Source organism: Vulpes lagopus, chromosome 5 (assembly GCF_018345385.1).
Source record: "Vulpes lagopus strain Blue_001 chromosome 5, ASM1834538v1, whole genome shotgun sequence".
Classification (NCBI taxonomy): domain Eukaryota; kingdom Metazoa; phylum Chordata; class Mammalia; order Carnivora; family Canidae; genus Vulpes; species Vulpes lagopus.
In genome coordinates, this window is record NC_054828.1 from 117,868,925 (window position 1) to 118,157,282 (window position 288,358).

Below are 288,358 nucleotides of genomic sequence, written 5' to 3' on the forward strand. Positions count from 1 at the left end.
TCCATGCCTACCTTTCAATCATGCAGAGAATCAGAAACCCAGGGACTTGGTTCGTCCTGGGCTCTGACACTCACTCTAGAACTTGGGTGGGGTTCTTTAACCTCTCTGGATCTTCCCTTCCAGGGGATGAAGGGATTAAGCTTCAAGCTCTCTACATCTTCCAGCTCTCTAAGTGTTCCAGCTCTACCCAACTGGGCTTTGAAGAAGGAACAAGGTGTGACAGTATGCTTCCCACTCACCCTGCTTAAGTATAGACAGTGGGGTGATGACTAAACCGGTCACCCAACTCCTTAATTCTTTGATCCTCAATCCTTTGACCTTCAGAAAGCATTGGGTGGGTCTCGCTTCTCTTCTGGTTGTCATTCCCAGCCCTGCAGAGGTGGCCTTGGGGACTGGGAGCGGTAAGGAGTAGTAAACCAGGAAGACTTGAGAATTATTTCCCCTGGTGGCCAGGAAAGCACATCAGAAAGAAGGACCCTGTTTTCCTACCTCCACTCTCTCAGCGCTTCCTTGAAACTGAAGGGAATGACATCACAACAAAACCAAGTTGCCAAGACATACGCTACAAAAATGTCCTCACATGGTTACATTTTCTGCAAATTATAGCGTTTGGAGTATAAATCAGAGTAATTGTTTAAATCAGAGTGACTGTTGAAACAGATTTCCAGTGATCAAATCAAAAACGCAATCATTCTTGCGGTTCCTTCGGTGCTTGGAGCCCCACATACTTCTGAAACTGTCGGTTGTCAGTTACACGGAGTGTTTACATTAGCATGCTGCCCTACAGAGAAAATATATATTTTAAGAAGAAAATGTGAATCCAGGGTTACAAGAATGTTTCTGAAACAGCTAAGTCATCTTGTTTCAAGTAAAACCAGATGTTTGCATCAAGAGAAAGCCAATCATTTCTTTTAATTATGCTCAATGGTCAGGCCACCAAGAATACCCACATGTGTACACATGAGCCGGTGCAAATCAAAGGCTTTGTGACAGAGAAAGCAATCAGCAACTCCCAGACCACCAAATGGCATCCCCAGCACCAGCTCTGGGCACTGTTCGAGTTCCTTCTCTGAGAAAGCCAGTGTCTCGAGCAAGGCCAGGCTTTGGAGTGGATTCTCTAATTAAGGCTGAAGTTCACAGAAAAGGCACCTCAACGGTTAAACTGTCCTCTTAAGTCCCCTCCCAGGATACTTCTCCATCACCAAAGACTCAGGAAAGGGCATAAAGGCAGAGCCCATTCCCCTTGTCTTATCCTGAAGGCGATGCAGTAGGGGCTCCCACACCAGCCTGCATCCCCAAGTAGTGGAGGAGCCAGGAGTCACAGAAGACATACCTGTTACCTGGCCTCTGCTCTGATGCACTGTGAGGTCTGATGGCCCTGGGGAAAGTATCCAGCAACAATATCCTTGACAGGTGGGCAGCTGTGAGGTTGCCGCCCTGAGGCTCAGGCTCAGTCTAAGAGAAGGTCCACTCTCCTGAGTGGGTGTCTTTACTGGTGGACTCACAGAAACTTGATCTCGGAAGATCTTTTAGTCAAAATGTGTCCCTCAGCCGAGGAGAGTGGCTGTACCCTTGAGACTTCCTCCAAACACAACCACGGTACCTGAGCCTTCCCCCAAGTGGATGGCAGGTCCTGTATATTTATTCCCAATGACACTACAGAATCTGAGTATTGCTCCTAACAGTGCTGTAAAAATGATTTTAAACTGTAAGCTGTAAATAATTCCTTTTGATTCTGTACCCCAAACTTCATTGTGTAGATACCAGCCTCACAGTATCGCTACATACTATGATTAGTTTTCTTTAACTTAACATGCCTTCATTCTGTTCTTACTTAAATAGCTTCTTTAGTCTTTTCCTAAAATATTCATGAAATCACGGGTAAGATGTGTTAGTTGTATATCCTTTTAGTATGTGTTAAAATAAATACATGCCATCGAACTCAATGCCATTAAATTAATTGCCATGAAATATATGCCATTGAAATACATTTGTTAAAATAAAAATATTTATCCATGTCTTGCCTAAAATCATGCCACATGCTGCCATCGGTACTCATCCACAGCTGTGGGAAACGCTGCTCTAAATTATTGTGTAGAATTCTAGTGTTTCTCTCAAATATTTAATCAATTTCTTTTAAATGACATGGTAATAAATGACAGTCAAGGCCATACTTCTCTCTCTGTGATTCTGTGAGCCCTGAAACCAACATCCAGCACAGTGTTTGCTGATGGGAGAATTCAAGCCCATGTTTCATTTGTCCCAGGAAACAATCACCATTTCCCATCAAGAGAATACTTAAGAGAGACATTTTCTCCATGATCCATCATGACAGGGTGTGAACAAGAACTCAAATACGTAATTCATGTTTTTTCTAAGTCTCTCTTCTGCCCCCAAGCTTCCAGGGATATTTGTGTGTGTGTGTGTGTGTGTGTGTGTGTGTGTTTCCCCAAAAGCATCCCAGCATGGGAAATTGTAAAGGAAAGCAAATCTTATATTATTGTTAAACTAAGGACTCTGCTTTGAGCAGAGTCTCTGAAGTCTCTTTTGAGCCATGTCTCTGAAGGAGGCATTTGGTAATCACTTCTAGGCTGTGGTTGACTGGTAATGTCCTCAAAACCCAGCTATCATAGGGATTCCTGAAGTCTCCTGACTTCAGGAGTTAAAAATAAATCACTCCTACTTTAGGCCCTCAGACCCCATGAGATAGTGGGCTTACTAACATAAATGATTGTTTTAAAAAGTACTTTGGCTCCATTTTGCCAAATGTTTACTTGAGTCTTTCCATCCCATCAACCAAGTACTCTGACTTAGTTCCAGCCCTCTGACCTCTCAGGTCATACTGGGGTTGGGACAACACTGTGACTTCACAGCCCAGAAGCTTCATCCGAAGCACCATTGCTGAGATTCCACCCATCCATTCATCCATTCATCCTTTTAAAAAACAATTGTTCAACACCTATTAAATGCAATGATCCAAGATATTTGCTCTGGGGGATTCGAAGATGCATTACCCCTGCTGACAACTGACCTTTTTCAATCCAGAGACAATGCCAGGAGCATCTCATCCTCTTAATTTAGTATGAATAAATCTCAGAACAATACAGCATGCTGTTTAAGTGAGAAATTTTTCAGAAAATCACTTATCTTGCAAGAGGTTGAGTCAAAGACTGAAAGGAATTCAATTAGAACTTTAACTGGAGATGCAAACAGGTGCTGATACCATCAGAAAAGAAAGAGGTTGGGGGAAGTGGCAAGACAGATAAGCTCCATGCCCTAAACATTGGGTCCCTCTCTTGGCAGCTCCAGAAAATAGTGTTCAGACACAGTAGATGCATCTAGAGTACCTGGCATACAGCAAAGTACCCCAAGCAAGTGGACCTCATCAGGCTACTAGGTAGGCCCCCTGGGAAAAAGCTTCAGCCCTTGGCCTCACTTGACTTTCCTGACGTTTGGTAAAGATGTCCACAGGGAAGGAGACCGGCTGTGGGCAGTCAGGAAGAGATAGCACCATCTTGAGACTCAGAGGCCTCATACTACCCACCCCAGAACCACTGTCCTTCAACTGGCCATCCAGGCAGTGCCCCTACAACAAACTCCACACTGTGGAAAGCCAGCTTAAGTGGAGGCCAGTGAAATCTGATCCCTTAATCCCATGGCCTGAAGCCTTCCGCACTAGCATGACTTCCCACACCTTGGAAGTTACTCAATATTCCAGTCTGTTCTGTACACTCTCACATGGGAGTATTTCTCGAGGCCAGAGCCTTTGAGGAGACCTCACAACACACACACTGGGGTACTATACACTCTGCCTGGGAGTGAAGCTCTCACCTTGCCCCTTCTCAGGAGCAGACAGGAGCTGGAGAGCCACATGCCAGTCAGCAAACCCAGTGGGTGTCAAGAGCAGCAGCAAGCTCCAGAGCTCACCGCCAGAGGGCAGCCCTGCACACAGACACAGTGGGTCTCTCCCCATTTGAGAGAGGAGAAAACTAAGGTTGGAAGAGGGGTTAGCAATTCACCCCAGTTTCCTAATGAATATAGGACAGATCCAGGTCAGAACCCCACCCAGCCTCCCGCCTCCCAGCCAGCACTTCTCCACTTGCCCCCAAGGTGTCAGGAAAGGTTTGGTTAGGATGGTTTAAGTATCTTTATTTATAGTCATAATGTTGCCTGTTCAGAGCTGTAGCTGCTTCCCCCTGGGAGTGTGGGACCCCAGAAATCCCTGGGATGCTCTAGCCTTTTTTTTTTTATCTTGAACCAAGAAATACATTGCATATTGCAACCTTCATTTACTATTCTGTATGTCATACACAAAATTGAAACACAGTTTTTACAAAGTAAGACCTGTATTCTTAAGATGCATTCTGGTATTTTCGATTGTACTTGATTCCGTGTCTTTTTTTCTTTTCTTTTTTTTTTTTTAATGCTTGGCTACATTAATTTCACTACCCATTAATTGGTTGCCAATCCTGGTTGAAGGGTAGCCTGGAGAATATTTAAATCCGATGCATTGCCATCCCTTGTACGACCTGGGTCCCACAGGCACTTAGGAGGGGTCTAAGGACCCTGTGTTCTCCAGTTGGAAAAGGAGACTAATGGCCTAGGGAAAAAGTCAAAGGCAACCTTGACTCTCCATTCAGCCTCACTCTGTTATTCATTCCCTCGGGAAACACTAAGTCACCACTGAGATTTCAGCCGGGTCCTTAGCCAGCCCTGCCAGAGGTGATTTCTGGGGTCAGCCTGTAGGTCCTAGAAGCCAGGTAGGGTCCTCATTTAGTAGCTCGGTGAAGGTGAAGGAGAAGGAGGAGGAGGAGGAGGAGGAGGAGGAGAAAGGAATGAAGGGGAACAATCTGGGCCTAGGGCCCTCACCAGGTAGAAACTTCAAGGGGAATTTTTGTGACTGGAGCCCAAAACCTCAGAGCAGGGGCCCAGCAGCAGAGCCCCCAAGATGCTTCCTCCTACAGTCAACACAGGCCTCCCCAGACTCAGGCAACAGCCCCCTCCCCCTGGGGCACAGCTAATAGAACTGCCCAGAAAGTGCTTCCTGACACTCTGCCAAGTATTTCACTTGCTCAATTTCATCCTCTTGCTCCCAGCATGTTATTTTATGAAGAAACTTAAAGGAGGAGACATCTATCACTGATCAACCTCTCAAGTGATCCCATAGTCCTGCTTGAACTGGAGGGCGGTTCTCAAATCCAGTTCCTTGATGTCTGGGAAGATTCCTGGTGAAGCCCCACCACTGGCTGGCCCCACCAGCTTCAATCCTGCTATTTATCTCTCATAGAGGAAAATGCATGATAAGAAAGAAAATTCTCCAAGCCCTGGGGCGGGGGCTCTGCCCTAAGGATGCTGGCTCAGTCTTCTAGCACCAGCAAGAGTCCTTACCTGCAGTTACATCACAGTTCTGCAACCATGGCCCTAAAGAGAAAAATGACTCTGAAAGAGTTGAATCAGTTCATTGCAAGTGGTATACATTGGGCATCTATGGGGTCAAAGCAGTGAACTTATCATTGAGGGAAGGAAGAGGATGAGTTCCCCCCAGTCCTTGCCTTCCAGTTTTCCACAGTCTAGCGGAGGAATTAAGCCAGGCATTGGCTTGGGTACCACGGCTCAGAAGAGCCTCCTGGCCTTACCTGCTCCCACCCAGCTCCCTCCCTAAATCTGTGCTTCTCTTACTGTAGTGAATTAAGCTGTTGGCTCACCTGGCTGCTACTCAAATAGGATGTTACTTCTTTGTGAGCAGGTCAGGGACAGGTGACTCTGTTGGCTTTGAAAAGGAAGGAGCCGGGCAGCCGAGGGGGGTGGGGGGGGTGGCAGGGGTGGCGGTTTAACACCGCCTTCAGCCCAGGGCCTGGTCCTAGAGACTGCGATCGAGTCCCACTTCAGGCTCACTGCATGGAGCCTGCTTCTCCCTCTCCCTCCTCTCCCTTTTCCCCTCCCTCTCCCCCCGCCCATGTGTCTCTCATGAATAAATAAAAAAAAATTTTTTTTAAAAGCTGAAAAGGAGCCATGAGGTGAGGAACACAACAAGTAGCCTCTATAAGTCAGGAGGGAAGGGAGTACCTTCACCCCTAGGGTCTCTGCAAAGGAACACAGTCCTGCCAACAACTTAACTTCAGCCCAGTGTCAAACTTCTACAGAACCAGGAGATACTAGGTCTGTGTTGTTTTAAGCCACCAAGTTGTGGCGATCTGTTACAGCAGCGATAGGAAGCTAATGCAGATGTTAGCCATTCCCCTGTAGCCAGTACTCTGTTGACCTCTCTTCTGTGTCCAGAGCAAGAGGAGAGACACCATCATGTGAGACAGGGTGGACTTCTCTGGACAGCCAAGTTACACAAAGAGAATGATCTAGTTCTTAGTGGGGATGGAATCAGGAACTGGTTCTTTGAGGGGCAGAGCCAGGTGAACCGCCCCAATGGAAAACGAACAGAGGATGAAACAGATCCCTGGCCCAGAGAACAGATCCCTGGCCCACCCACACACAGCCCAGGAGCGGGGTACCTGCTGCAGGGTGCAGGGGAGACGCAGACAAGGAGCGCCAGGGCGCAGCAGACCCTAAACCCAGAGGCTCCCGTGCAGAGCAGGCTTGCAGCTGCCAGTGGAGTTGGCTGCCTTCTAATGAACCTCCTGGTCCTGGGCAAGAAGCCTCCGCAGTGCAAGTGGTCATGTGTGAGGCCCCTGGCTCTCCCGTGCCTCTCCTGGACTGCAAAGCCTTGAGTTCTAATATAACACAAGTGAGGAGGAGGAACCATGAAGAGTCACAGATATTTATACGTCAACCATATGCAGGGGGTCCCTTAACTAGATTTAGTCGTGCCGTAGGGAAATAAGGAATTACAACCTTTCTTGTATGTCTTCACAACTCGTGAAGCCCTGGACCAGGTGGGGTCCAGGAGTGCCAGCAGGTGCAGCGGCAGCATGCTCCTTCCTGCCCTATCTAGGACCAGACTGGCATTCTCACCCCTCCCCCCCACCACTCCTCTCTCCAAGCAGGGCACAGGTTGGGTCATCAGGCCTTTCAAAAGACCCAGTGAATGAATAACACAGAGGAGGGTGAACAATGGAGCCAGAGCTCCGTCCTCCTGGGGCCATGCTATCTCCAGGGAGGCCCCTGTGGTCACCAGTCACCAGCCCTGACCAGTTGCACTCAGACATCTTCATGCTGGTCCAAGCTGCTGCTCCTGTCACTGGGGGCCCTGGTGCCCAGGTCCCTGCCTCCGGAGGGCATGTCACAGCCACCATCTCTGAGTGCTGACCCCTCCCGAGGGCACTATCTCAGGCGGATTGGGCATCCATTGCTATTCCCAGAACCCAGAGCTTCCTCCTGCCCCATCCAATCTCCAGAAATCTCCTTCTGGACCTGGTGGGGTGCGTGATGAGGAGAGTCTCTTTGTTTATGTTTCCTGCAGAACAACCCCCCTTCGCTCTGTCTCTGTCCCACCCTCACTCCCTCCCTCTACCTCTGTCTCTGCCTCCCCCTCCCCCTCCCTCCTTTTCTCTCTCTCCTTAAACCCTCCAGGCCCTAGTGTAATCCCTTCAGCGGTTGTAGACATTTGGGAAACAAAATCCGAGGAGGAGAGTGCCTTGCGGACAACTTGTGCTTTCAGCCCAGCCACAGATCTCCCCGGAGGAAAGAAGCCCACGGCCTAACTCCTGCAATGGGGAAAGACCTGGAGGGGGGGGGGTACACGACTGAACGGTTGAAAGGTTACCTGACACAGTACGAGCGCTCGCCTGCATGTCTGCAGCCGTGTATTCTCGTGACCCAGTGCCCACTCTGCGCCAGATGGTGGCTGCTAGGTACACTGGTCCACACCGAGGCTGGTCCCTGCCCCCACAGGCTTTCCTGCCAGGAGGAGCCAGACATCAAACTCTTACACAGTGAAGCAGGGAAGCATCCCTGCCCCGCGGAGGACAGGGCACTGCTCAAGGGCCCAGAGTCGGTGACCGCATTGGGTGGGAGCTGGGGGTTAGAGACGACAGCCCCTTGACTTTACACCTGGGCTGGAATGACAGAGGACCCAGAGCGACCAGGGCTCGCCTTCCATGTGCTGGGCGCTTTTCCCGCCTTGTTTTATGGGATGCCCACAGCTGCCCTACAGAACCTCCACTGCTGTCTCCACTTTACAGGTGATGAAACTGAGGTTTGCCGAGATTAAGTTTCTTGTCTGAGATGACACAGCCGGCTGCAGAAGGGTGAGGAGCACACAGACCTGCAGTCTGTCTGCCCCTAAAGCCACATCCCCCCGACTCTGCTAGGAGAGACTCCAATTGCATCCCTCTTGGAATCTGCCCAAATGTTCCAGACAGAAATTTCTTTCCCGCTAGGTGCTGACATTTCAATCTTTCCTCCTTGGTCCCCTGGCAAGGGCAACCTGCGAGGCGGTTTCCAGGCCCACAGCCGTCTCTCATGTGAGAGGACCACCGGACTGGCCTCGCTGCGGCCTCCCTGCCTCCCTCCGCCCGAACCCGGGCTCGCCCCACTGCCCCTCGGCACAGCCCCGTCCTGCGGCCCAGTGGCTGGGAGAGAACTAGACCAGGAGGTGCCCGCAGCCCCAAGTGACTGGCCGCTGGTATTCAAGCCTATTTTTATTCACAAAAAAATCTGTTCTGTATTTTATTCAGCTTTGGGGCAAGGAGAGGTCAACTCTCTTCACCTCTGCTGTAAGATGAGAATACAGCAGGAAATGAAATGACAGGGAAGCCAGCCCAGGAGAGGGAGCAGGGCAAATTACAGGGAAATTAAAAACCTGTGTTCAGATCAGAGCGGAGGGTGTCAAAGCTCCCCTTGCATGGGGGCCCTTCTCCCCAGGCCGTGGGCCGCATAGATGCCTCGCTGGACAGACCCCACGTGAGGGCCAGTGACTCGACTGCTGGTGGTCCCACACAGGTGCCACCCAGCCTGGCCTCCTGAAGGAGGTCCTGGCTTCCACCCACGGGACGCCACCTGTGCCTTCCCATCCCTGTGGGGTCACCGGAGGGGACTTCCCCAAGAAGCGAGCCCGACAGCTGGGGGTGCTGACACCTGGGCCATCTTCACCCTCGTCATGGTTACTGAGTGACTTCTGTGAGCAAGGCACAGGGTCCCGGGGCCATCAAGTCAAACACATGTGCAATTATTTGGAACTCAGGTTAAGCAGCTCTCTGTCCCGTTGCTCTCACAGAGGCATGGCTTCAGCTCTTACGTATCCTTCAAAGCCCACCTCAAATGTTTCCTCCTCCCCACAGCCCTCCCTGAACTAGAGCGGAGACTGCAGCTTCAGTCCCAGGGCCCCCAAACCAGAAAATGCCAGACAGAGAAGATTCTCACTTTTCCTCTTGGCCTGCTGGAGGCAGAGACATGATTTTTATTGTGTCCAGAAAATAATCTTTGAGTACCTGTTACGTGCCAGGGCGCTGTGCTGGATCCTGAGACACAGGACAAGTTTCTGTCCCCAAAGATCCCAAGATGGCAGGGGGAGGGGGTAAATGTGCTCCACTCACTGTAGCAGGAAGCGGGCGGCAAAGAGCAGGGTGGGGCTTCCACGAGCTGTGGGAGCACAGAAAGGAGAGCATCAGGGTGAGCTGCTTGGAAAAGGAGGCATTCAAGTCAGGCCTTAAAAAAAATGGGTAGAATTTCACTTTATTTCGTTTTGTTGGTTTGTTTTGTGGCTAAAAGAAAGACAATGGCAGAGCCCTGAAGGAGGAGGCTGGAACAGAAGTAGGATCACGGGGTGGAACACTTGAACCTTGGGGTGCACTTGGGGAGCAGTAGGGAGAACTGTGAACCAGTCCTGTCTGGTCACCACCACCAAATACCACAGATGGGAGCGCTTGAACGACAGTAACTTATTTTCTCTTCTCACAGTTCTGGAAGCTGGGAGTCTGAGACTGAGGAGGTGTCAGCAGGTCAGTTTCCCCTGAGGCCTCTCTCCTGGGCTTGCAGACGGCCGCCTTCTCCGCGTGTCCTCACACGGCCTTCCTCTGTGTGCACACATGCCTGGCACCTCTCTTCATGTCCTCATCTCCTCTTCTTATAAGGACACCAGTCATATCAGATAGAGGCTCACCCTAATGACCTCATTTTAACTTAATGACCTCTTTAAAGGCCTTATCCCCAGATACAGTCATATTCTAAAATATAGAGGATTAGAACCGAAGATGTGAATTTTAGGGCAACAGAATTCAGCCCATACAGACAGCATGCTTGAGGAAGGAGATGCATGGGATGTAGGGGGGAAGAGCAAGATGGTGGGGAAACGGGAAGAACCTTAGGTTGAAGGCAGATTTCATAATCTCTTGAGTGCAAGGCTAATTCATTTGGGTTAGCACATCCCAGACTCTGCTGTGTGCTAATAGATGTTAAGCAAACAAAAGACAGAGTCCATTGTCAAGCTTGGGAAACCAATTTCTTCCCTGCAGGTCTTCTCAGGACCCTTAAGTACGCTAATGTGTGTTGCAAATCCTCAAGATGGAAGCAGGATCACAGAAGCCAATTTTGGTAACCTCCTGTGACAAATACTGTGGTGAGTACTGCTGAAGGGAGCCAGAAAGATTTTTTTTTTTTAAGATTTTATTTTATTTTTTTTTAAGATTTATATTTATTTATTCATGAGAGACAGAGAGAGAAGCAGAGACACAGGCAGAGGGAGAAGCAGGCTCCCTGCAAGGAGTCTGATACAAGACTCGATCCCAGGACCCCAGGACCTCAACCCAAGCCAAAGGCAGATGCTCAACCACTGAGCCACCCAGGTGCCCCGCCAGCAAAGATTTTTGAGCAGAGGAGCAATATGATCAAATCTTATGTTTAACGCTATTGCACTGGGGTTGAAAAATCTTGACTGTCAAAGACAGTTGAACAATAGCAGCAAGGTAAGAGTAACTTCTAGAAGGCTGGGCCCCTATGGGTAGAGTAGCCTGTGACTGAGCAGAGCAACCTGGCATTCATAGAAGCTGCTCTCCTGCCTCATCAACCCTTCCATTTAACAGGTGAATTAGGCTCTGACTGTGTACAGACCCTCTGGTCTCCCAGCTGACTGGTCTCCTAATCTAGAAAGCCTGGCCCAGTGCACACCTCCTCCCTCATGCCCTCATTGTCCGTGTCTCTGGGCAGGTGGATGCAGGTCCAAACCATCGGGGACCTGATGCCCTGGCCCCTCTCTCTTTAATCTCACAAAGACCTAGGATATGTATTAGGGTGACTAGGACATTCCTGGTGCCTCAAGGCTGAACTGAGGCCCTGCTGCTCTGGCCCAACAAAGCAATTACAGGGAACTCAAATACATTCCTTTTGGAACAAAGATTTCTATTTCCAGCTCCCAGGGGTCCCAGGTGGTATAGACACATTCCTGGAGGCAGGCATTCTCAAGAATTCAAGAGGTTCAGTCACAGTTGAAGGCTCAGGGCAGATTGCAAGTGCTGATTTGGGGGAAATGAGACCCAAGTATTAGACCTGGGCAGAGGAGATTGTGCTGGAGAAGAGTAGTAAGGAGGCTGTCATCAGGGCCTCACTGTTGCTCCTCAGGTGCAGGAGAGTGGCAAGGACCCAGGGGAGGTAGGATGGTGTGCAGACGTGGAGGGCATTCGGGGCAGGGAGCTGGGAGCCCTGGGGTTGGGGGCACCTCACTGGTATATAAAACCCTCTCTGGGGTACTCACCACCGCCCTTCTCCCCAGCTGCTAATAATCCAAGTGAGATATTTAGATGCAGCACTTTGTAATCGGGACTTTCTGATGTAGCCCCTTCCATATATGAAAAACTCTTTTTTTTTTTTTCATTTTTGCTGTGTTTTAGCCAAGTAATATATATGACTCACATTCCCGTCTATCGCCCAGCCCATAAGCCTCACCTGAGGCGGAGGAGCACTCTTACCCATCTTGTTAGTAATTATAATTAAAAGAAGAGAAAAATGAAAAGAAAAAGCTGAGCATCTCACAGGATATTTTTGTTTATTTTTTCTTTCTAGTTTTGTAAATTTTATTTTGCGGGGTATTTTCTTATGCCACTACAATATTGCCCCTATGTAAAAATGGCCCCATCAAAATGTCAGGTGCCCTCCAGGCCCAAGGGAAGTCCTCTTGCCCTACACTTCCCATACCTTCAGCCCCCACATGCTTCAGAAAACAGGCTAAGTCTCTGGGGTGAGTCTGACCCCCAGGTGGCAGAGAGCCTCCCCACCTCCCTCACTGGGCTTTCTTGGCCATTCCTGAGCAGCTTCACAGATCAAATGAACAGCCTCCTCCCATCCAAGTACCCCTTCTTCACCAGCCGGTCATGGCATCTGCTGGGGCTTATCCACAAAAGCTCATGGCAGAACAGTATACAGCTGTTCCTTCCTGGGGGGGGGGGGGGGGACCTTCTTCCCTCTGGTCCAGGGAAGGAGGGAATGAAGCACCCTGCTTACTACCATGAGCTTCTCCTTGCCACAATCAAGTCAATGACTTCGAGGGTCCCAAGGGGCACAGAAATCTGAAGAGACAGCGGTCCCTTAGGCCCCCATCACCTCCTCACAGTCTGTGACCAAACACAGCTGTCACTCAAATGGCAGTTGGTATGATCAGACTCAGCTGCTGTCCCAGGTAACTCCGCATTACCGCCCTCCTGAGATGTGGCAAGAGCCCTGGGGGCTCCTGATCCTGACCTTTCATCTGCGCCCCAGGCTGGGAGCGTCCCTCCCCAGACCTTAGTTTCTTCATTTGTAAAATAAACTCTAGAATCCCTTCCAGTTCCCAGAGTCTATAATCCTGTTCTCTTATGGTTGAACATATGTAATGTTTATTTTGGGAGAAAGGGACTCTTTTTTTTTTGGCTTTGAAAGTGTAACTTCAGACTAATAGTCATTTTGGATGACATCACACTAATTCAGGGCTAAGCAAAAAGCTAGAATATTGCTGTAGCACGCTTTCTATGGGGAAAACAGAATGATTTGGGAAATTTCCTACCCCCCAAAACATACGTTTTGAGCACAGGCTTTCTCTCTCAGCTTTACTTCTGAAATGGAATTCTGCCACTTTCTTCCAGACTAGAGGGACAGGTCTGGATGCAGGGAGGGGAGGGCAAGCAGGTGGTAAAACTGGAAGTGAGCGAGTCTGTCGACAGAGACAGGTCTTCCAACCAGAGCCCGGTGTCTGCCTCTAACACGGCGCTTCTCCAGAGCTGAGGCGCCTGGTGCTCTGGGCGAGCTTCGGGCAAGCTTCACATAGCCCCTGGGGCCACGTGGGGTCAGAGGGTCACTAAACTCTCTGGGCATCAGCCACACTCCCTTTCAGCTTTAAGACCTTTCAGATGCCTTTCAGATGCCTCCCTGTGGGGGGTGGGGGGCAGGGGGTGCTGAGCCAAGAGGGCCAGCAGCATCCAGTGTTACCAGCAAACGTGAGCTAGGAACACAGTTCATACGAAACAGTCTTGTATTAATGTGGTTCATGAGTGTAAGGAGTTGCTACTGAGGATCTCACTATCTCCCCAGATATTTTAGGGCTGAATGCCAAGAGAATGTTCTGGGAGACATGGAAGGCAACAAGCACTTGACTGGCCTTCAGGCTACCGAGCAGGGTGGGTGGTTTTGCCCCAGACCTTAGGGGTTCCGCACAAAGCCCTAATCCCAAGCCATGCAATAAGGTTGACTGGGACCCGTCAGAGTAGGAAGCACCAGGTACTTCAGAACTTCTACGTAGGGCAGGCTTTGCTGGCCAATGGAGACTGTTGACTTGGGGAGGCTAAGGAGCTATTCTCAGGGCCTTTCTGATGTGAGGCCAGGAAATCATGCAGTGCCCCCCTTGCTTCTCTCTGCAACTGGCCAACACAGCCCAGGAACAGACTCAGACTCAAATGGTGAATTGCTAGGTCACAAGAGGACACAAATTAATCAGACTATTTACAGAATCCTGTCAACACACGCCAGAGGGAGCAGGCCAGCCCATGCCAGTGACATTTTGTGGATTTCTTGCAGCATGTTTTGCCCATCCTTTTCTTATTAAACATTCAAATCCTCTTCACGTCCTCTAAAACAGGATTCTGTTGTCTGCTCACCCGCTGAGTACCAGTAATCAAAGACACATGCCTGGAGCCACACTGGACTGGAAGTCCCCAGGGTCCAGGTCTACCACACATTCACAACACACAGAGACACACACACCAGGCACGCGTCACGCAGATGCTGCAAGGCCAGGGCCTCCCCTGAGACTCGATCTCTCAGCCTCAGCCCTAGCAGTCATAAGCAATCCCTGTGGAGCTGACCCACCAAGGCCTTAGCACAAAATGCCTGGCTCCTACAGGTGTTAGCAGGGCAAGTGCCACCCCCTTTTTTGTATGAAGAAACTGAGGTTCAGGTGGAAGAAGCAGCTAGCCCAAAGTCAGAGAATCCTCCTTAGCAGTCAAGGTTTAGGGTAAAAACAGAGATGGGTTTCTATCCCTCCTCAGTGAGGAAAGACGCTCTTCCTGGCCTGAGGGAGCACCAGCGGCCTGGGCATTGCTTTAGTTCTCTACCCCGGTTCGGGGGACTGACCACTGATCACCACTGCCCTCCTGACACTCCACCAAGTCAGCATCTCACTAACCCTGAACCTTAGCTATAAAAGCCACATTCTGGGGGCACCTGGGTGGTTCAGTGATTGAGTGTCTGCCTTGGGCTCAGATCGTGATCCCAGGGTCCTGGGACTGAGTCCTGCATCAGGCTCCATGTGAGGAGCCTGCTTCTCCCTTTGCCTATGTCTCTGCCTCTCTCTGTGTCTCTCACGAATAAATAAACAAAATAAAATCTCCTAAATTCTTTTTTAAATAAATAAATAAAAGCCACACTCTGACAGTGTCCCTCATGCTCAGAGGCTCAGAGCCTGGTTCTAAGTCTTAACAGTGCTGTGCAGAAGTTGGCTTGTCCTGGCTCCTGACCGCCAGTTGTTAAACGTTCAGGGCTCTTGCTAGACAGACATTTAAAGGTTGGTATTTTGAAATTGACCATGTTGGAAATGGTGATCAGCAAATGCCCAATGCCACAAATAAGGGATTTTTCTTTTCTTTTTTCTTTTCTTTTCTTTTCTCTATTCTAGAGAATGGGGGGAATCCCTGGGTGGCTCAGTGGTTTAGTGCCTGCCTTCGGCCCAGGGCGTGATCCTAGGGTCCTGGGATCAAGTCCCACATCGGGCTCCTTGCATGGAGCCTGCTTCTCCCTCTGCCTGTCTCTGCACCTCTCTCTCTCTCTCTCTCTCTCTCTCTCTCTCTTCTGTGTCTTTCATGAATAAATAAATAAAATCTTTAAAAAAAAATAGAGAATGGTTTATCAGCACATCACTACTTGCCAGACAGGATCACTTTGACTTCAACAAGACCTCAGGCCTTTGTGAGCAGAAGGGATCTATCTAAGGGTTCATGGTTATACAAACAGAAGCGAACTCTGGTAAGCACGAATATGATTTTTAGGAAAGATATCAGGTAGCTTACAGAAACCTACAGGAAACACAGAGAATCAAGATCAGGAAACAGGCTGGAACCCAGGGTGGCAAGGCAGAGAGTGCCAGTCCAGGCCATGGGAGGCTGCCCTCCATGCTGCTGGGTACTTGTCAGTCTCTGCAGCCGTGCGCATTGGACCAGGATGTTTGCTGTTTCTACCTTCCATCAGAAAGAAGTCTAAATAGCTCCTGCTTCTTGGCATCCCTTGCTCCAGTTCTGGATGGATACATTTGATTAGCTGGCCATAAGTTGTATATCTGCAGCTAGGGTCTTGAACAGTTCTCAAACTATTTCTGCTTCTGTAGCAGGAGGTGGGAGGTTCGTCCTTAGTGGATTTCCCAAATGGACAAAACACTGAAGATGCCTCCTACAGAAACACTCTCCTCAGACCTATAGGCTGATGAGTTGATTTGTCCTAGGAGCCTCCCCTCAAATCTGTTCCTACCCTGACAAAAATGTTTCCCCTCCTCTTCCCATTTAGTCAGGATTTTACAACTTAAATCTTCCTTTTAGCCAATAGGATCCTTCTCTGAAATGGAATAACCTTCCCCATTCTTCCAGAGCTCCAGTGGCATATTTCTCACCTCAGTGTGCATCAATGTAATCTGACATTTTCCTTGTATCCCTTGATTCAGCTCAACTGAAAGAGTGGGAGCCACTCTTAATTGCATACATTAGTAGAAGAGTTAAGCATGAATAATCCAGGACACTAAGCTGCTCATCAACCAGGCCTTCAGGCTGTGAGAGTCACAAGGGGCTGCGAGGAGATAAGCACATGGCTTGCCCTGCTTCCCCAAAGGCATATTCCTTTATAACATGTGAAATAATCTAGCAGGTAACCCAAGAAATATTTCCATATGGCATATAAATTTTTAATTATAAGACGAATTAGAATGGCCTATGTAAATTGTGATTGCACAATCAATGAAGATAGTGTTGCTTTAGTCCATAAGTGCAAGAGTGCCTTTCAGCTTATACACTATAAAATACCACTTGTGTAGTACACAGCTTGTGCAACTGTATATGGTAGCTCTGGAGGAAGCTGTTCAGGCCTTTCTGGGCAGGAAGGGAAAACAGCTAGGAAGAGACAGCAACCAAAGATCACATCAAATTGATCACATTGTTGGGAGAGGAGAATAAGATTTAATAGATAAAATTTAAATGTACACACAGCCCATAAACACCTATAGTAAGGGATCTTCACATTCATTCAGACCCCCCCCACACACACACACACCCACCCATTTTGTATAAAAAGCATTAGGACAAGGACCAAAGAACTTCTCAGTGTTAATTAGGCTTATGGAAAGCAAAGGGTTAGGGACTGTTTTATTATTTGAGGATAGGCTGGTGGGAAAGAGGCAGGACTGCTGGTAGGCAGGTGGGAGGACACTAAGCTGCTCATCAACCAGTCCTTCAGGCTGTGAGAGTCACAAGGGGCTGCGAGGAGATAAGCACATGGCTTGCCCTGCTTCCCCAAAGGCATATTCCTTTATAACATGTGAAAGGAACTTTGAGAGTAACAAGTACCCGATGCAGGAAGACTTTGGTCTCTAAGTGATCCCATGTTTGCAGCCTGTTGTTGATTTTACTCAGAACTGAGGTTGCAACTCATCACTTTTCTCTTGGAGGCCACAGTCACAGGCCTGCCTCAATTTTCTAGCCATCCCAGCAGCCCACACATCCCCAGCAGAAGTCTGAGCTCAGCCAGGCCCAGGCTGTGCAGCAGATCTCTGGGGCATGCAGCGGGGCTTCATGGTGACAAGGCATGGGGGGCCATCAGCTTCAGAGCTGAGCTCCCTAGTTCAAGCTGCTCTTGGGCCCCTGACTCCAGAAAACAAGCCCTCGGCTTGTGGTTACTGGATCCAGGCTCCAATCTTTCCAGCACCTTCTCACAGAGTGGCTGAGAGAGCCCCTTCCCTTTCTAGGCTCCAGAGGCAGGCTGCATGAGCTCTTCCTCCACCCTGGTATGGCCACTAAAGTTCTCAAGTTCTCAGGCAGCTCTAGAGACCGACATCTGACCCGTAACTGCACACACTCATCAGCACCAACCCAAACACAAAGGTACATGGCCCTGTGTTCCCTTGTCTCTCCTTTTGCCACCTCCCAAAACCCATCCCTGTAGAGTCAATCTAGGCTCCTGCTAATATGCCATAACAGGTAGGACCTCTCAAGGATTAAACATGAAACATGAAGGCAGGTATGAACCTGAAGAAAACCCCCCAAAAAACATGCTTAATAGTCCAGGAGGGGAAGGGTCTTTTTCAACAGGACACAAAATCTCAATATCCACAAAATATGAGATTGATAAATTTGATTATATTTCCATATAAAGAAGAAAAATACCAAACAACAAACGAAAAGATAAGTGGAACCCTAGAAAAAGTATTTGGAACTCCTATCATACAGGTAAAAGACTAATTTACTTAATACTTTTCAAAGCTGATGTGGTGTTTAAGGGAGTCTAATAAATAGCATTTTTCTATTAAAATTCCAAACCAACTTGTAATAAGAAAAAGAATAGACAAATGAGGATGCAAATATCAGCTTTGTTACTGACAGAGCTGTTGGCGAAGGTGACTTAGGTGGGCAGACCAGGCGTCTCCTCGTTCTGGGCCCCAGGATGAAGCAGATCTGCCCACCACATCACAGGTAGCTCTGCAATGCCTTCATCGCTAAGTCTGGGGCATAGCCAAGGGCCACCAGGAGCACCTGTACTCAAGGCATGGGCAGGGGGCAGAAAGAGGACAAGAGATGCACTTACTGATGTCCTCTTACTTGGAAATAAAAAGCGATGAAGAAGGAAAATTCTTCCCTCTCTTCCAACAAATCAGTAGAAAAACCATAACACAACAGAAATATGGGACGATCGTGAGGGCAAGTCCCCAAGCCTCGAGAGTCTTCCCCCGCAAATAGATCAGGCTGGAGGAGATGCTCTCTTAGATCCTTCTGGGCACACAAGATGAGTTAAAAATAGATCTCAGGGCTTGTCTCAGTCAGCTCAGGCTGCTATACCAAAATACCATAGCCCAGGTTGCTTAAACAACAAACACTGACTTCTCACAGTTCTGGAGGCTGGAAAATTCAAGGTCAAGGTGCTGGCAGATTCATTGCCTGGGAAGGGCCCTCATTCTGGTTTGTAGACAGCCGCCTTCTTGCTGTGTCCTCACATGGCCAAGAGAGGGCTCTGGTCTCTCTTCCTTTATGTAAGGGCACTAATCCATCATGGACATTCCAACCACGGGACCTCATCTAAACTCATTTATCTACCACAGACCCCCACCTACAAATACTATCACACTGGAGATTAGGGCTTCAACATATGAATGGGGGGGGGGATGCAGATATTCAGTCTACAACAGGGCCAATAGACAAGTAGAGCTGCTGAAAACCATCTTGAAAGAGTATATTGAGCTTATCGCACCCCCTCATTACAGCCCTCCCCTCCCTTCCCTTCTGTCTGACCACCTGCTTGCTAGCTAAAGGCGTGGATTGCAATTCTGGGGAACCTCAGTCTCTCTTCCAAGTCTTCATTCCCAGACCATTGCGTAGCCTGAGCCTTCACACCCATTCTTCAGGGAGAGTGAGGACTTTGAGCACAAGCCAGAGGGTAACCGAAAACCCCTTTGCTCTTGTGGTTCCCAGATCCACCCCCCCTGAGGACCTGCATATTCAAGATTGTTATTGTACTCATTTGCTAAAGCCAAACAAAGAGCTTGCACCTGAAAAACACTGAAACTTGTATGGTACTTGGAGTTCCAGGGTATAAAACTGGAGGTTAATCTTATACTCCTGCACAGGGGAGAGAGCCGAGGAACCAGAGAAGTGGCTTTCCAAAGCACACAGCTGGCCCTGGATACCTTCCCAGCTCGGCTGGAGGAGGAAGGGTGGGTTGCTCCCCAAGGGCCAGTCAGCCAACGCCTCCCCCAGGCAAGGGGTCCAGCCAGAGGAATCCCATAGCCCAAGGTCCCTGGCAATCCTGAAGCCTGGCATGCAGGTATGGTGGGAAGCGACAACTGTCTGGAGCCACCTTCTACCACCCGCCCTCTTAAGTAGCATGGCTTATGGCTCTCGTGACCATACAAATAGCCAGAAGGTATTTAAACAATCAGTGATCCAAGCATCTATTACTGCTCAACAAGCCACTCCAACCTGATAATTATTATTACTTAATACTATTTATTATTATTATTATTATTATTATTATTATTATTATTATTTTCATGGCTCTAGAGGCTGACTGGGCTCAGCTCTTCAGGTCCCTCATCTGGTTGTGGCCAGCAGTGGCTAGGGGAGGAGAAACTCTTGAGGTTTCCACATATCTAACTGACAAAGAGACCCAACACCTCTAGCACAGCCTCTCCATGAGGCCTGGCCCCCCTTACTTTAGTCTCTTCTGTGACATGAGATAAGGGGGAACAAGGAGCTGTGGGCCATGGTACCCACCCTCCCTGAATTCAATCTCATTTGAAAGATGGAAGGGAAAAAAATCAAGAACTAAAGAGCCACAGGAGGTAGCATGAGGCGGGCAGTATGGGCAGAGGAGATGAGTTTATTTCAACCCAGAGGAGGGGTGATCCACCATGACGACAGAGGGTATGCTGGGCGTATGGCATAAACTTGACGCCATTGGTGCTGCCTCTGCTCTGCTATTGTCCCCATGGCTGGTAGTGAGTGCGTTAGCTTTGTGTTTAGTTCTGTGTTCCTGTCAAACTGGAGTCAATACAGCAAGCAAAGTAGTGTTTGGCCCCTAAATAGGAATGGATGGAAAATATCCAGTGTGACCTAATTCCCCCCTCACCTTTAATAATTTATTGCTCTCTTAGGGGGTTCAATTTGACCCTCCTGAAGGTGGTGAGCAGCCTGGAGCTGGTATTTGGTACGCAAGGATCAGAGCTAGCATAGGAGGCCCTGTCTAAGGTATCCGGGAGCCGAAACAGCTCAAGAGGGATCCAAGCCAGATCTCAGACAATACTGAGCATCACCTAGCTTGGCAAACCATGTTCAGGTGATGAGCCCAAAGAGAATGGGCCAGCCTGAGAGCAAGAGAACCCAAGGGCCAGAGATAGGCTGGGACAGGAGTGAAACAAGGGCCCCATGGCAAGCAAGGAGTAGTATACGGAGTGCCTGGTTTTGACTTCAATGAACTTTCACCACATGGTGTTTGGGTGAGTCAGACCCTCTGCTCAACAGCCTGATTTCTGCTTACATAATAGCAGTGATGGTTCAGATTCAGGGAGGGCTACGGTGTGCCAGGCACTCCGCTAAGTGAGTGCTGTGAGGCGTTCATATCCCCATTTCATAGAGGAGGAAGCCGAGGCTCAGAGGGGAAGGTATCTCTTCACCATCAACAGTTAACTGTGCACCTGGGCAGTCTGCCCCTGCCCAAGCAGGTGCTTGCCCCAGGGCCACCTCCGAACCCACAATGAGCCTGGGATGCTGGAGCCTATTTCCTTCTTCGCCCAGTGAGAAAACAAGTGACTTTGCTTGAGGTCCAGCAAAGCTCGTGAGTGAAGGAGTGGGGATTTGAACCCATTCTGACTCCCTAGTCTAAGCTCTCTGCACTGCTCCAAAGGCTCTTACTTGGGGGGAGTGAGGGGAGGAGAGTATCCTCCCATGCAGCCCAGAATGGTCTGGAACAAAGTTAAGGAGGAGAGGAACGCAAAACAGAGCTCCTCGTAGCCCCAGCAGGGGAAGAAAGCAGATCGTTAACAGAGGTGAAGGGCAGGGCAGGGAGCAATGCTAACCATATGCCATCTCCCGTTTTTCACTTATAAAAAGAAAATCACCTTGTCATTTTTTTTTTAAATTACCTGTCCTGAAGAGGGAAAGGACCAGGTACTCCAAAGAGCTAGACACCTGCTTTCCTCACCGTCTGCTTCCAATCTGTTATCTGGCCTGGCACATGTCTCCTGTTCCTGGGATGTTTTAAGGGGCCTTCCTAGCTGGATCCAAAGAAAACATTCATTTTGATTACAGAAAAGAGGCGCATCTGCTAGCCTGGATTTGTGGGAGAGCCCATAATCCCTGCATTTTACCTCCTATTAGCCCTCTTCTCCAGGAAAGAAATGTCCTGCTCTTTAAAGTCAAGGCCATAAAATTGTGACAGCTCGCTTGCAAACAGAGCTGATTCTGGAACATGAAACAACCCTTCAGATAAAATATACAGCTCAGGTGTGGGAGTGAGAGGGCCGAGGTCTTAAAACTGAATCAGTCGTTCGTTACATTTTGTTTTATGGATCTATCTGGGCCGTTCCCTACTGTAGAACATCACCAGTTCCAACATTTTGGACATATTTCCCATTAGCCCTTTATTTGAAATTTTATGTTTCCCCTCATAAAAACCTTCAGCAGATTAATGTGCTCGGGATGTTTATTTATAAGTACAGCTGGTCTGCCTGCGAGTTGCTTTTATTATTGGGTTGCCTAAGTGCGCCTTTTGTGCAGCAGCAACATGGTGGGACTGCAACCCAGCAACCAGCATTATCTCAGAGATGAGGAGACACATGGCAGGGGTGGAGCTGGGGGCGATGGAGGACATCACACAGGCCTTTGAGGTTTGCCATGCATCAAGGCACTTGGGAGCCTTCTCTGCCGGCCTGCTCTTGTAGGCACTGGGAATGGGCTGCGTGGGGCTGGTAGGTAGAAAGGGAACCTAAAGTGGCTGTCCTCATCTCCCAGGGATACCTGGCCTGAAGACCCTTCCCTTCAATGCATGGGGACTAGCTGACGTTTTCCAAGCAGGAGCCATTCTTTGAGCTGAAGAAGAGGATCAATTGCTGCCCAAGATTCCCAGTATTGCTCTAACCTTAGATGAACAACCATCCCTTCCTTTTCAAGATATGTGATAAATCAGATGTCTTGAAAGTTTCTAAATTTGTACTGTTCTTTCCTTTCTCCTCCTGCTTCATTTTTTTAAAAAGATTTTATTTATTTATTCACAAGAGACACAGAGAGAGAGAGGCAGAGACACAGGCAGAGGGAGAAGAAGGCTCCATGCAGGGAACCTGACATGGGACTTGATCCCAGGTCTCCAGGATCACGCCCTGGGCTGAAGGCGGCACTAAATTGCTGAGCCACCTGGGCTGCCCTGCTTCATTATTTTTGCACTAAAGATGAGCAATATCATTATTTTTAAACCAGGCCTTTATCGGGTTGTGCGTGTGGTGTCGTTTTATTATTAAAGACCATCAGGTTGTATGTTCTTACACATTTGGCTTCATAGGCATCCTATGTTATAGAAACACTGTTTAGCAATATCACTAGTGACTATCCCCCTAGCTTCTGCTATCTCTCTGTAGGCCTGATGGCAACAGTGCTCTTTGATTGGTAGGAAGCTCTATTCTCTCTTGGCCTATATATGCCATGCTTTGGACCCCTCTGAGGCCATACAATCTATTTCTTCTCCTTGCTTTTGACGAGTCCCCCCCAAACCATCCTTTCCCTGGACAACATGTCCTGGTGCCCTCCCATGGTCTGACTCAGAATCCAAATGAGTGTTGGCACGTTAAGTCTGTTCCATCTTCCTTGGCTGTTGGGTTCTGTTGGCAAGATCACTAAGCTCCTCTCACACATAACAGCCATTATGCACTTATGTACTCTTGGCAAAGACCATCACTCAACTCATGCTTCAGGGCTCCAGGGAGAGATATGTTTTATCACTCAGATATCTTTTGATTACCCAGATATTACCAGAGGCAGCAGACATTGAGACCAAAGAAAGAAATGGCAAGAGACTGAGATTTGTCTCGCCCTTGCTCTCAGAAATGTTTGGCAATGTCCAAAGCATGAGAAGACACAGTCTAAGTATCAAATATTAAAAACCATTCATGTGGTGCTTGCTCTGTAATTGGTGCTCAAAGGCCCTCGGAGTATCAAGAAACTCATGCTATCTCCCCTAATTCCAGAAACCAAAGGGGAAAGAAGAGATAAAAATGACTGTGGTCGTGGGCTCACGACCTTTAAATGACCATTTAAAGGAAAAGATGAACAGTTGCTGGCATAAATAACCTCTTTAAAATACTAATGATTGTAACAAAGATGTTCCCCTAAAACTTAAAACTTTTCATTAACCCACAACAGGACAAAGGCCATGGGAAGTTGGGAAGAGCAGAGACCCATCCCTTAGGCATGTGGGGCCTGGACCACACCACCCTTAGGCACTCAGTGGGTAAAGCCAGTGTTGTACTCCTGTTAAGGTGTTCTGATTTATACATGACCCCACCTACTCAAACTCTTGGGTCCAAGGCCAGACTGGCCAAGCTTACAGATTACAGTTCCTTAGGCGAGAGGAGACTTTCTGTAGGCCAAGTCCGGAAGCAAGGCTAGGGTATTTCCCATGCTGGCAATCACCCTGTCAGACACTCTAGGCAAAGGCCCAGGATGCTCCAGGCTCTCAGAGGGCAAGAGCCATGACTTGGGATAGACGAGGAAGACTTTCTAGAGAAGAAGAGAGCTGACAGGAGAGGGTTAAAGAGGCAGAAATGCTTGAAAAATGGGAGCATGGGTAGCTCTGCTTGTCAGTCAGGCAGCATATTTTCAAAGAGAGAAATGGACAAGTTCATTGTATTAAACTAATTCAGAAAAAGACTTGGGTACATATGAACATCTACACTTTCCAAAGCTAAGCTAATCTCCATGGTGCAGAACTTGGGTGCCTGAGAAACATGTCTGTGCCCTCGGAAGGATTGTGGTCTGTTTTATTCTCTCCCACAGTGTACCGGTGCTCACACCTGGTGCTCTCAGCACGGGGCACCCCCTCAGAATTCTTGGTTCTGACCTCAGAGGAAATGAATTCTGAGAAGCTCCTTGTTCCAGTATATACAACCCAAGAACTGAGATTTTTCCTTATAATAAGCAACAAAACTACAATCCTATCTCCTGGATTCCAGAAACTATAGCTCTGGTGCTCTAGGGCCCTGACTAAAGTGGCTTCCATCGAAGTCAGGTGGTTCACACAACTCCCAGGGAGAGAGAGGGGCATACAGGGAAGGATTGCTCACGGCACTGGCAAAGACAAAGTTTCCTTCCAGAATTGCTTCTGATTGGAGTATAGACCAGAGCTGATTGGGACAGGGTTTGCTGCCCTGATGGATTTTATAAGTAACCTGAGTGTAAGGGACTCTGGTTGTCCTCTTCTACCTGGCCCTGAATCATAGATCGCTGAGCAAGGATAGCCCTAAACAGAGCATCAAATTCTTCCCCTGTCACTGGACAGAGCAGAAGCCTAATGAAACCTCCTAAACAAATGAGAGCCTTTCTTAAAGCTGGGATGCAAATAACTAGTTTTCCCATAACTAGATGGCTTTGGGAAAAGGTCCCAAGGCTCCCACACTCTTCCAGGCCTAAAGCCTGCTTCATTTCAGCCTAAAAATGTCTCTTGCTGCCTGCTGCATGCAAGTGCCCTCCATGAAGGCAGAGAGAGCTAACAAAACTCTTATGGGGAGGTCTCCCACATGCATGCACATTCACAGACACACACACACACACACACACACACACACACACACACCACACACAGTGGGTCTTAAGAACATCATTACTCCCCCAACTTGCTTTAAGGAATTAATTCACTTGCTGAGTAAGCCTACTTACTTGATAGTCTTACTTAGGAGGAAGCAAAGCCCACAACCCTCCCACAAAAGATTCTATAGCCAATAGAGAGTGTCTGTGAGAAATACTACACAGGTGTGTATGAGGATGTGCGCACCTGTACAGGGGGCTGAGGGGCAACACGGCAGGAAATCCTGAAAGAAACAGGCTCCAAATAGATCTTGGGATTGCAGATGTTGTGGATATTCTAAGACCCCCATAGTCTCCAGGAGGGTGTGGGCAACAGACATCAGGCCAAGAGGAAGGGAAGTGAGGAACATGTCTACTTCGGGTCTGGCAGGAGTGCTTGTAGCCCTAAGAAGTGGCCCAGGAATGCTACCCATTTGTTGTCTTCTCCTCCAGGGACCTCAAGGAGCTTCTCAGAATTCATTTCCTCTGAGGTCAGGACCCTCTGGGCCCTGTATCCCACAGCATCATCTTCTACAGGCAGCCTCTTTATCCCTGATTCAAGCTCCATCTGCCTCAGACCCCCAGGACTATCCTCATGACCTTTGCTATAGCCAGACCCCTCCTGCTCTGATTTTGTATCATGAGCTTTTAAAAACTAGGTTGTTAACAAGTCTGTTAACAAGGCCAGAGGTGTTTGGTTTCTTTGCTTTAAATCAGTCGATCAAAAAAAAAAAAAATAAATCAGTCGATCAATCAATCCCATCATATGATTTCATTAATATGTGTAGGCCATTAGATTTATTATTCCATCCTATCCAGCCAGATTTTTTTTGAGATTATATTTAAACAATATATAATAACTAATGGGATGTTGGGCAGAGCGTCAAACTCAGGGTATGTTAGGGAGAAGTAAGATCATAGGTGAGAAGAGCTTTGTAAATGACCATGCATTGGGTATGCTGAAATTTTTATAGGATTATTCCTACCATGCCCTGCTTCCTGCAGTCTGGATCACCACAGGCCCTCTCTCCTGCCACGAGGGTGTCCTACCTGGACTCCAGGTCCTAACTACTGGAGGTTGATCAGAGAAGGTAGCACCAGGTTTTGTGAGGCTTTGGGAAGATCATTGCATCTACCTGGGGCTGATTCTCAGTGAAGGGGCTCTAGAACTGTCAAAAGACCAGACAGCTCTGAGTTCCCTTCCAGCCTCATGCTCTACCAGTCCCTGGTCCTGCGTTGTCCATCGATCCCCTGGGGAGGACAGGTGATCCTGCAGGTTTTCAAGCATACCTGACCCAACCTTTCACGTGGGTGCAGCCAGACCAATACGGGGCATATAATAGTCACACAAGTGAAAACAGTCACCTCCCTCGCAGGTTCTGGGCTGCAAAAGGTGAAAGGAACTCCATGAATGCTCTAGTTCATATTTCACTTTGGATTAGAAGAAAAACCGCAGAAAAATAAACCGTGTCAATCAGCCCTGCTGTGTAAACAAGTGGTTGATGATAACCCATGAGACAGTTTGCATTTCTTTATGGAGTAGCCAGCGACAAAGATCCAAAAACAAACCTTCTCTTTTACGGTTATTTGGAAAAGGAACAAGGAAAGCATTTGTTTTACCCCTGGGAGCTGCTACAAAGAGCCCCTCACTCCCCAAATAGCCTCTTTGCACAGCAAGCCTGTGGTTCTTCTACTGCCTGGCCCCAGCTCTGGAGATGACCAAAACCCAGAAGGTCTGAGGTAAGGCTTCCTGAGCACTGGCTCCCACAGGCTCCCACCCTCAGAGGCATGGCAGGGGTCTCCTCCTGAGGCCCTTGCTAGCAGACCAGGCATCTTTGTGCTAATTAGGAAAAGACAGCCCCTACTTTTCAGATGCAACTCTGGCTGGGCAGGCAGACAGAACCCTTGCAGATTAGAAAAAGGTACCTCTAGCTCCACATCAGCACTCTCAAGGGCCAGATAAATATTTTAGGCTCTACAGGCCAGAAGGTCTCTATTTAACTACATAACTTTGCCATTTGTCACATGAAAGCAACCATAGACAATTCATAAACAAATGGATATGGCTATGTCCCAAAATATTTTTATTTATAAAAATGGGCAGTGGACCTGATTTGAATCTTGACTAGTGTTAGCCAGCCCCACTCCAGATGGTTGCAGCCCACCAGCAGAGCTTGAAAAAAGGACACTGGCTAAAACTCATCCACTTCTTATACTTTTGATTGGGTACCCTTGGGCAAAACCTACACAATCCTACATGGTGGCCCTTCCTCTGATTCCCCAAGATGCTGGGGATTTAAGAGGACAAACTTCTTGGATTTGGGATAGACCACCCCAGTGGTTTTAGTATCCCTGAACCTCCACCAACTGTCCCCTGCTCCAAAAGCCTACAGATCTTGGGGTCACACCAATCAGAATAACAGTGGTACAGAACCAAAGCCTCTTTCTCATTCCACTGAGTAGCCCCAAGCACTGAACATGTCTTTTAAAAACAGACTTAAATAAAATAAAATAAAATAAAATAAAACCAAACTTCTTCTATTATTTGAAGAGATAAAAAAAACAAGGTCTCAAAAGACAGGAAGTCCAGCAGAGCCAAATCAAAGTGATTCTCAGATAAGCAAAGAAGCCTTTCTCTGGAGACCCCTTCTTTGGCAAAGTACCAACTAACCAGTGAATAATTGGTTAAAGTGGAAGATTAAGAGAGTTGGCAGAAACAAGTTATTTCTGGACATTTTCCACCTTTTTTCCCAACCAGTCTTCCAATTATAATTAAAATATGATGGTGCCATATGCAAACCATGGACAGTCCACAACCTTACAATGCAAGTGAAATCTACAGAAAACCCATTTCTTACAGCACCAAAGAACAGCCACAGGAAAAGTTTGCAGGAACTGGTCTGACTTTAAGTGGAATACACTGTTGTATTACTCACCCTTCATTTGACCTTCATAAATATCAAGACCTTACTATCTTGTATCCTGACATTTAATTCTTTCCTGCCGTCTAATGAGGCCACATTTGGTTAGAAGGTCACTTGTCATTTACAATGCTGAGAGAGACATATTTCAGGGAAGCTCCTAATTCACAGCAAGTCGTGAAGTTGTGGACAAGATTACAACATGTGCTGGCCTAGAAACAATGGAGGCCCTCTGACTTAGCCAGGTCTTTGTGGGATCACACTAAAAGAATGAAAAACAACTGAGGGAGGCTGGCATTCCTGCATGAGCTGCAGAGTCTGGCCGATGTCACTCTAAATTCAATTATATAGAAGAAAGTGTGGATTCATGTTAATATATTTTACAAGGTCCTATAATTTATCATCTTTTGTTTTTCCTTATGAATAACAGATTTTCCCTCAGTTAAAAAGCACATTGGGGGTTGGTCGGATGAAAGAAAGCCCAAGAGTCACTTGATTTTTCCTTGGTGGACAGGAAAGCCATACATATTCATCTCTCTAAGATAGCTTGGCAAAGATTTGACAGAGAAGTGTGAGGACATACATGGTAAAGAAAAAGATTGCAGATGCACCTACACACTGGCGGGAGGGAAACCAGGTGAATGGAACATTCTAGATAGGAATGATGGTTGATGATTACTCCAAACCCTTCCCTGGCCCCAGAAGGTGAGGGTACAGATTTTATAAACAGCAAGAGGAACTGTCCAAACACCACCCAGAATTCAACCCAGGTAGACACAAACCTACATGCCAGAGGTGAGGATTTGATGTCAAGAATATGGAGCTGACTTAGTTGGAAAAGGCAAAGCCTTTTAAGATAGCTCACCAATGGCACTGCTGTATTCTAACACCATCTCAGAACTCATGTCTCCAGCAGGGACCAAAGTTTACCCAAAGACCTCTGGTATCAATGCATCCTGTCATGCCATGTTTCCTCCTTGCCAACACATACATAAGGGATAAGACCTCATACTGGCCTCTTTCATGCTCCTGAGGCTGCACCATGTTGTTGTTGATGCAAATCTGGTCAAAAGTAGCTGCGGAAGCCTATGGTGTAAGAGTGTGGAGAAGCACGGTTAGTTGTCTTCCCTGATGGAGATGTGAAAACAGAAGAGAGGGAGCTCTGGAAAGGAGAAGGAATTTTCCCATTTGGCCCATGCAAGTCCACCTGGGAAGGAGAAAAGGCTGTAGTAGAATCGCAGGGGGACATCAGACAGACCGAGGGCTAGTCTGGTGAGCTTTTCCCACAGTGATAGGGACAGATTATATTTTCCAAGGATTATTTTTTTTAAGATTTTATTTATTTATTCATGAGAGACACACAGAGAGAGGCAGAGACATAGGCAGAGGGAGAGGCAGGCTCCTCGCAGGGAGCCCCATGCAGCATTCAATCCCGAAACCCCGGGATCACACCCTGAGTCAAAGGTAGGCACTCACCCACTGAGCCACCCAGGCATCCCAGAGAGATTCTTTTATATTTCCCTCAATGGTAAGGTTTTGAAGAACTGTAGTATTACATCACACCAATATGAACATTAATACAATCCACCTATCTTATTCAGATTTTCCCACTTTTACTCATGGGAGTATTTGGAGGGTTTTAGATCAGAGTGGTTATATTATCAGTTTCTGAATAAGAATTCTGATGTTACAAATGTAATGTGCCTCAGAAAAAATTCATTGGTTTTTCTTTCACGACGTTCATATGACATTGATGTACTTTTCCCTCCTTCTAAGTGTCTAAGAGGCAGTGGGACCATTGAAAATGTCCTGTTGTCTATAGAAATGTGTTATATATATATATATTCCAAGGATTAATTTAATAGGATCTCCCACTCACATGCTTTTCTACAATGTGATTTTGGCACTCTCCCACCTCCTTGAATCTGAAAGGGCCCTTGGTGGCTTTGACAAGTAGAATTTGGTGAAGATAGCACCAGGCCAATTCAGCTTCCCACTCTGGGCACACTTGCTCTTAAGATGCTACCTCTGGAAAATCAGCCACCTTGCTCTGAGAAGCCTAAGCCACTTGGAGAGGCCAACTCTAAGTGCTTCGGTTGGGTGGACACCACCACCGAGCTCCCAGGTGATGACCACATCAACTGCTAGACCACAGAATAAAGCATGTTAGATTCTAGCCCAGCTGAGCCTTCATATGTCAGACCCAACCACCTGCTGACTGCAGTCACAGGAGACACCCCAATGGGGAACCATCCAGCTGAGCCTGGTAAACCCACAGAAGTTTGAGAGATAATAATAAACTGTTGTTTTAAGTCACTAAGTTTCGAGGTTTTTTTGTTGCATATCAATAGATAACCAAAGTATATGGTATGGCGTGTGATGCTGACTGGCAGTAGGGCTGGGGCAGAGTCCTTAGAGATCTCGTGCTGTGTCAAAAGTTTATCCTTTAATTTCTGGGGCAAGGTCCAGGGTTACAGAAGGGCACTCCTGGAGATTGGGGCACAAAGCACTTCAGTATTTTAATACCAGTTATGGACAAATACATGAGCACCAGCTGGGCATCATCCCCAGTATCCATCATGCTAGAATTCATACCTACATCCTTGCTGGGCTGTGTCAGATGTGAGAAAGCAACCTATACTCAGATCAGGACATGTAAGTAGGTGTCACTCCTAGTATCCAACATGTTCACCTTTTTAGTACCTTTTTCTATCCATGATTGCACTTGGTCTTTACAATAGTCTTTAGAGGCAGATGCCACTGGCCTTCATCTGACAGATGAGATCTGAGGTCCAGAGAAATTAAGTAGGGACGGAGGCAATAATGGGAAGTATATTAGTTGGGATATTTTATTTCTAATTCTGGTTCTGACACCTTAGTCTGGGAAATTAAGCCAGTGCTGTGACCCCTTAGAGTCTCCCCATCTCTCAAGTGAGAAAATGATCCATAAGAACTCATCTGTCATCACCATTCTCTGACTTTGTGACTCGCCTGAGGTCACCAGGAGGGGACAGTAGAATCAAGATATGGTCTCAAGGCTCTTGACTTTGTCCAGTGCTCATGTGACTGGTCCCACAGCTGCCTTCCTAAGACATCTCAGCATCAATAAACAGTAGGGAAGCCAAACCCTATCCCTAACTCCTAGACAGGAGAATATATTTGGGTCACATCCAGATCTACTTGTGCCTCTGGCCCTGGGCCTCCTGCCCTGATATGCAAGGACTAAATCCACCTTCATGCTTTGTAGGGAAGTATGTACAGGGATAAGGAGAGAGGAGGATTGGGAGAAAGATGAAGTGGGGGGTTGATTCTGAATCTCAGCCAGATCTGCCCAGGCTAGCTCTGAGTAAATCCTGCAGCCACCACACAGGAAGCTGCTAATCAGGGCAGACACTGTCTCATTCAGGGGTCCAGGGCCCCTGTCCTGACCTAGTCCTAAGGCAGTATCGGGAGGTGATGAATCTCTCCTGAGATTGTGTGGTTTCCAGGAAAGCATTCCAGAATCTGAAACCGGCTTCAAAGGAATGCATATCTGCTCACTCCCTCCCTGGCTGGGAACCAGCCCAGGGCACCTTATTCTTATTAAGCTGGAGATGTCTTGGACACTAAGCCTGAAAAATGCACCAAGGATTTTGACACAGATGGGGAATGGTGTAGCTATGCAGAAAACCCCACTGTTGGCAGCACTAGACTTTCTCTGAAAGATTGTTGGGGCAGTAATTTAATTCCTATTCATTTCACTTTTTTCTAGTTTTGAAATAAAAATGAAAAAATTTTTTTCATCTTATAACCTTCTTATATTTGTGAGGATGAGACAGAGTAGAAGCTGAAACATCCATTACCTGCTCAAAGGTGCAGTATGACAAATACTAGAATCAGAAGTAAAGGAGAATCTCTATGTAGAGAACACAGAAGAGTGTCCAAAATAGTCTATCAGAGGAAAGGAGGCCTGAAGTGAAAATTAGGTTGGAGAATTGAGCAAGATCAGATTGGAATAAGCAAATATGATTGAATTGGTATGTGGCCCAACATCCCCTATTCCTCCCTCCCTGGAGTTTATATGTGTGATGAGCATGGTGAGAAAAAGTGGGCATGTGGGTCATTATAGCAACTGTGAAGGGGCAGGTTATTCTTTATGTATTATTTTTTTGCCCTCATCTGAACCTGAGTGTAAGGCTTCCAGTGGATGTCCCACCTAGTGATGGTCAATTTTATGTATCAACTTGACTAGATCACAGTACCCAGATATGTAGTAAAACACTAAAGTATGTATACATATCTGTGACAGTAAATCTTAAATTACATTAACATTTAAATAAGTGGACTTTGAGTAATGCAAATAACTCTCCAGAATGTGGGTGGTCCTCCTTCAATCAATGGAAGGCCTTTAAAAAGTTTGATGTCCTCCAAGAAAGAAAGAACCGTTTTCTTTTTTCTTTTATTTTTATTCAGATTGAATTAGCCAACATATAGTATATCATTCGTTTCAGATGTAGTCTTCGGTAATTCATCAGTTGCATATCATACCCAGTGTTCATTACATCATGTGCCCTCTTTAATGCCCATCTGCTTTCAGTCTGCCCTTGGACTCAAGACTGAAACATCAGCTCTTCTCTGTGTTTCCAGGCTGTTGGCTGGATTTTGGACTTGACAACCCGAATAATCACATGAGCTAATTCCTTAAAATAAATCTATTTCTGTATACCTAAACCTAAATCTGTATCTATACAATGTATGAATATATATGTCAGAGGAGAATAAAAAAGAAGTGGTTGGAATGACATCAGGTTGGGTGATGACGTGGTCTGTGAGAAGATGATGAGAGCCCCATGACAGACTCATTTATCAGCACCTATGCCTCAGCATTACCCAGAAAATGTACACATTTCACCAAGACCTGTTCTCTACTCCCCTCTCCTCTCACTTGACACATTTTGCCTGGTTGATCTAATCTTATTTCATCTCTTCAGCCACATCCCCATTGTGGACAATTCTGAAACTTCTATCATCAGCCCTGACATCTCTGTTGAGCTCCAGAACCATGTATCCAAAAGCTCCTGGACAACCCTTCTGGGAGTACCACTGGAACCTCCCTCCCAACATATACATCATCCTTCCTGCCCAAAAACTCAGCTACCCCTCCTGGGTAGCATTATCACTGGGATACTCTGGAAACTCAGTTTCCCAGATTGTCTTGAGAATCAAGGATGACCTCTAACCACCCCAGCTTTAACATCCTATACTCACTATATTCTGCTGGAGTTACCTCTTAAGATTCTTCCACTGATAAAGTCACTGCCCTAATTCAGTATTCATCTCTGGCTTGAACTATCAAATAGCCTCCAGTTGGTTTCACTGGTCCCACCTATAGTCAATCAACAGGATGCCCTAAGTTGCTCCCCTTGTGTTTAGACTCTTTCTAAAAGGAGCATTCTCCTACTTCTCAAAGGTGATGAGTATATACTGGGGTGAACATATCTGACTCAAGGGTGGCTACTTCCAAGTAGTAAGGCATTTTGAGTCACGCTTCTCCAGGCATCTCAGGAATGCATCATTTTTATGTTCTCAGGTTTGCTCAGATCCTTTGGTCAATCTTCCCACACTGGTCTGGAGAGCCAAGGAAGTATCTTCTTTCCCTCAAACCTACCAGGATTCCACCTCAGCAACAAGAATCGAGGCAAAGAAAGATATTCCAGATGACCTGCTTCAAGGCACGTTTGCAGTATAATGTGTCCTCTGGGGGAGTTGGCCTGAGCTATCAGCACCTTGGAGAGCTCCAGCTCTGACCTCTGTTGGGGAGCTAACTGGACCAGAGGCCTGGATTTTTCTGAGGGAGGTGGCAGGAAGAGGAAAGTGCTGATGCTGAGCACCTCCATTAGCCAGATGCCCATCTTGTGCAACTTCAAGGATCCCAAAAATGCAACTGGCCCGGAAGTAAGCCGAGTTGGGTTTCATGGGTTCTATAGCTGCTGCTCAGGTGGTCCACAAGAGGTTGGTGGGTATGATCCTGAATCACAGAGGAGCTAGTTTTACCCTGAAGACTAGTGCTCCACAAGATTCTGTGCCCAGACTGCACAGGATTCAGCAGCTGTCATGATTTCATTTCAGGTTAATTACCAATGAAGAGACAAGCCACTTTTGAGTCACCCCTCTTTCTGTACTATTCCCATTTGTGCTTCATGGAGCCTACCCCTGCCATTTCCACCATGGACATTCCAGCATCTCAGTTACAGCACCCTAGGATGAACAGGGCAGCAAGGAAATCAGGGATGTGGAGGCTTCACCTGATCTCTGGCTCAGTGTCCGCATGGGAGAGGAAGTGTTGCCCCTGATCACACGCTCAGGGAAGTCTGAGGAGATTCATACACTGGGCCAGTGCCTGCTCTGCTCTTTGTCCCTACTGGACCAGAAGCCTCTAAACTTGGAATAGAAAGAAGTGGATCTCTAAGTAAAGACAGCACATGTCTTTAGGGTGACAGAAAATGTCTTTGCTCCCTGGAGATAACATAATTGCTCCTCCACTCACCTTTGCTCCCTCAAATGCAGCCCTGCTCTGCTACTGCCCTCTCCAACCTGTGCTTCTATGTAATAGCCCAGCTGAGCTCCTGTCACTGAGCTATTACAGCCTCCAATCTGCTCACAGAGTGTTTGACATCTCCAGGGCCCCATGCAATTTTCACAACAGCTCGGACATGTAGATAGGGCTTTTTTGTTATCTCCCCTTACAAATGAGAAACTCTTGGACTAAAGGTTAGGTGACTTGTCTAGACATGCAGAGTTCCTGACTCTAGTCAGGTGCTCTTTACAATTTCTTAAAAACTGCCATTAGGCCAGTACCCCACTGTGGTGCCCAGAAATACTGCAGAGTAACTTGTAATGCTGCCAGTGGGAAAAAAAAAAAAAAAACTAAACTAAAAGTAAGAAACCGACCTTTTGAAGATTATACTCATCTGTCCGAGTTTGTCAAAGTCCATCTGTTACTCTCTGCCCTCTGAGCACAAGCAAAAACCCAGTTCACTGGAAGCCTGTCAGCAGCTTCCTCTGAGGTTTTGGAGATGTCCTAGGGACATTTCCACCCCCTCACACATATAGGTCAACCAAGGTTCCAAAAGAAAGAGCAATTCTTTTTTTTAAGACTCCCTGGCAAACATTTGACCCCTGTTTATTTTGTCAGATTTGCCTTTAACTCTTCAGGTACAATCTCCTCAGAAAGAAGATGTGAATCCAACAAAGGGAGATACGTTCAGCTTTGCCCATGATTTCAAGTGCCTGAGAGATGTGGCCATACAGAAAAGATGTTCCTGATTAGTCACAAGAAATTGGTGGGGTGGACGGGGCCTCACCATCCATAGCTGTGATCTGCAGCAGCCATAATAATGGTGCACACTTTTGTCAATGGTGCCACCCTTGTCACATTCCAGCTCTCAGTTTACTCATCTGTTATCTCAAAGGATAACATTCTTGGATGAGCAGGAGGAGGAAAAATGCCTGAGGACAGAGGAAATGAAAAGAGACCATTAGCCTGTTCTCCCTATAGTAAGAACAACCCCAGAAAGGATCACTCTTAAAATGCTGCCTCGAATTAGGTGCTCAGCGCCTGCCAGACAGAACCAGATAAGGATAAGGGGATCCTTATCCAGTCTTTTCTGGACTTTTTTTGGGTGAAGAGGGGGAAATTCTGGGTCCCTCTGTGATATTTATACCTTTGTCATGGCCCATTGTGAGCTGGGAATTCACAAGAGGTCACTACTGCCCCATGCGAGAGGCACAACGTGAGATGGGCCCAGCCAGGAAAAGCGGAGGCTGGGAAGGAAGCTGCACTAGCTCTTGATATTCAACCCAAACACTTGGAAAATGACCCATCATCTTTTCCTTAAACTTTTCCATACGCTTAACATTATTAGAATTTCGCCTTAACTACACAAATCATCCTCGGGATCCGGGACACCTGGACGAAAAAATGTTTCGCTCCCCACCCTTTCCCTTGAGTTCTTATAATGAAGGTGCTTAGTTAACAGAAATTACCAGCTTTGCTTTTTACTCCTCTGACAGATGAACAAACATAAAACCATCATCAGTATAGAGCCCTGACTGACCAGATCCATTTCAATTATCCATCACCAGGCAAAAATTCTCTTGCTGAGATGAGAAGACGCGGATGGAGATTTCTGGGTTGTACTGTTCAGTCCAGCAAGCAGCCTGTTTCATGCTCATTGCAGGTTATACGAAAGCCTTAAATATAAGTCAAAACTATGGAGTTGGGAGATCTTACTTACTAAAAAACAAGTAATAACAATAATACCTTTTTGTTCTCAGACAAATTAGGAGAGAGAGAATACATTTGAAAGAGCCCTGGGATGGGGTGCAGAGGACCCAAGTTCTCACCCCAGCCTACCACTTCATCTCTGTGTAACCTTGGCATGTCCTTGTCACATTCCAGCTCTCAGTTTACTCATCTGTGACATAAAGGGGTAGGCTCAATCAGCAAGTCCTATCAACACACTCTGGGCTTGACACTAGAGAGCCAAGTTACTTTACGGATTTTAGAAATGCTTTTTTCAATATTTTACATCTTAAAGATATCATAGAAGTTTGGGATTATAAAATAAATACATTTGTCAAGCTGATTTATTATGCATTCACTTATTTGTTATTTATTCACTTATTTGCTATAATTGAACAATAAATATATTTGTCAATATGATTTAGTTAATTTTCACCATTAATAAATAGAAATGCATTCCTAAAATCATGCTTTGTCTGCTTGGGTAGTTTAAGGTTCTATATAAAATTTCTTTTGAAAAAATGGTTCTAGTCCTCTACAAATTTTGAAAACCGCTGGACTAATTATCTCTAATTTTCCTTCCAGCAGGAGGATACTTTATTCAAATCCTTCTCTAGGGATAGGAGAATTGTGTGACTTCAGAAAGTTTCTGACTTAATCAGATCATTCATTAAAAAAAATAAAAATAAACACACTTGATTCCCACATCTATAAATTTTCCTGAATAGCTATGCTCCTTCTCCATAGTAGAGGAGTCTTGATGAAGCAGTTTCAAAGCATTCCTAGTGGTGTGAGCCCATACCCCACATCAGTTACTGTGCAAGACACTGAGGGTACCAGAAACATGGATTCCTCATGGGTCTCACAGCCCATTTGCAGAGACTTAACCTCTAAATGGCTGACAGTGGTATGGACAGAATGCCGTCAGGGAATGGGAAGAAGCCTAACCTTGTGTCCACTCTGTGCCAGACTCTGAAGCAGGCACTACTCACATTACTTTATTATTCCATTTACTGCTATGCAAAACATTTTGCAATGTTTCATCTCTCTTATAGATGACGGAATCAACATGGTTGATTACCCAGGCAGTGAGTAGCAAGGGCTGGTCTCAGACTGTCACCATCCCTCACCCCCAACCAGCTCCCAGGAGGTGGTGAGCAGCATCTTAAGCCCCCAGTGTAGGGTTCCGGTGGGAGGGTAATCCACACGTACCACCACAGCAGTCATGGAAGGCCGCAAGCAAGAGCTGCATTTGAGCTGCATTTTACAAGATGAAGAGAAATTCTCCAGGAGGCAAAAAGAGGAAAATTTTCCCAAGTAGAGAAGAAAGTGTGAGAAAATTACAGAGAGAACAAGAGTATGGTTGTTCAGGTGACAGAGAGCATCTTGTGCACCAGGAATGAGAGATATGGGTGAGGACACAGGGCTGAAGCAGTTTGGGTGGTGATCTAGGAGCAGAGCAGAGCTTCCCAGGACTAGAGTCTGAGACTCAGCCTGGAATGCTGAGCTTCATGCCACCCTACACCACCAACCTCATCTCCCTCCACCCTGGCACAAGGACGCTGGCTGCCAGCAAGTCAGACTATCCTCTGTGTCTGTGTCCCTTGCCCCATCTACTTGGCAAGCTCTCTCTAGCCCACTTGTGACCAGGAAAGTCAGACCTCACCAAAGCCCATCTGCTAGATGCAGCCATTCCTGATCCCCCTTAACCAGATGCAATGTCTCTTCCTTCTGAATACCCAGAGTTCTTTTACTGGTTCAAAGCTGTACCTCAGTGGATGAACACATAGTGAATGTTTCTGGGCAAGAAATATTCTCTGGCAAAGAAGCTGAAATGGAGGCTGCGGTATCAACCTCAATAATATCTCTGTGTTAACTTCACATTTCAATAACCAACAACTCCCAGCCCCCAGCTCGTGTTCCTTTAGCTCTGGACCCTGGAGTCCTGAGCCCTGAAACTGTGGAGTCAGGCATGGCCCTGGGTGTAGTGCGCTCCACAATTCTTCTGTCTGCATTTTCAGGACATTTCCTGGCCCCATGGCAGAGGTCCAGGCACCTCCTAGTGTTTGCTGAACCCAGCTGAACTCTAGTCCCAGCTTTTCCCAGGAAATCCCACTCCTGTGCATTATGTATCTTTTCAAGTAACTCAGGAACCTCTGACTATGACCATATTAGTAATATGCAGGAAATACTTCATTTTAAGATTTAATGTAAAGTTAATTTTTCTCAAATTAAAGTTTACGTTTCTCCCAGCAAACAGTTTTCACTGCAACCCCTGTTTCCAGGCCATTACCAATGGTTTCAGTCTGCCATTCAGAGGGAAGGCCCAGCTCAGACGGCACAGCAGGCCCCCCACAGCTGCATGCACACACTGCCCCCCGCCACGGCCTCTGCTCCTGTATTCATTCCCTCAATTCTCCCCCTCCACCCCAGCCTCCAGGCATCTACCCTCTTGAGAAATCTGTGGACCAAGGGCTGTTTGAGTCCTCTGCATCCAAATAAATTCCATCTTGCTGGTCAACTGTTTTGCATGAGCTCCGTCCCTAAATGGAGGTCTGAGGGCAGAGTGAGTACCTTCTCCTTCTCTCAGATCCCCATGGCCTGGCAGAGAACCGGGCTCTCGGAAGTATTCAACATAGACTCATCCTACGAGCTCTACTTCCTGTGCAGACGTGGAGCTGGAGACCAGAATTCTCTTGGACTGGCCCTCAGGGAAGCATTCAGAACAACCCTCCAAAACAAAGCCTGGTCTTGGAGGCCAGCTCGGCATGCACAGAACATCAAATGGCTGGACATGAAAGGGCTGGGAAGGATGCATGCTGGAGAGGCACTTAGCCCGGAAAACCTGAAACCATCTACTTGACTGAGGGCCGCTAACCACAGCTTCAATGAATGATTAATGATTATGGCCAGAGCTTATTGCAAACAGGCATGTGACAGCAGAGCCACTACCCACCCGCAGGACCTGCCCGTGTGATTGATGAGCCACTGAGGGGTGCAGAGGGGCTACAGAGGGAACAGGCCAGCTCAGGCTGCAGCTGCCAGGGAGCACCCATTCTTGGGGGGAACTGGAGGGACACCGGTGTTTATGCTCAGGTGGTGGGTTTATCTCACGCACACTATACAAATCAACCTGCACTAACCATCTACCTGGGGGGTGAGGGGAGGTGCAAGAGGCCTGGGCTAAATGCTCATGAAGAGAGAGGTGCCACAAATTGGTGAGAAGTGACCCCCAGCCTTGCAGCATCTCCACCTAGTGTTATGCACCAAGAAATATAACTATAGTTCTAGAACTACTGAGAGAGTGCAAGGTGCTTTGAGAGAAAACTGAGTGCTCTTTGTGGGCAGAGCAGACTGCCTGGCCCAAGACACCTCCTCTGGCCTTCCCACCACCACTGCCGGGGACAACTTCCCTGGAGCCCTAGGTCATTCTTCACCAGGGTTTGCACGTGAGAGAAGAGGGTAACTGAAGCTCCTACTCTCACTTTCTCTGTCCTTCACCAAAGAGAGAAGGTAGCACTGTGTCCCCGCCTAGCTTTCCCCTCCCAACCTGCACCTTCTAGAATGGCTGAACCAGGGTTTCTATGTCCCCTTCCAAAGCCTCCTCAGTTGGAGGCAGGTCCTCCTCTGACACATGGATTCGGTCCAGACCAGCCAGATTCATGGAGCACAGACTGTAGAAGCTGGCAAAGACATCACTCCCGCCTTCAGGAGTTTGTAGTCTCGTCTCGTTAGCAAGGCAAACTTCCCTCATGGGAACCACAGACAGAACAAAGCACAGTCCCATAATGTGCTTCCAAGAGACAGTGAGGAAAGGGAGAGTGATGTAGAGTGGAGAAGACATTGAGGGTGGCCAAGGAACCTGAGACGGGCCCAAGAGGCCCCACGGGCTGCAGGCCTCTTCCCCAGCAGAGCCACTGTCCACTCCTGGCCACCTAGGGGCCCAAGCCCACCAAGCTCCAGGGGCACCTCTGAGTAGGCCTGACACAGCGTCAGCAGCAGGTAAGCCCACAGCTGGCACAGATCCGGGCTCTGGGATGACCCAGAGAGCTGGTCGGGAGCCGAGGACGACCCTTGTGGGGGCCTGGCCGCTCTGCAGACTCTGGCTCCGTTTCATCTTAATACACTCCTGCATGTACCTGACATTGGATACTCGTCCTAGAGCATGCAAATCTAATAAATTCTTGGCTCCTGCAAGTTTCTTTAAAAAATATAAAAGAGGATCATATATAAAGAAGTTGATTAATATACACCCTGGTAAAACAGCCTGAAACATCTGTGTATTAAGTTCATTTATTAAATTACACCAATCTGTATTTTAATGAGTGAAAGATACAGTACTTATTCTGTCATCCATCAAAATAAACTCAGGAAATACTTAACATTATAATCATTTTTCTTGTTTGAACACGAGTTATGAAATATGAATCCCGCACTAAGAATGCTGGACTTGCCATCATGATCAAATATGTTTTCACAGGTGCAGCAAATATTCCGTTTTCATTTCTTTCTCCAACTGTTGAAAATATAAACCATGCTTTCTAGTTCGTAGCTGGGTAACATTGCCTTCCCTCCACATGGCAGCCATTATTACAGCCTTATTACCCCACCGTCTTTCTTTCCCCAAACACACTTCTCCTAAAGTTGCTTAGTAATGAAAACACAGGCTTCTGTGGGGCCCCCTCAACACAGGCTCTTTGGGTCCAGGCTGGGCACTGTCCCCTTCTCTTCCATCCTGGTGACACCTAGATCCTCTGGGTTAGGGCCTGAGTTTCAAAAGTCATTGGAGGCCAACAGTACACTTGGTTGAAACACAAGATACAGTTGGGCTCCAGTTCTACTGTTGAGCTATACCCCTGCCATAGGGTACCCATTATCACTTTTTCCCACCCAGAGACCCTTCTCTTCAGATGAGCAACAACTTTCACATGGACAAGAGCCTGAGGACCTGTGTTCAGCTCTCCCAGAATCACAAATCCAAGGACCCACAGAGGAATACCATTAACAATGCAGCCAGGGTCCATGAGCCTCAGAAGGCTCTATTCAGTGGCCAGTGGGAGCTCATGGAGACACAGGAGCCTGGAGAAAGACCCCCACTCGGTAAGCTGCTAGGGCAGAACCACAAGGGGAAGCTGGGAAAGCCCAACTACAAGCTGGCCAGGCTCCTCTCTGCTTAACTCACTCAGTGGATCCCCATTGCCAAAAGGTAAGTCGTACTTGGACCACAAGGTCCCTGCTGGTCTCTTTGATCTCATTCCTGGCCACCCTCACCCCAGCTCCGCAACACATACACAACACGTGCTCTTCTCTCCAGCCCTCCCGAACTACCCACTACTGGAGTTTGGATCCCCTGAGCCCCCTGTGACCCCAGTCTTCTGCCCATGCTATTCCCTCTGCCTGCAAATCCCTTCTGCTCCCCTTCTTCGCCTGGTTCATTTAGTTAGCTGTGATCTCAGGCCCCACCTGTTGGGAAAGCCAGGGAGGGAAGCCACCCATTTTTGACCACTAGGAGTCAGGGAAACTTCACCCAGGGAAGGCATTCAAGGCAGAAGGAACCCAGTGAGAAAAGGCCTGAGGGCGTGGAGATTCCAGAGCTATTATGGGGATGGAGGAGTAAATGGGTAGAGGTGGGGAGGAGGGATGTGGGACAGGGGACAGGTTGAGAGCTGGGACCACTGAGGGAAGATCTTACGTGCTGGACTAAGGGATTTTATGCTATAGACAATGAGGAGCTTTTCTTTCTTTTTTCTTTTCAAACTCTCACTTTTATTCTTGGCAGATTTAAAAAAAAATCCAAGAACTAGCTGTGGACATTAAAAATATAGAACAATGAATGCAACCGTTTCAGAGTAGTATAATCCCAAAACAATCTCTGTAATCTAATCTAAACATCCTCATGTTTTTCAAATGTTTACACCTACACGTTTCACTTTGGGTGAAGAACATTTAGATTTTTATCCATCACATAAAGCCAAAAGGGGCCCAACCAATTACGCTCCCTGGATCACACAATGCTAATAAACAATAAGAATCTTTTGAAGGGTTTTTGAAAATTCAAGAGATACGTCCAGATTTGGGTTTTAGAAATGAAGTTTACTTGGGATTTAGTGTAAAGAATAGGTGTTTGGGAGAGATCCCTGGGCAGGCAGAGACGAGTAGGACACAGAGTAATAGAGACAGGTGTGTGGAGCTGATGTGAAGACAGTGGCAGGCCACCCTCTCCCCACTCATCCCAGGGACAGCCATCATAGGTGTCTGGTAGGACTTCCTCAGGAATGTCACTGATTACCTGGGTTCCCAGGAGGCACAGCTGCAGGCCCCTTCTCCTCTATGCCCAAGGAACTCCCACTATCCTCAGCCTGACCTTGCAGGTCCTGAATCTGGCCCCTGACCTGAAGACCTGCTGATTCTCGCAGGTGCTGAGAGAGGCAACAGCCTGGACCCTTCTTCCCCCTTACCTACCCCACACTCCCCACCACAAAAGCCCTGAAGCCTAAAATAGCATCCTCTGGATAAGGTTTAGAAACTTCATAGAAACATTGCAGAAGGTTGTACACAGGCAGTTCATGGAAAGGAAAACACAACAGCTCCTTCTCAGGGTGATTTTCAAAGCAGATATGGCATAGGCACCGACAAACAGATGAGACTGACTAAATCCCTGGGGCAGGGTCAGAGGTCCCCTGGTGCAGGACACCTCTACCAATACTGGATAATGGAGAGGTCTAGGGGGTCCCAGTGGAGGGGCTGAGTTGTTTGAGCCAGGTTAGGGGGGTGCATTTGGGGGTTCGAGCAGTGGCTATTTTAACATCTGGTTCCAACTGGCTGAATCAGCTTTACTAATGAGCACATAAAGACATTTTTGAGCTCACTAGTAATCGAGGAAATGTAAATCAAAACAGCAATGAGATACCACTTTCTCAAACCACATTGCAGGAAGATGTAGGCCTGTAACACAGGGATAGAATAAATAGGCAGAGCCACTTTAGAGGGAAATCTGACAACACTTAGTGTGCATACTCCACCAACCTCAGCACTCCCATGTCTGGGTGTCTACCCCAGAGAAGCTCATGCACCTATCTCACCCATCCACCTGGAGAAGGGGCCAAGGATGGCCAGTCCAGGGCAGGCAATGAAGCTGCCACCAGGAAAACGGATGTGTGACATGTAGTGAACACCCATGTTGGGATTCCATGCAACTGAAAGACAAGGATCTGAGGGTAACTAATTTGCTTGAGTAGTGATCACAGGAAGAACTGGCAGGTGGATAAGTAAGGCACCTCTATGGGCAGCTGGGAGGATCTCAGGTGAACCACCTAGAACATGCCCTAGGGGTTGTAAGAAAGCTGGGTTTTATCACTTTCATTGATTGAGGACTGCTCCCAGGGATGATGCCCATCTTGCATTTCCAACTAGCCCCATCATTAGAACTGAGAAAGTTCCCCCAAAAGTCCCAGGAGTGCTCAATAAACTGTGAGTGATGAAAGGATATGGGGGGGGAGGGGGCACCAGAAGCCGATGCTCCAGAAAGAAACGGGGATTTTAGCATAGCACCTACTGCAGAGTAAAAGCACACCCTGCATTTTAAATGGCTATATCTAAATGAAATGCCTAATGTCTAAATTAATGTCTAAATGAAATGATGGAAGACAGTTTGGAAGTACACGCATGAAATGCACTGAGCACCGTTCTCACTACCTACCGTTCAGCCCGTTGCCCAAAACCGTATGAGTCCTGCAACCATGACACCCAACACAGGACACATGAGACCGTCAGCAGGTTATTAGTCACTTGTACTCACCCGCTTTGGGGAGGAGGGTGCCACACACCACACAGGGCCATCCGGGGCTGCACCTGGGAGCAGAGAGAGCCTGTGGGGCCTGCAAGTAGCAGGCATTTTAGTAACTAGAGGGTGGATGGAGTGCCCCTGACTCCCACAGGAGAATGTGATTGACATTTGAATCATTCCACAGGCTGGCAGGGAGGTGAAATCATTAGATGAAGGACCAAATGGGGTGCAGCTGGTCCAGCTGGTAAGAGGACTAGCCAGCAGGGGAAACTTTCCCACTATGTGGGAACATGTCTGGCGAAAGCAGGGAACCCACAGGTGGGCCTGTGGGGTTCTGTGAGGCTCAGAGAAGTCCAGGCAGTGCACAGCATTTCAGGCCTTGCAATATAAGTGGGTTCCTGCAGAGGGAGAGAATGGGACAGAGATGGAGGAAAAAATAAAACCAAAGGCCTTGATGCTAGTGTGACACGAACTGGGGCACATATACTTCACTGCTGTACACTTGAGGTCTTCGGAAATAAATAATATTAGTAAAAACAACAACAGCAAGGAGCAAGAAGGAATGAGGTTCAGCTGGGGGAAGGGATGGGCTAGGCTCTCAAATACAACCAGGCTATAGGCCAGAGGCCCACGTTCTCGGCAGAACAGAAAATGCTATTTGTTACAAAATGTCCTGAGAGTGATTGCCCGTTGAGATAACAAGAATAGAAGGAAATAAAACTTCAAACAGAATTTAATGGCTAAGCTACGCCAGTTGGCTGGTAAGGCAGGCTGCTCTGTGTGTGAGCAGAGGAGCGTGAGCAGCCAGGCCGGCTGAGGGGCAGCAACAGGGCTCAAACCTGTTTTCCCTGTCACTTTCCCCATGAAAAATGTTAGTGTTACCTTCTGGAGTCCACAAGGAGCAATGCAGTGCCTTGGACACCTAATAAAATATAATGAGGCAGGTTATAATCACGAAGCTTCTAGACATCAGGGCGTTTTAGAAACACACACACACACACACACACACACACACATACAAATTTGTCACCAAGCCCAAAATCAGCAGAGAAAGTTGATTCCGTGGGAGTCCAAAGGTGAGCCTCAGAGTTACAGGCTCAGGAAGGTAGAAGGAGAAGGGATACGTTAAGCACAATCTCTGGGGAACGTTCTAGAATATGTGGCATCCCATAAAAGAGCTGTTCTGGATCGAGAGACACTCTCACATTCATTCAGCCAATAAGCACTCATTTAACACTGGCTCTGGATTGAGTCCATACATTTAATGGTGACTATGCCTCTGTGAGCACACCAATCTTTCAGAGCATGCACACACAGTCCTAGCTGATGATCTGACATGAAGTTCAAACTTACCTGGCAATGGTACCCTTAGCCCTACTCAGGGATTCAAACATGCCCCAAAGACCCAAGACATTCCTAACAGGCACAGCCTCAAAGAGACACTAAACCTTGGGAAGTTCTCAAGGGTAGAAAAAAGCCAGGCCTCACCCATTCCCTGTGCTCTGCATCTTGTAGCAGCTGTAGGCCTGGCTTGCAGCCTCAGGGATAAACTGCTAGCCAACTGCTCTTGGGCCACAGGCTCTGAGAGTCAGGGGCACATGTGTGACAAGTCCTATCTCTACCATTGATGTGACTTTGCCAAGCCACTGCCACTTGCACTTCACTCTGCTCAGCCCACCTTGTAGGGCATTATGAGATTCAGATGAGGAAATAGGAAAACAAATGCTTTGTGAAATGCAAAGTTCACACAATCCTCAAGGTCAGGAGCAGCCACCCAAAGCCAGAAACCCTAAGGACATGGTAGATGGGAAAATGACTAAGGAGCCATAGGCATTCTCTTCTACCTAATGCCGCTCCCACTCTGTCCCTGTCCCTGTTCCAACACTGGGCAGATAACCACTTCTGGCCAAGAGACACGTCCCACTCAATGTAATATGAAGTACAGCCTCGCCTCCTCTGACCTGGGGTACAGGAGAAATGGAGAGGCAGAGATCGAGGAATAGGCTGCTATGTGAGCCAAAGACTCATCTTAGTGGAGATTTCTATATTTAATCTATGACAGAAGGAAATGGTCAGGACCAGATGTGCACCTTGTTTGCCCTGACTTGTTCTGCATCTTAATGGGGTAGAAGAGAAGCTTCAAGCACTGAAAATAGAGGAAGAAAGGGGAGAGAAAGTTAAAATCCTAAAAAGCAGTGCAAATAGGTGAATCTCCTGCTAGTTTGTCTCCTTTTCCTTATTATTGAACAAGGTCTATCTCCTGTCCAGCCTTGAGTTATACTGTCAAAAAGTAAAAATATTTTTAACCTCTCAACTTTAGGAGGCATCAAGCTTAAAGAAGAGGAGGTGATGGGGTACATAGAACATTTGTGTGGAGAAAGCCTGGTGGCAGAGTGTATGGGAAATCCTAACAGTGCTCCTTTCAGGGAGATAGGCTTTCTACCTGATTGTATGAAGCTTTCTAAAACACCTAAATTTTACATAACTCTATGTGGCACTTCTTATCAGAAGAGCAGTAGATTCTTCACATGAATGGAAGCATTTTTTTAAATGCTCAAAGTGTTCAAAGAGTGGTCAAAGTTGAAAGAAACTGACAACACAAATAAATGGAAAGATATTCCATGCTCATGGATTGGGAGAACAAATATAGTTAAAATATCCATACAACCCAAAGTAATCTATAAATTTAATACAATCCCTATCAAAAAACAAAAGCATTTTTCACAGAACTAGAACAAATAATCCAAAAAATTGTGTGAAACCACAAAAGATCCCAAATAGCCAACGCAATCTTGGGGAAAAAAAAGAACAGAATTGTAAGTATCACAACCTTGGATTTCAATTTATACTACAAAGCTATAGTAATCAAAATAATATGGTACCAGCACAAAAATGGACACATAGATCAGTGAAATAGAATAGAGAACCCAGAAATAAACCTACAGTTATATGGCCAATTAACCTTTGACACAGGAGGCATGAATATTCAATGGAAAAAGAATCTCTTTAACAAATGGTGTTGGGAAAACTGGACAACTACATGCAAAAGAATGAAACTGGACCGCTTTCTTATACTACACACAAAAATAAACTCAAAATGGATTGAAGACCTAAATGTGAGGCCAGAAGCCATAAAATCATGGATGAGAAAATAGGCAGTTATTTCTCTGATATTGGCCATACTAACATCTTTCTAGATATGTTTCCTGAGGCAAGGGACACAAAAGCAAATATAAACTATATCAAGATAAAAAGCTCTACACAGCAAAGGAAACAATGAACAAAACTGAAAGGCAATCTACTGAATGGGAAAAGATATTTACAAATGACATATCCCATAAAGGGTTAGTATCCAAAATACCTTTAAAAACTTACACAACTCAACACCCAAAAAACAAATAATTCAATTAAAAATGGGCAGGAGACACGAACAAGTCATTTCTTCAAAGAAGACATCCAGATGGCCAACAGACATATGTAAAGATGCTCAACATCACTAATCAGGGAAATGCAAATCAAAACCACAGTAAGATATTACCTCACATCTGTCAGAATGGCTAAAACCAAAAACACAAGAAATAACAAGTGTTGGTGAGGATGTGGAGAAGGAACTCCCACGCACTACTGTGAGGATTGCAAAATGGTGCAGCCACTATGGAAAACAGTGTAGAAGTTCCTCAAAAACTCAAAAGTAGAACTACCATGTGATCCAATATTTCCACTACTAGGTATTTACCCAAAGAATATGAGAACACAAATTCAAAAAGATATACAAGCCCCCATGTTTATAGCAGCATTATCTACAATAGCCAAATTATGGAAGCAGCCCAAATGTCTATTGATAGATGAATGGATAAAGAAGATGCGGTATATTTATACAATGGAATATTATTCAGCCATAAAAAATAATAAAATCTTGCCATTTGCAACAACATGGGTGGAGTTAGAGAGTATAATGTTTAGTGAAATAAGTCAGAGAAAGACAAATACCATACAATTTCATTCATAAGTGGAACTTAAAACAAATGCGCAGAGCAAAAATAGACAAATCAAAAAACAGACTCTTAACTATAGAAAACAGATGGTGACCAGGGGGGAGGTTGGGGGTGGGGAATGGGCAAACTAGGTCATTGGGGATTAAGGAGTGCATTTGTTGTGATGAGTGCAGAGTCATGTATAGAAGTGTTGAGTCACTATATTGTACACCTGAAACTAATAAAACACTGTATGTTGGGATCCCTGGGTGGCTCAGTGGTCTGGTGCCTGTCTTCAGCCCAGAGCGTGATCCTGGAGTCCTGGGATCGAGTCCCACATCGGGCTCCCTGCATGGAGCCTAATCCTCCTCTGCCTATGTCTCTGCCTCTCTCTCTCTCTCATAAATAAAATCTTAAAAAAAAAAAAAAACACTGTATGTTGACTACACTGGTATTAAAATTAAAAAAAATAAAGTGTGGTCAAAGTCATTTGCTTTGGTCACTACAAACGGGCATGAAGGTGTGCACAAGGAAGTTCTAAGGGGACCGTAGCCAGGAGCTGCAGGAATTGCCCCCAGGCACAGTCAGGAGCTTCTAGGCAGCAGAAAGAAAGAGAAAAGCAATCACCAAAGAGGCAGATGACAGGAGGGAGAGGGGCAAAAGGGACTCCTAATGGCAGATCCTGAATAGTGAACAGCATTCATTAATGTGACATTGTTTTAAACTATAAAGCCCTGTTCATATGGGAAATGTTGCTGTTATCATTACTATAGGGGATGAGAAAGGGACCCTCTAAAGTGCCAGGCATATAAATGGGACAGGATCTCCATTAGGTTTGGTTTGGTTTGATTTGGTTTTGAGAGAGAGAGAGAATAGAGGAGACAGGGGACGGGCAAAGGGAGAGAGAGAATCTTAAGTAGACTCCATGCAGAACACAGAGCCCAACCCCAAGCTCCATCTCTGGACTCTGAGATCATGACCTGAGCTGAAATCAAGAGTCGATGCTTAACCAACTGCATCAGCCTAGGTTTTTGAAAGAACTAAACTGCTGCCCCAAATCAGGGAAAGGAAATGTCAGAGACTGTCATACTTACAAATATTGAAGAGCTAGAAGAACCATACAGATCATTCTAGTCCAGTCTCCTCATTTCTCAGGGAGGAACTGGAAACTTGGAGAAGTTGGATAAGGGCTATGGTCCCACTTCATGTCCTGCCAGAGCCAGGACCAGGATGTTCATGGCCTGCCTCCAGCCCAGAATACACCTGCTTCTTTCAGAAGTCAGAGGGGTGGAGCTGGAACCCAGGTAGCAAAACACCTTCTCCCTCAGACTCTGAAGAGAGGACTGGACTCTCAGGGGACTCTAACAGAGCAGGAGTGGGAGAACTCCTGGCTCAATGTTAAAACCTGAGCTGGCACCTTGCTCTGGCCACAGGGTGAGGGAGCATGAGAGGACAAGTGAGCAGACACTCTCAGAAACTTTCCTCACACTAGCATTACACCCACTAGCATCTGGGCCCAGCCTCTCACCCCAGCCCCCACCCCAGCAGCCCCACAGCCCTAGCCGTTTTCCTCCCCAGAACGTGGGTGCTGGACAGAATTACAGAAGCATGAGTAGATGCGTGGGTAGAGTGAGGCAGAAAGGGAAAGTGGGGAAAGGTCTGATTTCTGCAGATCCTACAGCAGGTTTGGATCCCTGCTCACCATTCAGGTGTGCATTTCACCTGTTTTTCTATAACTTCATGTTCTATCGTGAGCCCCACTGCACTGGGGTCATAGGAGCTTAATCTCAAGCATGTCTGTTTTCCCTGGGACTGTCTGTGTTCTGGAAGCTCACATGGTGCTAAGGGACTGGGTGGGAGGTCTCATGGAGTCTCTGAAGACTTCTTTCCTCCTGCTCATCATTTCCAGTCCACACTTTTCAGTTCTCAGCAGGACATCCCTCATTCCAGGCAGAAATCCCTTTAGATCTGACGATTCCTTTCACTTTCCTGTGCTGCCCATGAAAGCACAGGAATCACTTTATGCCATCTCGGGGCCATAGTATCTCCCCAGATGGCCTTGCCAACAGGTAGACCACAGAGCTCTCTACCAACCCTCCTTCTGCCAGGACAGCCCTTCCTAAAGACAGCAAGAGTGGGCATCTTTGCTCTTATTCACGATGTCTATCCCATCTTGTCTTAACACGGAGTCCTCACTTCTCCCTTAAGAGTATCAGCTTCTGGAAACATATTTCAAGACAACCCTTCATTGTCTCTGATCCTACTTTTCCCTCCCCTTTCCTAGGGACTGAGCACAAAACAGCCTAGTTGTTTAAACTGGCTGAGTGGAGAGGGAAGGGCAAAGTAATTAACTACAGGGAGAAAAGAACAGCACAGAAGTTAATGTCACAAAAATGTTGCCATGCTATGTATCCCAATCCTATAGGATGTGGATGTGGAAGAAAATCCTTGGTGTGCGCTGATACTCAGGAGTATCACTGAAGAAGCTGGAAATAAATAAGGGAGATCAAGCTCTCATGGGAAATGGCAAGAAAGAAGTTCCTCCACCCCTGGTCTTTCCTTGGCAGTAGAGAAGCCTGAGAGTCACCTGAAGCAGAGGTCAAGGAAACACCAGGATGGTACTGAGCTTGGCAGCATTTCTGGGCAAAAGGGTGTCCCTCTGAGATGGCGAGTTACGAAAAGGTGCCTCATCCTCTGGGCTGACAGCCCAGGACCAGAGAACAAGGCCTGAGAAGCAGAGGAGGGCTGCATTGCAGCCCCACAAACCCCTCCTTCCCATACTCTCCCCCCCGCCCCACCCACCGGCCATGTATTTTTATGCCTTGCACCAACTGCATGACTTTGAGTGGGAACTGGCTACTTTTCATTACAAAACCATGTTGTATTTTAGATAAGATTTCAAGGGAACCTGCAGGAGGGCATGGCTCCATACCCAATAATCATGGGTAGTTAAGAAACTCAAAACACCAAACGCCAAGGTCATCAGACATTAGCTGTCTGAGTACTGGGTTCACTTTGGTCTGTTGTTTTTGTGAAAGAGGTCTCCACCTCTCAGGTAATGAGCCAAAGCTTGGGAATGGAACATTCAAAACGTTCTACCCTCAAAAGCTTCCTTGCTACTATAAATGGTTTTCATGTGTTATATATCTGTGCTCCTCAATGTCAACGCCACAGGACACTCTGTAGGGAACACAGAACTTAAGAAATCACCTCCCAAGGTTACAAAACGATAAACAAGAGCAGACCAAAGACTAAAGTCATTAAGCCACCCCCCCCCCCGCACAAGCCCGATTTTCTGGTATCCCCGATCATATCTGATGCAAAAGCTGCTTCTAATCAAAGGTGGTTGCATAGCTGTTATAATACTTTCCACATTGGACATTTTCACTAGTGCACGGTGTATCAGGAGGCCTGTGCATAAACAGACTGTCAGGTTGAGGAGATATGCTCTCTCGAAGTAAAGCCTGCATAAACACATATGGAACGATAAACCTCCAAGGAACCTCCTGCCCTCACTCACAATGACCCAGTGGAAAATTGCTGAGCAAGTTGCCAAGTTCACCTGATTCTAGGCTGCTGTCTGCACCACGGATGTGAATTGTTCCACTAAAGAACTTTCCAGTATCATTGGGACCACAGGATGTGAAAAATTACTGTGACTACCCACTTTCCTAAGGATGGTAGTAACTGGTACCATTCTAAATCCACACAAGAAAAATTAGTTCATTCTATACTATTGGGGCTGCTATTTGTCAATTAATGAATGAAAAGCCAACAGAGTGTTAGGGAGGGTGGGATACACGGAATTCCAGAGTGTTTATGATCTGACTGAGATCACACATAAGAAGGAAGAACTTACTCTGGCTCTGCAGAAAGGTCCCGGATGGTGGGGTTACTCACGGGCCACCACAGAGTGTGCAGCATCTAGCATAAGGATGATGATGTGAGGGGAGGGGGGGTCAGCTCAGCTGTCATCCGGCCTCAAGTTACTCCAGGACAGAAGAGAAGAGAGAGGCGAACACCGTGTGCAAAATCATGTACAAAGGGACAGCAATCAAACCCTTTGAAAAGCATGACTAAGAAATTTTGGAAAATGTGAGGGTGGGTTCGATGTTAATGGGGGATTAAGATAATTTTTCACAGAAGACACATGGCTCTGAAGGAAAATGTAATCAGTGCCCAGCGATGGATTGTTTCCATGTGCTTATTTGTCAACAGCCTAATGAAATAATGCAAAAGTGATGAGGATGTCTCAGCCCCAGATCTTCCAACTTGGGGTGCTAAGCAGCCCACCAGGCTTGAGAGAGCCAGGCCCTATTTCCTTTGCCTACTCCAGAAAAATCTTCAGCTCTCAGAGCCAGGTTCATAGGGTTTCACATCAGTAGATTGATCCTTTAATATCCCCATTGACCCTTTCCTCATTCTGCCTTGGCACTCACAGAACTTGAATACCTTCTTCCCTTTGCTGGGGCCTCCTTCTTTTATGTAGAAATGGTCCAACTTCTGGGCACCTGGGTGGCTCAGTGGGTGAGTGTCTCTCTTTGGCTCAGGTCGTGATTCCCAGGTTCTAGGATTGAGTCCCACATCGGGCTTCCCATGGGGAATCTACTTCTCCCTCTGCCTGGGTCTCTGCCTCTCTGTGTCTCTCATGAATAAATAAACAAAATCTTGAGGAAGGAGAAGGAGAAGGAGAAGGAGAAGAAGAAGAAGAAGAAGAAGAAGAAGAAGAAGAAGAAGAAGAAGAAGAAGAAGAAATAATAATGGTCCAATTTGCCTGTTGTCACAGAGTTGGGGAAAGGGTTTTTTTTTAAACAACTGGTGTAAAAAAAATAAAAATAAATAAAAAATAAAACAACTGGTGTGATAATAATTGATAGATCTAATGTTTGCTCCATCCCTGAGCCAACACCTTCACCCTTTGGTATGATGGAGAGGATGTTACATTGAAGTGACTTCATTAGGTTATAAGGATGCTTTTATCAAAGACATTCTCCTAAGTCAATCTCATGAGGAGGTGGTAGGGGGAGTAGTAAACGTGTTCAGAATAACAGAAAAAAAAAAGGCACAAGTTTGCCTCTCCAGCTCAATGCTTAGGTGTGTTGAGGCCATACACTGGAAAGAGTTTCACACCCAGGGAGAGCCCAGTATTTTATGTCATCCTGATATTTCATATGGAACATTTAATGAACAAACTAACATGTGCTCCTTCTCCAAGGCCCTTGGTTACATAATTCCCATACCTCTCTTGGTTGACCTGCTCCTGATGCTTCATTATTAACCATCTAAGGCTTCACACACACCCAAAAATATGTGTTCATTGTTAGGGAGTGATTTCCCAGTGTGGCCCTGAAAACCAGTCACTTCAAATCTGCACTCATTCATTCATCACTCATTCATTTGTTTATCCAAAATTACCTGAGGGCTTTCTTTATGCCATGAATAATGGTAAGCATCAGAAATAGATATACTACCCTCTGGGAGCACACAGTCCAATGGCTGAGACAGAGATGAACACATGATTATGGCACATGCAAAGAAATTATATGGCAGAAGGGCATACAAGAGGGCATGGAAGAGGCATTGTGAAATTCACTCTGTCAGGGAAAGGAAGGCCTCATAGAGAAGGGACATGTATGCTGAGTCTTAGAAGACTAGCAGGAGCTATCCAGAGCATCATCATTCCCAGGAGTTTTGATTTTCCTATTCTGCATAGGACCTGGTCATGTAACAGTTTATAATGATAAGGATACTAAAACCCCCCAAATCCTTCCCTAAGATGCTGACAGTTATTACCAGGCTGGCTGATTACAGCCACAGTGCTCTGGTGTTAGCAAGTTGATGCTGGCTCTGCAATCAGCAGGCCCTGAGCCAGCCAATCCCAAGGGAGGACTCTTTTAGGCCTATGTCATTGTACAAAGATCCCCAAGCACACACCCTGTGACAGGGCCTGTGTATTCTCAGTCGCTGATGACTGGGTTAATATCAGGTATTCCTCAATTTAGAAAAGAAGCAAGAGGGTCCCTGATGGTCTTTCCTCAGCTCCTATTCCTGCCCATGCTTGTCCTTAGGCCTCATTCCCCTCTGCTGGAGTGCTGAAAGCCTCCACTTTCACACTACACTTCCCTGAACACAGTGATTCTATCCTCCTGATTTCTAAAATAGCGGGTTACAAAGTAGCTGGAGAACTAAGGCTCTCCATACAGGAATCAGGGAGATGGTTCAAAGATAGAAGGACAATATTATTTTCCTACATATGTAGGCCATATGTTTAACCTATAGTGGATTGGGGATTTCTTCTTTGCTCTTAAGAACTACAAAATTAACTTATCTGTAGTCTATGCCATCCGTCACCAAAACTCCCAACATGTCTGGTTCCTTTACCAACCAGACACACTTCGGTCACCTGCAACTATTGGGATACTGGAGAAGATCCTTTGGGGTGGAATTAATTGCATAATACTCTCTGGAGCCTCTCTCAGCTGTAATATGCCCATTATGCGCTTCATTTGGAGGGACCTGGCCAAAGCACCAAGAGATAATTCACATGTGGTGGAAAAAACAGAGAGCTGCAGATGGGTTCCCAAGGAGCTGCAGAATCCAAGGCAGAGCAAAAGGATCCTACCGTGGACAGTGGTACAGCCAGCAAGTTGGAGGGAATGAGAGGGGTGCAAGCCAGCAGTCATTCTGAAACAATGCACTGATGCCAGGTGTGTGGCATGTGACCCCAAGGAGGCCAGTGGGACAAGACCTGAATGAGTATCCACTAGAGTCAGTAATCAGGAGGCTGTTCATGAGCTCAGTAAGAGCAGTTTCAGTGCAATGATGTAGACAGCAACAGAGTGGACAATGACAGGGTACTTAATGCCCTTGAATTACAGACTTACAAAACTTGAGGGGGTCAAAATGGTGCCTCGTATGTCATATATATTTTACCACACACACAAAGAATTAAACACCAAAGGTGGGCAGGGTGGGGCTGTGTGTGCAGACGAAACAAGGAAAGAAGGAAAAATGGAGGTGGAAGAGGCATGAATTTCTGCTTTGTTTTAAGATAGGAGTGACTTGAGTGTGTTCACAGGCCAAGCAGAATGAGCTGCTAATAATACATGACAGAAGACTCGATGGTCCAAAAGAAGGACAGAGGAGGGAAATGAAGTCAAGGGCAAAGGAGAGTGACTGGTCTTGGAAAGGAAGAGGACTGGCTCCTCCTACAGAGCCAGAGTGGAAGGAGGTCAGAGTAAAGTCAAGCCCCCCAGAGGGCCACAGTGAGACAGCCCATGTGTGCTGTGGTAGAAAGCAAGAGACCAGTGTGGTAGAGCTGGAGAAGGTGCTCACCTGGAGACATGCAAAAGGTTCCCTAGTTTTCGTACCAAGTTAATCAAGTAACAAAAGGTGATGAGTCTTCTATCTACTCTTGGTCACTTGCTCTTGTCTTGATTCCAGCTGCTCAGGTATCTTCAGGAGGACATCTAGACAAGTGTTCCTGGGCCCAGAGGTCAGGGTGTCAGGCCACCACAGCTGAGGAGAAGCCAACAGAATTCTGACTGGACCCCCCCCAGTCAGCTTTGGGCAACCAGACACAGGCCTGAGGATGACCCCAGGTTGGCAACACCTCCAACAGAGCTGCTGGGACCAGGAGGACCTGCGGTTACTGGGCTCTATCAGTTGGGCTTCCTGTTTAATCAGCCAGGACAACACACACCAGGCAGTGCCAGACCAGTGTCAGGATCCCCCCCTTTGGTTCCTGCTTTTCTCTTTTATCATCACATGGTTTCTGTGATTGCTGTTAATACTGTTACCATCATCGTCATTATTATAGTTGAATTCGACCCAATGGGATTTGAAGGCCAATGTAGAACACCGATGCGGCACAAAAGCATTTTTTTTTATCTTTCCTGCCTCATATATTAAGTTTCAGTTTTATGGAATTAAAAACAGCTGAGGTCTGAGGGCCTCCTCAGGCCCATTTGACTACCTTCAGGCGTCCTGCTGTGGTTTGCCACCCACAGCGGCGAGGACCCTTCTGGGATGCAGACGGCAGGGCCTTAGAGAGGCCGGCAGGCGGGTGGTCTGGAGAAGCCTCTAATTAAAGCTCCTCAGACCTGCAGCTATGGGATCCTAACTTCTGCTTCTCAGTGTCTGGACACATCTCAAATCCCAGACCTTTTGCAGGACTCTGAGGGGCAGAAAATGAAAAAAATAAGGGGTGTGCACTGACGGAGGGCACAGTGGGCTAGTGTTGGGCTGAAGTCTGTGTCTGGCTCACAGTCACCTCAGTTCTTCAGATGCCATCCCAAGAGAGGAGCAAAGGGGTAAGAAAGCCAAGTGAGAAAGAGCCACCATCATGGTCTGGGTTCAACTGAAGGAGTAAGCCCCTGGGAAAAGGAGCATAAACACCCCATTCCAGAGCTTCTTTTCAGGGAATCATGGCATCATCCCTGAGGCTCACTGGCAGATCCCATGCACCTTGTGGCTGAAGCTCTGGCACTGAGTAAGTATGGACACTTCTGCTCCCCCTTCTTAGCCACTTGCTCTCAGAGGCCCAGTCAAGTTTTCCTACACTGAAAATCCTTCTTTGTAAAACAATTCCTTGTGAGAAATGTTCACTGGTTCAATAAAATACATTTATTGGATTTCTCACATGCACCTGCTTAAAACACAAGACCTCAAAAGAGATTTGACTCTGAGTGCCCTTTAGAGATGGTTCTTACACTGGGAATGAGTTTCAGATCTCTGTCTGATAGGCAGAGAGCCAAGGGTGTGTGGTGGTGGAGTGGCGGACAGGTAGCTCAGGACAGGATGGAGCCCTGACTACCACATCCAAAGACTTCCCAAACTTCTTGTGCACAAAAGTCCTTTGATGTCATAGCAAGATGCCAAAGAACACTTTGAGACTGCTTTCAGCTTGGGCTTTCTAGAGGCTGTGATAAGTGTCCCTGGAGCAAGGATCCCGGAACATGTCAAAAATCAGTCCCCATTGGGCTATAGATAGATCTTTGCCCACTGCAGTCAATTTTTGTTCTTCTTTCCTAGAAGGAAAATCCAGGCAGAATCCAGAGGCCCGAGGACGCTGTTTTCAGAGAAGTCATGGGCCTCCTGGGTGCTCCAGCTGATATAGTGGGAAGGGGAATGGACAAAGCTGGGGGAGCTGGAGAAAGTCTAGCCCCGTGCTGGGAGTAGCTGCACGTCATTGCAACATATCCAAAAGGACTAGAAATTGGTCTCTTACAGGAAAAGCAGGTTTAGGAATCAGAGGAACCGCTCATTTACGGAAGGCATGAAGTGTAAGACCAGAAGGAAGGAGTGGCAAACAGAAGCAAAAAATACCAGCAAGATATTAAAACTGCAGAGAAGTTACGTGAAGATGCCAAGAATGAAGAAGTGCACAAGAGATATGCTGTCAGAGAATAGCTAGCCTCCAAACTGGGTTTTCTCTGGCTTCTCTGAGAACTAAGCCTATTTTCATAGGCTGTGACCGAGGAGGGTTGTCCAGGCTTCCTTGAGTGTGTGCACTTGTAGAAGATAAGTGACCCTGAGAAGGGGTGAGGATGGCTTCAGGTCTAATCAGACCCCAGCATATCAGACCAGACACCCCTCATCCAGTCAGCTCACAAATGTGTGTGGATTCATGTCATATTTCTGTAATTTATAGCCTTATGACTTCAGGCAAGTTTATTTCATTGTCTGGATCTTCATCTCTTCATCAGTAAGATGGATTTATTATCTACCTCAAATAGTCATTGTGTGATCTACATTAACTAAGATAATGTTATAAACACCTAGTAATATACCTGGCATAGAGTAAGCCCTTCCTAAATGTGGTCATTCTACTTATCCATCTGGGTTTCTTCCATTTCATTACATTTCCTGGAGCAAAATATCCAAGACACCTCAAAAATTAGAGTGAACTTAACAACCAGGCAGTCCAGTTAACATGTAGAGATGTTAAGCCATGCTCCCTTACAGTGGTTTAACCAACCTTCAAATGGCCAGAAAATAGATCCTGCTATTCCTAGCCCCCACCACCATTAAATAATGTTTAGGTTATTGTTTTAGCCCACTATCCCTTTGATATGGGACTCTGAGCTTGCAAATGGCATGCCGCAGCTGGAATATTAACAAATCCTGGCTTATCTCTCAACTGGATGTGGTGAATGGTTAGGACACACCACATTATCCTTTGTGCTCTAGCATCGCTGTCACTTAAACTCCAGTCAAAACTATTTCAGTGGTGTAGTATGCTATGTGGGTTTTGGTTGAATATATAAAGAACTTACAGGAGAAGATCTTCATTCAATAGGCTTACAATGTTGAATGTTTCACAACACAGACATTAGAATCAGTTCTTTACTGTTCTTTTATTTTCTACTGAGACAAATGGTTTTCTAATAGAATTGCTCTTCCGAAATGGAATAGAAATTAGAAGGGAAGTACACATTTTTACTTGTCATTCAATTTTTCATAGCAGATAGAAGTAAAATAAGATGAATATACACGTAATATACACTATGTATATATCAAATACTCTAATATACAGAATATGTTTATGTACATTAATTCTGATGTATATACATATCCATATATCCATATAAAATATTATATATGCATAAGGTATTGTAGAGATCACATAGTAACTGTAGCAGAGGCAATAATGTTCACCATGAGGTTCATTTGCTCTCCTTCTAGCCTATCTGGTCAATGGAATCTGGTCAGAAATGAGACTTGTCACTTTCAGATTCATTCATTGAAGAGCAAATGTGAATTCTCCGTGCTTCTTTCTTCTTCTGCTTTGGCAAATGAGGTGTGTCCCACATTGGTGTAGCAACAAGACGGTGGAACATCCATTAGCTGGGTAGGAGAAGAGCAAAGCCTCTTCACCTACCCAATCCTTTGGCTGACTCACAATAAACAGATAGTATGAGGGGTAAACCCTTGTTGTGTTAAGCCACTAGGATGCTGCAATTAATTTGTTATCCCAATATAACTTATCCTATCCTGACTGATACAGTAACTATTCCTTGGAATTTTATAACTCAAACCTCAAGTAGAGATTTAAACTCAGATTGAAGAGTAGCAGGTTTTAGAAGCAATGATTGCATTCTATAATTGTTTTTTCAAATTGATGTTAAAAATCAAGTAATCACTCAATTTTATTAAAAATATTTAAGTGTTCTCCTCTTAAATCTGGATAATTTTGTTTAAAATTCCAAACTCTTTTTATCTGGATAAGGTTTAAATGCTTTTAAGTCTTCCAAGTTCCTCTTATTTCTAGGCTATCTTTCAAGCAAAGTGACTTTCTCTAATAGCTAGTAAGAACATTTCCAAATCTAGTAAGACAGAGGGCTTGGAGTTGTGTCTCACCTGTACCACAGAAGGTATTCACCAGTTACTTTTGTGACATTAAGATAATTGAGCTAATGCTTATGACATAAAAAAAATAATAATAAAAGCAAGAACTGCAGCCTTTTGCCAGCTTTATGTCTTATGGGAAACAAAATGAAATGGTGAAGGCAAGGTTTTTTCACAATTCATCTACCCCAGCTGGATCAAAGTGATACAAAAGGAGGCAAACACGCTTCAGTGGTTTGAGTTCGAGACTATGAAGTGAGAATAATGTACTACTGGATGACTTCCTCACTTTACAGGGGTTTTCTGAGGATTAAATAGTTAAAACACTTTGAAGATGACAAATGCTTAAGGGCTAAGCATTATTATTATCTGAAACTATTATTACATCAGTTTCTTGTGTAATCAAGTATTATTATTGGAAGCACTGCAAGAAAACCTAATCTTTGGAGATTTTAGGCTCTATTTGCAGAACAAAGGGGCATGGGTATCATTCATCCTAAGCACTTTAGACATGTGAATCAAGAGTATCTGGACAGTGAGTGAGTATTTCTTGTTTGCCTATATTTCAACTAATAAGAACTTTGTATTTATTGGCATGACCCAAAAAGCAATATGGTACTTTGGGGAGGAAAAAAACCACAAGATTTAGATTCTAGAATAAGGTAAAACTAAAATGGAACCTACCCAAACATTTTCAGCTGAGATTAAAACCCCTCCTGGCTATTTGAATAAATTGCTCTTTAAGTAATTAAAACTGTAACCTATGGTCTTTAGTAAATTCTAGCAATTTCTCTGTAGTCAATTTCAAGTATTTTCTAACTGGCTTCTTTCCAAAGAGTACACCTGTGTGTTAGTTGAACAATGTCTTACTGAAAGATGAAATTAACTAATTTTGTTTGATTTGGATCTTGGTTAAAACTCTGAAGTTAGATATTTATATGCAGAGCCACATAAAGAATACTAGCTTAAATTATTCCACCAGGGACTATAATAAGATTTCCATTTAGCTAACAGAACATTAGAATATGCTTAGCTAATGAAAACGATTTATCTCTGTTTTTCTATCAAACACAAGAATTGGAGGAGGGGCAAGAAACACTTATTTTAAATATAGAACTTCTAGTAGTTTAGCTTTCTTCCCTTCTATGCTACATCCTTTTCCTAACTTTATTCACTTTTGTTTCTGAACTTTGAAAAGACCTTGATCTATTTTAATTCATGAAAACCCAATAAAACATTGTTTTTACTTTAAATAATGGGTCTTTCATGCCTTTGATCCCCCTTTCCCATGTAAAATAAAAGCCTAATGATTCCTATTAAATGGGAGGGAGAAAGTTTATTTCCATAACTATTTTCATTTTATGAGAGTAATTTAAGTTTTCACTTTTGTCCATTAATTATATGGGATGTCACAAATGTTGGAAGATGGGATTTATTTATGTTTTCAGTTTGGATCTCAACTTTTGCTTTGTATGGAATTAACCCATAAGAGCACAGGTGCCACCATTCACCCCTGTACCACCTCAAGAGTGCAGGTATATGCAGTAATAATCTGGTGCCATTCACAAGTATACTACAAATCCTGAACACTCACACTTTCCGTGGCCCTGCAATGGCCTCCAAGAAGCCCCATCTTGCTGTCAGAACATGCAAGCTCTCCTTACACTTGGACATGTGGACTTCACACAGCTTTGATGGGAAGGAATGTGACTGGTTTCCCATGCCATGCTCTCTGGGACCCAAACCTAGTGAAGATTGGGAGGGATACTTCAGCTTGTGAGGGGAGACAATTATGCCTTGTATGCTTCCTTCATCATCTCTCCAGTTTTTGCGAACTGCACTGGGGAAACAGATGTTTGTGATTTTTTTTTTTAAAGAATATTCAATTCTACAATCAAAAAATTAGAGAAACAAATAAATGAGTATAAATGAAGCCAAGTATAGAGATAGATATCATGTGAGAAACATTTTGCAAAAAAAAAAAAAAGAAGAAGAAGAAGAAGAAGAAGAACATACATGTGCTAAAAACAGATTGGAATGGATGGAAGGCCCAAGTCGGCACTAAATATTCATGAGGCATATGAGCCATCAAGTTTTCATGAGGCATAAGTAAATATTCATGAGACCTTTAATTAGCCACTTGGTGGTGGTCCCCATTTAACCTCCATTTGTTTTCAACCCACTGCTCAGTTTGCATGCTTGTTCTGCAATAATAGTATTCATGGGACACTAGTGACCCTCAGGACTGATGCCCAAAGAGTAGTATTTGCATCTTTGAAGGGCATATGTTTTAAAACTTTAAACATGCACATACAAGAAAGTCCTAATTATATTAATATATATTATTAATTACTCTCATAAACCAATAAGAAAATATAAACAATAAAATTGGCAAGAAATATAAACATGCAGGTTCACAGTAAAAGAAATATATGTTAAAGTGTGTTTTAGAAGTATTTAAGATCAAAGAAAGAGTCTTTCAGATATTCTCATTGCCACCTTCCTCTAGCTCCTCCAATGTTGGGATGGGACCAGGGAAAGGGGGGGAAAAGGCAAATAGATGCTACACCCTCTTCTCTGTGGGCTGTTAGGACAGACAACCCAATGGTGGCTCTCCTGTCAGCACACATTGGTTCCTTGGAAGCCCACATACTTCTCAACTTTTATCAGTTCCACCAAAACAATATTGTTCTAGACATTCCCAAAGATGTCTCATGCATGCTGCCTTATACACTTAGATTGCATGTGGCTGCTTCTGTTCCAGTCCTTTCCTTAGAAAACTGATGTCTCTGCCTCAAGAGTTTTACTACCCTCAAGTCATGGTGTCTCCCTAGACAAAATGAGGAGACAGGACCACTCCACACTCTGCATCATTCTTTGTCACACAGATCCAAGAGAAGCAAACAGCTACAATTCTTACAAGAAAGAATTCTGGCAGGGACCCTACGAAGGAGATTCAGTTGCAGAAGAATCTAAAAGTCCTCCGGGGAAGTAGTCCCAGGGTGTGATCCACAGAATAACTATTAGGGTTTCTATCCCTCCATCCTTCCTTCATTTCCTTCATTCTTTTTCTACCTTATCTTCAATTTGGAGCCTTGCTACTTAAAGTGGGATCCAGCAACATTGCATTACCTGGCAGTTGTTAGAATGTAGAATCTCAGTCCTACCCCATACCAACTTCATCAAAATTTTAACAAGATTCTCCCATTATTTGAAGGTACATTTTAGTTGTGGAAGTACTAGTTTCTAGAACAGAATTTCTGCATTCTCTTGCTCGAGTCTTTCACATCCACATGCATTCTTAGCAGGGGTGGCTCCTTTCTCCATCAGACTCCACCTCGTACAAAGCTGTCCTTGGCAACACTTTAGTCCCATACCCCTTCTTTTCCATTTTCTGTTACCCTTTCTTGCGGCCTTTGGCCTTCCCTTCCTGTTGATAAATATCCACTCAGGTTCCTTGGCTCCATTTACCTTTCTCCCAGAGAGGCTAGAAACACACTCCAAGGATCAGCTGTGGCTGGCTTGCAGGACCCCGCCCTGCCTCTTCTAGTGCCAGATGTAATTTAATCGTTCCCAGAGTTCAGAGGTTTATGACTTGTTTCTTGTAGTTCCAAATGTGCGGTCAAGATGCCCTGGTGTTGAGTTGGCAGGACTAATGGCTTATTTAAATATTTTCCAATTCTGCTCTTTCAGACCACTGCTTCCACATTGCTATCACTTGGAAATATGAATGTAGTGAAATCATGAAGCTTATGTCAAGTTTGTCTTTAAACTTTTATACTGATTAAGTCACTATATCAGTAGTTTCTATGAACTAAATCTATTCTGAAAGGAGTATCTGGAATTGGGACTCAAAATCTTTCCATATATTCCATAGGTTCTTGGATGTACTTTTGTGTGTTTTGTTTCCTATACATGGCAAAAAAAAAAAAAAACCCACCTGTATTTGATACCCAAAAAGGTCACAAATGACTTTCTGTATTTCTAGGGTACTTGGAGAATCCACCTGCATCCACAGAGTAAAGTGCTTTTATCTGAACGCACCTGCAACACACACACACACACACACACACACACACACACACACCTGCTATACCTTATTGTCCAAACTTCTTTTCCCCATCATAGATGGGGGCGAAAAGGTTATCTCTAGGAGAAAAAAATCAACTCTAAAACTGGTGATATTATATATTTTATAGGCATTGGAATATTGAGGACAGTACAGCTGAAAGACATCACTAGTTACACAAATTAGATGGCTGGTGCTGTGATTCACATAGGCCACAAAAGAAAAATATAGGTAAACTGGACTCCATTAAGATTAAAAACTTAAAAAAAAAAAGATTAAAAACTTTTGTGAGCATCTGGGTAGCTCAGTCAGTTAAGCACCTGACTCTTGGTTTTGGCTCAGGTCATGATCTCAGGGTCCTGAGTTTAAGCCCTGCCCTGGGCTCTGTGCTCAGCATAGAGTCAGCTCCTCCCTCTCCCTGTGCTCCTCCCCCAACTCACATTCTCTTTCTCTCTCTCTCTCTCTCTCTCTCAGTAAATGAACAAATAAAATATTTTTTAAAAACTTAAAAACTTTGGTGCATTAAGGACACTATCAGCAGAGTAAAAGGGCAATTACAGAAAGAGAAAAAAGTCTTGGCAAATCATACATCTGATAAGAGGTTAATATTCAGAATATATAAGGAATAACTTAACAACAGAAAAGCAACTTAACAACAGAAAAGCAAAAAGCTCAATTAGAAAATATATTTGAAATAGTGAAAGGGCATAGAAGGGAAGGGAGAAGAAATGGGTAGGAAACATCAGAAATGGAGACAGAACATAAAGACTTCTAACTCTGGGAAACGAACTAGGGGTGGTGGAAGGGGAGGAGGGCGGGGGGTGGGGGTGAATGGGTGACGGGCACTGAGGGGGGCACTTGATGGGATGAACACTGGGTGTTATTCTGTATGTTGGCAAATTGAACACCAATAAAAAATAAATTTATTATTAAAAAAAGAAAATAGATTTGATAGACATGTCTCCAAAGAAGATTTATAATGGCCAATAAGCCCATAAAAAGATTCTCCACATCACTAATCATTAGGGAAATACAAATCAAAATCACAATGATATGCCACCTCACAACTACTAGAATGGTTGGAATTGAAATGCTTAAAATAGCAGGTATTGATGAAGATGTGGAGAAATTAGAACACTTGTGCATTGCCACTCTGGAAAAGAGTTTATTGGTTCCCCAAAAAATACTAAACAAAGAATTACCATATTAAACCAGCAATTCCACTCATAGATATATACCTGAAAACAGGACTCAAACAGATATCCATATGCCAATGTTCATAATAGTGTTATTCATAATAGCCAAAACGTGGAGATGACCTAAGTGTCCATCAAGAGATGAACAAATAGATAAACAAAATGTGACATATACATACAATAGAATATTATACAGTAATAAAAAGGAATGAAGTTCTATGCAGATAACAGTATGGATGAACCTTGAACCTTTATGTCAGGTGAAATTAGCCAGAACATCTACAATAGGCCAATTCATAGAAATGGAAAGTGGACAGATTTACCAGGGGCTGGGAAGAGGAAGGAATGAGCAATTATGGGTAGGTCACTAGATTCATACAGAAAAGCCATAGACCACTTCAGTGGGTAGGTCACTAGATTCATACAGGGAAGCCATAGACCACTTCAGTGGGTAGGTCACTAGATTCATACAGGGAAGCCATAGACTGCTTCAATGGGTAGGTCACTGGATTCATACAGAGAAGCCATAGACCACTCGCCCTTAATGGAAGGAATCTCAAATAATTTGGGGCCATGTGTTAAAGCCACCGCATTCTCTGTTGTGGGTTGAATTGTGTCCTCCAAAAAGACATGTCCAAGTCCTAAACCCTGGTACTATAAATGTGACCCTTTTTTTGGAAATAGAGTCTTTGTAGGTCTAATTAAGTTAAGGATCTTAGTATGAGATCATCCTGAATTTGGAGTGGGCCCTAAATACAATAACTGGTGTCCTAATTAGAGAAAGGAAAGGGAAATTTGAGATGCACAAACATAGAGACAGGAAAGAAAGCCATGTGAAGACAGAGGCAGAGACTGGAGTTATGACAAGCCAAGGAATGGCAGGACCACCAGAGGCTGGGAGACGCAAGGAATGTTTCTTCCCTAGAGACTTCAGATTGAAAATGATCCTGCCAACACCTTGATTTCAAATTTCTGGGCTCCATAACTCTGATACAATACATTTCTGCCAGTTTAGGCTGCCAATTTTATGGAAATTTCTTATGGCAGCTCTAGGAAATGAATACACTATGCTGTGAAAGGATGAAAATTTGTGTACATTTTTAGCTCTTACCTCTTCCAATAAATTTGGGGATTTGGGAGCTGCTGCTGTTTGTCTAGAATCTCTCTCCTCTCCTCTTCTCACAATATGGCAGGTTCTCCGATACAGTGCTGCCATCTGACTATCCTTGGTGGCAAATCAACTTCAAGAGCACTCCTGCTATCACTCTGCTCATGATATTCCCATTGTTCCAAATAAGAAATTATTGTTTTGCCCCTCAGAATGGGCCATCCACTTGAGAGAACTCTGCTCTGCCAGCTTTCTCTGAGACATCCAAGATACACATATCATCTCCTCATTTCTCCTGTTTGATCTCCATTGCATTTCCTCATAGGTTGTGGTTCAAGGTTATAGATGTTTCCTTTTTTGTTGAAGATGGAAATATGTCTGATTTTTTTTCTTTGTTGCCTTGATTTAATTTCCAAGATGAGAAGGTAGCATAATCTTAACTTGATCCTGCCATTTAAAACCTGAGAGTCCAATAATGCCATGCCAAATTTTGATTTTCTACAGCAAAGGTTAGCAAACTTTTCCTGTCAAGGGCCAGATAGCAAATATTTTAGGTCTTGAATTGCAACCACACAACTCTGCCTCAACACAGCTAATACAAAATTGTAGTATAAAAGCAGCCATAGGCAATATGTAAACAAATGAGCATGGCCATTTTACAATCAAACTTTTTTTTATGAGCAATAATGGAATATAGCAGATGCAACACAATGTGATTTTTGAGACTAGCCCATGAAAGGCATGCAGCTTCTGCACTATTTTCTGGGACACTGAGCAGTCTGACCACCCTGAACTATTATGCTGGAGAGCCTTTAAAATCCTTGATGAGATACTACACACAGACGCTTGAGGGAGCTCCTCCTAACTGCCACCAGCACAAAATGTTTGTAGCCCTATGCTGTTCATTACCACCATCTCCAGCCACATGTGACTAAGAAGCACTTGAAATGTAGCTGGAGTAACTGAGGAACTGAATTTTAAATTTTAGTTTCCTTTAACATTAGGGTTAATGTAAAATATATCATTACTAATTTTTATACTAATGGCACGTTGAAATGATAACATTTTGGATATATTGGGTTAAATAAAATATATTATTAAAAATTAATTTTACCTGTTTCTTTTTCCTTTTTTTAACGTGGAAATTTTTTAGAAAATTTTAACAAATTATGGCCCACATTATATATTTTTTGAAATTTTTATTTCAAAAGCAGTTTATTTTAAAAGCAGTATAATTAACATACAGTGTTACATTATTTTCAGGCGTACAATATAGTGACTCAACAATTCAATATATTACTCAGTGCTCATCAATATAAGTGTACTTTTAATCCCCTTCATCTATTTCACCCATCCTTCCCCCCACTTCCCCTATGGCAACCACCAGTTTGTTCTGAGTCTATTTTTTGCTTTGTCTCTCTTTTTAGTTTGGTCATTTGTTTTGTTTCTTAAATTCCACATATGAATGAAATCATATGGTACTTTGTCTTTTTCTGACTATTCCACTTAGCATTATACCCTCTAGATCCAGTTACGTTGCTACAAATGACAAGATATTCTTTTTATGGCTGAATAATATTCCAGTGTATACATACACCGTATCTTCTTTATCTATTCATCTATCAATGGACACTTGGGCTGCTTCCATCATTTGGCTATTGTACATAATGCTGCAATAAACATAGGGGCACAGATATCTTTTCGTATTAGTGTTGTCATTTTCTTTGGGTAAATACTCAGTAATGGAATTACCTTACATTTCTGTTGGAAGGAATTTCTCAAGCATCATCTCCAGGTTCAGGAACCCAGAGTTGGGGACATTGGGCAGTGGTCTCCCACCTTGCCAGGTGACACACTTGAATCAGGTAACTTTCCACAGGTCTTTCTTGCCTTTGTGCCATCCCCAAGCATGCAACAAACCTGAAGTTCACAGTGAGTCCTGGTGGAAGTTGAAGAACACTTTCCAACAGACCAAAAGGTCTTTCTTTGCCTGATGCTTTTTGCTCCTTTAGAGCACTAAGGCATTTGGGAATAACTTTAATTGCTTGCTTTAAATACAAGTTAGTCTCATTATTAGCTGTGTGACTGTAGGTGTGTTTCTATACCTCTCTAAACATCTTATTCTTCCTGCTAAAAAAAGATAGAGATTTATTGTGAATCTATTTGACCTGCCCTACTCCGTGAGTTTCCTGAAGATGTAATGCGATCCCTGCCTGGCAGAGATGTTGTGAGGATCAGGCATCAGGGTATAAGTGGCCCAATATCTAATGCTAAATAAACAAACAATACTTAGTGCCTAAGAGTTCTGAAGAACCAGGAAGGAAAAGCCCTGAATAACACGGTACTGACTGAAGAGTTTACATTCACGTGTGAGTGTGTGTGTGCATGTGTATGTGTGCATATACATATGCACACATGTGTATGTGTATACATGTATGTTGCTTGAGGGGAAGGGGGTGCAGGAGACAAACAATAAGCAAATAAACAAACAAACCCACTGAGGGTCTGTGTTGTCCACTTTATGAAGCACCAGATCTGTGGAGATATAGTCTTTGGGCAGAAACCTGTCCTTTAACACTGCCTCATTTTGCTTTTCCTGTATCCACCTACACTGTTTTTCTTTTTACTCCCCAAACTGCCAGTATAACTCCAGAATAACCAGAGCAGTGCAATTTTCTAAGAAAACAGTTTAACTAAACTAAACTAAGAAAACAGTTTAACTAAACAGTTGGCCTAAAATCAATTTCTCTAAAGTGAATTTACATATAGGTAACTTGCTCAAGAATGCTACTTCCACCTACTTTTTTTTTAATATTAGAGCTTTTTCTGTGAAGTCAGTTTTAGCCTCTTGTGAAATTTTTTATTTTTCTGCTTCAGTCACTTGCTAAAAGCATCTCTTATTTTCATGTTTCTAATAAGCATGTATGTGGTTATTGCCATATGATTCACCAAGTTGATCACTTTTGCAATTTCTTCCTGCTTGGCTCTTTGTTTCCTTATACTTACATGTCTCACTGGAATTACTGACACAAACCACCCCTCCTGTGGTTGATGCATTTAATACTGCATTTTGTTCAGACAGAGCCAAGCCGTTCTGCAGAAAACTTCCTAGTGGAAGGTTTCTCCTATGTGCTTCTAGCTTCATAAAAATGGAAAAATAAAATGACAATTTTTGTGTGGGTGTGCTATCTCTGTCCACTTTAAACTGGTTTGGCAAGGGTGAGCTGCTATCACCTCCGTGTGTAGGAAGAGACTGGGTGACAGGTTTTCTGACTCCAAATTCAGTGTGTCAATTAAGCATTCCACATTGCTTCCATTAATAATTTTGTAAATGCACTAATTATGCTGCTAATGAGTTAAATAAGCACAGTTGATCTACCATTTGCTCAAACATCTCATTTGAACTTCAAAATGTCATTTCTTGTTACCACTACCTCTCTAATGAGGAGGAAACTTGATTGAATGGATGAACAAATTAATTATGTAAAGCGGGGTTTATCAACTTAGTCCAGTGATGAAAAAAAAAAAAAGGAAAAACTGAGACCAGGAAATAGTTGAACAAAGTAACAAAGAAACATCCTCCTTTAGAATATCTAAGCCAATCATTCTCAGATGGGGGAGATTTTGTACGCCCATGGCACATCTAGAAATGTCTGGAAACATTTTTTATTGTCACATTGGAGAGAGGGTGCCACCGGCATCTAATAGGCAGAGGTCATGGATGCTGCTAAAACATCCTACGACACATAGGACAGCCCGTCCCCAGAAAGGACTCTGACTCACAATGTCAATAGTTGCTGAGGCTGAAAAACCCGGATTTAAGGGCTGCTTATTTAAGCAGGTAAAAATGGGATGTACTCTGAGGACAACAGATCTCGAAAGGAATAGTCCTCTCTGTGTAATGTTTCCCCAATAAAGCCTTTGCGTGTTTTGCCATTTACAGCCAAGCCCCTATGTCAGAAAGAAATCCATGTTCCTATGTTCGTTTTCTCAGCCTGCAGTCTTGGGTGAGGTTCTGTTTTGCTTGTCTGTTTTCTCTGGCACAGCCACCTCTCCACCAACTCTCTTCAAATGAGCGTAACTCTTGCTCTTAGTGGAGAGAAAGGCCATTATGGCCTCAGGTTCTGTCCCTGCTCCCAGATGCGTTGCCTGGGTGAGGCTCCCTGGTCGGGCAGAATGGGCGGGATCTCTGGCTCAATCTACTCCCTTTCAGGCCAAGGCCAGTCTAGGAACCAATGGAGGCAGGAGAGGGTTTTGTTTCTTTCCATCTGTCCTTCCAGCACCATGCTCCCCCTGTGTCTCTGCTCTTCCTCCTCTGTCTTCTCTCATTCCTCTTTCAGACAACCTGTAGAATCCTTACCCCTGGCTTTCAGACCAGCTCACCCCATGGGTGTCTAGACCTCAGGACTCCTTTCTTCCAATCTTCCTTTTAAACTCCAGTCTCAGATAGGGCCATGCAGGAAAGAGTCAAGAAGTTGATGACTGATAATGTCTCACCCCTTCTAGGTGGAGCTGCCTTTGAGCAAAGGACTTTGCCTTAGCTCAAGGGCTAATGGTGGGGTATCAGACCTGTAACCCAAAGAGCTTTCCCATCCTTCACCCTATTGGCATCCAGATCTCTTTTCTTCCACTAGGAGAGCAAAGGATTTTTTTTACATTTTTTATTGGAGTTCGATTTGCAACATATAGTATAACACCAGTGCTCATCCTGTCAACTGCCCCCCTCAGTGCCTGTCACCCAGTCACCCCATCCCCCCACCCACCTCCCCTTCCACTACCCCTTGTTCGTTTCCCAGAGTTAGGAGTCTCTCATGTTCTGTCGCCCTCTCTGATATTTCCCACTCATTTTCTCTCCTTTCCCCTCTAATCTCTTCCACTATTTTTTATATTCCCTGAATGAATGAAACCATATAATGTTTGTTCTTCTCCGATTGACTTACTTCACTAAGCATAATACCCTCCAGGTCCATCCACGTGGAAGCAAATGGTGGGTATTCGTCATTTCTAACAGCTGAGTAATATTCCATTGTATATAGAGACCACATCTTCTTTATCCATTCATCTGTCGATGGACACCGAGGCTCCTTCCACAGTTTGGCTATTGTGGACATTGCTGCTAGAAACACTGGGGTGCAGGTGTCTCAGTCTTTCACTGCATCTGTATCTTTGGGGTAAATCCCCAGCAGTGCAACTGCTAGGTTGTAGTGTAGCTCTATTTTAACTCTTTGAGGAACCTCCACATAGTTTTCCAGAGTGGCTGCACCAGTTCACATTCCCACCAACAGTGCAAGAGGGTTCCCCTTTCTCCACATCCTCTCCAACATTTGTTGTCTCCTGTTTTGTTAGTTTTCGCCATTCTCACTGGTATGAGGTGGTATCTCATTGTGGTTTTGGTTTGTATTTCCCTGATGGCCAGTGATGTGGAGCATTTTCTCATGTGTTTGTTGGCCATGTGTATGTCCTTTTTGGTGAAATGTCTTTGTATATGGTGTAAGAGGATGGTCTAGTTTCATTCTTCTGCACATGGCTGTCCAATTTTCCCAGCACCATTTACTGAAGAGACTGTCTTTTCTCCAGTGGATAGTCTTTCCTGCTTTGTCAAATATTAGTTGACCATAGAGTTGAGGGCCCATTTCTGGGTTTTCTATTCTGTTCCATTGACCTATGTGTCTGTTTTTGTGCCCATACCACAGTCTTGATGATCACGGCTTGTAGTACAACTTGAAATCCAGCATTGTGATGCCCCTGGCTCTGGTTTTCTTTTTAATATTCCCCTGGCTATTTGGGGTCTTTTCTGATTCCACACAAATCTTAAGATTATTTGTTCCAATTCTCTGAAGAAAGTCCATGGTATTTTGATAGGGATTGCACTGAACATGTAGATTGCCCTGGGTAGCATAGGCATTTTCACAATATTAATTCTTCCAAACCATGAGCACGGAATATTTTTCCATCTCTCTGTTTTCCTCAATTTCTTTCAGAAGTGTTCTATAGTTTTTAGGGTATATTTTTCTCTCTTTGGTTAGGTTTATTCCTAGGTATCTTATGCTTTTGGGTGCAATTATAAATGGGATTGATTCCTTAATTTCTCTTTCTTCAGTCTCATTGTTAGTGTATAGAAATGCCACTGATTTGGGGGCATTGATTTTATATCCTGCCACATTGCCGAATTGCTGTTTGAGCTCTAGCAATCTTGGGGTGGAGTCTTTTGGGTTTTCTATGTACAGTATCATGTCATCTGTGAAGAGAGAGAGTTTGACTTCTTTGCCAATTTGAATGCCTTTTATTTCTTTTTGTTGTCTGATGAGCAAGGGAATTTTAATGCTCAGTGGAAGACATGATCAGAAAAAAGAAAAAAAAGGAAGACATGCTCAGAGCTCCAGGTGACCCAGCTGGCTGCTAATTATGCCTGCATGAAACACAGGGCTGCAGACCTAAGCCTGGTCTCCTCAATGAAGAGACACTTGCACCTGCTTGGCAGGGCAAAACCCTTGCAGTATATCCCAGGCTCTTAAGCCAGCATTTCTCTGATGAGAGAGTGTATCAGCAGCCCCTCTTCTGTTACACCAAAAGGCAGTCAGCCCAGCGACCCAGAAGGGGACCCCCGTATTCCACTCGGGAGAAGGCATTCCTCTTTCCCCCTTCCGTCTCTGGCATGTGTGGAGCTGCATGGTTTGACTCAAGTTGGAGTCCTGAACAGCTCTCCTTTGTTAAAACCTGACTTGAAATCATGCAGTCAACATCCTCCTCTGTAGGAACACTCCTCAGCAGATACCTGCCCCTCCATGAAGGGCCACCAAGCTCCCATTCTTTTCATGTCTATATGTTCTCTCATTCCTGGAGGCCTGGGAGGACTCCAGTTGAAACGGCTCACATTCTTCCTTCAAGTTCTCACTCGGGCCTCTGGCCTCATTCAGGAAAGGTAATTATAAAAAAGCAACACAATACTCTGAATTTAATTTCAGGCAAAATGCAAAAATGTAAGAAATGGCCTGAAGAGATTCCTAAGGAGCTCCTAATCTGGAGAGGAAACAAAAGACCCAATTCAATACAGTCTGAGAAATGCTGTAATGATCATGTGCTTGTTCTTGGGGTAGGGAGGGGGAGACTACCAGGCTGGGCTGGCAGGGAGAGGTAGGAACACTCTTCTAGGATGGATACCATCTGCCCTCATAGCTAAATGACCACATCCTCAGGTGAGAAGCAGTGCCCTTTGTCAATGACACCACTAGTTTGCTGGATCGCTTTACTTCCTTGCATAAATGACTTCAAATACCAGTATTCTTGATGTGTAACACTGATTTACTAGAATATTAAAGTTTGGAAGTGATTTTCCATACAATTCAAAAGGTAAAATACAATTGAGAAAAATGTTAAAATTTTTGTTGTTTGGTCCAAATTATGCTCTACTTTCTATGTACTTCTTCAGCCTGTTGAATTTTATTCTGAATTAATCATCTAATTCCAGATAAAGTTTTAACACTACCTATAGTCACTGCTGCATACATCCCACCATGTTTTCACATGGTAGTCATGGCCAAGTTACTTTACTTCACTCCAATTGTGGCAAAGTAGGACAACTACCTAATGCACCCCAACAAAAGATGCAACACTTATTTTGAGGCCTACCTTCTGGTTATCACTGCCATGGTCATCCAATTTTATTACTGTCTCCACTATGCCTCCTTAACACAGCTGACCTCTCCCTGCCCTTTCCCTTGAAACTCCCAAAGTGATCCTACCACACTCAGTCCAAAGTTTTGTGATCAATGATATATTGTCCAATTTTAAATTAGAAGTGGAAACAGACAGACTGACTTGAGATAGAGACTGTCCCCTCTAGCACCTCATGCTAAGGTCTCCTGGGATAGCTGTGACCCTCATAATGTAAAGCAAGCACTCTGGAAGTGTCTGGGAGGGGCAGTGATCACTAAAATCTAAGGAGATAAAGTTGGGAAGATAAGCTGGACCTTTAAGGTTGGTAGAACAGGAGAAAGGCCCTCTAAAGAGGTGGAATACTTCCAGCATGCCACCATGGTAGAGAAGGGCCTGCAAAAAAAAAAAAAAAAAAGAGAGAGAGAGAGAGAGTCCATTAGTGTTGCTGGAGGTGGAAGCTCTGGGGTGTGGAAGAGAAGGTGGAGAGGCCAGGGAGTTGGGTCAAAGAAGATCACATACAGCTCTAGATGGCAAGCTGGATGTGAACTTTATTCCAGATGAATTCCAATGATAACTGGCAGGTTTAGGAACTTTTAATAGGACACTTGCTGCCAAGAGGCAAGCAGTGAGGAACTGTGTAGGAATCAAAGTGAGCAGACTAAAATCAGGTTGGGCATGGTGGAATAGGGCCAAAAGGCTGGTATGAAGACAAAGAAAAAGCCAAATATTACACAATTTGTATCAAAATATTTTCCCAATGCCAGGTCCAAGGTAGGCACTCAAAAAATATTTGGTGAAGTTCATGGTTCCAAGATTTGGAGCGTAAATGACTGGTGATGACATTCACTGGGATCAGGAAAAGAAAACTGGGCATTCGAAGGAGATAATAGGGTGAGCCATGGGCCATGTTGTGTTTGAGGTGGTTAAGAAACATCCAGGTGGAAATGACTACTTGGCATTGGAGATACAAACCTGGAGCTCAGGAGAGAGGTGTAGGACAGAGGAAATTATCAGCGTTTAGAGCATAGGTGAAACCACAAAAATAAGTGATATCTCCTGATGACCAGATAATTTGTGGTTCTTCCGGGATTCTTGTGTTTTCTCCTTTAATTGATTAATTCCTCATTTTGTAACTGCCCCCACTGTACAGCATGTGGGAAAGAGATGTGGCTCAGTCCTCAACAAGCTTGACATACAGTTGAAATGCATGTGTGCTCATTTATGTGCACGCACGTGTGCAACTATCCAACTGTACTATAATCTCTAAGTAAGCACTGTATTCTGTGGGCACATAAAGAACAGCAAGCCTAGTTCTGTCCCAGTAATGATAAAAGGTAGAAGAAGAAATAAAAGATAGAAGAAGAGATAAAGGTAGAAGTAGAGATAAAAGGTAGAAGATGATGGAATTGCTCACAAAGGATACAAAAACAGAGCCTTGAAAGCTAAATGGGTTTGGGGTTTGTTGTTGTTGTTGCTTTCTTTTCCAGGCAGAAGGGGTCACATAAGCCAAGATAATGAACAGAGGATAGCCTATGTATGAACTGTTTGAAAACCTGCAGTAGTGTTTCAGAAGGATTTTAGATGAGTGTGACATGACTGGATTAGTGTTTTGAGACACTTTTGGAGGTAAGTATGGATTTGGATTAGAGCCTGGAAAGATGCCTGAACAAAGAGCTCTATGCCAAGGTGTCTGCCTTCTTTCCCATCCAGCGGTCTGCCCCTCAGGAGGGCTGGGCTTTGAAGATCTACACTGGGAAAGGGTTGAACCATTAGAATAGAGCTGAAGACATGAATACCTACAGAAGAATGTGGCAAGAATGCGGGGAAGGTATAGACTCAGGGTTGTGGGGAATAAGAATAAGGCTACTCAAGAAAGTAGCTCAATGATTTGGTCCAATTTTTACTTACAAGTCTTGATACATCACAAATAAGATTTCTTCCAGCCCTTCGTAGGTTTTCACTCAACTTCCTAAATCCCCTTCTGTGTTCTAAAGAGTTGTTTCATGTGTCAACACTGGCCCTGGCTCCATCCCCAGCCCCAGCCTCAGCTCTATAGGGAAAATATAAAGCTCTTAACCTTGAGGGACCTAAAGAAAAAGTGTCTGAACTCAGCAGAGATACTTTCACCAGGGTTTATGCTTAGTAACTTGCATTTTAACAACTGTAAACACAGACCATCATGCTATGAAATTCAAGTGGGATTTGCAAAGAACTTTTATGGCCTAACACAGTCCCTAAATTGAATGTCGGAATATGGTTTAACCACCTCATCAAGATTCAAGAGTTTTAATTATCCAAGACCATTTTTTAAAGTGCTGATTTAATTGCTGTCATGTTTAACCGTGTTTTCACACATGTGCTTTAAGCATTTTGCACATATGTGAACCAAATGAACTGGAGATGGAATTTCTAATTTCGTAAGAGCCAAAAAATGAAAATGGGGGATTTTGTTCCACAGTTCAAGATGCACAAGTCCCAGCATGTCTGGCAGCAGAAAGAAGCACAACCACAAAAAGGACTATCCTTTGCAGCACCAAGATAATTCTACCTTCTCATTTTCTCTCAAAGAATAAAATGCATTGTTCCATCTGGGCCTTGAAAGGTGACCTCTGCCGTACAGTGGATGATGGTATTAGGCCAGGTTCTGCATCAGGAAATCTTCAGTGATGATCATCTAGCATGGGCCTTCTGAGTCCCATCTCTGGCTGCCTTTGTTCTCAGCATCTCCTCTCCCCTGGCCTATGACTAATGGCCCAGAGGAAGGTTTCTGAAATTTCCTGCTAAGTAGAAAACCACACTAGATCTCCAGAGCACTGCCAGTCATTCATTCAGTGCTGAGTGCAGTAGAGAAGTATTTCCTCTGAGTTTTGTTTTCAGCTATAATCATCTAGCAAATAAATAGAAATTCTATTATGTGACATTCTGGCACCCTTTTGACTACAAAAGCCATGTGTACAATTACTATGATCTATTATACCTTATCAATTCTAGATCACAGAGAAATAAGTACAGGTGCCTCAAAATGCTTAATGATCTCCTGATGAAGTGCATTTCTGCATTGATAGGAACAATTTAAATATTTGTGGCTGATTATTTAAATTTCATTTCTCTGTTAAACAAGTATCTGGGTTTATCTTGAGGAAATTTGAATTTTCTTAATATTTGCTAATCGTGTAGATTTCAAGCACATTTTCACATTAAGCAGATTTTGTTTTTGTTTTTTTGTTAAGCTGCTTTTGTTTGAGATCTTGCCCTTAAAAATAAAGACTTAGCTAAATAATCTATATGTTATCATATTTTAAGCAAAGACAGAAGGAAGCTTTGAGGAGAAAGTTAGCATGCACTGTTTTCTTTTCTCAATAGCTATAAAGGAGAATAGTGTGACCAGCCAAAAGCAAATGACCAAAAGGATTGACAGGTTATAAGACAATATAGGTTTAAGAACTGAGGAACCAAAACACACTGTCTTCTTCAACGGCTGCAGAGAAGAGATTAGCTCACTTGTATTTCCAACAGCATGGTAGATTGAATCTGAATGACCCTCCTGATAATCACCACTGAAATCTCTGAATAAAATATTTTTAAGCACTTTCTTGACTTGACAAAAAGGTCAGGAGAAGATTCAAGAGTTTTAATTATCCAATTATCATTTGGTTCACATATGTGCAAAATGCTTAAAGCACATGGAAAACACAGGTAAACATACAGCAATTAAATCAGCACTTTAAAAAATGGTCTTGGATAGTTAAAACTCTTGAATCTTGATTCTTCTTTCAGAAGAAGGAAAAAATGGGAAACTAAACAAATACCAAAGTCAGCTAAATGAAAGAAAGCATGTAAGCACCAGAAGAAAACATGCATAAGCACCACTTTAACCTCACTGTAGAAAGACTTTCTTGCTGTAACTCAAAATCCAGAGGCAATAAAACTGGGAGAAGATATTTGTGATGGGCATCATGATAAAGGGCTCACAGCTCTAGTTTTAAAATTTGGAAGGAAAGGGATGCCTGGGTGGCTCAGTGGTTGAGCATCTACCTTTGCCTCAGAGCGTGATCCCGGAGTTCCAGGATTGAGTCCCACATTGGGCTTCCTCCGTGGAGCCTGCTTCTCCTTCTGCCTGTGTCTCTGCCTCTGTGTGTGTTTCTCATGAATAAACAAATTAAATATTTAAGAAAAAAAATAAAATAAAATAATAAAATTTGGGAGGAAAAAGGGGCAAAAAACAGACAATTCACAATGACTCTAAAACACGAAAAGGTGTTGTCCTTATTTATGACAGGAAGAACAGAAGTAAAACCACACTGAAATACCATTTCTTACCCAATAGGTTAACACAATTTAAAAATGTGGCAATGCACTCTGCTGGCAAGGCCGTGGGAGATTGACGGTTTTGTACATTGCTGGTGGAGCAGCTATATAGAGAGCAGTTTGGCAATGTCTAACAGAACCATGTATGCTTCTTCAACCCACAAATCCATCTGCTAGAAATTTACCTAGAGGATACCCCCCACCACCACCATACGAACATTCATTTGCACAAAGCTATTCATGGTAGCTACAAAATGTTGGAAATTACCTGAATATCCAACCACAGGAGATCAGTTCAATCAACTCTGGTGTATGCACTCAGTGGAATACTATCTAGCTGTTAAAAATGAGGGCAATCACTATGAACTACTGTGGAGTTATTTCTAGGAGATACTATTCAGTGAAAAAAAAAATCAAAATGCTGAAGAGTAGGCTACCTTTTGTGAAAGGCTGAAAAAAATTAAACATATATGCCTCTATTTGTCATTACAAAACAGAAATACAGGATGCATCCACTAGAAAACAAGAAAGTTATCAGCAAAGAGAAGGGAGAATGGAGAGTACAAGAGAGAATGAAATATCTTTGACTTCTGAAAGCATTTCATTATCCTCCATGCTCAATAAAAGAGATTAAGTCAATCAGGACAGGAACAGGGTGGTGGAAGCAGGGAGGGACCTAAAACTGAAACAGAAACAAAACAAGAGCTGGGGAGAGGAAAAAAGTGCAAATGAGAAACCCAGTGGGGTAAAACTGTGCCAACAGGTGTATTGGGTTGGGGTAAAACTGTACCAACAGGTGTATTGGGTTGAAGGGTGTCCCCCTAAGAATTCATGTCCTTCTAGAACCTCAGAATGTGACCCCATTTGGAAATAGGGTTGTTGTAAGTATAATTAAGGTGAGCTGAAGTCCTATTGGAATAGGATGGGCTCCTAATCCAGTGGGACTGGTGTTCTTGTAAGAGGAGAAGGGACACACAGACAGACATCAGAGAAAAGATGATGTGAGGATACACCAGGGAGAAGGGCATGTGATGAAGGAGGTGGAGACTGCAGTGGTCTGTCCACAGACGAGGAATGCCAGGGATTACTGGCAGCAGCCCCAGGAGGGCATGTAGGAGATTCCCCCGCTAGAGCCTTCAGAAAGAGTAGGGCCCTGTCTACACCTTGATTTTGAACATACAACCTCCAAAACTGTGAGAGAATACATTTCTGCTGTTTTAAGCTACCCAGTTTGTAGTAATGTGTTACGCAGCCACGGGAACCTCATACGATAAGCAGATCTGGAGAAAGGAAATAGACGGTATGGCTTCTACAAAACTTTTGTTTTACTTTTTGCAACTTTTTCTAAATTAGAAAGTATTTCTAAATAAAGGCAAACAAAAACAAAACAAGAGGGCTTCTAAGAATTTTTCTTAAGATTTTATTTATTCATGAGAAACACAGAGAGAGAGGCAGAGACATAGGCAAAGGGAGAAGCCGACTCCCTGCGGGGAGCCCGATGCGACACTCAATCCCAGGACCCCAGGATCACGACCTGGGCCAAAGGCAGACACTCAACTACTGAGCCATCCAGGTGCCCCAGCTTCTAAGAATCTTAAGGGCCCTGTCCCATTGATTGCAGTCCCTCAGGGAGCCTAGGCAGAGGAAGGTGTATCTAGGTATTTGTGAGTGTGACTTTGGTCTAATGGAGAGTCTTACAAATTGATACACAAAAAGCTGGCAACATTTTTAAAGGAATTCTATCAACTTAGGCTGAAAGCAACAAAGATAACACAAAGTGAAAAAGGACTTTGTATTCCAGATTGCTATGGGCAGGAAAAAGACTTAAAAAAAAAAACTGCCCAGCTTCAAACACGGGAAGCTTATGGAGAAGCTCATGGAAAAGCTTTTCCTTATGAAAAAGGAAAGAGGGGACCCACAGGGCAGGACCAAGAGCCCAGAGAGCGAGCAGTCCTGGAGAACAACTGCCAGGCACTCCAACGGAGCCCAAAGCAAGAAAGATGTGACATATACCTGGCTAAATTTCAGAATTACTCTGAACAAGTAACTGCTGTGTACTCTCTCGTTTCCTGTTTGGGGATGGGAGTGTCTATAGCAGCTGACCTACCTGTATCTCACTCTTTCAGGTTGAATGCATGAAAACTTGTCTTCTCTCCACAAGTCTTCAGGTTAAACAGAATGATATGCAAGGAATTGTACCTGATGGACAGTACCCCACAGAGGAGCTTCATTTGTACCTGGACCAGATCTAGATGGTGAGATCCTGACTTCAAGCTGATTGTTACAGGGATGAGGACAAGTAGTCTAGGAGATGAGGGATGGGCGTATTTTGCATATGTGAGGGATGGCTACTGTTGTGGCCAGAGGGCAGACTGGGACAGGCAGAGGGTCATTTCCAAATATAGTTAGGACAATACTGTCATTCCACTTGCTCTCCTTACTATGTGACTTTGACTCTTCTCCCATCAATATAGGGGGTCTGTAAGAGGGTTGCCAGATGTAACGAATGAAAATACAAGAAACCCAAATAATTTTTTAGCATATGACCCCAAAATTGCATGTGACACACTTAACACTAAAAAATATTATTATCTGAAATTCAAATATAACTAAGTATCCTGTATTTTATCTGGCAACCCTAGAATTTCTCCCCCTTAAGTCTGAGTGGGCTTGTGATTATGGCAGAGATGATGCTATGTGAGTTCCTGGGCAAGGTCATGAAGGATAGTACAGCTGCCTTGTCCTCTCTCTTAGGTTGTCTGCTGTTAGAATATAGTCACCATGCTGTGAGCAAGCCCACGTAGCCTGCGGCACACACAGAGAGCAACAGGACTACTAGCGAATACCTCTGGCTAAGCCCCAGACAGACCCCAGCAGCAAATTTGCTAACCATGTGTGACAGTGATCTTCAAAGTAGATCTTGGGGTACCTGGCCAGCTCAGTCAGTGGAGCATGTGACTCTCGATCTCTGGGTTCTAAGTGTGAGTCTCACATTGAGTGTAGAGATTGCTTTTAAAAAAATAAAACCTAAAAAAAAAAGGCAGATCTTTACTCCAGCACATCACTGCCACTCCACAGCCCAGCTCTGCCACTAGGCTTTAGGGTTGTTTGTGAAGTAACAATAAGATAACTAGAAACACAAGTCACATGTCATATTAATCAAGGTTATCCAGAAAGATGAAACTAACAGTATAAATATATACACACAGTATATATATAGAGAGAGACAGGGCAGCCCCGGTGGCACAGCGGTTTAGTGCCGCCTGCAGCGTGGGGTGCAATCCTGGAGACGCGGGATCGAGTCCCACGTCAGGCTTCCTGTATGGAGCCTGCTTCTCTCTCTGCCTGTGTCTCTGCCTGTGTTTCTGCCTCTCTCTCTCTCTGTGTGTCTCTATGAATAAATAAACAAAATCTTTAAAAAAAAGAGAGAGAGACAGAGAAAGAGAGAGACAAAGAGGGAGACCAAGAGAGATTGAGAATTCAAGGAATTGGCTTAAATAATTGTGGAGGTTTGGCAAATCCAAAATCTGCTGGGTGGGCCAGAGGCTGGAGACCCAAAGAAGAGTTGCAGCTGCAGTCCAAAGGCAATCTTGTTGCAGAATTTTGTTTGGGGGTAGGGGATAGTCAATCTTTGTTCTATGAGGTCCTTCATCTGATTAGATGAGGCCCACCTGCATTATGGAGAGTAACCACTCTACCAATTTAAATGTTAATCTCATCCAAAAAACATCTTCACAGAAATATCCAGAATAATGTTTGACCAAATATCTTGGCAGCATGGAGCAGTCAAATTGACACATAAAATTAACCATCACACACATCAAAGGCTTGTAGCTCATGATTTGTCTAAAATACCACTTTTCTTCTGGGCCCTAGAGAGGACTTGACACTTTTGTATATATGACTTCATAGGAAATGACAGAAGTACATGCTCTTTGCTGCCAAAATTTACCATGATTGGCACTGAAATTACAACTCTGGGGTGTAACATTCATTAGATGACAGAACAGTTTTGAAAAATCCCTTTAACACCATATAGGAAATGACCCAAGTGGCAGGTATCTCTCTCAGAGCCCCATAAACAATGAGAGAAGTGCAAGTTATAGCCTTGGTAAAAAGCATACATGTTTCAAGGCTTTGACACTAACGACTAGTGTCCAGAGATGAAAATGGATAGGGTATTACTTAATACTTCCACTTCCCTCAGTACTTCCACTAACCCCTGTGGAAGCTGTGGAAATGGGAGGTGAGAACATGCAGTGCTGCTTCAGCAGTATTTCTGGAACATACCCAACAAGGGATGGACATGACAGGAGCATCTCTCCCCATCTTGCAAGAATCACATGGTTGTGTGTATTGCTTCAAGGTTTTTCTATCATTCTCTTACCTCTCCACTTTTGTGCCTTATTTTGGCTCCATCCCTCATCTTGCCTAGCCAAAACAATTTTTCTCCTTTGAAAGGAAATAAAAGGGAGAACTTTTATGTTATATGCCAGAAAATATTTTAAAACCTAAAGCCCAGGGTCACAAGACTATTGCTTTCTCCACAAGGCTTACTGACCAAGACACTGCCTTCCTTCAGAGGGATTCTGGATGCCCTAGCACATCAAAAAAGTCATAACTACTTCTGGAGCCATTGGCAGCATCTTAACTGTTGCAAAGGAGTTTCTCCTTAAGAAGCTAGCACCAGGCAGCCCAGGTGGTAGCGCCACCTTCAGCCTGGGGTGTGATCCTGGGGACCCAGGACCCCCATGTCGGGCTCCCTGAGTGGAGCCTGCTTCTCCCTCTGCCTGTGTCTCTGCCTCTCTTTCTGTGTCTGTCATGAATAAATAGATTAAAAAAAAAAAAAAAAAAGCTAGCACCAAGAGCAAGTGGCATAGCTCCTCAACCCAGAGGATAATCCATGGGAAACTAGACATCCTCTGAGCACTGGCTTAACTCCTTTATGGCACGTAGGTAGTGAATACTTTGGCTGCTTGCTCACGTGAATGTTGAACAGTCTCCAGTTGCCATCCCTCTCTCTTCCTCTCCCATGGTCCATCCCACTTCCCTCATCTCTTCCCTAATTAATTACATCTTCTCCCTTTCCCTCTCAACCTTCCTAGCCTAAAGAATGTCTCCAAGCTTTCTCTTACCATACAGTCTCCCAATCTACAGTCCAGGGACTGTAGGGAAGTTCCTCCCCTTTCACTGAGACGTATAATTTTGAAACACAAAAGCAAGGTTTGCCTTCTTTCTGTTTTCTGTTGTGTCTTTCCCAACCTGCTACAGGGAATGTGGAATGCCCATTCAACCAGGTGGGAGAAGGACCGGTAGGACATACCAGGGGAAAAAAATGGATTGTTTATTATTTCAGCAGCATCTATCAGAAGCATGCTCATTTTGAAAAAATAGAATAGGTATGAGACACCAATGACCCAGTCAAGGTGAGTGGCAACTTAGCAGACTCCATTCTCAGCTATACCTAGACCCAGTGTTTCCCCTTCAGTGCTGTTTATTCATTCACTCACTCAGTGACGTTAACATTTTTAAATTTTATTTTGTTAACTCCTTTGTCTGATTAAAGGAAGTGTGAAGCATAAAAATATCTAATAAAATGAGTAAAGAAAACATCACTTTGGAAATAAACATAACTGTCAAAGTCAACAGAGGTCATAAACAATATTGAATGAGTGAGCATTCAAATTCCAATTATCACAATGAACTGAGCAAACACTTGTGAAGAATAAAGGAAAATATCTGACTGTAGAGCACCAGGCCTTTTGGTGTTGTCAACACTGATAGAAACAATTGTTCATCTGTCTGCCGGGGCGTTCAAATATTGAAACTCCGCATGCCCCAGAATGGAGCACCTACTGTAGTAAAGATGTTTTCCCATCAAAATCTTAGTAACTGTTATAGGCAAACACCAAAGGAAGAAGTTTACAGTGAAAATACAAGCCAAGAGAAACTGCTTGGTAGATGGAGTTAGAGAGTGGGAGAGACTTACCTGTTTGAGGGACTTACCTATTGGAATCTTATTCACAGGAACTTGGCAAAACAGATGAAGAAGTTATTAAAGTTGCCATTGCCCTAACATTGACTATTTATACTATGGCTCATGGATACCTTGCAAATTTTATTTTTAAAAACTTTTGGATTTCTTCTCCCTAAAAATATGTAAACCTGCAATTTTTATAAGGGAAAGGAGGGGAACTGAGTGGGAAAAACTAGAGAGGGAGACAAACCATGAGAGATTCCTAACTCTGGGAAACAAACAAAGGATTGGCTATTGGATTGACAGTACATTAGCTATCTCTGGTTCAGTAAGTGTGTATAAAGTACAGCAGGAATTCTGGAAGATGCCTGAGGCAGGTAGGAAAGGCTTTCCTAAAAAGGTCTAGTATTTGAACTAAAGAGAATTAGCCTCCCCCGTTGGTGAAAGCCACCCAAGATCACACAAACAGATGTGTAAAGACAAAGGGATCAAATTTAACTTGTAGGAATACTATAGATTGTTCAAACTCCTACAGAAGGGGAGACGAGAACCAGAATGGAAGATTAGGACCAGATCATAAAGACCTTGTTTTCTAGATAGGGGAGTATGGGTTTAATCCTGCAGGTAAGAGGGAGCCAATGGGTAATTTTAAGCATGGAAGTGATAAGGTCTGATTTGCATAACTGTAAGATTATTCACACTTACACTAAGATATATCCATTGGTGAGTGGGACAAGGGGAAATCTCTCTTATCCCAAATAGCTCACCTCAACAGAGAGTTATTAACAGATGCTATAAGGACATCTTTGGTGATGGGAGGGGGAAAAAAAAGAGGAGCGAGGCAAATAACCGGGCTAAATAAAACACTTTCCAAAATTTCCTTGCAAAGATAACACACATGCACATACACGCATACATGCACATGTGCGCACACACCCAAACACTACAGATTACTACAGACAAACCCACTACAAAATTATACAGTATAAATACATTCCAAATCTGTGGAAGTTTATAGGGAAATCTTGGATTCAGATAAACATAAAGGAGGGAAAAAATTAAGAGATGGATAAAGTCACAGATTTAATTCCGATCTATTCTTTTGTTCTTTTACAGATCAGTCTCCCCCACCACTACTTAAATTCTATCTCACTCTTAACATAATGGAGAGCCAATTTTTTAATCAAAAGCCATTTTTAGGATCAAAGAGAAACATATTTCTAGGCGGATAGTATGTTAGTTATATCTTGTAATATCATATGGTAAGGGGTATTCAACTAAAATTAGAGATGATATTTACTGAAATTCTCAAAAAATCAAATGCCTCCAAATCCAGGGGAGGCAAATTGAATCTTTTTTCTTCCAGGATATTTTTCTCAAGTACTAGCGGAAGTGCTAATGAGAGACAGGCCTCCATGCCATCCAGTGACAAATGTAATAGGTTACATGAAACCACAGAAAATGAGTCTATTTAAAAATGTCAGATACAACACTAAAGGAAAACTCAGTCTTGTATTTTTTCCTCTTGATCATGGCCTAATAGAGACAATTCAGAAATGATTTCTTCTGAACTTGGTGATATTCATGATTGAAATAGTGTTGCTAATGATAACAATGTGTAGAATTATTACATGGAAAATACTAATAATGCAAATCATATGGTCTGTAGATGCAGTTCCCTGAGGATTATTTTTTCCTAAGCATATTTGATTACTCAGAGATTGGCATGCTAGAACTCAGATTTGTACTAACATATTGAAAATTGGGATTTATAAGGCAAAAATTAGACATTTAATCAAATTTTCACATACCAGCTTTGCCGTTGTACAATAATGACACTACAAAGAAGGAGGTATTAAACCAAAATTAATACTTTCAAAATTTTTTGGCATTTTGTTTTTGTTTAGATCTATAACAAAGAGTGTTCAGTAAGACGTAATATTAAAATAATTATAAAATTATATAAGTACTCGCTAAATAAAAGTACAACTCTTAATCTGTGGTTTCAAAATGAGATGCATATTTTGGAATCTTTAAACATTACCTGACTTCTTGATGATGGTTTCAAGAAAAAAATTAAAATATTTTCTTTTTTCCCATTTAGAGGAATTTTTTTTTAAGATTTTATTTATTCATTCATGAGAGACACAGAGAGGGAGAGAGGCAGAGACACAGGCAGAAGGAGAAGCAGGCTCCATGGAGGGAACCCAATATGGGATTCGATCCTGGGTCTCCACGATCATCCCCTGGGCTGAAGGCGATGCTAAACTGCTGAGCCACCCAGGCTGCCCAAGAGGAATTTTTAAAAAATGTTTTATTTACTTGAGAGAGAGAGAGAGAGTATGAGTGGGGGTAAGGTGGGGAGGGGGAGCAAAGGAAGAGGGAGAACCCGATTCCCTACTGAGCAGGGAGCCCAATGCAGGCTCAATCCCAGGACCCTGGGATCATGACCTGAGCAGAAGGCAGATGCTTAACTGACTGAGCCACCCAGGTGCCCCTATTTAGAAGAATTTTTTAAAAACTGTCTTCATATATCATGCTGATAGTCACAGAAGACATTTTTCTTCTATAAGAGACAACATTTATAAAAATATGTTACTATGATTATGGGTCATTTCCACTGGTTTTAAGGAGTAATGAAATCAGAATTTAAAAATTGCAAATAAGTAGAGGCAGTGTCTTTTTTTTTCATAGTAGTGGTTTTCTAGAATCATGTCTTAAAGCTGATGGGTATAGAGCAAAGGATTTTTCTGAAAGAAAAAGTTGTAACAGAGGAACTTTTCTGACAAAAGACTTGTCATCAAACAAATCATAGCTCTGACCACAAATGTGTCATAAAAGTAAAGACACAACTATAAACCTTTATAATTTAATTAGCAAAAATTGTATCCTAAGTTCCATAAATTTTACTTATACCAATTTTTGAAAAGATGTTTCTATATCATATCTAGGTGTACATGAAATATAGTATAGACTATATAAAGGTACATATGAAGGAATATAGATTATATACCTACATGTGTATGTATATATATCCAATACATGCCATAGCAGATCGTTGTGCTAGCTTATGCTGCAATAACAACTAAAAAGTCTTAGCAGTTCACAACAAAGATTTATCTCTTGCTCCCAATATATGTCCTTCACTGGTCGGCTGTACCTCTGTTCTACATCTTCATTCTGGGACCCTGCACAAATGAACAACCCCAATCAAGGACATACTGATTCTGGGCAGAGAGGAAAGAAGAACGTCAGAATCCTTCAATGAACCATCTGTTAATATGTCATTGTCTGAAACAAACCACCTAGCCAAGCTTGACACTAATGTGGCACCAAATACAACCTCTTAGTGGAAGGTCAGGAAATTATTGGCAATAACTTTATTGCTTAAAAGACTTCCTGAAAACGTATTTACCCAAACAATAGATCATTCAACTATCTCCTAACAGGACTATAGATCTCTCAAATGAGCAATCTGCTTGTTTATCAAAGGACTTTACTCATCAGGACATCAGAAGGATGGGATACAAGCAAAGCTCAAGGGAAAATTCATAGATAGAAAATGTATATTTACCAAAGAGACTAAAGTTAGGAAAAAAGAATGCCAAGGAAAGCAGAAGGGAAGAATCATAAATAAAATGTATTCAATAATGAATTTAAAAGGAGAAACATGCGAAACTATCATGTAAATCCAACAAATGCTTTCTCCAAAAATCTTAAAAATAGATTAACATAAACCATTAGGTCAGCTAATCAAGTGGGGGAAATGAGAGATACCACAAAGCACAATAATTGGAAATGATAATGGAATAACCACAAATACAGAGGAAACTGCAAGATTCATAAGCAACTATTTGGCTCAACTCTGAGTCAATAAATTTGAAAACCTGGATTAAAAGGATGATTTTAGGAAAATATAAATTATTGATAGTTCCAACACTACTTAAATTATTCAAGAGCATAGAAAATAGGGGATCCCTGGGTGGCTCAGTAGTTTAGCCCCTACCTTTGGCCCAGGGCGTGCTCCTGGAGTCCCGGGATCGAGTCCCACATTGGGCACCCTGCGTGGAGCCTGCTTCTCCCTCTGCCTGTGTCTCTCATGAATGAATAAATAAAATCTTAAAAAAAAAAAAAAAAGAAAGAAAGAAAAAGAAAAAAGAATGGGCAGGTAAGTGAATAAGCATAAGCATTACCAATAACATGTAGGGAGGTAGATCAGTAGATCACACCACAGTCAAGCACTGGATGCTACTGAAGAGGGGACGTGTGATCCACCCTATGTCTAACAGTTTGGATTAAGAAACAATTTGCTATCAGGATTCTAAAAGCACTGAGAAGACTAGGAATAGAACATATGGAAACCAAAACATCATGTGGATTTCCAATAAAGGCTATATTAGGGTCCATAGCCAGCATGCAAGTCCAAACGGACAGCATGATGAATGCCAAAGGCAGTTTTACCCAAACAGCATTCTATCAGGGTGGAGACTTGCCCAGGTTATATCATAGAGAACAAAGACTTCCTACACCCTGTGGAAAGGTAGTCCCAAGAAGAATACAGAGATGAGTTAAACATGTACAGTTAATTCTTCCAAAACTTACAGATCAGGCAAGTCATTTCACTTTCCTGGGGCAAATTGAGGAAGGGATTGAGAGAGGCCAGGAATGTTACACTTATTTAGATATTCCACCTTGGAAAGAAATATTGGGAGTGGAAAATATATTCTAGCTTTATTCTTATTATTCATTTGGTTTGACCATGAGTCTATGGTCTTAAGACCCATAAGGAAAGTCCTGTTCTTACCCTCAGGAGGTTATTGCATCTCCAACTGTTCGTTAGCTGTCCTGGGACTACTGCTGGACAAGATGGATTTCTCCCCCAGAAAGCTAGGAACTGGCTTAGAAAAGTACATTATGTAATAAATCCAAAACCATGCTGTCTTCAAGGCTGAAATTTTATTCTCCATTCTATTTTCTATCTTAATTTTTGTCTTAGTTGTGCTGCCTAAAACAGAAGTTCTGCAATCAGTTTAAATGACAATATTAAGGTACTCCAATGGTAAAACACAAATCTTTATGGTTGTTCTAGAAGCTCCAAATTGGAACCTTGAGGATGTAGTCAGCTAAATCCATTTTAAAGAAATTGAAAAATTGAATAAAGACTGGGTAGTAAAACGATATTGCAGAGCTATTGTTAATTTATGAGGTGTGATAATGGCAGTGGTGCTCTGTTCTTAAAAGTCCTTATCTCAACTGATGAATTATTGAAAACTACATCTGAAACTAATGATTTAGTATATGTTGGGCTAATTGAATTTAAATAATTTAAAAAGGTACTTATCTCAAAAATGTCTTATCTGTTAGAGACTCATACTAAAATATTCAAGGTTAATATAATATGATTTCAGGTACACACTTTTAAATGTTTCAGCAAAATAAAAGCAAACAAACAAAACTACAGTAATGAGAACATACTATAGACGAAGTAAGTGCTAAACTCTAAATATGTTCAAGGTATTTCAAAAGTCCAGGAGCCTGATTCTGCCTGGAAAAATGAGGGCAGTGCCATTTGAGTGTTGAAAGATGTGTAGGACTTTTCTGTCTATTTGGGGTAGAGTTACCAGGAAAAGCAAAAGCATTCTAAACAGAGGGTAGGTGATATGTAAGGGCATACAGGTTTGCAAGAGGATGTTGAAATAAACATGGAGGAACTCAGAGCAATTCTTCAGTAGAAAATGTGTACAACCCTAGTGAAAACATTTAAGGGAAAGAGCCTTATTTGTTTTGATTCTGCAGAACTGAGACTGAGCCAGCTTTTCTCCACTGGATCTTGCCATTTTAGACCAGTTAATTTTGTTAAATTATCTCCTCAGCTAGAATACCATTTTCTTTTTTCCGTTATGAAAATACCAGCTATCTTTCAAGATAGGACTCAAGAACTTCCTTCAGTTAAAAGCTCTCCTTACCCAACTTATAGTTCACTGATTTCCCCCTCTTCTGACTTGAAAGCAGGCTATTCAATGTGACACTGGATGGTGAGCTCATCTATGATACCAGGACAGTTTTATATGGGATAATCTCATCTTCTTGGCTATAAGAAGTTGTCTCTAGCCAAGCCTAGAACAATGCTTAAGATCTTATAGGACTCATCTGTGGGGCATTTCTCCAAACACAAAGAAAAGGCCAGATATGAGCAGTCAAAAGTTTATGCATCCACTCAATACCCACAGATGTTCTTTGGGGCTGATATCTCAGCTTTACCATCTAGGGGAAAAATCCTCCAGAGAGGGAAAGTGAATGTGATTCTCTAACCTTTCTGAAATGTTACAAAAATCTATACTATGATAACTAAAAGTCAAGATGCCCAATAACATTGGAATTTCAATATTTCTTTTAAATTCTTGTTTAACTTTGTCAATTTCAGTTAAGAATTCTAAAGAAAATCATGAATTAAAATGGAATTTAAGAATGGAATTGAACTCTGTTAACAATGTGACTACATTTAGTTTTCTAGGAACTAGACTATGAAAAGTAAGGCCAAAGACTCTTTTAAAGGTTTCTAAATCCTAGATGCAATAGTTTAACAAAGGGCAAGAGAATAATAAATATTTCAGTTCCTCTGTTGTGTGGTATTCAGGATCAGAGGGCAGTATCTCTGATGGATAATTCAGAGAGCTGAATTGTAGACCTGGGCCTCATTAAAGCTATTAAATATTAAAGTTTGGTTGGTTTAGGCTGAGTATAAAATGGCTTTGTGATTTTTTTAAGGCAACAACATACTGCATTTTTAAGCTATTAACTTTAAAAAACCAATGCACATGGCTAAGCCCAAAGAAAGCTAAACGAAAAAACATATATTAGCTGAGTTAACTGGCTTTCTCTCTGTCAAGACTGAATACATGTCAAAAGTCATATCAAACAAGAATGTTCAGCCAACAGCAGGATAAAGGTGCAATGAAGGGGAAATGTTTGGTGGAAGTAAGAGATGGCATAGTATTTTGGCAACAGCTAACACTCTGAAGTTTGAAATCTACCTGGCTAATATTATTCATTTACAAAACAGAAATGATCTAAGCCTTTATTTAGTTGGTACATTCCTATTGCTGCCACAAATTATCACAAATCTTTTTTTTTAATTTTTATTTATTTATGATAGTCACACACACACAGAGAGAGAGAGAGAGAGGCAGAGACATAGGCAGAGGGAGAAGCAGGCTCCATGCACCAGGAGCCTGACGTGGGATTCAATCCCGGGTCTCCAGGATCACGCCCTGGGCCAAAGGCAGGCTCTAAACCGCTGCTCCACCCAGGGATCCCAATGATCACAAATCTATGTCTTAAAACAACACAAATTTACCATCTTATAGTTCTGGAAATCAGAACTTCCAAGTCAACTACATTGGGCTAAAACCAGATGGTGGCAGGATTGTGTCTCTTCTGGAAGATGCAGGCGAGAACCTATTTCTTTGGTTTGTCCAGCACTTGGATACCTGCATTCCTTGGGTTTTATCTCCTTCCTGCATCTTTAAGCTAGCAGCCTAGCACCTTCTGACCTGTCTCTCTGACTAGGAGTGTTGCTTCCACCTTTACATTATCCCTTCTGATTCTGCCCACCTCCTATCCCGTCCCCTATGGCCCTTTGGATTACATTAGGTTTACCTGGATAATCCAGGATAATCTCCCCATCTGGAGATCCATACCACTTTTTAATCTCATCTGCAAAGTCCCTTTTGTATGAAAGGTAGAATATTCACAGGCTCCAGAGATTAGGACATGGACATCTTTGGAGAGCCATTTTTTAGTCCACAACAGTTCAATAAATGGATGATATGGAAGACATTTTGATTTATGAAAAATTCCATTCTTATTTTGCTGGGAAATTTCCATTAAAAAATAAGGAATAATTTATAAGAATAGCAATATGATTATCCCACAGAGACCTTGTTGAACAGAGCAATTAGTTTCTGAGGAATCCAATAAAATGAAAATATACAGTACTCTAAAGGGACATTCATGTGTAGCTAGTTCCAAGCTCTACTTTGGCTTTAATTTATATAGATAGTTGAATTGCATCTCCCATATTTTCTTATCCTCACTATTCCCTGCCCTGACATTAAAAGCTTCTTTATGATGTGGTTTCATTGAGGGGAATTAAGGGATCATATCAATGGATTAAACAAAATATTTGAGTTGCAGTTACATTATATATGGTGAATTACCTTGAAAGTCTTAAAAATATTATTTTAGTCTCTAACATATATGTATGTGTATGGTGTGTGTGTGTGTACATACACATACACATTGGTGGCCCAAACATCTAAATGTTGATGTTTGCCAGAGATTTTAAAAAGTCATTCTTTTATAAGGCCAGTGCCTCTGTAACGGCAATGCTATCAGTGAATAGTCCTTTGGCAAGAATTTCCAAATCTCACAGATCAAGTGTACTGGTCTTTAGAGCTATCTATCTCTTTGGGTCTCTGAATAATTAAATGCCAACTGAAATAGGATAGCTATAATATAGGAGTTAAAAATATGGCTTTGTCAGTGGTTTAGCTATTGATTTTTAACTTATGCTTAAGATAAATCATTATGTGGATCAGTTTTCTTGATCTAAGGTGTTTGAAAAAGATATTAATGTGGATCCCAGGGTGCACCAGAGCCATCTTACGGAAGCTGCATGAAGCAATTTTATGTTTACAAGCTTTTAGAACTACCTACAGTAAAATATTTACAAAGGAGAAAACTCATTATTAGAGCCAGTGGAAAACCACAATTCAAAAGTTACTGATATTTATGACTATTGGTTCTATCTCTAGAACATATATTGAGAATATCAAAATACCACTGACATTTTTCACAAAGCTGGAAGAAATAATCCTAAGATTTGTATGGAACCAGAGAAGACCCCAAATAGCTAAAGGAATGCTGAAAAAGAAAACCAAACCTGGTGACATCACAATCCCAGACTTCAAGCTCTATTGCAACTCTGTGATCATCAAGACAGTATGGTACTAACACAAAGAGAGTCGCAAAGATCAATGGAACAAAATAGAGAACCCAGAAATGGACACTCAACTCTATGGTCAACTAATCTTTGACAAAGCAGGAAAGAATATCCAGTGGAAAAAAGATAGTCTCTTCAATAAATGGTGTTGCAAAAATTGGGACAACCACATGTAGAAGAATAAAACTAGATCATTTTCCTATACCGTAACAAAGTTAAACTCAAAATGGATGAAAGACCTGAATGTGAGATAGGATCCATCAAAATCCTAGAGAACACAGGCAGCAAATTCTATGACCTCAGCTGCAGCAATTTCTTGCTAGACATGGCTCCAAAGGCAAGGGAAACAAAAGTAAAAATGAACAATTTTAGGACTTCATCTAGATTATAAAAGCTTCTGCACAAAAAAAGGAAACAGTCAACAAAACTAAAAGGCAACTACAGAATAGGAGAAGATATTTGCAAATGACATATCAGATAAAGGGCTAGCATCCAAGATCTATAACTAACGTATCAAACTCAACACCCCAAAAACAAATAATCCAGTCAAGCAATGGGCAGAAGATACAGACAGACATTTCTCCAAAGAAGACATATACGGCTAACAGACACCTGAAAAAATGCCTCACATCACTCGGCATCAGAGAAAGACAAATCAAAACCACAATGAGATACCGCCTCACACCAGTCAGAATGGCTAAAATGAACAAGACAGGAAAAAAAGATGTGAGGATGCAGAGAAAGGGGAACCCTCTTACACTGCTGTTGGGAATACAAGCTGGTACAGCCACTTTGGAAAACAGAAGGTAGGTTCCTCAAGAAGTTAAAAACAGAGCTACCCTATAATCCAGCAATTGCACTACTAGATATTTACCCAAAAGATACAAATATAATAATCCAAAGGGACGCCTACACCCCAGTATTCATAGCAGCAATGTCCACAATGGCCAAACTGGAAAGAGTGCAAATGTCCAACGACAGATGAATGGATAAAGAAGATATGGTATGTATATACACAATAGAATATTGGATAAAGAATATATGATACAATGGATAAAGAAGATATGGTATATATATATATATCTTCTATAGAATATATATATTCTGCTGGTATATATACACACAATGGATATGGTGTGTGTGTGTGTATATAAATACATATACATGTATATATATATATATATATACCACATACACACACACACACGCAAAATGGAATTATTACCAGCCTTCAGAAAGGATGAAATCTTACCATTTACATCGACATGAATAAAACTAGAGGGTATTCTGCTGAGTGAAGTAAGTCAATCAGAGAAAGACAATTATAATATGGTTTCACTCATATATGGAATGTAAGAAACAGTGCAAAGGATCATAGGGAAAGGGAGGGAAACTGAATGGGAAGTCATCAGAAAGGGAGAAAAACCATGTGCAACTCTTAACTATAGGAAACAAACTGAGGATTGATGGAGGGGAGGTGGGTGATGGGATAGGGTAATTTGGTGATGGGCATTAAGGAGAGCCCATGATGTGATGAGCTTTGGTTATTAAACACAACTGATAAATCATTGCACGCTACACCTGAAACTAAGTATGTACTTTATGTTGGCTAATGAATTTATATTTTTAAAAAAGAACACATATTCAGAATAAATTTTAGTTGTCTCCTATATTTAGAAAAAAAATTTCTTCTATTTCTTTGCTCTTTTTCTTCCTCACATTTCTTTTTACATAATCTTCAATCTCCATTTCCTATTTCAAAAGGGGTCTAACCAAGAGTTTCAACGTTCTGAGCAATGGAATAATGAGGAAGAAGAGAATATACTTTACTAGTAAGTACAGGACCTTCTAACATCTTTATAACATCCATCAGAAGTATTCTTTCTAGGACACCTGGGTGGCTAAGTGGTTGAGTGTCTGCCTTTGGTTCAGGGCATGATCCTAGGATCGAGTCCTGCACGGAGTCTCACTTTGGGCTCTGCGCAAGGAGCCTGCTTCTCCCTCTGCCTATGTCTTTGCCTCCCTCTGTGTGTCTCTCATGAATAAATAAATAAAATCTTGGGGGAAAAATGAAGTATTCTTTCCTATCATAAATATCTAAGTGTCACACCTTTCTCTGTTTCATCCTCATTGCTATTGTGGGCTCTCCATCCCTTCTGCAAAGTGTCCCCAGCTACTCTCTTACCTTCACTAAAGGGTCCTCAACATGTGTGGCAGTTTCCAGGAGTTGTTTTCATGGGTCCCTCCATAGCTTATCTGGGCCATATCATAAATACAACTATTTTTCTTCTCTTTCTCTTCATTGACATTGCCTATGAGATGCCAAGAGGCTCTGACACAACCTCCACAGCAAGTTCCTCCTTGTAAGGGCTGAATGTGATTAACAGTCCCCTGAAATCACTTCATGGCCATGGGACACTGTACAGAGGCTTCTCTGAGTTCAACAAGAGACATATTTCCTATATGTACTATAATCTGTCCCAGTAGTTCCTGAGGAGTACTGCCTTGGGATCCCAAAATCTCTCACAGATTATGTGGGAATATCACTTCTTTCTGCTTCCTGTTATAGTCTTTCTCTAAGACTCAAAAAACATGAATCCAAATGGATAGGGAAAAAAAGGAGACCATTTATCTGAGGTCATCATCTGAACTGTCTTGAAATTTCTCTTCTCCTTTTAGAACTACATAAAGCATTTGGCACAAAACTTGGCATATAGTAAATGTTCAATAAATATTAATTGATACAAGTCTCTCTCTCATTTTGGCCATTATATTCCTTAGAGTTCTATAATTAGCCTATTTACATAAGCCTCAATTTATGATTTGAAGCTTTCTTTCCATAAATTATTCCTTGCCACTCAGTCATGAAGTTAAATAATCAGAAAACTTTGCATTGCATCTTTTTGCGGACATTGCTTCATCAGTGAAACATGGAGTCAGCTCCTGAATGATTTTATAATGAGCCCCCAGGTGCCCCTGGAGTAGGTCAGCCACTGGCCAACAGCCAATGAGGTACAGTGACTGACCAATAAACACATGATTGAGTTCAGCCATGGGTTCTCCAGCCCCAGTGGAGCTTTGAGATATCTGCAGCTCTGCTCAGCCAGCTTGGCTGAGACCTCATGAAAGACTTAGAGCTAGATCCCCCATTTAATCTGCCTCTAGAGTCTTGACCCTCAAAAGGCTCTGTGGGATAATAAATATCTACAGTTTTAAGCTGCTATGTTTGAGGGTAATTTGTTAAGCAACAATAGGTAACCAATGCACTCCTCACCCTTGACTCATATCCTTTTAGTTCTGCCATCATTGTATATTAATGCATTTCATTTATTTGTGTTTCTGTGAGAGCAAGGGTTTTTCTCTCTGGATTGCCTTTGTGTCCTTGGTGCCTAAAAGAGTTTGGAATGTAATAGGTGGTCAATAAATATTGAATGAATAATAAGAGTCTAAAATTTTTATGTAAAAGGTCAAAGTGCTTCAATTTCATATACTGTTTTAAAATCAGTATACAATGGTCGAATTTTTATAGCCACGTGTTTACAGGAGACACCCTTGTGGAATGTTTGCCTACTCACTATAACCCCCTTTACTGTAGTAGAGAGCCCCTCTGTATAAGATACAATATGACCCCTAGCCCTTTCATTCATCATTGGACAACTGCTAGAAGCCAGACCCAAACTGAGCCAATCAGAAATTATCCCCCAAGTATTTGGAATTAAAATCAAGAGAGGAGAAGAAAGAGCCCAGGCAGCCTATATAGGCTACATTTTACTGCCATAACAACACCAAAAATAACAACAAAGTGCATTTCTTCCTCCCATTTGTTCATCACAGGATGATCAGTAGGCTTTATACAACAGCAGCTACTCAAGGATACCAGCTGTTGGGACAGACACCATCTTGAATGTTGTCATCACATTGTCAAAGAAAACGGTGACGGAGGATCTCACATAAGGAATCAACTGCTCAACCTGGCAGGGACATAACATTTTTCTTCATAACTCATTGGACAGAACTATTCACATCTTCTGGTCACGCCCCTCCTCCCACCCTCCCCTGAACTATAAGGGAAGTACCTTCCTAGCAAGTGCCTAGAAGGTGGAAAGCAGAAACTATTTGAACAGCACCAACAACTCTTCAACCTACAACATAGATTGCATGAGCTGTAAACAGCCATATTCTGTCATGGAGCCTGAGGACCAAAGAATGATAACAAAACAGATGCCCAGAGAGAAGTGAAGTCTAGAGAGAGAATCCTGCCTTGGTTCTCAGCTGTTTGTTTTTTTCTAGATCCTGTTTCAACTTTGTACTCAGATCTGGATGCATTCCTGTCCTTGGGGTGGGAAATCAATAGTTCTGTGTGGGATATGTTAACTTTGAGATGCCTATTTAGCTTTCAAGTGGAAATGTTAGGAAGGTTGTCTAGTCTATAAGCCTGGAACCCATGGGAACAGTTTAGGCTGGAAATGTGACTTCAAGAGTAACCTATAAATGGTATTTAAAACTATGGGGAAGGAGAGGAGTGTTTAGATAGAGAAGTGCTCTAGGATACGAGTCAGCTAGTATTAAAGGACAATATGGAGGTTCCTCAAAAAATTAAAAATAGAACTACTATACGATCCAGGACTCAAACTACTCTATATTTACCCAAAGAATATAAAAACCCTAATTCAAAGGGATGCATGCACCCTTTTGTTTATAGCAGCATTATCTACAATAACCACATTATGGAAGCAGCCCATGCGTCTATCAATAGAAGAACAGATAAAGAAGAAATAGTATTATATACAATGGAATATTACTCAGCCATAAAAAAGAATGAAACCTTGCCATTTACAACAACATAGATGGAGCTAATGAGTATAGTGTTAAGTGAAATAAGCCAGTTGGAGAAATACTGTATGATTTCACTCACATGTGGAATTTAAGAAACAAATGAATAAAGGGAAAAAATAAAAGAGACAAACCAAGAACAGAATCTTAACTATAGAGAACAAACAGATGGTTACCAGATGGGAGGTGGGTAGGTGAGGATGGGTGAAATAGATGATGGGGATTAAGAAGATAGGTGTCATGATGAGCGCTGAGTAATATGTGGAATTGTTGAAATGCTATATTGTACACCTGAAACTAACAAAACACTGCATGTTAACTACACTTGTATTAAAAATGTTTTAAATAAAATAAAGAGGTCGCACCTGAGTGGCTCTGCTGGTTAATCACATGCCTTCGGCGAGGTCATGATTCCAGGGTCCTGGGATCAAGCCCCTGGGTTGGGCTCCCTGCTCAGTGAGGAGTCTGCTACTCTCCCTCCCACCTCCAGGGGAGGTGCATACCTCTCCCTCTGCTGCTTGTGCTTTCTCTCTCTCTCTCTCTCTCATGAACAAACAAACAAACAAATATCCAAAAGAAAGGGAAGACTGAACGAACACAGCGGATGAGAAGAATGCAGGAGTTACCTTCGACTACATTTTCTGGCTGATTTCTTACCATTTAGGACAGCTCAGATGCTTCCTTGACTGTCCAACCTAACTGACCCACTCTCCTTCACATTGTAATTTACTTTTCTTTTTTATTTTTAAAGACTTATTTTAGAAAGTGAGTGAGTGTGTCTGTGCATGAGTGGAGAGTAGGGGGAATGACAGGGGAAGAGGGAGAAAGAAAATCTCACGCAGACTCCCCATCGGAGTACAGAGCCCAATGCAGGGCTTGAACTCATGACCCCAAGATCATGACCTGAGCCAAAACCAAGTTATATATTTAACTGACTGACCCATCCAGGCACCCCCACCATTTAATTTTCTTTTATTACTTTCTTATTTCCTACTTTCTAATTCATTGTCTATGTATTGTGGAGTTTTTATATATCTTTTTTTCCACATTGGTTTTCAGGTGTGACAATACAAGTTCACCTAGAACACATGCCAAATGGATCCTACAGGCCTCACAGGGCGCTATTTGAGTGGAATCATTTAAACACAGATTTACAGAATGCTCACCGTGTCTCAGACCCTTTTCTAGACCTAGGGAATACAAAGATATAAGAAGGAAGGAGTACTTGTTCTCTGGGATCTCACAGTCTGATGCTGGAGACAAATAAGCACCCTAACAGAAGAACATAAGTATCACTGATATAGGTCTCCACCTTGGGGCACCAGCAAATGCCATGCCAAGGTGAATCTTGCATGATGTGTTAGTGTTAGAGATGACGGAAGGATTAGGAAAGGGAGAGAGAAGAACAATCCTGCCAGAGAGAATAGTGTGCACAAAAATATGAAAGCTTTGCTGAAGAGAGTATGGGCATTCAAGAAACAGCAGAGAGAATGCATGGAAAAGAATGAGGCTGGGGCACCTGGGTGGCTCAGTTGGTTAAGCTTCTGCCTTCGGCTCAGGTCATGATCTCAGGGTCCTGGGATGGAGTCCCGCATCCCGCTCCCTGTTCAGCAAGAAGTCTGCTTCTCTCTTTCCCTCCCCTATCTTGTTACACACTGCTCTCTCCCTCAAATAAATAAAAAAAAAATTTTAAAGAAAAAACAATGAGGCTGCTGCAAGTAACCCAGGTGTAGAATAAGTGCTTCACCACAAGCAGAGGTGGTGGGAACTCATCCAAGCATTATGCCCTGTACAGAGTTGTAGAACCCAGCTCTGCCAAGCAACCTTGGGCAAGTTAATTTCTCTGTGCCTTATTTTATCCTGCAAGTAAAAATGGGGATAATAATAGAGTAGCCATCAGCCTAGAAAGATTTTTTTTTTAAATGATTGAACTCAAAATAAATAAATAAATAAATGACTGAACTCCCTCAGTTAAGTTTTCTGGCTTATTTAATGAAATGCACCGCAAAAGCATTCACAAGCCCTGAAAGAAAGCCTGCATTAGTGAATCCTGTTCATTGAGATGCATACATTGAGTTGTGCATTAGTAATGCAGACCTTTAAATTGAACACCAATAAAAATTAATTAAAAAAAAAACTGTGAAGACAAAAAAAAAAAAAAAGTAATGCAGACCTTGAACATACGCAATGCCATGCAAAAGAGTCACTCATTTATTAATTTTGTGGATTTGTGTTTCTAGACTCTACGGTCACGGGTTAATAGTGACCTCACTGGGCTGCTGTGAGGATTTAAAAATGAGTTAATTCATTAAAAAAAAAAGTCTTGGACCTTAAGAGGCTTTTTCTAAACCCATCGTGTTAACTGTTGTATTTAAGGAAGTAACACTGAAAAGCCGAGAGGAAATGAACGAGCGGTACCAGTCTATGCCGGACAAGCGGTTGGAGGGTGGGGTCTATCCCGGAGAAGCTGAATACCAAAGGATGAAGGCGCTTAGCCGTGGCTGAGTCGCTGCCTTGCCGGTCCACTCCCTGCTTTCCTCCTGGCCCACGTCGCCTTCGCTCCCGCGCTGCTGCACCGATGAACGCCGCTCACCTCCTACGTGCCAGGTACTCGGGATGCAGCAGTGCACAAGGCCACTGTCACCTTTGTCTTCATGGAGGTTGGGTGCCTTAAGCTCGACATACCTCTGGAACCGACATTTCCCCACATTTTGCTAAAAGTGCGGAGTGGCCCAGGCGGGCCGTCGAAATGCTAACGGACAAGGTCACCTGAGAATCAACTTTCCTGGGTGTGTGGCAGAGGAAGAGATGGAACCATTAACGGAGGAAGGGAAACACGAGCATGGAGAACGGGGCACAGCGGAACAACCGGAATAAGAGGAGGGTGACGTTCAGGTGGCGGGGAGGACAGGGCTCCAGCGCAGCTACACCCCCCCGGCCGCCTCGCCGCCCCGCGAACACGTACCCCACGCGCCCGGCTCCAGGAGCTCCCAGCCCTGAGCACGTCGCGCGTCGAAAGGGACCGCCTCCGCGGCGCGACGCGGCGCGGCGCTCTGACGTCAGGGTAGGCGGGACTTCCGCTCCCGGTGACGTCTAAGCAGGAGCGTTGCGGCAGAGCCCGCTGCTTTCTAGGCGGACAGGTGAGGTCCTGTCCGCAGGTGGCGGGGACGGCTTTGCGCGAGGCCTGGCGGGCAGGCCGGCCCGTGGGAGCCTCGGTGGGGCTGCCCGCATTGGCGGCGCTGCGCGGCCCGCGGGGGCGTGAATGACCGTGCTGCGACCGCTCGGGATTCAGAACCACCTTGGCGCTGCCCCGGCGCTCGCTGTCGTGGGCGCAGTAGCGAGCCGCTTGTACGAAGTGCAGCCTGCAGCTCGTCGGGCGGCCTGTAGCGGCCCCTTTGGGGGGTAGGGGCCAGGATCTTGGGCAACTGACCGCCAGGAGGAGGGGCCAGGAGGGGCCAAAATCTGGGTCGGGGGGACTCCAGAGATCAGAGTTCTTCTAGCTGGCCCGCCCTTGGCTCCGTGCATCGCTGTCTCCCCACCTGTCCCATCGGCGGGGTCACCAGAGGCTCTTTTGGTTGGATCTCAGGTTTTCCCATAGGATCAGCCTCCTCCCCCCACGCCTCTCCCAAATTTGTTAACAGCAGGAACCCTTTGAATTGACGCCCCCCCCCCCCCCGACCACATGCTTGACGTTCAACCTTAGTCGCTCAAGTATTTTTAGTTTTCTGCAGCGACCCACTGGGGACCTCAGCTCAAGGTCATGAGCTCCGGGCTCCCGAGCTCGGCGTGGAATCCGCTTGAGATTCTCTCTCTCCCCCACCCTCTGACCCACCCCCCCGCCCCCCAAGTCTTTCTCTCTCTAAAATAAATAAAACCTTTAAAAAAAAAAAAAAGTATCTCTCGGTGGCACCAAGGTCAGAACGGAGCTTGTTCCCTTGAATTTACAGTACGGCATGTTGTGGGGGGACCTTTGAGGCTTTCAGTTGCCTCTAACCACTTGCCCTGCGTTGTGGTATTTTTTTGGAGGGCGTCTGTGCCTCGGTTTTTCTCATCTGTAAAATGGGATACATTAGTGTATCTGTTAAGATTGCTTTGTTAATCGAGGTAGTTCATACAGCACTTAGAACAGTGTTCAAAGCACTCGTGGAACAGGAGCTGTTTCAGATTAACACACCCATGCCCACAGCTCTCCAGGTGATCTTCCCAGCTGGCATCCAGTGCTCACACTGCTTTACAATCAGCCTTCGCCCTGAGGCCTAAACTCTCACCCTTGGGTTTCCTGTTTTTCCACACCAGGCAGGATGATACAGGTATTCGTTTGATTCATAAATTCATTTCTTCTTCAGGAGTAGTAACCTGACACCTGCTTTATGTCTGGTATGCCAAACACTGGAAGAGTTCATAGTCTAAGGTCCGTGACCAGTTCTCAACCCACTTTCGTTCTAAGAGCAAAGCTCTATAGTGAAAGAGATAAACCCAGAAAAGTTAGGAAAATCTCTGGAATCTTTACTCATAAAGGCTTGTATGGGTTTTTTGGTTTTTTTTTTTAAGAACTTCTTTCTTAAACCATAAATGGAAATACCTCTTTTGGATTTTTTTCTTCCATTTTTTCACCTAAAGGTGAAGAAGGCCTACAGACCTAAAGCCCCACTTTCCAGCATAGGTATATAGGGGGCAATCAAAGCAACACAGTAGGTGCTCCTCTGAAACTGGTGTTTATTTTGATAACTTTGACCTTTGTAATAGGTGATTTTCTTTTTCTTTCCTGAAAAGCCCATCCTCTTCTCATTGTCTCATTTCTATTATTACTATACTTAGAACTAAGTGCTAATTCTGAAATCTACTTTAAGTATACTTCAAAGGAAAATTGGTATATTACTTTCAATAAGTGTATTTAATATATAAATAGAGAAGTTCATACAAATTTGTAAAATTCTTGGTTTTCGCTGATGTTCAGAAGCTGAAAACTGCTTTCTGGGACAATAAAAAAAGTTATTTTGTGTGTGATTACAATTTGTAATTGCTTTCTGGGACAATAAAAAAATTATTTTGTGTGTGATTACAATAATAGTTGGTGGCTTAAAACCCGCAAAGGAGTTATGAAAAAAAATTTTTTTTTTACTTTTTCAAGAAAAGATAATTCTGCAAGTTCATCATGAGTATAGCATGTGCTTCATGAAGTTTTGGTACTTCTGCAGTGGGGATGATAGACTTTGTATTCATCATATAAGCTTCTTCTGACCCAGTTAAACAGGTTGAGAAGAATCTCACTGGAGGTTAGTATGCGGTCATTAAAATATCAAAATTAGTTGAAATATAAAAGTTGTAAAAAAAATATAAAATTGCTGGTTTCATGACCACTTATCAAGGAAGAGCAAGAGACTGTTGCACAGAATTTTGGTATAATGTGCATCATGCCCATTCCTTCTTTGACTTTCTCCTATAATATGCTATCTTTTTGGGTTCTGTAGTACTGCATAAAATTTCAGAGTGATATGTGACTGGGAAGTATTGGAGTAGGAGTCAGAAGACTATCGAATTGATTTTACTATTTTAAAGCCCTATAACTTTGGACAAATAATACTACATCAGTTGTACTGCCTATTTTGCAGCCATTGTTAAGGTCAGAAGAGAAGGATGAGAATGTACTTCACAAAGGAAAGGAACTACAAAAAAAGAACGTGGTTTTGTTGCAGTTGGTAAGATGATCATCACATCAACATAGAAAATGATTCTTGCTCCAACAGCTATTTGGAGAAAGACGGAATGGATATAAATTTAATGGTTATAGCAGACTGTAAAAAAATTTCTGTTTATGCATCTGTATTATGTGGTGACTTTCAGCTGTATGTCTTGAAGCTTTGGGCTGTGATAAGATTCTCAGTTTTTCTCTTTAATTCCACTTGTACCAATTGCAATTAAATAAATATGCGTGGTTTTAATTTTTATTTTGAAATAATTATAGGTTAACAGGAAGTTGCAAAAAAATATACAAAGAGGTCCCCATGTGCCATTCCACTAACCTTCCCCAATAGTAGTATCTTGTATAACTATAGTACAATTTTTAAAGCAGAAAATTGGCATTAATATATCCACAGAATTTACTGAGATTTCCTCTATTTCACAAGCACTCATTTGAGTGTTTATACATATATATAGTTTCATATAATTAGCCATCTCATCACACCCCAGTTCCTAACCGCTGGTAACCACTATTCTCCAACTTGATAATTTTGCCTATTTCAAAAATGTAGTATAAACACAATCATATAGTATATGACTTTTTGAGATTTCTTTATTTTGCATACTTCCTTTGAGATCCATTCAAGTTGTTGAGTATGTCAGTAGTTTGTTTCTTTTTATTGCTGCGTAGTATTCTATGGTATGACTGTATCACAGTTTGTTTAACCATTAATTTGCCGAAGGACATTTGGGTTGTGTACAGTTATAGGCTATTACAATTATAAATGCTATAAACCTTTGAAATTTTGTGTGAACATATTTTTATTTCTCTGGGATATATACCCAAGAATGCAATTGTTGGATCATATAGTGTGTATTTAGTTAATTTATGTGATTATATATTTTTTCTTCTTTAGCACCTTGTTACGGTGGACTACATTGTTTAATTTTTGAATGTTAAACATATGTGGAATAGGTCCCACTTGATCATGATATATAATATTTTTATATATTGCTGGATTCTTTTTGCTAATATTCTGTTAAGATGTAGACATGAGATGTATTGGTACATAGTTTTCTTCTCGTGCTGTCTTTGGTTTTGTCTTTATCAGCACACTAGTATTCTGTAGAGTCTTTAGTGATAAACCTTTCATTCTTAGTAATTTGTGCCTTCTATCTTTCTCAGTGGAGTTTTATTGATTTTATTGGTCTTTTTCAAAGAACTAGTTCTTTATTTAATTCATTTTTCTCTACTTCCAATTTTATTGATTTTTTGATATATTTATTTTCTTCCTCTGCCTGTTTTCTTCCTCCGCCTGCCTTACCTTTATTCTACTCTCTTTTTTTTCTAGTTTCTTCGTTATTGACTTAAGACCTTTTCTCATTTCTGATGTTAGCATATAGTGCTATAGATTTCCCTCTCAACATTGCTTTCATTGTTTCTCACAAATTTTTATATATTGTATTTCCGTTTTCACTGAGTTTTATGTATTCCTAGAAATTCCTTTGAAACTTCTGCTTTGACCTGTGGATTAGGGTGTGTTCTCTCGTTTCTGGGTATTTGGAGATTTACTTGTTGTCTTTCTATTATTGATGTCTAGCCTTATTCCATAATGAAGACATAAGCTAAATGATTTTAATTCCTTTACATATGTTGTATGACCCAGAATATGGTGTATCTTGGTGAGTGTTCCACTGGCCCTTGAAAGGAATACCTAGTCTGCTGGTATTGGATGTCAGTTACATGTCAGTTGCATCCTGTTGGTTGATGGGATGTTCCATTCTTCCCCACTTTGTTGATTGTCTATCTAGTAGTTCTTTGATTACTGAGATTGCCAACTGTAATTGTGCCTTTTTCTTTCTCTTTTTCAGCTCTATTAGTCTTTGCTTAATGTATTTTGAATGTCAGTTGTTCATTGAATATACATTTTTTGAAAGATTTTATCCATTTATTTGAAAGAGAGAGAGAGCATGTGCACAGAGGGAGAGGTGGAAGCCGACTCCCCACTGAGCACTCCCCGATGTGGGGCTTGATCCCAGAACCTTGAGATCATGATCTGAGCTGAAGGCAGATGCTTAACTGACTAAGCCACTCAGGTGCCCCACACATACATTTAAGATCTACATTTAAGATCTTTTGGGTGGATTAATCCTTTTATCATTATGACGTGCCCCTCTTTATCCAGTTATTTTCTTTGCTATGAAGTCTACTTTTTCTGACAGTAATATAGCCAAATTTGCTTTTAAGAAATGATATTAGTAAAAAAAAAAAAAAAAGAAAGAAAGAAATGATATTAGCACAATGTATCTTTTTTCATTCTTTTATCTTCAGCCTATGCATGTCATTATGTTTAAAATGAGTTTCCTGTAGACAACATATAGTTTGGTCATGTTTCTTTTTAAATCCTTACTACCTTTCTTTGCTATTCAACTGGTATAATTAGACCATTCATATTTGAAGTAATTATAGATATTTTAGGGCTTAATTCAGCCATTTTATTATTATTTCTTTTCTGTTTCCTCTTATTTCTGTTTCTCTTTTCTTGCTTCTTGTAGGCTACTTGAATATTTCTTAGAATTCCATTTGGGAGCACCTGGGTGGCTCATTCAGTTAAGCATCTGACTCTTGATTTCGGCTTAGGTCATAATTCCTGGGTGGTAAGATTCAGTACCCTCCCCCCCAACTCCATTAGCTCCACGCTGATCATGGAGTCTGGTTGGGATCCTCTCTTTCCTTCTGCCCCTCCCCGTCCCACTTGCACGCTCTCTCTCTTTAAAAAAAAAAAAAAAAAAAAAATTCCATTTGACATTTTTTTTTAGTTTATTGCTTAGTATACTGGTTCTTTTTAGTGATTGCCCTAGATATAACAGTTATATATGTGTAACATCACACAGCCTGCTAGTATTGACATTTTACTACCTCAAGTGAAATGTAGAAACCTTACTTATATTTAGGTCCTTTTACCCTCTCCACTTCTTACATATGTCATATTTCCTCTATGTACACTGAGCAGCACATCAAACAATGCTATAACTTTTGGTTCAATCATCAAATATGATTTAAAAGATTTATAAGGAGAGGATAGTCCATTATATTAACCACTGCTTTTAACCATTCCATTGTTCTTCCTCTTCTGAAGTTAAACCTTATTTACTTATTTCTTTCTGTTTGGGGAACTTCCTAAGGATAGATCTATTAGTCACAAATTCCTTTTGTTCTTCACTTGAGAATATCTTTATTTACCCTTCACTTTTGAGGGGTAATTTATCCTGATAGGAATTTGGAGTTGGCAGTTATTTTCCTTCAGCACTTGAAAAATGTGCCACATTTTTCTGGCCTCCCTGATTTCTGATGAGAAATCTGACATTCAAATTCTTGTTCCCCCGTAGATAGTATGTCTTCTCTGTCCACTTTTAAGATTTTTTTTTCCTTGTTTTGGTTTTCTGAAGTTTGAGTATAAGGTGCTTTTGTATTTCTATAGTTAAGAAGCTCCCAGTAAGGGGATGCCTGGATGACTCAGTGGCTGAGCATCTTTGTCATGTGGGATCCTGGGATTGAGTCCCGCATCAGGCTTCCCACAGGGAGCCTGCTTTCCCAACTCTGCCTATGTCTCTGCCTCTCTCTTTGTCACTCTTATGAATAAATAAATATTTAAAAAAAAAAAAGAAGCTCCCAGTAAGTATGAAAATTTATTATATGAAAAATAATTGTATTTTAATTCACTGGAGAAAAGATGGTTTCTTTATTAAATGGTATTAGCACATGTAGCTTTCTATCTGAAAGAAAACAAGGTAGATAGTTATATAGGTAGGTCAAAAGTTAAAATGTGAACACTAGAATGACAAGAATGAAAATAAACATCTAGGAAGTTGTATGTAAAATATAGGAGCCCAGAAAAGGGTTGAGGATCAGCAATATACAAAATTCTTTTACAAGCCAATAAAAAAAAAGATAAATAACCCATTTAAAACATGGGCATATAAATAGACAGTTCATAGAAGAAAAAGTTCAAAAGCAAGCAAACATTAAAAGATGTTCAAATGCACTAAGCAGCAGAGAAATGCAAACTAGAGTGAGGTATAAAATATCTGAAGACTTAAAAATAATGGTACTACTTATTGATGATAGGATTATAAAGGGAAGGATACCTTCCTAGATTGCTAGAGGAAATGTGATTCTTACAGTCTTTTTGGAAAGCAGTCTGGCAACACCTGTTAAAATTCAAGGCGGTAACTCCATACTTGGGAATCTGGCCATTAGAAACAAGAGAACTGGTATGTATGGATATATGTAAGAACATGGAGATTTAAGAGTACTTATTGCAACATTGTCCCAAAACACTGGGAACTAATTGAGTGCCTGTTAACAGGGAAATGGTCACATGAATTATGGTGTATCCATATTATAGAAACATTAAAAATAATGAATTAGAGTTATTCTATTAGACTTGGCAGTATTTTCGTGTGTTATTAAGTATGAAAGCAAAATGCATTGAACTGTGAATATGTGAATATGTGAATATGCTCCTATTTATCAAACACTGACAACTCATATTTATCAAATTGTGTATAAGTACTTATGAATATTTGTATGTGACTACAGAAAAACATGGAAGACTTTATAACTAAGTTAGTAAGATGTGTTTCCAAGTGATATGCATGGAAGTGAAAAGGAGAAGTAGAGATGAGGCATGTAAAAGATTAAAAAATATTGACTATTAAAAAAAATCTCAGAATATTTCTCATTTATCCATTCCAATGAAATTATACATAAGGTATATATACATAAGTAAAATTTCTCAAAGAATGTGACTTCTGGAGTCATTCAGACATCTGGGTTTAAATTTCAGCCCTACCCCAATCCAGCTTACTAGTTGTGTGACCTTAACATAAATTCCTTAGTATCTTTCAATCCATTATCTCCTCACATGTTTTGTTGGGGTAGAGGGAGGAAACAATAATGCACATCACCATAAGATTGCTGTTGGAGTAAGTGATACTATATTTATAACGTGTTTAGCACAGCACCTGGTTTATAGAAAGTACTCTTAAAATGTGAATTCTTAATATTGCCTCATTTCTCTAGCTTTTTGATATTTATATATTTTCAGAAATTCATTACTAGCCCCTAACTTTCTTGAAACATTCCCTGTGGCTCACATGTCTTTACATATCTTCTTAGTTCACGCCTATTCCTAATTGTTTCTTTTCATTCTTTTGTTGTCTTCTTTTTTTCTTTTTTTCTTGCCCAGGGATATCCCTCCCCGCGGTATCCCCACCTCCAAATTCCAGCAGGAACCTTCAAAGAATCTTTTGAGTTAGGTGACTGGGTGAATAATGGTACTCTGTATGGCAACAGAGAAGTCAGGGTATAGGGTCTGTAGAGTTGATTTTTAAAATAAAGTGATTTGCATTTTTGGCACTTATGAAAGGTTGATATATCAGGGAGGCACCCAGATAAAAGCGCTCAGTAGTTAGCACTTAAAGGGAGAAGGTTCTACCCTGGGCAGAACCTTTGGCTATAGGGAATGGGGGAGGAAAATGTCTCAATGAGGATGGGGAGGTATCAGTGAAGCCAAGGTAAGGGAGCTCTTTAAGAAGGAGCTGGGCAAATCATATCTCTACTGAGACCTTCTGGAGCTTTGGTTCTGTAGCTCCTACTGTCTTCTGCTCTTGTCCATTATTTTCTTGAAACTTAGAATATTTGTAACTCAATCAACTTCCTTTCCTTCAACTAACTTCCCTTTCCTGGTAGTTCCTCTTTATGTGAGTAGTACTTCCATTCTCCTCATCTTAGCATAGAATTTAAGTCATCTTTGTGATTTGCCCTTCCCTAGCTTCTCTTAGAGAATCATTACTAAAACTTGAGTCTCAAAAAAAAAGAGTTGAGTCTCACATTCACTCCTTTATTCCCACCCTTACTTCTTGCTTAGGTTATTTTGATAGTTTCCAAATTCTAGTGTAGTCTTCTTTTTCTTTTTTTTTTCTTTTTTTTTTTTTTTTTGGTCTTTCACAGTCTTTTTAAAAGAACTACATTAAAAATGTTTAAAAAAAACTACATTAATCAAATCCTTCCCCATTTTTTAATCTAAACTCAACCCACATACACTACATCATTAGTTTCAGATGTACAGTTCAGTAATACATCAATCACATGTAACTCCCAATGCTTATCAGATCATGTGCCCTCCTTAGTGCCCATCACCCAGTTACCCCATCCCCCTACCTTCCCTCCAGCAACCGTTGCTTTGTTTCCTATAGTTAAGATTTGCTCATGGTTTGTCTCCCTTTCGGATTTTTTCCATTGCATTTTCACTTGCTTCCCTTATGATCCTCTGTGCTGTTTCGTTTCTTCTACATATGAGTGAAACCATATGATAATTCTTTTCTCTGACTAACTTATTTCACTCAGCATAATACCCTCCAGTTCTATCCATGTCAATGTAAATGGTAAAATTTCATTTTTTCTAATGGCTGAGTAATATTCCATTATATATAATTCATATATATAATTCCATATATTCCATATATTCCATTATATATAATGGAATATTATATGTATATTATATATGTATAATATATATATCTCACATCTTCTTTATCCATTCCTCTGTTGATGGGCATCTGGGCTCTTTCCATAGTTTAGCTATTGTGGACATTGCTGCTCTAAACATTGGGGTGCAGGTACCCCTTCAGATCACTACTTTTGTATCTTTGGGGTAAATACCTAGTACTGTAATTGTTGGGTCATAGGGTAGCTCTATTTTTAACTTCTCGAGGAACCTCCATACCATTTTCCAGAGTGGCTACACCAGCTTGCATTCCCAACAGCAGTGTAAGAGCATTGACAGTATATGTTCTTCCAATCCATGAGCATGAAGTGTTTATCCATTCTTTTGTGTCTTCCTCAGTTTCTTTCATGAGCGTTCTATAGTTTTCTGAATACAGATCCTTTGCCTCTTTGACTAGGTTTATTCCTAGGTATTGTATAGCTTTTGATGCAATTGTAAATAGGATAGATTCCTTAATTTCTCTTTCTTTTTCATTGTTAGTGTATAGAAATGAAACTGATTTCTGTGCATTAATTTTTATATATTGCCACTTTGCTGAATTCCTGTATGAGTTTGAGCAATTTTGGGGAGGCGTCTTTCAGGTTTTTCATATAGAGTATCATTTCTTCTGCAAAGAGTAAGTGTTTGACTTCTTTGCCAATTTGGATGACTTTTATTTCTTTTTGTTGTCTGATTGCTGAGGCTAGAACTTCTAGTACTGTGTTGAACAGGAGTGGTGAGTAGACATCCCTTTTTCTGAACTTAGGAGAAAAGCTGTCAGTTTTTCCCCATTGAGAAATATTTACTGTGGGCATTTCATATATGGCTTTTATGGTATTGAGGTATGTTCTTTCCATCCCTACACTGTGAAGAGTTTAATCAAGAAAGGGTGCTATACTTTGTCAAATGCTTTTTCTGCATCTATCAAGAGGGTCTTGTCCTTTCTTTTATTAATGTAGTGTATCACGTTGATTTGCAGATGTTGAACCACACTTGCAGCCCTGTTATAAATCCCACTTGGTCGTGGTGAATAATCTTTTTAATGGACTGTTGGATCCTATTGGCTAGTGTTTTGGTGAGAATTTTGGCATCCATGTTCATCAAGGAAATCGTTCTGTAATTCTCCTTGTAGGTGGGGTCTTTGTCTAGTTTTGGGATCAAGGTAATGCTGGCCTCATAGAAAGAGTTTGGAAGTTTTCCTTCCATTTCTATTTTTTGAAACAGCTTCAAAAGAATGGGTATTAGTTCTTCTTTAAATGTTTGGTAGAATTCCCCTAGGAAGCCATCTGGCCCTGGACTCTTGTTTGTTGGGAGATTTTTGATTACTGCTTCAATTTCCTTGCTGGTTATGGGTCTCTTCAGGCTTTCTATTTCTTCCTGTTTCAGTTTTGGTAGTTTATACATCTCTAGGAATACATCCATTTCTTCTATATTGCTTAATCTGTTGGCATATAGTTGCTCATAATATTTTTTTTAAGATTTTATTTATTCATGAGAGACACAGAGAGAGGGGCAGAGACAGATGGAGAAGCAGGCTCCCTATTGGGAGCCTGATGCAGGACTTGATCCCAGGACCCCAGGATCACGACCTGAGACAAAGGCAGACACTCAACCACTGAGCCACCCAGGCACCCCTCATAATATGTTCTTATAATTGATTATATTTCTTCAGTGTTAGTTATGAGCTCTTCTCTTTCATTCATGATTTTATATGAGTCTTTGCTCTTTTCTTTTTGGTAAGTCTGGCCAGCGGTTTATCAACTTATTAATTGTTTCAGAGAACCAGCTCCTAGTTTAGTTGATCTGTTCTACTGTTCTTTTGGTTTCTATTTCATTGATTTCTGCTCTAATCTTTATTAATTCTCTTCTCCTGCTAGGTTTAGGCTTTATTTGCTGTTCTTCCTCCAGCTCCTTTATGTGTAAAGATAGGATGTGTATTTAAGACCTTTAAGTTTCTTCAGAAAAGCTTGTATTGCTATGCACTTCCCTCTTAGGACCTCCTTTGCTGCATCCCAAAGGTTTTGAACACTTGTGTTTTCATTTTCATTTGTTTCCATGGATTTTTAAAATTCTTTAATTTTCTGGTTGACCCATTCATTCTTTAGTAGGATGCTCTTTAGCCTCCTTGTATTTGAGTTCTTTCCAAATTCCCTCTTGTGATTGAGTTCCAATTTCAAAGCATTGTGGTCTGAAAATATGCAGGGAATGATCCCAGTCTTTTGGTACTGTTTGAGACTTGATTTGTGACCCAGTATGTGATCTATTCTAGAATGTTCCATGTGTACTCGAGAAGAATATTCTGTTGATTTAGGGTGGAACGCTCTGAATATATCTGTGAAGTCCCTCTGGTCCAGTGTGTCCTTCAAAACCCTTGTTTCCTTACTGATCTTCTGCTTAGATTATCTGTCCATTGCAATGAGTGGGGTGTTAAAGTCCTCTACTATTATGATGATGATGATGTGTTTCTTTAATTTTGTTATTAATTGGCTTGTATAAATGGCTGTTCCCGTGTTAGGGGCATAAATATTTACAATTGTTAGATCTTGTTGGGTGGACCCTTTAATTACAACATAATGTCCTTTCTTATCTTTTCTTACAGTCTTTGGTTTAAAATCTAATTTGTCTGATATAAGGATTGCCACCTCAACTTTCTTTTGATATCTTTTAGCATGATGAGGGCATCTGGATGGCTCAGGGGTTGAGTATTTGCCTTTGTCTCAGGTTATGATACCAGGGTCCTAGGATCAAGTTAGACCTCAGGCTACCCACAGCAAACTTGCTTCTCCCTCTGCCTATGTCTCTGCCTCTCTGTATCTCCCAGGAATAAGTAAATAAAATCTTCAAAAAAAATTTCTTAAAGCATAACTACTTTTCCACCCCCTCACTTTCAACCTGGTGTCTTTGGGTGTAAAATGAGTCTCTTGCAGACAGCATATCAATGGATCTTTTTTATCCAATCTGATACCCTGTGTAAGTTTTGATTGGGGCATTTAGCCCATTTATATTCAGAGTAATTATTGAAAGATATGAATTTAGTACCATTGTATGACCTGTAAAGTCACTGTTTCTGTATATTGTCTCTGTTCCTTTCTGGTCTCTGTTATTTTTGGGCCACAAATTCTTTTAGTTTCTGTTTGTCCTGGAAACTTTTTATCTCTCCTATTGTGATGACAACCTAGCCGGATAAAGTATTCTTGGCTGCATATTTTTCTCATTTAGCACACTGAATATACCAGTCCTTTCTGGCCTGCCAGGTGTCTGTGGATAGGTCTACTGCCAGTCTACTGTTTCTACCCATGTAGTTTACCGACCTCTTGTCCCAAACCGCCTTTAGAATTTTCTCTTTGTTTCTGAGATTTGCAAGTTTCACTATTATATGTTGGAGTGTGAAACTATTTTTATTGATTTCTCTGTGCCTCCTGGACTTGAATGCCTGTTTCCTTCCTTAGACTAGGGATGTTCTCCACTATAATTTGCTCCAGCATACCTTCTGCCCCCCCTCCTCTTCCAGAATACCAATTATTTTAATATTGTTTCACTTTATGGTATCACTTATCTTTGAATTCTCCCCTCATGATCCAATAGTTGTTTATTTCTCTTTTTTTTAACCTCCTTTTTCTCCATAATTTTGTCTTCTATATCACTAATTCTGTTTCCTGCCTTATTATATCCTAGCAGTTAGAGCCTCCATTATGTATTCCATCTCATTAATAGCCCTTTTGATTTCAACTGGATTAAGGTTCTTTTCAGAAAAGGATTCTCTAGTGTCTTCTCTGCTTTTTTGAAGCCCAGCTAGTATTTTTTAACTGTTATTTTGAACTCTAGTTCCAACATTTATTTATGTCCATACTGACTAGATCCCTGGCAGTCAGTACTGCTCTTATTCTCTTTTCAGGTGAGTTTTTCTGTCTTGTCATTCTGTCCATAGAAGAATAGACGAATGAGACAACAAAATACCAAAATGGCAACGACAATCCCAGAGAAATATATACTTAACAAGTCAGAAGAGCCCCAAAACCAAAAGAAAAAGAGAGAGAAAAAGAGAATATAATCAGACGGATGGACAGAACAGAGCAATGTGCTGATCCTGTGTGTATTTTGGTCTATTTGTTAGAAGACTAGATTGTAAAGAAATAAAAACTTATATGTGTACAGAAATAAAATTAAATATGATGGAAGAATAGAATGTCACTGTAAAAATAAAAATTAAAACAGATTTTTAAAAAAGAATTGATAAAATAAATTTGTTGAAAAAGGGAAGAGAAAAAAATTAAGATTGAAAGACTAGAGAATCATGGGGGGAAAAACCATGAATTCTATATGCTGTCCTGCCCTAGTGCTGGTGTTTTGCAGTTCTCTGTATCAGTAGATTTGGTCTTGACTGGATGTTCCTGTTGATCTTCTGGGGGAAGGACCTGTTCCACTGATTCTCAGGTGGCTTTGTCCCAGGCACAATTTCAACGCCCTTCCCGGTAATCTGTTCCAGATTGCTCTATGGATTACAATACATGGCTTTGGTTCCCTGAATGCTTTCTCTGCCACCTTAGAGGATGAGAGTGAAAATGGTAGCCTCCCATTCTCCAACACTGGATCTGAAAGCCTGGGGCCCCACTCCTCAGTACACCCTCGAGGAAAAGCAGTTCATCACGCCTGTCTCCCTGGTCTCTGTCCGCACTCTGTGCTGACCTAGCCTGTAACTGAGCATTTCTGTCTCAGGCATATGAGCCTATTTTGAGTCACCAAACCCTGCAGACTCCTGTGGCTCACACCTGTGCCACTCCTATTGGGCAAGGAATGGTCTCATTGATGGTTCTGCCACTTGCCGGGCCCCTGCTTGGGAGCAGGCACCCAGCCATTCTGGGGTTCATGGTCCATGGTAACCTCAAGCTGAGAGCCCACTCCTGGGCTCGCTGATTGCAGCCTGTTTCCCCACTCTCATGTCTGGGAACTCTGCCACAGTCAGGCACCTCTGGTCTTCCTGTGACCCTGAGACCACACTGTCCCATCTAAGATTCCACCCCACCCACCTGAGCACCTTTCTGGCCAGGTCTTCCCTCACTGGAGCAGACCCCTAAATGTTCTGATTTTGCACTCCACTGCTATATCACTTTCTGGTGCTGACTACTGAAGAAGTCTCCCTCTCCCTGTGATCTCTCTTCCTATATACCACCTGGGATTCACTTCTTTGCACCGCCTACCTTGCAGAAAGTGGTTGCTTTTCTATTTGTAGAGTTGCAGCTATTCTTTTCTTAGATCTCTGGTTGAGTTTACAGATGTCCAGAATGATTTGATAGTTATCTAGATGAATTCCTGGGACTAGACAAAACTAAGGTCTTCTACTCTTCTGCCATCTTGGACTTTTCTTTTCTTAAAGGGATTTTTCATGATTCTTTATTGGATATAATCAGATGTTTTTTCATTTCATTCATTAGTTGAGACAATTATATGGTTTTCTCCTTTATTAATGTGATAAATTGACCAAATTTTGAATGTTTAAACAGTCGTACATTTCTGATATAGACACAATTTGGTCATATGTATCACTGGATTTGGCCTGCAGTATTTTCAGTGGAGTTTTTGCATCTCTGTTCAGGGAGAGATTGGCCTGTAATTTTCCTCTGATATGATGTCTTTGTCAGGTATTGATATCAAGGTTCGCGAGACTCATAAAATGAATTGGGAAGAGGTCCATCTTTTTCTATTTTCTGGACAACTTTGTAAGATTGGTGTTACTTCTTCCTTAAGTGTTGACTCTCATCTGTACCTGAAATTATTCAATGTTTTTAGTAGCTATTGGACTGTTAAAAGTCTTCTAGCCTTTTTGCCTTTGTCTTGGAATTTGCACATATCAAATTTATTGGCATAAAGTTCTTCTATGATACTTCTTTTATTATCTTTTTAATATCCATAGAATCTGGAGTGATATCCTCTTCACATCTGACTGGATATTTGTGCCCTTTTTCTTGATGAGTCTTTTCAGGAAGTTGTTTATAGGTCTTTTCAAAGCCTAGATCTCAGGCATGGTTAATCCTCTCAAATGTAAACTTTTTTCCACTAATTTTTATTCTTTATTACTTACTTTTCTCTATTTTTCTTTATTTGGATGCATTTAGTTTTTCTGACTCATTAAGATAGATGTTTAGATCTTTGATTTCCAGCCCTTTTTTTCTGGTATTTTAGAAAGCATTTTAAGACTTTAAATATTCTGCAGTCATACCTTTTTCTGCATCCTATTCATTTTGATATATCTTTTTCATTATTTATTTCATTATTATTTGGTTGTCAATTATGTTGTGAATTCTTCTCTTACTCGTGAGTTATTTGGTGGTTTATTGCTTAATTTCCAAAATTTGGGGGATTTTCTTATTATTTTTGTTATTTTATAGCTTAGTTCTACTGTGGTTAAAAAATATACTCTATTATATTATTTCACTTTTTGGAAATTTGTTGAGACTTGATGTATGGCTCAGTATATGGTCAGTTTATGTTCTATGAACACTTGAAAAGGATGTGCATTTTACCATTATATGGTATAGAATTCTACACATGTAAATAATGTTCATTGTGTTCATATAAACAATTGCATTATTCAAATTTTCTTTATTTTCATTGACTTTTCTTGGTTTTGTATATCAGATACTGAAGTACGTCAGAATCTTCCACTTCCAAGACCATTTCCATGATTGTGATCTTTATTTCTCCTTTTACATTTGTCAGTTTTTAATTTATCTCTGGGGGCTAAAATTTTAAGTTCATGTTTATTTAAAATTGTTATGGTCTTCTCGTGGATTGACTTTTTGAAATGCTCCTGTTTATCTCTCATATACTTTTTACTTTAAAGTTTACTTTTTAAATCTGATCTTAGTATAACTATACCACCTCTTCTTTGATTAGTATATCTGTGGTAAATTATATCCATCCTTTCACTTTTGTTCCTTATGATCTTTATTCTTAATGTATATCATTTATAAGCATACAGTTACATGTTTTATTTTTATCCAATCTGATCATATTTGCCTTTATCTAATTAGCATAATTGGTCTATTTACATTTAATTTATTACTGATATATTTTCACTTAATATATTACTGACATATTTGTGTTTAACTATGTAATTTTACTATCGTTTTAAAATGTATTTGTTATACCTGTTCTGAGTTACTTCTCTGCTTTCCTCTCATTTTCATATTAAATGTATTCTCTCTTTCCTATCTTATTTCACATTCTTGAATGGTTCTTTTATTGATTACTGATTTTTTTAACAGGTTTTTTTTCAGTATTTTCTGGCTTTTCAAATTGTTCCACTAAGAACAAAAAATTGTTCTTAGTGGAACAATTTGAAACAACAAGCTAGTGTTTCCTTGCTAACATAGGATTGAACTTAATTTTAGTGTACATTTTAAATTTTTTTTAAAAAGTCTAATTTAAAACAACTCCCAGATTCATGAGATTTAGAGATCACCAGCATGTTAATGTTTGCTACTAGAGTAACTAAAAACCTATAGAACTTTAAATAAAGCTGCTGCTGCTTTTTTTGTACATATGTTTTTACTTCTTATATTGTGTTTTGAAAATAATTACAAATTCAGTATCTTGTCCCTGGGTCTTTAAAAATTTAATTTTCATTTGCTCAGTCACTAAACATTTCACAAGTAATTTTAGTATTATTGCCCAGAAAAAGCATTAATTAACTGCCAGTCAGAGCTCAGACACATGCAAAGTATATGCTCTGCTCTGTGTAGTTGTTGGGCAATAACACAGCCTACAACTTGTATAAAGATTTTATCATTTGAAAAAGCTTAGGAGGGGATCCCTGGGTGGCGCAGCGGTTTGGCGCCTGCCTTTGGCCCAGGGCGCGATCCTGGAGACCCAGGATCGAATCCCACATCAGGCTCCCGGTGCATGGAGCCTGCTTCTCCCTCCGCCTGTGTCTCTGCCTCTCTCTCTCTGTGACTATCATAAATAAATAAATAAATAAATAATTTAAAAAAAAATGAAAAAGCTTAGCAGCTTCTTAGCTGGCTTGTTTATATATATGATATGTAGTACAAGTTATTGTTACGTATTGTTAGGGTTTTAACTTTGAAAGAAAATCATCTCACTATATTTCAAAGGTAATATAATTTAATTGATGACTACAACACAAGTTTGTGGTTTTTTGTTTGTTTCAAGTTTTTATTTAGTTTCCATTTAGTTAACATATAGTGCAATATTTTCAGGAGTAGAATTTAGTGATTCATCACTTACATACAACACCCGGCACTCATCACAACGAGTGTACTCCTTAATACCCATCACCCATCTAGCCCATCCCCCATCCACCTCCTTTAATCAACTGTTCTTTCTTGTTAAAAGACCCTCTCTTTTTCTAATCCCCTTCCCTTATGTTCATCTGTTTTGTTTTGTAAATTCCACATATGAGTAAAATACGTATGGTATTTACCTTTCTCTGACTGACTGCTTAGCATAATACAGCTCCATCCATGTTGTTGCACATGACAATGTTTCATTCTTTTGATGGCTGAGTAATATTCTATTGTGTATATACACCACCTATTCTTTAATCCATCCATCTGTTGATGGTCATTTGGGCTCTCTCTATAATTTGGCTATTGCTGATAATGTTGCTATAAACATCTAGTTGCATGTGCCCCTTCGAATCAATATTTTTATATTCTTTGGGTAAACACCTACTTGGGTAATTACCCAGTGTAATTGCTGGGTCCTAGTGTGGTTCTACTTTTAACTTTTTGAGGAACATCCACACTGTTTCCAGAGTAGCTGCACCAGTTTGCATTCCCACCAACAGTGCAGGAGAGTCCCCCTTCTCCACTACCTCACCAACATCTGTTGTTACCTGGCTTGTTAATTTTAGCCATTTTGACTGGTGTGAAGTGGTATATCATTGTGGTTTTGATTTGTATTACCAAGTTTTTTTTTTTAATCTGTATCATTTGCAGTTCTTACATGGATGAATAAAGCAGAATTCTTATCGAGTAGACAAAATAAAATGCAAACATTATTTGGATTTGAATGCTAAAGCTAAGTGAGACTCATTTATAAATCCACTTCCAAATATTTTTGTTCGTTAGTATAGCCTCATTGTTCTCACTGGCTAACTTTATAATCAATATTATAAATTTGAACCTCTAAAATTTGTACTGATCAGATGTTGCTTTTCTGTTTTACGTATTGTCTTGGTTTTTGTAAGATTTAATTGGAAAAAGTTTTTACTAAATAAAATTAAAGTCATTAATATAAGCCAAAGAACACATACATTTAGATAAAGCTTGCCTAAGTTGTATACATTTTATCCACACTTGGTTTTTATCCAGCCTGTCTTGATGTTTATCAAAACTCATTTCATTCGAGATTGCTTGTAGGCTGTGACTGTGGGTGGGGCCATCAGCCTCTACTATTTTATAAATAGAACACATTGTCCCTTCTTAATGGGACGCGTGTTTGCACACTGAATTACCTTGGAGTAAGGTAAGGAAGGATTTTAATTCTCATACTTTAAGGTTTCCTCTGCCTTTGTTTGTTAATGTTTGTTTGGGCAGTGTGGGGTTCAGAAACATAAGAGTGAAGTAAAATAAAAAGATGTTTTATAATATACAGGTTTACTCCATGTTTCTTAGTTGTATTTTATTTGAGGTATTTCAGAGGTATAGTTATTCTTTTGTTTGTTTTCCAAATTTTATAGACTGTGTTTGAGTTTCATGTCCTTGAATTCATTAATTCTGTGGCTAATCAAACTCCCAAGATATCATTTGCTTAAAGTTAAGTATTTATAAGTTAAATATAGTTAATAACTTTGGATTCTTTTCTGGTATAAGTATTCAGTTTAGCCAGTGTCTCCTCTGATGGTGCTCTACTGTCATGCAGTATAGAACAACTAAATCTAATATTGTTTCCAACATTTTATAAATGGCATTATAAGACCTTTATCAATACACTATGTCTTGTGACAGTTTAAGAGATTACAGTGACATTTATTGGTGAATTAAAAATCAGTCCCGAAGAAGATGAGATGATACTTTTATTTTAGTCCATTTATCTTGAATGAAGAGGAGTTCCCCACTTTTGAGTGAGAATTTTTTTTATTTTCTAAGTAGTTTTATTTAAAAGAGTTTTAGGCTTTTGGTCACACATGGAGATTGAAATATGTTTGTGTCTTCTTCATTTCTAAATCCAATAAAATAAAGGTAAAAATAATAAAGGCATAAGTGAAGAAAATGAAAGAGGTAACATAATATCTGACTAGAGAAGTGAGATTTCAGAAATGTTAGAACGTAGGTGGGTTAATTATAGCCATTTAGCAGAGCTGGGCAGTTTTGATGGAATGTAATAGTGATCAGAAGATTGATTTATAATTTATCTAATCATTCCCCTTAATGTTGAGTCATATATATCATTGTTAGTGGCTGCATAGTGGATTATCATAATTTACATAACCAGTCTCCCATAAGTGACCATTGAAGTTCTTCAGCTCTTCAGTGTTGTAAACAGCATTCCATGCATTTATTCTTTGAAAAATATTTTAGATTTCCTTTTTAGAATTGTTTCCCCAAAATTGCTGAGTCAAAGTTTATGCCTTACCGATGTTGCCCCATTGTGCTAGATTGCCTCCCAAAGGGCATTCGCACTATTACCATCAGTGTGGAATCTCTGATTTCACTACATCTTAGCTGCTACCATTAGGTTTACCTTAAGGTGGGTGTCAATCAAGGGAGGAATGGGTGGTGCTTGTAGTGGACTTGGCTGTTGTGCTGTGAGTGTGGCATGACTTGAAAAACAAGTATACAGATTACTAGGTGAAGTTGAACTGGCTACCTCTACCACTGTTGACTTATGATAATGACAGGTGCTACAAGTTTAGAGGAAAAGGAGATTTCCTTTAGAGATGTTCAGGGAAGAACCTCAAGTAGGAAGTAGAATTTGAGCTACATCTAAGTTGGGAAAGATTTGAAGAGAAATGATTTGTATAGACAATGAAGGATAGGTCAGTCTAGATCCATTCAGGAGACAGAAATCACTCAGTAACTTAAATAATAAACATAAAGAATTATTAAACTGTGGAAGAAAAAAAACTCTCAAGTTACTAAATAAAATTCTAAAGATACTCTAGGGCTGAGGGGAAGTATCCAAGAAAGAACAAACTGTGAGTGTGGGTTTAGATCTTGTTGTAGAAGGTGTGGCTGCAAGTGTGTGGTAGAGAAACTGGATGATTGCCTGGATCAAAGCTGGTCAACGGTCACTATGTCAGCAGGTAAACCAAAACTGGTGGGACGTGTGCAGAGTGAGTCAGGGCTGGTGCAGATGTGAGGTCTAGCACATGTGGTGTCTGTGTTGGAAGGTCCGCGTGTAAAAAGCTCTGGGATTCAGGTGAGTTGAGGCTGGTTGGCAGGTTCAGAGAAAGTTGGGGCACTGCTCTCGGTACTGCTAGAATGGAATATTGGAGAAGCATCCCTCTTAAGCAACTCAAAGCTCTATTGGGCAGGGAAGCTCCAGGCTACTCTGTGGGACAAAGGTCAGGTGGCTGGTTCTTTAGTGTGCCTGTGGGCTGAGGAGAGGGTGCAGGGAGCAGCCACCTGGTCTGAGGTACATACCTTTGCTATCTAGGACTCCTGATATATTGTTGCTGTTGCTGCCAGAATAGAGAGCTAGAAAAAGAAGAAACACATAGCAGCCAGCCCAGTGCTGGAGAAAGCTCTACCCTATAGGCACCTAGCACTGGAGTGGGGTATTTTTTCAATCTTGGCACCTTTGACTTTTTGGGCTAGTTAATTCTTTGTTGCAAATGCTATCCTAGGAACCGTAGAATGTTAGGCAACATCCCTGGCCAATCTAATCTTGACTCACACTCCTGTGTAGTCTTTCACTTCACTAGAAGACATGTGCAGTTTTTCCTTCCTTTTGTGGTTTGTTTTAATTTTGTGTGATCCAGAATAGTTGACTAGTCCTACACCTCCTGTATTTGTGTGTATTGATTGAAATTTGCCTTTTTAAAAATTCTTGAATATTGCCTTTTGCTCAAATTTTTACATTTTTAGCAACTCACTATATTGTTTTTCTCCTCTTATTTAGAAATGGACTCAGAAATCAAGGAAGAAGTTCCTGTGCATGAGGAATTCATTTTATGTTGTGGAGTTGAAACCCAGGTTCTAAAATGTGGGCCCTGGACTAACCTTTTCAATGAGCCAAGAGCCAACAGGCCTAAGCTGCTTATTTTTGTTATTACAGGTAAGTTGAAAACTCTGGATGAGGACTCTTTCTACGGATACTTATAATAACTTTTGCAGATTTTTAGGAGAAATTGATAAATATGAAAAACTTTGTGAAAGAAAATAAAATCACTCAAGCCATTGATAACAACCACCTTTAGTCCTTTAGTGGCTGGGCTTTTTGTTTTTCTTCTATGCATTTTTATTATGTATATTACATTGTCTAATATATATATTAAGTTATAATTGGAAGTATACTATACATATAGTTTTGTGATCCACTTTTTAAATTTTCTTAATATTTAGAATGATTAGAACTATCAAATTTTTGACAGTTTTTTTTATCTTTATCATTTTTTCTGTATCATTCCAAGATGATTATAAGTTACTGTGTTTATTTGTCCTGAGATTCGACAACTGTGTCATTTGTGACTTTTGCTAGATCACTACCAAAAGAGTGTTAGAGGTGGATGCTTGATTGTAGGTATTCAAAGTTCTGAAATTGTGAGTTAGAATATGTGTATATTACATTATGTGTATATATATAGTATATATATATATATATATGAGAGAACACACACACACACACACACACACACACACAAACATATATCAGCCTTAAAGATTAAAAGCGAAACTGTAAATATGTATCATATCATGTATAGCTAAGCCAATAGGGTATTATGGCTGCATTTCTTTTTTTTTTTAAGATGTTATTTATTTATTTAAGAGAGAGAAACAGAGATAGTGAGAGAGCACGATCAGGGAAGAGAGGGAAAAGCAGGCTCCCCCCTGAGCAGAGAGCCCAATGGGGGCTTGATCTCAGGATCCTGGGATCATGACCTGAGCCGAAGGCAGATGCTTAACCAACTGAGCCACCCAGGTGCCCCACATTTCTTTTCTTGTACATTTTTTTCTTATTTGTTCTCCCTGGGTTAATGATTGTCTTATTTGCTTAGTTTTCTATTTTTAAATCACTTATTTATCTTAAATCCTCCTACTGTGTTTGAGTAATCAATCAGATTTTGGTTTTTTTCTTTCTTTGGAGATACCCTTCGCAGAACTCTGTTCTTTGGCTCCAGTTTAAACTGACTGCTTTGTGGGTGTGCTGCACAGGCCATCCTAGAGATTCTTTTCATTTTCCTCCTGAGTTAGATTCCATTTTATGGATCCTATATTTTCTTATTTCTTGGTTTATTGCTTAAGCACATCTTCTAGTAACTTCCTAAGAAGAGGTGCATGGGAAGTAATCTTTTAAAGATCTATCATGTCAGAAAATGTCTTAAACTTCTAGGTTGGAGATCATTTTTCCTGACAATTTAGTGACATTTTAGCTGTTTTCTAGGGGTCAAGACTGCTTTTGAGAATTCTCAGTATCATTCTGATTTTTTCATCTTTTGGGTTTGAAGCTCCCCTGCAAGGAAAAATATTTTAGATCTTTCCTTTGTTCTACAATTCTGAAATTTTACAGCAAAAGCACCTTGGTATAGATGTTTTTTCATATGCTTTCAGCTTCAGTGGACACTTTTAAACCAGAAACTCATATACTTCAATTCTAAAAGCTCTGCTTTTTCTTTTATTATAGTCTCCTTGTCTCATGGGAGCATTATCATTTCCTTTGGCTTCTTGCATTGTTAGAGTTTTTACTGTTTGTTTGCATTTTTCTTTAAAAAAAAAAAAAAGCCTTTTTTAAGAAAGAGGATAACATAGACAGCTAATTGGAATCTTTGTCTTCAGTGATGAGGCTTTTCCCAGGTTTGCCTAGAGTGACCAACCATCATAGTCATAGATGAGATTTTCCAAGACACATGATTTTCGATTTTCGGTACTAAAACCACAACAGTCCTAGGCAAAACAGGATGGCTAATCACCCTAGGAATCGTCATGCTAGGGTAATTGGGTAGGGACCCAGCATTTCACTGGAGAATTTCCAGCTTTCAGTATCTACAGCTATTTCTTGAGTCATTCAGTTTTCCCAGGAAGGAGTCTTCCCGTATCTAGTTTGAGGAATAGAAGCCTCTTTGCTAATGTTCAGGGTTGAACAAGGGAAAGAATGTTGGGAGTCTCAGTGTTTAGTAACACTTAATCTAACCCCTTCTCAGTATAGTGCTTCTGTTCTCAACTGACATAAGATTCCTGATCTAAAACCTCCTTTCCGGGATGCCTGGGTGGCTCAGCAGTTGAGCATTGCCCCTGCCTGGGGTCCAGGATCAAGTCCCACATTGGGCTCCCTGTGGGGAGCCTGCTTCCCCCATGCCTAAGTCTCTGCCTCTCTCTTTCTGTGTCTCTCATTTTTTAAAAATCTTTAAAAACTAAAATAAAATCTCCCTTCCATTTAACCTCTTCTGGAAATAAAACCTCGAGTCTCCTGCCATGATGTCAGAGTCTTTTTGGAAAACAGTCGGTTGGCATGTTATAATTAAAAATACATATACTTTGCCAGCAGTGAGGAAAGTTTGCAATTAAAGGCATGACATGTGCTATTTGGTGGAGCAGAAATGTGAGACCATGGCAGAGTATAGGATTAAGAAACTAAGGAGATATGTTGTCTTAGACTGGAGATGGGGTAACCATCTGACATTAGCAGGAAGGAGGTGAAGTTACTGAAATGGACAAGTATGAAGGCATATTAGAGGGAGTGAAGTAGTCCTGTCTCCTGAGCTCTGTCTTCTCTGCTAATTAAGAGTTGAGGTGATCTGTTGAGAATAAGTATGGCAGAGAGTTGATAAAGGCCCCGAGGAAAGTGGCCAGTGTTGAAAATAGCAGATATTGGGAATCCCTGGGTGGCTCAGCAGTTTAGTGCCTGGCTTCAGCCCAGGGCGTGATCCTGGAGTCCCACATCAGCTCCCCCTGCAGGGAGCCTGCTTCTCCCTCTGCCTGTGTCTCTCCCTCTCTCTCTCTCTCTCTCTCTCTCTCTCTCTGTGTGTGTGTGTGTGTGTGTGTGTGTCTCATGAATAAATAAGTAAAATTTTTAAAGAAAAAAAAAGAAAATAGCAGATATGCAGGGTGATAACCAAAACTAAGTAGACAGATTTTGAGCAGCAGTGTGATGGAATAGCAGGTGTATTGGGAGTGAGGTCTGAAAGAGTAGAAGGCTCATCAGAGTGAGAATGGTTTGAATGTTAACCATTTCTGGGTAATGAAAAAAATCTAAGATTGTGGTTCTTAAAGTTGGGGTCAGGACCAGGAGTATCATCTGAAAACTTGTGAGACATGCAGGTTCTTGGGCTGCATCCTAGACCTTCTGAACCAGAAACTCTGGAGGTGGCATGTGTTTTAACAAGCCCTCCAGAGGATTGTGATGTGCACACCATTCACCTAGGGTGTAGCTCGTTGTGTAAGTTAATGAAGATCTTTGAATTTGATCACGGTAATGGATTATGGGACAAAGGTGTTGGCTCAGTGACCCTACCAGATTTTGAAATCTCCTGACCTAGAATGGCAAGTGAAACCATCATTTAAGGATCGAGGCTTTCAGGGAATGTGTGAGGATAATTAAAAAGCTGATAAATGGAAGTGGAGTAGAGGTTGTTACAATAAAATGGATGAGTAGGTAGAGCTGATTGCTCTAATGTGCTTCCCCATTCAGAGGTGCTTGTTTGCTCACTTATTTACACTCAGCACTGGGAGTCCTGTGTTGCAGAAGTCTTACTCTCCTTGGGACATAAGAGGTGTTAGAGAAGAGTGCCAGCTCTGCTGCTCAGGCTCGAAAAGAAAAGTCTGTCATGGGGAGAGCCAGGTGCAACTTACAATGAAGAGGTAGATAGAGGGAGCATTCAGTGAAGACCTGGTGGGGAAAGAGAAGCTGAAACCATTTGTTGTTTTATGGTGTCATTGTTTTATAGTGCTTTGACACTTTCAGATGATATTTAGTTTCTTAGTGTTCTTTTATGTTTGCCCTTCTCTTCTATTACTGCCCTTGGCCCTTTTTCTTGGAATTCATGGGAGCTGTAGGCTGGTGCTGCTCGTTAGTTTGTGGAATTCAGATATTTTGTATTTGGGCGGAGCCTATTTATACTGTGGGGAAAAGTAGGATGACAGTATTTCAAGGATTGTTAAGCCACTAAAGACATCATGTTTACTCTGTCTCTGACAGACTGATACAACATTTCTTCTGATATTATTTTACTTTTGCAGCTAGCAAAATTTATCACTTTTAAGTTGGTAATGATAATAAGTGATTTATTAGAAACCAGGATTGAAGGACTTTTATCTTTTACAGTGAAACTTTTTTAAAGTTTTTGTTAAGTAACAATATCCTTGGACTTTCTTTAAATAGAGAAATGAGCAAAGGAAGCCAATTTAAGAACTCACTGTGGAGCATATTGAGTCATTTTAACTCTCAAATGGTCCTCTGGGTATAATAGAGTCATGTGATATGTCTTGTATGGAGTTTAGTGATTGGAAATGGAACAGACGAGGCTCTAAAGGCAAGCCCAGAGTTCTGTCCACCTGACAGCCTTCTGTATAGATGCTATGCCACCTGAACTTTCTATGTGGCAGTTTTTGTTCCCTACAAGATTAACTAGAAGGCATAAGTCTATAATTGCAATGTTGAAGAGCTATTTATTGGGGTCTAGAAATTGTTACTGAAGCTTCTGTTATGTGTTGCTCAAGATTTGACTATATGTTTGATCAAGCATGTGTTTTTAACACATTTTAATATCCTTTGATAAAGTGTTTTACTGCCATTTTTGTACTGGAAGGTTTTCAAAAATCCCTACACCTAAAAATACATAACATGAATGTATGTGTGTGTATCTGATTCTTGTTGCATAAACAAGACCCTTTCAATTTTTTGTGGTTTCCTAACCGAGAAGTCAACTTCATGGTTCATAAAGTGTAATAACATAAGCCATACTATTTAAGTGGCAAAGTATGCAATGACATTTAAACGGTTTGCATTGCATTTTCCACTTCTATCTCAGTTGTAAGTTGGATCTTTGTGTTACTTACCAGCTATTATATATTCTTCTGTTCCTTCAGGAGCCAAGCTCTTTATCGCTGAGGGCTGTGCACCTGTTCTTCTCCTGTCCTGGTCTCCTCTTTCCTCACATTTTTACATGGTTGATTTTTCACCTTTCAGATCTTAGCTAAATGCCACCTCCCCAAACTTTTTTCTCAGACTACTTTAATCTCTTCCCTTCTCTATCACACTATCCTATTTATTTCCCTCATGGAAGTTATCACACTCTTGAGTTATTTATTTATTTAGTTATTTGTATATATTTTCCCACTAGAATATGACTTACAAAAAGACCTTTATCTGACACAATGACTTCCATATAGTAAGTAGTCAATAAATAATTGATAACTAGAAGAATATTCAAAAGAAGCTATAGCACTGACTAGAATGAAATGAACATGAAGTAGTTAACATTATCATTTACTTAGTGATGATAAATTGGTGAACAAGAAAGCATCAAGGGATTTGCTTAAGATCTCATAGTCATTAAGGGAAAGAACTCAGAACCCAGAAATAGGAAGAAAAAATTGTTTTATAGCAGTTCACTAGCTAGTACTCTTCAGTTTTATATCATAACTCATCATAATTATTGCATCTGAGTCATATAGTTGTTATCTGAATTTTCCTGAAATGAGTTTTAACATGCTTTACACCTTAAAATTACAGAACGTCACATCTAATTTATTCGATAAAAAATATCTAATAATAGCTAACATTTATTCAGCACTTATTATGTGCCAAGTATTGTGCAAGTGATTACCCATGCCTTACCCCTAATGATAATGCCAGCTACTTTGTGAGCCTTTTGTAAGATTAACTGAAACAGGATATGCAGAAGAGCCTAAGCCAGGTAATGTATGCTTTTTTTAAATCCAGTATTACTCTTTTCTTTTGTGTATTCTTCCAGCCATCAAATATTTTTTGAGCACTTTTCATCTTTGTGATCTTGGGCAAGCTATTTAACCTCCTTGTGCCTCAGTTTCCTCGTCCATACAATGGAACTAAGAATAGTACTACCTCATGGCAGGACTGAATGAGCTAATACGTGTAAAGCACTTAAATGCTGCCTGGCATGTAATAAGGTACAGCACTTTAAAATGTGGGCTAGGGGCACCTGGGTGGCTCAGTTGGTTGAGCATCCAACTTGTGATTTTGGCTCAGGTCATGATCTCAGGATCATGAGATCGAGCCCTGCTTCAGGCTCCGCACTGATCAGAGAGTCAACTGAAGACTCTCTCTCCCTTTCCTTCTGCCCCTCCCCTGCTTGCTCTTTCTCTCTCTCTCTCTTGAATGAATGAATGAATTGCTCTCTCTCTCTCTCTTAAATGAACGAATGAATGAATAAATAAATAAATAAAATTTTTTAAAAAATAAAACAAAATGAGAACTATTAGTATTTTCTAGCCATATAAAAAACACTGTAAAACTTTGCTGAGAGCCTTAAAACATTTGAATATGAGACGTGACCCATTCCTAGAAGATTATGCTCAGTAATGTGTAAAAAAATCAAATCTTTCTAAATTAATGTATAAATGAGATGAAATTTCCATCGGAATTCCAGTAAGATTTTTAAAGATGAAAGCTGTTGAAAATAATTCTAAAGGATGTGAGGCCAGCCTAGAAAATTTAGGGGGAAAAATTAAGAAAAGGGATTTGCCCTGCCAGTTACTGAAACATTTAGAAACAAACAAACAAAACCAAGGTGGTAATCAAGACAGTATGGTGCTGGCAGAAAAAGAAAAGGAAAAAAATAGATGGAATTATTTGGAATCAGAATTAGCAAGCTAATGTAAGAATTCAGTGTTAAATTCAAAAGACGTTTCAAATCAATGCAGAAAGAATGGATTATATAATAAATGGTCTTGGGAAGCTTGGCTAATCAGTTGGAAAGAAGTTGGATTGCTACTTTGTACTGTATACTAAAAAATATTCCAAACTTATGGAAGATTCAGATATAAAACATGAAACCGTGTTCTCCACAACCGCCACAGAGGTTATAGCTCCAGTACTGTATACCTCTCTTCCTTCTCAAGCTGCCCAGTGACCAGGCAGCTGACTGGAGAGCAGGTTACTGCATTTGAGGAAATTTCTTTGCTATGTAACAAAGATGACAGTAGCACAGTTACAGAAAGGAATTTGGAACTTGGGTCAGTAGGATAGAATGCAACAGAAGCAAAATAGCAATATGAGTGATAAGGCCACTTATTACCATCATGGCTACACGTGACAAGTCTGACTAGCTACATTTATGCAGCACTTGTGTATTGAGCAGTATTTAAGTACTTTACACATATTAATTCATTTAGTTCTCACACGAGGTGGTGCAATTATTTTATCCTCATCTTGTGGATGAGGAAGCTAAGGCCCAGAGAGATTAAATGATTTTCCAAAGATCATACACCTGGTAAGTGGCAAAGCCTGGATTCTACCTCACACAGCTGGCTCCAGAATCTGTGCCCTTAACCACCTTGCTACATTGCCTATCCAGGAGCCTGAAAGATACAGATAATGAAGAAATCTGTGTCATTTGACAAGGGTGGTAGAGGTTATATATCAGTTCAGAAAAACCATGTTATGTAATTGCAAAGAGGAGAAAACCTAATAGCATGAAGAGATAATAAATTGATTGGAAAATTGATATTGATGGAAATGGACCAGTATATGTGAAAACATTATACAGATGATGATTGCAAGGTGAAAACCCCATTTCACTGTGTTTTCCCCCTGAAGATGTATCAGATTGACTCTTTTCCTAAAAGGTCATTATTCATTCCATTTCTCTGTAGCAAAACCATGTCAAAAATACCTTCTGGACATACACAAGAAAAATCTATGTGTATTAGTTGGTGGTCTTTTTCCCAAAAGCTCAAACTATACATCTGCTTACAATATAAGTACTTGTGATAAATGACAAGGAAACCTCAGTAGACTCCTTAAAGTACTGTTTGTGAATGATTCTTACACTGATTTGTTTTCATGCAGCTTGCTAACTGAGCACAATAAAATCTCGAAGGGCTTTAGAGGCAAGATGAATGACTTTAGTCTATAAGAATGATAATGGGAAGCCACTGAAAGGTGTTTAAATTGGATAGTGCTATGGTTTGATTTGAAGTTTGAAGGTATCTCTCAGGGTACCCTGAAGAATGGGTCCCAGGGGACAAGAGTAGATAGAAGGCTCATGAGGAGGCTGCTGCAGGAAACTCCCAAGTGATAATACTCATGGGGAGATGTGAAATGCATAAGATGTGAGATCTATTTTATTTTTATTTCTTTATTTATTTAAAAGATTTTATGTATTCATGAGAGACACAGAGAGAGATGTAGAGACATAGGCAGAGGACTCAATCCCAGGACCCCAGGATCACTCCCTGAGCTGAAGGTGGACACTTAATCATTGAGCCACCCAGGTGCCCTGTGAGACCTATTTTAGAAGCAAAGTTGACAGGACTTACTGGTGAATTGGATGTGAAAAACAGGGAGAAACCCAAAGTGACTCCTGGTGTTAGGACTGAGTATTTGGCTTAGGATTGGTAGTTCCATTTATTAAGTTGAGGAATAGGGAAGAAGAATTTATCTTGAACCGTTGAGAAACAAAGCAGGAGCAGAAATTTTCTTAGTGATCATTCCCAGACTTAAGGTATAAAGGATACTAAAACTGAAGTATATGTAGATATTGCAGAAGAAAGTGTGAGGTCACATAGATCTTTCTTTTCTACCCTGCACATCTTATGTGAGTTTATTGCTTTAGTTAACTAAGGTCTGTGTTTCTCTTCTTAGGTAATCCAGGTTTTTCTGCCTTTTATGTACCATTTGCAAAGGCTTTGTACTCCTCAGTAAACCGATGTTTCCCAGTTTGGGTTATCAGTCATGCTGGACATGCTTTGGTCCCCAAAGGCAAGAAGATTCTTACAACCTCAGACGGTATGTCTTTATTAACATCTGCTTTCCTTTACAGTGAATGGATGTTCATGTGTCTAGAAAGTTAAGAGTCACACCATTGGAAACCTCTGCTTGTGGCATTGGGGCCATGCTGCCAAATTTTGGTAATTTTAGGATTTTAGAGTCCTTTTCATTTTCTGGCAATCAACTATATATTTGTTGATCAAACACTAATTTTCCAGGGTTGTACTAAGAGGAGTGGTGAGAAAAAAAAGCATCATAAGACCTGATCCTTACTCTCAAGAGGCTCTTATTCTGACATTTAGAAAATGACTAAGTGATAACCTCTAGTCTGCTCATCATGTGGGTATTTGAAGAATGAACAAAGGAAAGAACATAGTATGGGTTTGAGAAGACTTTGTGGAGTAGATGGGTTTCAATAGTTGAGTAGAATTTGGATCTGGGGTTTGGGGTGAGTGCACAGTTATAACACTGTTATAGGAAGTAGCTGTTAGAGGAAGTAGCATGGCAGGGAGAGAGATTCAGTAGGTGTATTGGTGTGTTAGTGTGTTAGTGCTGGGCAGGACCAGACCTAGAGGAACCTCGGAGCTGGGGAAAAAGCTCCTGGGGGCTTTTAAATGGAGAAAGTAGCACCAGGTAGCTGCAAATTACCTTCCTAATGTAGGAAAATACAGCATGCTCTTTCCTCTAAAAAAGAAAAATATAACTTCACTTCTCTGTAGGCATTCCATTCAACAGCCATTTGTCCCAAGCATGACCGTTAGTTAATTTGAGATGGGAGAGAGGTGGCTATGGCTCTAGTTTGCTCCTGGTTCTGGTATGCCTCTCCCATGGTATGAGCATCTTACTGAGCTTCTACTAATAGGGGAAACCATGTGTGGATAGGGAAGGAGAAAGGAGCAGGTGATATGGGAACTCTCTGTACTAATCTGTTCAAATTTTCTATAAATCTAAAACCATTCTTAACAAAACCTGTTAAAAATACAGAATTTAAAAATAATTTAATATTTAAATATTGCTTTTATCATTGCTTATAACAGAAACTATATATTAGGTAGTTTGATTAACAGGGATTTATTTTCTCATAGTCTGGAGGCTTTGAGCCCAAGATTGGGGTTTCAACATGGTTAGATTCTGGAGAGAGCCCTTCTTCTAGCTTGCAAATGGCCTCATTCTCTCTGTGTCCTCATATGACCGAGAAGGAGAGAGAATGATTTTATGTGCTCCCGGAACCTCGGATATCTCCTTATAAGGCCACTAATCTCCCTTACTAGGGCTCCACCCTTATGACTAACTTTAATCCTAATTAACTCCCAAAGGTCCTATCTCCCAAAACCATCACGTGAGGTGATGAGGTGATCACATTAGGGCTTCAATATAAGAATTTTAAGAGGGCAGCCATGGGTGGCTCAGCATTTTAGCGCCACCTTCAGCCCAGGACCTGATCCTAGAGACCTGGGATCAAGTCCCACATCGGGCTCCCTGCATGGAGCCTGCTTCTCCCTCTGCCTCTCTCCCTCTCTCTCTCTCTCTCTGTGTGTGTGTGTGTGTGTGTGTCTCAAGAATAAATAAATTAAAATCTAAAAAAAATAAAATAAAAGATTTTTAGGAGATACAAACATTGAGTCCTTAACAGTTGTGAATAGGACTATTATATACTGATATTCCAAATCTCATCACAGGTATAAGTCAGCATATACATATGAACATTGCACCTAAATAATAGTAAACATACAAGTTACTTCTTGAAACATTTTTACTAAATATTTATTCAGTTTTAATAGTTGCCTTTGGTCTATCCTCAGAAGTATTTCCTGACAGTTTTTAGAAACTGGGAAACTGGTCTTTTAAAGACTTGACCCTATTAAGTAACAGAAGAAGTTTCTGTTCTAAGTTGAATTTCTTCACACATTTATGAACATCTGAAGGTGTGCTAAATTTACAAGAATTGCTTTATTTGAAGAAGTGGGTGACAGTTAAGAGGTGATTCTTATTTTTATTCACATCCTATTATGGCTGTTAATTGGAGCATATGGTTAAGACACAATACAGTTATTGCGGAATTTAGGAAATAAAATCACCATCATGCATACAGAATAGATACTCTGGTTCTATAGTTAATATGAAATATAGCTCTCCTTTATTTTCCCTCCTAAAATCATAGCTCAAACTCTATGTGTCACCTGACTCTGAACATCTCAACTCTCTGGCTCTTGCTTTGTTTGAGAGAGTGCAGTCCCAGAGTGGGAGAAGGTGAGGGGTGGGGAGTGCAGAAAGAGAGAGAGAATCTTAAGTAGGCTCCATGCCCTGTGCAGAGCCAAATGCTGAGTTCAACCTCATAACCTATAAGATCATGACCTGAGTCCAAATCAAGAGTCAGACACTTAACTGACTGAGCCACCCAGGTGCCCCTCCACCCCCTGGTTCTTGACCTCTTCTCTTACTTCTCACATACGCTAGTATAGATCAGCTTCCTGAAATCTTAGTGCTTTCCAGAATCCTGTGTTAACTTTAAGATGATTTTAACATCAGATACCAGCTCTTGTGGATGGAATTTAATCTCCTCCCCCGCCCAATTCCACTTACTTTAATCATTTGAGTAGTACCCACTGTGAACCTGTCTCTTTGCTAGCACTTAGGAAAAAATACACCTGTACTTAAAACACATTTGTTGTACTTACATTGTTCATGGTTAGGTAATGTCACCAGCCAGACTTCCTGTGTCCTCCTCTTTAAGGCATCACCTGAAAGATTACCCTTGTCTCTCAGGAAAACCCCTACTCCTCTCTGCTTACAATATCCACTTGCAGTGCTCAGGTCTTTGGTGAGCCAGACTGTGCTTCCATACTTTAGCCACTCTGAAATCTTCTACTGCCATCTCCACCACCTTTTTCACTTCCCTAATTATCTTTCATTTGGAATTATAGATCTACAGATTCAGTGCAATCCCTGTATAGATTTTCACCAAAATTCCAGTTGTGGCATTTTTCACAGAAATAGAAAAAAAAATTCTAAAACTTGTGTGGAATCATAAAAGGCACCAAATAGCCAAAATAATCTTGAGAAAGAAGAACAAAACTGAAGGCACCATGCTTCCTGATTTCAGACTATATTGCAAAGCTAGTAATCAAAACAGTATAGCCCTGGCATAAATACAAATCAGTGGAACAGAATAGTGAGCCCAGAAATAAACACACACATATAGTCAATTAATTTTGCCAGAGGCTCCAAGAAAACGCAATAGAGAAAGAAATAGTATCTTCAATAAATGATGTTAGGAAAATTGGATATCCACATATAAGAGAATAAACAAATAAACATAGAATTAATTCAAAATGTACTAAATACTTATATTTAAGACTTGAAGTCATAAAAGAAGAAAACATAGGAGCAGAAAATATGTTAGAAGAAAGCATAGGGGAAAAGCTCCTTGACATTGGTCTTGGCAGTGATTTTTTTAGTATCATACCAAAAGTATAGGTAACAAAAGCAGAAATAAACATTGGGACTGTGTCAAACTAAAAAGCCTCTGCACAGCAAAAGAAACGATCAAGAAAATGGAAAGACAAGTGGGAGAAAATATTTGTGAACCATCTATCTGACCCAAAATATATAAAGAACTCATACACCAAGATAGCAAAAAGCAACAACAACAAAAAAACTATAATCTGGTTTAAAAATGGGCAAATTTTTCCAGAGAAGACATAAAAATGGCCAACAGGTATATGAAAAGGTGCTCAACCTCACTGATCATTAGGGAAATGCAAATCAAAACCACTGTAAGACTCACCTCACACCTGTTCAGATGGTGATAATCAAAAAGACAAAAAATAACAAGTATTGACAAGGGTGTGGAGAAAAGGGAACTCTTGTGCACTGTTAGTACAACCATTATGGAAAACAATATGGATGTTCCTCAAAAATTAAAAATAGAACTTCCATATGACCCAACAATCTCACTTCTGGATATATATCTAAAGGAAATGAAATCAGTGTCTCAGAGAGATATCCATACACCCATATTCATTGCAGTGTTATTCACAGTATATAGATAATTTCAAGATACGGAAACAACTTAAGTGTCTGTTAATGGATGCATAGATTTTAAAAAGTGTGAGATAGATAGATACACACACACACACACACACAATGCAGTATTATTTGGCTATTAAAAGAAAAGGAAATCCTGCCATTTTCAACAGCATGGATAAACCTAGATGATATTATGCTAAGTGAAATAAGCCAGGCACAGAAAGACAAATACTATATGACCTCAGTTATGTGTGGAATTAAAAAAAAAAAAAAGTCAAACTCAGAATCAGAGTTCTATGAACTATTGCCAGCATTTGAGGAATTGGGGAAATGGAGAGATGTTGATCAAAGAATACAGACTTTCAGTTGTAAGATGAATGAGTTCTGGGGATCTCATGTATAGCATGATGATTATAGATAATACTACCACATTGTATAATTGAAATTTGCTAGGAGAGTGGATCTTAGTGTTCTCACCATCACAAAAAAGAAAAAGCGTTATTATTCCCTCCATCCCAAGCCTGCTGATGGCAGTACCTTCAGTTAAGAGGGCCTGCAGTGCCTGCCTGGGCACACATCACTGGTAGGGAGCTCCACAGACATTTCTTCCATCCAGGCCCCTATTTATGGCTGGCCTGGCTCTTGTGGTTCTTAATTATGATTGCAGGATACACTTCAGCAAGAAACCATTGAGGAACAAGATTTATTACCTACATGGCAGGGGGAGCAGACCTTGGGTTCTGCCTTTATTAGTGTCCAAGGGTGGAGTGTCTACAGTTGCAGGTTCACTCTTCATTGGCTAATGCAAGGCTTAAGAGCCAGAATTAGGGCTTGGGGAGGGAGAAGTGGGTCACATAAGCAGTCAGTTATCTAAATTACCCAAGGCTTTCTGAAAGGTACCTTCATGAGTAGAGTGGCCTAGTTGCCTATCTGGCTGTTTTACTAGTAGCTGTGTCATACAGATGGCAATATGCTTATTCAAGATGGATGTCTTTTGAAATGGAAGCCTAGTCAATCAAAAGCTTGATGTCAGGCACTTAACAGTACACTACATGAGGTGATGGATATAATAATTTGATTGTGGTAATCATTTCACAATATATCTGTATATTAAATCATCACACAAAAACAATTATGTGGTATATCCTAACTATATACAGTTTTTATTTGTTAATCATATTTCAGTAAAGCAGAAAAAAATAATTATAGGAAATGGGTGATGGGTATGTGTGATTCTATTATATTATTCTCTTTACTTTTATGTTTGTTTGAAAGTTTCCACTACTGGGGGAAAAAAAATCTTTAAAGAAAGAAAAAGAATTATAGAATCTTAGAGCTAAAGGTATCCACAACAAATCCTACCTTGAACCCTTATTTTTCAAGGAAGGAAAGCCCAACAGGGCTAAATCACCTTCTGCTAGTGAGTGGCAAAACCTCCACAGGAAGCCTGCACTTTGAATATTTAGTTTAGTGTTACCTCCTCCTGTTGAGAGGTCATCTTAGCTGGCTAATGCAAAGTGCTAATGAGACTCCGTTTTCAGGTTTAGTTACTCCATGGGCTAATTCTCAGATTGGCCCTTCCATGATCACCAGTTATACCTGGTCTGTGACCCTCTTCCAGCTGTGGCTCATAGGGGAACAGGAGTAATGGGGTATAGAAAAAACAGCACAACTCATGGCAAATGTTGTATAAATACTTCAAAGTGGCTTTTTTCATAGTGTTTTTTCTCTGTGTTAATACACACACACACACGTGTGTGTGTCCCTCTATGAATTCAGTTCACTTGAGAGTCTTTAACACTCCGCTTAAAAACTAGGGTATACTTTGAAAGACAAGTAAATATTGATTACCTACCAGTGAAGGACTTTAAGAGCAGTAGTGAAGTAAAACTGAGTATACGGAGATTTTGCTTCCTTGGTTAAAAACATGTATTTCAACAGCCATCATATTGAAATGTGACTGATACTGCTACTGATAGTATGTAGCAGATACTTGCTCTGCTATGAAATATCTAAACAGTTACATCTTTCTTGTTCTAAGTTATTTCTGTATATAAGCCCAAAGAAAATTTTAGGTTCAGTATCATAGTTTTTCCTTTGTCAGGAAATTTATATGTTTGCTTAGAATGTGCTTTTGCAATCTTAGGTTGTGTTTGGAAAACAGAGGTGTTAGAATTCTTAGAAAACAGACTTGAGGAGTGCCTGCGTGGCTCAGTCATTTGGGTGTCCAACTCTTGATTTCAGCTGTGATCATGATCTCAGGGGTTGTGGGACTGGCCAGGTCTGTTCTGCGCTGGGTGTGGAGTCAGCTTGGGATTCTCTCTCTCCTTTCCCTTTGCCCCTCCCTCTGCACACGTGCACATGCTCTCTCACTCACTCTCTCAAATAAATAAATAAAATCATTTTGTTTGTTTGTTTGTTTGTTTGTTTTAAAGAAAAAAAAGAGAAAACAGACTTGATGGCCTGTTATCTTACCTCTGGCAAGAGAAGACATTAAGCCCAAAACAGAGGGAGCTAGGAAGTAGTGAAAATAACCTCAGGGTACTCAGTGAAGGATGGTACATCTTCTTTTGTGTAATGTAATGGTGATAAGGTGACAAGTCTAATTCCTACATTCTTAACCTGGGTGAGAAGCTATGTACTGAATTATCTAATGAGAGCAACGTTCAACCCCATTATCACAAGAAGCCCTTAAGTGAAGGCAAAATCAAGCATTTGAACAGGAAGAACAACATTGAAAGTTGAAAATAGACTAAAGGGGTAACCCTAAATCAAGGTTTCTCAAATTTTGACAGGCATCAGAGTCACCTGGAAGATTCATTAAAACACAGATGAGTGGGTGTCACCTCAAGTTGTTGATTCAGTAGATGTGGGGTGGATCTGATAATTTGCATTTTTAACAAGTTCCCCTGGTAATGTTGATGTTGTTAGTCCTAGGACCACATTTTCAGAACCACTACGTAGCTCTTGAGGAAAACCAGTAAAATTATCTGTGTGTGGCTGAATTTCTGGGAAATGTCTTTGGTTCTCATTTTGTTTGTTTGTTTGCTTTTTAAGATTTATTTATTCATGGGGTGGGGGGCAGAGACACAGGCAGAGAGAGAAGCAGGCTACTCGCAGGGAGCCCGATGTGGGACTCAGTCCCCAGCCCGGCATCATGCTCTGAGCCAAAGGCAGACACTCAACTGCTGAGCCACCCAGGTGGCCCTGATTCTCATTTTATTTTTTTATTTTTTTTTCACTTTATTTTTTTAAAGATTTATTTATTTATTTATTCAGAGAGAGAGAGAGAGAGAGAGAGGCAGAGGGAGAAGCGGGCTCCATGCAGGAAGCCCGATGTGGGACTCGATCCCAGGTCTCCAGGATCACACCCTGGACTGAAGGCGGCGCTAAACCGCTGTGCCACCGGGGCTGTCCTGATTCTCATTTTAAATTGACATCTTATTTTTTATAACTTTGAATATGCTTATTGCTTAGGCTACCTGTGCACTGTTGAGTTAATAACTTAGTAATTGGAGCCTGGTTCCTTTGCTACCTAATGAGAACAGTGCCATCTAGAGGCATTAGCCCAAAGGGCCACCAGAGGGCCAAAGGAAGCTATGGTTTTCTAGAGAGGGTACATGAGTGGCTCATCATCATCAAGGATTTATTGACAACCTACTAGATGATTATGTGTCGTACTGCCGGAAATCTACAAAGAAATAGAGATTCCAGTCTCCGCCTTTCAGGTTGGTGACTTTCTATCTGTATTCTGAGGAGCCCAAACGTTCTAAGATGGGCAAGTGGGACTCTAGGCCCCACTAGCATCCCATCCAGCCAGAACAGTTCTGCTTTCATCTGTTTTACATATTAAAGGTTATGTTTGCAAATGCATGCTATGCTAGGTTGCTTTGGGTAGGCAGGGTAGATAGATTATTCATCATCCAAGATCATTGCCCTAAAGAACAGGTTTTTTGACATGCAAAATATGATGTGAAAATATATAATCATTGAGAGAGAGGACATAAGCTATAACCACCCATCAAATGTTGAAAGTATGTTTTGCTTCATATTAGCACATGTTAAAATTATGAACAGTTGGAAATAATATTCTAGTTGCGCCACATTATCACAACCATAAATTGAGTATAATTGGGAGCACAGATGTTCACCAATGTCAGGAGGGGGTGATTCAAGACCAAAAAAAGTGTGAAAAGAAAATGTGAGGAATTAGAAGTATAAACTCCTTCTGGCTTTGATTTACTATAGAGTCAGCTTACTTGACGGCAGATTCATTATCAACTATTTTAAGTCATTTGTTCAAAAAGTGTAACATAAAAACTAGAAATCACAGTGATTTAGTTTCAGCTGATAAAACACTACCTAAAAAAGTTACACAATCTTTCAACTGATGATGAATTTGGGTCATGCTTATCCAAAGAAACAGTAAACCACTCCCATTCCAGTATTCAAACACAAGGAAAGAGAGAAAAACAGTAGAGTTTTGTCTCTTGCCAGGACCACGATTGGCAGAGGAGCATGGAGGCAGAATGGAATGGCTAGAAAAGCCCAAGGCAGGCACAGTCAAGTCTGGGGGACTCATAGTCACTGACAGTAAACAAGGCTCTCAGTAGGTGGGAAGAAACAGGAAAAAAAACAAAGGGTGGAGCAAGAAAAGAAGTTAAGAATCCCACAAATTGTTAGAGTCTCGGGGAAGACAGAAGCAAAGAAGTACAACAAGACTAGGGAAAGTAGTACTGAAGTCAGTGTCCTATTACACAGGCCAGGTCACTGCCCCTTTCTTCATGGGCCTTAGCTTCTTCCCGCTGCTCACAACAGTGGAGCCCAGACTCCCTGGTGATGTTCAGTGTCCTCCTTGATCAAGTGGCAGCCTTCCTTTCCGACCTCATTTGTTCCACCTCCCTATAAACCACAAACAGCCACAGAACTCATCATTGTCCAAAATTACACCTCACACTTTTATGTCTTTGGCTTTTGTTATTTGCTAAGTCAATAAACATTATGTTCTCCTTGCTGAATCAATCTGTCTCTCTCTCTCTTTCTCTCTCTTGGTCTCTCATTTCCCATATTTTCCCCTACTAAAATCCTTAGCAGAGCACTGGGTTTTATCAGGTGAAAAGCATAATTTGATGACCCCAGTTTTTAACCATGTATTTGGAGAATAATAATAATAAATTATTTTATAAGACGTGTTTGGGGCTTAAAAGATTTTATTTATTTGATAGCAGTTTTAAATAGGATGCCTACCTACCTTAGCCTGTGTTCCATGCCTTAAAATTAGCTAGCAGACTTGCACCAATGTTTAGATGCAACGAGTTTACAGAAATATTTAGGGGGCCAGGGACAGTCAAGGCCTAAACTATGAGAATGTGCTTTCACATCAGCTTAGTAAACTCAGGGTACAGTCATGAAAGGAAGACCTTTGGATCAGTGAATTACATACGCATGAAGAATTAGGGAGAGTTCTCATCTACCGTTTCACTGATGTTTTGCATAAACTTAGATAAAGTCCCTTGGGCCTTTTGTATTCCACTGAGAGTAATGGAGAAATGAATGGTAATTTCCCCTATAAAACTGATGTAGGTAGGAAAGTCATGTCAAAGCATTCTTAATTAAAATGTTTTCTTTTATTTTGAGAAAAAAAAATTAAGTATGAAAAAGTACAAACAATAGTGTAAGTCCAAGATTCTGTTCCTCGATTTTCTCTCAATAGTTATCACTTTGCCATATTTGCCATAATTGCTTTAATATTTTCTGTTAATAAATAAAAACAATTCAGAAGCTCCATTTTTTAAAATTTATCTTTATTGGTACTTTTTTAGGGAAGGGGGGAAGGGGCAGAGGGAGAAAAAGAAGGCTCCACACCCAGCAAGGAGCCCGATGTGGGGCTCAATCTCACAACCCTGAGGTAATGACCTGAGTTGAAATCAGTTGGTCCTAGCAGAAGGCTCATGTAGCACTAATCTCCAATTTTGTTAGTTCTATGGTCATAGATGACTTGTAAATAAATACTGCTTAAACGACAATATATAGTAAGACTTATGCATTTATATCCATTATGTACCTAGACATACATATATGTTATGTATGTATTATTAAATTTAGGCCATATGTTTCCATTCAAATATGTAAAGTTACACATTTATAGTAATGTGAATTAGTAAAGAATATTTTCTAGATATTTATCTTGTTTTATTTGAAGAAGGGCACAGTAGTTTTCATGAATCCAAAGGGGTATTACCTTTCAGTTGTTCTAAACGCAATTAAAATGGTTTAATAAATTAAATTAAAATCCGTATTTTAAATGCAATAAAAATTTGTTCTTTTCTCGAGGAAATGCTTTAGATAAACTTATTTCAGTGTTTTATAATTGTGTTTTTATCTATTTGTTTGTTTTTATTAGATTGTAAACTCCTTGAAGATAAGGGGAGTATACTGTATTTATATCTGTATTTTCAAAGTCACCATGGGCTGGGCATTTAGTCACTGTTTTCTGTCAGAGTGGTCAATTCACTTAGCATGAAATGGAATGAAATACTAGTTATCAGATACCTGTGTCCTGAAGCTCTAAGGGATACATATCATTTTGATCCAAAAGTGGCAAAATTTTAATAACTGAATCAATTGAACAACTAAATAAAGAGTAAATGTGAAGTACTAATATTACTTAATTTCTCTATGAACTCTGTAGGAACAGATTATATGTACCTTTTGAAATAAACTCCAGACTCAATATATGAGCTATAAAGTAAATTCCATAGAAATGGGTCTAAGAAATAGGGTCAGGTTCTAAAAATTGTCAGTATTATATTTAAGACCATATCTTGATAGATATTATGTTCCAAACATATTTAGTGGATTGTAAATTGTAGTACATGGTACATTTTTCTACAGAAAAAAAAATGGCTTAGGTAATTTCCGTATTATTATTTTGATTTTGGTACAATTGAATATAATTATTTTACTATATTTTATAGAAAGTGATAATGATTTCTGGCCTTTTTTTCAGAGTATATTAAAATAATAATCAGCATGAAAAACAGTGAAATATATAATCCTTTAACCTTTAGTTTTTGCTAGTAAAATAATGTCCAGATAGCACATTTAAGTTTGCTATCATTATTATTTCTAGAAAGTATTTTCTTCTCCTTTAACCTCATTACTATAGCAGACATTAATAAGTAATGTGTTTACCTTGGAAATCTACTCAGCAGTTCCCAGAGGTAAAGCTAGATTTACTTCTGAAATATTCATTTGATTAATCTTTTGAATTATAGTGTTCATTAAAGTTCATCTGAAATATAATCTTTTAGAACCTTATTTCTGGTGTCAGTGAAGTTTTAAAATGTTTTACTGCATTTAGCTCATTTTCTTTCTCTTTGCGCTATCCAAGTAAATGTTCTTGGTATATATTCCAGGGAGGACTTAAATGATGGGAATTGGAATGATAGCAACCATAACTTTCACTTCTCTTATAGTTTATGCCAAACACTTGTTCTATGTGCTTTAAAAATATTATGCTTACACTCTTAGGAGGCTAGAATTATTATCTCTGTTGTAGATAAGAGGACACTGAGGCCAGGTTAAAAGATTTGCCTTAGCCACCAAGTTAATAAGGTGCTCAGCTGGGAGTTAGACTCAGATTTATTTTGTCTCCAACACCCATGATATTACTATACCATGCTGTCCCAATGAAAGGAAGATTTTGACAGTTTCAAACATTATATATTTTGAAAAATAAAAAATTGGGTTTGCAGGTCTTATAGATGTTTGTTTTGGAGTATGTAAGAATAATATGATCACTTCTGGGTGGAGGGATCAAATCAGTTAAATTGAGAGGGGAACATAAAGTACTCAAATGTAATATTCAATGAACATTTTTAATTTGGAGCTATCAGGGGCCCTACCAAAGTCAGACTTCCAGATTTTCTCTCTTCCCCATTCTGTTTTATGCTGAACTTCCCTGATTCGAGGCTGACCTAGAAGAAGGATTAGGGCAGAGCACATTTTACCTGAGAGATTAGTAATACTATGGAAAAAAGGAAACTAATAAACCTCATTGACTCAGTAAAAAAGGTCTTCCATAACTGTATGGAAACATACAGGGGGACAAAGATAAGCAAGACATAAATTGTAACATAGGAAAAAATTAGGAGTAGTGTGGTGAGATAAACATGGGATATTGGGGAACCAGAAAGGAAGGCTACTTTACTTCTCACCCACTGAATCCTAAAATGGCTTCTTGGAGGAGATAACACTTGTTTGGAGTTTGAAGGATGAAGAGGAGTTAGCCAGATTAACAAGGGTTGCTGAGCACTGAAGGGAATGGAAACAGCATGTACAGAGAAAACTGAAGAGCAGTCCTTCGCAGTGAGTTCTGGGTACCTGTCAAATGAGCCACAGTGTGGCTCATTACAGTTCACATTAGTAACTTGTAGGAATCGAAGGCAAGAAATTTAATATGCTAGTGATTCAAATTTTAATAAACAATTTACCACCTTGTGATATTTTGAAATATTACAGGTGCATAGGGAAGACCTATTGAAATTTCCCATATTTATAGAATACCAGAGCTTAGCAGCATCCTCAGAGACTCTCCAGTGAGTTCATTTTTTTTTTACTCCACATTAAGATTTACTGTGTGCTAGCCACAGAGGAAAGGGTGAATCTTGCCTCCTAGGAGCTCACAGCCCATGAGAGGAAATAAACAGACAATTATACAAGTATGATAAAGTGCTCTAATAAGAGTGGAGAGGACTGGTTAAGCACAAAGGAAGGCTCATTCATTTTTCTTGGAGATTAGCTAGATAAAGTTTTAATTAGCTCTTGAAGATTCCAGAAGACAGTTCATTTGTGAAAGGAAGAAAGGATATTTCAGGTTAAGACTGCTGGTTAAAAGGAACAATTTGCAACATTTTTCCTTAAGCCTTTCTGTCTAAATTCTTCAACAGATTATCTAAAATAATGAAGCAGTGTCATGGGTTTTCGTAGTTTTCTATTAATAATATAAACTAGCCTAACCAGCGGTTCTCAGTGTGTGGTCTTGGGACCAGCAATATCAACATCTCCTGGAAACTTAGAAACAGAAATTCTCAGCTCCCAGCCCAGACCTACTGAATCACAGAATTTGAAGGTAGAGTCCAGCAATTACTGCTTTCCTAAATCCTGCAGAGGGTTCTGATACATGATCAAGTTTGAGAGGTAGTGGCCTAAGCTAACTATAGTTCACGGACTAGTTGAAAGTTCATGAGCTCTGAGGACAGACCTGGGTTTGAATCTTACCTTTTTCACTTCATAGATGTGTGATTTTCAGTCTATATCACCTAATGTCTGTAAGCTTTGGGGTTTTCATCTATAAAAAGAAAATAAATACTACCTTTCCAGGGTAAGACTTGTTGATATAATTTGAGTAAAGTGTATAACACTGTAACTAGCACATTGTAGGCTTTAAATAAGTCATAACTAGTACTGTTGTTGGCTATTTTTTTAGGTATTTTTCCCAGTGAGTTTATTATTTTCCTCATTAAGTGAAAATATACGCATATTTTTGCTTTTAGATTCAAATGCTCAAGAAATTAATGACATCTATGGACTACAAGGTCAAGTGGAACACAAGCTAGCTTTCCTGAGAACTCATGTGCCAAAGGAAATAAAACTTGTGGTCATTGGCCATTCAATAGGCTGCCATTTTTCTCTTGAGATTTTGAAGCTTGCCCCTGAACTCCCAGTAAGTATGCCTCAGGAAGTGACTGTAAGTGCTAGATTATGCACTTGCGCAAATTCTCCTCAGCTTTCCTTCCCTCTTTTGTCTCTTGTTTAATGATAAACAGAACAGAGAGGGGGATATTTGGTGGCTGCCTTATCTTTATCTATTACTGTGGGCCTATGTGCATGTATGTTCATGCTGTTTCCATGTGTTTCAAAAAATAATAAGGAGATAGAAATTTTCCAGATGAATGCTATTTAATCTAGGGTTATATGAAATTCTGAAGTTGCATATAACTTCTCATTTATAAAGGCATATTTAAGAGTAGTCATTACCTAAGACCTAGAGAAGAATCTGATTGTGACAGTATTTTGCAAATGTTCACACCTCCTTTCAAAAGGAAGATAATTTATTATCATTGTCGTCATCATGATCATCAGTAAGCAAACAGCTGTCCTTATGGAATACCAGATCTTTATTTAATTATAAGCCTGGATACTTCTCCATTCTATAGGTTGGCAACCTTTTTGAAGCATTCATTCATTCACAAATGACTGGGTGCCACTGGGTGTCAGATATTAAGTAAAATACTGGAGACACAAAGCCCTATTTAAAGTGCCCGAGAAAGCTAGTGAGCTAGAAGGGACTTCAAAACAAAAGAGAAACTCATACTCTCACTTACATGTACAATTGAAAGGATCTACTGAATGGATGCAATACACAACATAAATTATTTCTTTATTCAACAAACATATATTAAACACTGGCCATGTGTGAGGCCCTGAGCTGTGTTTTGAGGACATCCAGGTGACTAAGACAGTCTTTGAGATAAGAGCGTCCAAAGTCTAATGGAAGAGACACACTAACCCATAGGTCTGATAACTACTGAGTGTAGGAGTATGAGGGAATGCTATTTAACCTTGTAGAGTGAATGTAAGATAGAAGTGATTCCTTCCTAGAATCTCTGTGTCCTCGGATTTTGACTCTTCTCATTCCATATGATAAAAATCTCAAGGAGTTTCAAAGCTCACTGGAAATTTTCTTCTGTTTGTACCAGCTTGACACACTTATGTCTCACTCATAATTGCCCTTAGGAAATGTACAACTATAGCGTCCCTGGTTATAGTTTTTAATGCCAAATGGATGGGCATTAAGGAGGGCACATGACATAATGAGCACTGGGTGCTATATGCAACTGACGAATTATTGAAAACTACATCTGAAACTAATGATGTACTATATGTTGACAAATTTAAGTTAAAAAAAATTAAGGTTGTTAATTTTTGCTTATTGGGTGTAAGAAAGTGTATTTTCTATTTCTAAGTGCAATTTCGATAAATTCAGGATTGCTTTCCATTCACTGTGTTATTGTTTCTACTCTTTTTTCCACAGAAAAGTATTTTAATTGGAAAGGAGACTTTATTTTTGTTTTTAGCATTTTGCATGGCTTTTGATCTCTTTTGTGTCTTCCAAATCTCTTCTAGTACTGTGTGATGAAGTTACCTTCTTTACAGTGCCCAGCCCTGCCACTCAGTGGTTCTGTTTGTAAGTTGCTAAAAGCCCTGGCTCTAGAGCTAAGACACCTAGGTTCAAATTCCTGCTGTCATAGTTTGTGTGACCTGGGACAAGTTATTGAGTATCTCAATACCTCTGTTTCCTCATCTGTGAAATGGGGATAATGATATGTCCCCCAAAGAGAGAATTAAGTATGGTGCCTCAACCTTAGAAGTCCCCTAATAGGTTCTAGCTGTAATTGTGACAGTGGAATCATTGGCTCAGTCACTAGGTTAAGTACTGTATTAGTTATCTACAGCTGTGTAACAAATTACCCCAAAATCAAATAGAGTAAAACCATGCACATTTATTCTCTTAGAGTTTTGTGGGTCTGGGATCTAGCCACAACTTAGCTGGGTCCTCTGCTTCGGGGTCTCTCATAAGACTACATGCAATTGAGGTATCTTCCAGGGCTGCAGTCTCATCTGAAATTTTGAATTGAGAAGGATGTGCTGCTAAGCTCACTTACATGGTCATTGGCAGGACTCCATTCCTTGAGGGTCGTTGGACTGAGAGCCTTGGTCCATCACTGGCACTTGGGTGAGGGCATCCTCAGTTCCTTAACATGTGGGTCATCTTTCTAACTTGCCTCATTAGAGGAAGTATGGTAGAAGAGCCAGAGAAAGTCTGCTGGCAGATGGAAGTCACAAACTATAGCCTAATTACAGAAATCATGTCCCATTACTCTTATGGTATTCCATCTGTTAGAAGTAAGGCCCTAGGTCCAGCCCCCACAAGAGGAGCAGATTACACTGCAGCATGAACATTAGAAAGTAAGGATCATGTCAGTAGCTGCCTACCCCACCACCGCTACAGTGAGTATTTTACTTGTGTCATGTACAGTCAAGCATATAGATACGTAGATAACATATAAATTAAAATACTGAGTTTATTTCCCAGTATAGCAAGTGAGCTGGTCTTGCCAAAGAAAATGCAGCAAACTGATATGAAATACAATTTGGGGTTATTAGTTATCTCGGGTGTTTTAAAAACCTTAAAAAAAGGAATTTTTTTTTTTTAAGAAAAGAGTTCTTGCATGTTTGAAATAATAATAGCATTACTATTTGTGATGGTTAATTTTATATGTCAATTGGACCCAGCTAAGGGACGGCCAAAGAGCTGGTAAAACATTTCTCAGTCTGTCTTTGAGGATGCTTCCAGAAGAGATTAGCTTTTGAATCAGTACACCAAGCAAAGATTTGCTCTCACCATTGTCAGCAGGTATCTTCCAATCCATTGAGGTCCCAAATAAAATAAAACTCAGAAAATGGGGGTTCTTTCTCTCTCTCTTCTTGAGCAGAGACGTCCATCTTTTCCTGCCCTTTGACATTGGATCTCCGGGTTTGCTGGCCTTCGACTCCAGGATTTACAAGATCAACTCCTCTGGCTCTCAGGCCTTCAAACTCAGACTGAATCATAACACTATCTTTCCTGCTTCCCATCTTGCAAATGGCATATTGTGGGACTTTTTGGCCTCTATAATCATGGCAGCCAATTCCTATAATAAATCTCCTTTCATATACATGCATACATATAAATCCTGTTGGTTCTTTTTCTCTGCAGAACCCTGACAAATACACTATTCTGTAAACATAAAGAAGAAAATGCTCATTTCTGAGTCCTTCACAGTCTGTTAACTTAATCACTGATCTGTCTTTTTGGTTTTTGGTTGCTTCACATCGATTCTGCATGTAATGTATAGTTTCTCTTCTACATTCATGAGAACAGTTGTTCAGCACATTTGTTTTGAACCCATCTCTCCTTTTTGGCGTGCACTCACATGTCTGTTGGGAAAGAAGTACAATGCTTCTCAAGGTGAATGCAGCTTCTTATAGCTCCTTTAGCTCTAGAGCTTTCTAATTATTGTTCTCCTTCCAGGTGTTCTTGCCCTTGCAGGAACGGTGGTGAAAAGGGGAAAGGGAAATGAAACATGAGCGTAACGTAGTCTGTTTGTGGAGGCATAACTCATACTGTGATTATAGAGTTTTCAGAGAGACATGTGAAACCGTGTCTTCTTAAAAAGGGTGTTTTCTAGAAAATAACGCATGCAATAAATTGTCCATAAAGGTCACCCAGGGAGAAGGGTGAACATCTGTATGATTTTTTTTTATTATTCAAAAGCTTCATCTGGCTTCAATTAACTGCATTGTTGAAGCCCTCCCCACCCCACCCCCCCGCCTCTTTAAACACCTGGCCCAGTTAATATCGGTGGTGTGATCCCTGCTGAAGTGTTGAAATTTCAGTGTCTCTGCGCTACCCTAAGACGGCACAGTGCCTGCATGCCTGAAGTTAGCATGACACGCTCCATTTAAGATGCATTTGACAATCAAATAAGTTTGTATAAGCCAGAGTGTTGCAATCCCTAATCATTTTGCCAAAAATAAGTTAGCTGTTATGTTTTATAACATATGAAGTGTGATAATAAGAAACTTGTGTTTCCATCTCTTCTGTTATTTTTACTGGAATATTTGACTCCCATAAGATTTTGAAGACATATGTGTAGTTTAGTAGCTGGTTTATTTGGTTTTATTTTGGTTCAGTTCTTTACAATATTTTTATAACTAATTATAGGAAACTTTGGTCTTAAAATTGTTTTAAAATACTTATTGCACACTTTAGACATATTATCTGACCTTTATTTTAATATACTAAAGAAATGGCTCTTTTAAAAATCTGGTATTGAAATTTTTTTGTTTCTTTAAGCAAAATTTGGTACATAGAATTAGAGAAATCATTCTATATTTTAACAAGTAATGCCCAAAATAAAGAATTTAAAAAGAAGCCTGAGAAAATATATAATTGGAAGACTGTTAAATAGTAGCTGTCATGACTTGTAATAACAAACATAGTTTTAGACTCATAGGCTCTTAGAGCTGAGATGGACTTTAGAAACAGTCTCATCCTATCTTTCATTTCATGGATGGGAGCTGAGAGCAAAGTCCCTTGCCAGGATGCAGCCTCAGCTCTGTCTTAACCCAGGGGTAGGATACAGTTATATTAGCTGTGGGTATAACGAGAGTCTAAGAAGATATTTGATGACTCTTTCAAACTTCGGGTGACAGCAGAGCCTACATATAGCACTGTATACTCCTGGATACAACGAGCTTCCTGCGGTCCATGATGTTGCAGCTCAAGAAGCTGGAGACCCCCATGAATGCTGCTTTAGCAATTTGGGGCTGGAGGTCAAGTAACTGGAACAAAAAAGTAGTAGTTTCATCCATCCTATTTAGAATCTTATTTTCAGCATTAGTCCTCTGTATGTTAAAAATGTGCCATCTGGTTTTGCCAATAGATTGCGTCAAATTCAAGGTTGGAAGTTGAAAGACCTTGATTCTCAAGTGGATTCTGCACTGAGTTGTGAGGTGAACCTCAAGTAATTTTACTTTTATTTTCCTCTAAGTATTTATATAGCATTTTATGAAAACACTTCATTCCCTTCCAGGGATAACAGATCCTTCAAAAACTTAATTTTTTATATCATTTGGCCTTTCTTGGGGAAAATGCACAATAACATAGAGCTTCCTTTGTCTGTCTGGTTGGCAAAACTATCTTCTCTCTAAATGAAATTTCCAGATTACTTAAACTCTCTTTTCTAAGCACCAGACTCTTTTATCCAGTTGAATAAAAATTTGTCTAAAATATATTATTTACTTATCTATCTTCTTCAACAATGCATATTGATTATGGAGGAATTAGTGATTCAAGGACGTCGTTTTGATAATGATATTATACTACAGTGAAATACGATTAAAGAGATTTTGCCTATGTCCTGAAACTTCTTAAATGATAGTGCTTAAAAAAAATTGCCTGTTTATTTTATAGTTTCTCTGTCTTCTTCCTCAGTGTTAGGTTCTACTTCTCTTCCCTACTTACAATTGGTTACTGTAATTTGAGCCTAGTAGAGACGACAAATAATCATGTTAGAATTTTGTCTTGAGTAAGAATGAACAGGTCTTAAAATGCATATGCAAGAGTAAAATTGATGATATTAAATATGTGGATTTTGTTATTGCTCAGAGCTTTTTCTTTGTTTATTTCTTCTGGGTCCCCAGTAGTGTTTAGATACTCAAAATTTGAGAGGCTTAAAACACACTGCAAGTATAGCTGAGAATTTTGGACACTTTTTACTGAAAGAGTTAAAATAGCATGTTAGATCATGCGTGTTGATTTAGGAGTACATCTTGTCTACAGTAGGGAAAAAAATAAAGTCAAATATTCTGCAAACAATGACTGTAGTGCCCCAACACTCTTCGGATGAACCTTCATGTCTGAAGTGAAAGCTAGATATCTTTGTGATAAGCATTCATATAACATCACTGCATTGTGTTCAACAGTCAAGATAAACTGGAGGGAGGGGAAAGAATAAGAGCTCATTCATATATCAAAATAACTGTTGTCAGAGTCCTGTCCCTAGATTAACTGAGGAAAGTAACATAAGGCTCTGAATATTTTGAAGAAAGAGATGGCTCCTAACTGGGAAGATCAGAAAAAGATGAAGAGCTGGTATTCGAGCAGAGGAAGACTGAGTCAGTACTTAGAAATGTTTAGAAGTAGTGGGTTTGATGTTTTGGTGGTAAGGAGTTGTTATATATTCTAAGCAGTGGGAACAGTATAAAAAAATAGTTTTTATCATTGGACACATGAAGAAGAGCAGTGAGTGGTCTGATTTGGATGCAGCCTAGTATGCATGTAGCGAGCAGTGGGATGGAGAGCCTAGGGTAATAGAAGTGGGGACTAGGAGGTTAGGACTCTATTTCCTGGACAGTAAGGAGCCACTGAGGGATCTGTGATAATAATAGTCCTGAATCAGATATATTAATCTCTCAGCAAAAAGGAGAGTGAATTGGGGAGAGAGTATAGAATAAGAAGCTAAAAACCCAGTGATAGGCAAGTTATTACTAGTTCTGATTAGAAATACTAAAGACTATATTTGGAATTTGCCAAGGGAAATTGTTAAGAGAGAAAAAAAACTGGTCATATATGTATATTATGAGAATGACTTTATCTGATAGAAAGGAAGATGAAGAAGAAGCAAAAGGTATAGTAAGTTTCTAAACTAATGACTGCATTAGTCCATTAGTGGATTCTGAAGTCACCTCAGTGGGTTGCAAGCAGTGGCTCAGTCAAGATAGGGTAGACTGTGCTACACTACAGTAACACAGTGTCAGTAGCTTTTAACAACAAAGATTTATTTACTGCTCATAATACAAATCTTTTGAGGGCTGGCTGCCCCATGCAGCATGTTCTCATCATGCACTCCTACTCCAGAATCCAGATTGATGGAGTAGCTTCTATCTGGCATATTCCAGTCTCATGGCAAAAGATAAAAAGGAAATAACAAACCACTGCATTTTAAAACCTCTGCCTGGAGGTGACATTTGTCAGTCTTCACACAGCATTGCACAGAATAAGTTCTATGACCAAGTCTGCCATCAAGGAGGCTGCAAAGTGTAATCCTCCTCAGAGCAGCGAAGTATATGTTTGTGAACAATAAAATAGCATTTCTAAAAATATAATAGAGTAAAATAGAATAGAGAATATTAGAGTTGATTTAATTGTACACTTCTGTTTCACTTCTTATGGGCTTTGTTGATATCCTAGATTACAATGTAGAGTATATATCTTACTTTAGATCAGGGTTAAAAAGAAAAAAAAATGAAAGCCATTACCCTAAATTAGAGTGTACCACATGCTAAGAGAAAGGAGAAGATCAAGAAAGAGGTAAATGTGTGGTGATTAAAGATGGCCACAGGTTCTTTACCATTCTTGGAATGGAATTCCATTTGAATGGAATACCATTCATTCATGGAATAGTCTCTTTCCTTTCTCTTTTGAATCTGGGTTGGGCATGTGACTTTCACAGTGGGATACAGTGGTAGTGATGTTAATTTCAAGCCTTTGGAAACTAGGAGCTTCTATTTCTTCCATCTTAGAAGCCAGCTGCCATATGCAAAGTCCAACTACCTGAGACTACCATGCTGTGAAAGAGCCCAAACTGGCCACATAGGATCATGAGGCACCAGACATGAGTGAAACCTTCTTGAACCTTTAAGCCTGTTCCATCTGCTACTGAATGCAACCCAGGGAGTGACCCCAGCCAGTGACACATGGAGCAGAAGTCCAGCTGAGTCCTGTTTGAATTCCTGACCTCACAGATTTTAAGAAAGAATAACCGTTGTGGTCTTATATAGCCGTAGATAAGTGAAACAGGGTAACAGTTGAATTCAAAGAGAACTTAAAGCTTCTGGTATTGGTAATCAGAAGGTCAGTAGTGACTCGGAAGAGCACATTTGTAATGAAATAGTGGGAGAAGGGGGTCGCAGGCAGTTAGGTGGTAAATGAATAATGTTCTAGGAACTAGGGGTAGCAGGGGAATGGGAGTATGAAAGGAAATAGATGATTCTGGAGACACAGTGCACAGAAGTGACACACTTGTGTCCCTGTGAGCCAGGAGTGACCCCTGCTACATGAAAACCACAGGGGTCAGTCAGTCAACAGCTAGCTACTCTGCTTGGTGAAAGACTCTCTTTCAGAAAACAATAAATTCCCCCTACTCTGAGGAAGGCTCTTATTGACTATGATGAGATGCGACTTTGCGAATCACTTATGCATTTACTTAAATACATATGTTTATCTGTTTGTGTGTGTGCACACACATTATCTTTTCTAATTACCCAGGAGACTACCTTGCTGAAAGCTGAACACATGGAAAGTTTCAACTTTGCGACTTCAGCCATGTTTTAGTCATCTGCATATTTTTTTTAAAATCCTAAAATTGCTTTCAAAGTGGAAAAATTGTGTGGGCTTTTTTCATCTTTTCATAACTCAAAAACTATTTAATATATTTTTCTCAAACTTTGCAAAAAAAAAATCACCTTTGGGCTGAAACCAAGCATGGAAAATTTCACCACAAAGGGCTAATTTTTTGGAGAGCTGCAAGAAAGTGAAAACAGGGGTTTATAATAAAACATTCTTCATGCATGTTAATCCTTAGTACTTTATCTAATGCATTTCATCTGAGTGTTTCTGAGCACTTTTCAGATTTAAATATTGAACCATTTTAGTATTGGTATGTCCAGGATACAGTCAGACATGGAAAATTTCCCCCATCTTCTCACAGGTCCACATGAATTGAGAGTTAGCAAGATATGTTTAGAGGGACAAGTTGGGCAAGTGAAGTGAAGTGGCCATGAGGCAGAGAAACCTTACATACTGCCCGCACACATGTTAGCACCACGTCTTCTTGGCTTGGGAATAGTTGTGTGTAGAATAGTAGATGACATTAGGCACTCATTCAGATAGTGAAGCCAGCATTTCTCAGTGAAGCATCAGCATTACTTGAGGTCTTGTTAGAAACATAAATGATCTATAATTCTCCTTTTTGGTGGGGTCTCTGACTGGATGATGGGCACTGAGGGGGGCACTTGATGGGATAAGCACTAGGTGTTATACTATATGTTGGCAAATCGAACTTCAATTAAAAAATTTAGGAAAAAGGAAAAAAAAAAAACGTAAATGATTGGGCCCCACTCACACCTACTGAATCTGAAACTTTGAGGCTGGGACCCAGCTATTCATGGTCTTACAAGTAACGCAGATGATTCTGACATATGCTCCAGGTCGGGAGCCGCCAACCTAGGCTTTCCAAAATCTGGAAACATGGTGTATGGAGATGCCGTGGACAATTAAATCTGTCCTTGGTCTTTCAGGAACCTGTCAGCTCTGTCTTCTCATGTCATGCCCTGGAAGCAGGAGGAATGCTAATCAGCTTCTCTGAAGGAAAGTTCTTTTTGTCTCTATTTCATATATCCTAGCTCTCTTTGCCTATGATCTGATCCACAAGCACCGTGACCCTCTTGAGTAAAGGTGCTGATACCAGATTACTCAGGGAAACAATGCTACCAAGAAGTATTTTCTCATTTCCTTGAGTTATCAGGGTCACACCTGGAGTGGGCCCATGCATGTCACTTTCATTTCTTTGCAGTCTTAAGTTCCAAGATTTAAGTGGCAAGGTAGCAGAAGTCTTTCAGTGGAAGCTGACTGAGCCCTGCTCTCCTGTGTGCAAGTTCTCAAACTTTTGTTTTGCACTGGCCCTCTGCATTCCAGAAAACCCTAGTGTCTATGTCACTGTGTCTCTAACCACAGAAGTAGCTGTATTTGTGGAATTATATCAAATTCTGAATATATTTTCCTGGTGATGGAAGTCATCAGTTTATTGTATGTGGGCCTTTAGCTAATCACCCAGTGCCCCAGCTTGTTAGAATGGGAAATTCAGACATAGCCTGGGAGAGGTGTTTAAGCAGTTTAAAGCTATATTCAGTTACAACCCATCTCAGTGAAGCATGAATACAGCTACCTAAGCTTATATAGCTGGAAAGGAAAAAGAGGCTCATTTTTAAATTGCTCATTTCAAATTTTTATCATGAAAAACTTCAAACAAAAATAAAAATAATTAATTTTTAATTATTATTAGTAATGAATCTCCAGAACCCATTATCCAGATTAGTATAGCTACTAATATTTTGTTATCTTAATTTTTTCTAAAATACTTTCAGTTGAATGGTAGCCCTCATGGTATTTGACCCATAAATAATTTATTATGCATCATTAATAAAGGACCTTTTCTTTTACAACTACTATGTCATTATCACACCTAACAAAATTAATGATAATTCTTTGATATCATCTAATATAACCCATATTCAGAGTTCCTTTGTCCCCAAAATGTGTCTTTACAGTGGGTTTGCAAGATCTTTCTTAAGTTTAAAAGTTTTCTTTCCAATTATAAAAGTTCATATATTTTTAAGTTTTAAGAAGGTAGGGGAAAAAAGTAAAAAAAAAAATATGTGACTCTGAAGGTTGGTATAGTGTCCAGAGAGACTTAACATATGAAATGTACCATAAATTTCTTTCATAAGTCAACAAGTAGCTTTTTACAACTGAATGTGAAATTGCTTAAAGAAAAGTATGGCTAGATCATAATGTTATGCAGGTCTTTTTAAACTGAGCTAATTTGTCCCTTGGGTTTCCATGCTTAGCCCATAGGATAATCCAGCACACCCTGTCAATTTGGTTTTTATTTAATAAGAAAACACTGAAACTTTGAACTATTTTTTGCATTGTTGTTTATTAGGATGTAAAATTTTACATAAGATACTTAGCTCTCTTGTAGATACTCAGAGTGATTGAAAATTAAACTATGAACTATTTTTGCTGTGACAATTATTATATCACTGTAGCAATAACTTGTAGGGTCTTAATCCTCGCAGAAACTCTTTGACAGGCTCCTTTTCCCATTTTCTACATGAGGAAACCAAGACCTAGGGATAAAAGTAGATAGCTGGTAAGTGCCTGTGCTAGGATTTGAACCCATGTGTGTTTGACTCCAAAGTTCATGCTCCTACCACCCACTAAGCTAAAAGGTTAGCTTCTTATTATAGAGAATTTGTAGAAATCCATGAAAAGAACAGCAGTTCTCCAGTAAAGAAAGGCACAGAGGACATGAGCAGTTAATTCACTGAAGAAGAGCTAGCTAATAAAATCTATCCAAAAATATGTACCTAGCACAATGCATGATACAGTCCTTAATAAATTAATATATGGTAGTACTTGATAATGTCTGCTTATTGAGTATGTAGTAGCAATTAATAATGCTTGACAGACCTCAGCAGTAATCAAAATGAGCTGCTACTATTGCAGTATTTAAAAGAAAAAGTTTAGTGTTGTGTGTGTATATACTTCTGGATACACTTTTAGAAAGTCTGAACAGTTAAAAACCATGTGGCTTATGATTGTGATCTCTGGGGTTAGAGGTAAGGGTATATTGGAGGTAGAGACTCTATATTGTTTCTGCTATTTTACAATGACTGTGTGTTATCAGAAAAAAGATCAGTGTCATGGTTTCTCTGTAGGAAAACCCATTCCTAAGACCAGTAGTGGCACCAGGTAGGTAGCAGCATTTTCAGCAGTAGCAGTGATCCTCACCTCTTACCTTATCTTACCCACTCTTCCTCCTCTACTCAGTTAGATAGGCTTTTGTCCTTCCTTGCAATTTTTTATTAACCTGCTTCTCCTTACTCCTAGAATAATTTGGATTGTTGATAGGTATATCTTTTGAGGTCTCTTCATGATTATATTTGAATGTGATTTTAAAAAACAAACTGGAGGTTGGGATTAGCATAATCATTCATCATACTGCTAGAGTGAAGCGGGTTCTTTTTTTAAAAAAGGTTCTAGGGATCCCTGGGTGGCGCAGTGGTTTGGCGCCTGCCTTTGGCCCAGGGCGCGATCCTGGAGACCTGGGATCGAATCCCACGTGGGGCTCCCGGTGCATGGAGCCTGCTTCTCCCTCTGCCTGTGTCTCTGCCTCTCTCTCTCTCTCTCTCTCTCTCTCTCTCTCTCTCTCTCTCTCTGTGACTATCATAAATAAATTTAAAAAATTAAAAAAAAATTAAAAATAAAAAAGGTTCTAGTACGGCCATATCAAATCTCACCAGACCATGAAGTTCATAGTGACTAGGACTCTAAGAGGCTCTGGGGTATGAGTAAGTGCCCATGCTAAGGCAGAGGTGTCTCCTTTGTGGATGCAGATCTGAGAAATAGAGCTCATACTTTGCTACAATTAGACTTCATTATGCCAGTGAACTGGGTGTTCACAGAAGAACAGATTCATAGAGCCTTAGTGGATGGAGCATAGAATAGAAAAGAGGTAGCAGGGATCCCTGGGTGGCTCAGCGGTTGAGCATCTGCCTTTGGCCCAGGGCATGATCTTGGAGTCCTGGGATCAAGTCCCACGCCAGGCTCCCTGCATGGAGCCTGCTTCTCCCTCTGCCTGTGTCTCTGCCTCTCTCTCTCTCTCTCTCTCTCTCTCTCTCTCTCTGTCTCTTATAAATAAATAAAATAAAATCTTTAAAAAAAAAAAAAAAGGAAAAGGAAAGAGGTAGCATGCAAGAATATAAAAACCGGTGAACAAATTTCTCTTAAATTTCTGTGCAGTTGTTCTGTGGCTCTTGTTTATTCTAGCCAGAAGATTCTTTTTAGGTCTATTGGTTTGTGGAGATGAGAACGGTGAATGTGATCTTTAAGAAAGGAAAAGGCTCTCTAATATGGTTATCCTGTGTTCATGAGGCTCTTTTACCCTCCCTTCTTGCTCTTACGGAAAATCTGTGAACAATATGCAATGCAGGCCACAAAAAATTCCCTGAAGTGGAAAAAGCCTAGCAGGCACTAAATGAAAGATGCTTCACAAGAATAAAATGTGGTTGCTTTGAGATCTTACATTCCAAGCTGGTTTAGACTAATTGCATTAGGTTGGGAAGAAGCCAGATTATCAGGTGTCAGAAAGGTATATTGATGAATGAGTAAAGATTGAAGCCAGCATCCTTTCTGGCAGCCTATCCCTAGGAAAAGAGACAGTAAATCATTTTTCAGTATCAGTCATTCAGAGACCAGAGGGAGCATGCAAAAATGAAGCCTGTAGACAGTCCAGAAACTCCATTTCAACAAATAATTTTAATTTATCCCTCACCAGTAGAGTTCTGGGAGCTTCTGTAGTAAACCAAACGGAGTGTTATAGATTCAGCCTTTTCCATAGCCCAGGACCCTTAGGGAAATGCTGAGGAGCTTCATGAGCCCTACTGCTGAGGAGAAAGGTCCTGAGAACTCCTATAATATTATATGAATGTTGACTGATGTCGATTGAGAAGTGATTTCGGAAAATCTTAGGGTCAGATTGTGATTATCTGGGTGCTGGGGCATTCTCTCCAGGTCCTCCGAGGGAGGTGGCCTCCTGTGTCTCCTTTGGCTGTAGACATGGCACCTGCCCAGTGTGTACATAGTGCTCCATCCTACCTGTTACTACTTCTTCTTACCTTCTTCCTTTCTGCTTTCTCCTATCACCACCCAACAAATGCCATTGGTCCACCTTCTGAAATCATCTCAAATGTAAACTCCTCTGGGAACTCTTTCCTGATTCTTCTCAGTCATTTTTATTATCCTTCTTTGAAACCTTCTCATGATTCTTACATATTCCACCTTGTATTATAGGTATTACATATTTATTTAATTTTCCCTATTAATTTTTTTTCTTCTCCCTATTAAATTTTTAAGATTTTTTTTATGTTGAGGTATAATTTACACACAATAACTCATTTTTTTCTCTCCCTCCCTCAATCTAGATATTTTCTTCTTTTTTTTAAGATTTTATTTATTTATTCATGAGAGACACACAGAAAGAGGCAGAGACACAGGCAGAAGGAGAAGCAGGCTCCCTGCAGGGAGCCTGATATTGGGACTCCATCCCAGAACCCTGGATCACACCGTGAGCCAAAGGCAGACACTCAACCACTGAGCCACCCAGGTGTCCCTAGATATTTTCTTCTGACCTGTTTTCCAGTTCACCGATCTTCCCTTCAGCTATGTATAAACCTTTTTATACCCATTTTTGGCAGTCTTGATTCAGTTATTGTAATTTTAGCTTATAAAATTTCCATTTTATCATTTTTTATAACAATTCTTGAAATTCTGTTGTGTCCAAATAATTCAATAATTTCAATAATTAGATAATTTCAATATCCAAATCTTATGCAGTTGTATTTTTTTTCCTTCATTGTTTCTGGTCATCTCATCTTGTCCCTCAGTATGTTTGTATATGAGTCAGTGTTCTCCAGAGAAACAGAACTGGAAGAATATGTATGCAGAGAGAAGGACGCAAACTAGAAGGAATTGGCTGACACAATTCTGGAGGGTGACAAGTCCTAAGAGCTATAGTTGGTAAACTGGAGACCCAGGAAGGCAGATGGTGTATTAGTTCTAGTCCCAAAGCACACAATCTTGGGAAGACCCAGGAAGAGCTGATATTTCAGGTAGAGTCCAGAGGCAGAAGAAAAACAATGTCTCTATTCAAAAACAGCAGAGGAATTCCCTCTTATTCAGCCTTTTGATTGGATGAGGCACTAACATCAGGAAGGGCAATCTCTGCTTTACTTGGTCTGCTGATTCAAATATTTATTTATCTCTTCGTAGCACCCTCACAGGTGCACCCAGAATAGTGTCTGACCAAATATCTGATCACCCCGTGTTCAGTCAAGTTGACAGAAAATGAACCATTGAGGAAAAAAAAAAGAAAGAAAGAAAGAAAGAAGATGAACCATTGGAAAGCCTGGTTAAGCTCAGTTGGTTGAGCATCTAGCTCTAGGTTTTGGTTCAAGTCATAATCTCATGGGTCATGAGATCAAGCCCCACATCAGGCTCCCCACTCACTGGGGAGTCTACTTGAGATTCTCTACCCCTGCCTCTCCTCCCACTGACTTGCTTGCATGCTCTCTCTCTCTCTCTCTCTCTCAAATAAATCTTTTTTAAAAAATGAACCATCACTGCTTAGTATGATGTTCTTTTTCTTTTTTTTAATTGAATACCTGACATTATATATGAAAAATTAAGACAATATGAGGCTTCTATATTCCTCCATGGATAATTTCCTTTTGCTTTTGACTAGCAATTACAGTAAGGACAGATCACGTTAATGCCATCTGGACTCGGGCGGAATCAACACTGCTTTTGTGGGAGTTGGTCTATGTCCAGTAGGTCACTACTTCTAGGGGGTAACCCTTTGGTAGCTCCCACTGAAAGCCTGGGATTCCATCTCTTTAATGGGCACCAAATGCCCAAATTTTGACCCTTGAACCATAGTATACTTCTAGAAACCCAGCTTCTTGTCCTCTTACCTATTGCTCATGAATTGGAAAATAAGAAGAGCTATTTAAACACACCTTTCTTGAGTTTCCTTCTTCTCTAGGATTTTGGCCCTTTCAGCCCCTTCTGCCTTTGGTGCCTTCATTTTTTTTTTTAATATTCTATTTATTTATTCACAAGAGATACACAGAGAGAGAGAAGCAGAGACACAGGCAGAGGGAGAAGCAGGCTCCATGCAGGGAGCCTGATGTGGGACTTGATCCCGGGTCTCCAGGATCACGCCCCGGCCCGAAGGCAGCGCTAAACTACTGAGCCACCCAGAGATCCTCCCTTTGATGCCTTCAAAGGCACTTTAAAAAAATACTTTTTCCAGCTTTTCTAATTGTTCTTGGCAAGAGGATTGCTTTGCAGTAAGCTAGTCTGCCATCCCCACTACCCATCTCCACTGTTACCAGCTGTTGCCTGGCTTTAAATTCTTCAAACTCTGCTATTGAAAAGTATGCCATCTCACGTTTCTGATTCTTTATGGGCCTTGTTTCTTCCCTGGACAGTTTTAGAATCTTTAGCCCCATTGTTACATCTTATGATGATATTCCTGGGACTCTTTATCCTTTTTAATTTGGAAACCGGCATCGTTACATACCAAAAACTTCTATATTTTTTTCCTCCTTGTTTTCTCATTATTTACATGTTAAATATCCAGAAACAATTCTGTTGATTCATTTTATTTTCCATTATCAATCTCTTTCTCCCTTCCCCCTCTGTTTTCATTCTCTACCAGGAGAAATATCGGAGATTTTCCCAACTGTTTCTTGTAATTTATATAATTAATTTTTTTATTTCAGCCTTCATAAAAATAACTTCTAAGGTAATTTCTTAGTCTCTGTTCACTTTTTGTAGTGTGCTTTTTATTTCACGGCTCACTCATTTTCTATCTAAGGAGAACAAATCTTTGGAGTTTTGTTGTACAGGGGCACTATTGTGATTCATTCTGAATTCCTGTTTTCATGTTTTGCTTTTGTTGATCTGTCTAGCATAATTGAAGCTTTGCTCAAATGTCCAACATTCCTTTGTTATCTATTCATATTTAACAATGAAGCACTGAAAATCCGAGGAGGTTGTGTGTGGGAGTGGGCCTTATCAGCTAGCCGGCCTCGCTGCTGGGTGATTGGACAGGTATCCTGACATTTTTTTGTGTGTGTGGTATTCCTCAATGTCACTCAGTGGTTTTTCTCTAGAGCCATTCAGTTTCTCCAAATCTCCTTCCTCAGGGCAGCAGCATCAGAGCAAAACAGCACAGAGGCTGGTGTTTGCATGTGAGAGTTTCAGCATTTAGCGTTTGGGCTCTCACTTAATCCCTCTCTCCTGTGGGCCCTTTACTCTTCCTTTCTTTGTGCCTGTGTACCCAGCTCAGAAAGCTCTCTCCTTTGGTTTCTATACAGAGTAAACCTGCAGTCCTGAGCTGGGCTTGGAGAGGAGGAGTTGCTTAGGGGTATTGAATGAGGCAGTCATCTTGGAAGGCTCACTGCCCCTCCACCAGACCAATCTTCATTCAGTCTGCTAGGTGCCATGCACTGTCACTGAGCACCTGTAATGAACATGAAGATACCCATGAACAAAACGGAAAAGAAGCTCTGCCTTCTCAGAGTTCACAGTCTGCTAAGGGGAAACAGTAGTAGACTTGAAAAATACAGAAATTAATGTGTTCAAAGGTGATGCTACCTTGATAAAGAGTGAGGCAAGATCAAAGGGATTGGAAGTGCTGTGGCTGGGGGATAGAGGGCAGTGGTGGACTGTACTTTATTATTTAACATTTTATTTGAAAACAATTTCAGGCTTAATTAACAGAAGAAGTAGAAGAATAAGAATAGTACGTAGAACACCATATACACTTTACCCACACTTATAATTGTTAATATTTTACCTCATTTACCTTATTATTCTTCTCCCAACCCTCTCACACTCTGTCTCCTCTCATATGTATAGAGTAGGGGTATATATACACTATATATGTATTTATATGTGTATGTATATATATATACACACACACAGAGAATATAGATATAGAAATATAGAAATATAGATATAAAATATTAGTTTCTGGCTAAACTTTGAGCTGGTAACAGAATATATGGCTCCCATTTCCACTGTATAGCATTTTCAGATACCATGAAATGTTTTTAATTGATAAATAGGTGACCTGTCATTTTATGCCAAATACTCTTGAGAGCAGAGAGTTCTCAGGCTTTCCAAGAGTGCAGTCCAACCCTGTGAGAGAAGGTAAGGAAGGGCCTTCCCAGGGGCTCTTGTCCCTTCTGTGAGCTTCATAGAAGCTGAGACCTCAGAAATTCAGTGAGTCTCAAAGGTAGGACTCAGGAACTAACTCGGGTATTTGCCCAGCCTGGGAGACTACAGGAGGGATAGCTCCCTCAAGAACCTGATGTATCTGGGAGTCGGTGAGAGGAGGAGCACCCCCTTTAGAGGCCTGTGAGAGAGAAAATATGTTAAGATACATCTTTGGTACGTCTCTCTTTTTTCCTGATCTGAAAGGAGAACAGATCCTTACCTGTTCTGTTATCAAAGCTGGTAATGGGATTTGTGCCTGAATTTTAGTTATTTAGGCCTAACCCTTTGCTGTGAATTAACTGCTCATTTTCCCGTTTTAATCTCTGTCTCCTGGGGTCTTAGCTGCCCTGAGTGTTGGATTTGTTTTTTGCCAGATAAAATGAAACAAGAGAGCAATACCTTGAGAGTTCCTTTTGACTCCTGAGAAGCTAGGAGTGTTAACTGGGACAGCTCCTGTGGCAAAGTCTGACACTGGGTGGTGCATTGACACGTGTCCAGCGTGTGCCTCTGGCCATGGGTCTTTCCATTGTTCCGCTCTCTCTTAGTCTGAAAAGCTGTGATGCCTCATCTTAGTTCAAGTATTAAAATGGTACTTTAGTATATGAAATGGAAGTGAATGTGTTTCACAGTCTTTCAGCAAAGTTAAATGAGGAGTCGTCTTTTATACAGATTTCCCCAAATAACCCTGAGTTCTGTTGTCAGCACTTTGCTCATGGAGGTACCCAGTGTACATTTGTCATTTTCTCTTTCCAAGGCCTTTCTCAGAGGTTCCTAGGCCATGATGAATCAGAGGTTTCTAGTGCCCATTTTATGGTTCTGTTACACTCTTTCTTTCCTGTAGCATGCAGCCTATCATGCATTATTATTAATGTCTCTCTGCTTAGACTTAGGTTCTCTAAAAGCAGACTCTTTGTCTTGTCTACCATTGAATCTCCAGAATGCCCCACAGCATTAGTATGTTGTAGGTACCAGTATATCATGAATGAATGAGTGAACGAACGAATGAACCAAAAAACAAGCAATAGACCTAATGATTTTTCCTTCTTAGTCATTCTTGCTTAAGCTTTTAAAGACTCCATTTTCTAACTTTGAAAAGTTCCAATCCCATTACGAACAATTGGGATGTTGTGTTTTGTTTTGTTTTGCTTCCTGACCCACATAGACTACTCTGGCTCCAAGTTTAGGGAATTACCAGCTACTACCTTTTTTGGTCAGGAAAATCATCCTTTCAAATTCTGTGTAGTTTTGCCATTGGAAACCAAGAGAAAGCTGAAATTGCCAAAGGCCCAAAGTAGCGATGTGAGAATGTTGTAGGTGTAGACATGAGGATGGGTTTGCTGTTGTCACCATTCACTGAGGCTACCTGGAGGACACTGTTTAGTTCGGAATAACAGATGCTCTGTAATAGATGGCTGTGCTGCCCAGCAACCTGTGAAGAATAATTTGCAGTAGGTCTATGAGCATCACTGTTTTCTATTTGAGTTCTTTGTGATTCCAAATCTGAGAGACTCAAAAGGAAGGAAATTCCAAGAGATATTAAGCTGAAGAGAAGAGTAATTTGCATTCAAAATAAAATAAATGCAAAGTGTATAAAATGACAAAAGTTTGGGAAGAATAAACTGTAGGAAGATGTTGAACCTATGTTTCAAATGTTTAATGTAATCAATCATAAGCTATAATATACCTATATGCAAATATGCAAGCATTCTCTGTAATTAGCAACACTGACATGTAGATTAAATGCATGGAATGGCTTTTTTTTTACATTCAGGTAATTAAAGTATAGAAAAATCTCTGTCCCAGAGGGTCATGAGTGTAATTCATATGAATAGAAAATGGTAAAAGTGGTTATTTCCTTAAATGCCATCTAAAGCAGAACATGTTGAAGTGGCATCATTCTTTTCAGCAATCACTAGTTGAAGGATCTCATGCTTTATTTCTTAGGATACAGGCTTAGTCATTTCCAAAGCCAAGTAGTTTGAAACACTTGTGAATATTGGCCTGCCTCTAACAACAATGATAGTGATTGACTCGGGGCACTTGGGTGGCTCAGTGGTTGAGCGTCTGCCTTTGGCTCTGGTCGTGATCCCAGAGTGCTGGGATTGAGTCCCGCATCAGGCTCCCAAAAGGGAGCCTGCTTCTCCCTCTGCCTATGTCTCTGCCTCTCTCTCTGTATCTCCCATGAATAAATAAATAAAATCTTTCCAAAAAATGATAGTGATTGACTCACCCGCAGGAAATTATGTCACCAAACAATAATATATATATATATGTAGTACACTATATGATATATCTGTAATATAATATAATATATCTCTAGTATACTATCTGAACAGTAAGTATAGTGATTGGTGATCTTTAGATTGTACTCTTTTTTTAAAAAAAAATGCCTATTTAATGAAACGGATTTTACACAATCCACACCTGAACATCAGACATCTTACCTTATGGCTGCACTTCAAATCATTCCTAAGTTCCTTTCTGTAAAATGATTAATAATAATAATAATTTCAGAAAAAATAAACATCAAAATACTATTTCAAATCCCCAAAATGCATCTTCTATGAAAAATCCCATTGTTTATATTTATTTTCCTGTATTATTCAAGAAACCATGGTTGTGCTTCATCATCAGAATGGACTCTGGTAGATTTCAAATAGAATGTGAAATAGATGAGAATGTTTCAGTAGAGTAGAGTGAACTGGCCAGCCTAGAAGTTCTTTCTTTATTGAGACAGTAACATAAGAAAATGTGTTGTCATGTACACAGATTTGGAAACCTCCTGTGAACAGCTGTGTTATAAAATTGGGTATACTTCCTTGACTTTGATGGGATTTTTTTTGCCAGTAGGTTTCTGTATGAATAAAAGAAATTCTTGTTGCTGTGGCTTATCCTATCAAATTTGGACTATAAATTTCATTGAAGTTACCATTCTGGTATCTAAGAAAAAGTAGGAGTTTCACCCAACAGGTAATAACTGTTGTTCTCCAAAGGCAAGAGAGGAAAACAAGTCTCATCAACTAAGTGTTAGTTGTGATAAACAATCTTTGGTCTTCTTATAGTTTTTAGAGGTAATGATGCATTCAGAGTATGTATTTGAACTTCCTTATTGTTTCAGTACATTCCCATGTTTTCAGAGTGCACTTGAATTCTCATTTTGTTATTGATATAGATCAACCACATGTAACCCTGTAGTTGCTCATGTATTTTTAGAGTTTCCCTTGCATGCAGTTTTGTTTAACATGGGTCACAGTAATGGATCATTTATACAAAGTAATGGATTGCTTCCTCTTTCTGCCAACTGATTTGATCAGTCTGAAGTTCCTTTGTACTGTGGGTTACATAACTAGTATGGAATCTGTATGGTGTATTTTTTAGTATGACAGTAACTGTATTAACCATTTATATTCTCTAAATTTTTTAAGGACACTTTATATTTTTTAAGGACACTTTAATAAACACAAAGAAGCCCTTGTTATGAAGTGAATAAACTTGGAACTAGAATGAGCAATGGGTTATCATAAAGGACTAAACCACCAGACTTCTTGCAGATAATTTTCATTAAGATTGTTCTGGTTTAACTGTGGTTGACCAGGGGAAAAAACAGAAACATTTCTTTCTAGCTTTCCCATTTAACATATTTTTTCTGCTTTTACAAACAGGATAGAACAGAACATAATCGTTTTACTTTCCTAATTAAGAATTTGTAGCACTTGAGGGTCCTAGTTCTGAATATTTTCCTTTATCATCCACAGTGCTGTTTTATAAATGATGGAAGGCTTAGGGGATTATTAAGATTAAATGTACTGATCTCACATTATTTGCTGGAATTATTTTTTAGTCAAATCCCTGATAGTAGTTGGTTTGGTTATTTACTAATATGGAGAAAATAAGATTGAGAGCTGAAAAATTGCAGTTGGTGGAGACTCCATTATCCAATGACATTAATTCTCCAGGACACAGTTGAAGAACCTGAAAATAAGCAAAATTGCCTCTGTGTTTTCAGAATTAAAAGCCCCCAAAAAATAAATAAATAAAAATAAAAGCCCAAAGAGCATATGAGCCCAAACCCATAGAATGTCTCCTTTAAAGCTTGCTAACTCCCTTTTATTCACAGTCCCAACCAGCTGGTTTCAAAGAAGAAAGAAAATTTGTACATCCTCATTGTCAACACATGCAAATATACCTGTTATCTCATTGTAATATAGTATTCCATTGTATAGGCGCACTGCCATATGTGGGGCCATTCTTCATTATGAACTCTAGTCTCCAGTCCTTTGCTACTCCAAGTAACTCTTTTTTTCCAGTTTCCCCAACTGCATTTATTGAATAACTCCTTTTTTTCTCCATAGATGCCTTTATCATAAATTTAATTCCTCAGGTATTCAGGTTTGTTTTGAGACTCTTTTATGTTCGACTGAACTATGTGATCCTTTTCTGATAAACAGCTTTGTCCAATATTTAGGAGAGCTAATCTTTTTTTCTTCTTTTTCAGAATTCCTAGGTGGTTAGTGCATTTCATTTTCCAAATGAACATTAAAAGAATTCATTAAATTTCAAAATAAGAATCATCTTTTACTATTTTAATTGGGATTGAAATGAATTGGTCCATTAATTTAGTGGGAAAATTTATATCTCTTTTGTAACAGAAGAACAAAGAAATGAATTCCCTTTGTGTTTTAAACTTTTCTTTAGATAAGTGCACTACGTTTCTTCTTACATTTGTATGTAGCTATTTTTATATGTGGGTTTTTTTAATGTTTTAAACATAAGTCATAACTAATAGTAATTTTACCTTTCCAGTATTTACTCATTTTTTATCTTGTCTAATTTCACTGATTTAGTCCTTTTGAGACAGTATTAACAATGCAGTATTAACAATACAACAATATAATAATTCTACTAAAATGGAAGTCAAACAGATCCCTCTTACTTCCAAAACCCTTCAACAGCTTCTCAGCTACTCACAGTAAAACCCAAAGCCCTACCAGACCCTACATCCTCTGTCTCCCGTGCTGCTCCTGTGATCACAACATGAACTGCTCTCCTTTCACACATACCACCCCAGCAATACTGTTCTCTGTGCTTTTGCTCAACACAGCAAATTAGGATCTGTCTTACAGGCTTTGCACTTGACTTGCCCTTCCATTTCCAGAAATACTTTTTTTCCAAATATCTTACAGCTCACTCCATGACTGGCTGCACAACTGTCATCTTTCTTTAGCCTTCCCTTAACACCCGATTTAAACTACAGCACCACTTCCAGCAATTCCTAGTCTCCTTTCATTATTGTATTTCTTCCCTATGTCACCATGGACTTGAGTTTACTAACATGCATTTTTGCATACTGTTATTATTGTTGTTAATAATTATTTTATTATTTGTTGTTATTCCTTAAATTGTCCTCTAATTGCTTTAGAATTATAATCATTTTTGTGACTTACACACATGCTTTTTTTTTAAAGATTTTATTTATTTATTCATGAGAGACACACAGAGAGAGAGGCAGAGACATAGGCAAAGGGAGAAGTAGGCTCCCTGCAAGGAGCCGGATATGGAACTCAATCCCATATCCCGGGATCACGCCCTGAGCTGGAGGCAGACGCTCAACTGCTGAGCCACTCAGGCATCCCTACATACATATTTTAATCACTTTTTGTATCGTTTACTCAGTTATTTAATACTTACTATCAATTATTTGTCTCTCTCATTGCAAAAGATAGAAAGAAGAAAAAAATAAGAAGGTCTATAAAAAATAAAAAGCAACAAGGTAAGATTTTAGGTTTATATTTTAGATTTAGCTCCAAAATATTAGGAATGATTTAAATAAAAAGGTAGTAAACCTATTAATCATATTAGTTAAAAGACAAAGATTGTCAAATTAGAGGAAAAAATTCCAAATATAACTTGTAAATATAAGGCCTTAAAAAGATAGGATCTGAAAGGGTGGGAAAAGTTTTATAAATTTTAGGCAAAAGAAAGTTGGTATAGCCATGTTGATATTAAAATAAGCCCTAAGGAAAAAGCATATTAGAAATGAAGAGAATTCCTTCATAATTATAAAAGTTTACTCTGTTAGGTACTAACAGTCAATATCAGGAAGGAAAGAGGTAATATCACTACTGTGGTCCAGAGATTGAAGTTAGTTTCACATTAGAAAATCAATTGATAGTTTACCATGTTAGTAAATGAAAGGGAAAAAAATCATACAATCATCCCAATAGGTACAAAAAAGGTAATTAATAAAATTCAGCATCCATTTATGATTTTAAAAAGCAATTAACTAAGAATAGAGGAAGTGTTTTTATTTTTTTTTTTTTTTTTTTTTTTTTTTTTTTTTAGAGGAAGTGTTTTTAATCCAACAAAGTGTATCAGTACACATCATGTTTTGTGATTATATTGAAAAAAAATTTTTTTAATTCAGGAGCAAGAATTATTTCTGTCAGTGTTGTAGTAAGGTTTTGGTTAGCTCAGGTAATATAAAAAAAAAAGATACAAGGATATGAAAGGAAGAAGTAACCTTGTTATTATATATGAATGATATAACTATGTACTTAGAAAATCCAAAGAATCTACAGACAACTTACTAAAACTAAGGGACTTTAATAAGTTTGCTGGACACAAAATCAACATGTAAATATTTTTTATATCATATATACAAGCAGCAGCCATTTAGTGAAAATTTTAAAATAGCCTGTTTACAACAGCATTAAAATTATAAGTACCTAATAATCTGACAAAAGTTACGCAAAATGACTACACATAAAATGTATGAACATTTTTAGAGACATGAAGGAGAACTATCCCTATGTTCTCAGATTGGAAAACTCAGTATTTTAAAGATACTACTTCTCAAATTAATTTATAAATTTAGTACAATCAGAATCTCAGTGAGATTCATGTAGAAGTCAAATAGCCAATTCCAAAATGTTTACAGAATTGCAGAGAGCCAAAAATACCCCAGGCATTTTTGAAGAGCAACATGATGGGGTTTAACTTACTATCCCAAATATCAAAATATCTTATGAAGCTTTAGTAAATAAGACACGGTGCTCTTGGCACAGAGTTAGAGAGGTATGCCAGTAGAGTGGGTCAGAGAACACTGAAAAGAAACCATTCACATCTACATGGGATTCACACCATGAGTGTCACTGCAGAAAAGCCAGGAAGAAGCCTTTACAGTTAACAGCTCTGGGACAATTGAGTTTCCATATGGAAAGAAATTGAATTAGACCCATATTTCATGGCACACATAACAATCAGTTTCAGGTAGGTTATAAATGAAAGTATGGAAGACTAGATCACAGAGCTGTTGGAAATCCTATTAAAGAATGCTGGCTGCCAGGGAGCCTGCCGTGCCTGCGGACTGTGGCCCACCCGGCTCCCTCGGCGTGGCATGTTCTTGTGGCTCCTGGTGCGACTGGCAAATGAGAGCCCATCTGAAGCCAAGAAGTCAGTTCCTTCATCTTATCCTGTGCGGCCACGACAGCTGCTAACACACCTGCTTCCAGCCTCAAGGGAGAACTTTTCCTGTGGTTGGGGAAAGCAGCTCTCCTTCTTGGACCTTCGGCTGGGAGGCCTCAGCAGGGCAATGAGAAACCCAGCCTCTCCCAGCACCAAAGATTGCTGTGTGTAAACCCACCTGTTTGAATCTCTCAAGTCTTGTTAAGTCCAATAGAACATTGGTAGCACTTAAGGGAATAAAAGGACTCAGATGTTAGAGCTACCCAAAAGAGAGGGAAAGACTTCTGAATTTGAAGGTATAAAATTCGTGGTTCATTCTAACACCATTCCTGTTGCTGAGAGAATTCATCATTTCTACCTCTCAGACTCTTAAAGCATGCTGCTTGGTATCCAAGTGAAATGCCAGATCCCCTAATTAAACTATTAACATTCAACAAAATGATAAAAATTTACTTTCTGCGTAAGTTCCAGGCACCTACTAAAGTGCCTGTACTTTCAAAAACAGAGGAGGAAAGTGTAATAGTTATTATTGCCACATTGTGTAAGAGATCTCATTGATCCACATCTTTAACACTTGGTATTGTTAGACTTCTTAATTTTTGTCAGTCTGAAGGGGATATTCCACGTCTCCAAGAGTGACAGCAGTCACATTTGACTTTGAGCCATTGGCCACGGTCCCAAAGACTGTCTTTGGACAGAAAGGCAAAGGTGAAGTAGCGGCATACCACTATTCACTGAATATGAGAGCAGGGTAAGCCTGTTCAAGGGCCCAGAGACCCTAGAAAGTTGTTGGATTCTTTGCAGGCGCCTCCTGCAATGGCAGAGGACTGCAGTTATGATGCTGGTGCTTCACATCCTGCTTAGCCTCTGTCCTCACCCTGTGTTGATTACGGTGAAATCAGGACCAGAGGGGAAGAAGACTGAATAACAGAAGAGTCCTGGGATTCCAGAACTGACCTCATTCCTTCTCTGTCCGTGTTTGAATACACTGAGTTGGAATTCATGGTGAAAGTGGTGTCCAGGGAAGGTAATTCCTTTAACTGACTTTTCTTGGTTAGTTAGACTTCACTGAGATTCCATAACCTTTATGTGAATCTTGATATATAATCTTTGTGTAAACCCATTGCCAAATAGGCAGCTGGCTCTGACTGGAAGATTCTGGATCATCCCTGATGCTCTGGAGTCCACCGTCATCTGAATCACAAGTCCCCATGGATGCCTTTATTAAGCACACACAGTCCATCTAGCATCTTCTCTGCTTTGTACTTAAGAAGATGCCAACCAAGGTGGCAGAAACTCCGCTATTCTAACTGAAACCCTACATTCATTCCAAAAGCACATTATGAGCGTTTTGCATGTAAAGTTGCCAAAGCAGCATTTTTAAAAAATCATCAGAAGAGGCTATGGCTCCCTACTCCCAAAGAATGTCTTATTTACCACCAAGACCACAAGGAACAGCACATTCTTACTTATGTGACAGAGGAGGAGACCTAGTAGAAGTCAAATTATTGTGACCAAGAAAGAAACAGCTACAATATCTTGGCTACTGTTGAGAGAAAAGGAAGTCTATAAGAAATGGCTCAGCACTCAGCTGACAGGACCAAGGAAAAACAAAGATGATTAGAAAGAAAAAAGTCCTCCATAGTTTTACTCTCAAGTCCTTGTTCTTTATTAGAGAGACTGTGTATCAGTGAGAATTACAGATCAACTTGAACATTTGGGCAATGCCATCCCTACAGGTTACTACAGAAAAGGATTGTCAATGGTAGAGGATGAGAGTCCACAAAAACCTGTACTGTACTGTCAGTTCTACCAGGAAAACTGCACTCAGTTCCTCCAGAAGTAGGAATATAAATACATAAGGGAAATGGCAAATCACCGGTACCTCAAATCAAAGGAACAGACTCACAGACTCAGTTAAAAGGTAGCTTTACCTAATTTCTAAAGAAGCATTTTGAATGAGAAAAGTAGTATCTTCATGATTTGAGGTTGGACAAGAATTTTTCAAACTAGGCACAAAGAATAAGTATAAAAGAAAAGATTTAAATTCTCTTCCATCAAACTTAAGAACTTATGTCCATTAAGAAAAATATCAGAGATGAACAGGCAAGCCAAGGACTGCAACATGACAAAAGACGAGTACCTAGAATTAAAATAAAATAATAAAATAAAATAAAATAAATAAAAAACTACAAGTCAAGAAGAGAAAGTGATAAGCAGCCTAACAGAAAAGCGTGCAAGAGACTTGAATAAGCACTTCAAGGGATATAGAAAACATAAACATAAAAGCTGTTCAACCTTGCCGGTCATCAGAGAAACACAAAGCCATAGTGAAATACCGCTATTCATGAGGTTAGTCAAAATTACAAAGTTTGCCATAACCAAATGTAGTGCAGGTATGTAGCAGCATGAATTCTCATGTCTGTTGGTATGGGGGTACGTTCTTACAGCTACTTTGGGAAACTATTTGAAATTATCTACTAAAGCTGAACTTCGGGCAGCTCCGGTGGCTCAGCAGTTTAGCGCCTGCCTTCAGCCCAGGGCCTGATCCTGGAGACCCAGGATCGAGTCCCACGTCAGGTTCCCTGCATGGAGCCTGCTTCTCCCTCTGTCTATGTCTCTGCCTCTCTCTCTCTCTCTCTCTCTCTCTTCTCTCATTAATAAATAAATTTTCAAAAATAAATAAAGCTGAACTTATACATACCGTATGATACAGTATTTCTACTTTGAGTGATATCATCAACAGAAGTACATGCGACCAAGAGGCATGTATAAAAATGTCCATAGTATCAGTAAAATAAATAGCAGTATGTTCATACAGTGGAAAACTACATAGCCAAGATAATAAGCTGTTGCTACATATATCAACATGGACGAATCTTATAAACAGTGTTGAGTGAAGGAAGTAAAACACAAAAACATACTGTTGATTGCATTTATACAAAATTCATTCACAGAAAAGATTTAACTATCGTATTAAGGAATATGTAATTAGTCTGCTTGAACGGCCATAACAAAATACCATAGACTAAGGGGCTTCAACAACTGACATTTTCTCAGTTCTGGAGGCTGAAAGTCCAAGATCAGCTTGCCCAGATGGTCAGTTTCTGGGGAGGCTTCTTGGCCTGTGGGTGGCTGTCTTCTCCATTGTGTGTTCACCAGACCTCTTTGTGTGTGCTTGGGAAGAGAGAGCCACCTCTTGAGAAGAGATTCATTCTCTGGTGAATCTCCTTATAAGAATACTAATCCCACCTATTGGAGCCCCACTCTGTGACCTTCTTTCTCTCTCCATATAATCACATTGGGAGTTAGGGCTTCAACTTATGATTTCAGGAGAGTCACAATTCAGTCAACTGCAGGACAATAACTATTAATATAAAGCAAGATAAGGAAGTGATTATAGTATTAAGAAATGATAAGTATTCATGTAAAGCAAAGTAAGGAAGGCAAAATAGGAGTTACCTAAGAGGTGAGCAGAGGTTGGAATTGGGATTGGAAGAACAGTGTTTTGTTTCTGGATCCAGAACAATAGAAATTATTTTTATCTATGAATTTTTAAAATATTGATGTGGTAGCTAATGGTAAATTTAAAATGCTTTAGCAATGCTCTTCTTTCTTGTGGAGTATTATTAAAATATATTTCCTGATATCCTGATGAATTCAGTTGAAATTATATTTTTGTCCTTGAACATTTTCCCTTATAGGTAGAGATTCCCAGCTTTCCTTGTTTCTAGCCTGCATTTTACTAAGGTTAAATCAGGTGTTAGAAATATGTTTGATCCTATTAAAGATTATCTTTTATTGGTAAGAGTAAGGAATAGAGAAGCTTATCAAGAGTGAACTATCCCCACATATAATTAACAAGAGAAATGACCAGAACCAGAGTTCTTTATGTAGTTCTGATTTCTTCTGGTATCACTAGTCAGTGTGGTGGTATAACTATTAGAATGGAACGTGAATGCCTAATTTTGGTGGTCTTTCGAAAGGATTGTGAATTGCTGTCACAATCAGGAAGTTATCTAGGAATCTGATTTGTTCCTCACCCTGAATATTAACCCCAGTAACTCAAGGGGACATCCTATGCCTCCCCCAGATTGCTTGTGCACTGAGAAGACAGCTGATGGTAGTTTTTTTCATTTGCAGCAGATCTTTAGTTGTATTCTGAAGCCCTGTCATTTGTCCTGTACTGTACTATATAGAAGAAACAATAAAACGGTGGGTTATCCCTTAAGAAAACTTCTCATCAAAGTATGTTTTTTATTATAGATAATTCGCTCCTTTCTGCTCTTTCCAACAATTGAGCGAATGTCTGAGTCACCGAATGGCAGGATCGCCACTCCACTCCTGTGCTGGCTTCGATATGGTCTCTATGTTTTTGCCTACCTTCTACTTAAACCATGGCCTGAGAAAATCAAGTCCTTTGTTATCAGAATTGCTCTTCAAATGATGAAACTGCAGAGCGAATTTTCGGTCCTAAACATATTAGAACCTTTCTGCCTTGGTAAGCACATTTTAAAAGGTATATGTTTTTTCCATTTCTTTGTGTCTTCCTCGATTTCTTTCATACATGTTCTGTAGTTTTCAGAGTACAGATCTCTTACCTCTTTGGCTCAGGGTTTATTCCTAGGTATCTTATAGTTTTTGGTACAATTGTAAATGGGGATAAATTCCTTGATTTCTCTTTCTGCTGCTTCATTATTGGTATATAGAAGTGCAACAGACTTCTGTGCATTGATTTAAAGAATGAAATCTTGCCATTTGCAATGACGTGGATGGAACTAAAATGTATTAAATAAGTCAGTCAGAGAAAGACAAATACCATATGATTTCACTCATATGTGGAATTTAAGAAACGAAACTGATGAACATAGGGGAAGGGAGGGAAGATAAATAGATAAAGAGAGGGAGATAAACCATAAGAGACTCTTAACTTAATTTTTAAAATATTAACTATAGGAAGCAAATTCAGGGTTGCTGGAGGGGAGGTGGGTGAGGGGATGGGGTAACTGGGTGATGGGGCCCTAAGGAGGGCACTTGACATAATGAGCCCTGGGTGTTATATGTACCTGATTAAACACTAAATTCTACCCCTGAAGCTAATAATATGCTATACATTAACTAGCTTGAATTTAAATAAAATTCTAAAAAATACATAAATGAAAGAAATAAAAATTAAATGGATAGGTTTATTCTTGTATCACAATGCAGAATTTCCTCAGACAGTGAGTGAATATCGAGCAAGGAATTATTTTTCTCCTAAAAGCTTAAAACTAGACATAAAATAAAAACAGACATAGAGGCTTTCATTTTCATTTTCATCAGGCTTTGATTTAAAAACTTATCCTTCTGATTCTCCACTCTAGCTGCCAGATGGTGGGAGAGAATTCTATATATAGTACATATGGACTCTATAGGAATCCAGAGTACACCTTGTTAGTCCATTGTAAGAACTCAGGAGAAACCAGCCAAGGAAACCAGGCTCAATACTCCCATAGAGTGAATAAGCAATGCTTTTATTTTCCCTTTTACATGTTTTTGGAGGAGTTTAAATGACAAAAGTAATTAATAACAGTCATTGTACTGATTATATTTTCTGAATGTGCCAGGGAATATTTGCTACTATAGTTTTTGGCTTCAATTTTTGTTTTTAAATGTAAGCTACCTTTTTAGTTAATACTAATTTATAGACTATTTATCAATTATTTTCATAATAAAATGATCCCTTCTTAATCTATACCTCAAAAGGTTATTGTAAGATGAAACATGATAATATATGCAAAGTGTCTATATAATATTTTATTTATAATAAGCCTCCAGTGAATGATATAACAACAATTGCAGCAGCAGCTAATGGCACCATTCTGGGTATTTACTTGTAGTCCTCAGAACTAATCTGTTTTGGATATTTTTCTGTCCTCATTTTACAGGTGAAAATACAGAGCTATAAAGAAGTTATATGATTTGCACAGTCATACAACTAGTGGGTAGCGTTCAGACTTTGGCAGTCTACCACTATACTAAAGATTCCTTTTACCATAGCTGCTATTGTCATCTTTTTGCCCCAGTCAGTTATAAAGGCAGGACTCCCAAAAGTTCATTATCTTTTATTTATTTGTGGATTTTTGTCTGTTCCATGCTCTCTCCAACCCCCATTCTTTTAGTATACCCTAGCATAGCAATGGAAGAAGAGGAGAAAGGAAGAAAGGAAGCAAGATTCAGGGGAGTTATAAAAATCACAAAAACTGAAGTTGGAGAGGCCCCTTAAAGACCTAATCCAACCCCATATCCTTCCTTCCTATCATAGAAAGAGATGGCCTAAGTGAGAAGGGCATTGTCTACATGTCAGAAACCCTTCTGCTGTCTGGTTCTTGGACATTGATCAGACCAAAAGTTAGACTAGATGATCTCTAAGGGCCAATATATATATCTTTGGAAATTATTTGAGACCAAATGGAAGTCACTTGAAATTCTGGCAAACATAAATAAAATTGGGGATCCTTGGGTGACTCAGTGGTTAGCACCTGCCTTCGGCCCAGGGCATGATCCTGGAGTCCCAGGAACGAATCCCACATGAGGCTCCCCGCATGGAGCCTGCTTCCTCCTCTGCCTGTGTCTCTGCCTCTCTGTGTGTGTGTCTCTCATGAATAACTAAATAAAAAATATTTTTTAAAAAATATAAAATTACTCCACATATGCTTCAGTAAATCATTTTATTTCCCTTTACAGTTTCTTTTTCCTTTGGGCATTTTTCTTTTTACCCGATAGAAGGAATTATAAAAAGCATTTTCCAATTAGAGATTCCATTTTCCTACAAGGAATTCTGCTTCCAGAAGGATGGAATGGATGTACTTTTTCCTACTAAGTACCAAAACCCCTGCATATTCAGTAACGTGTAGAAGGGCAAGAGAAAACACACACACACACACACACACACACACACACACACAAAAGAGAAAAAAACACAGAAAACAAACAAAAAACAAACAAAGAAAAGCAGAATGAAGAGAAAACAAGTAATAAAATGGCGTACAAGCTCTTCTAACATATCAATAATTACTTTACATGGAAATGGTCAAAATACACCAATTAAAAGACAAAGATTGACAAAGTGGATTAAAAACATTACCTAAGTATATGCTGCCTTCAGTTCAAACATAATTATACAGGTAGATTGAAAGTAAAAAAATGGAAAGAGATACATTATGTAAACATTAATCAAGAGGAACCAGGAATGTCTGTCTTAAAATCAGATAAAGTAGACTTTAGAGCAAAGAAAATTACAAGGGACAGAGAGGGACACTGCATAATAACAATAAGAAGTTCAGTCTACCAAGAAGATAGAAGACATAGCAATCCTAAACATGTACACCAAACAAGAGAGTTGCAAAATATATGAAGCAAGACTGATAGAACTGAAAGAAGTAATGGACAAATCCACAATTATAGTTAGATACTTAAGAACACCTCTCTCAACAGTTGAAGGAACAAGACAGAAAATTAGCAAAGATACAGAAGAATTGAACCACAGTATCAACCAACAGGACTTAATAGATATTTATAGAACACTTCACTCAAAACATCTGAGTTTCTGATAGGCATTAGATAGGAATGCCTGATTATCAAACTATCTGTGCAAACTATCAAACTAACTGATTATCAAACTATCTGTGCTTTTCTTATACCTCTTTAGAAATATTTTCTAAAGCCATACCAGGACACAGAGTATACGAAAGTTTTATTTGTTTTTCTATATATGTTTAGTGGCGGTGTAACACATATGAGATATAGTCAAGCGTTTAATGTTTTTAACTAAAAGAGGTAATTATATAAAGATGTTTTCCAGTTTTTCTACAGCAGAGTTCTAAGCACCCTCTTAGAGAAGTGGGCTACATAAGCTGTCCTTGAAGGATAGGAATCTTCCTTTCAGCTATAGTGATTGACCCCCTACTATGTCTTCCAGTGGCCCCAAGTGCAAGCATCAAGAAACAAGACAGTTTGGATGACACTCTACCTTCCCTGGCTCAAGAAAACCAAAGAATTCTAGCCACATTGCTCCTTGGGGACCCTGGGATTCCTTTTCTGCACAAGCACTGTAGAGTTATACTATGTGCAAATTACACTCTAAAGTAAACTGAGCTCTCAGCTACCTTGCTTCATATCTGTTCCAAACATCCAAAGTCCAAACAAACTTTTAGAGCACAGCTGTCCTATTTCTGCCATCCTTGCTTCTCTGCTTTTCTTTTGTCTTTGTTCTAGATCTGGCCTTCTGATGTAAGCAGTACTTCAGTGGTCTCTTTTTTTTCCATATTTCCCACTCAGTCTGTATAACCTTGAGTAAGGGGAAGGCAGGCGAGAATTACTTGTCTTTTTCTTTGGACCCTTGGTTCATTGTCTATTTGGGTCTTAATTAAATCTCCCAGTAGTCACCCTAGGCTGATCCTTAACCAAGCATTTCAACCATCCTAGCAAGCGTCTTGCTACCTGTCCCCTTGGGATCCCACATCACCCTTGTATCCTCTTGCAACAAGTACCACAGAAACTGCCTCTGCCCAGGCTTGCCCTGGCTATCCCTTAGGTGATTCCCATCACCTTGCTTACTACAAAAGGAAGATGGTCCCAGCTGAGAGAGACCAATACTTATAAGACCATGGCTTTTGCAGATAATAGTGGCCTCCTCCCAAGCTTGTATCTCATGAATGGTAAAGGTAAATCAGTGTTCAAACCAACCCACTTGAATCAGAAGTATTTTTGGGTTACACAAAGAGAGGGCTAATCAAGTGGAAAAAGCAGGGGTCCAAGATTATTCTCAGGGGTCTGTAACATCTGTGACATCCCTGCAGACCTGTTTCCCTGGCTTTACTGTCACCCAGACAGCGACCTTTAACATGCCAGCTTGACTTTTAGTAGGCCTTACGGTGTTTGCACATTATGTAATGTCTGTGCTTCAGTAGAAATCTTACAGAAACAAATGGAGGAAGTTTGCTAGTCTAAATAGTGGATAATAAATCCTGCCCTATCTAGATAGACACTGATTTTCTGTATCCTTTAGTTTATACACATATTTTTTTTGTTGTAGTAAGGTCCGAAAAATTCAAGGAACCAAAATATTCAAGTATTTCAAATGCTGTTGCCCTTTTGGCAAAGATGGCACTTTCTTTGGGCTGGGAGTCCATGTATTAGCCTTCTTCCCCAGATTGAGTGAGTGAAACATCAGTTCCTATCTGGCATTCAGAGAGTAGCCCTAATTCAATTAACATATTTTATAAACTTTACCACAGTGTCCATCAGATCAATTTACATAATTATATTGTTTTAAATGTTGTTTTTAAAGAAAATATATGGGGTTTTTTACTTTAATTTTAATTCTGGAATGTTTGCTACTACATATTTTCTTTATAATAGATGTTCTTCTACTTCATAAGGAATAGGCTTTTCACTGAGACAGCTAAATTGGATTTCCTGATCAAAGCTAAAAGCAAATATATTTTAGGTTAGCAGTATCACAGGTCAAGATAATTAACTTTAAAAAATATTCTAGGGTCTTTTCGTTAGTTAGGCCAAATTGATGTTTTAATTCCTTTCAGTTACCTAACTAGAAAAACATAGTGCAGAGACAAAGGGCATTCCTGGTAGGTTGTATTACTTTATTGCATACATTCTTGTAAAAAAAAAAAAAAAAACTTGTGTTATCTTTCCTTTCCTTGATCTGTGTAGAAATAACTATTTTAAACACATACAGTGATATGAAATGAACTCTTCAATGAACTGACACAAAACCTTTACTAAAGAATCACACATTTATTCTCAAAATATTTTTAACTCAATCTCAGAAAAATTTTTTGAGTAAGACAAAACCAGACTCCCATGCTACCTATTCTCTTATTTATGGTGTAGCTTAGAAAAAATCTGTTGTTAAAAGGCAACTGCAACTTTAATAATTCTTAGAAATCTAGCCTGAAATGCAGCATGACAGAGAAGTTTTGTGTGTGTGTACATGGTCAGTATTAGGATTTAGGATAAAAGGTAATGATTGGATACAATACTAGAATACCATCTCTAGTTTAAAATTAAATGACTCGGGAACCCTGGGTGGCGCAGCGGTTTAGCGCCTGCCTTTGGCCCAGGGTGCGATCCTGGAGACCCGGGATCGAGTCCCACGTCGGCTCCCGGTGCATGGAGCCTGCTTCTCCCTCTGCCTGTGTCTCTGCCTCTCTCTCTCTCTGTGTGACTATCATAAATAAATAAAAAATAAAAAAAAGAAATGTTTAAAAAAAAAAAATTAAATGACTCAATGAAAGCTTTACTATAGCTTTCTAAAGAAATTTGTATGTGTATGTTATCCTGCTATTCTAAGAAGTTGTATTATTTTCTTCTAAAAAAAAAAATCATACACCTTGAGTTGTGTTTTTCCCTTTGGTGAACTCAGTGTCACAGAGATAAGGTGATCCATTTGCAGACTAAATGGATGGTTATAATAACGAAAATAATGGTAAAATCAAACAAACCGAGGCATTCTACTGTGGAACCCTACAGGAGGCATTGGATTACCTGTCAGCAAACTAGCAGGACAACTTGGCTTCCAGTCCCCAACTTCTACCTCAAAAAAGTATCTGTGCATCTCCCCCAGACTTCTTGTTGCATCACTCATTGTTGTTTTACTTCCCTCTGCATTTTCCCTCACTGCTGAGACGAGTGCTTTGGGAGACCTAATTTTTGGCCAGTTTCAACAAAAACCCTTAGACTCTCCCTCTTACCTGCAGGGATCTGTCCCGGTTTATACCAGTACATCCCTCCTTGGCTCACCAGTGTGATTGTGTTTCTGCCCCCAGTTCTGGGCTCCCCTGTAACATCAGCTTTGCACCACTTCCAGGAAAGCAACAGGTTTTTCCTCCCGACCACTGCCCCCCTACAACTCTTCCAAAAAACAACACCAGCTCAGTCCCTTCTAATCTTATTTAACACCCTTACGGATACCTGCCATGAACCAAGTACTCAGATAAGCCCTGGAAAGAATAATAAATAAAGCTCTTGCCTTTAAGTTAACTTACAGCATGGTCAGGGAGACAAATGTGAAGAATTTTAATCTCTCAGAGTTAGGGCTTTCATGAGAACAGATAGAGGAGAAATCAGTTCTCCCTGGGTCAGGAACAGAGAGTAAGACTACTGAATTTGACTTGAAGATGAGTTGGGATTTTTCCAGAAGGACGGAATAGCATCAAAATAGGTGATGGAATTCAATAGAAGGCAATTCTCCATTGTAGATTACATATACTTGGAGAACTTAATGATGCCATCTGACTTGTGAGATGAAAATCCTTCTGTCTTCCAATGTCAGCCCCCACTCCTTTCATCCCCTTAGCCACTCTCCTGCGAGGTGAAGTGCTGTAGTGATACTTGAACAATGAGCAGGTTTCAGAAGATATAGTAGCAAAGTATAGTATATTAGACTCCTCAGTGAGTTTTCTTTGTACCTGTATTGAGATTTGTAATGGAAAAAAGCAAGTAAACAATTCCCATTCTTCTAAGTCATTCTCTTTCCTTCATGTTCATGTTTTTGTTTCCATTACTCTTGCTCCTGGATATTTCCCTCACTGTGGTGCTTGAAACTCTGAATTCTGCTGGGTTTCCGAGAATGCTGTTGACAATCATTGCCAAGAGAAATGTGTTTTCCCCTTAGGAAATTACATGTCCATTTGGTATTATTATTTCTGACCACTGTGTTGTATTACGAGCATTTCTGAGGAATGAAAAAGATGGCTTCCTTGGAGCAATTACTGGAAGGGAAACTGGTATGTTACTTTCTTTAAAAAAAAAAAAAAAGTATACTTAGATCAGAAATTATCAGGGAAAAAAAGAATAGAAATAAAGGTACATTCTCTGATAAGAAATTTTACTCTTGGAAATATAAAATTCCTTACAAGTGATTTGCATTTTTAAGTTGCTCCTAATTTTGGAATAACACTACAGAAAATTGATTAAAACATAAATGTTTTTACCTCCATGAATTATCCCAAAGTAAACTCCCATATAACACACACCCAGCTCAAGAGTCACGGTTGCCTGGATCTCAGAAAGCTCCCTTAAGGCCCTGCATTTCCAAAAATCCACTTCTGAGCTCATTCGGGTTGTTGGCAAGAGTCCATTTTATGTGGCCTTATGACTGAGGTCCCCACTGTCTTGCTCACTATGAGCCAGGGATCCCTCTCAGCTCCTAGAAGTCACTCTCTGTTCCTTTCCACGTGATCTCCAGCTTCAAACCAGCAGTGAAACTTCTAGTCCTCTTAGCACTTTGAATCTCTGACTTCCTCTTCTCCCACCAGCCAGAGGAAAACTCAGATTTTGAAGGATGTGTGTGATTAAAGTCATCTCTGCTCTATGATGTAATCTCATCATGGGGGTAATACGTCATCAGATTCACAGGTGCCACCTGCACTCAAAAGGGAGGAGACTGTAGAAGGGCAAGTAGTATTGTGTCACTTGCCCTCTGTTTTCTGCTGCTCTTAAATGCTACCTGTGTCAAAAATCCAGTATCCTTATATGCGTAGTCATTTCTGGAAGAGTTTATATAGAATCAATATTATTTTTTCCTTAAATGTTGAGTAGAATAGACCAATGAAGTCCTCTTGCCCTGGAGTTTTCTTTATGAAAAGGCTTTAAATCACAAATTTAATGCCTTTAATAAATAAAAGACTTTTCAAGCTGTTTGTTTTCAAGTAAGCTTAAGATTTGTGATTCTGTTCATTTTATCGCTTGTTGAATTTCTTAGCATAAAGCTGTTTACAAAATTACCTGATTATCCTTTGGCATCAGTAACATCTTTAAGGTATCACTTCTCTTTCCTGATACTAATGTTTTATGTCTCATGTCTTCTCTTGTATTTTTTTTTCCTGATCGGGCTGCCTAAAGGCTTATAAATTTTACTAAACTTGTTCTTGGTTTCATTTATTTTCTCAATTGTTTTTCTGCCTCCTATTTCATTAATTTTTGCTATGAACATTATTATTTACTTTATTCTGCCTACTTTGGAGTTAATTTTCTCTTTCTAGTTTTTTACAGTGAAACTGAGGTCATTCATTTGAGATCTTTTTCCATTTCTAAAATAGGTGTTAAAGCTTTATAAATTGCTTTCTAAATACTGCTGTGATCATGTCCCACAAATTATGATATGTTGTGTTTTTATTTTTATTCACCTCACAGTGCTCTTTTATTTCCCTTTAGATTTCTTCTTTGACCCAGGGGTTTATTAAGAAATGGATCATTTCATTTCTACATTTTTTTAATAATAAATTTATTTTTTATTGGTGTTCAGTTTGCCAACATACAGAATAACACCCAGTGCTCATCCCGTCAAGTGCCCCCTTCAGTGCCCGTCACCCATTCACCCCCACCCCCCGCCCTCCTCCCCTTACACCACCCCTAGTTCATTTCCCAGAGTTAGGAGTCTTCATGTTCTGTCTCCCTTTCTGATATTTCCTACCCATTTCTACATTTTTGACGATTTTCCAGATATCTTTCTGTTATGGATCGCTAATTTGGTTCCATTATGGCCAGAGAACATATTTTGTATGATTTTAATTGTTTAAATGACATGATACATGTTTTATGGATCAGGATATGGTTTGACTTGAGAAATGCTCTGTGGATACTTGAAAAGAATGTATGTTCTGTACTTGTTAGTAAGACTGTTCTATAGATATCACTTAAGTCAAGTTGATTGATGGTATCATTTTCTGATTTTATTGATTTTCTAACTATTCTATCAATTATTAGAAGATGAGTGTCAAAATCTCTACTATTTATGGATTTGTCTATTTCTTTTTGTATTTCTATTAGCTTTTACTTCACATATTTTGAAGTTCAAACTTACTAGGTGCATAAACATTTAGGACTTACACCTTCCTGATGAACTGACCCTTTATCTATGGTAATATTCTTGGCTCTGAAACTCATTTTTTATGATATTAATATAATCATTCCACCTCTCTTTTGACTCATGTTAGCATGACATATCTTTTTCCATTTTTTAACTTTTAGTCTTTATAGGTAAGGTCCATTTTTTGCAGGCAGCAAATGTTGAATCTTGCTTTCTTACCAGCTCTGCCTTTTAATTTGAATGTTGAAACAATTTAAACTTAATGTAGTTACAAACTGGGATGGCTTAAATCTGTAATCTTGATACATATTTTCTATTTGTCTCTTATGTTCTTTGTCCCATTTTTACTTCTTTTCCTACCTTCCTATAAATCAATTGGGTATTTTTTATGATACATTTTATCTCATTTGTCGACTTATTAATCATTTTTTGTTTTAATATGGTACTCTACCACTTTTACAGTCTTCAGATGATAGTGTCCTATACTAAAAAGTTAACAGTAAGCCCTTTCTCTCTCCTAGCATGGACACTTCTGTCATGTATTTTACTTATTTGACATGTTATTATTATTTTGCTTTAAACAGTCAATTGTCTTATAAAGAGGTATAAATAATAGAGTAATGTATTTTAAATTTACCCACATAATTACTATTTCTGGTGTCCTTTATCTCTGTGTAGACACAATTGTATCAGATTATCATCTTTTTGCTTTAAGTATTTTCCATAACATTTCTTTTTTTCATAACATTTCTTGAAGTTCCGCTAATAGTTAATTCTTTCAGTTTTGTATGTCTGAAAATGTATTTTGTCTCCACTTTTGAAAGCTTTTTTCACTGACTGTAGAATTCTAGATTGGCAGGGTTGTTGTTGTTGTTGTTGTTGTTTTTCCCCTTTCATTGCTTTAGAAATGTTCCTCCACTGTCTCCTAGTTACATCATTTAAAGAAGAAACCTGCTGTCTTTTTAAGTCTTGGTTCCTCTGTATGTAATGCAGTTGACCCTTGAACGATGTGAGGGACAGGGGCACAACTCCCCACCATGCCTTTAAAAATCTGTGTATAACTTTTGATTCCCCCAAAATTTAACTATTAATATCCTACTGTTGATCAGAAGCCTTACCAATAATATAAACAATTAACACATATTGTATATATTGTATGTATTATATACTGTATTCTTACAATAAAGTAAGCTAGAAAAAAGAAAACATTATTAGGAAAATAATAAGGAAGAGAAAATACATTTATGGTACTATCCTGTATTTATCAAAAGGAATCCATGTATAAGTGGACTCACACACTTTAAACCTATGTTGTAAAAGGGTCAAACTGTACATCATTTTTATCTACTTTTAAGATTTTTCTCTTTATCACTCATTTTAAGCAATTCATTATGTACTTTGGTATACTTTTCTTCATGGTTCTTGTGCTTTGTGATTCTTTGAGCTTCTTGGATTCGTGAGTTTATGGTTTTAATATTTTAATATTTTTAAGATATTTTTCTGTACCTCCCTTCTTCAGAGACTCCAGTTATGTGGCATATGACATATGACACCACTTTGAGGTTCATTTGTGGCCCACTGATATTCTGTTCTTCCCCCACTCCACCCCAAGTTCTTTTCTGTGGGGTTTGTTGTTTTTTTTTTTAATAGTTTCTGTTGCTCTGTCTTCAATTCACTAACTTTTCCTTTATGATGTCTACTCTGCCATTATCCCATCCAGTGTATTTTTCATCTCTAGAAGTTTGGCATGAGTCTTTCTTATATCTTCCCTAACTCTATTTAATATGTTCAATATTTCTTCTCAAATATATAGAATAGGTTATAAAACTTTCAATATCTGTGAATACCAATTTTTTTTAAATAGGCTAATTTTGCTATTATTAAAATGCCATAAAACTCACTCTCTTAAAGTGCACAATTCAGTGGTTGTCTTTTAGTATATTCTCAGAGTAGTGCAACCATGACAACTATCTGACTTTAAAATATTTTCATCACCTCAGAGAAACCCCATGCCCATCTCTACCCATTTCTACCTCTCCCCAGTCCCTGACAACCACTAATCTACTTTTTCTCTCAATGTATTTGCCTATTATGGACATTTAACATAAAAGGAATTATACAGTATGTGACCTTTTGTGACTTGCTTCTTTGATTTAGCATAATGTGTCCAGGGTTCATTCATGTTGTAGCATACAGCACTACTTCATTATTGATCAATAATACTCATTTTATGCTGATAGCATATTTTGGTTTTCCATTCATCAGTTGATGACTGTGCAGATTGTTTCTACCCTTTGGTTATCATGAACAGTGAGGCTGTACACATTCACATAAAGTTTTGTGTGGACTTCTGTTTTCACTTTTTTGGGGTTTGCGCCTACAAATGGAAATGCTGGATAAATGCAGTAACTGTATATTTAACATTTGAGCAAGTGTCAAACTGTTTTCCAAAGTACCTGTACCAATTTCCAATGCTACCCACGATGTATGAAGGTTTCAGTTTCCCTGCATCCCTGTCAACACTGGCTTTTGTTCATCTTTTTTCTTGTAGCCATCCTATTAGGGGTGATGTGGTATGACACTGTGGTTTTGATTGCATTTCTTTGGTGACTAATGAAATGATGTTGAGATCTTTTCACACACTTACATCTGTACTTTTTCTTTAGAGTAATGCCTGTCCAAATCCTTTGCCCATTTTTATTTTTATTTATTTTTAAAGATTGATTTATTTATTTTAGACAAAGAGGGGGAGAGAGAGAGAGCACAAGCAAGGGAGTGAGGAGCAGAGAGAGAGTGGGAGAGAAACTCAAGCAGAGTCTAAGCTGAGCATGTGGAGCCCAAGAGTCGGATGCTTAACCAACTGTGCCACCTGGGTGCCCCTTTTGCCCATTTTTAATAAAATTTTTGTCTTTTTATTGTTGAGTTGTAGAGTTCTTTATGTTCTAGATGCTAGATCCTATGGGATATATAATTTTTTTTTATTCTGTGCATTGTCTTTTCACTTTCTTGATGGTGTCCTTTAAAGTACGAACAGTGTTGGGCAGCCCAGGTGGCTCAGCGGTTTAGCACCACCTTCAGCCCAGGGAGTGATCCTGGAGACCCGGGATCGAGTCCCACGTCGGGCTCCCTGCATGGAGCCTGCTTCTCCCTCTGCCTGTGTTTCTGCCTCTCTCTATGTGTGTGTATCTCTCATGAATAAATGAATAAAATCTTTTAAAAATAAATAAATAAATAAAAATAAAGTACAGTGTTCATTTTTATGAAAACCAGTTTATTTTTACTTTTCTCACTTATGCTTTTAGTGTCGTGTCTTAGAACCCATTGCCTAATCTGAGATCACCAAGATTTATTCTTATGTTTCCTTCTAAGTTTTATAGGTAGATTTAATTGTTAAATTTAGGACTATAATTCCTTGTTAATTATTTTTTGTATATGATATGAGACGGTGGTTCAACCCATAATATTGTGTGTGTATATCCAGTTTTCCCAACACTGTTATTTGAGTGTTTACGGATTTTATTACCTTTGTAATTTTGGAATCAGTTTTAATTAATTTATATCCTGATTTGGGGTTGTATTTTCCTGCCTTACATGCTTGATAACTGTTTATGGCATGCTTTATTTTGTTAACTTTACCTTTTTGGATGCTGGATATTTTTGTATTTACGTAGATGTTCTTGAGCTTTGTTATGGGACAGTTCTATTACTTGCAAGTTCTGTGTTTGCTTTTAAGCTTTGTTAGTTGGTTGCAAGACAGCATTCAGTTTAGGGTGTTTAGGGTCAGTTTTACCCACTACCAAGGCAAAACCTTTTCCAAGTCCTATAGTCGATATACCATTAATTACAAAATTTTCCTAGTAGGCTAGTAAGAACAGTAACTACTCCCTGTCTGGGCACTGTTTCCTCTAAAGCCTTTTGGGTGGTTCTTTCTCCAGCTTCTGGTGATGTCTCACAGGGTAGTGCCAGTCAGTACTTAGCTGGAACTGAAGAGGAACCGTATGCTGGTCTCTGGAGCTATCTCCCCTCCTCCACTTTCACCAGCTCTCTCCCCTCCATGACTCTGCCATACAAAACCACACACTGACTTCCCCAGCTCTGCCTCTTTCTTGTACAGTGTGTCCAGAATTTGTTTTTAATCAGCTATGGCAAAGTGACAGGCACAGAGAACTGCCTTTGGAATAAGAATTTATTCCCTCCAGTTCCCAAGAGGAGACAGGGTAGAAGGAAGGCATGAGGAAAGTGGAGGGACACCAGGGGACACCTTGTTTGGTTGGAGAGATTACAGACACTGATTCATTCCAGCCAGTGAAAGAAAAAATATAAGTCTTATAAAACTTTAGGTACAGCTAACCACTCAATGAAGAAAAGCAGAATTCGTATTTTCAGACTATTCAGTGAAAAGAAATTTTTAAGAGATAGCAAAGGGGCACCTGGCCAGCTCAGAAGAGTGTGCGACTCTTGATCTTGGGATTTTGACTTCGAGCCCCATATTGGGTATAGAGATAACTAAAAAAATAAATAAACTTTAAAATAAATAAATAAATAAATAAATAAATAAATAAGAGATTAAAACATCACTTACACTAAAGGGGGTGGGAAGGAGTATTGGAAATCAAAAGAAAGCAAAGCATATACAAAATAGGATAACTGGACTCAAACCAAGTATCTCTTCTATCAACATACGTGACTATGTTAGGTCCCTTTAAGAGGTACTTTCAAATTACATTTTTAAAGAGGTCTGCTTATGATTTCAAGAGACATTCTTAAAATGAGAAAAGATTGAAAATAAAAGGACAAATATATCAGGCAGATGATGACAAAGAAGAGATCAAAGTGACAATAATAATACTATTCAAGGGATCCCTGGGTGGCGCAGCGGTTTGGCGCCTGCCTTTGGCCCAGGGCGCGATCCTGGAGACCCGGGATCGAATACCACATCAGGCTCCCGGTGCATGGAGCCTGCTTCTCCCTCTGCCTGTGTCTCTGCCTCTCTCTCTCTCTCTCTGTGACTATCATAAATAAATAAAAAAAATTAAAAAAAAAATTTTTATTTAAAAAAAAAAATACTATTCAAAATGGAACCCAAGGCACACAGCACTGAATGAAAATTTGCATACCAGTATGAGAAAGCAACTTAAATGTGTGCTGTCTCTGGTTTTCTTCCTCTTTCTCAGGTATGTGACATCTGTCTAGAAAGGGAGAGGGTCAGCTTTGCTCCTCATGCAGTCAGTACAATGGGACTAACACTCATTAAAAACTCTTAGGGAGCCTTTAAACCTATTTTAAAATAAGCATTCATCTTAATTGTAACTTTAACAAAAAATAAAATAAAAAGTCAGGATAGTTTCACATTAGTAACTGCCTGCCATTTCCCTGGTGTGCATGATTTACCTGTAAACATCTGTGCTTTTAATCCTTAAATCATAAAAATACATTGTTCAGATGCACCACACATCATCTGACGTGGTATCTGACATGAGGCTGCCTGCTGCTGCTGCTGCTGCTGCTGCTGCTGCGTGTTGCTATTGAGAAAGGCAGGTGAGGGAAAGAACAGGTTCTTTTGTAGGACATGGTCTTGTTTCCAGAGACCAGGCGTGTTGTCTGACTCACACCTATCTCTGGGCATCAGTGATAACTTCACATCAGACAACTGCTTGCTGAATGGAATAGAGGAACCAGGGATTAAATACAATTAATTTGACATTTGTGTTTGGTCTATATATTCTAAGCGTCTGACTCTTCTTTTTAAATGTAGCCAATGCTGCCTACCTTGGAGGCCAAGAAATGATGAAAGTGGTGAAGAGAGACAACGAAACCATAAAGACATATTTATCTAAGGTAATCATTTTGGTGCTGCAAGGAAGTAAGTAGATGGGCAGAAATATTTACTGAGCATGAAGTGCTGGAATTGGTTAGAGTCTATGAGACCTCAAGGGTTTGTGGGTTTCCTATAATGTTCCACTTCTAGTTCAAATAAGGCAGTTCTTGAAAGTTGCATAGGAAGTAAGCAAAGCTGACCATATACTTCAGTAGATACTTAAATATAATTTACCACCTGTTTTTGTAAGGTTTGTTTTTAGAATCAGTGCTTCTCTCTAGGGCCTTATGCTGAGGATACTCTCAATAATATTTATAGAATGAATGAGGTATATTAAAATGTAAGTAAAACACTGGACAAGAACTAATATCGCTATGACCTGTTGACTCAGCCTGTCTTTTTTTATTCTCCAATGCATTAGGGTAGGGATGTTCAGCTGTGACACCAAGACCAGGTTTCTGTACAAGCAGGTGCAGAAAGGCAAAGACTGAAATATTTAGCATTTGGGAGTTACTGCTGCAAACGTCAAAGTCTTACACAAACACAGTTGAAAGCACCAGTCTCTGAAACAGTGAGGGTACCATGGTCAAGAATATATCTAAGAACCCTAGAATTGGTGGCTCTGGTACTCCTGTGGCATCATTTGTCTGTATGTCCATTCCAAATAGGATAGAGCTACGCTGTCTAAATACCATAGTCAGCAGCCAGTATGGTTATTTGCAGCTAATCCGAAAGGAGATGTGCTCTAAGTATAACATACACATCGAGTTTCAGAAACCTAGTACTTAAAAGAGATAAAGTATTTCATTAATATTTTTATATTGATTATATGTTAAAATGATAATATTTTAGACTATTGGGTTAAATAAAATAGACTATTAAAAGTAATTTCATCCATTCTGTTAAACTTTTTTAATGTAGTTACTAGAAAATTTTAAATTACATATGTGCCTTTATATTTCTGTAGGGCTGTGCTAATCTAGAACTTTACAGTAAATGCTGACCTGTGACATCTGCAGGTTATGATGTAATGAGCCCGCCCGAGTGGCCAGTTCTTACAGGGCCCAGGAACCTATAGTCTGCAGATAAAATCTTAGATGTCCTCCCCCTGGGTTTAGAATGTTTTCATAAACTTTGAGACATTTGACTTAAACTTGCTACAGTGTTCGTATTTCTGGAACCTCCCAATACAATTATCTTAAAGCAAGAAATATATGTGTATGTGTTCTTTAAAATATATTTTCTTCTTTAAAAAAAAAAAAAAAGGTTTTTTTCCAGAATATTGATCTATAGTAGCTTCACCCAGAGAGGACTTTTGAAAATCTGTATTTGTCTTATGGCCTTAGTACTCATCTTTTTCTAAAATAGCATTTGGCTAGAGATTGAAATTTTGAAGCCAGAAGGAAACCCTCACTAGCTGAATGGGGGAGGTTGGGGGCCTCAGAAGGACACTTTCTCCAGGGCTTTCAGCTGTTTCCAGTCATTGAAGGATGTAAAAATACAAGAAAAAGAGTATTTTATTTTTCAGCTAAATTATAAGTGAATTTGTTTCAAAAATGCATTTAAGTTCTCAAGGCTAGAAGTTCATAAAAACAACTCAATTCCCAGTTAATAATAAGACTGGCAGATGCTCACTTCCAAAATTCACACTTACAGAATGACTAGATCCATCATGTGTCAAAGCCCATCTTACCACCTGTGGAAGCCAGCTGCTATAAAATACTCATCATCTCTGGATTCTGTTTGTATGTTGTGCTCAGGAAGAGGTCAAAGGAAGGTGCTAACTTATTCCTGTCCTAAGTTAAATCCATATGCAAGTGTAATCATTCCCAGATCGAAGTCTGCTTATGGTAACTGTGTCAGGACTGTAAGTTTACTGAAACTTCTTTAAGAGAAACATGGGGGGATAATAGTAGATGGCAGGCATTTCAAGGTTATTATTAACGCAGTCACAGGAATAAACTTTTCCAACTACAGGGAGTAGTTTTGTTTTGTTTTTTAAGATAGCACAAAAGGTACTGGTGGAATTTGGGAAAGCAAAGCATTGTTTAGTTTATGGATGCAAAACTACGTTGCCGTGAATTGATTATCCTTTGTACTCAGTTTGATCTCTCCATTAGAATAATATAGTTCCGATTCCTAAGTAAAATGAGGTACAGAGAGACAGGAAGTTTATTGCAACTTTTTGTGTCTATAATGAAAAAAAGAGGAAACATGCTGTAATTTAATATTGGTGAAAGTCGAATCAATATACGGCCCCATCTGCTTGAGAAAATAAGGAAACTTGAAAGGGCATGTAGTTTTAGGAAGGTAGTGGCCATTACCTCTTGCCTTCCCAACAATCCTGACAAGTGGTTCAACTTGAAAACCAGTTCCCAAGACTAGACATATCCCTTTTTAGGTACTTTAGTCCCAGGAACTCTGTCCCATTTCAGCCCCAAACATTGGCGTTCAAAAACTTCATACCTATCTGCCAGAACTGTCCAGTGTGAAGACTCTGTGAGCCACATACTTTGTTGCAAAAATATTTGAAGGTATCTCAATTATTCAACTAATTTTAAAACAGTTCTGAAAAATGTGTCTTTGTGCCATCCAGTCAGGAAGCCGCAAGAAAGTCTAAAAATAGTCTCTCTACTACATCATGGGGATGGCTTTCAGATTCTTTCTCATCTGCTAGAAAACTATCACACCATAAACTCCAGGCTTTGGTTCTACATTCAGATTTTCTGCCACTGGATTTCCATTGTCCACATGAAGAGAATTTCTTGAGGAAAATGGACTTTTTAACTCTGAAAAATCTACTGGACTAATTGCCTATTGCCTGCCTGCCTTCCTTCCCTCCCAGGTCTGCAGACTTTATATACAGTATCAGGCAGTTGTGTATATTAGCAGTGCTTCAGTACTACACAAAGTTATTTTCCTTTCTTGGAGCAAATATACCAGCCTCATATTTGTTTCCGAATGAGTATACTATGGCCTGTGGCATCAAAGATTGTGTTCTATCTGCCTAACTGAAGCCACCTATCCTTTAAAACTTGGCTCCAATGTCATCTCCAGGAGGCTTTCCTCAGCCCCTGGTTTTGGTTAGATGTTCCTCCCCCAGCCCTTCCCTGTGTAGTTATAATATTGCATTTTCCACACAGTGTTTAAGTGGTCAGTTTTCCCCTCTTGTGTACCTTCAGGTCAGGAATTATGTTTTTCTCATCTCGATATCTCTAAAGACTCAGCACAATGTATGATACCTGCTGAGTTAATAAATAAATGTGTACTAGATGGATAGATGGATGGGGAAGCCATTAGGGCATAGATTCTAAGACTTTTTTGTGCCATGGGTCTCTTTGGCCCTCTCATGTATAGACCCCTACTCAAAATAATGGTTTTAAGCACATAAAATAAATACATGAAATTACTACAAAAAAGCAATTATATCGAAATAGAGTTATCACAATAACTTAAAAACAAATTTGTGATAGTTCGTACACCTTTATTAACACATTAAATAATGAGATATAAAAATAGCAGTCAGAATTAATAAGTTTATAGTAATGAGCATAAATAACTTTTTAGTTATCTTCAACAAATTTCCTGTGATTTGAAAACTTCGATAATTTTATGTGACAAAATGTAGATGTCACTCATACTACTATTGTTTGTTGCCTGTATTCATAATTGAAGGAAATACTAAATTGTAGTTAGAGGTTAGCAAAAATAAAGATGTCATCTTTTTCCCAAGCAAGTTTACGCTGCCCTTCCCCCACTGTCACCACATCTGCATGAACCCATGTGGACCCATAGATTCCCCGCTGGCCAGTGAGGAAGCCCTGCTTTAGAGACACTAGAGGTGGTTAGGCAGCATGGTATCGTGGCTTGGGTGCTGGCTGGTCTGAGAACAAGAAGCCATGAAATGCTACCCTAAAAAGATGAGGTTAGTTTGAGCTGTTGGGGAGCTATTGAATGGCTTAAGCAAAAGGGTAATGACCAGAGTGATAGCCAAAATGTTTGACAACCTTTTGGCGTAGCCACTTACCCATCAGAACATGTGCCATCAATGAACAGCCAGACAGTTGAGAGCTACCAGTTCATATCAGTCAGCCCTAGGAATGTGGCTGGATTAACAAATGATAGGGATTATTGGGTGGGAGGATGTATGGAAAATATTGGAGAAGGATGAAATTTGAGGTAGGGAGATCATTCAGGAGGTTTTTACAAGGACTGAGGCAGTGGGGTGGGGGCAGAGAGGAGGTAGGATAGGGAAGATTTAGGAAATAGAGTCAGAAACACTTGTACTAACAGGACAGGAGATAATGAGGAAGGAAGAGTCTCGGATTATTTCTCTGTTTTTAGACTGGTAACAAGATAGGGAATGTGGGGAGAGAAGTACTAGCAAGCTGTGGGAGGTTGTTGAGAAACTAGTTCATCTGGGTCCTTTGAGATACCTATGGGACACTCAAGTGGACACATGTCCGGCAGGCAGCTGGACCTATGGGTGTGAAGCTTAGAATGGTAGTCTGGGCTGAACTTTGATTTGGAAATAATGGAGATAGATTTGAAGCCATGAGCCTGGATAACAGTAACACAAGGAAGTAGTATATGGAGAGAAGACATCTAAAGATGGATCCTTGGGAGCACAGCTGAAAAGGTTGGGAAGAAGCAAAGGAGGTAATGAACAAGACAGGAATGGAGGGAGAGGGGTGGGAATGAGGACCACAATAAAACAAGCCCAAGTAAGAGAATCAGCTGTTCATTTTCGCCACCCCCATCCCAATTCTTTTGGGAACCCCTGGGGCATGTTCTGCTTTATGAGGCAGCTGGTGTGTCTGAGGCAAATAGGTCAGCATTCGCTTGTTCTGTCATTGTTCTAAACCATAAGGAAATGATGTCCCATTCACAGAAAAGTGAATTTGTGTTTGGTTTAGAAACTTGAAGTTTTCATTTGAAACTCACTTAGGAGGGAAACTCTAAACTGCCGTGACCATCTCTGGCCTAGGCGGATGGAAACAGCTGGTGTGTGCTACTGCCAGACCGACGGTGAGCATCGCTCTCAGCCAGTGAGGGGTCTAAAGTTTTCCCAGCGAGAACCTGTGAGGTGCAAGCTTCGTGACAAAGGCGGGCAGCCGCGAAGGGGCCGCCAGCAGAGTCATGTTGCCCCTGCCCCCAGAGGGCCAGGCCAGGTGACGGTGTGTTTTGGGAAGGGGGCAAAGTGTCCTCAGGAACAGGAACCCCTCTGCTGTGGCCCTTTCCCCATCCTGCTTAGCCCACCCGAGCCCAGAGGTGCATGTTGCCTGTGGGAGCAAACCTTGTGCAGTCGTTGGCAGGTTCGGGCATGCAAATCCTTCGGACATGCACACGGCCTGCCCAGCGGAGCATAGGAAGTGCTGCCTGGCCCGGCTGACCAGGACTGCCTTCCGCCACGCCTCGGTCCGAAACTGATCGTGTTAGTTCTGCCTGTTTAATTTGAAACCTGTTCAGAATGTCATAATCATCCTGGAAGTGCGTAGGTTTGTTTTCATCTCAACCGTTTTGACCTTGAGAGCTTTATCTTAGGCACTTGTGTTAGCATACCCTGAGTTCTCAGGTGGAGCAAGATTGAAAGGAGCCGGGGCGTACTGGGGAGCAGACTTCTGAGTCGCAGCCTGGGGTTCAAACCCCAGCTCCACCGCTTGCTTACTTATGGAACCATGAGTAAGTTACGTGACCGCACTGAGCCTCCTTTTTTCATCAATAAGGTGGTTTAATAGTAGTATCTAGTATCACACATTTGTTCCAAAAATATAATGCTGTAATTCATATAAAGGCCTTCCAAGAGTATCTGGCATGTACTAATAAGCATTCAATAGGAGTTTATTATTATTATAAAGTTTGTTATATCCTAGATATGCCTCTGAGTGCTTTAAAAAGACTATTTGCTTAACTTCTTCCCCCACACACTCCTTCCCAGATATTTCATTCTGCAGTGAAAGATTTTGCAGATACTAAGTAGATACCCTAGAGACCCTAGAATGCCCCAACCCCATCCTAGATCACAGCCACTGCTCCCCTTGAGATGCCTAAAGGAGAAGTTGTGCAGGAAGGAACAGTGGCAAAAGGAGGCACAGGAGTACTTCATTTTTGCCGGAACTTAGGACAGTACCCTCATGCAAAGAATCCAGATGAGCTGGACTTGGCTGCTGTTTCTCTGAGTTAAGCAAGACCCTCCAGTACATCTGCCAATCTCCTGAGGCATATGACTACAGAGAAACAGAAACACAAGAGGATGCATTTGTTCCCAATGCCTCATACTCTGCAACCTCACCAGAAGAAAATTGATGCCTCAGGTCAGCCTCTCACTCTAGTCCCAGGCAAGAAAGAGACAAAGCTAGTCAGTAGCTGGTCCAGTGCCCTCCATTTGGGAGTGAGTGTGTTCTGGCTCTTTATACTCGAGTCACACAGAAAGGACTGAGCCTCACTTTACGAGTCTGATGGGCAGCCACTGGAGAGGGGTCCAGCCAGTAACCTACTGGCCTTCTGCTGCCGCCGCCACCTCCTCCTCTCCTCCTCTTCCTCCTCCTCCTCCTCCTCCTCCTCCTCCTCCTCCTCCTCATCATCATCATCATCATCATCATCATCATCATCATCATCCTTTGGTGCCTTGATGCCCACAGCTCCCTGAGGTGCCTGCAGAAGGAAAAGGTCTCAGTGATCATAAAGGATTGTGTTGTTACCTCCATCCTCAGCCACATTTCTTCATCTTTGGGGATTTTAATTCTCGTGTTCTCAAGGAGGGTAATTGAGCCAATTCTGGATAAAAGGAAGAAAGGAAACAAAGTAAATTGGAAAATGAATATCCTAAACTGTCTCCCTTTCTTTAGCAACTCTTCAAGTTCCTAAAAATGCTTGTTCAGAAGGACTGCAGTGAAATTGTAAAGCTTTGTGACTGCCATCCCTCTGTTCCCAAGAGGAATATGATTTTTAAATAATTGAAAAGAAGAAGCTTATGTTACAGAATAGGCCTCCTCTGAAGTGTGTCATCTGACGGGGAGTGGGGAGGGGGTGGGAGCTGCAGCCTGCCGTGGGTTCTCTGCAAGGGTAGAATGCAATGGAGGAGGGTTAGGAGGGAAAAAAGCCTGGGAAAGCTGGGCAGGGTAGGGGGATGATGAAAACACAGAAATAAAGGCAGAACAGGGAGATCTAGCTGGTACCTAGATGTGCAGGTACTAATTTGACCCCTTGGTAGGCAAATGGCTGCTTTGTGTCTGATATTTGGCTTCTTTGATCACAAACAACAAAAATAAAAACCAAACCCAAACCTGACAGGTGACAGTTATTCTGGAGAAGGAAAGGAAGAGTGGAGAAAGCAGGATTGACATAATTTTTCTGACTTCTCAAAGCACGAAGGAGAAAATATGTCTCCTCCCTGAGCATCTACATCACTGCCCTGTAGTTGCTCTCACAATGCAGTTTTCCCTGCCACGCAGTGTGACGGCTTAGGGCACTCTTTCTAAAGAAATCAGCTTGTAAACTGGGAAACCTGTTCAGTCAGCACCTAGGGAGCCACAACTCTTTATGGAACACTAACAGAGGAGTCCCTGTGCAGCCCAGGAAGGCAGGGGGCCTTATCTCTGCTGCTGTGAGGGCCCAGGGGCTCTGCCTGTGAGCCCTACCAGGCGGGAAGTGGCAGTCTCTGAATGCTGGTGCCATCCTTCATTTTGGATGATGCCGGACCACGAGTACCCAGATGGCACTGCAGTGTAGGCTCCAGATCTCATTCGTAAGTAAAAGTGGGTGAGAGTCACCTCCGTGAGCCAAGTGTGAGTGGTGGCTTGAAGATGGGCTGTGCTTCACTGTTTCTTTGGATAGTGACTGATCTGGATCTTCCAACCAATGTCCTTCCCCCATGATCTTTTCAGGGGAACATGGCATGTGTGTGTGTGTGCGTGTGTGTGTAGAGTGTGTGCACTATATGATAATATATAATGTATATAATAAAACGCTTTGCTTTAGGCTTAAAGAAAATGTATAGAGATGCCTGGGTGGCTCAGTCAGTTAAAACAACTGACTCTTGATTCAGCTTAGGTCATGATCTCAAGGTCATAGGATCAAGCCCTGTGTTGGGTTCTGTACTTGGCAGAGTCTGTTTGAGATTCTCTCTCTCAAAAATAAATAAATAAATAAATAAATAAATAAATAAATAATTTTTAAAAAAAGAGATTCTCTCTCTCTCCCTCTACTCCTCCTACTCCCCACCCAAAAAAATAGTCTTTTTTTTTAAGTGTATAATACTTATATATTTTCTGAGCCTGACTTATATCAAAAAGCAGCTTATCAGAAGAAAATATATTTTCAGAAATCAATTTAAGGCCATGTGGCTGCTTTTTCCTCTGACCTGAGCACAACCCCCACTTTAGGGAAGAATCTAGACAAATTTTTGCCCCCATAAGAGATCCCTTTGTCCTCATTGTCATCACCAGTGTAATAGCACCTGCCCTTTAGAGTGCTTATTGTATGTCAAGTACTTGATACGCGTGTTTTTTAATCCTTACCGCCCCACAGGGTATCTGTTCTGTCCCCACTTTACAGAGAAGGAAACAGGGAGCCTAAGAAACTGGTCCAAGGTAACATTGCTAATAGATGGAAGAACCAAGATTCCAGCCTAGGCAGGTATGGCTCAGGGCTCAAGCTCTCAACACTGTGCCCGCTGCACTGTGCTCTCCCCCTGTAACTGAATAATGAGCTTGAGCAGCCTAACAGATGATTTTACCATAATAGAATACAAAGGCTTTATGAGAAGTGCTTTCACTCTGAGCATAACGGCCCTGAAATACCATCTACCCTTCTGCTCAGGTTTACATTATATCATGAAACAGATTGCCCAAGGACCACTTGAAGAGAGAAAGTTCAATTTGTTTAACTTCCAAGGACAACTGGTTTATACCAAACTTGGCTACATGGTGAATTATATTCTAAGGAGCTTCTAAAATTGAGCTTATCCATAAAGTTAACAAAATGAATAAATGAACAAATACATAAATAAAATTAGTAAATTTAAAAGAAAAATAAGCAACATTCTAAGACTATGAAAAACTTCCTTTTATTAGACCTGTGACTCCTATAATGCCTATAGTCCTATTAGATTGTTGAATAGAGAGAAGAAATACAAACAGATTTTTTTCCAGTTTTATTGAGATATAATTCACACAAAACATTGTATTAGCCTAAGGTTTATAACATAATGAATATGATATGTGTATATAGTGCAAAATGATTACCATAGTAAGTTCAGCTATAAATTTAAATTTCTTGCGACGAAAGCTTTAAAGGTCTACTGTCTCAGCGTATTTCAAGTGTACGGCACAATCCCGTTGATCACAAACAACAAAACCACAGTTAACCACAGTTAACTGTGCTGTACATTAGAGACTGTGTTTAACCACAGTTAAACCCGTTAACCACAGTTACTGTGCTGTACATTAGAGACCAAGGGTTTATTCATCTTATCACTGGAATTTTGTACCTTTTGACCACCTTTACCCAGTCCCTTCACCGCCCCATTCCCCATCTCTGGCAACTACCAATCTAATCTGTTCTCTCTTTCTAGGAGTTCCTTTTTTTTTTTTTTTTTTTTTTTTTTAGATTCCACATATAAGTAAAACTATGCTGTATTTGTCTTTCTCTGACTTATTTCACTTAGCATAATGCCTTCAGGGTCCATCCATATTGTCACAAACAGCAGACTTTCCTTCCTTTTTTATGGCTGAATAGTATTACTGCTTGTGTGTGTGTGTGTGTGTATACCACCAGATAGAGATTTTTGTGGTTTCCTTCATGTTTAATATTTTAGGATCTACCATTGAAAGTGACTTTTGTTATTTATTAGCTAAATCAAATATATAAACTTAGGTCATAAGATGGTTTCTAGCATTGCTTTTCTTAAACTAAATCCTCTGCTGGTAATGCATAAAAGCCAACAACTCCAAATTGACTCCTGCAGGGCAGGATTCAGGTCTCCCCACTTTGGGCACCTGTAGCAGCATCTCTCTGCCTGTTGTGTTTCAGGGCCAGCTTGTATACGCCTGTTCTTCCCTAGTCTGGCAGCTTCTCCAGGGCAAGCTGTGTTTTACTCGCTTGTGAATTTCAGCCACTTAGCCAGTGCCAGATGGGAAATCGGGTTAGAGTCATTTTTGGTGGGACTGCTTTGAATCTGTGAGTTTCAGCAGCAGAAAGTGAGAGGGAAAAAAACCACCCACATGAGAAAAAGACAAATGTGGTTCCTGTGTGGTGGCAAACTGCAACAATTTGCAGGGACATATCTCCTTAGGGGGACACTGAAAAGTCCAAGGAAAATACGTCTGCGAGCACAGAGATTACAGTAACCATAATGCCACCTTACCGCAGAAAACACACGAGGAAAAGCAAAAAGCAATCCCGAGAAGTCAAAGTGTACACAAACTGAGAAAATTAAATTTTGTGCTTAATAGAGAAATGGATTACTTAACATGACAGCAATCTGGAAACAGAATAATTTCCATTCAATAATGTGTACTTTTTATCAACTCTCACGCGTATCAAAGCGAGTGCCAAGAAGAAAGAAACTACAGGAAATAATTTATCTTCTCACAGACCTTTGGCTTTAAACATTCCGCTGATAGCCTGAGATTCTCAGGTCACAATTCCAGTAATTTCCCGTCAGTTATCCCTCCTGTGACACGCAGCACCCCAGAACTACATAGACTTTGAGGAAGGCCGTAAGTGCAGGTGGTTGGGTACACTCCTGCCCTTGATGGTCACACTCAGTTTTCATAGCCAGTCTAAGACCCTCTCCCCCCACCACCCAGTCCGTAGCTTTTGTGTTTTCCTAACATGGGTCAGTTCATTGTTAATTGTAAACAGTAGTAAAAGGAACTGATTAGGAATGTTGCCCTGGGATATATAACCCAGCTTTACAACTCACTAATTGTTTGAACTTAAGCAACTTACTAAGCCTCAGTTTCCTCTTCTATAAAATAGGGATAAAATACCTTCCCCAGAGTATTGTTGTGAGGACTCTGTGGGAGTATAGAGCCTAGCACATTCTTCTCAGTTTTTATCAGTTCGTCATGTGTTGTGATGGTAATTTGTTTTGACGTATCGACACATAGTAGTATACACTCCTAACTATCATGCTTTGGTGTCCAGTTACTTCTTTCTACTTCACTTGTCTTGCCCACCCCCCACTAGTACCTCTACACACCCCATACTTTTTCAGTTTCCTGTTTAGGGTTACAGATGCAGAGTCTTCTGTTCAGATCTATTGCCTGTGACTTATAATCTATAGGGACAGGAAGTATCTTGACCCATGTACGTAAAGGCATTAGAATAACCACGTGTTTTACTTGTAAGCCAAGATTTTCATAGAGGGCCCTTCAGTGAATATAGTCTGAAGAAGAATTTAAAAAACAAAACAATGGGCAGCCCCGGTGGCGCAGCGGTTTAGCGCCGCCTGCAGCCCAGGGTGTGATCCTGGAGACCCAGGATCGAGTCCCACGTCGGGCTCCCTGCATGGAGCCTGCTTCTTCCTCTGCCTGTGTCCCTGCCCCTCTCTGTGTGTGTGTGTGTCTCTCATGAATAAATAAATAAGATCTTTAAAAAAAAAAAAAAGACACAAAACATAAAGACCTTATCCCACCATCACTTAGAGATTGAACAAAATCTAGCCTGCTCTAAATGGTTACTGGTCATGGAGGATTGAGAAAGTTAGATGAACATATGGGAAATCTGGAATCCTCACTATCACGCCATCTTGAACACTTTGTTGTTGTTCTAGTACATGCCTTGGGTAGCACATGCTCACGACTACTTGGACACGACTTGTCTCTTGATACCCTCTAACCTATGTGTATTATTCCTGCTCAACTGTCTGACAGTTTTATGCATGAGGGAAGGGTTGGTGTTTCCCCAGTGCTGAGGCTCAATAAGCGGGAGTGTTCAGTGGAGACATTTCAAGGAGTGATTGCCTCACTGAAAAGTAAATGCTGGGTTCTCCATAGAAATAGTTTTTGAAACGTGAGGCAGGAAGCAGCAGGTGCATACAGTCTCCTCATCAAAAAGACTCCTAGGGATGGTTTTCTGCCTTGCTCTCCCTCTAGCTTACTTTTTTTGTGGTAGGGCTTTTGACAAGACTTCAGCACCAGCTTGGGGTGGTGTGAGGGCTTCCAGGGTGCCTTTCTCAGTGTTTAGGAATCTTCAGGCAAGAGAATGCACTTGGAGCAGAGAAAACACCCCGATGGACACAAGGCCAAGTCAGCATTTCCGGATTTCCCAGCACTGTTTCATACTCTGAGGAAGTGCAGAAACCCCTGGACATGATGACTGTACCATACATTATTTCCTGGGTATAACTTAAAAGATTCTTGTGGGTAAGGGTAGGGCATGGTTTAGAGAGAACCTGAAGTTATTAGCCCTATTGGTAGGTAATGAATGCCTGCAAGTAGCTTGTCTTCCCAGCAATACCTCAAAGGGAAGCTGTGGCAGGGTGTTGCTGGCCAGAGTAGTCACCCACTGGCCATAACACTGCAGTGTGCCAGACCTGTAGAGACTGACACCTGAAGGAACAAACCAGACCACTGCCAGGCTCTCTGTTCTCCAGCAACAGAAAGAACTTCATACTCTGCTAGGAGCCATGGAAAAATGAATTTCAGTTTTAGGGGCTTTGGAGTGTCCAGAAATGGTTGTAGTGAGACAAAAACAAAACAAAACAAAACAGGAGAATGGGAAGAATAAGTGAGCAGCCTGTGAGCCAGAGATCCTTCGCAGTATTCAAAACTAAAACCCCAGGTGACAACCAAAAAAAATCTCTACAAAGTTATTCAGAGTCAGTCTGCAACTCAAGGTTTAGCTGTTAATAATTGACTCTCTGGAGTACTACATCACATATTTTCTTCTTTAAAGTATTGCTTTAAAAAAAAAATAAAGTATTGCTTTAACTAAAGTATCCCTTTAAATACAGGTTAAATCATAAGGTTCTTGTAATAAAGACCAGTGTTTTTATAAGTGCAATCTCTTTTGTCCAGCTAATGGATTTAATGGCCGTTAGAGTAGAATCACCCAGTGGGCAATAGCACATGTGTTCCATCTTATCTTCCCATCACAACTTTGGCCCCTCCAGTCTCTCATTGCCATTGTAGCAGGAATAAGTGTCCTACCATGGAGACATGGCCATGTCACCTCATTGCATGGAGTCTTTTGTTAGCTCCTGTGGACTCCAGGTTTCCCACCCCCCCTTCCCCTATTGCTGGGAGGAAGTAGAGCATTCCTGTGAAACCTTTTATAAGCTGAAATGGCATAAAGCAAGGGAGCATTTACCTTTAATGTATCTGGTGAAAAGTTTTTGAGTGTACCCAGACCAAAAAAAAAAAAAAAAAAGAACTTCTCTTAGGCTTTTCTGATGCCTTAGGACACATCTTGCTAGTGGGTGCACACAGTAAATCGAGGTAAAGCACAGATGCTTGCAGACACTGCTCAGAGCTCTGGTGGCTTGATGCGTAATGTAGTTCCAGGGGGAGGTGCTCGGGGGAGCCACCCTCACTGCTCCAGGGGCATGCAGCCTCTATACCTGTCCACTGCCACACACACACTGAATTCTACTTTCCCTTTTAGCCTTTATTCATAAAAGCGAAAATCCTCTTTGGATTTCTTTCAGGTGGCAAAAACAGGTACTAACATAGGTGTTTCCGTAAAAGCAAAGCAGTATAACACAGAGTTTGGGAAAGCAGGGGATACCTCTGTGTGTGTGTGTGTGTGTGTGTGTGTGTGTGTGTGTGTGTGTCATGGGCAGGTCTAGACTGGTATCTGGTAAGGGTGTCAGTAATGTCTTCAGGGAGGCTCTGTCTCCATGTAGCTGCTTGCTATCACCTGAAGTATAATTATATCACCTGCCACTGAATCAACATACTGTCCTGCTGCACAGAGCCTATTCATAGAAATGTTATAGACACTCTCAGGGTTCTGGTGACTTTTCATCTGCTACATTGAGAAGCCTATCTGATTCATCTTTGGGTGCATTCACCTACCATGTGGCTGCATGAAAACGGTGAAGTATCTAATAAATAGGTCACTGATCACCCAGTGATTATGTCCCAGTAACTCGTCCTTGTCCTCACCAGCCGTCTCTCCAGTCCTGCCCATCCCAACCACAGTGTACACAACTTGGCTGGCACATCCTTTTAGTGAATCATGGGTGACCGCTCATACAAGACTCTCCCTCTCGATGTGGGGACAGGTTTCTTCTGATCAGGTGCCTCTTAATTCACTCCTATGAATTCGCACCATGAAGGTCACTGCCTTGAGAGAGCCGTGCTCTGGAGGGAGCCCTGGGACTAGCGTACAGGGCCAAGGATGGGTGCTGTTTTCAAAGCCTTGCAGATTGCTGGTGCCATGTTTGTGTTGGAAGAAGAAAATGTTTTCTAATAAAATGTTTTTGTCTTGTCTTTTAGCTTACATTTTACTATGGTACTACAGATGCTTGGTGTCCAAAAGAATACTATGAAGACATAAAGAAGGATTTTCCAGAAGGAGATATTCGGCTCTGTGAGAAGAAAATACCTCATGCATTCATCCTCCATTTTCCTCAGGAAATGGCTGACATGATAGCTGACTGGCTAAAGGATGATCTGTCTAAAATATAAGTACTGACCCATGGAAACATCACTGACAGCTAGTACATAGCAGCAGTGGCTGTGCCGTCTCTTAGTAGTTAGTAGTATACTTGGTAGGTAAGTGTTCAGTGTGAATGTTTGATAATAGAAGAAGGGAAAAAAAAGAACCTTTTGGCTTACTATCAGCTCCTAGCTAGCCCCCCATACTACAGGCTGAAGTAAACACAGTTGATAAAATACACCATAGGTTTAACAGCACATTTTCCAAGACTCAGGGAACACAGAGATCAGTAATCTAAACAAGACCCTTCATGTTTGCATGAGATTACCCCAGTGGCACCATGCAGTTGATTGTAGTAGGCAGGATCCTTGCAGACAAAAGTCTAAATTTAGTTGATTTGAATCCAGTTACCATGTAGAATAGGCTCTCCTAGAGGAAATCATGAAATACCTACTAGAAAATGTAAAGGGGATCAGTAAAGTATAGAGTCAGATATGTAAGTGGACGAGGTCTTGAGGATGCACATTCCAGGAGCAGGAAGCGGTGAGTAGTGGATCTTGGTAGCGGACCTGGACAGAAGCTAAAGATCAGCCCAGACTAACTTTGTAGAGGTCTTGGCTGAGGTCCTCAGTATCACACTGGATACCAGGACAGCCTGCATCACCCGCCACTCCCCCTGCGATACTACCTTGCAGCATGTCACAAACCACCAAGCAGTGCCAGCATCAAGGGGAGGCACTGCTTGTCTGCATCTCTAAGATGCAGCTTCTAAGAAGCTTCCCTGAGGAGTGAGACTTCCTGATCTTCCTGCATTAGTTGGAGACTGAAGTTCACCAGACATAACTTTGGTGAAGGAACGCGATGAGAGCTGTTGAAGGATCCTGACTGTACCTCTTGCCACAAGACAGCCGGCAAGCTCTGTGCTGAGCTCTAGCCTTCCAGGTTGGGAGGCCCTGGGTGTCCCAAAGCCAGCCTGTACCTCCACATAAGAGTTGCCCCTTCTGTGATTTTTCCAATAAAACTGTATTGAGGACCAGCTATGAGCCAAATACTGTGCTAGGCATTGAGGATAGAGTTCTTGGCTATGTCATGATTCTTTTCTTAGGAAAATCTTCCAGTAAGTAACTTTCGGGAGGGCATCTTTCAATTGCTGAATAGAGAATTGCTATAAATGAGTTCTACATTTCTGCCCCGGCTTTGTTAGTTGGAAAGAAATTGTTTTACTAATGAACCAAAAGAAGCCATAATGAATCATGTGAATTCACCTTCTCTGGATGCCTTGAGGTCCAGTAGAGAAGCTTGTTCTCCAGTCTCGAGTAGGCTCACTATATTTCTGCCTTCCCTAAAATGACTCAATCCTGGGACCCTAGGAGCCAATAAGTCCCACTGACAGCAGTGATAGTTGACGACTAATCAGAACATTCGGTTTTCTCCTAGAGGAGACCCCCCTCATGGTGTTATCATTCCTTAAGAACAATAGAATATTGTCCTTCCTTCCAAAGCCCTAAATCCCCTATGAAGGATTCAGTTCTGATATGCTGCCAACCCAGTGGTGAGCATAGAACAAGTTGCTGTCCTGGCATGGCTTCTGCATCTGAGCAAATGACTTCTCAGAAGGGAAGAGCCAAGCCCCAGGCAAGGAGTGCTCTTGGCCCTGGAGAGAAGCCAGGAGACACACAGACCATTGGCACAGGGCTGCACACGAAATCCTGATTGCCCTCTGTGAGGGGAGGCCTTCTGGAAGTCTGATGTTAGAAGCTTAGGATTCATGGCTCTGCAGTGCCTTGCATATAGGAGATGCTCAGTAGTACTAACTTGACACATTTGAGCAAGTCCTGGGTGAATCACACCTACTAGAATAATAATATCCCCTAGCTTTACTTTCAGCATTATTTTATATTACTACGTATTTCAGAATTCTACATGTATGACATTGTGTCTTAACTTTGGTTTTTCAGAGCTTAAAAAAATGATAAAAAGTAAAATGATAAAGTAAAAGATACTGGCTCGTTTTCTGTTTATCATCTGATGCCCAAATTAATTTTCAAAATAAATGTTTTACCAGCATTTACAACTGCCTGGCCTTATTTCTCTGGGGAGGAGGGTATAATCTGAGAAAGTCAAAGTCTCTCTCTTAAATTGAAAAGCCATTTTTCTCAGTACTTCTTTTAAAGAAGGAAGAATCCGACTTTAGGAGATTAAAGTTCATTTTATTTCATTAGGAATTAAACCAAAGGGCAGCCCCGGTGGTGCAGCGGTTTGGTGCCGCCTGCAGCCTGTGGTGTGATCCTGGAGACCCAGGATCGAGTACCACACTGGGCTCCCTGCATGGAGCCTGCTTCTCCCTCTGTCTGTGTCTGTGCCCCTCTCTCTGTGTTTATGAATAAATAAATAAAATCTTTTTTAAAAAAAAAGGAATTAAACCAAAGACTAAAGGCTTCCATGCATATGTACGAGGTAATAAGGTATAAGAACTCTGGAGACCTCATCATCTGTGTAATTATTAGGCAACTTTTTCTAATTTTCCAAGCTTCGGTGTCCTCACTTATAAAATAGAATTAGGGATCCCTGGGTGGCCCAGCGGTTTAGCGCTGCCTTCAGCCCAGGGCATGACCCTGGAGTCCTGGGATGGAGTTCCACATCGGGCTCCCTACATGGAGCCTGCGTCTCCCTCTGCCTGTGTCTCTGCCTCTCTCTCTATTTCTCATGAATAAATAAATAAAATCTTTTAAAAAATAAGATAGAATTAATAATGCCTACCTCATATTGTTCGAAGAAATAAGTGGAAAGGCAAAATTAAAGCTTTTAGTGCAATTCTTGACCAACAGTATCTTCTCAATAAAGATTGACTATAATTGGGCAGCCCCTGTGGCGCAGTGGTTTAGCGCCGCCTGCAGCCTCTAGTGTGATCCTGGAGACCCGGGATTGAGTCCCACGTCAGGCTCCCTGCATGGAGCCTGCTTCTCCCTCTGCCTCTCTGCCTGCCCCTCTCTCTCTCTCTCTCTCTCTGCCTCTGAACAAATAAAAAATTTTTTTAAAAGATTGGCTATAATAATTTATTATTAAACATCATCATCATAAAAAAACAGACTAAACTTGATAAACAGTGGATGAAATCATTTTCCAAAAGCATTTCTGTCTATATGTTCCAGTCAGCCACATGGATGGTCCTTTGTCAAAGATGTAGCTTCATAGGAGTTTATCTAGTGTTGAGTGAAAAGTCTAAGCTAGAGTCATGATCACTACTGCCCAAAGGGTGTCCTCAGGCTGTGCTGGGGACAGAGCATCTCCAGAGACAGCTCCTGAGGCTCTCTGAACTCATATCACTATCCACTTCCCCAGAGCCTCCAAAGATTTGATTTCTCTCCATTCACTCTCTCTCAAATAAGCAAATCTTAAAAAAAATAATATGGAATTAATTTTAATATAATGTAGGGTGGAGAGAAGGGCAGAGGGAGAGAATCTTAAAGCTTAGGATGGAGCCCAACATGGGCCTTGATCCCACAACCCTGAGATCATGACCTGAGCCAAAACCAAGAGTCGGATGCTTAACTGACTAAGCCACCCAGGCGCCCAAAATTAATTCCATATTAAAAAGGACTGAAAAGACATGACAACTTAATGCAACACTCAATCCTGGATTAGATGCTTTCTTATAAAAAAAACATTGTTGGGGCAGTTTGCACAACTTGATCAGGGTCTAGAGCTGGGAGTAAGAAATCAATATTAACTTTAGGACTTCAGTGGTTGGCGCGTGGAGAAGAGAACATCCTTATTTGTACTGAAGACACACTGAAGTGTCTGGTGGTGATGGGGCATCATACCAGTTTACTCTCAAATGGTTCAGAGGAAAGAAAATGTTCTGCAGCTTTTTTGTAAGTTTGATATGAGTTTGAAATTTGTAAAAGTAATTTTTAAAAAGCCATCGTGCTCTCTCCTGCATATGTCTCCCATTGCTTCTTTTCCAGAAAGTAAATTTCTTCATCTGAGCAGTAAGTGGAGATTTGAGTTCAAATCGTGGATCTGTCATTTATTGGGTTTGCAATGCTACATTGGCTTAGCCTCCCTGAGGCTCCCCCTCCACCCATTTCTACATTCATAAAATACTTGCTTTCAGGATGCCTGGGTGGCTCAGTGGTTGAGCATCTGCCTTTGTCCCAGTGTTCTGGGATCAAGTACCCCATTAGGCTCTCCACAGGGAGCCTGCTTCTCCTTCTGCCTATGTCTGTGCCTCTGTCTCTGTGTCTCCCCTAAATAAATAAGTAAAATCTTTAAAAAAAAAAAAAAAAAACTTGCTTTCCTTTTGAGATGTTAGATTTGGAGAGGGTTTTTGTTTGTTTTTAATGGGATTAATTGAGGTCATGCATATAGCATCTAGCACCCTGTCTGGCTTATGGTAGATGCTCTGTAAAACAGTGACTGAAGGAAAAGCCTAGCAAACTTGTTTTTCTTTTACTGTCTCCTCTTTGGTGCAGCAGAGAACCCGGTGATGTCTCAGCTTCTGCATTGTTTCACCTAGGCTAGCCTGCAACTTGATTCTTGCAGTCTTAGCATTTCTGCTTCATGTTGGGGGTGGGGGGAGGGGGTGGTTGCTCACCTGGCTCAGCTTTCTGGTCCCAGGCCATGCCATCTGTCCTCCCCCATGCAGCACAGGATGTTCGAGCATCTGCTTTGAGGAGACTTTACGGTAGATTTAGGAAAGTTGCAGGAAGCAGAACATTTCTTAAATAACATCAGGCATCATCTTTGTTCCTGGCCTTTTCTTTGCAGGAGAGAAGGGGACATACTTGGGCTGCTCCATCCTCTGGAAGGTGGGGTTTAAAAGAGGGGTCAGTGGCTGGAACTAAGTGTGCTCTGTGAACAAATCTCTCTCTGAGGCCTTAAGGCTGAAGCTCTCCCGCAGGAGTCCCTTTCCAAAGTGGCTGAGATTCCTGCCTATGCCCCGTGGAGATGTAGGTGAGTGATGGCTCTGGTCCCCCCTGGGGAGCCACTGTGTGACATGGGTCTGGCCTCTTCTGCCAGACTGAAGGCTCCTGGATTCCAGTAGACAGGGGAAGAGGAACCACCCAGAGGGAGAGGGGAGGCAGTTGCTCTTAGTGCCAGAAAGACCGGGGGAGAGCTTGGGTGGTGTGGGAGAGAGGAGGGAGCCTGCAGAAAGAGGCTGCTGCACGCTGGGGGGGGGGGATCCCTGGGGGGGGGGGGATCGCTGAGGTTACCCTGAGGCTATCTTGAGCTTATGGCCTATTCACCAGATCACCACAGAGGGGGGAGGTAAGTGACTGGCTCAAGATCTCACAGCGACTGAGAGGCAGCCTCTACTCCAGAGCCAGGGCTCCTCCCCTTTCCACACCATGCTGCTGCCTCCTGGAGGCGACAGTGGGCAGCCCCACAGGAGTGGGGGGCTGGACCTGGGAATCAAGGGAAGGGCCGTTGAGGGCCAGGTTAGCGGGCCAGGTGAAAAGGAGGTAGTTGCTAACATCGGAATGGTTTTAGAAGAATGAAAGCTAGAACAGAGACCAGCTGGCAGGTGACAGGGAGGGGACAGGGGAGGGGGCGGGGGAGGGGGGGCAGCAGGCAGGCCGCACATGGCAAGGAGGAAGGCCCGGCTGCCTGCAGGGGCCCAAGCGCAGGCTGCAGCCCTCCCTGTGACCTCCACTCTGGCCAGCCACCTTGGCCCTCCAGGTGCTGACCCCTCCCTGCACCTGTGCTCTGAAACCTTTGGCATCCACCACTCCAGCTCTGGCAGTGGCCAAGCCTCTACCCTCCCCGCCCCCAAACCCGGCCCCAAAGGCCAACTGCTCGTGCCGCCCCCTGCCTCCCCCGCAGCCCTCATGGCACCCTGGCCATGTCTCTACTGGAGAACTTACCAGCCAGGGCTGGAATTGTTTTTCCAGTCTCTGCTCCTCCTGCCCCCGCCGCCCAACTCCTTCCTGCCCTTAAAAGGAGAGTCCGAGGACATGGAACTTGTGTCTTGTCATCTCGGGGCTTATAGACTTATAGGGCCTCTCCACGGAAGAGTCAGCAAGTGTCACCTAAATTAAAGTGTGTACCACACCTGATGGCCAACCTGTCAAGAAGCACAACGCTCTCAGGGTCAGACTCTCAGGGAGTCACATGTCAGAGACGCTGCGCCCCTCACAACGAGTGTGGAGATGGTACTGGGAAGTGGACGGGCTCTTTCATCCCTCAAGCCTGCCCCCGGCTGAGCCGCGCAGGACAGGGGCGTCGAAGGCAGGCTTTCGGGCGCTGGGCACGACAGGAAGCCAGGCCCCCCGAGCTTCGGGCCCGCTTTCGTTCCCTCCGACGGCAAGAACTTCATTCTTCCGAGGTCAGAAAGCCTCTGGAGCCTGAGTATTAGCAACTACCAAATATGTGGTTATTACTTCTTGAGTGCTAACCCCGTGCAGCACCCCAAGCGGGAATTACAGCAACAATACACAAGACCATGCTCTGGGATAGGAGAGCGTTTTCATTTTGGATCGCATTCCTCAGACATTCTGGCAGAGGGGCCTGGGCTGACCTCCCCACGTTGGGACGGACTTCCTTGCTGGGTAAGTCTATGGGAAAATTCTTCTTCCCTGGGATGGGAATGTGACCCTGTGACTGGGCGTCCATTACAGCCAGGGGGTGCGGGTGCACCTGCAGGGCCCCCCTCCTCACACAGGGACTAGAATCCCGTCTCTGCAAATCCACCCAGCTCAGGCTCTGCACCACAGCTGGGCTTCCTCCTACTGGCCACTGCTAAAGGGCCGCGCACCTGCATGCGATTAGGACTGGCAGCCGCCCACGGCCTCGCAGTCGGTGGCTGCACACTGGTGACACGTTGCAACGGATGAGTTTCTCCCCAGATCACCCTCCCTTCCGCACAGAAGAGTGTGGGGCGCCCCGGGAGCACGGGAGCACAATGCACCCACAAGCAGGGCAGGCAGGGCCACCCACAGCAGGGCAGCAGGTGGCAAGTGTCTGCCTCGGCAGCCGGGCAGTGAGCAGCCAACGGGCATAGAGGGTGTATCAAGCAGCCCAGGGCCCCCCAGAGGGAGCTGAGCCGGCAGGCTTCTCCTCCCTTTAGCATCAGTCCTTGCGGACCTTTGAGATGTGCTCTCATCAGTGTTAGGATAAATGTCTAAATGCTACCCCTGGCTTTCCTTTCTCCCTGTAACTACCCACAGTCTGCTTACTCTGTATCCAGCCCCCGCAACCACAGAAAGCCCGGGTGGGCCACGAAGGGACCAGGAAATAGGAAAATGAAGAACCGCCCAAGGATGGTTATAAACAAAGCATGAAAAGACTTTACACTTCTCCAGGGCAGAGTCTTAAATCTTATATGGAATTGTACCTACCAAGTGAGTTAGTTGAAAGGTGAACATCATTTTCTTCCAAAGAAAAAGACTCCTTTATTTAGTACTGATGAAATTAAGAGGCAGAAGGGGAGCAGACTTTCTTGATCCACTTCTCACCAGAAAGAGACAAACACGACCACCGGGACAGCAGGACACCTGATTACGGTGGACGTGCCCTGCCCTCACCGTGCAGAAAGGTGGCTCCCGCCAGGCGGTATCCACATCCCAGAGGAGGTCACTCTGGTAATAGGTCATTCCTGGCAGCCAAGTCCCTGTCCTTCCCCAGAAATATTTTGGGAACTGATGAAATAGCTTTCTCCTTCCTCTGCTGCAGGAAGAAGTTATGAGTGGCTGGTCCTCTCTGGCCGGGTCTGGGAGAGGTCCTGAAGGGTCTGAGGTGATGCTACTGGGCACAGATCTTTATCCTTGTCTGGAGAGCGTGGAGCAACAGCGGCCAAACTGGCTGTAGGACTTCGCTGGTTTCACTAAAATATGTAACTGGCCTTGCAGGGGAAGCTGCTGTAACTGGGCATTGCTCTGGCTGTGGGTTTCAGAGGCTTCCCTGCACAGCTCAGAATGGGGGTGCCCAGGCTTCCTGAAGTGAGACAGATCCTCCAGCGGCCTGCTGTGTGTGGAGCAAGACCTTTCCGCTCAGACTGTGTCTGCAGTGACAATGCTCCCTCACTACACATAGCCATGCCCTTTTCCAAAGAGAAATCTGTCTTCTGCTGCGCTTTGGCCTCTTCACCCCCGAAGCCAAGCTTGGCTACCTTCCCGTGCAGTGGCTTCACGCGGTACAGGCCACGCAGTGTTCTCCAGAGTCACGGCGGTTACGACCCGAGGCCCCCAGATGCATGCACAGGACAGCCTGCGCTGTTTCAAGGGGGAATGGTCAGAGTGAAGACTGACAGGCCCAGAGCCACCGTGTGGCCCCATTGGCATGCAGTTGTCCTAACACCTAAACGGTTGGCTTCTGTTCTTGGTGTGGAGCACTGGGAACCGACCACCAGAGAGAGGCTGAATAGCAAGGCAAAAAAAAACCATTCTCGAAAGACCAGCCAGGAGCAGGTGTATCAATAAAATATTTAATCAACTTATCTGTACAACATTTGAAAAGGGCTAATGAAGAGCATACGAGCCTGTTTAACAAATATATACTGCTATATAACTGTCAAGAAAAATAGAGATTGCTGTTTTACAGTTCATTTACATTCCAGTATGTACAATCTATTTAAACTTGAGAATACATATACACAGTGGGTTTGTACCTGGCCTGGAAAAGCTCCGTGCCAGCTGGTCTGGGCATGAGCAGCACTCACAACATCAGCTCATGCTGCCCCAGCGGCCCAGCAGAGCAGCAGGGAGGCGGCCCGCTCTCCAGCCTCCAAGCCTCGGAGCTCTGCTCTGGCCAAACCAGAGCTGGACGACTGCCGACGAAGGCGATCTCAGCTTGCATTCAATGAGCTTAAAATTCTCACCACTTTTCCCATCTGACTCCCGAGCCAAGCTGAGAAATAGTGGGTATGGCTGTGAAATGAAAGGGATTTCAGCCCCCCGAAATAATACATTCTGTCTTCAGCTGCTGAGGGAATGGTACGTATTGAGCTGTGATGGCATTACTGTAATTCTGAGTTTCGCTCATATCCTTAGAATCACGGTATTGGCAGCAGAGTCAAGGTGCTCGCTCGGAGGCAGGGCGCCCGTCATGTCAGAAGCTGCTGCCCACCAAGAGCCTGCTTAAACAGACGTGTGCCAGAGGCTGGTGCGGGAGTTCTGCAGGAACCTCTTGATATCTATTTAAAATTCTTTTTTTCCAAACTTTTCAGAATCCCCTATTCTCAACTGCTGAACATCAAGTTGCACGCAGCATACAAATCCTTGTAAAAAAAAAAAAAACGCATTAACTTTTCATTTGGGGCGAAATACTTCCAGCTGAGAGACCTAAGGGGACTCAGGATTCTTTGTCACAGGAAACACAGAAGCTGTTTGCACTACGGTAAAAAGTGGAATACAAAAAAACAAAACAGAAAGCCCCAAACAACAACAGGAAAACAGCAATTACTGTAAGGAAGCTGATGTTCGCCATCCGTGATTTATCGGAGGTGGAGAAAGCCAGAGAAACTCTGCTTTCCAGAGTCTCTGTTCCTGGCTTGGAACACTCGAGTATCTCCCGGCCAGAAAATACATTCTTGCTTTCTCCCTGAACATGTATCATCATTTTCTAAACAGAATGCTGAATGGCTGGCTTTCTTCTGACTCTGACGGGCCCTGATCCGGAACTATAAATTGCAAAAAAATAAGCCCTGCTTGCAGGGGCACCCCATCCTCCAACCACAAGCCTGCTCACCTCAAGCCAAGCTGCTGCTGTCCCGAGCCCCCCAGGGAAACCTCAGACATGTGCGTCTTTTCCTGCCCTCAGCAACCTTCCCACGCTCGGAGATACACTCACAGGCCAAGAAAGGCTTCCCGTGCACGTTGTCGGACTTACTTTTCAGACTCACTCCACTGAGAAGTCCAGGCAGGCTAGGGCTGCCCAGGCGCTAGGTCTGAGGGAGGCCAGGCTGGTCAGGAAGCTGTGCAAGTGCGTCAAACAGCGGCCGAGTGTGTGCAGGTGCAGGTGCACGGAGCCACCACGCCCCCTCCCACCTTGCAGCGGCACCAGGCAGGGTGCTCAGGGGCACTGCAGCCAGTGCCTGCCTCTGCTTGCTTTGTGTTTACCTCCAGCTCAGCAGGACCCCGAGCCTTGCAAGGGATCTGGTTTCTGTCAAACAAAGGCACACCTCAGCACCGGGAGGTTCAGACAAGGTTCTAGATTCTTGCAGCCAAGTGTCCGAGCAGGGTGGAGGCTCAGAACAGGCATCTCACCCCGACCGCCCCATCTCTAGATGCAGCAGCTGGGTGTGGTCACTGCCACTGCCAGTCAGATGGAGCAGTGCAGAGACAACTTTTGCAAAGAAGACAGCGCTGACCCACCTCCTGCCTCGTGCCTGGCCAAATCTCCAGCTGCCTCCACACCGCACTCCTAGTCGCCAACAGCTCAAAAGATTGTAACACAGAAATGCAGAAACCAAGCAGCTGGCCACAGCCTGGAAGGTCTGGACTACCAGGCTGAAAGGTGCCTGAGACTCGACCATCAGAAGCTTTTCCTGGTTTTTCTAAACAACTTGTTTCAGCTTCCTATCACTGACTTAGAACAAGTGGCCCTGTCTGGAATGAATAGTTTCTAACCAAGCGGAAGGAAGTGCTTCATAGACCAGCATGCCAAGCTGTCCTGCCAGCAGACTCAGAAACACCTCTTTGCAGAAGCGTCCATGCACACTGCAGCCCTCTTGCCGTTGTAGGGGGATGCAGGTGAGGGAAACCAGCCCTGTCCTTTGCAGCCCAGACACATACACTCCCACACACAGATGCCAGAGGGGCCTGCAGGACTGCTCCCTGGAGGTGTGCGAAGGCAGGAGCAAGCGGACCAAATCCCCCCAGGCGGGCGGGTAGGAGGGCGTGCTGTACTTTCCAACAACTCTAAGCACAAACTCGAAATGCAGACCAGTTTTTCAGTGACCTCACTGACACTCCGACTCCACCTTTCCCCAGGTTCCTCGGCCGAAAGTGTGGCAGCCACTGTGAAGCGCCAACCCAAACGCTGCCCAGTCAGAAGGCCAATGGCCAAGTCCCAGGCCGGCCTCAAGCACGGGCCTGGTGCCGGCAGTTTGAGGGTGGGTGGGAAGAAGCCAAGCTCTGGAGGAGCTGGGTGTGCACACATCATGAGCAGAGAGTATCCCTGAACCAATCATCGGAGCCCACGCAGCAAATGTCAAGCCCTCAGTCACCCCCATTGACTTCCTAAGCCAGCTTCCAACCCTCTTCCTGCAGCTGCCTCCAGGCAGGTGACTCCACTTAAGGGAAGTGTGGCCTTCCTGACCAGAATAGGCTTCTCTCACCTTGAGCCCTGTCGGGATTTAACTATTTAACAAGCTAAAGTCCAGAAATGGCAACAAAAGGAGGAAGAAGCTTGCTCTAGCCCAAGTGGCCAGAAGCTCCAGGCACAAAAGGCAGAGCTCCCTGAAAAATTATAAGTTACCTCTTTTGACTCCTCCCTGTCTCTCACTGTTAAAATCTAGCACCATTTTTCAGGCCACAAAAAGGAAGAGAGAAAGCAGCTCTGTAGGTGCCTGCCGCTGGGTCACTCCTCCAGCAAGCTGGACCAGACATGGGCATGGCAGCGAGGAGGGGGTGGGGGCCTGTGGGGACCTGGCCCAGCACTTCACCCTACACAGGCTTGCTTGCCTTGTCCAGGGACTCTGGGACAGTCCCAGGTCCCTGCTGGGCTGCCAGCAAGGCCCAGGCTTGCCTTCTTCTGCCGCTCCCACAGAGGCCCCAGCAGCAGGCGGCAGTCTTCCCAGAATCTGGTCACAGGACAATCTCAGCAGGTGTGGCTCCACCTGCCCCTGGGTGTGTGTGGCGGAGTGGGGTGGGGGTGGGGGGACAGATCTCCAGCTGGGTTGGTAGTGCCCCTCACCCAGAACATAGGAAAGCTTGTGGCTTTGGTGAGCTGAGCCCTACCCCTGAGATCCCGGGCTCCCCTGCACCTGCCTTGACCCAGCTGGAAATCAAAGCCACATCCATAAGGCACCAACAGACTCTAGGATTGTAATGGACACACGTGTACACGTGCGCACGCGCGCGCACACACACACACACACACACACACACATAGACACAGGCAAGAGCTGTGATACTTGTGAGAAGTGGCTCTGGGATTGGGGGGCGGGGGGCCTTTCCAGGAACAGTCACACCTCCTCTGCCTTTAAACTCTGTTAATGGACTTTTGGACCATCTAGAATCCTAGAACCAGGGGACTGGAGAGCTGCTCCTTTTACAGGGGCAGAAGTAGAAGCTCCAGGTAGGGAGGTGGCTGCCCATGACCGTCCCAGACCTCTCAGGAGGCACCTTTCGGAGCTCCAGCACCCAGGTGACCTCACAGCAGGCAGACAGCAGGCGACAGCAGGGGCAGTTCACTCCCGGGTACACAGAAGTCCGCAGACACACCAGCGCTGCCCGGACACACCTCAGAGGGCTCCAGTTCCCTCCTGTCCTGCTCCCCACGTCTCTCAACTCTGGGGCGCTCTTGTCAGCTGCCTCTCTTTCCTTCCCAATCCAGACACCTCAGGGGGACAACGCAGGTCCTTCCCTGCCTCTGACAGATGGCTGCCTCCCAGATCCTCGATGCTGCACCTGTCTGAGGGCTCCTGGCCCAGACCCACTGAAAAGGCCCTGCTTTCTGGGCCGGGGGAGGCTTCTGTGTCCCCACCAACCTGCTCTCAGGAGATTGGCGAGGCCCCAATGACATCTGTCCCAGAGACAGCGGTAGTGTTTGCTCTTCTTCTCACAGGCTGTTCCAAAGACTAGATTCAAGCAAGGGAAGAGTCTGCCTTTTATTGTGCACCAAGTCCTCTTGGGAAGAATTCAATTTTGTTCCCTGCTTTAAGAAGACAATCAGTCCACAGTCCTGGATTATTTTCTGCTATGAGTTTAAATAAAAAATCACAAGCAGGATAAATGACTTCTTAGATTTGAGTTACGCTCTGATTACATCCACAGGGTGGTCCCTACTCCCTTCCACACTGACAGCGGGGTCCCCACTCCTGCGGACACCTCCAGGAGTCTGTCCCAGGAGCAGTCACTGCACTGGCTTTGCTAGGTTTGACTCGACATCACACAATCCACAGCTCTTCTTTTTCCCATGCCACTCTGGTAGTAAGATGTGAGCACACTAGGATGAAGCCTAGGACGTACACGATGAATGGACAGACCGTGAGCTAAGACAACAGAGCCTGCCACCAGGTGAGCATTTCAGATTTCAACCAGGTGAGCATCTGGGCATCGCTGGACACGGCCGTCTGCCAGTGGAAATGTCTCCTTTAATACAGAAGTCTGGCTTCTGCCGTGTCTAGGCAGCAGAACTAGACGGTCTTCATGTTTAGCAGACCCAGTACCGACCCCCTTGGGCACCAGCTGGACTGCCCCGTGCTCCCCAAGCAGGGACGACATCCTATTCTCTAGCACGAAGGAGTGGTTCAAAAGGCCTCAACTAGAAGTGCGCATGTCTCCCCAACAAAATGGAAAATTCGCTGTACTGGAGGAGGAATATTCTGGTGGCCCCAGACCCAAGAAGGTCTGAGTTGGAGAGGGGGCACTGCCTCCACCCACAGTGCCATCACACTTTATCCCTACTTGCCAGCAGCCAGCTCTCCCAACGGGTGGGGACCGGGGCTTCCAGCTGAGTGATTTGGCCCCGCACCCCACTGCCTAGAAGACAGACAGTACAGGCCACTACCCACTGTGCTAGCAGAATCCTCCTCCAAATCCTGGCAAAGCTCATCCAACCACATCATAGCAGCAAAGACATGTCTGCTTCGACATGTGGTGGGGCCCTTTGCTGTCATTTTCACAAAGTGTGACACATCTTCTCCATTCACCTACTTTTAACTCTGAGATGCCAGAGGCCTGAGTTGAGTTATAGCAGGCACGGGTGGTCCCTGGTGGCTACGTACAGCTCCTGAACAATCCTGGAGACACTGCCACTCCGTAAACAAGAACACACTGAGGGTATCCGAGAGCACGAGAGCATGGAAGGAGCTGCCACTGCCCAAGGACCAGCCCCCTCCCCGGATGCAGCTCCAGATACAGGAAGATGCCTACTTCCTCCATCACTTACAACACATTGTGGTAGAAAGGAGGTCATCTGGAAAAAACTGAGAAAATGGACATTTTTTTTCCCTGCCACGAAAAGCTCAGGCTAAATCAAAACATCTCTTCTCAAAACATTGTTTCTCCTAGTCACTAAAAAAGAATCAAAATGTTTCCTTTTGTCCAAGATATTAAATAACCTAGAATTTCTGCAGAGTGATAGTGTTTCATTAACTCCCTTTCTAAAACTTCAAATACCACAACCTCTCATATTTTAGTGTCATTTTTTTATTCTTCATTATGACAGAGCAATCGCCGTGCAACTATTAAAAACTACTTGGAAAAGTGAAGCTTCTCTGGCCAAATCCATAAACCTAAGGGGACCACGGGTCACTGAAATTGAGAGGAAGTGTACCATAGCTGCCACTTTGGGAATTTTGTTTGTGTGTTTTAACCTAAAGAGACTTGCATTTTCTGATTATTTATAGCTACTCACGTAGCCACAGCATATAAATTCATATTATAAGTGCATTTTCTTTTCCTTTGGGGGAAATTTTACGGGATAAAACAGATTCAGGTGGGGCCCTTAAGTAAATTCGCTGTATCTAAATCCTTAGTATTCCTCTCTCTGGAATATTTAATCACTGAGAATTAAAATCTGGACCTTAGCATCCAAGACAAGAAGCATGGAATGGATGCCTTTCTCAGGAACCCCGAAGGAGAAAGCCCAGCATGACCTTAAACAATACCCAGGGAGGCGGCAGGGGTTTTCAAAGAAGCCCTCTGGAGCCCCAGACAGGTGGGAGTCCACATCGTTTCTCCTCTCCTCTCCTCCTCCTCTCCTCCCTCAACCATTTAGGCAAGGCCACAAAGGACTCCCAGGCAGAAATGAACCAAATAAAACAATGTAGGATGGGTGTTCCAGCTTCCCTTTACAGGGGCAGGCAGTCCTACCATCAACAAGACAAAGACAGGACTGGAGGAGAGGCTTCCCCTTCCGCCCCCCACCCCACTCCCCACCGAGGCCCTGCCCTTCTGAAGGGGCCACAGCAGCCAAGCTGCAAATGCCCCTCTACACTGCAGAAGGGAGGGGCGGTGAGGGGCTTCCTCCTGCCTTGAACCACTGGGTTCCCGGGGAGCTGAAATCTCACAAAAGCACTTTTGTGTAGCTTCACTTCCCGTTACTATCACACTGCCAAAACCTACAGCAACAACACAGTGAGAGCGTGTAAAAGCCAACACAGACTTGATAGCTAAGCACAAGCACATGTTGGCACATTGCGAGCACACCATTTGGAGAGGGTTGCGCCTACCTGGCAGAGGAGCCTGAGACTTCTGCAGAAGCCCGCCCCAGGACGCCTCCCTGCCTCTTTCAAAGCCCTGGGAGCCTCTTTCTCAGCTCCTTAGCAAAACCTCCTGGCGGGTCTCTAAGAAAAGGCATAGCGGTGGGCCTTTCCCCATTCCCAGCCACTGCACTAAGCCTCCCCCTCAGCACCCCCAAGGCATCGCTGCCACCTTGAGCTGCCCAGCCCTGAAGCTTCAGAACTTGGCCCATGCCACCCCACCCCCAAGTTCCTATCAGACCAGACTGGCGGTTTATAGCCTCTCCACCATTTCACTTCCCCCTCAGAAGAAAAACATCCCCCCCACACACACATTCTAGATCATTCCTAATTAGAACTGACGTTTTTTAAAAGGGTAGTGCTGACCCTTGCAGAGATCTGGGTAGTTCCACCATGAATTCTTTCGGACAAATGTTCCCTTTCAAAACCGAAGGGGCACGTTAGATTTTTAAAATTAAAGAATAAACACGCCTTTTGCAGCGGTTCCTTCCCGGAGTAAACGGCCTCCACGCAACGCAAATCTTCAGAAAGGGCGGGAGACAGCCTTCCTACCGGTCAACACCGGGGCGCAACAGCGGGCACTGAGCCACCCAGCCTGGCGTTCCCCCACACTCAGCCACAAAGGAAAAGGGGGTGGGCTAAGAGTCACTCCACTACCCTCATTAATTCACCCATTCTGGAACCCCCAACCCCCTAACCCGTTTCTACCGGACTTGGTGCCTGTCATTGCAACCTTAACACAACCAGCATCCTCTCTCTCCAAAAGGGGGCGGTGGGAGGTGCGACGGGGAGTTTGCGGAGTACGCGTTCCTTGGGGAGGTCAGGTCTTCTCTTGTTCGCAGGGCTCTCCGCTGCTGCCCACGGGAAAGGTGTGCACGAGTGTGTGGGTGTGAGTGCGAACGCGCGCTCTCCCTCCACGGTGCGGGTTCGGGGCCAGAGTCCGACGCGCACCCACGCTCCTCGGCGGGGCGGGGGCAGGGGGTCCCGGGGGGCGGCGCGGCTGCCCCTTCCCTGGCCGGGCCGGGCCGGGCCGGGCCGCAGGCTACCTGCAGCCGCACGCCTCCACCACCATGTCCTCGTACTGCTTGTAGACCACGTTGTTGGCCGCGTCGATGTAGAGGATGCTGATGGGGCTGAGGCGCGCGGGCACGCAGCAGGAGGCCGGCGCCGCGTCGGGCGCCATGGAGTTGAGCAGCGTCTGGATGATGGCGTGGTTCGTGGGCTCCAGGTGCGAGCGCAGCGGGAAGTCGCAGACGCCCTCGCAGTGGTACGCCTCGTAGTCCAGCGGCGCGATGATCCAGTCGTCCCAGCCCAGCTCCTTGAAGTCCACGTGCAGAGGCCTGCGGCTGCAGCGGCTCCGGCCCCTGCGCCCGTGGCCCCGGCCCGCGCCCCCGCCGCCGCCCTGCGCCGGCCGCGCCCCGGCCAGCGCCGTCCGCCGCCGCCTGCGACCCCCGGGGACCGCCGCGGCCGACCCGGGGCCGGGTCCCGGTCCCGGGTCGGGCGGCGGCTCCGCGGCCAGCGCGGCCCCGAGCGCGCGGGCCTCCCGGAACAGGCTCCCCTTCCTGCGCGCGCGGGAGGACACGACGAGCAGAGCGCGCTCCTCCGCCGCGCCGCGCGCGCCCCGCGAGCCGAAGCCCAGCCCCCGCAGCGCCAGCGGCTCCCGCGACGGCCCCGCCACCGAGCGCAGCCGCAGGCAGAAGGCGCGGGCGGCGCGCGGCTCCCGGCGGTGGCGGCGCACGGCGTCGGCCACGTCGAACACCTCCCAGCGCGCGCGGGCCAGGGGCCGGGCGGCCCGCGAGTGCAGCAGGCGCGGCGCCCGGGCGGCGCGGGGGCAGGTGGACAGCAGCAGCAGCGGCGGCGCGGCGGCGCGGCCGGCACCCGCACCCGGCCCGGGCCACTCGTGGCGCAGCACGCGCAGCTCGGCTCCCAGCACCTCGTCGGCGTCGGGGAGGCTGGACACGTCGAACAGGAAGCTCTGGCCGGTCTCGGCGGGCGAGTCGTCTGCAGGAGTCGGGCAGAGACAGAGAAAGGGCGCGGTGAGAGCGGAGAGCACCCCGCACCCCGCACCCCGCACCCGGGCCGCGGGGCCTCCCAGCTGCAGCGAGCCCGCCTCCCGGTGCGGCGCTCAGACGGCCGCCGGCCCGACCCCCCAACCCCGACCGGGCCTTCCGTCCCGTCCGCCCGCCCACGCGCTGCCCCCGCGACGCCCCACGGCACCCACTTACCGCCGAGCCCCGGGCCCCCCCCCCCGCCCCCCGGGGCCACGACGGCTGCCGCGGCCTGACGCACAGCCTCGGGCTCGCGGGGCCTGGACCCCACGGCAGACTTGCGGGCGGCAGAAGGCCCGGGGCTCCCCAGAAGCCCTGCGCCCCGTCCAGGGTCCGGAGGCCCGCGGAGCCCCGCGCTGTGCCGGGACTGCTCACTGTCGCCCAGCGCAGGCCCCGGGACGGCCGCGGAGGCCCGGCTGGGCGAAACGGACCATTCACGTCCCCCGAAAACTCTGCAGCTTGGGCTGCCTCTGCCCCGGCTCCGCCCGGACCCTCCTGCCGGCCACGACCTGCCTGCCCTGCAGGCTGGGGCCCTGCGTGCCAGTCGTCCAGGGGGGACGCGTCAGCCGCGCTGCCGACCCTCCAGGGCATCCAGCCTCCCGGCTACGCTGCAGGCGAGCTAAGGCCCAGGCGGGAGGCGCCCGGCTCGGCCCAAGGGCTCCTAGCGGTGCGCGCTGCTGGCCGCGGTGGGAAGCTCCTAGCTCAGCTTCTCCCGACTTTCTGCGACCTCCGATGGAGGTGGGAAGGCGGCAGAGGAGCGCAAGGAACCTTCTCCGAAGGGTTTGGGGCAGCCCGGGCTGCAGTGAGGGCAGCGTCTCAAGGAGGGCTCGCCTCCAGGACCCGCCGATCCCTTCGCAGATACACTCTTTCCCTCCGTTATGACTTAGCTCTCAGGGTTTGGGGGTTTTATTTCTGGTCGTGGGCACTTTTTTTTTTTTTCTTTTTGGGCTTAGTGAGGGAAAAAACGGTTGAAATTCCACCGAGAGCAGCAGATAAGGAGCTCCCTTTGAAGAAGGTCATATGGTTTCGCTTTGCCCCAAAGTCGGAGAGACTGTGCACACTGCCCCCGCCACTGAAGATCTGCTCGCCCACCACTGCCGCCAGGCCCTCACCTCCTGAGGTCCAAAGTCTGGGCTTTGCTAGTGGCTTCTGTGGACCTCAAGTAACCCTGCTCCAAGTTGAAGCTCCGAGTGGAGAGGGAGGGAGGCTCCGAGGGCCGGGCAAGTGCTTCCTCCCCCCTTGCCACTGCTTTCCCTCTGGGCTCCCCCGAGCATTTTTTTCTGAGCTGCCTCTGCAGCATCTGCCCGGGGCCAGAGTGCTGCCACTGCATCCTCTCCTTACAGAGGGAAGAAGAGAAGTGCCCTCAGAGCCTTGCCAGCCAAGCAGAGCTCCACAAGAAAAGATTTAGCTCAGGCTGAGGCTAATGGTAGGCCTAAGTCTACTTAAGAAAGCAGCTGGCGTCCCGCACACCCACCTCCCCTCTATCCTGGGGGCACACGCAGCAGCCTCAAGGCTGGAACCTTTGCAGGGGCCCTGGCCACCAGCACCCAGGCTTTGTAGGAGTACTCAGCCTCCAATCCAGGGAGCATACCAGGCCTTCAGAGAATGCTTGATGGTTCCCACTGAACTATAGGGCCATCTGGGCCCAGGAGGTCCCGGCACCCAAAATAAAGCAGTCTGTGTGTAGGCATGGTGTGTGTGTGTGTGTGTGTGTGTGTGTGTGTGTGTGTGTGTGTAGGAGGAGGTGGGTGATTTTGTCATTGCACCACCTCTACCTGCTTTCCGGGGCCAGAGTCTGGGGTGTACAGCAAGAGACCCTCCCAGGCTCAGCCAGCCTGCCGCTTCCTTTCCAGCCCTATTCCCCTTTCTTTCCCTCCTGCCTTCCATGCTGGGTCTCTGGCTGGATAGAATTAAGGCCAACATTACTTGCATTTCCGCCTGAAATTAGTTAAATTTTCCCTATCTGTCTGCTTTAATGACTTCAATAGAGATTAATAAAATCCAGATGACACACGGCAACCGCCACAGTCATACGCACGTCCTACCTTTGAAGGACCCGGGACAGAGTAAGGTGGGGTGCTTGTCCCAACCAGGCCTGCATTCCGGCAGGGTCTCAGCCACCATCCTCTGCACGTCCCACGACTGGAGTCCTCCACCTCTGGCTGTCCCAGGGGCCCAGCACAGGGCAGGGGCACCCACAGCCATACACCTCCACCCTGACACAGCCTGCCGAGAGGGGACCTCCGAGTACCTGGGGATGCCACCAGCCTCTCCAGGGGCCGTTTATTGCAGCCTGCCTCTTTCTCTCATTCCCCTGATTTTCCCCCAGTTTGTGCGGGGCCCTCCCCAGCCCCCCAGGAGCTAGAAGCTGCAGAGTTTGCTGCAGTGAAACAGCCGCTGCCACCACCGCCGTCACGGCGCAGTCCCTCTCGGCCCGGGCCCCTTGGTGCTTCGGATCCCGCCTCCTCGAGGGGACCCGGCCGGCCGGCAGGGCCAGGACGATCCGGCGGAGGGCCCCGGCTCAGCCCTTCGGGGTGCGTGGGCCTCGGCGGAGCCTCCCCCGCGAGGCTGGGACGTGAGGGCCGCGCCCCGAGGGTCCGGAGCGGACGGGACGGACGGGCGCAGAGAGGCGCGAGTACCTTGGTTCGCCTGGTCTGCGAAGCCGGTGATGGTGTCCGCGCGGCCGCGGCGGCCCGAGCCCGAGCCCGAGCCCGAGCCCGAGCCCGAGCCCGAGCCCGAGCCCGGGGTGGAGGCGGCGGCCCCGCCGGCCGGAGCCCTCCCGGCCAGGTTCCGGTAGAGCGACATCATGAACTGGTGGGGCACCACCGAGCCGTTCCTGAAGCCGGAGCCGGCGGCCCTGCGCGCAGCGCGGGCTCCGGGAGCCGCGGCGGCCGGGGCAGCGGAGACGCCCGCCGCCGGGGCGAGGGCCCGCCCGCCGCTGCCGCCGCCGCCCCCCGGCCCCCCGGCCCGCCCTGCCCCCGCCGCTCGCAGCACGGCGGCCGCCTCGAGCCCGTCGCGGGGCCGGCAGGCGCTCAGCAGCCAGAGGCACAGCGCGGCGGCCGCGCTCAGGTCCATGGGCTCCGCGGGCGGGCGGCGCGGGCTCCGTGGCTCCGGGAAGTCCCCCGGCGCCGTGTGAACATAGTGTTTAATGACGGGGAAGCGTGCGCAGCACCGCGGCCCCCTCCCCTCCCCTCCCCTCCCCTCCACCCCACCCCGCCCCGCGCCCGGAGCAGCGCCCCCTGCTGAACGCTGGGCCGCAGCACCGCGCCCCCCGCCCGGCCGAACGCGGCGTCGGGCCCGGAGCCTCCGCCCGCGCCGAGCGCTGGGCCCCCGCCCTCGCCCGCCCGCCGCCCCCCGCCCCCGCCGGAGGCCCCCGCCGCGAAGCCGTCCCGCCTCCCGTCCCCGCGGCCGCGCGACCCCGCCGCCCGCCGCCCGCCGCCCGCGCCGCGCCCCAGCCCTGCGCGCCCTCCCGAGCGGCCGCACCGCCGCGCTCCGTCCGCACTCCCCGCCGAGGAGCAGCACCCGCCCCCGGCTCGCGCGCGCCCGGACTGCGGAGGCGGAGGCGGGGGCCGGGATCTGGGGCCGGGGCCGGGGCCGGGGCCTGGGGCGGGGCGCGCGGCGAGGCCCGAGGGCGCGCGGGGCTCCCACGACGGCGCCGCCTGCATCGCCGGCCCGAAGGTCGCGCAGCCCGCCCCAGCCCCCCGCGGGAGCAGCGAGGGCCAGTGGCTGGAAGGGCCGGCCGGAAAGACAGACGGACGCCGACCGACCGCCGGAGAGCCAAGGTCCGCGCGGAGAAGGTGAGCTCAAGCGGGAGCCGAGGTCTCAGAGGAGCGCAGGAATTACGGGGGCAGCCCGGGCGGCGGGGGCGTGCTCGGCAGCGGCTCACCTGCGCGTCGCCAGTGAGGGCCTTGGCCAGCCTCCTAGGGCCCGGCCCGGCAGCGGCCGCCCGGGGTGTGGGGCGCGGCCAGAAGGCGGGAGGGCGGGCGGCGGTGGCGGTGGCGGGTGAGGCCCGCCCGGCGCACTCGCTGCGGGAGGGAGGTCGGCGGCCGCAGGGACCGGCCCAGCCCCACCGCAGCCCCCGCCGACGCCGCGCGTCCAGCCGAGGGACGAGGTCCCGGGAGGCCCACGGAGCGGAGCGCCTGAGCCCAGCGGACCCCCGAAGCAGCGCAGAGGCCTTAGCCCTTCAAATTCGGTTTGCTGCCGAACTTGACGTCTAGACGGTCACTCTGAGCGAGTGACCAGCGCCAACACGACGCCACGGGACCCAAGGCCGAGCGAGCCCCGAGTCTCTCTGGGTGGTGCCACGTCGGCCCTCGGAAGAGGCCCCCGCCCAGGGAGCCCCCAGGCCGACTCGGGCGGGCTCGGAGTTCCCCTGCCCCAGCTGCTTGGTCCCAAGCGTGCTCCTCGCCCGTCACCGTGTCCCCACCGCGGAGGCGCGAGGGCTGCTCATCTTGGCACTTTGGTCCACTCCTCACGGCCGGGGACACGTGGGGGCAGGAGGAGAGGTCTGGGGGGCCACCCGCCCCCCACCCTGCCGGGACCCCGGGCCCATCTGGTGGGCCAGAGAAAGACCTGAGATTAGTGTGGGACGGTGTGGTTGAGAAGGGCAGCGGGAGCTGGGTGACAGGGGCTGCATTAACCCGCCCGGCTTTGGGGACTGAGGACAGAGTGCCAGGCACAGGCCCCTGGCCACAGCTCTCCCTCTCTGGGTGGTGCTGGTCCAAAGCGCCCTGCGGAAACCTGAGCAAGCTGACAGAGCCTCACCCTAGAGACGCTCAGCCAGAGGGCGCTAGGCCTTGGCCAGTGCTGCCACCCTGCTGTCTTTCTCACCCCCTTCCCCCCTGCAGCCACAGGTGAACCGTTGCTGGATGTTCGTACAAATTAACTGATTCTGATTTGTACAAACACCCTGGAACCCCGGGCTGAGGTCAGCAGAGCAAGTTCTAGTCCTGGTTTTGACCTCTTAACAGCAAGGAGAGAATGGAAATGTGCTGGCACAGGTGTGGCCTCACCTGTGCCAAGTAAACGTGTGGATTATAGGATCCCCCTGCCGAGCAGCTGCCTTGGGGCTTAGGAGTTAGTGTTGGGTTGGAACCCCTGCATTCTTGCTGCCCCAATGGGAATGGGTCACGTAGCTTCTTTGAGACCAGATTTCCTCATCTGTAGAATAAGAGGATTCTTGCCTCAGGGAGTTTGGGTGCGGCCAGGATAACAGTCTGGCACAGATGAGGCTCAGTAGTCTTGCCCCCCACCCCACCTGTCCTGTGCCCTCCTGGACATGGCTGATGATGCCCAGAGAGAAGAGATTCATAGGCACCAAAAGGCTCTGGAAAAGACTGCCCACCAGCTGTTTGCCCTCCAGCCAGGACTTAACCACTCTCACCTGCGTTTCTTGTCTGTAGTGTGAGGTAATCATTCGTTCGTTTGTCATTTATCCACCCCCCAATTCATTCCTTCTTTCCAGTAAGTACTTACTGCCAGTAGCCTTCTCTGGGTTGCTGAGTCAGCAATGCACAGAGCTGTGGGGGCTTTTGGATCAGCAGAGGACACAGCAGAGCTGAGCCCCAGAGAGGAGGGAGGCCCAGGGACACTTGACCCTGTCTGGCTCCCTCTCTTTCCCCTGAAACCCTGACAGTAACCCTTTGTTCTCTGAATGCTGGGCATCATGCTGGCTGCTTACCATACCTCAGGTCACTTCCTTCCCACCACTGCTATCTCCTGTGAGGTAGGTATTATTATTCCCATTTTATAGACAAAGAAAGTAGAGTTGCAAAGAGTAGAGTTACAAAGAAATTCAGCACCTTTTGCTGGGGCACCTGGTAAGTGCCAGAACCTGGGGTCACCAGCTATGTTTGCCCAAACAAACCCTTGGCTGCCCACGGGGAGGTAGGCATGTGAGGCACTTGGTCTGCAGTTCCCTCCCTGACCCTGCCGAATAGGCAGATGCTCCTGCCTTTCCTCTCTAGCTCTCTGGAAAATTCTTAGCAGAGAGTAAACTCTCTGGTCAGGTCCAGGTGAAGAGCATGAAAGTATCACCCCGGGGGACTCCTTCCAGCTGCTGCTGCCAGCGAGGAGCTCGAAACATCTGCCTTGGGACACATTCTGTCATCCCCGCAGCAGGGCCTGCCTCTGGCTTCACGGAGCTCAGAGCAGGATGGGCTAGCAGGAGCATGTGGTCCAACTGCTAATTTTACATGATATGGATCTGATGGCCTAGCGAGTCAGGCCCACATCCAGGGCTTGACTTAACCCTTGTTTATGGGGGCTCTGGGGCCTATGAATAAGCATCTGTCCACCCTGAAGATGGTGCCATCCCAGGGGGGGAGAGAATGTGAAACCAGGAGTTCTGAGTCCCAGGAGTCACAGAGTCCCTGACTCCTTGAAGCTGAGGCCTCTGGTGAGCGAGTGGCCCTTGGTTGGCTCCCAGTGCCAGGCTGGCCCAGGCTTACTTGAGGCTTCCTCTTGGGGGAGGGGTGGGGTGGGAGGTAGCCTTCTGGTAGGCCAGGCAGGAGGGAGCTAGCACTCCCGCCTGCAGACCTGGAAGCTGTGTTCTTCCTGATGCTTCTTTTGAAGGGAGTTCCCTCTCTCCTCTGCATTGCCCCAGAAGTCACTGAGAAGCTGTTGATGCCGTCCTGAGGCCAGTGCAGGAAGTTCAGAGAGGGATGCAGAAAACTGGGGACTTTGAACTTCTGTTCCTCATCAATCTGCTGACCACTCCTCAACCCCCAGAATTCAAAACAACCGCTGTTACCCCCTCAGAGAGAAGAGGCCAGACTGGCTCCAAGGTGGGGAGGGGGGATGAAAGCAGCCTGGTGGAGGGGTGGTTGTTCATTGACTGGGGTGGGGAAGAATGGGCCCCACATTCTCACCTCCAGACCCTTGGAGAGTACTCTGCTGCTCATCCTTCCCTGCAGAAGCTGTTTGCTTTCTCAGGGCACCAGGGCTCTGGTTCAGGTCATAGAATCCCAGAATCTAAAGGAACATTTTGAGTTATTTGGGCCAATTTTCCGCACCATACCTGAATCACGACAAATTGCCACCCAGGCTGTACTTGTATACCTGTAGAGATAGGAAGCCCCATCCCACGCAGCCCTCTGAGAGTTCTGAGTGTGAGCAAGTTCATTACACTGCAGCTGCGAGAGCCACAACACCTCTCAAAGGCACCTTTACTGACCAGAACCTACGCGGCATCTGGAACACGAGCCCGGCACGCTGGGTTGATGCCACTTAGGAAGTTCCATCTGACCCTTAAACAGGGCAGGGGGAGGTATTAGGTGCCACCACCATCACCCCCTGGCCCCATACAGTCAAAAATCTGAAAATCGCTTTTACTCCCTCAAAACTTAACTACTGATAGCCTACTCTGGACCACGCCCCTCGCTGACAACATAAACAGTCGAATTTTATATCACACACACTTTATATATTACAGGTATGCTGTGCTGTATTCTAACAATAAGCTAGAAAAAAAGCAAATATTATTAGAAAATCATAAGGAAAAGAAAACACATCTATGGTTCTGTCCTGAATTTATCAACATAAATCCACGTAGAAGTGGAGCCATGCAGTTTAAACTCTGTAGTTCAAGGGCCAGCTGTTGTCCTGGATTCTGCTCCCTAGAATCACCTTGTAGTGACCTTCAAGCACCAGAAATTGCCCCGGCCCCAGCTGCAGCCCGCTCAGCCTTGAACAAGTGTCACCTACCACACCAGACACAGGGCCTCCAAGTCTGATGCCAGGAGCACCGGAAGCTCCGTGGCTTCCATTGTCCACAAAGAAGCCAAGACTCCGGGAAGGGAAGCGATCGGCGCTCTGTTACTGGGCAGCGAGCCACCTGGGATGGCCAGTCCCTTCTGCGATCCTGCGCTTTTGCTCAACTAGTCTCATCCCAGCTGTGCCTGGGCACCCTGTAGGTGAGGCCAATGAGGGCTCAGCCTCCACCCTGCCCACGGCAGCCAAGCCGGATTCTAGAAGGGTTCTGGGTCCCTGCAGCCAAGCAGCGTTTTGGAAGCTAGAACGATGCCCCCTGGCTGTGACTGGTTGGTGCTCCTGAGGATCTACAGACCAGAATCCAAACCCAGCCCCTAACCTTGGGCTGCATGTCCCTCAGCCCCTCCTGGCAAATGCACAGTGAGGTGGACAATCAAATGGCCATCGTGGGCCCGTGTGAGAGGTGGAGAGCGCGTGAGGGTGGGGCCCACTGCCAGGGACCCAGCCAGGAGCCTTCCTGGTCTGCACCCACCATGGCCTCTGGCCCTTGCTACTTGGAGCTGGAGAGAGGGTTCGTGGTGAGGAGGCAGGGCCCTGGGTGAGCCTAGCTCTGCCCCTGAAGACAGTCTCCCTGGGAGGGTGTGAATGGTTACTACGGTGCAGAGAGGGAGCCACCCACCCCTGCATCAGGTGCTGCTGGTCTCCGCTGCAGGCCTCCCCCAGACAGACCTGGGCTGGGGCTGCCTAGGCTACAGGTGCGGGAAGATTCCAGCAGGGCTCTGGCTCAGCCCCGTCCCCCGTCTGATGCCCGGGGCTGGGCTTCCTCAGGCTCCCAGGAATTTCCCATGCTCAACCCAGGGCTGCCTCTCCCCAGGTTACCCGGCAACAGCTCTGGCATCCACACCGGTCGGCTGCAGCCTGGCCCTGGGACCACCTGCTCGACCTGCCCCCTGGGCCCCCGGCCTGCTGAGTGGGGGAGGGGAGGGGACAGAGAAGAAAGGAGTGGGTGGCTTCTTTCCTGGGAAGTTCCACAGGGGACCTCTCAGAGCCCTTCCTGCCCTTTGGGACAAATGATGACGATGACGGGCTGGTGGACACTGCCATCTGCTGGTCGCTGGTTATAACAGCATCACAGTGTGGCAGAGCTCCTGCCCACTGGGAATCAGGGAGGCCAGAACGCCCTGCCAGTCTAGGGGAAGACTCAGGAGTCCCTGCTCTGGGGTCCTGGCAGTGGAGCCAGCTGACCTGGAGCTGTAAGGCATCCTGGGAGAGCACACGACAAGGACCGCAGGCCTAAGGTCAGGAAAGAGACTACAGTGTGGGGTCGTGATACAGACCTGGCTTGCAAACCACCTTTGCAGTGCACTAGCTTGTGACCCTGGTAGACTTAACCTGTAGTCCTCCATTTCCTCGCCTTTAAATGGAGGTAGGGATTCCTACTTGTCATGGTTCGCCAAAGTGTAAAGGGAATTAAGTAGGTAAAGTCCTTACCACACTGCCTGACTCAACACATGACGGCTTTTATTGCTTTCTGGGCAAGTGTCAGTGTAACCAGTTGGAAGGCTAATTAACCTAACCCGCATCCAGTACCCTCTGTATTGCCACTGTCTTTGAGACATTTCCCTTCTGTCAGTCAGCTTGCCATCTTGTGAGTATCAGTAGTCTGAATGTTCTGGAGATTTTCTTGGAGACCTTCATGGACACATAAGATTAAAAACAAAATTCCTTTTGGACTAAAAAACAGGTGCTCTTAGAATATTTAATGATTTGGAATGCCCAGTCCTTTAATCTTGGTCAGATAGGAGCTCAGAGTTTCTGTTCTAGACACACAGTGAATAGGGGACCATACTGTCTTCGTCTGAGAAGGTGGGGGCTGACACGGGTCAGGAGCAGAGTTGGAGGGACCAGTTGTGTCTCTCAATCGGGGCTGTGAGACCTTGCAGTTGCCTCCGAGGATGAGGATATAGGCACCAAAAAAATCTGGTTCCCACAGCAGGATATGCAGTGGGAGCACTCTGGGGCTGACCTGGGGGCCCACTGTCATCAATGGCCCACCCACCGGGTGGCCTCTCTCAGGTCTTCTCTGTGAGGTTTGTCTTCAAGAGACAGTCTCTGAGGCTGTCCTGAGGAGGAAGAGGCTGGCTACAAAACTGGGAACTTGGCCCTAGGCCATGACCACCCCCCAAGTGCTCCCTACTTGCCTAGGTAGCTGACCCACCTCTAAATAATACCTTAATTTAGGGGAACACTCCACCTGGGTTCTGTCCTCCCAGACTTGCTTCCTGGGTTAGATAAAGAGTTGGAGGACTCTAATCAAAATGCTTATCCTGATTCCTGAGGACACAAATCTGAGAAAGTTAGGAAAACTTTGGGTGACAAAATCAAAATCCCAAAAGCCATCTGCAAATCATGACAAATTAAAAGAACAGTGAGATGCCAATTTTTCTTTACTTCTCAGGTTAGTAAAACCACAAAACCCACTATTTGGTGAGCAGTGGAAAGGTGGGCATTCTGTATACCCTTGTCAGGAAAGTAAGGTCATTCATAGATTTTCCAAGAGCAATGTGACAGCATCAACTTGTTAAAAAAGGAAATGCTTTGACTCATACTTTCATTTGTAGGAATTTAAGGCATTATGGGTATATTTACACAAGCAGAGACAAATATACAAGCATTTTTAAAATAGAGGAAATCGTGAAAACTGGAAATCACTAAAATGGCTTTTAGTAGAGTCATAATAAAATAAATTATGATACACCCTCACATAGGTTGCTCTTCCCCTATTGTAAGACTCAGTTAGATTTCAGTGGGTGGCATCGAAAGGTGCCTGCAATACATGATACTGCAATGCCAGGTAGACAGAGTAGAGGAAGAGGACGGAATATCCATCCATACCAAAGGCCAGGCTGTCTTGTTGGATGTGTGACCAACTGTCACTGTGTCTGTCACTGTCCTTCCACCCATGCTCTGTACCCCCAGCCATCTTCTCTCCTCGGAGAATCTCTCTCACTTCTCTCCTCCATCTACAAACAGATGCACATTTTTTACATCATGAAACAATAAATCTGCCTCAAAGAACTTCATTATTAGGTATCAGTATGGGGCGCCTGGGTGGCTTAGTTGGTTAAGCAGCTGCCTTCATCTCAAGTCAGGGTCATGATCCTGGGGTCCCGGGATTGAGTCCTGCGTTGGCCCCCTGCTCAGCGGGAAGCCTACTTCTCCCTCTCTCTCTACCCACCCCTCGCTTGTGTGCTCTCTCTTCTCTCTGTCAAATAAATAAAATCTTAAAAAAAAAAAAAAATGTCAATATAAAGGAATTCCCATGTAGCCCTCAAAGCTGAATTGACAGATCAAGACAACAGAATAAGGAGTCCAGATAATAATGTTTGCTAACAGTAGTGTTTGTGAGTATTTAGAATACAACATGGTGACTAGTGGAAGAAAGGACAGATTGTTAAAAAAAAAAAAAAAAAAAGAACCTTACCAGTGAATAGTACTGGATATTCGATTAAATATTAGAAAAAATGACAAACCAAAATGAAGTCCCAGTGCATCAAAGAATTAATTGTGAAAAAATATATTTGGGAAAAAATTGTGACTATTAAATAGTCTGGAGTAAGGAATACTTATTATATAATTTCATTGAGAAAAACACCAAGAGGAGTGTCCAGGGTTGGAACTACATGGAAATCTTAAAACCTGCATGTAAAAAATTTGAAAAACAGAATTGAACGCGTCAGTGTTTCAGGAAGAACAGAGAGAGAGGATAATGCCAATGGCAGTGTTAACTGTGCTGCTCTCACCGCAGCCCCACACCCGTCTCCCTCTCCCTCCCCCTTTCCCTCTCCCCCTCCCTCTCCCTCCTCCCTCTCCGGGCTGAAGGGCTTACCCCCCTCCCTGCTGGGAGTGCTGAGTCTCCGCTCAGTCCTCCCTGGGACTTGTGATGAGGGCTGCCTCCAAGGGGTGGCCCATAGCGCATTGTGGGGTCTGGTCAGTGTAGGGGTTAAAGTCCTACCTCCTCCTCTCTATTCAGGAGGGTCATCCAAGCTCCCCCTGCCCCCGGTTAGGCCTCTGCTATGCCTGGGGCACTCAGGCCCTCTGCCCAGCCCTGCTGCCTGCCTGGTGATCTGCCGGTTCCATCCTGAAACCCCAGTGTGAGTCTAGGTGAATGTGTGCACGTATCCTATGAACCTTCCGCTTTTCTGTGAGTTTGAAACTTTTTCAATATAAACACTTAGGTGAACAAGTAAGTTAAAGACAAGCAGGGGATAGTGCATATCAGAAAAGGTTAGTATCTTTGATTTATAAAGCGTTCTTACAAATCAATTAAGAAAAAGATAAACAGGGGCATCTGGGTGGCTCAGTGGTTGAGCATCTGCCTTTGGCTTGGGTCATCATCCTGGGGTCCTGGGATTGAGTCCCTGAAGGGAGCCTGCTTCTCCCTCTGCCTATGTCTCTGTCTCTCTCTGTCTCTCACAAATAAAATCTTAAAAAAAAAAAAAAAAAGACAAACAGCCCAATTTTTAACAGGTACAAAGGAAATAAACAGGAGTGCAACATAAAAACCAACAAACTGATGGAAACATGTTTAACCTCACTAGGAGTCAAATAAAATACTTCTAAATCAAGACATCTCATTTTCACTTAAAAAATTTTGAGAGAATTTAAGAAAATGAATTCCAGGCTATAGAGGGTCTGGGGAGTTGCTCTGCACCCAGCCTCCCCGGGAATGTCCGATGGTGGTTAGCAAAGCCGCTGAAAGTTTTGTGTCCCTGTGCCTGCGCCCAAGTTCTCCAGACTTTATCATCTAAACAGAAAGGCTGGATCTGCTGTGCCTCAGGCAGTGGGGAGTCTTGGAAGAGCATCACAGAGCAGAACAGGATCAAGGCAGCCACTGAGCACCACCATCCCAGCAGGGTCCTCCACCCGGCTGGGGCCTGGGGCGTCCACCCACCTCTCCCAGAGCTCAGAAGTTGCCCACAGACACCTCCTCCCAAATGTCTATTACTTTTTAATGCAAAAAGATTAAGCTCTGGCTCTGAGTGCCCTTCTCCCAATCTCCTGAGACCGCCCTTTACTCAACAAAGCACACGGAGACTCACCGTGTTTTCTGACACATTAGCCCTTTCCCCCCACATGGCCTTTTCCTGGTGTATCTGGTTCAAGCAGCCAGCTAGCATTTGCAAGATCACCCATCCATCTCCCGCCACACACACCGCCTTTCCATCATATATCTATAGCTTAAGGACTGGACAAGTTATGGTATATTGGCACACGGAATCCTAGGTAAGGATTTAAAATGGTTTGGGCAGTAATTTAGCATGGAGAACTGTTAACAGGGTGATAAATAAAAAAGCAAGTCACAAAATACTACATCCAGTAAGATTTTGCATTGTTGGAAAGATATGTATGGGTATAGAACACAACGTCAAGAGGGCAGGAACAACAAAATGTTAATAGTTGTTATGTCTGCTATAGAATGAGTGGTGAATTTTATGTTGTTTTGTTTTTGGACTATCCATATTTTATGTATTTTTTCAGTGAGGATGAGTTAGATCGGTATAACAGTTCTAGAAGATCCCCTGCTTGCCTCCTCTGCTTCAGAATCAAGCTTCTGGAGAAGGGTGCCAAGCTCACCATCCCTGTCCCCATCAGTTCCATCCTGAGGCTCACCCTGACTCTGGCCTCGGCTTCCTAGAGGGTACTGCTCATTACACTCCCAGTCCCCATCCTGAAATATTATTTTCCTTTGTTCATTCTGAGTCCACTCTTCTTCAGGGTAAATATAAACTCTTGGGCGTGGCACACAAGCCCCTCCCCCCCCAAGTGCAGATCCCATGTGGTACCTGCAGCCTCCTGTCCAGGCCACCCCTCCCTCTGCAAGCTCTTCTCCCTAGCCCCGAGTACACTGGGCTCTCTGGAGGCACCCTGGCTTTGCACTGCTGGCTAGGATACACTCTGTGTCTTCTCCTCCTCAAGCAAAGAGTCCTCCTCCTCAAGAAAGAGTCTAGGGCTTGTATGCTAGTTCATGAGTCATCAGGACCCCAGCCTTTTCCATCCTAGATATGTAGGCCCCAAATTCAGGCTGTGCTTCACAGCCACAAGATGGCTGCTGCCTCTCCAGCATCATATCTCCTTTCCAGAAAGAAGACAGGGAAGAAACAAAAAGTTTTCTCCTAACAAGGCAAATCATCCACAGGGACTTCTGTATATATGGTCAGAGTTGTCACACGTGCCCTCCTAACTGCCAGGGAAGCTGGGAGTGCTTTGCCTTTCCAGCCTCTGTGGCAGTAAAAGCTAAAGAGGAAGACAGTTGTGAAAGGCTTTGGGGTAGCTCATCTACAGTGCTTACCATACATTTCCTCTCGTCCCAGTCATATTTAGTCTCAAGCAGTGCTGTGAATTAAAGGTTTCCATTATGTGCATTGCACCCATGAGAAAACCCAAAGCTCAGAGATGACACTCAGGTTTTTTATGACCCAGGTCTGACACTACCTCCTCTCCCCAGAAGAGTTCCTTGAATGCCTCAACCCCAGGCTGATTAGTTATATGCCCTTCTTCACTCTGGATCTTGGGCCTGCATCCGTGCTGATGTCTCCAAATGTTCCCAAGTGATGTGTGAGCCCCACTAAGGAAGCCTGTGTCTTCTGCATCCTCAAAGCCTGGCAAGGTCACAGGCCCGGAGCTGTGCCTGGAAGCATTTGCTGAGTAACCGGAGAGGTGGTGGCCCTGCTCCACTTGGGATGTCTAGACCCCTAGGGTGCTAAAGCATCACTTTAGAGGACAGAGACAAATCAGCAGACCCCCCCAGAAGACCCACCCCACCAGAAACAAGGGCAATGTTAGAGCATGGTATGGCCAGAGCTCAGATCAGACCCCCTGTGGCTGTGGATTGCACTGACCACCCCCCCACCCAGGGCCCAGGGACTTCCCTGGGGTAGGAGGACTGAAGCCTGGAGCCTTCCTCCAGGGCAGTGAGAAGGGAAATTATAAGATCCTCTGCAATGTGGTTTGCATTACTGCAGCTTCAGCCATGGAAGGGGCTCCCTGAGTCAGGCAGGAAGCAGAAAATATCAGATTTAGATCCCACATTCCGTGCATTGTATACAATTATCCACTGGAGCCACATAGGGGCAAGCAGGACACACAGAGACAGAAAGTGGGATTGCTCTCAGGGATGGGGTCACACCGTCATAGGGAACCAGTCGTATTCTTGGCAGCCACTAGGAGCAGCAAGTGCCCCAGCGTTGTGCACTCAGGAACCCTGGGCTTCCCGGGCCTGAGCTTCACTTGCCTGCAAGGCATTGGTGACAGGCAGGCTACCAGTTGCAACAACAAGGGCCAGTACCCTTCTTGGCAACCTCCCACCTGTGCTGAGGGAGAGGGGCAAGCGCTTCCCTAAAATCTTCCTGGGCCATCTTCTCCATGGGTTCAATGAAGGCTCAGTCCCAGGCAGCTTCTGCAGCTTCCTACCCAGGACCTGACATCAGGGTCTCCAGCCTGGAGGGGTGGAGTGTTCCCAGGGCCCGGAATAGAGGCCCAGCTCAGTAGATATTATTGAATGAATGAATGAGTAAATGCATGAATGCATGAAAAGGCCATAAGAGAAAGCAGAGAGCAGTTTTGTGATGGAATCTGACTGGTGGCAGAAACCAAGCAGCATTCTCGTTAGTGCTACACATTGGAGCAGCACAAACATATTAACTAAATGTCACTGTGGACTCTGGCCCACCTTACAGGTGGTTGCACAGCTGGAGAGTTTCCTGATAGAATTACTGGGTAGCAGGGGCACTGGGTGGCTCAGTGGTTAAGTGTCGGCCTTTGGCTCAGATGGTGATTCCCTGGGTCCCCGGATCCAGTCCCACATCGGGCTCCCCACATGGAGCCTGCTTCTCCCTCTGCCTGTGTCTTTGCCCGCTCTGTGTGTCTCTCATAAATAAATAAAATTAAAAAAAAAAAAGAATCCTGTTAAGTCAGTTGAGAGACAATTTCCCCCCACCCCACCCCCCGGGGGGGAAACTGATCACTTCCACATATGATGTCTAAGTCCTGGCCTGCCTTCAGCAAGAATCCTGCTAGGTGGGTTTAGTAAGAACCCCCCTCTCCTTGCTGCCCCCTCCAGTCTTCCCCCCCTGACCCTGACCCAGCACCAGGACCATGGGGAAGGTGGAGCCCAACTCCCACCACCCCACCTTGCTGTACTGAGTGTACTGAGCTGGGCCCGGAGTCCAGAGCCCATCGAGGTCGCCGCAGCCTCAGGAAGTCCTCCGTGGGGTTTAGCAAGCGTCCCGACAACGTCTCTGTAGCGGGGGAGAGAAAAGCAGCTTTGGGAAGCTTTGGTTGGGAAGACCCTGCCCGCCTCTGCGGAGAGCCACCGGCAGGCCTCCGGAGCGCTCAGCGGCTGGGGCTTTGGACAACGCCCCAGAGCGGGTCGGTCGGGTGGATCTTGTTTGCGGGGTTAGGGGTTACCTCATTTGACCCTCCTCTAAGTATCCCCGGGGCCGTGACCACTGGCTGCCTTGTTTCCCGACGCCCTCCCCAAGCCAGCGGAGCCAAGTCATTTAGCGTCTGAGCCGGGACACTCCGGGCAGTCCCAACGGTGACCCGGGCGCTGTGGCTGCCGGGACAACTGGCGCAGGCCGGGCCCTGCGGTTACCAGCAAGGCTCCCCTGCTTTTGCTTGCTCGGCTCCTGGCCGCTGGGTTGGCTCAGGACAGCGGTCGGGGCACGGGGGGCGGGGCGGGGCCAGGGAGGGGCGGGGCGTGGCCGGTGGGGCGGGGGCGTGGCCAGGGAGGGGCGGGGGGCGTGGCCGGTGGGGCGGGGCCTGTGCCGGGAGGGGCGGGGGCGTGGCCGGTGGGGCGGGCCGGGGCGGGCCGTGGGCGGGGCTTGGAGGAGCAGGGGGCGGAGCCGGAGCCGGGGCCGACAGGGGCGGGGCGGGGGCGGGGGCGGGGCCTAGCTGGACCCGGGCCTCCCGCCGCGCAGTCCCAGCGCCGTCCGCGCCCAAGTTCCAGGGAGGCCGGAAATTCGCTGCGGCCGCCAGAGGGCGGGCGGGGGCCGGGGCCGGGGCCGGGCCGGGCGGGGCGGGCCGAGCGCGCGGGGCGGGGACGTGGCGACGCCGGCGCCGGCGCCAGCGGGTCCCGTGACCGTGCGCCCCGCCCGGAGCCCCCACGGTCATGCAGTCCCCGGCGGTGCTCGTCACCTCCAGGTGAGCCAGACCCCGTGCCCGGCGCCGCGGAGAGCTCCATGCGCCCCAGTCGGAGGAGCAGGCGGGGGCGTCCGGCCCCCTGGCCTCGCGGCCCGGCCTCGCCAGCGCCCCGGCGCGTTGTCCGGCGCGTTGTCCGGGCTCGGCCGCTCCACCGCCCCGCAGGAGAGGTGGGCGCATGGAGTGTCCCGTTTACAGATGGGCAAAACTGAGGCCCTTAGAAGGGTAACGGACCCGTCCAGGACCCAGAGGAAGGCCGGGGTTGGCCGGCCCCGCCGGCGGGCGGAGAGGGGTCACTGCTCCCGTCTCTGCACGGTTCGTTTCTTTTCAGCCCCGAAAACACAGTTTACGCATCCTTTCAGGGCTCGCTGTGTGCCAGGCGCCTGCACGGCCCTGGGGATGGGGCTGAATCACGAAGGCCCGGCTCTGCCCTGCAGGGCACACGGAATGAACACCGCGGGGGCCAGAAGCCGGGGGAGGTCGTAGGTTCAGGTTGCCATGGGGGTTGCCAGGGGCGCACCGTGCAAGGGCCCCAGGAAGAGTAGGAGTTAACCAGGTGGAGGGGAGGGAAGAGGTGGCAGCTGCTCAAGGAAGTAGCTCGGAGAAGTGCAGGTTACAGCAGAGGAGGCCTCGGGAGGCAGCAGGTGCAGTGTGGCCCCACCCTGACCCCGACCTGGGGGACCCAGGGCAAGATGGACCCTGGGAAGGATGGGATGCACATGCTTTGACTCCTCTGTAGAGGGACTCACGGTGTTTTCATGGACACTCCTCTTGTTCCCCCTACAAGAGCCTTGGTCGAAGATGTCAGTTGATTGCATAAACGAATGTTATTGATTTCCCAGCCCAACTCTTGTTTTTCCTGCTGTAATCTGATGTATCCTCTGTCACTTCAGGTCTACAAAAATGTGATTCTGTAAGTAAACCCTGATGCCAGAACCTGTTTGGTGTCCTCTGCATGACGCAGTGAGGTCACAGGTTGTGTTGTCATTGTCAAAAGAGGTGTATCTGGTGCTACATAAGTCGCCTCTCCTGGAGCCAGTTGCATTTTCTGCAAAAAGGACGTTTGAGATTGGCAGGTGTGAATAGGGCCGGCAGTAGACATCCCCCTCAGCACCCCCCCCACACACACACACACACACCGCATGGTGTGACTTTGGAGTGGGTGCTTTGGAAGGGGGTGGGTGGCTCCCCTCACTGCCCTAACCCTGTGAGCAGGGCTGGCTCACAGTGATGGGTGCTGGTGATGAAGGCCAGGTGGGTGGTGCTCAGTCCTTCCTGCTGGCAGGCACTGGCCAATCCAAGGAGCTGTCCACAGGGTGGGTCCCAACACTTGAGACCAGCCACCAGGCAGGCTCTTCACAGTTGGGCCCCAACTCAGCTTTCCACTCACCACCACATGCATTCACACCTGCATTCATCCAGCAGCTACTGATCGAGCGCCTACTCTGTCCCAAGTACTGGCTCAGATTCTAGGGTGTAGCAGTGAACAAAATGAAGCCCATCTCGTGGAGCTTCAGTGGGGACAGCTGGACAGTAGGTAAATAGATAATGTGTCAGGGATCATAACTGGCATGAAGGAAAATAAAACGGTAGGGGGCGGGGAGGAGATAGGAGGAATGAGTGCTGGATTTTGGGGTGTGCTGATTTGTCCAGGAGTGTCATTCTGATGGAATGGCAGTTGGGCAGATCCTGACAAGCTCCCTGAGGGAGAGAGCCGTGAGGATACCTTGAACAAGACGTACCGAGCAGAGAGGACAGCAGAGCCAATGTCCTGGGGCAGGGGGGGTGCTTGGACACCAGCAAGGAGGCCAGCATGGCTGGAGTGGATGAGGCAGTGAAGAACTGTGGGCTTGGAAGCAGTGGGGGGACTATGGTGAGGAGGAGGTGAAGGGAGAGAGAGAAGGGAGGGGGAAGATCCAGAAACCTACCTCAGGTAGGAGCCAACCAGTGTGTCCCCAGGGGTCGGGGAAATTGATGCAGGGATTTCTCTGATTGCTGCCCTTCTCAGTGAAATAAGAACCAGAGCTTTCAGGGAAGAACAGGTATTGGGAGCTTGTGGGTGGTTTGTTGAGAGAGGCAGCTTCGACTCCATGCCTTGCTGCTCGGCAGATGGCCCCAGGAACAGCAGAGTAGCATCTGCATCCCCTGGGAGCTGGCTGGACATGCGGACTCTCAGGCCCCGTCCCAGACCCGCTGAATCCAAATCTGCATATTGACAGCTTCCTCAAGTGACTGGGATGCACTTGAGGATGGAGAAGCTTGGTCTAAGGCATAGCCGGGAAAACTACACCCAGGAGCCTGCTTCTCCCTCTGTGTCTCTGCTTCTCTCCATGTGTTTCTCATGAATAAATAAATAAAAATCTTAAAAAAAAAAAAAAAAAAAAAGGTTACCTGGAGTAGTTGGCAACATGAAGATAATGGGTCCCCCCCTCCCCAGGGCTTTGATTCAGGGGCCTGAATTTCCCAGGTGACACCGATGCAGCAGGGACCACACTTTGAGAAGCTCAGATCTAGTCTAAGGGAGGGGTGCCAGGCCCAGGCTGCAGCTTGCAGGTTGTGGGACCAGGTGGCATGTATGAGTGTCCCAGTCTCAGGTCCCAGTACAAAGGAGGCAGAGACTTGGAGTGAGCAGAGGAGCAGAGGCCGGAAGCAGTGCTTCCAGTAGTGGCACGTCAGGGCCTCCCAGCGGAGGAGGCATGACGGGAACAGGAGGGACAGTGGATGGCAGTGAGGTGGTGGACTGCAGGCCCTCGTGGGGCCAAAGAACTGCCAGATGCCAGGTACTAAGAGGGAGAGAGTGAGCATGGCCAACAGGAGGTTCCTGCCAGCAGGGAGGTCAGGGGGTCCTTCACACCTGCTTTTCTTGGCCAAGAGGCCCTGCTCCTCTGCACTTCCACCCACCTGTGCCCTGTTGCCATAATGATCCTAATGCCTACCTCCCTCCACCCGAGAAGAGGCAGCCCCGGGCTCTGGGGCAGCTGCCTGGGTGTGATCCCTGGCTTCACTTCTGACTTGCTGAGCCCCGGACAGGTGACTCCCTTTTTGTGCTTCTTCGCTTCTCTTTAAATGGGTCTGAGCAGTTGTGACCCACTGCAGGGCAGCCAGGAAGGAGTGACTCTTAGGTGAGGTCCGTAGAGCCTGCAGCAGTGCCAGCTGCTACCAGGCTCCCCTTTAATCCACTCTGTGCCCCTGCCCTTGTAGCAGGAACCCCCAAGTAGACGATGCGCTAAGCCAGGAGCACCATGGTCTCACCTCAGTGTAAGGCCAAGAATGCTCATTAGGTTACTGGCCAAAGGAAAGGAGGGCTGATAAGTCAGGTGTGCTTTTCCATCTCGCAGAGGTGCATTTGGCCTCGCCTGGGCTTTCCCAAGTGGCCAGTGCTTATGGCAGCGCGCCTTGTGCCACATGAGGACGTTCGTGTGTGTGGAGGATTGTCTGGTCCAGGCTTGTGTAAGGACCATATGCAGGCAAATGGCAGTTGTCCTCCCTAGTTGAGTGACAGCGGCATCACCATGGTGATGGTGTTGCATGCCTAGTGTGGAGGTGGCAGGAATCCGTGTGGAAGGAGCCCCAGGGGACAGAGTGTCTCTGAATGATCGGGACGTTAGTCCAGAGAGGGAAAGGCCCCTGCCCTGGTATAGTTTTAGTGCAGAAGCGCCCTCCTCCTCAGAGCATCCCTTTGCTCCTGTCCTGGAAGTCCTGCCAAGCACATAGTAGGTCTCCACCTTGATGAGGAGGGGTCCTGTCACAGGTGTTTGTGTGACATGTATTTATCCACGTGGGTCTACGTTACCCCTTACAGAGAATAAGGACACAGTTACTGTTTTTTATCACTTGAGAGAAAACGTTTCATGACTCGTTTGCCCCCCATACAATTCAGTATGCGTGTGGAGCACGTACAGATTCTCCAAGAGCCGTGATGTTCTACTGAGCACCCTCTCAAAGCCTCACACAGCAGCCTCCTCAGTGCCTTGCGGGGCCCCGAGGCTAATGGGGACCCTGCATCCAGTGCCCTTTCCATCCTACCCGCCCTGGGCAGGTTCTGTCGTAGGTCTGCGGCCCTCTGATGGGCTGAAGAGATGTGTCTCTACTGGGGTTCCTGGCAGCGTGTCCTTCTTGGGCTGTGCGCAGAGAGCCAGGCACTTTCCTTGGAGAGAACAGAGCCCCCGGATGCCGTCCCTCCAAATCCTGCGGGGACTTATGCACCGAGCATGTTTTCCTGCTGGGGACAGCCGTTTGGGAGGGCCCGGGCCTTGTGAGGGGCCGGTGTGTGGTGGTGCTGGTGGCCCGAAGCAGGGGCCGCTGAGGACAGCCAGTGGCGCAGCTTCCCAGCCAGGCCTGAAGGCCACCCTGAGGTCCTGTCTGCATTTCGCTCGAGAAGCCTGCTGACCTGAACCTGAGCTTCCTTTGCCTTCTTTCCCTTTGGCAGGCGACTTCAGAATGTCCACACGGGCCTCGACCTGACCGTGCCCCAGCACCAGGAGGTGCGGGGCAAGATGATGTCAGGCCACGTGGAGTACCAGATCCTGGTGGTAACCCGGCTGGCGGCGTTCAAGTCGGCCAAGCACCGGCCCGAGGATGTCGTCCAGTTCTTGGTGAGCCCGGGACTCTGCCGGGATGCTCCCCAGGGGGCCTGGGGACCAGGTACACAGACACACCCGCCAGAAGGCGTGAGTGGCATCAGGATGTGGGGCCTGAGAGGGCCAGGGCCGGTCGGGCAGTAAGTGCACAAGGCCGGGAGCTCCTGGTCCGTGGAGATAGACCTGTAAAGAGATGCAGGCCGTGCCGGGAGCGCAAGGGGCTGTAGGCATGTGAAGGGGCACCTGACCCACCTCGGGAAATGTTCTGGAGGATATCTCAGAAGAGTGAGGGCTGAGCGAGTAGAGCTGCACAGCCGGGGAAGGGTGTCCAGGCGGAGGGCACAGCCTCAGCAGGGCAGGCGCAGGGTGTTGTGCGCGGGGAGCTGCCCACAGTTGAGTATCATCCTAGAGGAAGCGGGAGGCCACGGGCAGAGTCCAGGTCATGGAGGGCACGTAGGGAGCCTGACTCATCTTGCAGCCAAGGAGGAGTTTTCAGTAGGGGAGTGACTCCCTGGCCCATCTGGAGGGGAGTAGACTTGGGTTGGACGGAACCAGGCAGGGGCAGGGACAGGGGGCCAGGTATGGGGCCAGAGCTGCCCCAGGGGAGGGCCGAAGGCAGGCCGGTCATGGTTGGTGTGAGGGGGAGGCAGACAGTTGTAAAATATCTCCAAGGTAACGGGTGTGTCATCTGCTGACTGACCGTTGATCCGCACCAACGAAGTAAGGTGCAGAAGGGCAGGTCTCGGGGCGGGGGGGGCGGGGGGGGCGGCGGGGTGGACTGTGAAGGCCTAGGATGCAGGTTTGGGAGACGTCAGCTTAGAGGTGAGGTTGAAAGCCTGGGAGTAGGTGGATGTGAAGGGCAGAGGGGAGGGTTTAGGAGGGAACCCCAGAGACACAGCAGCCTGGGGACAGTCATGGAGAGGGAGGAGCTGCTGAGGCCACAGGGAGAGAAGTCGAGGAGTCACAGGAGCTAAGGGAAGAGAATCTGAGGTCAGTGCCTCTGGGCATAATGGAAACAGCGTTTTGGGAGCTCTGAGGAGCATCCACGCCAGCCTGCTTGTCCCATGCCAAGGGCCAGCCTTACGTGTGAGGCTGTGCATGAAGATGTTTCTATACCTCCACGCATCACACCAGTGCCACTTTTCTGACCAGTGACACCCACACCCTGCAGAGGGTGTGTGTGCGTGCCTGCGTGGCCATTCGTGCAGATGCTTCTCAGGCATTTGAACCACCTGTGAGAGCAGAGAAGCATGTATTTACACCCCATGAAATCTGGGGATGCAACCCAAAGCCTGAAAATCTCTGAAGTTTTGAGATTTAGCTTAAAAGAAAAAAAGCATTTTGCATTCTATTCCTGAAAAGGATATACATTTTTTTTAAAGATTTTATTTATTTATTCATGAGAGACAAAGAGAGAAAGAGAGGCAGAGGCACAGGCAGGGGGCTGGGGAAGCAGGCTCCATGCAGGGAGCCCCACATGGGACTCGATCCTGGGACTCCAGGATCACACCCTGGGCTGAAGGCAGGTGCCAAACCGCTGAACCACCCAGGGATCCCCGGATACACATGTTTTAATAGAAAAATGAATTTAATTGCTGATCAGAAAGTAAAACCAGCCCCCACACAGGGGCACTGTGTACGCTTGCCCTTTGGCGGACTCCACGTGTGCTGGTGGCACAGGCACACACACTCTCGCCAGAGACTCCGGGTAGCAGTGCCGTCTACCCTGCACTGGACGCGCCAGATAAACGGGAGCTCCCGTCCTCTGCACTCCCTGCCTCTCTCTTAGCCTCCTCTTGCTGCTGTTCAGGCAGCCACATGAAAAGCCCTGGCTTTGGAACACTGCTAAATGAGGGCCCCGGATGGGGTGACACCCCTGACTTAAAACTTCCCACCCCCTCGCACCATCAGCATCAGAGCTCTGGAGACTCAAAGCTTCCAGGCGCCCCCCCCCTCCTGTCCTGGTGGGTCCGGGGGCTGGGCCCGCATGGCGCTGTCAGGCCAGCAGAGGGCGCTCAGCCCTCAGGGTCAGAACTCCGCTCAGGCCTGGGCTGAGTCAGCCTGGCTGGAGTCCCCGTCCTCAGGAGCACCGGGGATTAGAGCCTGCATCACTTCTGTGAAAGGATCCTCTTACCTTTCCTCGAGGGCTGTTCTCAGGAAAGCTCCAGAGCCAGGCCCTGGTGTTGACAACTGCAGGCTGCAGCCTCCTGTCCCAGATGACCCCTCGGTGTATGTGTGGGGCCCCGGGAGCTCAGATCCTAATGCCGCCCCAAACACCTGCCGGCCTCTGAGACTCTCACAGGCTGGGGGGACTGGTGAGAGTTCTGGTTAGCCAGGGCGGCGTGCTCTGACACAGCTGTGCACCGGGGTTGCCAGGTCTCGTGTCAGCACCTCCACCCACCTGCCTTGCCCCCCTCCCCCTGCCCCCCGCCCCCAGTCCATCGGCCACACCGGCATTTCAGTAGTGCTGTGCTGCAGACACAGCCCTGGCCTGGGAGCAGAAATGGGAGTATCCGTGTTTGCACGCTCCATGCCCCATGCTCCCTCGGAGGAGCTGGGGAGACAGGTCTAGCATACAGGGAGAGCACAGAGTCCAAGACAAGGGAGGACGCTGGGCAGTGGTGGGGTATGTGGCTCAGAGCAGGGGGCCTCTTAGAGAGCCCACCTTGGGCTACACAGACTCCAGCGATGCCACCACCACCCCGTGTTACAGCTGCTCGCTCCACATGAGGCCCGAGCCTTGTGGGGCAGAGACCATGCTGGGGTGACCTCTCACGGAGCAAACTCAGCCGGAAACTGAGTGTGCTCTCAGGATGACTCGAATCGCCTGCTTCCCTGGAGTCCCGGGGTGCAGTGGGGTCCTGGCTGACAGCAGCGCCGACAGACAGCCGTACCACAGCTGGTCCTTCTCCACATGAGCACTGTAAGGACCGTCCCCACCAGAAGGCTGCTGCTCGTGTGCGGGAGAACCATCCGGAGATCTGTGCTGAGAATAGGTGACTCGTGTTGTTGTGGGAAGATGACCTAACAGCCGGCCAGACCGTGAGGTCATCCCACTAGTATGCTGAGGGCCCAGAGTGGAGGCCCCCAGCCTCCGTGGTCAGCCATGGGCCAGGCCAGGGCCCCTGTGTCAGATGTGTCTACCTGGACCTGTGACAGTGAATGGAATCCACAGTGACTGTATCTTCCCTTTGGCTACTGAGACGTCAGCCATTTAGCCTAGCGCTGATTAGGGGGTGTTGGGAATGGAGCCTGAGGCAGGGGGGTGGCCGGGGGGTCAGAGAGCGAGGCACGCCCCAGGTGCCCGTCGTGTGGCAGCTGTCCCTGCGGACTCCAAGTAGCTGTCGGAGCGGGGCGAGGAGAGGGTAGGAGGCACGTGCTCCTCTCATTCCAGGTCTCCAGAAAGTACAGTGAGATCGAGGAGTTCTACCAGAAGCTGAGCAGCCGTCATCCCATGGCCAGCCTCCCCCCGCTCCCCAAGAAGGTCCTCTTCGTTGGGGAGTCCGACATCCGGGAAAGAAGAGCCGTGTTCAATGAGATTCTGCGCTGTGTCTCCAAGGACGCCGAGTTGGCAGGAAGCCCCGAGCTGCTAGAGTTTCTAGGTACCTGAGGCTCCGTCCTGAACCCCCGAGGTCTCCGCTGGCCCAGAACGAGGCCTCGTTCCCCTGGCTGGGGCGAGTGGTGCCGCAGCCTCTGCCTGCAGCCGGGAAGCTTCCGCCAGCCTGTTGAGGCAGGTGGGCCGGGGCGATGGGCAGGAGGAGACTGGCACCCGGCCCTCGAGGACTGAGGGCTCCCACAGGGCCTCCTCTGTAGCCTGACCCCACCCATGCCCCTCCCGGCCATCCCCAGAGCCCTCCCAACCCCTACACACACACACACACACACTCGCACACACGCACACACGCCCCGCTCGGCCTGGGGACCTGGCCCAGCGATGTTGGTGGGTATGGCCGCCAGAGGCTCCCCCCACGCTGGCCCAGTAATGGGGACCTCAAACCCTTTCAGGCCGTGTCCACAGTCACCTGGTCCCCCTTCCAGTTTCTTCAGCTCTCAGAGGGGAGGATGCCTGGCTGCCAGGTGGCGTGAGAAGTCAGGGAGCTCTCACATGTGAAGTGCCTACAACAGAGCCTGCCGGGCAGTAGTGCTCTAGAAGGCTGGCTAACACTTACCCCCCAACCCAGCACCCCCTGGCGCTGGCCGGGCTCACACAGGTGCCCCGAGGCACACGAGATGCTTCTGTGCCTCTGGGCAGGGGAGCAGTCCCCGAGGCAGGTGCTGGCCTCTCCCTGCCCCCCAACTCTCTCTTCTCTGGACTGTTCTGTTTAGCTCTTCCTCCCGATGACTGTGGTCTCTAAGCTCTACAAGACAGAGGGGAGTCTTTCAGAAGACAATTAACAGCAAATAAGCCAAAAAAAATGTTTAAGGGTGAGGGATAAAGAAAGCAAAGGCGGTAAATGCACAGAAGGCTGGGGCTGGGTAAGGCGACAGGTTCTTCTCTCTGTTTCCATCCTCTCATAGGTGCCTGCCGGCCCCGGGTCGTTGGTGGCAAGGTCACGACCTGCTTGCTTCCCAGTGGGCTGTGTTGCCTGTGATGTGGGGGCTCCAGCTGACCCATAACAGGAAGAAACTCCAGATCTCCTGGCCCCTGGGTTAGAGAGAAGCGGGATAAGATGGTCTAACTCTCCTAGCCTTTCTGCACCTCCGTTTCTTAATCTGTAAAGTGAAGGTGCAAACAGGATCCCTCACGTGGATTTTTACAATAGTTCAGTGAATCCGCCTCTCTGAGATGATTTTTACACGATGCCTCTTAGGTGAACTTGAAGTTTCATGAGATTTCGAATGGTTTTTTCACATTTGTCCTAATAAAATAACAAAGCGCAATATGAGGCAACGTAATCATTACTGCTGAGTTTTATGTAACGCGGTCACACGTATTACTTTGGTGTACATATTAATTTTCTCTATGCCAGGCATCTGGTAGGTTCTCTATCTAAGCGTGGTATTTTCTTTTTTAAGGAACTGTTTTCAAAGATCTACACTTGGTAACTATCTGGATAGAGATGAACAAGTAGTCCAAACCCGTGTTTCTCAATCCATCCGTGGGGAAGGACTAGATTTGTATTCCCAATCTGTCACAGACAGATACTTTCACAAATACAAAATCACATGCCTGGATGTCGTGACAATGCCAAGCTGCTATGGAAGTTTCCAGATGCCTGCTCTCCCTTTCTGTGCTTACCGCATCATGAACATCCGTCTGTGGGCCATGCTTTGAGAAGTGCTGATGTAAGCCAGTTTGTAATGGAGCCATTACAGCTTGTTCTGGAATCTTCCACGAGGTCACTATGTATCCATTGGGTTCATGGTCTAAGTGCCCAGACCCTTGGAGTGGGCCTTCCTGTGTGATTGCCAGAGCTCCCTGACAATGTACACTGGCTGGCGTTTCCTACCCTTAGCCTGGGGCCATAGGCTCTGTTATTGGGGGTGGTGCCAACTTGTTCCAAGGCTCCCACCTATAAGCACTCCACTGAGGCTTTGCTGCAGGCTCTAGGCTTGGAGCCCCGGCTGCCCCTTGTCTACCCAGACCCACCACACTTGTCCCAGGACATGGTAGGAAGCCCCTAGCACAGGTCCTGGCACAGGAGCTGGGGTGTGGTGCGTCGCCCCCTTCTCCCCTGGCCGTGGCTGTCAGATGCTCATTTCCATGTCCTTCCGCAGGCACCAGATCTCCAGGGGCTGCGGATCTCTCCAGCAGAGATGTCTCCGTCCTGGATGCACACAACCAGGCCCAGGATGACGCGGAGGCTTTTGACTTCTTTGAGCAGCAGGACCGAGCGGAGGGTGAGGATCTGCCCATCCCAGACCTGAAGGGTGAGGATGCAGGAGAATCTGAGGAGGAAGAGGAAGAGGCACTGGACCCTCTGGGCATCATGCGGTAGGTCTCTGGATAGAGCCTCCTCTGGCTTGCTCCAGGCTCTCTGGTGACGGCTCCTCTCTCCCTCCATCCTGGAAGTCTGAGAAAACCCGTCTCCCTGGGTCATCACTCCATGTGGCCTGGTGTGCTCGGGCTGGGCTCAGGCATTGCCTTCTCCTCCCTGGCCACAGGGCAGGCTCCTGGTCCTCAGCTCTGCACTGAGTCCCGGCAGAGCTGCCCCCCACCCCCCACCCCCGCTCATCACCGGCAGCCTGGGACTCACGGCATACGATCGGAGCTCCGTGGGCCCTGTTTCACTGTTCTTAAAGCAGGGGTGCTTACCTGGGCCCTGCCTCCCCACAAGGCAGTCGTAAGGCCCGTAAATCACACGGGTGGAAGGGACTGATAACCTGTAAGATGCCAGCTGTGTGTGATGAAGACAATAGAGTGAGGCCTGGGGTCCCCTGGCTGGTCAGAGGTGTCGCCTTTACCTGTACACACGTGCACACAGGTGTGCACACACAGGTACACTGGCTGGAGAAGAGGTAAGCAGGTGTGGTCTCGGTGGCCCCTCGGTGTCCTGACTCCACATCCTGCGGCCTTCTCCTTTCCTGGCCCTCCAGCGGCCTTACGGCATCAGTGTGCTGCTCCTGAGCCCCTGCCGCATGACTGTTTTGTGCTGGGGGGAGCTTTGTACTTTGCACTTCACCTACCACGTCTCACTGACACCCTGCCTGCAAGGAGATGCCGTTATCTCACTTTACAGGTGAAAGAGACCGAAGCTTGCAGAGGCCAAGGGCCCTGCCCAAGGTCAGACAGCTGGTAAATACTGGTCCTGGGATTCAGATCTAGTTCAGGGTCCTGGACTCTGGTACCTCACTGCTTGGGCTTCATCTTGGGTCTGCCATTTGCCAGCCATGTGGCCCTGGCAACTTACCCCTTGTCTTTAGTTCTCTGCAAGGAATAGGGGAATGATAGCACCTCTCTGTAGGGCTCTGTGGACACTGAGTTAACAGATACGCTAGCGCTTCACTCCTCTCATGGCCGCAGCTTGCTGCCCCGCCACCTCGGCAGAATCAGACCGCAGACCTGGGGTGACATCCCATCTGCCCTGATGAGAGATCGAAGTTCAATCAACAGATGAGGGGAGGGCAGTCTCGCAAGTCCTGTTCCAGAAGTCAGGGAGGGGCAAGTTCACCATAAAGGGCATGAGAATCACAGTCTAGAAGGCTCTACCCGCTATCCACCAGCCTTTCTCTCCTAAGGTGGTGGTGGGGGAGGGGATGTGAGGCTGGGGACACGCAGGAGGTGTGGCAGCAGGGCCACCCTGTGATTAGCCTAGAGGGGACAAAGATTTACACTCAGGGAAGATCTGGTGCTCCAGGAGACGTGGGACCAGAGCCAGAAATCGTGTAGCACCCTGGTACCCAGGAGTCAGGTGTCCTCGCCCCCCTACCCGGCCCTCAACAGCCACCCTGACCTGAACAGGGGTCAGCAGCCCAGTGGGAGAGGCTGTGAGGTTACATGGGGAGAAGCCAGTCGTAGCCACTCTTATCAGCCTTGGATGACCTGCAGGCCCTTCTTGGGCTTTATTTGGGTCAGGATAAGGCTTTGTTTGAACTCATGTTCTCTGTTGTTCTGAGTAACCACATGGAAAGCCAAACTGAGAAGGACTTCAGGGGTTTACGCCAGCCTTTGGCTGAGGGTCATGCTTAGCAAATCGGCTCCTTTTTTGGGTAGGAAAATGCTCTTTGGGGTTGGCAAGGGCCGCCTTGAATTTCTTACTTATTTCTAGTAGCAGATTTTCGTGGGATGCGTCAGCTGTCTGGGACCACCTGCCCCCCAGCACTGTCACCAGCTCTGCACTCCAGGGACCTCATTCCTGGATCCTGGGAAAGCATAGCACCTCAGAGGGATCCCAGAGGCTTCAGACTTTCTAGTTTCTCCTTTAACAACTGGTGTGGCACTGGGCAGTTATGTTATTATCTTAGGGATAAAAACAACTAAGGCTTTTTGAGAGCTTATTAAATGCCAGGAACCAATTCCCATTCATGTAAATAGACATTTCTATTTCTGCCCTTTTTTTTTAAGAGGTCATGACACATTGCTCTCAGGACCTGTGTGGATCTGGTGTGGGAAATGGTGCTCTAGAAAGCCAGCAGTGGCATCAGGCTCATCGTGTGTGTGGAAGCCGAAGTCTGGAGACAAATATCTCATCCAAATTCATGCAGCCACCAATGGCAGAGTCATGATGCGATGGCGTCCCCTGGCACTGTCCCCTGATTCCAGTTACTCTGCAGTGTGGGAGGTGGGCGAGGCCCTAGGATTATCCCCCTTTCACAGATGGGAAAGTTGAGGACAGTTGAGCAGGGACTTGGCCGAGCCCTGTGTGTGGCAGCGCACCGACCCCCCTGCCACCCCCCACCACCGTGACCTGTTGACTCTTGAGCAGGCTGTCCACCTGCCTGTTAGTGGGGAGCATTCTGGTTCTTGCAGGAGACTTAGGCCTTGCATGCATATGTCCCACTCTGGTGCCTTCAAGTCCCCCTGCAGATGCAGCACCCCATTCTCCCAGATGTGTACACACCCCCCCCCCCCCCCCCAGCACCCATCTGGGCCTGGCTTTCTGGAGCAGCCACATTTTCTAGGTGATAGGCGTCCGGTCCTTCCTGCCGTGGACCAGGCGGGGCGCTGTTGCTCCACCGCAGGGCTGCTGGGGGCGGGGGAGGGGGTGGCCAGCACAAAGCCCCGTGCGAGGACTGGCCTGGCTTTTCTTTGTCTCCTAAACCTGGTTCTGATTAGGGAAAAGACGAGTTGCTACACCAGTACCAAGTGCTTAGAGAGGGAGAGAGCTCTCAGGCGGCCGGTCCTGGCCCTGCTGCCCTCCTGTCTGCAGGAGCATCCCTGTCCCGGCCACCCGGTAACCACACGCGCAGCGCTTCTCTCTGTCCTCTCACGGTCCCCTTGCGCGTCGTACACAGTTCCCGTGTTTCACTATTTTAGAGACTTCACACGTCTGAGAAAGACGAAGTTCTACCATAATAGCTCTGCCTTCTGCCGGAAATACCCTGTTAGGAACATCTTTAATTGTAACTTGAATAACATAGGACTGGAACAGAAAAATTAACGACACAGTGAAAAGGCCTTTTGCCGTGAAGGTATATGGTTTTGGATACACATTTTTTTAAATGTTTTATTTATTTATTCATGAGACAGAAGGGCAGAGGGAGAAGCAGGCTCCCATGGGGAGCCCAATGTGGGACTTGATCCCGGGACCCCGGGATCACGCCCTGAGCCAAAATCGGATGCTCAACTGCTAAGCCACCCAGGCATCTCTGGATATCCGCTTTTCATACAAAAAAAGGGATTGTGTCGAGTACACCATTCCAAAATTTGCTTATTTTCAGCTTCTATGCTAGGTCTTTCTAGATCAGTAAATAGACTGACTTCTCCGTTCTTAACTCTGTGCTGGTCCGTTGGGTCTGTTGGGTCCAGTCGGTGTGCTGTGAGTGGTATTGCCAGGTGCCTGCCTGGGGGCATCGTGGTGTTTTCTGTTACAGACAGTGAGGAGCTTTATCGTGTATGGAGCTTTTCCTCCCAGATAACTGCCCTGGAGCAAGGTCCTGGAACTTCTTCCCTGGGGGCCTTGGTTGTGCAACTCCAGGAAAGGATTCTTTTAGGGACTTAACCCCTCTCTTCTGGGAAGGCATCTCTGCTTTTGCAAACCCTGCCCACCAGGCAAGGTCGCTGCCCCCCACCTGTTCCCCCAGTGCCCAGGGAGCCCCTCTCCAGCCCCAGGTGCCAGAGGACCCTCAGCTCCCTGAGGGGCAGGCTGGTCCCTCCATGAATGTGGCTTCCCTTACAGCTGGGCTGGGCCTCCCTCTCTCTGCTCACAGGGATGGCCTCAAGTCAGGAGGCTAGACCCTTTTTTTTTGGAGTGCGAATCCTGTATTTTTTCACAGTTGTGTATACATATTTTGCTTTATCTTCGTAAAGTTTCCTATGTGTTGTAGTATAAAAATGTCTTACTCCTTATATTTGGATAAAATCACTGCTCTGGGATGACTCTCTGGTTTTGGAAACCTCTCAGCACACTGCCAGGTACCCCCAGATTTGCTCCACTTGGAGATGTATTTTTCTTTGCCCTGGTTTTATGGAGAACAAATCGGCGTATAACATTGTGTGAGCTTCAGGTATACAATGTGATGATTTAATGTGTGCATATATTGAGAAGTAGTGACCACAGTAAGGTTAGTTGCCACTTCCAACACCTCACAAAACTATGATTTCTGAGATTTGGGAGCAAGAGATCCCCTAGGGTGGGCCATGGAGGGGCTGTGCAGGTGGCCTCAGCCCCGCCTGGTGAGATGTGCAGGAGCTGCTTCGTGGCCACCTCACTGGCTTGGGATGTCTTTGATGTTCTGACCCCCGCCTAGGATAGCCAGCCCTGCTGGGAATCCAGCACCACCCTGGAGCTTGCGAGAAGTCCTCTTAGACTTAGGCTTTAAGGAGTTCTTTAGGTGATTCACGTATTTAGGGAAATTTGCATTTGAGGAGCCCTAGAAACCAAAGCTGATGAAAGCCTTGGATGAGGCAGGAGCAGCAGGTCCACTGGCCACAGCTCTGCTACCCCACAGGGGTTTCGGGGGGCTTGGGGGTGCTCAGGGCTCTTCCTGCTACCCTCGGTCCTGGCTGGTCACAGCTGAGCTGTGAGCCAGCACCGGCGGGCCTTGCCCTATATCTCTGCAGATACCACTCAGCTGTGGCCTGGACTGGCCTGGCCTGAGACCAAAATCAATGAGGAATGCAGGGGGCACCATGATGGCACCGCCGGCCGCACCCTGGAGCTGCCCCTCTGATCACAGCCACACCCCCCATTAGGGCAGCATTACGTGCTCTGCTGACCGTATTTCCCCGTCTGTGTCAGCGCACAGCGTCTGGCCTGAATGAATGGTGTGACAGTGCTTTCCACTTCTTTAATTCATTTGCAGAAATTTCAGCTCAGGAGAAATCTCCTACAGAGCCCCAGTATGTTTGAAGCCAAATGAGGGAGAATTGGCCTGGTTGGGACAGGAGTAGAGCCTGGATCTCTGCCGCCTCGGCCTCAGCTCACCTCTCCCCTGAGAGGTCCAGGCCCCTAGAGCATGGTCTGAGAGCCCTGGGAAAGCTGAATGTGTGGTCGGCCTAGAGCCGAATTAGGTGTAGGCAGGCCGTCCCAGGTTCAAATCCCAGTTCTGCCTCTTACCAGCCAGAGACTGGCCAGGTCATTGAACTTTTTAGCACTTCAGTTTCTCCTTTTAGAAATGAAAGATCAAGTCTAGCCCCAGGGGTAGAAGGATGAAGTGAGATGTAGTACAGGAAATTTCCTTTGGGTAATGTTACGACCAGACCATTTCGGATTAGCTTTGCTCTGAAGAAGCCCTTGGCTGTTTGAACTAAAGGCAGCCTTCCCATTTCCTGTTCTGTTATGCAAATACCAGCACCCAGTACAGCCTGTCAGACTTGCTGCTTCCAGGTGGCAAGGGTGCCTCCCGGTAGCCTTGGTCCAGAACGTGGTCCTGAACATGGTTCAGAGCAGCAGGCTTGATTAGCTGTCCTTGATGGGATTGAATGGTCACTTGACTCCATAGAAACTTGGGAGGTCAGGTCTGCCTCAGGGGACCCGCAAGTAACAGCATTAGAATGACATAATCCTTAAACTGAAGGACTTGAGGGAAAAATCCAGAGTCTTCCTGGTTATTAATCAGGAACCTTCGAGGGATCATACACTCACGTACCATGGGGCTCCTGGCAGGAGCTGTGCCAGGGTGCCAGCTTCCCAGCCCTCATCCATGCAGTCTCCATGCTGGGTGATGGAGCTGATGGGTTTTCTCAGTCAAAGGGACTTCCAGGTCCCACTGGTCATCTGAGCATTTGGAGTGTCCTCAGGGATGTGGGAATAAACCAAGGCTGCCCCGGTGAGAACAGGCAAAGGCCTTGATTCAGAGCTGGCCATGTATTTGGCCATGGCAAAGCAAGGGTCGGCCCGCAGACCTGCATTTAGCAGAGACTCAAAGGCAGGCTGGGAGTAGGAACGATTCCTCATGGGAACGAGAAGGCTCAGGTGTGCCCCGACTAGAGGTGGTTGGCAAGGGAGGCTGCTGACTGGCAGTGGGGCGTCCTGCACGCTGTGCACTTGGTTGGGGGAGCATATTTGGCTTTCTTTAGCTGGTCCTATGAAGAGGGAGACAGGGGTAAAGAGGGTTGCTGGCAGTTATTGATCAAGTCCTGACCATCGGGACCGTTGCCCATTAGTATGTTCGATCTCTGGGGGCCGTTTCGGGTGTGACCAGCAGTGGGGGGATGTGCCCTTGCAGCCAGACCAGCCTGGTTCCGTGGTGATGCAGGAGCCGTGCTGGGGCAGGGGCAGGGTTTGGCCCCAGCTAGACAAGAAGAAATGTCAACACAGCCCAGCTGAGAAGGGTGGGGGGTCACGAGGTGCTGGTCAGCCCTCAGGTGGGGCTCCGTGGCTGGGAAGCCAGGCTCTGGCTGTTGAGAAAGATCCTTGAGTGTGACCCTAGGGCTATAGCAAATGGTGGGTGTTTGCCAGGCCTCGTTTATGTTTTAGGGCCCAGAATCAAGTCTTTGGGGCTGAAACATGTGAACCTAGCTGTGTGATCACTGTTTCCTGCTGTGCCCTGTGCCAGCCTGCATGTGGGCTCCATGTCGCAGCTTCCAGAGCATTCCTTGCTCCCATTTAAGAGCTAAGGAGACAGACCCAGAGAAGTGAAATGACTGGCCTGAGGTCAGACATGAATGCCCCTCCAGTGCTCCTCCCCGGGAACAGAAAGGCCAGAATCTGCCCCAGGCCCTTTGGCCTGTGGCCCCAACTTCCTCTCAGACTCCTCTCCTCCCCCATGTGCCTGCTGCCCAGTTCTTGGCCACTCTGCATGAGCCAAGCTCTTCCCACCTTGGCATTTTATAGGACCGTTCTGTGCCTTAGAGCATCACTTCCCCGACTCTGCTCAGCCCCCACCCAGCACTTCCCCGAAGCTCCTGTCGGGGGAGGCTAGCCCGGCTCACGGGTGACTGCCTCTCCTCAGTGACCTGTACCACACTGTTGGGTCATCGTGGAAGCCCCGAGGCCTGGTGCTGCTACAGATAACGTTGTCCCGGAATAAGCTTCACAAAAGTTCATTTACGGGTACTCTGAGAATTTTCTCTAAATGAAAAAGAAACTGAATTTAACATTTAAAAATGAAAACCACCTTGTGTAAAAGCAGGAAAATTATATGACTGGAAAGGAGGTTGACTTCTGTGTTTGGTGAAGCATCACCCTGGCTTTGAAGGTAAGTCATGTTGTCACTGAGTCTTGGCTTCAGAAGGATCGACCGCCTTCTGTTTGGTCCAGGAGATGCTCCTGTAACTCAAGTGATGAGGGTCCTGGGCAGCTGGTGCCCATCGGTGGTCTGCTGGGGATGGGAGGCAGGTGCATCTGGGAACACGGACACAGGCCCCCTGGGTGGCTGGAGGGGAGGCTGCTGTCATGTGTCTGTCACTGTCACCAGAACTGCCTGAGCCACATGAGCAGGGCTGCCTCTGTCAGAGCTGTCAGCCTTGGCATCTGCTGCCTCCCTCACGTTTGCTCCACACCCGCCTGCAGAATGCGGCCTGGGCTGGACATCTGTCTGCCATCAGGCACACAAAGCAGGAAAGCTGACGTCTGTCCATGCACACACCTGCGTGCTACAGGAACTTGCTTCCACTCGCCAGCACCCATCCAGGGAGCCCCCAACCCATCTCCTGCCACCTGTGCTGTGCCAGAGCCTGCACAAGTTCAGGTGACCTCCTGCGTGCTCACCAGGAAGGCAGGAGCAGTTCTGTTGTCCATGGCACAGCTCTCTTCAGTGCCCAGCTGCCCCATTACCCCAGCCTTGGTGACAAGAGCCTAATCAGTGAAGGGAGAGGAGAGGCATCCTTTATCTTGCTGGTGCTGAGGGTGGGCTGGCAGACGGACACAGCAGAGCTAGGCGGTGCATCCTGCAGACAGTCGGGTGGATGCTGGTGGGGCAGGAGCAGAGCAGGGATGGGGGAGGCGCTCCAGGGCCATAACCCGTGTGTGCAGCCTGGAGGCCGCGCTCATGCAGTCTGTGGATGAAGGGAAGAAACTGGGCTTGCAGACTCACCTCGCACATGACATGCCTGACCCTGTCCCCAAGGCCAGAAATCTGGCATCATTCTAGGCACGCCCCTTCTGCCCACTGATCACTTCCCAGTCCAGATTTTCTAGGAGCACTTTCGCCTTTCTAGGAGCACATTCTCCCATTCTCTCTGTCCTCGTCTCCCCGTCACACTGCGGTGCTCCCACAGGCCAGGCCCTGATCGTTTCTCTGTGGACCATGAGCCGAGCTGCCGTGGGGACCTGATTCCTGGTCATGCTCGAGCCATGCTCTCGGCAGACCCCCACAGACAAAGGGCCCGCCTCCAGTGCCGAGTCCATGCCTCCATCGCCTTGCCTCCTCCAGGAGCCCTTGGGCTGGGTTGGATCCTTCCTCTGTGCTCCGCGTATCCCGGGACCGTTGCTCTGTGTGGTCATGATGGGTCTCTGCGTGTCTGACTCTCAGCTGTGAGCTTCTGGGGACCGTGGCAGGTCTCACCAGGATCTTGCACGTGGAAGGTGCTTCGAGAGTGCTGGGTCACACGGGGCACTGGGGGGGAAGGCAGGAGCTGCTTACAGAGTGGCCGAGGGTGGGTGAGGAGACCAGCTGATGGGACTGCGGGCTTTGGAGGAGCGGAGCCCTCCACGTACTGTCTGTCTCAGACTAGTGCTGGCAACTGCCTGTCTTCACACGTGCCATAGGTTCACCTGATTTCAGTTCAAGACAAGGAAGGATCAGAAATGGCTCCAGGGAGAAAAACAAGAACATTCATCCAATCTGAGAGGAGAAGTCACATAGCAGGAAAGTCAGGCCTCATTTGCGTTCTCAGAACCAGAGTAGGTGTAAGAAGGGAGATCACTGACATCTCTGCAAAGCTTCTCCAGACATAACTTGTCGTGTTTGTTCTCTCTCCCTTCCTTTGCTCTTCAGACGCTTCTCTCCTTTCCGTGTTTCCTCCAAATTCTGGTTCATGGGAAGCCTCTCACCCCCCTGCCCCCGGGGACCCGTGTGCTCCTTATAGGATTCGAGTTTGCTTTCCTAAGAAATGTTCGGGGACCTGCTAGTTTCTGAACAGGGTGGACCTGCGGGCAGTGCTGCAGAGGGAAGGCCTCAGCCCAGCCCTCCCTGGGGACTGCAGCCCTGGGCAGGGGCGGGGGAGGGCCAGGGGAGGGGTGGCCGTTGGGTGATCGAGGGAAGCAGTGGGGCAGAGCCCATTGATCATCAGATTCCACGGAGACTCCACCACAGCTTCCTGGGCTGGCCCTGCGGTTCTGACTCAGTAGGTCTCGGCTGGAGCCATCTCGGGCTGGCCTGCCTCGAGGGGCCCGGCCTGTCTTTGGTATCCATTTCCCAGGGGCTGTTAAAACCAACATGCCTGACCAGTGAAACAAAACATAGGTGTCCCTGTCAGAGCAGGCCACCCTGGCCCTTCAAGGCGTGTGAGGTGGCATGGCTGAAGTTTCTGGAAAGCACTTACTGTGAGGAGGGAGCAGGCCAGGCTCCTTCCACCTTGCCCAGCACCACAAGCAGGGCCTGGGGGGTGATGCCAAAGCAGAGGCATGTCCCTGTGGCCTGTGACATGAGCCTGTCTGGCTTGTGCCCAGGATAGAGAAAGCAGGGACAGGGGCATTTGGGGCTTGCTGGCACCGCCCTGCCACTGAGTCTCCGCTCTCCATCTCATCCTCAAAACGTGCATCCCTGAACCTGTTGTCCTCCCCCCATCCTGGATGTGTTTCCTGCTCCTGGGACACAGGACCATGAGCACAGGACCGTGAGCGGGCCTCGGCCAGAGTGCCTAGGTGTGCTCCATCCTGGAGGTGTGACCGTCCAGCAGGTGCATTTCCAGCTTCCGTAGCTTCTCGCATGTCAGCGGGAGCCCGAGATTGTACCGGAAGTCTATCCCCAGACTGTGGGAACAGTCTCCTCGGAGCACCCTGCCCTCTGGCACCCAGGGCCACCCTGCTGCTTTGTCCATCTGCCGCCGGTTGGGCTGGCCACTGCTGAGGGCAGGGCCGGCTTCTCAGTGCCGTCTTGCCGCACACTGTTGCCAACGTGAGCCCAGACGGTGACCTCTGTCCAGTGGAGCTGCCTGCCAGGCAGACGGCTTGTTTCCAGTAAAAAGCGGATTTTCACTATTTGCGGGAACCTTATAATGGCTAAGTTGGGCATCAAGAGCAGGGATTGGATCACCGTGTTAAAGTTAAACCAAGTTTGTTTATTTATTTATCAGCAATGTGGCTGCAGACCTTCAGGGCTCAATTCCACAAGTGCTTACATGCAGTCTGTTTAACCACCACCCGGGTCGGGAAACGAAGCCGTCCCGTGGCCCAGAAGCTTCCCTTGTGCCCTCTCCCAGTTTCCCGAAGCAGCATCTAGTCCAAGGCAGGACCTTGGCCAGTAGGTGAATGAGACATAAAGGGATCTTAGTGGGGGTGACAGAGCCAGTGGGGCTCCGAGTAGCCAAGGGGGTGTCCTGAAGGAGGTGGGGTTTGCTCAGTGGGACTGAAGTGTTTGCTAGATCGACAGAGGTTCCACTTCTCAGGGGGCAGGGACACAGGGGAGCATTTACCAAGGCTGCTTTCTGCTGTTCCCCGGTACCACCTGTCCGCAGCCTCAGACTGCGTCCAGCCCCCCTTCCAGTGGCTATGGAGTGACTCTGAGCCTGGCCTCTGGGAGCAGCAGGAGGCGTCGGCCCCCACAGCCTCCAGAAGGAAAGCAGCTTCCCTGCCCTGTGACCATGCAGGCAGGCCTGAGTCCTGGGTGGCCCTTCAGGGCTGGGAGCTGTGCAACAGTCGTTTGGTTCATTCAGACTTTCACCTGCTCCTCCCTCATATCCTGACGGCAGTGGTTCCTGGGGCACAGGGCTCAGCCACTTGCAGTAGCAGGGCCTCACACCTCCACTGTCAGGGTGCCAGAAAGTTCCTTCTTGACACAAGCTAAAGCTCACCTAGCCTGTGTGGCTCTGACCAGGCCATGTGCACCGGCCATCAGTGCTCTCGAGAAAAGTCCTAACCTTGAGCTGTGTCTGTGATTCTGTAGCTCTAAGAAGCCCAAGAAACTCCCCGAAGTGGCTGTGAAGCCTAAGCCCTCACCCCGACTCACCATTTTTGATGAGGAGGTGGACCCTGATGAGGGGCTCTTTGGCCCCCGCACGAAGCTCTCCGCCCAGCGCCCTGCAGAGGACGTGCCCCTGAAGGACCGTAAGTAGAGCCTCCAAGTGTTCCCTTCACTCTTGGTGTCCGTTCAGTGACCCAGCCAGTGTCTGTAAGTGGCTTCGGACCTGCCACACGTGAGCATGATGGAAATCTTCCCCTTGTCCTATTTTGACCTGATATACACTCAGCCTATGGAGATTTTTCTTCTGGGGAAATCTAGTCTTGTACTTGTGTCCCCATAGTCTGGAACATTCCAGGGCTGGATGTTTATTCTAATCATCCCATGGAAGAGAAGGTGGCACCTTGGTCGCTTGAAAAGTGTGGATTGTGAGTGGTGCAAAAGCATCTTTGTCATTCCAGTGGCCAGATGTGGGCACTGCCTGGGAGCTGGATGCAACCACCCCAGGTGTGCTGGGACTCTACAATTCGGATTGTAATGAGGGATTTTGTGTGACCTGTAAAGACTCCTCTGGAGGGTCCTGTGCAGAGTTGGAAAGGGGAAAACCAAACGGCCTTGGGACTTCATGCTTATCCTAGGTCTGACGTTTGCTCACCCCACCTGGCTCCTCCTTCAGGATGGACAAATGATGTCACCCATGGATCCAGCCAGCACTTGGTGACCAGCCACTGAGGGCCAGGCTCTGTGTTGAGCCTGGGAACTCATTGATGAGAAAGACACAGTCCGGGCCTCAGGGCCCTGAGGATACATCCTGACAATTACAGGGTAGCCTTTGAGTTCCTGTCCCTTCCCTTCTTTCTATTCTTCTGGTTCTTCTGTGCTGTGTCTTGTCCCTTGCTCACTGTTTCCTGGCTGGGCCAGGAGGCTGGGCCAGGCTGTCTCTGCCATGTACCCCCTGCAGCTGAGAACAGGCCCGGACTTCCTCTGAACACTCTGTTCCTGCCTTCTCCACAGCCCTGAAGTTGTTTGAAGATCCTGATCTCGGCGGGGCCGTCCCTTTGGGTGACCCCTTACTACTGCCTGCCGCCAACAAGAGTGGAGGGCCCACGTCCCACCCGGAGCTGTTCAGGTACCACCTGTCCCCAGCAGTGCTCCACAAGCTCCGAGAGTAGCCTGGACAGAGCCAGGGACCCGTCCCAGCATGGGAGCGTCTCATCAGCTTCAGCCCCCAAGGGAGGCAGTCTCGGCCCATCAGAGGCAGGAGCCTGTGGGTGGGCACCAACCAGGAGGCAGTGGCGAGGATTGGTTCAGGGGTGGGGGTAGTTAGCGGTCCAGGGCAGCTTAGCAAATTCCAGAAAGAACTTAGTGAATATAAGTCTTTTCCTTTTCACATACACTTTAGTAGTTGATGTGAAGAATGGTTAAATTATGTGATTCCAAGAGCAAGGATCACTGGCATAAACAGGTTTGGGAAACAAGTGAAATGGATTCTTGGTAGCAGGCAACCCTCCCAGAGGGAGCAGGACACACATGTGCTGGACCGCGGCCAGTCCCTGCAGGGTCCCCGCAGCAGGTTTTAGTGGGGAGACCGAGGCCTGGTCTGGATCAACGACGTGTGCACAAGTGCTTGCTCCTACGTCAGACTGCTTGCCATGGTCAGTGTGCTAGACCCTACACGTGGCCTGATTTCATTCTCACAGTAGCCCGCCGCCTAGGCGCGATTTTCTCTGCTTTAGAGAACAGAGTGTGGGAAAGGTAGATGGTCCAAGGCCACAGCTCCCAAGGGACAGAGCCACAATTGGAACCCAATCTACCCACCTGTGTCCCGTCCCCTCCAATCCTTCCAGGACTCTCTGAGCACTTAGAGGAGGAGACGCTGGGAGATTGGCCTCTGGCCCTCGGCTGGCCATGCTCCCTGGGCTTCTGCATTTGCCACTGCATTCTCGGTGTGCTTGCCATCACACGTCTCTGTTGCGTCATGCACGCCCCCCAGAACGCGGCTATGCTCAGAGGTCTACAGGAAGCTGAGCGGTCTCTTTCCAGGAACAGTTATATGGGGCATGTGGTCCCAAGAGGCTGTCATCTGCACCCTCGTTAGTGGCCTCGGGCTGTTAAGCAGCCCTGTGAGTGCCCGCCACGCCTGCGTCCCAGCGAAGGTGTCTTGTCTTTACATCTCCCCATGGTCCCTGGCATCTGTTCTCTGTCATCCTGTGTCCTCACCCCTGACAGCCATGGCAGGCTGGGAGAAGCTGGGTGGGGAGTGGGGTTTTATCTTTAGGAGGAGAAACTGAGGCACAGGGAAGCAGATATAGTAGAGTCAGCCCTGGGGAGGGTGGCAGGGCCGTGTTGAGTATGCCCTGCCTGGGGAGACTGCCATCTCCAGGCCCCAGCATGCCCCAGGGAGGCCATCCTTTTTTTTATATATATATAAATTTATTTTTTATTGGTGTTCAGTTTGCCAACATATAGAATAACACCCAGTGCTCATCCCATCAAGTGCCCCCCTCAGTGCCTGTCACCCAGTCACCCCCACCCCCCGCCCACCTCCCCTTTCTACCACCCCTAGTTCGTTTCCCAGAGTTAGGGGTCTCTCATGTTCTTTCTCCCTTTCTGATATTTCCCACTCATTTTTTCTCCTTTCCCCTTTATTCCCTTTCACTATTATTTATATTCCCCAAATGAATGAGACCATATAATGTTTGTCCTTCTCCGATTGACTTACTTCACTCAGCATAATACCCTCCAGTTCCATCCACGTCGAAGCAAATGGCGGGTATTTGTCGTTTCTAATGGCTGAGGAATATTCCGTTGTATATGGAGACCACATCTTCTTTATCCATTCATCTGTCGATGGACACCGAGGCTCCTTCCACAGTTTGTCTATTGTGGACATTGCTGCTAGAAACATCGGGGTGCAGGAGTCCCGGGGTTTCACTGCATCTGTATCTTTGGGGTAAATCCCCAGCAGTGCAATTGCTGGGTCGTAGGGCAGGTCTATTTTTAACTCTTTGAGGAACCTCCACACAGTTTTCCAGAGTGGCTGCACCAGTTCACAGTCCCACCAACAGTGTAAGAGGGTTCCCTTTTCTCCACATCCTCTCCAACATTTGTGGTTTCCTGCCTTGTTAATTTTCCCCATTCTCACTGGTGTGAGGTGGTATCTCCTTGTGGTTTTGATTTGTATTTCCCTGATGCCCAGTGATGCAGAGCATTTTCTCATGTGCTTGTTGGCCATGTCCATGTCTTCCTCTGTGAGATTTCTGTTCATGTCTTTTGCCCATTTCATGATTGGATTGTTTGTTTCTTTGGTGTTGAGTTTAATAAGTTCTTTATAGATCTTGGAAACTAGCCCTTTATCTGATATGTCATTTGCAAATATCTTCTCCCATTCTGTAGGTTGTCTTTTAGTTCTGTTGACTGTATCCTTTGCTGTGCAAAAGCTTCTTATCTTGATGAAGTCCCAATAGTTCATTTTTGCTTTTGTTTCTCTTGCCTTCATGGATGTATCTTGCAAGAAGTTGCTGTGGCCGAGTTCAGAAAGGGTGTTGCCTGTGCTCTCCTCTAGGATTTTGATGGACTCTTGTCTCACATTTAGATCTCTCATCCATTTTGAGTTTATCTTTGTGTATGGTGCAAGAGAGTGGTCTAGTTTCGTTCTTCTGCATGTGGATGTCCAGTTTTCCCAGCACCATTTATTGAAGAGACTGTCTTTCTTCCAGTGGAGAGTCTTTCCTCCTTTGTCAAATATTAGTTGGCCATAAAGTTCAGGGTCCACTTCTGGATTCTCTATTCTGTTCCATTGATCTATGTGTCTGTTTTTGTGCCAGTACCACACTGTCTCGATGACCACAGCTTTGTAGCACAACCTGAAATCTGGCATTGTGATGCCCCCAGCTATGGTTTTCTTTTTTAATATTCCAGAGAAGCCATTCTACTGGGACTTTCCTGGCACAGTTCATTCTAAATCCATGACACTGGCACTTCCCAACCCACGTTCTGCAGAGCTCCAGTTCTGCCTTCAAAGGGGTTCCGTGGCCGGTGGCTGGGGCAGTGCCAGTGTTAAGCAGGACTCTGAGGGCACGAGTGGGAAATTGAGTGTAGCATTCCACGTCCCTGTTGGTCTCTGGGACCCTTCCCTTGGTCGTGCCCCTTGGCGTCCCACAGAGCACTCTGGGAATCCCTCCCTTAGGGGCCAGGTGTCTGCAGCCCTGTCTTCACTCTGCCACACATTGGTGATAAAGAATTCACATTTTGAGAGCAGGAGCCATGTTTTACTCTCCTTTGTGCTGGCTCTGTGACTATCCAGGCAGCGATCGGGGTTCCTTATGATAAAAAAAAAAAAAAAAAAAAAAAAAAAAAAAAAACTTCCTGATACTCATTTCATTCACTGATGCTGTCACCATTCATGCCTTCATGGCCATCAGCTAGCCCGAAGCGGCAGGTGGTGGAGTCCGATATGCCTCAGTCTCCTCTTGCTGTGCAGCCACGCCAGTGGGAGGCCTGCAGGTGTGGCCTGTCCTCTGCAGGGGCCTGGGGAAGGGGAGGGGCACCAGGGTCCTCCGAGTGCCCCGCAGCCTCTCAGTGGTTGACCTTGCACTGGCAGGACCTGGAACAGAGGGAGGGTTAGACCTCGAGTTAGTGGGTCCTAATTCCAGCCATGACTCAGGCAGCCTGGGAGCACATGGAAAGGGGTGCCCCTGAGGCCCCCCCAACCCGAGTGTGACTGCCCCACCTGCCACCTCAGAGCAGCTTCTGATGAGTTCCAAACAGTGATTTCCCAAGCAGTGTAAATCCTGGACTCTGAAACAAGCGTTTAGCTGCTGCTTTATTTACCGAAGGGTCCCGTGTGAGGATAATTCGGTCCTTCTGAGCTTTTCCTGGGCTCTAGTTCCAGTGGAGGGTGAGGAAGAGCCAGCACCTGCCCCCAGGGAGTTCAGGGAGAAGCTGCTGCTTGTGGGGAGCCAGGGCACAGCTGAGCCGAGGTTGCCAGGAGCAGCCTGTCCTAGGTTACACTTCTTGAGACTGCTGCAAACCCAAGATAGCTGCCTGTCTTTGAAGGCCTGGCTTGGGCTGGACCCTCTCAGCCTGGGCTGGAAAGATGCCTGTAGGCTCACATCGCTGCCATCCACAGAGGCTGTGAGTTCTCCCATGAGGGTCTGTGCCCCACTCACTGCAGGAGGGTGACCCAGAGCTCCTCTGGCAACTGGTGCTCGGCAGGCACCACTCCAGGGGAGGGTTGTGCTGGGCACTCCACGCTCAAACAGACCTCTTCCTAGCCCTGCTGATGTCTGAGCTGGATCCCGTTTACAGATGGGGAGACCAAGGACCAAGGAAGCAGAGTGATGAGGTGGACCTGAGGCCACTGATGAAGGAGTCGCAGGAGAGAAATGGGACCGTGCTCCGTGCACAGCGCTGGGTTTCTGGACACCCGGTGGCTCTGCAGTCCTGCTGGCTAATGCCGCTGTTACCATCCCACAGAGGAGGACACCGGGGTCTTCTGCTTCCAGCACCTGTGCCCTCCCTCCTCTGTCCCTGGCATGGCCGAATGAGGTCTACTGAGCTGCCTTAGACACCTCGGCCCACGTGTGGGCAGCACCTGTCTGGCTGTCTCTGCTGGTGGCTGGTGTAGGAAGCATGTAAAGGGTCACGAATCCTCTTTCAGGAATTATACATTGGCCCTTGGATTTCAAAGGGTGTTTTCCATGTGACTCCGTGAAAGCCCCCAGGATAGTGTTGCCAGACTCCTGCCCCCACCCCCAACCCTGGGTCTCCTGCTGTCTCCTGGTTCCAGAGCAGGCTGGCCAGTGTACAGCTTCTCCCAGAGGGCAGGATGGAGGCTGCTGTGCCCCTGGGAGCATGAGGCCAGGACAGCGTCCGTCCGCCCTCTGCCTGGCTGAGTGGAGAGCATGAGAGCACCTGTCAGGCCATTCTTCCTTAGCATCTCATGGAAGCTAGAACATCCGTGAAATGACCTCATCTGACCCCTCGCCGATGGGGAATCTAAGACCCAGGGAGGGGAAGGGCCCTGTCAGTGGTCACTTACCTTGCAGTTCTTAGAATCACCATGTCCCACATGGGACTGCCATCTGTCGAGGGACAGAGGAGTGGACAGCAAGTGTCGTGAAGCCTGACCCCGGGAGCAGCGGCGGGGGGACAGTCCCTGAGGACGCAGGTGTATAGAGCTTATCACAGAGCCCCAAGCTCCTCCCTCAGGAGGCAAGAACGTGTCTGGGTCAGGTCCCCAGAGACCACAGGTTCAGCAGGTGTCACCTGAAGGGCCTCAGGGGATCTGTGGCCTCAGCATAAAGAGGGATCCTCGACCTTGGAGAAGCCCCACCTGAAAGGGCTTTGTTGCATTGATGTCCCAGGAAGGCAGATGCACCTGAGAGACCCAGCCACCCCCGGGCCAAGTCCTAGTCCTTCACGAGCTGGCCATGGGCCCCAGGCAAAGCCCTTCATGTCTCTGTACCTCAGTTTCCATATCTGTAAAATGGGGCTAATACCTACTACCAGACAGCATCTTGTGGCTATGCAGTGAGTTAATGATGTGGAAATGCCTGACCACACTAGATATTGAGCAGGATGTTGCTCGAGTGGGAAGCTGGTGGGATAGATCAAAAGGGTCTTGCCTTGTGCCTCTGGTTTCCAGAAATTGAGTTCTTCCACCAGGAACTGGCAGCGAGTACTCCCCTCTGGCAAAGAGGGCAGAGCCAGGTTGTAGCCTGCTTTCCTTAACTGCCGTCCAGTACCTGGGGCAAGTCCCGTGTGACCGTCACGCTCCTGTGGGCTGTAGTCCCACCCAGCAATGGGCTGTCAGGTCCAGGGCCATGGTGGCTCCTGCCCTCGGTGGGCTTTCTGTCTAGCACCCGGGCGGCCCACAGTGGGTACATGGAAGGCAGCCTCACCCCACAGTGATCAGATCCCCTCACTTAGTCCTTCTCAGGCTGAACTTGGTCTAGATGATGGCTCAGCTTCTGAAGTCAGACGCCCTGGTCCCGACTCAGACACTGTCACACACTGTCACCTTAGGCGGGTAGGGTAGCTCGGCCTCCTGGGGCTTGAGCATCCATATCTGTAGGGTAGAGCTCAGTCGTACCCCGAAAGGGCTTGCAGATAAAACAAGATAGCGTGTGTCAAGTGCTGGGCACAGAGCAGGTCTGTATCTGGCAGCTGTTATTCTCGTTCCTTGAGAGGTTGAAGGATAAATCCCGTAAAGGGCCATCGTCTAGAGAGGGGCCACCTGAAAAGCAGCTCTCCAGAGGCTGCTGAGGGGCGGCCTCTGCTCCCCCTGTGCTGTGGGGCTGCGGGGAAGGAGTAGCCTGCCCGTGTCCCTCCCTGGGGGCAGGCTGGGGCCAAGGCCAGGTTGAGGCCTGTAGTGGGGTGTCATTGCCTCGGGGCCTTGCTCCCTTTGCGGGAGGTTATATTCAGAACTTCCCCTTCTGGTTCCCTAGAGTTGAAGAGGACTTGGACCAGATTCTGAACCTGGGGTCTGAGCCCACACCCAAGCCCCAGCCTAAGCCCAAACCGCCAGTGGCAGCCAAGCCAGCACTACCCAGAAAGCCAGCTGTGCCCCCCAAAGCAGGCCTGCCTGAGGCTTTGGCGGGGCAGCAGAAGCAGCAGCAGCAGATTCAAGCCATGGACGAAATGGACATCCTACAGTATATCCGGGACCATGATGCACCTGGCCAGGCTGCCCCCAGCCTCTTCTGACCCTCCCACCCCTGTACTGGCCCTGGGCTAGCAGAGCCTCTCCCCAGAGGGGTATATGGCAAGGTGGGTACTCTGCCCTGCAGGACCAGGGCCTCAATTCCCAAGGCAGGGGCAGGTGCCCAGGTCAGAGGACCCCCTGTACCACCTTGTTTTGTTTCTGGTTTTATTTTTGGGCCTGCAAGGTCACAGTACCCTGCAGGGCACAGAGAGAGGTCACCGTTAGAACTGGAGTCCAAATTGTCTCAGCCACCTGGATGTGGAAGGGAGAGCGTGTGAGGTGCTTTGCTAACCAGGAGCTCAGCCCGCAGGATGAAACGAGACAGGAGGGACCCAGGGAGGCCCTACTCGGGGCAGGGAGGGTGTGTCCATCGTGCCCACCGCACAGTAGGGAGGATGTGCCCAACCTGGGAGGAAGGGTGGCGTCCCTGAGCAGTGTGGCTCCTGGGGCCCTGTGGGCTCTGAGAGGGTCCCCAAGGACAGATGCCCCAAGGACAGATGTGGTGCTTAGGAGAGCCTGGTCGGGTGGGGCGTCCCTGAGCTGCTTCTGGTAATCAGGTGCTGAGCAGGGTACACTTTCCCTTGCATCCAACCTGAGGGAGACATGAGGCCCAGGCCTGCCTTTCTGGGGTGGGGGCGGCCTGACAAGCCCCTGGTCTTCCTCCCTCCTCCTTGCCCGGGGAATGCCTGGCCAGACCATGGCCACCATGGGGCTCTGGCCATACGGCCAGTGTCCACCACTGCAGCTCTGAGCAGAGCAGAACTCTGCTGGGCCTGCAGCTGGGGTGTCCCTCCTACCCACAGTGGGCCTGGGATGCTCTCAGCTGCGGCTTCGAGCACTTTGTCCCGCGGTGGTCGCTGCCAGGCCTTGCCAGGCTCCCAGATCTGCACACACTCTCCGGCCTTTCAGCAGCGGGGACCGCCTTTCTAGGGAGAAGGAGCCCTGTGCCAGAGCAGGGCCCGTGCCTTAGCCTTCCCCTGGACCCCCACGCCCCGGCACTCGGTGCTCAGGAAATTCTCAGTGAATGATGTTTAATAGAGCAAAGAATATCTTTTTAAATATATCCTTTGTGTTCAGAACTAGTTTTTAATGAAACACAGTTTTTAATGAACTACAACCACTGTTGTCCCTTGGCCTCTTCTTGACAAAGACATGGGAGAGGGTCTGGAACCAGGACCCCAGATGCTTTCCTGATGGGGCGCCCCTGACCAAGCTGATTGTTCGCCGCCATCAGTCTCTGGCACCCCTGCTGCTGCCCTGGGCCTGGGCCTGGGCCTGGGCCTGGGCCTGTGGGGCTGTGGGAGCCCTCCCTCTGCTCTGTCCTGTGTCTCATGCACCCTGGCGCCCCCGTCGGTCAGCTGTCTGGTCTGAGAAGGCTGCCCTCCCCCAGCCTAGGCCAGAGTGGCAGGAAATAGGCAATTGTGAGGTCTGAGAGCTGAATGTCTTCTCTGCTGCCTTACCCAGGCTCCAAGGCCTCTCTCCCCAGGGCTCTGCACAGGCTCCGGGGCTCCTAGTGCCTGCCACTCCGCTTCCCTTTCACTGCCAGGCCTTCATGCCCTGAGCCCAGGAGGCCTCAGAGGCAGTCGTTGCCCAGGTGAGGGCTGCCCCCTGTTCTCCCTCCTATGCCAGCTCCCCACCCACCACCACCTCTCGCCAACTGTGTTGGGGGCTCAGCCTGCAGGCCTGGAAGGGGTCACGGACGGAACCTGCCATCCTGGTGGGGGTTCATCCGCAGCAGGCTGGCCTCCCTGGAGGCCTGGCACCACCTAGACACTTGAGTGAGGATGTGCACGTCCCCAGATGATGATGCTCAATCTGTGGTTGGTTCTCCACCACGGGTCTGTGACCTACTGGTGAATTGATGACGCCCAGTGATCCAATAAAGTTCATTTCCGTGACTCATTCCAGCATTTGTTAATGGTGTTTTTTCCGCGCCTGGGCTGATGGGAAATACTGGGGGCGGGGACGGGGGTGGGGAGACAGTATCCTGTTACCAGTGGGCTCAGCAAGAGGAGCTGCCCTTGAAGGACCCTCAGGTCTTCCACGGCTCTACCCAGGCTCCCAGGCTAGAAAGCAGTAGCTTTCTAGGAGGAGTTGAAGCCAAAGGGAGGATTCCACTATGTAAACTGAGGCAGAGGGGCTAGAGGCCCAGGCCCCACAGGGATCACTGGGTCAGTAACTGGCCAGCCAGGACCCTTGGATAACAGTCTGGAAAGAGAACACTTCCCTTCTCCAGATGTGCCATCTCCTCATAGTGGCGACTGGCCTAGGCTTGGACTGATCTCCGGGTCTTTAAGCTCTGCCATCAGACAGCCCTTCCAGGTAAAGCCATCCATCCGCACACAAACCTGTCCTGGCCTCCGCACCCCTGCTGGAGCTCAGGTTCTGAGAGGCTGCTTTGTGCCTGGACCCCAGAGGTCCTGTGCAGATGGCTCTGCATCTGACAGTCACTGGGGAACCAGGAATGGGTCCCTAGGAGCCCTGGAGGCCCCGAGCAGGACCAGGTTGTGGACCAACGCTGGCCTCCTCCCACCACTTGGCTTTGGGCCTCGTAACCAAGCTTGAATTGGGGTCTTGGCTCCCAAGGACAAACAGTTGGGCTCTTCTGAGACGGAGCCTACAGCTGAAAGTTCACCACACAAAGTGAGCCGAGGGGCGGAATTTGAGGCGGCCTTCTTTGTTTTGAAGCCCCTATGAGCTCCATAGACAGGACGTGCCATCTGTGGCAAGGGTCCCCTTCCTTCCAGCATTGTTCCTCTCAGGAAGCCAGGAACTCCAGTTCTGCTGGAAAGTCCCGATGCTAGCTCATGCCCTGGCCAGGCTGCGCACTGGGGCTCACCGGGGAGCGTGCACCCTTCTGAGTCCCATATTCACGTCGGGGCAACTGTCTGGAACCTCCCTCTCCTCCACGAGCTCTGGGGGCTGCCCCAAAGCCTGAGTCCTCATGCTGGATGCAGACAAGACGGCAATAGTCCAAGCCCTTTTCAGGGCCCCCTGGCCCCTGCCCAGCTGCCCCCTTGGCACTGTGTTGATACGCTCTGTGGGGAGACTAAACACCCAGCAGTAGGCCTGGCTTGGCCTCACCCCTGGAATCTCCAGGGAGGCCTGGTGTGGGAAATACTGTTCAGTTGTCCAGCTTGCCCACGGTCCGGCTGAGCATATCTGGAAGAGAGAAGGGCCGTGGAGCTGCCGTCCCCCAGACAGTGGCCCCGACTGGGCGGCAGGCACCTCCCAGGGCTGCTCGGTCTTCGCGTAAGTTGATGGCTGCCCAGACCAGGTGTGGCCAACACTCAGGGCCTTTTAGAGTGACCTTTCAGTGTCGAGTTTTGGAGGGTACTATTCAGCTCAAACTCTGATCACTCCAAACCATTCCCCATCAGCACCCGGAGGCCTCACGGGGGGATAGTTACCAAAGGACCCTTGGAGAAATTGGCCATCAGGCTCTGAGCATGGAAAGATCAAGGTTTCAGTCCAGCTGGGCCCTGTGGCACCCTCTTATCATGACCCACCATGCCAGATGAAGAGACTTCCCCGGGTTCTCGTGAAGGGGTCAAGTGGACTATGACGTGCTGTTGGTGCTGAAGGAGTCCCCGTGGGCTGATCACCAGCGTGTCCCAGAGGGACCCCTGCCCAGGATGAGCCGAACACTAATGGGAAGCGGCGGGCGGTCAGAAGGCAAACTCCGCTCAGCTCAGCCCAGCATCCAGGCTGCCAAGTGCTGGGCCCCATGCAGCGTGGCGAACGGGACCACGCGATGAGCATAACCTGGAGGACCAGTGCTAATCCCCCTCATGCCGACCTCGGGCTCTTGCTCTCTGTGGCTCCAGCCACGGGGAGAGCTGAGCGATTTCACTCCTGGAGGGGGATATGGGCCGAGCTTGTGGCCTCGTAAGCAGGGATCCCCACTGACTGCGTCGGGGGGCGCCGATGCTTCTCTGCCAACTCAGCAGTTAGCAGCAGCGTCTAAATTGTTTTTTGATTTAGTAAAGCCAAGTTAGCTCCTCCAGCCCGCCGGCCAGTCATGCCACAATCCAGCACGAAGCAGAGGGAGGCCGGGACCAAGTAGGAGGCACAGCTCGGGTGCTCCGGGGACACAGGGAATGAGAGATCCCAGGAGAATTTCCTGAGCACCTATGGGGTCCGGTGCCCTTCCCAGGCTCCAGAGAGGTCGCAGAGATGGAAAACATAAGTCCTTAAAGCTAGGTCAGCCGTGAGCCATGCGGAGCCCCTAGCTCCAGTTCTGTTCTCCGGGCCTCCTGCCCAAACAGCAGGCGCAGCTGAAAGAGGCACCTCCTCCTGGCACCTCTCTTCCCTCCCCTCCAGCACCTGCCAGCACAGTGTTGCACGCACCCTGAGCCCAGCTTCCCGTCTGCTGTGGTTTTGAGCAAGAGGAATTTATTCCCTCTCAGCTCTGGAGGCCAGAAATCCGAAATCAAGGTGTTGGCAAGGCCACTCTGCTCTGGCTCTGGGGAGAATCCTTCCTGGCTTCTTCCAGCTTCTGGTGGTTGCTGGCACTCCTTGGAGTTCCTTGGCTTGTAGCTGCGTCACGCCCATCTCTGTCTTCTGTGTCTTCTCTGGTTTGTGTCCAAATTCCCTCCTCCTATAAGAACACCATCCATTGGATTAGGACCCAGTATGATCTCCTTTGACCTTAATTACATCTGCAAAGACGCGATTTCCTAATAGAGTCCCGTCCACGGGTCTGGGTGGACATGAATTTGGGGAGGACGCTGTTCCACCCTGTATAGTCACTAAGGGCCTGGGACTTTCCCACAGGCTGAGTTACTTGATAGCAGAAGCGGTGATTTCTGCCCCCTCAGTATCCACTCTGAGGCCTGGCAAAGACCTTCTCCAAGGGCTCTTTGGGTGCCATCTGGTACTTATCATATAAGGTTTGGGAGATCCTGGAATCGACCTGCCACTGACAGCAATCTCAGGGATCATCGCTTGTGATCAGAGATGGGAGCAGGACACACCAAGTGTGTGACTTGTGGAGTTTCACGTCCTTCCCCACTTGGCCAAGGTGTGGCCTTACCCTCCCTGGGTGTCAAGCCTCCTCTTCCCCAGGCAATGGCAGGCCCAGAATGGGTCAAAAAACTTCCTGTCCTGAGCCACTGGCTTTAGGGGTAAGCTCAGGCAGGCAGCACCCTTGACTTGTGCAGCCGTGGCCCCTTTGCCATCCCTGCGGGCTCTGGGGGTATGTCAGCAGTAACCCGTCATCTCCTCCCCATCTGTATGAGGGAGGGAACAGGGAGGGAAGTGTCTGATGGCCACCTGCCATGTGCCAGAGTAAGAGTTCTCTCATCTGCAGCTGCCACCAGCAATGTCGAAACCTCTCAATCAAAAATTGTATCTCTTTATTGAATAAGGAAACTTCAAAACTTCCTTAAAAAAAATGACTCTTTGGAACAACCGGTGGCTCCAAATGGAAAGTCAGCAGTGCTCTGAGCAGTCCTGGCTAACAGGGGCCCACGTCTCCCTTCCTAGAGGGTCCCACAGTGCAGGTGGAGGGCTTGCTGGTGGGGCCGCAGTGCCTTCTGCTCAGAGCCCTGGCTCAGGAGTAGCCTGATGGCTTTCCCGGGCAGCTGGCCACCAGGGCTGCCCTCCCACTGTCACCCCATCATCTTCCTGCCGGGCCTCTGATGAAGCTGATGGTGGGAACCGGCCTCCAGAGCCTGAGAGCTGCTGGCCCATTCCCCAGGCACCCGAGGGGGCCTCCCCTGCTTTCTCCAGTTGGTTTTCTTCCCTTGTGAGATCTCTCCCAACTTCTCCACATGTGTGGTTGGGCTTTTTCTCTTGGCTTAATAGCCATTTTGCTGATTTCCCCCAGCAGGTGCTGTTGGTCCCAGAAGGTGATTCTTCTAGGTGAAACAGCAAAACAGCTGACTTCTTGTCTCCCTCTTTCTCAGGCCATCGGGGGAAGCAGAGAGGCTCTGCAGGACCTGCTGGTGGCCTGAGGGCCTTGTTTTATGGCCCGATGGCCTGGGATTCTCATCAGGCTCGTCTGGTTTTACGGGTGGCCCTGGGTTTGGAACCCTGCCCCCGGCCCCCGACTGTAAAATCCATGGGCATGGGAATGGAAACTGCTTCGGCACCTTGGTGAAAGCCTGGCAGTTTTTTCAAAGTCAAACATGAATTTACCATACACCCCAGCAATTCTACTTCTACGAACATACCCAGGGAGAAAAGGAAACAGATGTCCCCACAAAGAGTGTATACGAATGTTCAGAGCAGCCTGATTCACCACGGCCAAGAAGTGGAAACCATCACCAAGCCGGCGAGCTGGCGAACCGCTAAGCATAATGTGGGCTGGCCACACGATGGAATACTATGCAGCAATAAAAAAGAACAGAACGGATGATTCTATTTCTATGAAATTTCCAGAAGAGGCAAGTCTGCAGACACAAAGTAGACAGTGGCTGCCTCAGGCTAGAGGTGGAAACAGTGACTGCAGATAGATACAAAGGCTCCTTTTTGGAGTGGCTGAAATGGCCTAAAGCTGGTTTGTTGTAATGATTGCACCATTCTGTAAGTTTACTGAAATTCTTTTACTGCACATTTAAAGTGGGCGAATTTTAAATTAAAGTATGCCATTAAATTATGCCTCCATCAAACTGTTTTAAAAATGAATGAGTGGAGCATGAAACAAGCAAGCCAACCCATGGGCAGCCGGGTGCCGTGGCTGAAAGTGTGGGGCAGCTCCCTGGTCTCCTACCTGCTGGCTGTGTGGCCCTGGGCCAGTTACCTACCCTCTCTGTGCCTCGGTGTCCTCACCTACAAAATGGGGGTAATGATCTGCTGCCTTAGGATAAGTATAAGGAGAAAATGAGCTCGAATTTGTAAAGTTCTTTGACCAGTGCCTGATGCCTAGTACACATATGTGAAGAACTAACATTCCAGCGCACTGTGACTCAGTTGGTTGCACTACAAGCAATTCGAGGATTCAAGTGCTCCTTCTCTTCATCTGAGTGAGAGTAAGAGCCGGACCTTTGGGGAAGAAAGGGGAAGCCGATGAGGCTTGCGGTCTGAGGGCGTGCCGTCCCATGCCAGCCTCTCGGCTCATCTGACCGCGGTCTGCCCATCTGCCACATGGGGCAAGTCAATCTGCTCTGCCCACCTCACGTGAGGTGGGGGTCACGGGAGACATCATATGTGACAGATATGTCATCTGAGAGCCACAAAGGCACCTGGTGGCTGGGGGCTCTGAGATGTGACCAGGGTCCTAGATCTGGATGGGCCATGGAAGGTGACCGGAGGAAGGGCAGATGGAACATGCTGGAAAGGAACCTCTGAGAAGACGTCATTCTGATGAGGATTACTAATAACACCTGCAGGGCCATGGCAGCAGGGAGCGCATCCCAGCACACCCCACACCCCAGACCAAGTACAGCTTTCCCAGCACCATGGAGACAAGGAAATAAACACATTACTTCCCTCTGCTGGTCCCTGACCTTTTGTTCAGAGCAAGTGGCTGGGCAGGGCTGGGGAGAGAAAGTGGGGTGGAGAGAGGTTTCTGGGCTGTGAAGAGGGCCTGGACGTGATACCCCTTCCTCTTTATGCCTTGAGCCTCCTCCAACTTCCTCATCTCCCAGGACTGGGGGTGGGGTTGGTACATTCCCCTTTGGAAAGAAGCCACACCCACAAAGACATATATGCAAATGCTCATAGCACTGTTATTCATAACAGACCCAGCTGAAGGAAGGAACCCAAGTAACCAGGAGCTGGTCAACAGATAAACCAACAAAAATACACCCACACTGTGCAATACGGCTCAGCAAAGAAAAGGAAAATGCGAACAGATATGTTGTCATGGTAGGTCTCAGAAACAGACTAGGTGACAAAAGCTAGACCCCCCAAAACTGCATCTTGTGCGATTCCATCTATAAGAAATTCTAGAAAAAGCAAAACCATAGCAACAGCAGATCAGTGGTTGCCAGGGGCTGGGGGCTGGACAAGGGTGCCTGAGGAAACTTTCTGAGATGACAGAAACAGTCTAAAATTTGAGCATGACTATAAACAAAACTCATTACATTGTACACTTAAAACAGGGGAATTTTACTGTATGTGAATTATACCTCCAGAAAGCTGTTGAAAAAGGAACCAGGATACGAAAACTAAACATACTCTTAACCCTTCAATCCAGCAATCATGCTCCTCTGTATTTACCCAAATAAGTTGAAAACTTTTCATCCACACAAAAACCTGCACACCTGGGTGGCTCAGTGGTTGAGCATCTGCCTTCGGCTCAGGACATGATCCCGGGGTCCCCAGGAGGGAGCCTGCTTCTCCCTCTGCCTATGTCTCTGCCTCTCTCTGTGGGTCTCTCATGAATAAATAATTTTTTTAAAAAACCTGCACACCAAGGTTTAGGGCAGCTTTATTCATAATTTCCAAAACTTGGAAGTAACCCATTAACCAAGATGTCCTTCAGCAGATGAATAGATAAACAAGCGGTGATATATCCAGACAATGGAATATTACTGAGCACAAAAAAGAAATGAATCATTGAGGTACAAAAAGAACTTCCTTCTACGGATGAACCTGAAATGCATGTGGAAGAAGCCAACCTAAAAAAGGCTCCATGCCATGTGATCCCAACAGTGGGACATTCCATAAGGGGCACAAGTATGGAGACAGTGAAAGGATCAGTGATGACCAGGGACAGAGGGAAGAAAGATGAACAGACAGAGCATGAGGAATGCTGAGGGCAGTAAGATCACTCTGTAGGACGCCAGGATGGTGGATACGTGTCATTCTGCATCCAGGCCAACCCATCGATGTACAACCCCAAGAGTGACCCCTAATATAAACCCTGGGCTTTGGGAGAAGATGTGCCTGTGCAGATTCATCATTTATTCATCATTTATAACAAATGTACCACTCTGGTGGGGAATGTTGATAATGGGAGAGGCTGTGTGCAGGCAGGGGGGATAGAGGAAATCGCTGTACTTCCTGTTTAATTTTGCTGTGAAATGAAAATTGCTCTAAAACATAAAGTCCATTAAAAAAAAAAAAAGGAATGACAAGTTGGGGCTCATCAACCTAGAAGACGCCTGCTGCTCCAAGAGGTCAGCCCTGCCATCCAGACAGTGCCCCACCTTCAGTGACACCCTCCACGGCCTCTCTTCTGTATGATTTCCATCTTTCCTTTTTCCTCCTTGTAGTTGTCCTGGACAGGTAGATGGAGAGGATTTCTTGTAAGATGGAGCGGTGCCTTGCAGAGGTGGGTGAGCTCTCCTGAGCAAATCATGGAGCAGCACGTCCAGGTTTTGCTCCTTTTGTCTTCTCATGGAACGAAGCTGAGAGGACTCAGTACTAGGAAATCATGCCAGGGGCTCTCCCAAAGGCCTCTACAAGGTCCAGGGGCTTGGGCTACACAAGCTGTCAAGAGAATGAGCCTCCCTGGGAGGAAACTCGGTGGTCCACCTGGTCCCTGGGAGCAGACTTTGAAGTCTCAGTCCTGCCACCAGCTCTCCCTTTGGGCTGGAAAATGCATGGATCTTTGCTTGCTGGGATCAAGGAAGTCCTGTTGTGTGGCTCTCAGGGGCAGAGAGCCAAAGACTGCTCACACGGCCCTGTTAGAATAGCAGGTAGGGATGCTAGTTGGGGCAGGGCCAGGCCTCTGCCTCCCAGGAGAATCTCATCCTCCTGTGGCACTGGACACATAGGTAGGTGTTTTGTTTTGTCCCATGCTCACCTACAAGCGGATAGGCTACATGGTTGCATTGGAGGAGCTTTACCCAGGGTACCTCATTTCCCCTTAATGTAAGCCTAAGGTGTTGCTAATAGGTGAGAGGCAGCTCCTGCTGTTTCCCACCTGTTCCTGAAAGAATTTGTTTCTTGGCATTGGTGTCTTTGGGCTGAGCTTGAGGAAGATGCCCTTAGACATGAGGCTCAAGGGTCCCAAGTTTAGAGAGAGAAGAGGGAGCCCAGAGTCTGAATCCTGAATCTAGGTTCCCAGACTTGCACGGAGATCAGAATAAACGTACTGTAGAGGTGATGCGGCACCTGGGCAAGCTCTCCAGCCAGCCCTCAGGCCTGCTCCTCCCCCTCCTTGAGCTGGACCCTCATCCCCACCTGCCACTCACCTCTGAAATGTCCTGTGCTCTGGTGGAGCTTAGCCCATTGTAATTATTCTGGTTCTTTTATGAACATGAGTTTGCTCATGTTTTTCTAATTCTTTTCAAGTTAATTTTGATCATTTATATTTTTCTAGAAAATTGTTCAGGGCACCTCGGTGGCTCAATCAGTAAAGCCTCTGCCTTCAGCTCAGGTCATGATCCCAGGGTCCTGGGGTTGAGCCCTATATCTCCCTCTCCCTCTGCTCCTCCCCCTGCTTGTTCTCTCTCTCTCTTTCAATTAAATTTTTAAAAAAGATTTTTTTAAAAAGAAAATTATCCAAATGTCAAATATATATCATGCTCTTTTATACTTTTAAATATTGTCTTCATGCTGCTGGCTATAGTGCAATTTTCATTTCTAGGGTTTCTTTTATTCTTTTTTTTAATTGGTATATTTGTCAGAAATTTATTCTGTTTGTCTTTTCAAAGAACCAGTTTTTGGTTTGAAAGATCTATGTTACTTCTTTTCCATCTAATTCATTAACTTCCACTTTAACTTTATTCGGTTCTCCTTTTTTGTTTTGGTTTGGTTTTTTTTTTTTTTTTTTTTTTTAGTCTTGTTTTTTTAGAATCACATTTTTAATTTACTTTTCCTTTTTTTGTTGTTACTTTAAAAAATATGTATGACTACAGAATTTTCTCTGGCACAGTTTGGGTCACCTCCCACAGATTTCATAATCTTAACATTTTCATTAATTTTTTAGAATTCTAAATTGGAAGTTTTTATTTCCCATTTAAAAGTGAAGAGCTATGGTAAATGCTAGCAATGTTGATGTGTTTGTGCTTTTGCTTCCAAGGTTTTATCACTATTATTATTATTATCCCTCTGTGATTCATTTCTAGTCTTATTGCATATGATCTGGGAATGGGAATCTGTATGATTTCTGCTTTCTATAATTTGAAATCTTTCTTTACAGCCTAACACATAGCCAACTTTTATAAATGTTAAATGGGTATTTTAAATTCTACAAGTAGAATATATAGAATTTTTAAATTACTAATTATGTTTCTCAGAATTCTATATTCATATTTACTTTGGGTCTACTTGACCCATCATTTCCCAAGGGGCATGCTGCTGTCAAGATTGTTTTGTCTAATTTTCCTAGGAGTTATTTGGTGCCAGTCCTGGCTGAGGATCCCCAGCAGCCTCTGGCCTGGTCTTAGAGAAGGTACTAAGGGCTCCTATGAGGATATGACCTCAAATCATCGACTTGGACTCATCTGGATTTTGTCTCTGAACTTATGCACCGAGCTTGCCTTTTCTGTGGCTGGCAGCATTATCTTCACAGAGATGCCTGGCTTCAGGGCCGTGGGCGTCACTGTGGACATTTACAGGATTTCCCTCCAGCTAAGAGGCAAGGGAACAAAAGGTCCTGCCCGCAGAGGTTTCCATGCCAAGTCAGCAGCCTCCACCTGCCAGAGGTCCAGGTGCCCTGGAACACCTGCATCTCTTGGATGGCCATCCGTTCTCTCTGGTCACCTGCCAGTCAGACCAGTAAGAATTGGTGGTTTATTTTTCCTCTGGCCAGGCAGGCCCAGACATAACCATAAAATTTGTGTCAAATTGCCAGGAACCCTGGATAGCTAACACAATTTTGCAAAAGAAGAATAGCATTAGGGACACCTGAATTCAGGCTCAGTGGCTGAGCATCTATCTGCCTTCAGCTCAGCGCATGATCCCAGGGTCTCGGGATCGAGTCCTACATCAGGCTCCCCACGGGGAGCCTGCTTCTCCCCTTGCCTGTGTCTCTGCCTGTCTCTGTGTGTCTCTCATGACTAAAAAAATAAAATCTTTAAGAAGAAGAACAACAACAACAACAACATTGGAGGATTCACACTTTCTGATTTTAAAACTTGGCTACAGGGATGCCTGGGTGGCTCAGCTGTGGAGCATCTGCCTTTGGCCCATGATCCTGGAGACCCAGGATCAAGTCCCTCATCAGGCTCCCTGCATGAAGCTGCTTCTCCCTCTGCCTATGTCTCTGCCTCTCTCTCTGTGTGTCTCTCATGAATAAATAAATAAAATCTTTAAAATAAAAAAATAAATATTTTTAAAAATAAAAATAAAAACTTGCTACAAAGCTACAGTTATCAAAATAGTGTGGCAGGAACACAAAGTGATGCAGCCACTCTGGAGAACAGTTTAGAGGTTCCTCAAAACCTCATGACCCAGCAATTGCACTACTAGGTATTTACCCAAAGTATACAAAAATACTGATTTGAAGGGACACACGCACCCCAATGCTTACAGCAGCATTATCAACAACAGCCAAATTATGGAAATATATATATATATATTGGATATATATGGAGATATATATATATAATGGAATATTACTCAGCCATCAAAAAGAATGAAATCTTACCACTTGCAATGACATGGATGAAGCTAGAGTATATTCTGCTAAGTGAAATAAGTCCGTCTGAGAAAGATAAATACCATATGATCTCACCCATATGTGGAATTTAAGAAACAAAACAGATGAACATAGGGGAAGGGGATAAAAAAAAGAGAGGGAGACTTATCTGTAGATGACAAACTGAGGATTGCAGGAAGAGAGATGGACAGGTGACGGGCTAGATGGGTGACAAGTGTTAAGGAGGTCACTTGTGATGAGCACTGGGTGTTATATGTAAGTGACGAATCACTAAGTTCTACTTCTGAAACCAATATTACACTATATGTTAACTAAATAGAATTTAAATTAAATTTTTTTTAACGTATAGCCGAGTTTAAACAAAATAGTGTGGTACTAGTACATGGATGGACATAGATCAGCGGAGTGAACTAAGAGTCCAGAAATAAACCCATACATCTATGGTCAGTTGATTTTTGACAAAGGTGCCAGGAGCATTCAATGTAGAAAGTCTCTTCAACAAACAGTGCCAGAGGGGATATCCACATGCAAATGAATGCACTTGGATATTAACTTATATCATGTACAAAAATTGTCTCCAAATGAATCAAAGACCTAAATAGATATAGAAGCTAAATCTATAAAATCCTTAGAAAAAAAACATAGGGGTAGATTTTCATGACCTTGGATCTGGCAATGGAGTCTTAGATATGCCCCCCAGAAGCACAAGCAGCAAAAGAAAAAATAAATTTCATTTAATTCAAAATTAAAGGCAGTCATACTTCAAAGGATGCCACCAAGACAGTGGAATGTCTATTCAGAGAATGGGAGAAAGTATTTGTAAACCATATATCTGATAATGATCTAGAATCCAGAATGCATAATGAGCTCTTACAACTCAACAATAAAATAAAACAAATCAGTTGAAAATGCCCAGAGGACTTTGACAGGCATTTCTCCAAAGAAGATATATAAATGGCCAAGAGGCACATGAAAATATGCTCAACAGCAGTAGTCATCAAGAAAATGCAAATCCGAACCACAATGAGATACCCCTTCACACTCAGTAGGATGACTTTCATTTTTTTAAATATTGGAAAAATAACAAGTTTGTGAGGCTATGGAGATATTGGAACCCTTACACACTGCCAGCAGGAATGCAAAATGGTACAGCTGCTGAGGAAAAAATTTAGTGGTTCCTTAAAAAGGTAGACAAAAAGTTACGGTAAGGTTCAGCAAATCCTCTCATGGATATATGCCCCCAAAGAATTGAAAAAAAAGTGTTCAGACGAAACTTGCACAAGAATATTCATGGTAGCACCATTCATAAAACAGCTCACAGATAGAAACAACTGAAATGTCCACCCGCTGATGGGTGAGTAAACACAATGTGGTATATCCACACAGTGGAATATTGTTTGGCCAGAGAACATCCATACATGAAGTAGTGACATGTGCTCCAACGTGGATGAACCTTGAAGACATTAACCCAAGCAAAAGAAACCAAGCACCGAGAGGCCACATATTGTATGAAACCATTTATATGAAATGTCCAGAATGGAAAAATCCATAGAAGACAGAAGACAGATTTGTGGTTGCCAGGGGCTAGGGGCTGGAGAAATGGGGAGTGCCTGTCTCATGACTATGGGTTTTCCTTTTGGGGTGATGAAATGATCAGAAGTACAGTCATGATGGGCACACAATGTTGTGAATATACCAACCCACTGGATTGTATGTCTTAAAATGGTAAATTTTACATTGTGTGTATTTTGCACACACACACACACACACACACACACACACACACACACACACGTGTACCTAGGGCATGCTGGGAAATAAGCCCAGCAAGGAAGTTGGCCTTGCCTGCTGGGCCAAGAGGCCACGGAATCACTAGCTGATGGGGAGCAGGCAGTGGTGGGGGGTTGGGGGGGGGCGTGGAGGATGGAAAGCATGAAGCAGGTGGAGGAAGGGAGGCAGCATGTTTCCACAGCTGATGTTGAAATCCTGGTGGGAGAGGCTGCTGGAGCGCGGGCCCCCCAGGTTTGAGAAGCCCGTGTGTGTTCGTGCGTTTCCTGAGAATGATATGGGCCAGGGCTTGTCTTTCTTGGCTGCTTCTAAACCAAAGACAAGCCCTCCCCTGGTTTGGCAGGAAACCTGTGAAGTTATTGCCAGACATCTGTTTCATTTTCCTTGGCAACAGAAGACATCCTAACAGATAGGCTCAAGGCTTAGAAGTGGGGACATCCATAACGCGTTCTCCATCTCTCCCATGGGAGTTGAAACCGAAGCACAGAGGCTCAGGTTGAGAGAGGGACAGACCTGGGCTGGGGAGCATGGAGCCCCTGGAAGAAGAAATGAGCCAGGGGGCGGGGGAGGCAGGTGGAAGGACAGCAACAGGACCAGGTGAGGCCCAAGCAAACTCTGTAAATCCCGAGTGTGGAGCAGCCCCTCATGGGGGATGGGTATGGAGGTGACCGTCTCCCCTGTGACCTGCTTGATTTCTGAAGTGGAGAAACTGGGAGCCCAGTCCAGGAGAAAGGGCATGGGCTTTGGCATCTGACAGGCTGGGATGGAATCCAACTTGCTTACGTCCTGAGTGACCTTGGGCAAATCTCTGTGGGCTCATCCGTAGGAGGGGAAATAAGATCCACCTCATAAGTTTCTTGCTGGGATTAAGTGCAGGAATGCACTTGAACCGTGAGCAGAGTATAGCACCCTAGAGGGGGTCCCTGAATGTATCTGAATCCTCCAGGGAACTGAGCGGGCGTGGAGGCTGCTGTGGCAGGGCCTGCCCATTTCTGCACCTCTGTCCCCTCATTTCGAACAGCAGGGGGCCTGGCACTGACTTTCTGTAATTTTATGACTGCACTCCAGTCCTAGGCTGTTCCTGAGGATTGTCTGAAAAGAGGGCAGTTTATGGGGCACCTGGGTGGCACAGTCGGCTAAGTGTCTGCCTTCAGCTCAGGCCATGATCTCAGGGTCCTGGGATTGAGCCCTGGTGTGGGGCTTCCTACTCTGAAGGGAGGGCCTGCTTCCCCATCTCTCTCTGCCCTCCTACCCCCCACCGCCTCGCTCATGCTCATGCTCTCTCTCAAATAAATAAATAAAATCTTTAAAAAAAAAAAAAAAAAAAAGTAGGGCAGTTTATATAAGGCCTGAGAGACACACAGGGTGTAGACTGAAGAGCTCTTCATTCTTCAGCTGAAGGTCAAGGAATTAAATGGCCACTGAAGGGCAGACAGCCACTCCTCAGACCATCCCCGGCCCGCCCTGGATCAGGCTCCCCAGGGAACAGGGGTGGAAAAAATAGCCCCCATACATTCCTGCCTTCCAGCACTCTCTCTGAGTTTCTCAAACCTGTAAATTCTGATGAACTGCTATTTAATTATTTAAACATTAACAAGGCCCATGGCAGTCAAATCCCATAAAGAGAATCTGCAAGTCCCAGTCACTTAGGAAGGTTTCGGCAGTGGTGGAGGGGGGGTTGAGGGGTGCTACAGAGGGCCCCCCGGAGAGCATCATAGTCTGAGTGCTGGCTGGCTTAGGCCCAGCAGGAACCCATGATGCATCTGCTATCACTGTCTCCATTTTAGGGAGGTGAAGGGACTCCTGTGAGAAGGTTACCCAGCTGGGAAATGGCTGAGCTGGAGTTTAAACCCATCTCTGCTGCCGTGTAGACCTGAGTTGCCAAGAACACTCCTTCTACTGAGTGGGCCAAGCATGGCGACTTCCCAGGATTTTTTAACAAGCTTTGTTGAGATGTAATCCACATACTATACAACTCTCCCACTTAAAATGTACAATTCAGTGGTTCTTATACTCATAGAGCTGCACAACAACCCGCACCATCAATTTCAGAGCATCTTTCATCATCTAAGAAACCCCACACCCTTTGGCTACCATATGACAATCTCCCCAACCCCCTAGCCCTTAGCAATCAATCTATTTTCTGGACATTTCATATAAGTGAAACAAGCAAATAGATGGCTTTTTGTTGTTTCTTTCGCTCCGCACAATATTTCCAAGGTTCCTCCACATTCTAGAATGTGTCAGTATTTCTTTCTTTTTATGGCCAAATAATATTCCATCGTATTATTATACGGAATAAATTATTATCATATTATTATTCCACACTTTGGAATATCCATTTATTAATTGATGGACATTTGGGTTGTTTCTACCTTTGGACTATTATGAATAACATTGCTAGGAATATTCACACACAAGTTTTTGGGTAGCCATATGTTTTCATTTCTCTTGGATATATACCTACAGTAGAATTGCTGAATCATATGGTAATTCTATGTTTAACTTTTTGAGGAACGGCCAGAATGTTTTCCAAAGTAGGCGCAACACTTCCCATTCCCAGCAGTGCTGGATGAGGGCTTGGATTTTTCTACATCCTCCCCAACACTTGTTACTATCTGTCTTTTCATTATAGCCTCATGAATATAAAGTGGTGTCTCATTGTGCTTTTGATTTGCATTTCCCACTAATGATACTGAGCATCTTTTCTGTGCCTATTAGCCATTCCTATATCCTCTTTGGAGAAAGGTCTGTTCAGAGTCTCTCCCCATTTTGTAATTGGATGGTTTGATTTTTTATTATTGAGTTGTAAGAGGTCCTTATATATTCTAGATACAAGTGCCCTATCAGACCTACAATTTGCAAATATTTTTTCTCATTCTGTGGGCTACCTTTTCACTTTTTCAGTAGTGTCCTTTGAAGCACGGCAGTTTTACATTTTAACGAAGACCAATGTGTTTTGGTTTTCTTTGGTAGTTTGTACTTTTGGGGTCATAGATTTCCCCATTTTTTAAAACAATATTTCACATAGAAAACTATGCCCATACCAAAATAGCAAAAGCTCTTGATTCTCTTTTTTGTTTTTTCTAGCTGAGACTTTTAAAGAATTTTTTAAATGATATGACACTTTGATCCAAACATAATTTGATGTTACTTATGGAAATTCAAATAAGAAGAAGAAAACTATAAATAAAGAATTCTAGACTAAACATAAGTATGCATCCCAGAGAACTAAGGGTAAAGTCAGTGTGTAGAATTACATACACAGGGCTTCTTAGTGGCCAAGGAAAATGCAACTAATTAATGCAAAATTTTTAAAAATGTGTTCCTGAATTAATAAAATATTACATTATAAATATTAGATTATAAATATTCTTTACAAGAAAATTTGACCCTCCAAATCAATGCGGTCTTATGAATTTTATTAACTGAAGTTTGACTACAGAGGGAAAGAATGACCATCCTCTAATTCTCTGTACCAACGTTTAAGCAAACAAGTTTTTAGAAACACAAGAAAAGGGCAGCCCGGGTGGCTCAGTGGTTTAGTGCCGCCTTCGGCCCAGGGCCTGATCCTGTAGACCCAAGATCGAGTCCCATGTCGGGCTCCCTGCATGGAGCCTGCTTCTCCCTCTGCCTGTGTCTCTGCCTCTCTCTCTCTTTCTCTCTCTCTCTCTGTCTCTCATGAATAAATAAATAAAATCTTAAAAATATATATATAAGAAAAATCAATATATGTTCATTATAAAATACAGATAAACCAAGAGAAAAAAGTGACATTTGCCAAAGATAATCACTGAAAACATTTTAAAATATTTTCTTCTGTATTTTTGCTGTGTATACATATAGATGTATATGATTTATAGATATACATATGATTTTTTCTTAACAACAACAAAAAAAAAGGCATCTATGGACAGATTTTGTAACCTTGTTTCTGTGTACCGTGAGGACTCCAACGCAATAGCATCATGAACGTGGATGTGTGCATGAGTGCAGCCCAGGCTGTGGTTTGACCGCGCTATGCTTTATGTAACCATCTATTGAACATTGGGGTGTTTCTCGTTTTTCTCTTCCTCCTCGGATTCTGGGCTCAGGGTGACTTTGAGGCTGATGCTGGAACCATTCCCTTTGGTGTACTGGGCTTTCTGTGACTTGAAAACATGATGCATCTCCTGGTAGAGCCATTGCGACTTGTAATAATGGCGCTTTGTGGCTTAATGAGAACAGGGCTCTATTAATCCTTCTTTGTCTGACCTTAGCCAACCCCGCTCTCAGTGGAAGCAGGATTCTTAGGCTCTTGGGACCCTATTGAGCTGTTGTCATAGCGATTGGTGCCGGGGGCAGGGTCACTGGGCCAATGTCCCTAACCAGACCATCTCTGTCTTAATGACACACACAGGTCATGGCTGTTCAATCCCCAACTCAGAAAGGGACGTGACAAATCCTGCTGCTAGGCCAGTGTTTGTCTTGACTACCCTGAGGCTTTCTGAGGCCTGGCATACTGTCCCCAGAAAGGCAGCTCAGCTCAGCTGCCCGAAGAGCCCGGGCTGCTCTGCGGTTGCCTATGGCCCTGGGACCACACCCAAGCCCCTGAGGGTTTGCAGCTCAGGGGACACTGCATCTGGAATGAACCCAGACCACATAAGTATGAACCTTGAGAAGGCCCAGAAGAACCTGGACAGACACAGACTGTCAGTTTGGTCGTTTGCTGCCTCACACAGTAAAGCTTCTTGTTACCTAATGTCAGGGCTGGAAGGACCTTGGAGCCTGTTGGGTTCACCTCCCCGTTGTACAGATGGAGAAACTGAGGCCAAGGAGCCAGATCTGACCACTTGACAAGTCAGGAGCACGGTCCGAACCAGTCAGTCCCTACCCCCATCTCTAAAAAGGAGCATGTTTGGAGTTAACTGTAAGACAGTTGATATTTTTACAGTAAGTTCTTTAAGGTTTTTTATAATTTTTATTACCTAAGTAGTCCATGAATACATTTTCCTTGGGGGAAGAAAAAAGAGAACATTGCAGAGTAGGTTCAAAGATCCTTTGGCCTCCGTGTCCAGTGCCAATACTCTCTCCTGAGACAGACTCCGGGTTTGGAATGTATCCCATTCTGATTTTAAAATACCCACATCTCAGTTGCTTGACCTGGGTGGCCAGGACGACTGGGGTGATGCAGGCTCCTGTCCCCAGCTGGGCATGAATCCAGGTGGCTCGCTGTGGCTGGCAGCACTGCCCACGTCAGAGGCATTTCCCTGGGCCCCGGGGGGTGGCAGGGAGTGTGGGACAGGCCGGCGCTGCTGTGTCCTCGCTCAGCCCTGGGCCGTGACAGCTCCTCCATCTTCTTGCCCCAGTTCCTGTTTTGGAATCCCAGCAGCCCCTGTTACTGGATCGGCTGCCAGGAGCCTGGGCAGAATAATAGAAACTTTGCCCGCAGAGTTCAGTAACCTCTCCTATAGGCCCCAGGTCCCAGGGGATAGTGCTCACTCAGGCTTCAGTTCCCCGTGTCCCTCTCTGTCTCCACACCACTCACCCCATCCAGCCAACCCCCAGCCTACCTCCCCCACATCCGTCCCCTCCCTCCCCTATTCCAGGGAGACACTCAGCTGACCACCCCAGGAACCCATGGAGAAGGAAGAGGGAGATTTAAAAGTAGACTTTATTTATTTATCTAATGATTTTATCCACCCATTTATATGAGAGAGAGTGAGAGTGAGAGAGCACAAGCAGGGGAAGCAGCAGAGGGAGAGAGTGAAGCAGACTCCCCTACCCCCACACCACCCCCAGCAGTGAGCCTGATGTGGGGCTCGAGCCCAGGACCTTGGGATCATGACCTGAGCCCAAGGCAGATGCTCAACCATCTGAGCCAGGGCACCCCTAAAAGAATTTGAAGAGCACAAAAATATAGTCGGTCTTACGTGAGCGAAATGCTGACATTGAAAGCAAAAGACAGGGAAGACAGAGGCTTTGCAGGCACCCCTACCTCGTAATGTCACAATGACAGCAGAGGTGCATGGCTGGGAAACAGGAAACAGCTCTTTTCCCCCTCAGTTTCTCTCTCTGTCCCAATTTTGAGAATTTCAGGACACACTGGGTGTCTAAATGCATAGAAATCGTATCTAGTAATTCACAGGTGGTTTTTTTTAATCAGCTAAAATCTTTATTCTTTTCTCAAGCAAAAAATCCTACCCAGAGCTCTAACATGTCTGACATTAAAAAAAAAAAAAAAAAAAGAAAGAAAAAAAACGTGCAAAGTAGTGGGCTTGGCAAAAGTACACTTAGGTCTGTGGAATCTTAAGGCTTCTTCAGCCCGGTTTTGATCACCTCTCACCAAAATCAGCTTCCTTCCCTTGTAGCTGAGGAAACTGAAGCAGAGGGCTCAGCAGCTTACAGAAGCCCCCGGGATGAGTAAGCGGCAGATCCTACACTGCCCGGGACACCTGGGAATCTGGCCGGGGCTCAGAAACTGGTGCAAGACCTTCCACAGCCTGAAACTGTAGATTTGGACAAAATCAGAGCTCGTGAAGACAGTTGGCTAGTCT

The 288,358-nt window shown here is 44.7% G+C and overlaps 3 protein-coding genes and 2 long non-coding RNA genes across 9 annotated transcripts in view; 2 read left to right on the plus strand and 3 right to left on the minus strand.

Moving 5' to 3' along the window:
• Positions 1–35,001: 35,001 nt before the first annotated feature.
• LOC121491140 lies at positions 35,002–100,427 on the minus strand. The gene is made up of 4 exons (XR_005987886.1): positions 99,813–100,427; positions 44,803–44,842; positions 43,933–44,318; positions 35,002–35,338 (listed from the first exon to the last, which is right to left on the minus strand). It is a non-coding gene; the product is annotated as an uncharacterized LOC121491140 (long non-coding RNA).
• A 17-nt stretch (positions 100,428–100,444) lies between these two features.
• On the plus strand, positions 100,445–205,879 carry LDAH (lipid droplet associated hydrolase). Of its 5 annotated transcripts, none has more exons than XM_041755618.1 (7): positions 100,445–100,534; positions 121,715–121,870; positions 130,595–130,738; positions 144,307–144,476; positions 173,778–174,012; positions 189,140–189,222; positions 203,650–205,879. In XM_041755618.1, the coding sequence occupies exons 2-7, from the start codon at positions 121,717–121,719 to the stop codon at positions 203,839–203,841; spliced, it is 978 nt and encodes a 325-aa protein (XP_041611552.1). In that variant the 5' UTR covers positions 100,445–100,534; positions 121,715–121,716; the 3' UTR covers positions 203,842–205,879. The 5 variants fall into 5 exon arrangements, with proteins under 5 accessions (XP_041611552.1, XP_041611555.1, XP_041611554.1 ...); XM_041755621.1 differs by lacking the exon at positions 100,445–100,534 and adding an exon at positions 101,581–101,704; XM_041755620.1 differs by lacking the exon at positions 100,445–100,534 and adding an exon at positions 103,007–103,093.
• A 6,382-nt stretch (positions 205,880–212,261) lies between these two features.
• Positions 212,262–224,305, minus strand: GDF7 (growth differentiation factor 7). Its single transcript, XM_041754107.1, has 2 exons — positions 223,870–224,305; positions 212,262–221,183 (listed from the first exon to the last, which is right to left on the minus strand). The coding sequence occupies exons 1-2, from the start codon at positions 224,303–224,305 to the stop codon at positions 220,225–220,227; spliced, it is 1,395 nt and encodes a 464-aa protein (XP_041610041.1). The 3' UTR covers positions 212,262–220,224.
• Positions 224,306–238,004: 13,699 nt separating this feature from the next.
• Positions 238,005–269,437, plus strand: HS1BP3 (HCLS1 binding protein 3). The gene is made up of 7 exons (XM_041755718.1): positions 238,005–238,144; positions 242,571–242,736; positions 246,116–246,323; positions 248,440–248,656; positions 259,813–259,973; positions 260,842–260,956; positions 267,279–269,437. The coding sequence occupies exons 1-7, from the start codon at positions 238,113–238,115 to the stop codon at positions 267,535–267,537; spliced, it is 1,158 nt and encodes a 385-aa protein (XP_041611652.1). The 5' UTR covers positions 238,005–238,112; the 3' UTR covers positions 267,538–269,437.
• An 18,175-nt stretch (positions 269,438–287,612) lies between these two features.
• Positions 287,613–288,358, minus strand: part of LOC121490508 — a 5,790-nt gene continuing 5,044 nt past the window's right edge. Inside the window, exon 3 of the long non-coding RNA XR_005987699.1 lies at positions 287,613–288,358. This exon is cut by the window's right edge and continues 2,286 nt beyond it. This is a non-coding gene — a long non-coding RNA (uncharacterized LOC121490508).

Bases quoted from the DNA above. Each gene is read 5' to 3' on its own strand.
- HS1BP3 (XM_041755718.1), top strand. From the start codon at position 238,113: ATGCAGTCCCCGGCGGTGCTCGTCACCTCCAG. The intron at 248,657-259,812 runs GTAGGTCTCTGG...GTGATTCTGTAG, and splicing joins GACCCTCTGGGCATCATGCG to CTCTAAGAAGCCCAAGAAAC. The intron at 259,974-260,841 runs GTAAGTAGAGCC...CCTTCTCCACAG, and splicing joins GGACGTGCCCCTGAAGGACC to CCCTGAAGTTGTTTGAAGAT.
- GDF7 (XM_041754107.1), bottom strand. From the start codon at position 224,305: ATGGACCTGAGCGCGGCCGCCGCGCTGTGCCTCTGGCTGCTGAGCGCC. The intron at 221,184-223,869 runs GTACTCGCGCCT...CGACTCCTGCAG, and splicing joins CGCAGACCAGGCGAACCAAG to ACGACTCGCCCGCCGAGACC.
- LDAH (XM_041755618.1), top strand. From the start codon at position 121,717: ATGGACTCAGAAATCAAGGAAGAAGTTCCTGTGCATGAGGAATTCATT. The intron at 130,739-144,306 runs GTATGTCTTTAT...TTTTGCTTTTAG, and splicing joins GATTCTTACAACCTCAGACG to ATTCAAATGCTCAAGAAATT. The intron at 189,223-203,649 runs GTAATCATTTTG...CTTGTCTTTTAG, and splicing joins TAAAGACATATTTATCTAAG to CTTACATTTTACTATGGTAC.